We start from the raw sequence: 288,358 nt of genomic DNA, 5'->3' as shown, positions 1-288,358 counted from the left end.
ATCAGCTCAGAGTTCTGATTCGTTTGACACCTCATTTGTCTGATTTGGTAGGACAAGCTAGGACTGTAAGAAAAAAGTATGATTTGCAAAATATGCAAATTAGCAAAAAATCTAAGTAGGCGAAGCTTCATGGTCCCATTGACTTTTTGGTAGGGCATGGCTGTCTGTATCAGCAGAAAAAAGAATTTCGGTTGTAGGACAAACAGGACAGGAGATATCGACGGAAACATGTTGGGGGGCGCTACGGCGCCCCCCATTGGCTGAGTCGGATGGGTCGGACAACCTGAGTAGTGGGTAGGAATTCCAATCATCCTACCAAATTTGGTCGGCCTAGGACTTACGGTTTAGGCTGGGCATTCAGTTTTAGGGAAGAAAAATAATAATAATAATAATAATAATAATAATAATAATAATAATCTTAACAAAAACAATAAGGTTCCATAGCACTACGTGCTTTGGACCCTTAATAATCTTAACAAAAACAATAAGGTTCCATAGCACTACGTGCTTTGGACCCTTAATAACTAGAAACTGCAAGCAGTTACGAAAGGGTCCAAAGCGTAGGATGATCGGACTGGTAGGACAGTAGAGGAATAAGGGCAGAGATCCGGCGGCCATGGTAGTAGAAAGTCAGAAAGAATTAGTCAGCCATAACATGATGGAGATTCAGCGTAGGTCTAATGAGATATGACTATATATGTTCCTGGATTTGGCATGACATTGTGAATTTGACTGACAATAAAATTTAAGTGTAGAACAAGTAGGTCAGGAGATATCGACCAAAACATGTGGGGCGCAACGGCGCCCCCCTCTGACTGACTGGGATGGGTCGGAGAGGCTAAGTAGTGGGTAGCAATAGGAATCTTATTGCCAAATTTGGTCGGCCTAGGACTTACGGTTTAGGCTGGGCATTCAGTTTTAGGGAAGAAAAATAATTATAATCGAACCCTCCGGAGTAGTGCATAAGCCTGTCTTAATGGCTGGGTTAATAACAAAAATAGAAGCTTCATTGACCTTCATGTGGAAAACGCCTTTACATCTCCACAGCTTGCTTTACGGAGAGCATGCTGTGCACATCGGGCTGCCTAGCTCAAGTACCCACCGAAGCTGGGTTCGAACCGGCGACCCTCTGATTACAAGCATACAAGTTTAGCCCACTGAGCCACCCGCTTCTGTGAGTAAAACGGGTGGGATCAGTAGACACCTTCCTACCTGATCTGGAAACTGATTTTACCTCAATGAGCCTAGGTGGGTCTTAGATGTATATAGACAGTGGCGTAGCGCTCCTGATTGACCGATTGACACGAAATTTGGACGGTCTCTCTGCGGTACAGTCCTACATCAGTGAGCCAACTGTTGTAATGATTGGCTGAAGCATCCCTAAGATATAGCTGTCTGATTGAAATGGGCAAGACACCAGTACAGTCAGGGTGTGGCTGGTGGCTGTATCTTACCGAAAGTTTAAGATTTTTCAGTAAATCTTTAAAAGGACTGTCTCCTGATTTGAATGACACCAGATTTATGGATGTTAGTCGAAAATCCTAGGAGGTTAACAAAAAAACCTGTTTTCAAAACATCTGTAAATCATGCAAGAAGGCAAAGATGTAGAACCAAGATCTATATGCATTTTGATTCATCAGGACATAGTGAATTGGACTGGCAATAAATTTCAACTGTAGGCTTGACAGGTCTGGAGATATAGGCAGAAATGCAAATCGGGGTGCTGTAGCGCCCCCATCTGACTGACTGGGACGGGTCAGTGGGACTGAGTAGTGGGTAGGAATAGGAATCTTGTTGCCAAATTTGGTCAGTCTAGGACTTAAGGTTTAGGCTGGGCATTCAGTTTTAGGGAAGAAAAATAATCATTGTTCAACCCTCTGGAGTAGTGCCTGAGCACGTCTAAATTAACAATAATATAAGCTTCATTGATCATCGTGGGGAAAACGCCTTCACATATCCCCAGCTCACTTCACAGAGGGTATGCTGTGCACATCGGGCTGCCTAGCTCGAGGACCCACCTAAGCTGGGTTCGAACCTGCGACCCTCTGATTACAAGCATACAAGTTTAGCCCACTGAGCCACCCGCTGCTGTTGGTAAAACTGGAGAGATCGCTGGACACCTTCCTACCTGATCTGGAAACTCATTGTACCTCAATGAGCCTAGGTGGGTCTTAGATGTATATAGACAGTGGCTTAGCGCTCCTGATTGACCGATTGACACGAAGTTTGGAGGGTCTCTCTGTGGTTCAGTCCTACATCAGTGAGCCAAATTTTGTAATGATTGGCTGAAGCATCCCTGAGATATAGCTGGCTGATTGAAATGGGCGAGGCACCAGTACAGTCAGGGTGTGGCTGGTGGCTGTATCTTACCGAAAGTTTAAGATTTTTCTGTAAATCTTTAAAAGGACTGTCTCCTGATTTGAATGACACCAGATTTATGGATGTTAGTCGAAAATCCTAGGAGGTTAACAAAAAAACCTGTTTTCAAAACATCTGTAAATCATGCAAGAAGGCAAAGATGTAGAACCAAGATCTATATGCAGTTTGATTCGTCAGGACATAGTGAATTGGACTGGCAATAAATTTCAACTGTAGGCTTGACAGGTCTGGAGATATAGGCAGAAATGCAAATCGGGGTGCTGTAGCGCCCCCATCTGACTGACTGGGACGGGTCAGTGGGACTGAGTAGTGGGTAGTAATAGGAATCTTCTTGCCAAATTTGGTCAGTCTAGGACTTACGGTTTAGGCTGGGCATTCAGTTTTAGGGAAGAAAAATAATTATTGTTCAACCCTCTGTAGTAGTGCCTGAGCACGTCTAAATTAACAATAATATAAGCTTCATTTATCATCGTGGGGAAAACGCCTTCACGTCTCCCCTGCTCACTTCACGGAGGGTATGCTGTGCACATCGGGCTGCCTAGCTCGAGTGCCCACCGAAGCTGGGTTCGAACCTGCGACCCTCTGATTACAAGCATACAAGTTTAGCCCACTGAGCCACCCGTTGCTGTGGTTAAAGCAGGTGAGATCAGTTGACACCTTCCTACCTGATCTGGTAACTCATTTGAGCTGAATTGGCCTAGGTTGGTCAGTAATATAAAAACAGTGGCCATAGCCACTGTTTACAGGGTAGGCTGAGGGTCAGAGGACAAATGTACCAGCTAAATTTGATTTAGATTGGTCATCATTAAGCCAGTCAAATTGCTGCTTGATTTTGATTGGCCGATGGCGGCCACTGTTTCAGGACTCATGACTGCCATTGTACGTGACTGACCTCAGGCTGCGTCCTAGTACATACCTTCCAAATTTCAGTTGGATTGGCCGAGGCAGTCAGAAGATATTGGCAGTTTTTAGTTGTAGCGCCCCCTATGGACGAAATGCGGCCCGCCTTGGACCTTGCCCCCAAAATGGTGTAGGGAGGTAGGATTTCAAATTTGGTCAAGGTAGGCCAAGGCACGGCCAAGTTATAGTAGTCAGACCACAATGTGTCAAATTTAGATATTGTTTGGGCTAGGCTAATGGCCGTAGGACATAGAAATGTCTGAAATTTGTGGATGATTCTTGATCAGCTCAGAGTTCTGATTCGTTTGACACCTCATTTGTCTGATTTGGTAGGACAAGCTAGGACTGTAAGAAAAAAGTATGATTTGCAAAATATGCAAATTAGCAAAAAATCTAAGTAGGCGGAGCTTCATGGTCCCATTGACTTTTTGGCAGGGCATGGCTGTCTGTATCAGCAGAAAAAAGAATTTCGGTTGTAGGACAAACAGGACAGGAGATATTGACTGAAACGTGTTGGGGGGCGCTACGGCGCCCCCCTCTGGCTGAGTCGGACGGGTCGGACAACCTGAGTAGTGGGTCAGAATACCAATCATCCTACCAAATTTGGTCGGCCTAGGACTTACGGTTTAGGCTGGGCATTCAGTTTTAGGGAAGAAAAATAATAAAAAAAAAAATAAAAATAAAAATAACTAGAAACTGCAAGCAGTTACGAAAGGGTCCAAAGAGCAGGACAATCGGACTGGTCGGACAGTAGAGGAATAACGGCAGAGAACCGGCAGCCAGGGTAGTAGAAAGTGAGACAGAATTAGACTGCCATAACAGGATAGGAGATGTAGGACAGAGCAGGACGGTCTCAGTAGTAGGCAGACATTATGATGGAGATGCATTTAGTGCAGGTGTAACAGGCCAGTCAACATCAGAGAGTACACTGTGCACATCAGGATACCTAGCTGAAATACCAAAATACTAAGCTGGGTTCGATCCGGCGACCCTCTGATTACAGGAACACAGGATTAGCACACTGAGCCACCCGCTGCTGTGGTTAGAACTGGTCAGATCGGTAGACACCTTCCAACCTGATCTGGTAACTCGTTTTAGCTAAATGAGCCTAGGTTGGTCTTAGATGTATATAGACAGTGGCGTAGCGCTCCCGATTGACCGATCGACACGAAATTAGGAGGTTCTCTCTGAGGTACAGTCCTACATCAGTGAGCCATATTTTGTAATGATTGGCTGAAGCATTCCTGAGATATAGCTGTCTGATTGAAATGGGCAAGACAACAGTACAGTCAGGGTGTGGCTGGTGGCTGTATCTTACCGAAAGTTTAAGTTTTTTCTCTAAATCTTTAAAAGTACTGTCTCCTGGTTTGAATGACATCAGATTTATGGATGTTGGGCGAAAATCGGAGGAGGTTTACAAAATAACCTGTTTTCAAACAACTATAAATCATGCAAAAAGGCAAAGATGTAGAACCAAGGTCTATATGCAGTTGAAATTCGTCATGACATAGTGAATTGGACTGGCAATAAATTTCAACTGTTGGCTTGACAGGTCTGTAGATATAGGCAGAAATGCAAATCGGGGTGCTGTAGCGCCCCCATCTGACTGACTGGGACGGGTCAGTGGGACTGAGTAGTGGGTAGTAATAGGAATCTTGTTGCCAAATTTGGTCAGTCTAGGACTTACGGTTTAGGCTGGGCATTCAGTTTTAGGGAAGAAAAATAATTATTGTTCAACCCCCTGGAGTAGTGCCTGAGCACGTCTGAATTAACAATAATAGAAGTTTCATTGATCCTCGTGGGGAAAATGCCTTTACGTCTCCACAGCTCACTTCACGGAGGGTATGCTGTGCACATCGGGCTGCCTAGCTCGAGTACCCACCGAAGCTGGGTTGGAACCTGCGACCCTCTGATTACAAGCATACAAGTTTAGCCCACTGAGCCACCCATTGCTGTGGTTAAAACGGGTGAAATTGGTAGACACCTTCCAACCTGATCTGGTAACTCGTTTTAGCTCAATGAGCCTAGGTGGGTCTTAGAAGTATATAGACAGTGGCGTAGCGCTCCCAATTGACCGATCGACACGAAATTTGGAGGGTCTCTCTGTGGTACAGTCCTACATCAGTTAGCCAAATTTTGTAATGATTGGCTGAAGCATTCCTGAGATATAGCTGTCTGATTGAAATGGGCAAGACAACAGTACAGTCAGGGTGTGGCTGGTGGCTGTATCTTACCGAAAGTTTAAGTTTTTTCTCTAAATCTTTAAAAAGACTGTCTCCTGGTTTGAATGACACCAGATTTATGTATGTTGGGCGAAAATCCGAGGAGGTTAACAAAATAACCTGTTTTCAAACAACTATAAATCATGAAAAAAGGCAAAGATGTAGAACCAAGTTCTATATGCAGTTGAAATTCGTCATGACATAGTGAATTGGACTGGCAATAAATTTCAACTGTTGGCTTGACAGGTCTGTAGATATAGGCATAAATGCAAATCGGGGTGCTGTAGCGCCCCCATCTGACTGACTGGGACGGGTCAGTGAGACTGAGTAGTGGGTAGGAATTGTAATCATGTTGCCAAATTTGGTCAGTCTAGGACTTACGGTTTAGGCTGGGCATTCAGTTTTAGGGAAGAAAAATAATTATTGTTCAACCCTCTGTAGTAGTGCCTGAGCACGTCTAAATTAACAATAATGGAAGTTTCATTGATCCTTGTGGGGAAAACGCCTTCACGTCTCCCCAGCTCACTTCACGGAGAGTATGCTGTGCACATCGGGCTGCCTAGCTCGAGTACCCACCGAAGCTGGGTTCGAACCTGCGACCCTCTGATTACAAGCATACAAGTTTAGCCCACTGAGCCACCCGCTGCTGTGAGTAAAATGGGTGTGATCAGTAGACACCTTCCTACCTGATCTGGTAACTCATTTTACCTCAATGAGCCTAGGTGGGTCTTAGATGTATATAGACAGTGGCGTAGCGCTCCTGATTGACCGATCGACACGAAATTTGGAGGGTCTCTCTGTGGTACAGTCCTACATCAGTGAGCCAAATTTTGTAATGATTGGCTGAAGAATTCCTGAGATATAGCTGTCTGATTGAAATGGGCAAGACATCAGTACAGTCAGGGTGTGGCTGGTGGCTGTATCTTACCGAAAGTTTAAGTTTTTTCTGTAAATCTTTAAAAGGACTGTCTCCTGATTTGAATGACATCAGATTTATGGATGTTAGGCGAAAATCCTAGGAGGTTAACAAAAAAACCTGTTTTCAAAACATCTGTAAATCATGCAAGAAGGCAAAGATGTAGAACCAAGATCTATATGCAGTTTGATTTGTCAGGACATAGTGAATTGGACTGGCAATAAATTTCAACTGTAGGCTTGACAGGTCTGTAGATATAGGCAGAAATGCAAATCGGGGTGCTGTAGCGCCCCCATCTGACTGACTGGGATGGGTCAGTGGGACTTAGTAGTGGGTAGGAATAGGAATCTTGTTGCCAAATTTGGTCAGTCTAGGACTTACGGTTTAGGCTGGGCATTCAGTTTTAAGGAAGAAAAATAATTATTGTTCAACCCTCTGAAGTAGTGCCTGAGCATGTCTAACTTAAGAATAATATAAGCTTCATTGATCATCGTGGGGAAAACGCCTTCACGTCTCCCCAGCTCACTTCACGGAGGGTATGCTGTGCACATCGGGCTGCCTAGCTCGAGTACCCACCGAAGCTGGGTTCGAACCTGCGACCCTCTGATTACAAGCATACAAGTTTAGCCCACTGAGCCACCCGTTGCTGTGGTTAAAGCCGGTGAGATCGGTAGACACCTTCCTACCTGATCTGGTAACTCATTGTACCTCAATGAGCCTAGGTGGGTCTTAGATGTATATAGACAGTGGCTTAGCGCTCCTGATTGACCGATTGACACGAAGTTTGGAGGGTCTCTCTGTGGTTCAGTCCTACATCAGTGAGCCAAATTTTGTAATGATTGGCTGAAGCATCCCTGAGATATAGCTGGCTGATTGAAATGGGCGAGGCACCAGTACAGTCAGGGTGTGGCTGGTGGCTGTATCTTACCGAAAGTTTAAGATTTTTCTGTAAATCTTTAAAAGGACTGTCTCCTGATTTGAATGACACCAGATTTATGGATGTTAGTCGAAAATCCTAGGAGGTTAACAAAAAAACCTGTTTTCAAAACATCTGTAAATCATGCAAGAAGGCAAAGATGTAGAACCAAGATCTATATGCAGTTTGATTCGTCAGGACATAGTGAATTGGACTGGCAATAAATTTCAACTGTAGGCTTGACAGGTCTGGAGATATAGGCAGAAATGCAAATCGGGGTGCTGTAGCGCCCCCATCTGACTGACTGGGACGGGTCAGTGGGACTGAGTAGTGGGTAGTAATAGGAATCTTCTTGCCAAATTTGGTCAGTCTAGGACTTACGGTTTAGGCTGGGCATTCAGTTTTAGGGAAGAAAAATAATTATTGTTCAACCCTCTGTAGTAGTGCCTGAGCACGTCTAAATTAACAATAATATAAGCTTCATTTATCATCGTGGGGAAAACGCCTTCACGTCTCCCCTGCTCACTTCACGGAGGGTATGCTGTGCACATCGGGCTGCCTAGCTCGAGTGCCCACCGAAGCTGGGTTCGAACCTGCGACCCTCTGATTACAAGCATACAAGTTTAGCCCACTGAGCCACCCGTTGCTGTGGTTAAAGCAGGTGAGATCAGTTGACACCTTCCTACCTGATCTGGTAACTCATTTGAGCTGAATTGGCCTAGGTTGGTCAGTAATATAAAAACAGTGGCCATAGCCACTGTTTACAGGGTAGGCTGAGGGTCAGAGGACAAATGTACCAGCTAAATTTGATTTAGATTGGTCATCATTAAGCCAGTCAAATTGCTGCTTGATTTTGATTGGCCGATGGCGGCCACTGTTTCAGGACTCATGACTGCCATTGTACGTGACTGACCTCAGGCTGCGTCCTAGTACATACCTTCCAAATTTCAGTTGGATTGGCCGAGGCAGTCAGAAGATATTGGCAGTTTTTAGTTGTAGCGCCCCCTATGGACGAAATGCGGCCCGCCTTGGACCTTGCCCCCAAAATGGTGTAGGGAGGTAGGATTTCAAATTTGGTCAAGGTAGGCCAAGGCACGGCCAAGTTATAGTAGTCAGACCACAATGTGTCAAATTTAGATATTGTTTGGGCTAGGCTAATGGCCGTAGGACATAGAAATGTCTGAAATTTGTGGATGATTCTTGATCAGCTCAGAGTTCTGATTCGTTTGACACCTCATTTGTCTGATTTGGTAGGACAAGCTAGGACTGTAAGAAAAAAGTATGATTTGCAAAATATGCAAATTAGCAAAAAATCTAAGTAGGCGGAGCTTCATGGTCCCATTGACTTTTTGGCAGGGCATGGCTGTCTGTATCAGCAGAAAAAAGAATTTCGGTTGTAGGACAAACAGGACAGGAGATATTGACTGAAACGTGTTGGGGGGCGCTACGGCGCCCCCCTCTGGCTGAGTCGGACGGGTCGGACAACCTGAGTAGTGGGTCAGAATACCAATCATCCTACCAAATTTGGTCGGCCTAGGACTTACGGTTTAGGCTGGGCATTCAGTTTTAGGGAAGAAAAATAATAAAAAAAAAAATAAAAATAAAAATAACTAGAAACTGCAAGCAGTTACGAAAGGGTCCAAAGAGCAGGACAATCGGACTGGTCGGACAGTAGAGGAATAACGGCAGAGAACCGGCAGCCAGGGTAGTAGAAAGTGAGACAGAATTAGACTGCCATAACAGGATAGGAGATGTAGGACAGAGCAGGACGGTCTCAGTAGTAGGCAGACATTATGATGGAGATGCATTTAGTGCAGGTGTAACAGGCCAGTCAACATCAGAGAGTACACTGTGCACATCAGGATACCTAGCTGAAATACCAAAATACTAAGCTGGGTTCGATCCGGCGACCCTCTGATTACAGGAACACAGGATTAGCACACTGAGCCACCCGCTGCTGTGGTTAGAACTGGTCAGATCGGTAGACACCTTCCAACCTGATCTGGTAACTCGTTTTAGCTAAATGAGCCTAGGTTGGTCTTAGATGTATATAGACAGTGGCGTAGCGCTCCCGATTGACCGATTGACACGAAATTTGCAAGGTATCTCTGTGGTACAGTCCTACATCAGTGAGCCATATTTTGTAATGATTCGCTGAAGCAGCCCTGACATATATCTGTCTGATTGAAATGGGCGAGGCACCAGTACAGTCAGGGTGTGGCTGGTGGCTGTATCTTACCGAAAGTTTAAGTTTTTTCTCTAAATCTTTAAAAGGACTGTCTCCTGGTTTGAATGACATCAGATTTATGGATGTTGGGCGAAAATCGGAGGAGGTTAACAAAATAACCTGTTTTCAAACAACTATAAATCATGCAAAAAGGCAAAGATGGAGAACCAAGTTCTATATGCAGTTGAAATTCGTCATGACATAGTGAACTGGACTGGCAATAAATTTCAACTGTTGGCTTGACAGGTCTGTAGATATAGGCAGAAATGCAAATCGGGGTGCTGTAGCGCCCCCATCTGACTGACTGGGACGGGTCAGTGAGACTCAGTAGTGGGTAGGAATAGTAATCTTGTTGCCAAATTTGGTCAGTCTAAGACTTACGGTTTAGGCTGGGCATTAAGTTTTAGGGAAGAAAAATAATTATTGTTAAACCCTCTGTAGTAGTGCCTGAGCACGTCTAAATTAACAATAATAGAAGTTTCATTGATCCTTGTGGGGAAAACGCCTTCACGTCTCCCCAGCTCACTTCACGGAGAGTATGCTGCGCACATCGGGCTGCCTAGCTTGAGTACCCACCGAAGCCGGGTTCGAACCTGCGACCCTCTGATTACAAGCATACAAGTTTAGCCCACTGAGCCACCCGCTGCTGTGAGTAAAATGGGTGCGATCAGTAGACACCTTCCTACCTGATCTGGTAACTCATTTTACCTCAATGAGCCTAGGTGGGTCTTAGATGTATATAGACAGTGGCGTAGCGCTCCCGATTGACCGATCGACACGAAATTAGGAGGTTCTCTCTGAGGTACAGTCCTACATCAGTGAGCCATATTTTGTAATGATTGGCTGAAGCATTCCTGAGATATAGCTGTCTGATTGAAATGGGCAAGACAACAGTACAGTCAGGGTGTGGCTGGTGGCTGTATCTTACCGAAAGTTTAAGTTTTTTCTCTAAATCTTTAAAAGTACTGTCTCCTGGTTTGAATGACATCAGATTTATGGATGTTGGGCGAAAATCGGAGGAGGTTTACAAAATAACCTGTTTTCAAACAACTATAAATCATGCAAAAAGGCAAAGATGTAGAACCAAGGTCTATATGCAGTTGAAATTCGTCATGACATAGTGAATTGGACTGGCAATAAATTTCAACTGTTGGCTTGACAGGTCTGTAGATATAGGCAGAAATGCAAATCGGGGTGCTGTAGCGCCCCCATCTGACTGACTGGGACGGGTCAGTGGGACTGAGTAGTGGGTAGTAATAGGAATCTTGTTGCCAAATTTGGTCAGTCTAGGACTTACGGTTTAGGCTGGGCATTCAGTTTTAGGGAAGAAAAATAATTATTGTTCAACCCCCTGGAGTAGTGCCTGAGCACGTCTGAATTAACAATAATAGAAGTTTCATTGATCCTCGTGGGGAAAATGCCTTTACGTCTCCACAGCTCACTTCACGGAGGGTATGCTGTGCACATCGGGCTGCCTAGCTCGAGTACCCACCGAAGCTGGGTTCGAACCTGCGACCCTCTGATTACAAGCATACAAGTTTAGCCCACTGAGCCACCCATTGCTGTGGTTAAAACGGGTGAAATTGGTAGACACCTTCCAACCTGATCTGGTAACTCGTTTTAGCTCAATGAGCCTAGGTGGGTCTTAGAAGTATATAGACAGTGGCGTAGCGCTCCCAATTGACCGATCGACACGAAATTTGGAGGGTCTCTCTGTGGTACAGTCCTACATCAGTTAGCCAAATTTTGTAATGATTGGCTGAAGCATTCCTGAGATATAGCTGTCTGATTGAAATGGGCAAGACAACAGTACAGTCAGGGTGTGGCTGGTGGCTGTATCTTACCGAAAGTTTAAGTTTTTTCTCTAAATCTTTAAAAAGACTGTCTCCTGGTTTGAATGACACCAGATTTATGTATGTTGGGCGAAAATCCGAGGAGGTTAACAAAATAACCTGTTTTCAAACAACTATAAATCATGAAAAAAGGCAAAGATGTAGAACCAAGTTCTATATGCAGTTGAAATTCGTCATGACATAGTGAATTGGACTGGCAATAAATTTCAACTGTTGGCTTGACAGGTCTGTAGATATAGGCATAAATGCAAATCGGGGTGCTGTAGCGCCCCCATCTGACTGACTGGGACGGGTCAGTGAGACTGAGTAGTGGGTAGGAATTGTAATCATGTTGCCAAATTTGGTCAGTCTAGGACTTACGGTTTAGGCTGGGCATTCAGTTTTAGGGAAGAAAAATAATTATTGTTCAACCCTCTGTAGTAGTGCCTGAGCACGTCTAAATTAACAATAATGGAAGTTTCATTGATCCTTGTGGGGAAAACGCCTTCACGTCTCCCCAGCTCACTTCACGGAGAGTATGCTGTGCACATCGGGCTGCCTAGCTCGAGTACCCACCGAAGCTGGGTTCGAACCTGCGACCCTCTGATTACAAGCATACAAGTTTAGCCCACTGAGCCACCCGCTGCTGTGAGTAAAATGGGTGTGATCAGTAGACACCTTCCTACCTGATCTGGTAACTCATTTTACCTCAATGAGCCTAGGTGGGTCTTAGATGTATATAGACAGTGGCGTAGCGCTCCTGATTGACCGATCGACACGAAATTTGGAGGGTCTCTCTGTGGTACAGTCCTACATCAGTGAGCCAAATTTTGTAATGATTGGCTGAAGAATTCCTGAGATATAGCTGTCTGATTGAAATGGGCAAGACATCAGTACAGTCAGGGTGTGGCTGGTGGCTGTATCTTACCGAAAGTTTAAGTTTTTTCTGTAAATCTTTAAAAGGACTGTCTCCTGATTTGAATGACATCAGATTTATGGATGTTAGGCGAAAATCCTAGGAGGTTAACAAAAAAACCTGTTTTCAAAACATCTGTAAATCATGCAAGAAGGCAAAGATGTAGAACCAAGATCTATATGCAGTTTGATTTGTCAGGACATAGTGAATTGGACTGGCAATAAATTTCAACTGTAGGCTTGACAGGTCTGTAGATATAGGCAGAAATGCAAATCGGGGTGCTGTAGCGCCCCCATCTGACTGACTGGGATGGGTCAGTGGGACTTAGTAGTGGGTAGGAATAGGAATCTTGTTGCCAAATTTGGTCAGTCTAGGACTTACGGTTTAGGCTGGGCATTCAGTTTTAAGGAAGAAAAATAATTATTGTTCAACCCTCTGAAGTAGTGCCTGAGCATGTCTAACTTAAGAATAATATAAGCTTCATTGATCATCGTGGGGAAAACGCCTTCACGTCTCCCCAGCTCACTTCACGGAGGGTATGCTGTGCACATCGGGCTGCCTAGCTCGAGTACCCACCGAAGCTGGGTTCGAACCTGCGACCCTCTGATTACAAGCATACAAGTTTAGCCCACTGAGCCACCCGTTGCTGTGGTTAAAGCAGGTGAGATCGGTAGACACCTTCCTACCTGATCTGGTAACTCATTTGAGCTGAATTGGCCTAGGTTGGTCTTAGTAATATAAAAACAGTGGCCATAGCCACTGTTTACAGGGTAGGCTGATGGTCAGAGGACAAATGTACCAGCTAAATTTGATTTAGATTGGTCATCATTAAGCCAGTCAAATTGCTGCTTGATTTTGATTGGCCGATGGCGGCCACTGTTTCAGGACTCATGACTGCCATTGTATGTGACTGACCTCAGGCTGCGTCCTAGTACATACCTTCCAAATTTCAGTTGGATTGGCCGAGGCAGTCAGAAGATATTGGCAGTTTTTAGTTGTAGCGCCCCCTATGGACGAAATGCGGCCCGCCTTGCACCGTGCCCCCAAAATGGTGTACGGAGGTAGGATTTCAAATTTGGTCAAGGTAGGCCAAGGCACGGCCAAGTTATAGTAGTCAGACCACAATGTGTCAAATTTAGATATTGTTTGGGCTAGGCTAATGGCTGTAGGACATAGAAATGTCTGAAATTTGTGGATGATTCTTGATCAGCTCAGAGTTCTGATTCGTTTGACACCTCATTTGTCTGATTTGGTAGGACAAGCTAGGACTGTAAGAAAAAAGTATGATTTGCAAAATATGCAAATTAGCAAAAAATCTAAGTAGGCGAAGCTTCATGGTCCCATTGACTTTTTGGTAGGGCATGGCTGTCTGTATCAGCAGAAAAAAGAATTTCGGTTGTAGGACAAACAGGACAGGAGATATCGACGGAAACATGTTGGGGGGCGCTACGGCGCCCCCCATTGGCTGAGTCGGATGGGTCGGACAACCTAAGTAGTGGGTAGGAATTCCAATCATCCTACCAAATTTGGTCGGCCTAGGACTTACGGTTTAGGCTGGGCATTCAGTTTTAGGGAAGAAAAATAATAATAATAATAATAACTAGAAACTGCAGGCAGTTACTGAAGGGTCCAAAGGGTATGACAAGTAGGACAGGTAGGACAGGTAGGACAACAGATGGTTTGAGTAGAAGGTAGAAATCAGGATGGAGATTGTTGAGTGTCCGTCTAACAGGTCAGGAAATGTAGGACAGAATGTAGGACCCTGTGGTGTAGTGCCTGAACCTGACTGAATGCAATGTTTTGGTGAGATAGTCTGAGTAGTAGGTAGAAATCAGGATATAGACTAGTTAGTATCGGTCTAACAGGTCAGCAAATGCAGGACAGAATGTAGAACCCTGTGGTGGAGTGCCTTAGCCTGACTTAATACATGTTTTGGGTCAGATGGCCTGACTAGTTGGTAGATTTAGGGACCTTCATACCTGGTCTGGTAAGTGTAGATATTACATACAGTAGTTGCTTTTTTATACTGCCTGTGTAAACATAGGCTGTGTTGCATATTCTTAACAAAGTGCTGAGTTGCGGGAGTGTGACATGTAACAGCAGTAATATCATGCTGTATGCTATTCTAGGATGTATATTTAGACAGGAGAAAGGCTAAAAGTATTGAAGGCATTATTGAAATGGAGCGCTGACTCCACCTGCTGGCCAATTTATTATAAAATTGTAATTGCTGTAGTGTACACAGCCTGAAGAAAGATTAAAGTTTGAAAGATTTGTAAAAGTCAAATGGCAGGAGAATATAAGCAGATTAAAAATATGGACTTAGATGAAGGGAAAGGTGATTAATATTTTAATTTTTAAATAAACAATAAGCAGATTTCAGCTGCATTAACCAAGGTTGGTCTTAGACATATTATGACAGTGGCTGTAGTGCCCCCGTTTGACTGATTGCCACCAAACTTGGAAGGTCTTTTGCAGCTTGGCTGAGGCAGTCTAGTAACACAGCCGTGCATCAAATTTTGTGAGGATTGGATGAAGCATGCCAGAGATATAGCTATTTGAATGAAATAGGCATGGAAACAGTGTGGCCAGCAGGTGGAGTCAGCGCTCCATTTTAGAAATTGTATTCAATACTTTCAGGCCTTCTTATGTGTAAATTAAGTCTGATAATGTTCTATGAGGCAAATTGGTGAAAAATGAAAGTGAATAAAAAATATGGACTCAGGTGAAGGGAAAGGTAACAATTCTTTCAAGGTTTTATGAGAAATAAGGACATTTCAGCTGAATTTGCTAAGGTGGGTCTTAGACATATATGGACAGTGGCTGTAGCGCCCCTGTTTGACCGATTGGCACCAATATTGGAGGGTCTGTCTGAGGTCCCTTACTACATTAGGCCGTCAAATTTGATGAGGATTGGCTGAAGCACGGCTGAGATTTAGATGGTTGATTGAAATGAGCATGGATATGGTGCAGGTTTGTTGTAGCTGGTGGCCATAGCATACAGGTCAAGATATTTTTATGAATTATCCATAAGGGCAATGTCCTGATTGATGTACTACCAGAATGACCTACTTGGGCTGGATATTGTAGAAGTTACAGTAATATGTTATTTATTAAGTTATTAAACATCACAAGGGAATGAAAATGACTATCATTGGGCATTGCATATGTCTTGATTTGGCATGACTCACAGAACTGGCAGTACAAAATATTTTAACCAGTAATATGTCACTAGAACAGAAATGAGATAAATGTAAGTTGAACTGATTTTCAAGGTTTATACAGACATGTTATATTGTTGTAGCGCCCCCGTTTGACCGATCGGCACCAAATTTGGAGGGCCCTTCCGGACTACTATTCTACAGGATATATTAAAGTTTGGTGATGATTGGCTGAGGCAGGCCTGAGATATAGCTGTCTGATTGAATTGGGCATGGCACCTGTATGGTTTGTGTGTGGCTGGTGACTATACCTCATGGAAAGTTTATGATTTTTTTATGAATTATTTATTATGACTGTCTCCTGATTTAAATGATACCAGATTTGTGTAGGTTTGGTGAAAATCCTAGGAGGTTAACAAAATGTCTTGTTTTCAGACCAATATGAATTATGCAAAAACGCAAAGATGCAGAAGCAAGTTCTACATGTTGTTTGATTTGGCATGTCGTACTTAATTGACCGGGCAACAATTAGACTGCCATAACAGGATGGAGATTTAGCGTAGCTCTAATGTGACAGGAGATGTAGGGCAAACCGTAGAGGAGGATACTAAAAAGTCAGACAGAACTACAGGTCAGCAGATGTCAGACAGAACAGAACTTGTTTAGGTCAGATGGTTTGAGTAGAAGGTAGAAATCATGATGTAGATTGTTGAGTGTCGGTCTAACAGGTCAGGAAATGTAGGACAGAATGTAGAACCCTGTGGTGTAGTGCCTGAACCTGACTGAATGCATTGTTTTGGTCAGATGGTCTCAGTAGTAGGTAGAAATCAGGATATAGATTAGTTAGTATCGGTCTAACAGGTCAGCAAATGTAGGACAGAATGTAGAACCCTGTGGTGGAGTGCCTTAGCCTGACTGAATGCATGGTTTGGGTCAGATGGCCTGACTAGTTGGTAGATTTAGGGACCTTCATACCTGGTCTGGTAAGTCTAGATATTACAGAGTTTTCTTTTTTATACTGCCTGTGTAAACATAGGCTGTGTTGCATATTCTTAACAAAGTGCTGAGTTGCGTATTGTGACATGTAACAGCAGTAATATCATGCTGTATCATATTCTAGGTTATACATTTAGACAGGAGAAAGGCTAAAAGTATTGAAGGCATTATTGAAATGGAGCGCTGACTCCACCTGCTGGCCAATTTATTATAAAATTGTAATTGCTGCAGTGTACACAGCCTGAAGAAAGATTGAAGTTTGAAAGATTTGTAAAAGTCAAATGGCAGGAAAATATAAGCAGATTAAAAATATGGACTTAGATGAAGGGAAAGGTGATTAATTTTTTAATTTTTAAATAAACGATAAGCAGATTTCAGCTGCATTAACCAAGGTTGGTCTTAGACATATTAGGACAGTGGCTGTAGTGCCCCCGTTTGACCGATTGCCACCAAACTTGGAAGGTCTTTCTGAAGTCTAGTAACACAGATGTGCGTCAAATTTTGTGAGGATTGGATGAAGCATGCCAGAGATATAGCTATTTTAATAAAATGGGCATGGAAACAGTGTGGCCAGCAGGTGGAGTCAGCGCTCCATTTTAGAAATTGTATTCAATACTTTCAGGCCTTCTTATGTGTAAATTAAGTCTGATAATGTTCTATGAGGCAAATCGGTGAAAAATGAAAGTGAATAAGAAATATGGACTCAGGTGAAGGGAAAGGTAACAATTCTTTCAAGGTTTTATGAGAAATAAGGACATTTCAGCTGAATTTGCTAAGGTGGGTCTTAGACATATATGGACAGTGGCTGTAGCGCCCCCGTTTGACCGATTGGCACCAAAATTGGAGGGTCTGTCTGAGGTCCCTTACTACATTAGGCCGTCAAATTTGATGAGGATTGGCTGAAGCACGGCTGAGATTTAGATGGTTGATTGGGTCAGATGGTTTGAGTAGAAGGAAGAAATCATGATGTAGATTGTTGAGTGTCGGTCTAACAGGTCAGGAAATGTAGGACAGAATGTAGAACCCTGTGGTGTAGTGCCTGAACCTGACTGAATGCATTGTTTTGGTCAGATGGTCTGAGTAGTAGGTAGAAATCAGGATATAGATTAGTTAGTATCGGTCTAACAGGTCAGCAAATGTAGGACAGAATGTAGAACCCTGTGGTGGAGTGCCTTAGCCTGACTTAATGCATGGTTTTGGTCAGATGGCCTGACTAGTTGGTAGATTTAGGCACCTTCAAACCTGGTCTGGTAAATCTAGATATTACAGGGTTGCTTTTTTATACTGCCTGTGTAAACATAGGCTGTGTTGCATATTCTTAACCAAGTGCTGAGTTGCGGGAGTGTGACATGTAACAGCAGTAATATCATGCTGTATGCTATTCTAGGTTGTACATTTAGACAGGAGAAAGGCGAAAAGTATTGAAGGCATTATTGAAATGGAGCGCTGACTCCACCTGCTGGCCAATTTATTATAAAATTGTAATTGCTGCAGTGTACACAGCCTGAAGAAAGATTGAAGTTTGAAAGATTTGTAAAAGTCAAATGGCAGGAAAATATAAGCAGATTAAAAATATGGACTTAGATGAAGGGAAAGGTGATTAATATTTTAATTTTTAAATAAACAATAAGCAGATTTCAGCTGCATTAAACAGCAGTAATATCATGCTGTATGCTATTCTAGGTTGTATATTTAGACAGGAGAAAGGCTAAAAGTATTGAAGGCATTATTGAAATGGAGCGCTGACTCCACCTGCTGGCCAATTTATTATAAAATTGTAATTGCTGTAGTGTACACAGCCTGAAGAAAGATTGAAGTTTGAAAGATTTGTAAAAGTCAAATGGCAGGAAAATATAAGCAGATTAAAAATATGGACTTAGATGAAGGGAAAGGTGATTAATATTTTAATTTTTAAATAAACAATAAGCAGATTTCAGCTGCATTAACCAAGGTTGGTCTTAGACATATTATGACAGTGGCTGTAGTGCCCCCGTTTGACCGATTGCCACCAAACTTGGAAGGTCTTTCTGAAGTCTAGTAACACAGATGTGCGCCAAATTTTGTGAGGATTGGATGAAGCATGCCAGAGATATAGCTATTTGAATGAAATGGGCATGGAAACAGAGTGGCCAGCAGGTGGAGTCAGCGCTCCATTTTAGAAATTGTATTCAATACTTTCAGGCCTTCTTATGTGTAAATTAAGTCTGATAATGTTCTATGAGGCAAATCGGTGAAAAATGAAAGTGATTAAAAAATATGGACTCAGGTGAAGGGAAAGGTAACAATTCTTTCAAGGTTTTATGAGAAATAAGGACATTTCAGCTGAATTTGCTAAGGTGGGTCTTAGAAATATATGGACAGTGGCTGTAGCGCCCCCGTTTGACCGATTGGCACCAAAATTGGAGGGTCTGTCTGAGGTCCCTTACTACATTAGGCCGTCAAATTTGATGAGGATTGGCTGAAGCACAGCTGAGCTTTAGATGGTTGATTGAAATGAGCATGGATATGGTGCAGGTTTGTTGTAGCTGGTGGCCATAGCGTACAGGTTAAGATATTTTTATGAATTATCCATAATGGCAATGTCCTGATTGATGTACTACCAGAATGACCTACTTGGGCTGAACATTGTAGAAGTTACAGTAATATGTTATTTATTAAGTTTTTAAACATCACAAGGGAATGAAAATGACTATCATTGGGCATTGCATATGTCTTGATTTGGCATGACTCACAGAACTGGCAGTACAAAATATTTTAACCAGTAACATGTCACTAGAACAGAAATGAGATAAATGTAAGTTGAACTGATTTTCAAGGTTTATACAGACATGTTATGTTGTTGTAGCGCCCCCGTTTGACCGATCGGCACCAAATTTGGAGGGCCCTTCCGGACTACTATTCTACAGGATATATTAAAGTTTGGTGATGATTGGCTGAGGCAGGCCTGAGATATAGCTGTCTGATTGAATTGGGCATGGCACCTGTATGGTTTGTGTGTGGCTGGTGACTATACCTCATGGAAAGTTTATGATTTTTTTATGAATTATTTATTATGACTGTCTCCTGATTTAAATGATACCAGATTTGTGTAGGTTTGGTGAAAATCCTAGGAGGTTAACGAAATGTCTTGTTTTCAGACCAATATGAATTATGCAAAAACGCAAAGATGCAGAAGCAAGTTCTACATGTTGTTTGATTTGGCATGTCGTACTGAATTGACCTGGCAAGAAATGTCGATTGTAGGCTTCACCGTTCTCGAGAAATAGGCAGAAATGCAAAAGTTGTCACTGTTGCGCCCCCATCTGGCCGAGTGAGGTGTCCTTTACAGTTTAGGCAGAGGGTCAGAGCACAAATGTATCACCCAAATTTGATTTAGATTGGTCATTGAGAAGCCTGTGAAATGCCTGCTTGATTTTGATTGGCTGATGGCGGCCACTCTTTAAGGAATAATTACTGCCATTGTAGGTGACTGACCACAGGCTGCTTCCTAGTACATATCTACCAAATTTCAGTTAGATTGGCAAAGGCAGTCAGGAGATATTGCCAGTTTTTAGTTGTAGCGCCCCCTATTGACGAAATGCGGCCCGCCTCGGACCGTGTCCCCAGAATGGTGTAGGGAGGTAGCATTTCAAATTTGGTCAAGGTAGGCCAAGGCACGGCCAAGTTATAGCCGTCAGACCAAAACGGGCCAAATTTGGACATTGTTTGGGCGTGGCTAATGGCCGTAGGATATAAAAATGTCTGAATTTTGTGGATAATTCTTGATCAGCAGAGAATTCTGATTCGTCTGACACCTCATTTGTCTGATTTGGTAGGACAAGCCAGGACTTTAAGGAAAAAGTAGGATTGGCAAATTATGCAAATTAGCAAAAAATCTAAGTAGGCGGAGCTTCATAGTCCAAATGGCAAGTTGGTAGGGCTTTGCTGTCTGTATATGTAGAACAAAGAATTTCGATTGTAGGTCTAACAGGACAGGAGATATCGACCGAAACGTGTTGGGGGGCGCTAAGGCGCCCCCATCTGGCTGGCAGGACTGGGTAGGACAACCTGAGTAGTGGGTAGGAATTGACATCATCTGACCAAGTTTGGTTGGTCTAGCTCTTACAGTTTAGGCTGTACATTCAGTTTTAGGGCAGAAAAATAATAATAATAATAATAATAATAATAACTAGAAACTGCAGGCAGTTACGAAAGGGTCCAAAGCGCAGGACGATCGGACTGGTCGGACAGTAGAGGAATAACGGCAGTGAACCGGCGGCCAGGGTAGTAGAAAGTCAGACAGAATTAGACTGCCATAACAGGATAGGAGATGTAGGACAGAGCTGGACGGTCTCAGTAGTAGGCAGACATTAGGATGGAGATGCTTTTAGTGCAGGTGTAACAGGCCAGTCAACATCAGAGAGTACACTGTGCACATCAGGATACCTAGCTGAAATACAAAAATACTAAGCTGGGTTCGAACCGGCGATCCTCTGATTACAGGCACACAGGATTAGCACACTGAGCCATCCGCTGCTGTGGGTAAGATGACTGAGATCAGTAGACACCTTCTGGTAACTCGTTTTAGCTCAATGAGCCTAGGTGGGTCTTAGATGTATATAGACAGTGGCGTAGCGCTCCCGATTGACCGATCGACACGAAGTTTGGAGGGTCTCTCTGTGGTTCAGTCCTACATCAGTGAGCCAAATTTTGTAATGATTGGCTGAAGCATCCCTGAGATATAGCTGTCTGATTGAAATGGACGTGGCACCAGTAGAGTCAGGGTGTGGCTGGTGGCCATACCTTACCAAAAGTTTCATTTTTTTCTCTAAATCTTTAAAAGGACTATCTTCTGATTTGAAGGACAACAGATGTATGTAGGTTTGTTGAAAATCAAAGGAGGTTAACAAGAAAAGCTGTTTTCAGACAAATATAATTTATGTAAAAACAGAAAGAGGGAGAACCAAGTTATATATGTTGTTAGATTAGTCATGACATAGTTAATTGTAGTCGCAATAAATTTCAACTGTAGGCTTGACAGGTCTGGAGATATAGGCAGAAATGCAAATCGGGGTGCTGTAGCGCCCCCATCTGACTGACTGGGACGGGTCAGTGGGACTGAGTAGTGGGTAGGAATAGGAATCTTGTTGCCAAATTTGGTCAGTCTAGGACTTACGGTTTAGGCTGGGCATTCAGTTTTAGGGAAGAAAAATAATTATTGTTCAACCCTCTGGAGTAGTGCCTGAGCACGTCTAAATTAACAATAATATAAGCTTCATTGATCATCGTGGGGAAAACGCCTTCACGTATCCCCAGCTCACTTCACGGAGGGTATGCTGTGCACATCGGGCTGCCTAGCTCGAGGACCCACCTAAGCTGGGTTCGAACCTGCGACCCTCTGATTACAAGCATACAAGTTTAGCCCACTGAGCCACCCGCTGCTGTTGGTAAAACTGGAGAGATCGCTGGACACCTTTCTACCTGATCTGGAAACTCATTGTACCTCAAGGAGCCTAGGTGGGTCTTAGATGTATATAGACAGTGGCGTAGCGCTCCTGATTGACCGATTGACACGAAGTTTGGAGGGTCTCTCTGTGGTTCAGTCCTACATCAGTGAGCCAAATTTTGTAATGATTGGATGAAGCATCCCTGAGATATAGCTGGCTGATTGAAATGGGCAAGACATCAGTACAGTCAGGGTGTGGCTGGTGGCTGTATCTTACCGAAAGTTTAAGATTTTTCTGTAAATCTTTAAAAGGACTGTCTCCTGATTTGAATGACACCAGATTTATGGATGTTAGTCGAAAATCCTAGGAGGTTAACAAAAAAACCTGTTTTCAAAACATCTGTAAATCATGCAAGAAGGCAAAGATGTAGAACCAAGGTCTATATGCAGTTTGATTCGTCAGGACATAGTGAATTGGACTGGCAATAAATTTCAACTGTAGGCTTGACAGGTCTGGAGATATAGGCAGAAATGCAAATCAGGGTGCTGTAGCGCCCCCATCTGACTGACTGGGACGGGTCAGTGGGACTGAGTAGTGGGTAGGAATAGGAATCTTGTTGCCAAATTTGGTCAGTCTAGGACTTACGGTTTAGGCTGGGCATTCAGTTTTAGGGAAGAAAAATAATTATTGTTCAACCCTCTGGAGTAGTGCCTGAGCACGTCTAAATTAACAATAATATAAGCTTCATTGATCATCATGGGGAAAACGCCTTCACGTATTCCCAGCTCACTTCACGGAGGGTATGCTGTGCACATCGGGCTGCCTAGCTCGAGGACCCACCTAAGCTGGGTTCGAACCTGCGACCCTCTGATTACAAGCATACAAGTTTAGCCCACTGAGCCACCCGCTGCTGTTGGTAAAACTGGAGAGATCGCTGGACACCTTCCTACCTGATCTGGAAACTCATTGTACCTCAATGAGCCTAGGTGGGTCTTAGATGTATATAGACAGTGGCGTAGCACTCCTGATTGACCGATTGACACGAAGTTTGGAGGGTCTCTCTGTGGTTCAGTCCTACATCAGTGAGCCAAATTTTGTAATGATTGGCTGAAGCATCCCTGAGATATAGCTGGCTGATTGAAATGGGCAAGACATCAGTACAGTCAGGGTGTGGCTGGTGGCTGTATCTTACCGAAAGTTTAAGATTTTTCTGTAAATCTTTAAAAGGACTGTCTACTGATTTGAATGACACCAGATTTATGGATGTTAGTCGAAAATCCTAGGAGGTTAACAAAAAAACCTGTTTTCAAAACATCTGTAAATCATGCAAGAAGGCAAAGATGTAGAACCAAGATCTATATGCAGTTTGATTCGTCAGGACATAGTGAATTGGACTGGCAATAAATTTCAACTGTAGGCTTGACAGGTCTGGAGAAATAGGCAGAAATGCAAATCGAGGTGCTGTAGCGCCCCCATCTGACTGACTGGGACGGGTCAGTGGGACTGAGTAGTGGGTAGGAATAGGAATCTTGTTGCCAAATTTGGTCAGTCTAGGACTTACGGTTTAGGCTGGGCATTCAGTTTTAGGGAAGAAAAATAATTATTGTTCAACCCTCTGGAGTAGTGCCTGAGCACGTCTAAATTAACAATAATATAAGCTTCATTGATCATCATGGGGAAAACGCCTTCACGTATTCCCAGCTCACTTCACGGAGGGTATGCTGTGCACATCGGGCTGCCTAGCTCGAGGACCCACCTAAGCTGGGTTCGAACCTGCGACCCTCTGATTACAAGCATACAAGTTTAGCCCACTGAGCCACCCGCTGCTGTTGGTAAAACTGGAGAGATCGCTGGACACCTTCCTACCTGATCTGGAAACTCATTGTACCTCAATGAGCCTAGGTGGGTCTTAGATGTATATAGACAGTGGCGTAGCACTCCTGATTGACCGATTGACACGAAGTTTGGAGGGTCTCTCTGTGGTTCAGTCCTACATCAGTGAGCCAAATTTTGTAATGATTGGCTGAAGCATCCCTGAGATATAGCTGGCTGATTGAAATGGGCAAGACATCAGTACAGTCAGGGTGTGGCTGGTGGCTGTATCTTACCGAAAGTTTAAGATTTTTCTGTAAATCTTTAAAAGGACTGTCTACTGATTTGAATGACACCAGATTTATGGATGTTAGTCGAAAATCCTAGGAGGTTAACAAAAAAACCTGTTTTCAAAACATCTGTAAATCATGCAAGAAGGCAAAGATGTAGAACCAAGATCTATATGCAGTTTGATTCGTCAGGACATAGTGAATTGGACTGGCAATAAATTTCAACTGTAGGCTTGACAGGTCTGGAGAAATAGGCAGAAATGCAAATCGAGGTGCTGTAGCGCCCCCATCTGACTGACTGGGACGGGTCAGTGGGACTGAGTAGTGGGTAGTAATAGGAATCTTGTTGCCAAATTTGGTCAGTCTAGGACTTACGGTTTAGGCTGGGCATTCAGTTTTAGGGAAGAAAAATAATTATTGTTCAACCCTCCGTAGTAGTGCCTGAGCACGTCTAAATTAACAATAATATAAGCTTCATTTATCATCGTGGGGAAAACGCCTTCACGTCTCCCCTGCTCACTTCACGGAGGGTATGCTGTGCACATCGGGCTGCCTAGCTCGAGTGCCCACCGAAGCTGGGTTCGAACCTGCGACCATCTGATTACAAGCATACAAGTTTAGCCCACTGAGCCACCCGTTGCTGTGGTTAAAGCAGGTGAGATCAGTTGACACCTTCCTACCTGATCTGGTAACTCATTTGAGCTGAATTGGCCTAGGTTGGTCAGTAATATAAAAACAGTGGCCATAGCCACTGTTTACAGGGTAGGCTGAGGGTCAGAGGACAAATGTACCAGCTAAATTTGATTTAGATTGGTCATCATTAAGCCAGTCAAATTGCTGCTTGATTTTGATTGGCCGATGGCGGCCACTGTTTCAGGACTCATGACTGCCATTGTACGTGACTGACCTCAGGCTGCGTCCTAGTACATACCTTCCAAATTTCAGTTGGATTGGCCGAGGCAGTCAGAAGATATTGGCAGTTTTTAGTTGTAGCGCCCCCTATGGACGAAATGCGGCCCGCCTTGGACCTTGCCCCCAAAATGGTGTAGGGAGGTAGGATTTCAAATTTGGTCAAGGTAGGCCAAGGCACGGCCAAGTTATAGTAGTCAGACCACAATGTGTCAAATTTAGATATTGTTTGGGCTAGGCTAATGGCCGTAGGACATAGAAATGTCTGAAATTTGTGGATGATTCTTGATCAGCTCAGAGTTCTGATTCGTTTGACACCTCATTTGTCTGATTTGGTAGGACAAGCTAGGACTGTAAGAAAAAAGTATGATTTGCAAAATATGCAAATTAGCAAAAAATCTAAGTAGGCGGAGCTTCATGGTCCCATTGACTTTTTGGCAGGGCATGGCTGTCTGTATCAGCAGAAAAAAGAATTTCGGTTGTAGGACAAACAGGACAGGAGATATTGACTGAAACGTGTTGGGGGGCGCTACGGCGCCCCCCTCTGGCTGAGTCGGACGGGTCGGACAACCTGAGTAGTGGGTCAGAATACCAATCATCCTACCAAATTTGGTCGGCCTAGGACTTACGGTTTAGGCTGGGCATTCAGTTTTAGGGAAGAAAAATAATAAAAAAAAAAATAAAAATAATAATAATCCTAACAAAAACAATAAGGTTCCATAGCACTACGTGCTTTGGACCCTTAATAATAATAATAATAATAATAATCTTAACAAAAACAATAAGGTTCCATAGCACTACGTGCTTTGGACCCTTAATAATAATCCTAACAAAAACAATAAGGTTCCATAGCACTACGTGCTTTGGACCCTTAATAATCTTAACAAAAACAATAAGGTTCCATAGCACTACGTGCTTTGGACCCTTAACTAGAAACTGCAGGCAGTTACGAAAGGGTCCAAAGCGCAGGACGATCGGACTGGTCGGACAGTAGAGGAATAATGGCAGTGAACCGGCGGGCAGGGTAGTTGAAAGTCAGACAGAATTAGACTGCCATAACAGGATAGGAGATGTAGGACAGAGCTGGACGGTCTCAGTAGTAGGCAGACATTAGGATGGAGATGCTTTTAGTGCAGGTGTAACAGGCCAGTCAACATCAGAGAGTACACTGTGCACATCAGGATACCTAGCTGAAATACCAAAATACTAAGCTGGGTTCGAACCGGCGATCCTCTGATTACAGGCACACAGGATTAGCACACTGAGCCACCCGCTGCTGTGGGTAAGATGACTGAGATCAGTAGACACCTTCCCACCTGATCTGGTAACTCGTTTTAGCTCAATGAGCCTAGGTGGGTCTTAGATGTATATAGACAGTGGCGTAGCGCTCCCGATTGACCGATCGACACGAAATTTGGAGGTTATCTCTGCGGTACAGTGCTACATCAGTGAGCCAAATTTTGTAATGATTGGCTGAAGCATTCCTGAGATATAGCTGTCTGATTGAAATGGGCAAAACAACAGTACAGTCAGGGTGTGGCTGGAGGCTGTATCTTACCGAAAGTTTAAGTTTTTTCTCTAAATCTTTAAAAGGACTGTCTCCTGGTTTTAATGACATCAGATTTATGTATGTTGGGCGAAAATCGGAGGAGGTAAACAAAACAACCTGTTTTCCAACAACTATCAATCATGCAAAAAGGCAAAGATGTAGAACCAAGTTCTATATGCAGTTGAAATTCGTCATGACATAGTGAATTGGACTGGCAATAAATTTCAACTGTTGGCTTGACAGGTCTGTAGATATAGGCAGAAATGCAAATCGGGGTGCTGTAGCGCCCCCATCTGACTGACTGGGACGAGTCAGTGGGCCTGAGTAGTGGGTAGGAATAGGAATCTTGTTGCCAAATTTGGTCAGTCTAGGACTTACGGTATAGGCTGGGCATTAAGTTTTAGGGAAGAAAAATAATTATTGTTCAACCCTCTGAAGTAGTGCCTTAGCACGTCTAAATTAACAATAATATAAGCTTCATTGATCCTCGTGGGGGAAAACGCCTTTATGTCTCCCAAGCTCACTTCACGGAGAGTATGCTGTGCACATCGGGCTGCCTAGCTCAAGTACCCACCAAAGCTGGGCTCGAACCTGCGACCCTCTGATTACAAGCATACAAGTTTAGCCCACTGAGCCACCCGTTGCTGTTGTTAAAACAGGTGAGATCGGTAGACAACTTCCTACCTGATCTGGTAACTCATTTTACCTCAATGAGCCTAGGAGGGTCTTAGATGTATATAGACAGTGGCGTAGCGCTCCTAATTGACCAATCGACACGAAATTTGGAGGGTCTCTGTGGTACAGTCCTACATCAGTGAGCCAAATTTTGTAATGATTGACTGAAGCATCCCTGAGATATAGCTGTCTGATTGAAATGGGCAAGACAACAGTACAGTCAGGGTGTGACTGGTGGCTGTATCTTACCGAAAGTTTAAGTTTTTTCTCTAAATCTTTAAAAGGACTGTCTCCTGGTTTAAATGACTACAGATTTATCTATGTTGGGCGAAAATCCTAGGAGGTTAACAAAATAACCTGTTTTCAAAACAACTATAAATCATGCAAAAAGGCAAAGATGGAGAACCAAGTTCTATATGCAGTTGGATTTGTCAGGACATAGTGAATTGGACTGGCAATAAATTTCAACTGTAGGCTTGACAGGTCTGCAGATATAGGCAGAAATGCAAATCGGGGTGCTGTAGCGCCCCCATCTGACTGACTGGGACAGGTCAGTGGGCCTGAGTAGTGGGTAGTAATAGGAATCTTGTTGCCAAATTTGGTCAGTGTAGGACTTACGGTTTAGGCTGGGCATTGAGTTTTAGGGAAGAAAAATAATTATTGTTCAACCCTCTGGAGTAGTGCCTGAGCACATCTGAATGGCTCGTTTAATAATAATAGAAGCTTCATTGATCGTCGTCGGGAAAACGCCTTTATGTCTCCCCAGCTCACTTCACGGAGGGTATGCTGTGCACATCGGGCTGCCTAGCTCGAGTACCCACCTAAGCTGGGTTCGAACCTGCGACCCTCTGATTACAAGCACACAAGTTTAGCCCACTGAGCCACCCGCTGCTGTTGGTAAAACTGGAGAGATCGCTGGACACCTTCCTACCTGATATGGAAACTCATTGTACCTCAATGAGCCTAGGTGGGTCTTAGATGTATATAGACAGTGGCGTAGCGCTCCCGATTGACCGATCGACACAAAATTTGGAGGGTCTCTCTGTGGTACAGTCCTACATCAGTGAGCCAAATTTTGTAATGATTGACTGAAGCATCCCTGAGATATAGCTGTCTGATTGAAATGGGCAAGACAACAGTACAGTCAGGGTGTGGCTGGTGGCTGTATCTTACCGAAAGTTTAAGTTTTTTCTCTAAATCTTTAAAAAGACTGTCTCCTGGTTTGAATGACACCAGATTTATGTATGTTGGGCGAAAATCCGAGGAGGTTAACAAAATAACCTGTTTTCAAACAACTATAAATCATGAAAAAAGGCAAAGATGTAGAACCAAGTTCTATATGCAGTTGAAATTCGTCATGACATAGTGAATTGGACTGGCAATAAATTTCAACTGTTGGCTTGACAGGTCTGTAGATATAGGCATAAATGCAAATCGGGGTGCTGTAGCGCCCCCATCTGACTGACTGGGACGGGTCAGTGAGACTGAGTAGTGGGTAGGAATTGTAATCATGTTGCCAAATTTGGTCAGTCTAGGACTTACGGTTTAGGCTGGGCATTCAGTTTTAGGGAAGAAAAATAATTATTGTTCAACCCTCTGTAGTAGTGCCTGAGCAGGTCTTAATTAACAATAATATAAGCTTCATTGACCCGCATGGGGAAAACGCCTTCACGTCTCCCCAGCTCACTTCACGGAGAGTATGCTGTGCACATCGGGCTGCCTAGCTCGAGTACCCACCGAAGCTGGGTTCGAACCTGCGACCCTCTGATTACAAGCATACAAGTTTAGCCCACTGAGCCACCCGCTGCTGTGAGTAAAATGGGTGGGATCAGTAGACACCTTCCTACCTGATCTGGTAACTCATTTTACCTCAATGAGCCTAGGTGGGTCTTAGATGTATATAGACAGTGAAAGTAGCACACCCATTTGACCGATCGACACGAAATTTGCAGGGTATCTCTGCGGTACAGCCCTTTATTAATGAGAGATATTTGGTAATGATTGGCTGAAGCATCCCTAAGATATAGCTGTCTGATCGAAATGGGAAAGGCAGCAGTACAGTCAGGGTGTGCCTGGTGGCCGTAACTTACTGAAAGTTTATGTTTTTTCCCTAAGTCTTTAAAAGGACTGTCTCTTGATTTAAATGACAACAGATTTATGTAGGTGTGGTGAAAATCCTAGGAGGTGAATGAAGTGACCTGTTTTCAGAGAAATATAAATCATGTAAAAACGCAAAGATGGAGAACCAAGTTCTATATGCAGTTGGATTCTTCGGGACATAGTGAATTGGACTGGCAATAAAATTTAAGTGTAGGCTTGGCAGTTCTGGAGAAATAGGCAGAAATGCAGATGGGGGTGCTGTCACGCCCCCATCTGGCCTAATGAGATGTCCTTTACAGGGTGGGCTAAGGGTCAGAGGACAAATGTACCAGTTAAATTTGATTTGGATTGGTCATCATTAAGCCAGTCAAATTGCTGCTTGATTTTGATTGGTCGATGGCGGCCACTGTTTCAGGACTCATGACTACCATTGTATGTGACTGACCTCAGGCTGCGTCCTAGTACATACCTTCCAAATTTCAGTTCGATTGGCCAAGGCAGTCAGAAGATATTGGTAGTTTTTCATTGTAGCGCCCCCTATGGACGAAATGCAGCCCGCCCTGGAACGTGTCCCCAGAATGGTGTAGGGAGGTAGGATATCAAATTTGGTCAAGGTAGGCCAAGGCACGGCCAAGTTATAGCCATCAGACCAAAATGGGACAAATATGGACATTGTTTGGGCGTGGCTAATGGCCGTAGGACATAGCAAAGTCTGAAATTTGTGGATGATTCTTGATCAGCTCACAGTTCTGATTCGTTTGACACCTCAATTGTCTGACTTGGTAGGACAAGCTAGGACTTTAAGAGATAAGTAGTATTTGCAAAATATGCAAATTAGCAAAAAATCTAAGTAGGCGGAGCTTTATGGTCCCATTGACTTTTTGGTAGAGCATGGCCGTCTGTATCAGCAGAAACAAGAATTTCGACTGTAGGACAAACAGGACAGGAGATATCGACCGAAACGTGTTGGGGGGCGCTACGGCGCCCCCCTCTGGCTGAGTCGGACGGGTCGGACAACCTGAGTAGTGGGTAGGAATTCCAATCATCCGACCAAATTTGGTCAGCCTAGGACTTACGGTTTAGGCTGGGCATTCAGTTTTAGGGAAGAAAAATAATAAAAACTAGAAACTGCAGGCAGTTACGAAAGGGTCCAAAGCGTAGGATGATAGGACAGGTAGGACAAGTAGAGGATAGGAGGTTGGGATAGGACATGTAGGACTGGTTTCGGTGAGATGGTCTAAGTAATAGGCAGAAATTGTGATGGAGATGCTTTTAGTGCAGGTGTGACATGTCAGTCGACGTCGGATAGTACGCTGTCCGCATCGGGCTACCTAGCTCAAATACCCACTGAAGCTGGGTTCGAACCGACAACCCTCTGATTACAGGCACACAGGATTAGCACACTGAGCCACCCATTGCTGTTGGTAAGATGTGTGAGATCGGTAGACACCTTCCTACTTGATCTGGTAACTAATTATAGCTCAATTAGACTAGGTTGGTTTTAAGCATATATGGACAGTGGCAATAGCGCTCCCGTTTGACCTATTGACATGAAATTTGGAGGGTCTCTCTGTGGTACAGCCTTTCATCAGAGATAGATATTTGGAAATGATTGGCTGAAGCGTGCATGAGATTTAGCTGTCTGATTGAAATGGACGTGGCACCAGTAGAGTCAGGGTATGGCTGGTGGCCATACCTTACCAAAAGTTTAATTTTTTTCTCTAAATCTTTAAAAGGACTATATTCTGATTTGAAGGACAACAGATGTATGTAGGTTTGCTGAAAATCAAAGGAGGTTAACAAGAAAAGCTGTTTTCAGACAAATATAATTTATGTAAAAACAGAAAGAGGTAGAACCAAATTATATATGTTGTAAGATTAGTCATGACATAGTGAATTGTAATCGCAATAAATTTCAACTGTAGGCTTGACAGTTCTGTAGATATAGGCATAAATGCAAATCGGGGTGCTGTAGCGCCCCCATCTGACTGACTGGGATGGGTCAGTGGGACTGAGTAGTGGGTAGGAATAGGAATCTTGCTGCCAAATTTGGTCAGTCTAGGACTTACGGTTTAGGCTGGGCATTCAGTTTTAGGGAAGAAAAATAATTATTGTTCAACCCTCTGGAGTAGTGCCTGAGCAGGTCTTAATTAACAATAATATAAGTTTCATTGACCAGCGTGGGGAAAACGCCTTCACGTCTCCCCAGCTCACTTCACAGAGGGTATGCTGTGCACATCGGGCTGCCTAGCTGGAGTACCCACCGAAGCTGGGTTCGAACCTGCGACCCTCTGATTACAAGCATACAAGTTTAGCCCACTGAGCCACCCGCTGCTGTTGGTAAAACGGGAGAGATCGCTGGACACCTTCCCACCTGATCTGGAAACTCATTTTACCTCAATGAGCCTAGGTGGGTCTTAGATGTATATGGACAGTGGCGTAGCGCTCCTGATTGACCGATTGACATGAAATTTGGAGGGTCTCTCTGTGGTACAGTCCTACATCAGTCAGCCAAATTTTGTAATGATTGGCTGAAGCATCCTTGAGATATAGCTGTCTGATTGAAATGGGCAAGACATCAGTACAGTCAGGGTGTGGCTGGTGGCTGTATCTTACCGAAAGTTTAAGTTTTTTCTGTAAATCTTTAAAAGGACTGTCTCCTGATTTGAATGACACCCGATTTATGGATGTTAGGCGAAAATCCTAGGAGGTTAACAAAAAACCTGTTTTCAAAACATCTATAAATCATGCAAGAAGGCAAAGATGTAGAACCAAGATCTATATGCAGTTTGATTCATCAGGACATAGTGAATTGGCCTGGCAATAAATTTCAACTGTAGGCTTGACAGGTCTGGAGATATAGGCAGAAATGCAAATCGGGGTGCTGTAGCGCCCCCATCTGACTGACTGGGACGGGTCAGTGGGACTGAGTAGTGGGTAGGAATAGCAATCTTGTTGCCAAATTTGGTCAGTCTAGGACTTACGGTTTAGGCTGGGCATTCAGTTTTAGGGAAGAAAAATAATTATTGTTTAACCATCTGAAGTAGTGCCTGAGCACGTCTAAATTAACAATAATATAAGCTTCATTCATCATCGTGGGGAAAACACCTTCACGTCTCCCCAGCTCACTTCACGGAGGGTATGCTGTGCACATTGGGCTGCCTAGCTCGAGTACCCACCGAAGCTGGGTTCGAACCTGCGACCCTCTGATTACAAGCATACAAGTTTAGCCCACTGAGCCACCCGTTGCTGTTGGTAAAACAGGTGAGATCGGTAGACACATTCCTACCTGATCTGGTTACTCATTTTAGCTCTATGAGCATAGGTGAGTCTTAGACACATATAGACAGTGAAAGTAGCACACCCATTTGACCGATCAACACAAAATTTGCAGGGTATCTCTGCGGTACAGCCCTTTATTAATGAGAGATATTTGGTAATGATTGGCTGAAGCATCCCTAAGATATAGCTGTCTGATCGAAATGGGAAAGGCAGCAGTACAGTCAGGGTGTGCCTGGTGGCCGTAACTTACTGAAAGTTTATGTTTTTTCCCTAAGTGTTTAAAAGGACTGTCTCTTGATTTAAATGACAACAGACTTATGTAGGTGTGGTGAAAATCCTAGGAGGTAAATGAAATGACCTGTTTTCAGAGAAATATAAATCATGTAAAAATGCAAAGATGCATAACCAAGTTCTATATGTAGTTTGATTCTTTGGGACATAGTGAATTGGACTGGCAATAAAATTTAAGTGTAGGCTTGGCAGTTCTGGAGAAATAGGCAGAAATGCAGATGCGGGTGCTGTCACGCCCCCATCTGGCCTAATGAGATGTCCTATACAGGGTGGGCTAAGGGTCAGAGGACAAATGTACCAGTTAAATTTGATTTGGATTGGTCATCATTAAGCCAGTCAAATTGCTGCTTGATTTTGATTGGCCGATGGCGGCCACTGTTTCAGGACTCATGACTACCATTGTACGTGACTGACCTCAGGCTGCGTCCTAGTACATACCTTCCAAATTTCAGTTGGATTGGCCAAGGCAGTCAGGAGATATTGGCAGTTTTTAGTTGTAGCGCCCCCTATGGATGAAATGCGGCCCACTTTGGACCGTTTCCCCAGAATGCTGTACGGAGCTGGCATTTCAAATTTGGCCAATGTAGACCAAGGCACGGCCAAGTTATAGCCATCAGACCAAAACGGGACAAATTTGGACATTGTTTCGGCGTGGCTAATGGCCGTACAATACAAAAATGTCTCAATTTTTTTAGAAATTCTTGATGAGCTCAGAGTTCTGATTCGTTTGACACCTCATTTGTCTGATTTGGTAGGAGAAGCTATGACTTTAAGAGATAAGTAGTATTTGCAAAATATGCAAATTAGCAAAAAATCGAAGTAGGCGGAGCTTAATGGTCCCATTGACTTTTTGGTAGGGCATGGCCGTCTGTATCAGCAGAAAAAACAATTTCGGTTGTAGGACAAACAGGACAGGAGATATCGACCGAAACGTGTTGGGGGGCGCTACGGCGCCCCCCTCTGGCTGAGTCGGACGGGTCGGACAACCTGAGTAGTGGGTAGGAATTCCAATCATCCTACCAAATTTGGTCGGCCTAGGACTTACGGTTTAGGCTGGGCATTCAGTTTTAGGGAAGAAAAATAATAAAAACTAGAAACTGCAAGCAGTTACGAAAGGGTCCAAAGCGTAGGATGATCGGACTGGTAGGACAGTAGAGGAATAAGGGCAGAGATCCGGCGGCCATGGTAGTAGAAAGTCAGAAAGAATTAGTCAGCCATAACATGATGGAGATTCAGCGTAGGTCTAATGAGATATGACTATATATGTTCCTGGATTTGGCATGACATTGTGAATTTGACTGACAATAAAATTTAAGTGTAGAACAAGTAGGTCAGGAGATATCGACCAAAACATGTTGTGGGGCGCAACGGCGCCCCCCTCTGACTGACTGGGATGGGTCGGAGAGGCTAAGTAGTGGGTAGCAATAGGAATCTTATTGCCAAAGTTGGTCGGCCTAGGACTTACGGTTTAGGCTGGGCATTCAGTTTTAGGGAAGAAAAATAATTATAATCGAACCCTCCGGAGTAGTGCATAAGCCTGTCTTAATGGCTGGGTTAATAACAAAAATAGAAGCTTCATTGACCTTCATGTGGAAAACGCCTTTACATCTCCACAGCTTGCTTTACGGAGAGCATGCTGTGCACATCGGGCTGCCTAGCTCAAGTACCCACCGAAGCTGGGTTCGAACCGGCGACCCTCTGATTACAAGCATACAAGTTTAGCCCACTGAGCCACCCACTGCTGTGAGTAAAACGGGTGGGATCAGTAGACACCTTCCTACCTGATCTGGAAACTGATTTTACCTCAATGAGCCTAGGTGGGTCTTAGATGTATATAGACAGTGGCGTAGCGCTCCTGATTGACCGATTGACACGAAATTTGGACGGTCTCTCTGTGGTACAGTCCTACATCAGTGAGCCAACTGTTGTAATGATTGGCTGAAGCATCCCTAAGATATAGCTGTCTGATTGAAATGGGCAAGACACCAGTACAGTCAGGGTGTGGCTGGTGGCTGTATCTTACCGAAAGTTTAAGATTTTTCAGTAAATCTTTAAAAGGACTGTCTCCTGATTTGAATGACACCAGATTTATGGATGTTAGTCGAAAATCCTAGGAGGTTAACAAAAAAACCTGTTTTCAAAACATCTGTAAATCATGCAAGAAGGCAAAGATGTAGAACCAAGATCTATATGCAGTTTGATTCGTCAGGACATAGTGAATTGGACTGGCAATAAATTTCAACTGTAGGCTTGACAGGTCTGGAGATATAGGCAGAAATGCAAATCGGGGTGCTGTAGCGCCCCCATCTGACTGACTGGGACGGGTCAGTGGGACTGAGTAGTGGGTAGGAATAGGAATCTTGTTGCCAAATTTGGTCAGTCTAGGACTTAAGGTTTAGGCTGGGCATTCAGTTTTAGGGAAGAAAAATAATCATTGTTCAACCCTCTGGAGTAGTGCCTGAGCACGTCTAAATTAACAATAATATAAGCTTCATTGATCATCGTGGGGAAAACGCCTTCACATATCCCCAGCTCACTTCACGGAGGGTATGCTGTGCACATCGGGCTGCCTAGCTCGAGGACCCACCTAAGCTGGGTTCGAACCTGCGACCCTCTGATTACAAGCATACAAGTTTAGCCCACTGAGCCACCCGCTGCTGTTGGTAAAACTGGAGAGATCGCTGGACACCTTCCTACCTGATCTGGAAACTCATTGTACCTCAATGAGCCTAGGTGGGTCTTAGATGTATATAGACAGTGGCTTAGCGCTCCTGATTGACCGATTGACACGAAGTTTGGAGGGTCTCTCTGTGGTTCAGTCCTACATCAGTGAGCCAAATTTTGTAATGATTGGCTGAAGCATCCCTGAGATATAGCTGGCTGATTGAAATGGGCAAGGCACCAGTACAGTCAGGGTGTGGCTGGTGGCTGTATCTTACCGAAAGTTTAAGATTTTTCTGTAAATCTTTAAAAGGACTGTCTCCTGATTTGAATGACACCAGATTTATGGATGTTAGTCGAAAATCCTAGGAGGTTAACAAAAAAACCTGTTTTCAAAACATCTGTAAATCATGCAAGAAGACAAAGATGTAGAACCAAGATCTATATGCAGTTTGATTCGTCAGGACATAGTGAATTGGACTGGCAATAAATTTCAACTGTAGGCTTGACAGGTCTGGAGATATAGGCAGAAATGCAAATCGGGGTGCTGTAGCGCCCCCATCTGACTGACTGGGACGGGTCAGTGGGACTGAGTAGTGGGTAGTAATAGGAATCTTGTTGCCAAATTTGGTCAGTCTAGGACTTACGGTTTAGGCTGGGCATTCAGTTTTAGGGAAGAAAAATAATTATTGTTCAACCCTCTGGAGTAGTGCCTGAGCACGTCTAAATTAACAATAATAGAAGCTTCATTGATCCTCGTTGGGAAAATGCCTTCACGTCTCCCAAGCTCACTTCACGGAGGGTATGCTGTGCACATCGGGCTGCTTAGCTTGAGTACCCACCGAAGCTGGGTTCGAACCTGCGACCCTCTGATTACAAGCATACAAGTTTAGCCCACTGAGCCACCCGTTGTTGTGGTTAAAATGTGTGAGATTGGTAGACACCTTCCTACCAGATCTGGTTACTCATTTTAGCTAAATGAGCATAGGTGAATTTTAGACACATTTAGACAGTGAAAGTAGCACACCTATTTGACCGATCGACACGAAATTTGGAGGGTATCTCTGCGGTACAGCCCTTTATTAAAGAGAGATATTTGGTAATGATTGGCTGAAGCATCCCTAAGATATAGCTGTCTGATCGAAATGGGAAAGGCAGCAGTACAGTCAGGGTGTGCCTGGTGGCCGTACCTTACCGAAAGTTTATGTTTTTTCCCTAAGTCTTTAAAAGGACTGTCTCTTGATTTAAATGACAACAGACTTATGTAGGTGTGGTGAAAATCCCAGGAGGTCAATGAAATGACCTGTATTCAGAGAAATATAAATCCTGTAAAAATGCAAAGATGGAGAACCAAGTTCTATATGCAGTTGGATTCTTCAGGACATAATAAATTGGACTGGCAATAAAATTTAAGTGTAGGCTTGGCAGTTCTGGAGAAATAGGCAGAAATGCAGATGGGGGTGCTGTCACGCCCCCATCTGGCCTAATGAGATGTCCTTTACAGGGTGGGCTAAGGGTCAGAGGACAAATGTACCAGTTAAATTTGATTTGGATTGGTCATCATTAAGCCAGTCAAATTGCTGCTTGATTTTGATTGGTCGATGGCGGCCACTGTTTCAGGACTCATGACTACCATTGTATGTGACTGACCTCAGGCTTCGTCCTAGTACATACCTTCCAAATTTCAGTTCGATTGGCCAAGGCAGTCAGAAGATATTGGTAGTTTTTCATTGTAGCGCCCCCTATGGACGAAATGCAGCCCGCCCTGGAACGTGTCCCCAGAATGGTGTAGGGAGGTAGGATATCAAATTTGGTCAAGGTAGGCCAAGGCACGGCCAAGTTATAGCCATCAGACCAAAATGGGACAAATATGGACATTGTTTGGGCGTGGCTAATGGCCGTAGGACATAGCAAAGTCTGAAATTTGTGGATGATTCTTGATCAGCTCACAGTTCTGATTCGTTTGACACCTCAATTGTCTGACTTGGTAGGACAAGCTAGGACTTTAAGAGATAAGTAGTATTTGCAAAATATGCAAATTAGCAAAAAATCTAAGTAGGCGGAGCTTTATGGTCCCATTGACTTTTTGGTAGAGCATGGCCGTCTGTATCAGCAGAAAAAAGAATTTCGACTGTAGGACAAACAGGACAGGAGATATCGACCGAAACGTGTTGGGGGGCGCTACGGCGCCCCCCTCTGGCTGAGTCGGACGGGTCGGACAACCTGAGTAGTGGGTAGGAATTCCAATCATCCGACCAAATTTGGTCAGCCTAGGACTTACGGTTTAGGCTGGGCATTCAGTTTTAGGGAAGAAAAATAATAAAAACTAGAAACTGCAGGCAGTTACGAAAGGGTCCAAAGCGTAGGACAATCGGACTGGTAGGACAGTAGAGGAATAACGGCAGAGAACCGGCGGCAAAGGTAGTAGAAAGTCAGACAGAATTAGACTGCCATAACAGGATAGGAGATGTAGGACGGTCTCAGTAGTAGGCAGACATTAAGATGGAGATGCTTTTAGTGCAGGTGTAACAGGCCAGTCAACATCAAAGAGTACACTGTGCACATCAGGATACCTAGCTGAAATACCAACCTAAGCTGGGTTCGAACCAGCGACCCTCTGATTACAGGCACACAGGATTAGCACACTGAGCCACCCGTTGCTGTGGATTAAATGGCTGAGATTGGTTGGTACCATTCTACCTGATGTGGTAACTCATTTTAGCTGAATAAGCCTAGTTTGGTCTTAGACGTATATAGACAGTGGCCGTAGCAGTCCCGTTTGACCGATCGACACAAAATTTGTATGGTATCTCTGCGGTACAGTCCTACATCAGTGAGCCAAATTTGGTAATGATTCGCTGAAGCAGCCCTGAGATGTATCTGTCTGATTGAAATGGGTGAGGCACCAGTACAGTCAGGGTGTGGCTGGTGGCTGTACCTTACCGAAAGTTTAAGTTTTTTCTCTAAATCTTTAAAAGGACTGTCTCCTGGTTTGAATGACAACAGATTTATGTATGTTGGGCAAAAAGCCTACGAGTTTAACAAAATAACCTATTTTCAAACAACTATAAATCATGCAAAAAGGCAAAGATGTAGAACCAAGTTCTATATGCAGTTGAAATTCGTCAGGACATATTCAATTGGCCTGGCAATAACTTTCAACTGTAGGCTTGACAGGTCTGGAGATATAGGCAGAAATGCAAATCAGGGAGCTGTAGCGCCCCCATCTGACTGACTGGGACGGGTCAGTGAGACTGAGTAGTGGGTAGGAATAGGAATCTGGTTGCCAAATTTGGTCAGACTAGGACTTACGGTTTAGGCTGGGCATTCAGTTTTAGGGAAGAAAAATAATTATTGTTCAACCCTCTGTAGTAGTGCCTGAGCACGTCTTAATTAACAATAATAGAAGCTTCATTGATCCTCGTGGGGAAAATGCCTTTAAGTCTCACAGCTCACTACACGGAGGGTATGCTGTGCACGTCGGGCTGCCTAGCTCGAGTACCCACCGAAGCTGGGTTCGAACCTGCGACCCTCCGATTACAAGCATACAAGTTTAGCCCACTGAGCCACCCGCTGCTGTGAGTAAAATGGGTGGGATCAGTAGACACCTTCCTACCTGATCTGGTAACTCATTTTACCTCAATGAGCCTAGGTGGGTCTTAGATGTATATAGACAGTGGCGTAGCGCTCCTGATTGACCGATCGACACGAAATTTGGAGGGTCTCTCTGTGGTACAGTCCTACATCAGTGAGCCAAATTTTGTAATGATTGGCTGAAGAATTCCTGAGATATAGCTGTCTGATTGAAATGGGCAAGACATCTGTACAGTCAGGGTGTGGCTGGTGGCTGTATCTTACCGAAAGTTTAAGTTTTTTCTGTAAATCTTTAAAAGGACTGTCTCCTGATTTGAATGACATCAGATTTATGGATGTTAGGCGAAAATCCTAGGAGGTTAACAAAAAAACCTGTTTTCAAAACATCTGTAAATCATGCAAGAAGGCAAAGATGTAGAACCAAGATCTATATGCAGTTTGATTTGTCAGGACATAGTGAATTGGACTGGCAATAAATTTCAACTGTAGGCTTGACAGGTCTGTAGATATAGGCAGAAATGCAAATCGGGGTGCTGTAGCGCCCCCATCTGACTGACTGGGATGGGTCAGTGGGACTGAGTAGTGGGTAGGAATAGGAATCTTGTTGCCAAATTTGGTCAGTCTAGGACTTACGGTTTAGGCTGGGCATTCAGTTTTAGGGAAGAAAAATAATTATTGTTCAACCCTCTGAAGTAGTGCCTGAGCATGTCTAACTTAAGAATAATATAAGCTTCATTGATCATCGTGGGGAAAACGCCTTCACGTCTCCCCAGCTCACTTCACGGAGGGTATGCTGTGCACATCGGGCTGCCTAGCTCGAGTACCCACCAAAGCTGGGTTCGAACCTGCGACCCTCTGATTACAAGCATACAAGTTTAGCCCACTGAGCCACCCGTTGCTGTGGTTAAAGCAGGTGAGATCGGTAGACACCTTCCTACCTGATCTGGTAACTCATTTGAGCTGAATTGGCCTAGGTTGGTCTTAGTAATATAAAAACAGTGGCCATAGCCACTGTTTACAGGGTAGGCTGAGGGTCAGAGGACAAATGTACCAGCTAAATTTGATTTAGATTGGTCATCATTAAGCCAGTCAAATTGCTGCTTGATTTTGATTGGCCGATGGCGGCCACTGTTTCAGGACTCATGACTGCCATTGTATGTGACTGACCTCAGGCTGCGTCCTAGTACATACCTTCCAAATTTCAGTTGGATTGGCCGAGGCAGTCAGAAGATATTGGCAGTTTTTAGTTGTAGCGCCCCCTATGGACGAAATGCGGCCCGCCTTGCACCGTGCCCCCAAAATGGTGTAGGGAGGTAGGATTTCAAATTTGGGCAAGGTAGGCCAAGGCACGGCCAAGTTATAGTAGTCAGACCACAATGTGTCAAATTTAGATATTGTTTGGGCTAGGCTAATGGCCGTAGGACATAGAAATGTCTGAAATTTGTGGATGATTCTTGATCAGCTCAGAGTTCTGATTCGTTTGACACCTCATTTGTCTGATTTGGTAGGACAAGCTAGGACTGTAAGAAAAAAGTATGATTTGCAAAATATGCAAATTAGCAAAAAATCTAAGTAGGCGGAGCTTCATGGTCCCATTGACTTTTTGGTAGGGCATGGCTGTCTGTATCAGCAGAAAAAAGAATTTCGGTTGTAGGACAAACAGGACAGGAGATATCGACGGAAACATGTTGGGGGGCGCTACGGCGCCCCCCATTGGCTGAGTCGGACGGGTCGGACAACCTGAGTAGTGGGTAGGAATTCCAATCATCCTACCAAATTTGGTCGGCCTAGGACTTACGGTTTAGGCTGGGCATTCAGTTTTAGGGAAGAAAAATAATAATAATAATAATAATAATAATAATAATAATAATCTTAACAAAAACAATAAGGTTCCATAGCACTACGTGCTTTGGACCCTTAACTAGAAACTGCAAGCAGTTACGAAAGGGTCCAAAGAGCAGGACAATCGGACTGGTCGGACAGTAGAGGAATAACGGCAGAGAACCGGCAGCCAGGGTAGTAGAAAGTGAGACAGAATTAGACTGCCATAACAGGATAGGAGATGTAGGACAGAGCAGGACGGTCTCAGTAGTAGGCAGACATTATGATGGAGATGCATTTAGTGCAGGTGTAACAGGCCAGTCAACATCAGAGAGTACACTGTGCACATCAGGATACCTAGCTGAAATACCAAAATACTAAGCTGGGTTCGATCCGGCGACCCTCTGATTACAGGAACACAGGATTAGCACACTGAGCCACCCGCTGCTGTGGTTAGAACTGGTCAGATCGGTAGACACCTTCCAACCTGATCTGGTAACTCGTTTTAGCTAAATGAGCCTAGGTTGGTCTTAGATGTATATAGACAGTGGCGTAGCGCTCCCGATTGACCGATTGACACGAAATTTGCAAGGTATCTCTGTGGTACAGTCCTACATCAGTGAGCCATATTTTGTAATGATTCGCTGAAGCAGCCCTGACATATATCTGTCTGATTGAAATGGGCGAGGCACCAGTACAGTCAGGGTGTGGCTGGTGGCTGTATCTTACCGAAAGTTTAAGTTTTTTCTCTAAATCTTTAAAAGGACTGTCTCCTGGTTTGAATGACATCAGATTTATGGATGTTGGGCGAAAATCGGAGGAGGTTAACAAAATAACCTGTTTTCAAACAACTATAAATCATGCAAAAAGGCAAAGATGGAGAACCAAGTTCTATATGCAGTTGAAATTCGTCATGACATAGTGAACTGGACTGGCAATAAATTTCAACTGTTGGCTTGACAGGTCTGTAGATATAGGCAGAAATGCAAATCGGGGTGCTGTAGCGCCCCCATCTGACTGACTGGGACGGGTCAGTGAGACTCAGTAGTGGGTAGGAATAGTAATCTTGTTGCCAAATTTGGTCAGTCTAAGACTTACGGTTTAGGCTGGGCATTAAGTTTTAGGGAAGAAAAATAATTATTGTTAAACCCTCTGTAGTAGTGCCTGAGCACGTCTAAATTAACAATAATAGAAGTTTCATTGATCCTTGTGGGGAAAACGCCTTCACGTCTCCCCAGCTCACTTCACGGAGAGTATGCTGCGCACATCGGGCTGCCTAGCTTGAGTACCCACCGAAGCCGGGTTCGAACCTGCGACCCTCTGATTACAAGCATACAAGTTTAGCCCACTGAGCCACCCGCTGCTGTGAGTAAAATGGGTGCGATCAGTAGACACCTTCCTACCTGATCTGGTAACTCATTTTACCTCAATGAGCCTAGGTGGGTCTTAGATGTATATAGACAGTGGCGTAGCGCTCCCGATTGACCGATCGACACGAAATTAGGAGGTTCTCTCTGAGGTACAGTCCTACATCAGTGAGCCATATTTTGTAATGATTGGCTGAAGCATTCCTGAGATATAGCTGTCTGATTGAAATGGGCAAGACAACAGTACAGTCAGGGTGTGGCTGGTGGCTGTATCTTACCGAAAGTTTAAGTTTTTTCTCTAAATCTTTAAAAGTACTGTCTCCTGGTTTGAATGACATCAGATTTATGGATGTTGGGCGAAAATCGGAGGAGGTTTACAAAATAACCTGTTTTCAAACAACTATAAATCATGCAAAAAGGCAAAGATGTAGAACCAAGGTCTATATGCAGTTGAAATTCGTCATGACATAGTGAATTGGACTGGCAATAAATTTCAACTGTTGGCTTGACAGGTCTGTAGATATAGGCAGAAATGCAAATCGGGGTGCTGTAGCGCCCCCATCTGACTGACTGGGACGGGTCAGTGGGACTGAGTAGTGGGTAGTAATAGGAATCTTGTTGCCAAATTTGGTCAGTCTAGGACTTACGGTTTAGGCTGGGCATTCAGTTTTAGGGAAGAAAAATAATTATTGTTCAACCCCCTGGAGTAGTGCCTGAGCACGTCTGAATTAACAATAATAGAAGTTTCATTGATCCTCGTGGGGAAAATGCCTTTACGTCTCCACAGCTCACTTCACGGAGGGTATGCTGTGCACATCGGGCTGCCTAGCTCGAGTACCCACCGAAGCTGGGTTCGAACCTGCGACCCTCTGATTACAAGCATACAAGTTTAGCCCACTGAGCCACCCATTGCTGTGGTTAAAACGGGTGAAATTGGTAGACACCTTCCAACCTGATCTGGTAACTCGTTTTAGCTCAATGAGCCTAGGTGGGTCTTAGAAGTATATAGACAGTGGCGTAGCGCTCCCAATTGACCGATCGACACGAAATTTGGAGGGTCTCTCTGTGGTACAGTCCTACATCAGTTAGCCAAATTTTGTAATGATTGGCTGAAGCATTCCTGAGATATAGCTGTCTGATTGAAATGGGCAAGACAACAGTACAGTCAGGGTGTGGCTGGTGGCTGTATCTTACCGAAAGTTTAAGTTTTTTCTCTAAATCTTTAAAAAGACTGTCTCCTGGTTTGAATGACACCAGATTTATGTATGTTGGGCGAAAATCCGAGGAGGTTAACAAAATAACCTGTTTTCAAACAACTATAAATCATGAAAAAAGGCAAAGATGTAGAACCAAGTTCTATATGCAGTTGAAATTCGTCATGACATAGTGAATTGGACTGGCAATAAATTTCAACTGTTGGCTTGACAGGTCTGTAGATATAGGCATAAATGCAAATCGGGGTGCTGTAGCGCCCCCATCTGACTGACTGGGACGGGTCAGTGAGACTGAGTAGTGGGTAGGAATTGTAATCATGTTGCCAAATTTGGTCAGTCTAGGACTTACGGTTTAGGCTGGGCATTCAGTTTTAGGGAAGAAAAATAATTATTGTTCAACCCTCTGTAGTAGTGCCTGAGCACGTCTAAATTAACAATAATGGAAGTTTCATTGATCCTTGTGGGGAAAACGCCTTCACGTCTCCCCAGCTCACTTCACGGAGAGTATGCTGTGCACATCGGGCTGCCTAGCTCGAGTACCCACCGAAGCTGGGTTCGAACCTGCGACCCTCTGATTACAAGCATACAAGTTTAGCCCACTGAGCCACCCGCTGCTGTGAGTAAAATGGGTGTGATCAGTAGACACCTTCCTACCTGATCTGGTAACTCATTTTACCTCAATGAGCCTAGGTGGGTCTTAGATGTATATAGACAGTGGCGTAGCGCTCCTGATTGACCGATCGACACAAAATTTGGAGGGTCTCTCTGTGGTACAGTCCTACATCAGTGAGCCAAATTTTGTAATGATTGGCTGAAGAATTCCTGAGATATAGCTGTCTGATTGAAATGGGCAAGACATCAGTACAGTCAGGGTGTGGCTGGTGGCTGTATCTTACCGAAAGTTTAAGTTTTTTCTGTAAATCTTTAAAAGGACTGTCTCCTGATTTGAATGACATCAGATTTATGGATGTTAGGCGAAAATCCTAGGAGGTTAACAAAAAAACCTGTTTTCAAAACATCTGTAAATCATGCAAGAAGGCAAAGATGTAGAACCAAGATCTATATGCAGTTTGATTTGTCAGGACATAGTGAATTGGACTGGCAATAAATTTCAACTGTAGGCTTGACAGGTCTGTAGATATAGGCAGAAATGCAAATCGGGGTGCTGTAGCGCCCCCATCTGACTGACTGGGATGGGTCAGTGGGACTTAGTAGTGGGTAGGAATAGGAATCTTGTTGCCAAATTTGGTCAGTCTAGGACTTACGGTTTAGGCTGGGCATTCAGTTTTAAGGAAGAAAAATAATTATTGTTCAACCCTCTGAAGTAGTGCCTGAGCATGTCTAACTTAAGAATAATATAAGCTTCATTGATCATCGTGGGGAAAACGCCTTCACGTCTCCCCAGCTCACTTCACGGAGGGTATGCTGTGCACATCGGGCTGCCTAGCTCGAGTACCCACCGAAGCTGGGTTCGAACCTGCGACCCTCTGATTACAAGCATACAAGTTTAGCCCACTGAGCCACCCGTTGCTGTGGTTAAAGCAGGTGAGATCGGTAGACACCTTCCTACCTGATCTGGTAACTCATTTGAGCTGAATTGGCCTAGGTTGGTCTTAGTAATATAAAAACAGTGGCCATAGCCACTGTTTACAGGGTAGGCTGATGGTCAGAGGACAAATGTACCAGCTAAATTTGATTTAGATTGGTCATCATTAAGCCAGTCAAATTGCTGCTTGATTTTGATTGGCCGATGGCGGCCACTGTTTCAGGACTCATGACTGCCATTGTATGTGACTGACCTCAGGCTGCGTCCTAGTACATACCTTCCAAATTTCAGTTGGATTGGCCGAGGCAGTCAGAAGATATTGGCAGTTTTTAGTTGTAGCGCCCCCTATGGACGAAATGCGGCCCGCCTTGCACCGTGCCCCCAAAATGGTGTACGGAGGTAGGATTTCAAATTTGGTCAAGGTAGGCCAAGGCACGGCCAAGTTATAGTAGTCAGACCACAATGTGTCAAATTTAGATATTGTTTGGGCTAGGCTAATGGCTGTAGGACATAGAAATGTCTGAAATTTGTGGATGATTCTTGATCAGCTCAGAGTTCTGATTCGTTTGACACCTCATTTGTCTGATTTGGTAGGACAAGCTAGGACTGTAAGAAAAAAGTATGATTTGCAAAATATGCAAATTAGCAAAAAATCTAAGTAGGCGAAGCTTCATGGTCCCATTGACTTTTTGGTAGGGCATGGCTGTCTGTATCAGCAGAAAAAAGAATTTCGGTTGTAGGACAAACAGGACAGGAGATATCGACGGAAACATGTTGGGGGGCGCTACGGCGCCCCCCATTGGCTGAGTCGGATGGGTCGGACAACCTAAGTAGTGGGTAGGAATTCCAATCATCCTACCAAATTTGGTCGGCCTAGGACTTACGGTTTAGGCTGGGCATTCAGTTTTAGGGAAGAAAAATAATAATAAAAATAATTATTGTTCAACCCTCTGAAGTAGTGCCTGAGCATGTCTAACTTAAGAATAATATAAGCTTCATTGATCATCGTGGGGAAAACGCCTTCACGTCTCCCCAGCTCACTTCACGGAGGGTATGCTGTGCACATCGGGCTGCCTAGCTCGAGTACCCACCGAAGCTGGGTTCGAACCTGCGACCCTCTGATTACAAGCATACAAGTTTAGCCCACTGAGCCACCCGTTGCTGTGGTTAAAGCAGGTGAGATCGGTAGACACCTTCCTACCTGATCTGGTAACTCATTTGAGCTGAATTGGCCTAGGTTGGTCTTAGTAATATAAAAACAGTGGCCATAGCCACTGTTTACAGGGTAGGCTGATGGTCAGAGGACAAATGTACCAGCTAAATTTGATTTAGATTGGTCATCATTAAGCCAGTCAAATTGCTGCTTGATTTTGATTGGCCGATGGCGGCCACTGTTTCAGGACTCATGACTGCCATTGTATGTGACTGACCTCAGGCTGCGTCCTAGTACATACCTTCCAAATTTCAGTTGGATTGGCCGAGGCAGTCAGAAGATATTGGCAGTTTTTAGTTGTAGCGCCCCCTATGGACGAAATGCGGCCCGCCTTGCACCGTGCCCCCAAAATGGTGTACGGAGGTAGGATTTCAAATTTGGTCAAGGTAGGCCAAGGCACGGCCAAGTTATAGTAGTCAGACCACAATGTGTCAAATTTAGATATTGTTTGGGCTAGGCTAATGGCTGTAGGACATAGAAATGTCTGAAATTTGTGGATGATTCTTGATCAGCTCAGAGTTCTGATTCGTTTGACACCTCATTTGTCTGATTTGGTAGGACAAGCTAGGACTGTAAGAAAAAAGTATGATTTGCAAAATATGCAAATTAGCAAAAAATCTAAGTAGGCGAAGCTTCATGGTCCCATTGACTTTTTGGTAGGGCATGGCTGTCTGTATCAGCAGAAAAAAGAATTTCGGTTGTAGGACAAACAGGACAGGAGATATCGACGGAAACATGTTGGGGGGCGCTACGGCGCCCCCCATTGGCTGAGTCGGATGGGTCGGACAACCTAAGTAGTGGGTAGGAATTCCAATCATCCTACCAAATTTGGTCGGCCTAGGACTTACGGTTTAGGCTGGGCATTCAGTTTTAGGGAAGAAAAATAATAATAACTAGAAACTGCAGGCAGTTACGAAAGGGTCCAAAGCGCAGGACGATCGGACTGGTAGGACAGTAGAGGAATAACGGCAGAGAACCGGCGGCAAGGGTAGTAGAAAGTGAGACAGAATTAGACTGCCATAACATTATAGGACAGAGCAGGACGGTCTCAGTAGTAGGCAGACATTACGATGTAGATGCTTTTAGTGCAGGTGTAACAGGCCAGTAAACATCAGAGAGTACACTGTGCACATCAGGATACCTAGCTGAAACACCAACCTAAGCTGGGTTCGAACCAGCGACCCTCTGATTACAGGCACACAGGATTAGCACACTGAGCCACCCGCTGCTGTTGGTAAAATGAGTGAGATCAGTAGACACCTTCCTACCTGATCTGGTAACTCATTATACAGTAGCTTAATTAGACTAGGTCGGTTTTAGACATATATGGACAGTGGCTATAGCGCTCCCGTTTGACCTATTGACACAAAATTTCAAGGGTCTCTCTGCGGTACAGTCATACATCAGTGAGCCAAATTTTGTAATGATTGGCTGAAGCATCCCTGAGATATAGCTGTCTGATTGAAATGGGCAAGACAACAGTACAGTCAGGGTGTGGCTGGTGGCTGTATCTTACTGAAAGTTTAAGTTTTTTCTCTAAATCTTTAAAAGGACTGTCTCCTGGTTTTAATGACACCAGATTTATGTATGTTGGGCGAAAATCCTACGAGGTTAACAAAATAACCTATTTTCAAACAACTATAAATCATGCAAAAAGGCAAAGATGTAGAACCAAGTTCTATATGCAGTTGAAATTAGTCATGACATAGTGAATTGGACTGGCAATAAATTTCAACTGTAGGCTTGACAGTTCTGTAGATATAGGCGTAAATGCAAATCGGGGTGCTGTAGCGCCCCCCTCTGACTGACTGCGACGGGTCAGTGGGACTGAGTAGTGGGTAGGAATAGGAATCTTGTTGCCAAATTTGGTCAGTCTAGGACTTACGGTTTAGGCTGGGCATTCAGTTGTAGGGAAGAAAAATAATTATTGTTCAACCCTATGAAGGAGTCCCTGAGCCCGTCTAAATTATAAAAAAAGAAGCTTCATTAATACACATCTCCCCAGCTCACTTTATGGAGGGTATGCTGTGCACATCGGGATGCGTAGCTCGAGTACCCACCGAAGCTGGGTTCGAACCTGCAACCCTCTGATTACAAGCATACAAGTTTAGCCCACTGAGCCACCCACTGCCGTGGGCAAAATGGGTGAGATCGGTAGACACCTTCCTACCTGATCTGGTAACTCATTTTAGCTCAATGAGCCTAGGTGGGTCTTAGACACATACAGACAGTGGCCGTAGCTTTACCGTTTGACCGATCAACACAAAATTTGTATGGTATCTCTGCGGTACAGCCATACATTTGCGAGAGAAATTTTGTAATGATTGGCTGAAGCATCCTTGAGATATAGCTGTCTGATTGAAATAGGCGAGGTACCAGTACAGTCAGGGTGTGGCTGGTGGCTGTACCTTGCCGAAAGTTTAAGTTTTTTTCTGTAAGTCTTTAAAAGGACTGTTTCCTGATTATAAAGACAGCAGATTTATGTAGGTTCGGTGAAAATCCTTGCAGTTTAATGAAATAACCTGTTTTCAAAGAACTATAAATCATGCAAAAACACAAAGATGCAGAACCAAGTTCTATACGTTGTCAGGTTTGACATGACGTTGTGAATTCGATTGGCAATAAATTTCAACTGTAGGCTTGACAGTTCTGTAGATATAGGCAGAAATGCAAATCAGACTGCTGTAGCGCCCCCATCTGACTGACTGGGACGGGTCATAGGGGCTGAGTAGTGGGTAGGAATAGGCATCTTGGTGCCAAATTTGGTCAGCCTAGGTCTTATGGTTTAGGCTGGGCATTCAGTTTTAGGGAAGAAAAATAATTATAATCTAACCGTTTTGAAGAGAGCCTGAGCCATTCTGAATGGCTGGTTTAAATAAAATTTTGTGTATTTTTTTTCCCTCATGTGGAAAACACCTTTACGTCTCCCCACTTGCTTTACGGAGAGCATGCTGCGCACATCGGGCTGTCTAGCTCGAGTACCCACCGAAGCTGGGTTCGAACCGGCGACCCTCTGATTACAAGCATGCAAGTTTAGCCCACTGAGCCACCCGCTGCTGTTGGTAAAATGGGTGAGATCGCTGGACACCTTCCTACCTGATCTGGTAACTCATTTTAGCTGAATTGGCCTAGGTTGGTCTTAGTAACATATGAACAGTGGCCGTAGCGCTCCCATTTGACCAATCGACACAAAATTTGGAGGGTCTCTCCGTGGTAGAGCCCTACAATAGTGAGAGAAATTTGGCAATGATTTGATGAAGAATGCCTTAGATATAGCTGTCTGATTGAAATGGACATGGCATCAGTATGGTCATGGTGTGGCTTTTGGCAGTACCTTACCGAAAGTTTAATTTTTTTTCTCTCAATATTTAAAAGGACTGTCTCCTGATTTTAAAGACAACAGACTTATGCAGGTGAGGTGAAAATCCTAGGAGGATAATGAAAAAGCCTGTTTTCAGAGAAATATAAATCATGCAAAAATGCAAAGATGTAGAACCAAGTGCTATATGCAGTTGGATTCAGCTGGACATAGTGAATTGGACTGGCAATAAAATTAAAGTGTAAGCTTGGCAGTTCTGGAGAAATAGGCAGAAATGCAGATGGGGGCGCTGTCACGCCCCCATCTGGCCTAATGAGATGTCCTTAACAGGGTGGGCTGAGGGTCAGAGCACAAATGTACCAGCTAAATTTGATTTGGATTGGTCATCATTAAGCCAGTCAAATTGCTGCTTGATTTTGATTGGCTGATGACGGCCACTGTTTCAGGACTTATGACTGTCATTGTAGGTGACTGACCTCAGGCTGGGACCTAGTACATATGGGCCAAATTTCACTTGGATTAGCCAAGGCAGTCAGGAGATATTGGCAGTTTTTAGTTGTAGCGCCCCCTATGGACGAAATGCGGACCGCTTTGGACGTTGTCCCCAGAATGCTGTACGGAGCTGGCATTTCAAATTTGGTCAACGTAGGCCAAGGCACGGCCAAGTTATAGCCATCAGACCAAAACAGGACAAATTTGGACATTGTTTCGGCGTGGCTAATGGCCGTACAATACAAAAATGTCTCAATTTTTTTAGAAATTCTTGATTAGCTCACAGTTCTGATTCGTTTGACAACTCATTTGTCTGATTTGGTAGGACAAGCTAGGACTTTAAGAGATAAGTAGTATTTGCAAAATATGCAAATTAGCAAAAAATCTAAGTAGGCGGAGCTTCATGGTCCCATTGACTTTTTGGTAGGGCATGGCTGTCTGTATAAGCAGAAAAAAGAATTTCGGTTGTAGGACAAACAGGACAGGAGATATCGACCGAAACGTGTTGGGGGGCGCTACGGCGCCCCCCTCTGGCTGAGTCGGACGGGTCGGACAACCTGAGTAGTGGGTAGGAATACCAATCATCGTACCAAGTTTGGTCAGCCTAGGACTTACGGTTTAGGCTGGGCATTCAGTTTTAGGGAAGAAAAATAATAAAAATAAAAATAACTAGAAACTGCAAGCAGTTACGAAAGGGTCCAAAGCGGAGGACGATCGGACTGGTAGGACAGTAGAGGAATAACAGCAGAGAACCGGTGGCCAGGGTAGTAGAAAGTCAGACAGAATTAGACTGCCATAACAGGATAGGCGATGTAGGACAGAGCTGGACGGTCTCAGTAGTTTGCAGACATTATGATGTAGATGCTTTTTGTGCAGGTGTAACAGGCCAGTCAACATCAGAGAGTACACTGTGCACATCAGGATACCTAGCTGAAATAGCATCCTAAGCTGGGTTCGAACCGGCGACCCTCTGATTACAGGCACACAGGATTAGCACACTGAGCCATCCGCTCCTGTGGGTAAGATGAGTGAGATCAGTAGACACCTTCCTACCTGATCTGGTAACTCATTATAGCTGAATTAGACTAGGTGAGGTTTAGACATATATGGACAGTGGCTATAGCGCTCCCGTTTGACCTATTGACACGAAAATTGGAGGGTCTCTCTGCGGTACAGCCTTTCATCCGAGATAGATATTTGGAAATGATTGGCTGAAGAGTGCATGATATATAGCTGTCTGATTGAAATGGACGTGGCACCAGTAGAGTCAGGGTGTGGCTGGTGGCCATACCTTACCAAAAGTTTCATTTTTTTCTCTAAATCTTTAAAAGGACTATCTTCTGATTTGAAGGACAACAGATGTATGTAGGTTTGTTGAAAATCAAAGGAGGTTAACAAGAAAAGCTGTTTTCAGACAAATATAATTTATGTAAAAACAGAAAGAGGGAGAACCAAGTTATATATGTTGTTAGATTAGTCATGACATAGTTAATTGTAGTCGCAATAAATTTCAACTGTAGGCTTGACAGGTCTGGAGATATAGGCAGAAATGCAAATCGGGGTGCTGTAGCGCCCCCATCTGACTGACTGGGACGGGTCAGTGGGACTTAGTAGTGGGTAGGAATAGGAATCTTGTTGCCAAATTTGGTCAGTCTAGGACTTACGGTTTAGGCTGGGCATTCAGTTTTAGGGAAGAAAAATAATTATTGTTCAACCCTCTGGAGTAGTGCCTGAGCACGTCTAAATTAACAATAATATAAGCTTCATTGATCATCGTGGGGAAAACGCCTTCACGTATCCCCAGCTCACTTCACGGAGGGTATGCTGTGCACATCGGGCTGCCTAGCTCGAGGACCCACCTAAGCTGGGTTCGAACCTGCGACCCTCTGATTACAAGCATACAAGTTTAGCCCACTGAGCCACCCGCTGCTGTTGGTAAAACTGGAGAGATCGCTGGACACCTTCCTACCTGATCTGGAAACTCATTGTACCTCAAGGAGCCTAGGTGGGTCTTAGATGTATATAGACAGTGGCGTAGCGCTCCTGATTGACCGATTGACACGAAGTTTGGAGGGTCTCTCTGTGGTTCAGTCCTACATCAGTGAGCCAAATTTTGTAATGATTGGATGAAGCATCCCTGAGATATAGCTGGCTGATTGAAATGGGCAAGACATCAGTACAGTCAGGGTGTGGCTGGTGGCTGTATCTTACCGAAAGTTTAAGATTTTTCTGTAAATCTTTAAAAGGACTGTCTCCTGATTTGAATGACACCAGATTTATGGATGTTAGTCGAAAATCCTAGGAGGTTAACAAAAAAACCTGTTTTCAAAACATCTGTAAATCATGCAAGAAGGCAAAGATGTAGAACCAAGGTCTATATGCAGTTTGATTCGTCAGGACATAGTGAATTGGACTGGCAATAAATTTCAACTGTAGGCTTGACAGGTCTGGAGATATAGGCAGAAATGCAAATCGGGGTGCTGTAGCGCCCCCATCTGACTGACTGGGACGGGTCAGTGGGACTGAGTAGTGGGTAGGAATAGGAATCTTGTTGCCAAATTTGGTCAGTCTAGGACTTACGGTTTAGGCTGGGCATTCAGTTTTAGGGAAGAAAAATAATTATTGTTCAACCCTCTGGAGTAGTGCCTGAGCACGTCTAAATTAACAATAATATAAGCTTCATTGATCATCGTGGGGAAAACGCCTTCACTTATTCCCAGCTCACTTCACGGAGGGTATGCTGTGCACATCGGGCTGCCTAGCTCGAGGACCCACCGAAGCTGGGTTCGAACCTGCGACCCTCTGATTACAAGCATACAAGTTTAGCCCACTGAGCCACCCGTTGCTGTGGTTAAAGCAGGTGAGATCAGTTGACACCTTCCTACCTGATCTGGTAACTCATTTGAGCTGAATTGGCCTAGGTTGGTCAGTAATATAAAAACAGTGGCCATAGCCACTGTTTACAGGGTAGGCTGAGGGTCAGAGGACAAATGTACCAGCTAAATTTGATTTAGATTGGTCATCATTAAGCCAGTCAAATTGCTGCTTGATTTTGATTGGCCGATGGCGGCCACTGTTTCAGGACTCATGACTGCCATTGTACGTGACTGACCTCAGGCTGCGTCCTAGTACATACCTTCCAAATTTCAGTTGGATTGGCCGAGGCAGTCAGAAGATATTGGCAGTTTTTAGTTGTAGCGCCCCCTATGGACGAAATGCGGCCCGCCTTGGACCTTGCCCCCAAAATGGTGTAGGGAGGTAGGATTTCAAATTTGGTCAAGGTAGGCCAAGGCACGGCCAAGTTATAGTAGTCAGACCACAATGTGTCAAATTTAGATATTGTTTGGGCTAGGCTAATGGCCGTAGGACATAGAAATGTCTGAAATTTGTGGATGATTCTTGATCAGCTCAGAGTTCTGATTCGTTTGACACCTCATTTGTCTGATTTGGTAGGACAAGCTAGGACTGTAAGAAAAAAGTATGATTTGCAAAATATGCAAATTAGCAAAAAATCTAAGTAGGCGGAGCTTCATGGTCCCATTGACTTTTTGGCAGGGCATGGCTGTCTGTATCAGCAGAAAAAAGAATTTCGGTTGTAGGACAAACAGGACAGGAGATATCGACGGAAACATGTTGGGGGGCGCTACGGCGCCCCCCATTGGCTGAGTCGGATGGGTCAGACAACCTGAGTAGTGGGTAGGAATTCCAATCATCCTACCAAATTTGGTCGGCCTAGGACTTACGGTTTAGGCTGGGCATTCAGTTTTAGGGAAGAAAAATAATAATAATAATAATAATAATAATAATAATAATAATCTTAACAAAAACAATAAGGTTCCATAGCACTACGTGCTTTGGACCCTTAATAATCCTAACAAAAACAATAAGGTTCCATAGCACTACGTGCTTTGGACCCTTAATAATAATAATAATAATAATAATAATAATAATCTTAACAAAAACAATAAGGTTCCATAGCACTACGTGCTTTGGACCCTTAACTAGAAACTGCAAGCAGTTACGAAAGGGTCCAAAGAGCAGGACAATCGGACTGGTCGGACAGTAGAGGAATAACGGCAGAGAACCGGCAGCCAGGGTAGTAGAAAGTGAGACAGAATTAGACTGCCATAACAGGATAGGAGATGTAGGACAGAGCAGGACGGTCTCAGTAGTAGGCAGACATTATGATGGAGATGCATTTAGTGCAGGTGTAACAGGCCAGTCAACATCAGAGAGTACACTGTGCACATCAGGATACCTAGCTGAAATACCAAAATACTAAGCTGGGTTCGATCCGGCGACCCTCTGATTACAGGAACACAGGATTAGCACACTGAGCCACCCGCTGCTGTGGTTAGAACTGGTCAGATCGGTAGACACCTTCCAACCTGATCTGGTAACTCGTTTTAGCTAAATGAGCCTAGGTTGGTCTTAGATGTATATAGACAGTGGCGTAGCGCTCCCGATTGACCGATTGACACGAAATTTGCAAGGTATCTCTGTGGTACAGTCCTACATCAGTGAGCCATATTTTGTAATGATTCGCTGAAGCAGCCCTGACATATATCTGTCTGATTGAAATGGGCGAGGCACCAGTACAGTCAGGGTGTGGCTGGTGGCTGTATCTTACCGAAAGTTTAAGTTTTTTCTCTAAATCTTTAAAAGGACTGTCTCCTGGTTTGAATGACATCAGATTTATGGATGTTGGGCGAAAATCGGAGGAGGTTAACAAAATAACCTGTTTTCAAACAACTATAAATCATGCAAAAAGGCAAAGATGGAGAACCAAGTTCTATATGCAGTTGAAATTCGTCATGACATAGTGAACTGGACTGGCAATAAATTTCAACTGTTGGCTTGACAGGTCTGTAGATATAGGCAGAAATGCAAATCGGGGTGCTGTAGCGCCCCCATCTGACTGACTGGGACGGGTCAGTGAGACTCAGTAGTGGGTAGGAATAGTAATCTTGTTGCCAAATTTGGTCAGTCTAAGACTTACGGTTTAGGCTGGGCATTAAGTTTTAGGGAAGAAAAATAATTATTGTTAAACCCTCTGTAGTAGTGCCTGAGCACGTCTAAATTAACAATAATAGAAGTTTCATTGATCCTTGTGGGGAAAACGCCTTCACGTCTCCCCAGCTCACTTCACGGAGAGTATGCTGCGCACATCGGGCTGCCTAGCTTGAGTACCCACCGAAGCCGGGTTCGAACCTGCGACCCTCTGATTACAAGCATACAAGTTTAGCCCACTGAGCCACCCGCTGCTGTGAGTAAAATGGGTGCGATCAGTAGACACCTTCCTACCTGATCTGGTAACTCATTTTACCTCAATGAGCCTAGGTGGGTCTTAGATGTATATAGACAGTGGCGTAGCGCTCCCGATTGACCGATCGACACGAAATTAGGAGGTTCTCTCTGAGGTACAGTCCTACATCAGTGAGCCATATTTTGTAATGATTGGCTGAAGCATTCCTGAGATATAGCTGTCTGATTGAAATGGGCAAGACAACAGTACAGTCAGGGTGTGGCTGGTGGCTGTATCTTACCGAAAGTTTAAGTTTTTTCTCTAAATCTTTAAAAGTACTGTCTCCTGGTTTGAATGACATCAGATTTATGGATGTTGGGCGAAAATCGGAGGAGGTTTACAAAATAACCTGTTTTCAAACAACTATAAATCATGCAAAAAGGCAAAGATGTAGAACCAAGGTCTATATGCAGTTGAAATTCGTCATGACATAGTGAATTGGACTGGCAATAAATTTCAACTGTTGGCTTGACAGGTCTGTAGATATAGGCAGAAATGCAAATCGGGGTGCTGTAGCGCCCCCATCTGACTGACTGGGACGGGTCAGTGGGACTGAGTAGTGGGTAGTAATAGGAATCTTGTTGCCAAATTTGGTCAGTCTAGGACTTACGGTTTAGGCTGGGCATTCAGTTTTAGGGAAGAAAAATAATTATTGTTCAACCCCCTGGAGTAGTGCCTGAGCACGTCTGAATTAACAATAATAGAAGTTTCATTGATCCTCGTGGGGAAAATGCCTTTACGTCTCCACAGCTCACTTCACGGAGGGTATGCTGTGCACATCGGGCTGCCTAGCTCGAGTACCCACCGAAGCTGGGTTCGAACCTGCGACCCTCTGATTACAAGCATACAAGTTTAGCCCACTGAGCCACCCATTGCTGTGGTTAAAACGGGTGAAATTGGTAGACACCTTCCAACCTGATCTGGTAACTCGTTTTAGCTCAATGAGCCTAGGTGGGTCTTAGAAGTATATAGACAGTGGCGTAGCGCTCCCAATTGACCGATCGACACGAAATTTGGAGGGTCTCTCTGTGGTACAGTCCTACATCAGTTAGCCAAATTTTGTAATGATTGGCTGAAGCATTCCTGAGATATAGCTGTCTGATTGAAATGGGCAAGACAACAGTACAGTCAGGGTGTGGCTGGTGGCTGTATCTTACCGAAAGTTTAAGTTTTTTCTCTAAATCTTTAAAAAGACTGTCTCCTGGTTTGAATGACACCAGATTTATGTATGTTGGGCGAAAATCCGAGGAGGTTAACAAAATAACCTGTTTTCAAACAACTATAAATCATGAAAAAAGGCAAAGATGTAGAACCAAGTTCTATATGCAGTTGAAATTCGTCATGACATAGTGAATTGGACTGGCAATAAATTTCAACTGTTGGCTTGACAGGTCTGTAGATATAGGCATAAATGCAAATCGGGGTGCTGTAGCGCCCCCATCTGACTGACTGGGACGGGTCAGTGAGACTGAGTAGTGGGTAGGAATTGTAATCATGTTGCCAAATTTGGTCAGTCTAGGACTTACGGTTTAGGCTGGGCATTCAGTTTTAGGGAAGAAAAATAATTATTGTTCAACCCTCTGTAGTAGTGCCTGAGCACGTCTAAATTAACAATAATGGAAGTTTCATTGATCCTTGTGGGGAAAACGCCTTCACGTCTCCCCAGCTCACTTCACGGAGAGTATGCTGTGCACATCGGGCTGCCTAGCTCGAGTACCCACCGAAGCTGGGTTCGAACCTGCGACCCTCTGATTACAAGCATACAAGTTTAGCCCACTGAGCCACCCGCTGCTGTGAGTAAAATGGGTGTGATCAGTAGACACCTTCCTACCTGATCTGGTAACTCATTTTACCTCAATGAGCCTAGGTGGGTCTTAGATGTATATAGACAGTGGCGTAGCGCTCCTGATTGACCGATCGACACGAAATTTGGAGGGTCTCTCTGTGGTACAGTCCTACATCAGTGAGCCAAATTTTGTAATGATTGGCTGAAGAATTCCTGAGATATAGCTGTCTGATTGAAATGGGCAAGACATCAGTACAGTCAGGGTGTGGCTGGTGGCTGTATCTTACCGAAAGTTTAAGTTTTTTCTGTAAATCTTTAAAAGGACTGTCTCCTGATTTGAATGACATCAGATTTATGGATGTTAGGCGAAAATCCTAGGAGGTTAACAAAAAAACCTGTTTTCAAAACATCTGTAAATCATGCAAGAAGGCAAAGATGTAGAACCAAGATCTATATGCAGTTTGATTTGTCAGGACATAGTGAATTGGACTGGCAATAAATTTCAACTGTAGGCTTGACAGGTCTGTAGATATAGGCAGAAATGCAAATCGGGGTGCTGTAGCGCCCCCATCTGACTGACTGGGATGGGTCAGTGGGACTTAGTAGTGGGTAGGAATAGGAATCTTGTTGCCAAATTTGGTCAGTCTAGGACTTACGGTTTAGGCTGGGCATTCAGTTTTAAGGAAGAAAAATAATTATTGTTCAACCCTCTGAAGTAGTGCCTGAGCATGTCTAACTTAAGAATAATATAAGCTTCATTGATCATCGTGGGGAAAACGCCTTCACGTCTCCCCAGCTCACTTCACGGAGGGTATGCTGTGCACATCGGGCTGCCTAGCTCGAGTACCCACCGAAGCTGGGTTCGAACCTGCGACCCTCTGATTACAAGCATACAAGTTTAGCCCACTGAGCCACCCGTTGCTGTGGTTAAAGCAGGTGAGATCGGTAGACACCTTCCTACCTGATCTGGTAACTCATTTGAGCTGAATTGGCCTAGGTTGGTCTTAGTAATATAAAAACAGTGGCCATAGCCACTGTTTACAGGGTAGGCTGATGGTCAGAGGACAAATGTACCAGCTAAATTTGATTTAGATTGGTCATCATTAAGCCAGTCAAATTGCTGCTTGATTTTGATTGGCCGATGGCGGCCACTGTTTCAGGACTCATGACTGCCATTGTATGTGACTGACCTCAGGCTGCGTCCTAGTACATACCTTCCAAATTTCAGTTGGATTGGCCGAGGCAGTCAGAAGATATTGGCAGTTTTTAGTTGTAGCGCCCCCTATGGACGAAATGCGGCCCGCCTTGCACCGTGCCCCCAAAATGGTGTACGGAGGTAGGATTTCAAATTTGGTCAAGGTAGGCCAAGGCACGGCCAAGTTATAGTAGTCAGACCACAATGTGTCAAATTTAGATATTGTTTGGGCTAGGCTAATGGCTGTAGGACATAGAAATGTCTGAAATTTGTGGATGATTCTTGATCAGCTCAGAGTTCTGATTCGTTTGACACCTCATTTGTCTGATTTGGTAGGACAAGCTAGGACTGTAAGAAAAAAGTATGATTTGCAAAATATGCAAATTAGCAAAAAATCTAAGTAGGCGAAGCTTCATGGTCCCATTGACTTTTTGGTAGGGCATGGCTGTCTGTATCAGCAGAAAAAAGAATTTCGGTTGTAGGACAAACAGGACAGGAGATATCGACGGAAACATGTTGGGGGGCGCTACGGCGCCCCCCATTGGCTGAGTCGGATGGGTCGGACAACCTAAGTAGTGGGTAGGAATTCCAATCATCCTACCAAATTTGGTCGGCCTAGGACTTACGGTTTAGGCTGGGCATTCAGTTTTAGGGAAGAAAAATAATAATAATAATAATAATAATAATAACTAGAAACTGCAGGCAGTTACTGAAGGGTCCAAAGGGTATGACAAGTAGGACAGGTAGGACAGGTAGGACAACAGATGGTTTGAGTAGAAGGTAGAAATCAGGATGGAGATTGTTGAGTGTCCGTCTAACAGGTCAGGAAATGTAGGACAGAATGTAGGACCCTGTGGTGTAGTGCCTGAACCTGACTGAATGCAATGTTTTGGTGAGATAGTCTGAGTAGTAGGTAGAAATCAGGATATAGACTAGTTAGTATCGGTCTAACAGGTCAGCAAATGCAGGACAGAATGTAGAACCCTGTGGTGGAGTGCCTTAGCCTGACTTAATACATGTTTTGGGTCAGATGGCCTGACTAGTTGGTAGATTTAGGGACCTTCATACCTGGTCTGGTAAGTGTAGATATTACATACAGTAGTTGCTTTTTTATACTGCCTGTGTAAACATAGGCTGTGTTGCATATTCTTAACAAAGTGCTGAGTTGCGGGAGTGTGACATGTAACAGCAGTAATATCATGCTGTATGCTATTCTAGGATGTATATTTAGACAGGAGAAAGGCTAAAAGTATTGAAGGCATTATTGAAATGGAGCGCTGACTCCACCTGCTGGCCAATTTATTATAAAATTGTAATTGCTGTAGTGTACACAGCCTGAAGAAAGATTAAAGTTTGAAAGATTTGTAAAAGTCAAATGGCAGGAGAATATAAGCAGATTAAAAATATGGACTTAGATGAAGGGAAAGGTGATTAATATTTTAATTTTTAAATAAACAATAAGCAGATTTCAGCTGCATTAACCAAGGTTGGTCTTAGACATATTATGACAGTGGCTGTAGTGCCCCCGTTTGACTGATTGCCACCAAACTTGGAAGGTCTTTTGCAGCTTGGCTGAGGCAGTCTAGTAACACAGCCGTGCATCAAATTTTGTGAGGATTGGATGAAGCATGCCAGAGATATAGCTATTTGAATGAAATAGGCATGGAAACAGTGTGGCCAGCAGGTGGAGTCAGCGCTCCATTTTAGAAATTGTATTCAATACTTTCAGGCCTTCTTATGTGTAAATTAAGTCTGATAATGTTCTATGAGGCAAATTGGTGAAAAATGAAAGTGAATAAAAAATATGGACTCAGGTGAAGGGAAAGGTAACAATTCTTTCAAGGTTTTATGAGAAATAAGGACATTTCAGCTGAATTTGCTAAGGTGGGTCTTAGACATATATGGACAGTGGCTGTAGCGCCCCTGTTTGACCGATTGGCACCAATATTGGAGGGTCTGTCTGAGGTCCCTTACTACATTAGGCCGTCAAATTTGATGAGGATTGGCTGAAGCACGGCTGAGATTTAGATGGTTGATTGAAATGAGCATGGATATGGTGCAGGTTTGTTGTAGCTGGTGGCCATAGCATACAGGTCAAGATATTTTTATGAATTATCCATAAGGGCAATGTCCTGATTGATGTACTACCAGAATGACCTACTTGGGCTGGATATTGTAGAAGTTACAGTAATATGTTATTTATTAAGTTATTAAACATCACAAGGGAATGAAAATGACTATCATTGGGCATTGCATATGTCTTGATTTGGCATGACTCACAGAACTGGCAGTACAAAATATTTTAACCAGTAATATGTCACTAGAACAGAAATGAGATAAATGTAAGTTGAACTGATTTTCAAGGTTTATACAGACATGTTATATTGTTGTAGCGCCCCCGTTTGACCGATCGGCACCAAATTTGGAGGGCCCTTCCGGACTACTATTCTACAGGATATATTAAAGTTTGGTGATGATTGGCTGAGGCAGGCCTGAGATATAGCTGTCTGATTGAATTGGGCATGGCACCTGTATGGTTTGTGTGTGGCTGGTGACTATACCTCATGGAAAGTTTATGATTTTTTTATGAATTATTTATTATGACTGTCTCCTGATTTAAATGATACCAGATTTGTGTAGGTTTGGTGAAAATCCTAGGAGGTTAACAAAATGTCTTGTTTTCAGACCAATATGAATTATGCAAAAACGCAAAGATGCAGAAGCAAGTTCTACATGTTGTTTGATTTGGCATGTCGTACTTAATTGACCGGGCAACAATTAGACTGCCATAACAGGATGGAGATTTAGCGTAGCTCTAATGTGACAGGAGATGTAGGGCAAACCGTAGAGGAGGATACTAAAAAGTCAGACAGAACTACAGGTCAGCAGATGTCAGACAGAACAGAACTTGTTTAGGTCAGATGGTTTGAGTAGAAGGTAGAAATCATGATGTAGATTGTTGAGTGTCGGTCTAACAGGTCAGGAAATGTAGGACAGAATGTAGAACCCTGTGGTGTAGTGCCTGAACCTGACTGAATGCATTGTTTTGGTCAGATGGTCTCAGTAGTAGGTAGAAATCAGGATATAGATTAGTTAGTATCGGTCTAACAGGTCAGCAAATGTAGGACAGAATGTAGAACCCTGTGGTGGAGTGCCTTAGCCTGACTGAATGCATGGTTTGGGTCAGATGGCCTGACTAGTTGGTAGATTTAGGGACCTTCATACCTGGTCTGGTAAGTCTAGATATTACAGAGTTTTCTTTTTTATACTGCCTGTGTAAACATAGGCTGTGTTGCATATTCTTAACAAAGTGCTGAGTTGCGTATTGTGACATGTAACAGCAGTAATATCATGCTGTATCATATTCTAGGTTATACATTTAGACAGGAGAAAGGCTAAAAGTATTGAAGGCATTATTGAAATGGAGCGCTGACTCCACCTGCTGGCCAATTTATTATAAAATTGTAATTGCTGCAGTGTACACAGCCTGAAGAAAGATTGAAGTTTGAAAGATTTGTAAAAGTCAAATGGCAGGAAAATATAAGCAGATTAAAAATATGGACTTAGATGAAGGGAAAGGTGATTAATTTTTTAATTTTTAAATAAACGATAAGCAGATTTCAGCTGCATTAACCAAGGTTGGTCTTAGACATATTAGGACAGTGGCTGTAGTGCCCCCGTTTGACCGATTGCCACCAAACTTGGAAGGTCTTTCTGAAGTCTAGTAACACAGATGTGCGTCAAATTTTGTGAGGATTGGATGAAGCATGCCAGAGATATAGCTATTTTAATAAAATGGGCATGGAAACAGTGTGGCCAGCAGGTGGAGTCAGCGCTCCATTTTAGAAATTGTATTCAATACTTTCAGGCCTTCTTATGTGTAAATTAAGTCTGATAATGTTCTATGAGGCAAATCGGTGAAAAATGAAAGTGAATAAGAAATATGGACTCAGGTGAAGGGAAAGGTAACAATTCTTTCAAGGTTTTATGAGAAATAAGGACATTTCAGCTGAATTTGCTAAGGTGGGTCTTAGACATATATGGACAGTGGCTGTAGCGCCCCCGTTTGACCGATTGGCACCAAAATTGGAGGGTCTGTCTGAGGTCCCTTACTACATTAGGCCGTCAAATTTGATGAGGATTGGCTGAAGCACGGCTGAGATTTAGATGGTTGATTGGGTCAGATGGTTTGAGTAGAAGGAAGAAATCATGATGTAGATTGTTGAGTGTCGGTCTAACAGGTCAGGAAATGTAGGACAGAATGTAGAACCCTGTGGTGTAGTGCCTGAACCTGACTGAATGCATTGTTTTGGTCAGATGGTCTGAGTAGTAGGTAGAAATCAGGATATAGATTAGTTAGTATCGGTCTAACAGGTCAGCAAATGTAGGACAGAATGTAGAACCCTGTGGTGGAGTGCCTTAGCCTGACTTAATGCATGGTTTTGGTCAGATGGCCTGACTAGTTGGTAGATTTAGGCACCTTCAAACCTGGTCTGGTAAATCTAGATATTACAGGGTTGCTTTTTTATACTGCCTGTGTAAACATAGGCTGTGTTGCATATTCTTAACCAAGTGCTGAGTTGCGGGAGTGTGACATGTAACAGCAGTAATATCATGCTGTATGCTATTCTAGGTTGTACATTTAGACAGGAGAAAGGCGAAAAGTATTGAAGGCATTATTGAAATGGAGCGCTGACTCCACCTGCTGGCCAATTTATTATAAAATTGTAATTGCTGCAGTGTACACAGCCTGAAGAAAGATTGAAGTTTGAAAGATTTGTAAAAGTCAAATGGCAGGAAAATATAAGCAGATTAAAAATATGGACTTAGATGAAGGGAAAGGTGATTAATATTTTAATTTTTAAATAAACAATAAGCAGATTTCAGCTGCATTAAACAGCAGTAATATCATGCTGTATGCTATTCTAGGTTGTATATTTAGACAGGAGAAAGGCTAAAAGTATTGAAGGCATTATTGAAATGGAGCGCTGACTCCACCTGCTGGCCAATTTATTATAAAATTGTAATTGCTGTAGTGTACACAGCCTGAAGAAAGATTGAAGTTTGAAAGATTTGTAAAAGTCAAATGGCAGGAAAATATAAGCAGATTAAAAATATGGACTTAGATGAAGGGAAAGGTGATTAATATTTTAATTTTTAAATAAACAATAAGCAGATTTCAGCTGCATTAACCAAGGTTGGTCTTAGACATATTATGACAGTGGCTGTAGTGCCCCCGTTTGACCGATTGCCACCAAACTTGGAAGGTCTTTCTGAAGTCTAGTAACACAGATGTGCGCCAAATTTTGTGAGGATTGGATGAAGCATGCCAGAGATATAGCTATTTGAATGAAATGGGCATGGAAACAGAGTGGCCAGCAGGTGGAGTCAGCGCTCCATTTTAGAAATTGTATTCAATACTTTCAGGCCTTCTTATGTGTAAATTAAGTCTGATAATGTTCTATGAGGCAAATCGGTGAAAAATGAAAGTGATTAAAAAATATGGACTCAGGTGAAGGGAAAGGTAACAATTCTTTCAAGGTTTTATGAGAAATAAGGACATTTCAGCTGAATTTGCTAAGGTGGGTCTTAGAAATATATGGACAGTGGCTGTAGCGCCCCCGTTTGACCGATTGGCACCAAAATTGGAGGGTCTGTCTGAGGTCCCTTACTACATTAGGCCGTCAAATTTGATGAGGATTGGCTGAAGCACAGCTGAGCTTTAGATGGTTGATTGAAATGAGCATGGATATGGTGCAGGTTTGTTGTAGCTGGTGGCCATAGCGTACAGGTTAAGATATTTTTATGAATTATCCATAATGGCAATGTCCTGATTGATGTACTACCAGAATGACCTACTTGGGCTGAACATTGTAGAAGTTACAGTAATATGTTATTTATTAAGTTTTTAAACATCACAAGGGAATGAAAATGACTATCATTGGGCATTGCATATGTCTTGATTTGGCATGACTCACAGAACTGGCAGTACAAAATATTTTAACCAGTAACATGTCACTAGAACAGAAATGAGATAAATGTAAGTTGAACTGATTTTCAAGGTTTATACAGACATGTTATGTTGTTGTAGCGCCCCCGTTTGACCGATCGGCACCAAATTTGGAGGGCCCTTCCGGACTACTATTCTACAGGATATATTAAAGTTTGGTGATGATTGGCTGAGGCAGGCCTGAGATATAGCTGTCTGATTGAATTGGGCATGGCACCTGTATGGTTTGTGTGTGGCTGGTGACTATACCTCATGGAAAGTTTATGATTTTTTTATGAATTATTTATTATGACTGTCTCCTGATTTAAATGATACCAGATTTGTGTAGGTTTGGTGAAAATCCTAGGAGGTTAACGAAATGTCTTGTTTTCAGACCAATATGAATTATGCAAAAACGCAAAGATGCAGAAGCAAGTTCTACATGTTGTTTGATTTGGCATGTCGTACTGAATTGACCTGGCAAGAAATGTCGATTGTAGGCTTCACCGTTCTCGAGAAATAGGCAGAAATGCAAAAGTTGTCACTGTTGCGCCCCCATCTGGCCGAGTGAGGTGTCCTTTACAGTTTAGGCAGAGGGTCAGAGCACAAATGTATCACCCAAATTTGATTTAGATTGGTCATTGAGAAGCCTGTGAAATGCCTGCTTGATTTTGATTGGCTGATGGCGGCCACTCTTTAAGGAATAATTACTGCCATTGTAGGTGACTGACCACAGGCTGCTTCCTAGTACATATCTACCAAATTTCAGTTAGATTGGCAAAGGCAGTCAGGAGATATTGCCAGTTTTTAGTTGTAGCGCCCCCTATTGACGAAATGCGGCCCGCCTCGGACCGTGTCCCCAGAATGGTGTAGGGAGGTAGCATTTCAAATTTGGTCAAGGTAGGCCAAGGCACGGCCAAGTTATAGCCGTCAGACCAAAACGGGCCAAATTTGGACATTGTTTGGGCGTGGCTAATGGCCGTAGGATATAAAAATGTCTGAATTTTGTGGATAATTCTTGATCAGCAGAGAATTCTGATTCGTCTGACACCTCATTTGTCTGATTTGGTAGGACAAGCCAGGACTTTAAGGAAAAAGTAGGATTGGCAAATTATGCAAATTAGCAAAAAATCTAAGTAGGCGGAGCTTCATAGTCCAAATGGCAAGTTGGTAGGGCTTTGCTGTCTGTATATGTAGAACAAAGAATTTCGATTGTAGGTCTAACAGGACAGGAGATATCGACCGAAACGTGTTGGGGGGCGCTAAGGCGCCCCCATCTGGCTGGCAGGACTGGGTAGGACAACCTGAGTAGTGGGTAGGAATTGACATCATCTGACCAAGTTTGGTTGGTCTAGCTCTTACAGTTTAGGCTGTACATTCAGTTTTAGGGCAGAAAAATAATAATAATAATAATAATAATAATAACTAGAAACTGCAGGCAGTTACGAAAGGGTCCAAAGCGCAGGACGATCGGACTGGTCGGACAGTAGAGGAATAACGGCAGTGAACCGGCGGCCAGGGTAGTAGAAAGTCAGACAGAATTAGACTGCCATAACAGGATAGGAGATGTAGGACAGAGCTGGACGGTCTCAGTAGTAGGCAGACATTAGGATGGAGATGCTTTTAGTGCAGGTGTAACAGGCCAGTCAACATCAGAGAGTACACTGTGCACATCAGGATACCTAGCTGAAATACAAAAATACTAAGCTGGGTTCGAACCGGCGATCCTCTGATTACAGGCACACAGGATTAGCACACTGAGCCATCCGCTGCTGTGGGTAAGATGACTGAGATCAGTAGACACCTTCTGGTAACTCGTTTTAGCTCAATGAGCCTAGGTGGGTCTTAGATGTATATAGACAGTGGCGTAGCGCTCCCGATTGACCGATCGACACGAAGTTTGGAGGGTCTCTCTGTGGTTCAGTCCTACATCAGTGAGCCAAATTTTGTAATGATTGGCTGAAGCATCCCTGAGATATAGCTGTCTGATTGAAATGGACGTGGCACCAGTAGAGTCAGGGTGTGGCTGGTGGCCATACCTTACCAAAAGTTTCATTTTTTTCTCTAAATCTTTAAAAGGACTATCTTCTGATTTGAAGGACAACAGATGTATGTAGGTTTGTTGAAAATCAAAGGAGGTTAACAAGAAAAGCTGTTTTCAGACAAATATAATTTATGTAAAAACAGAAAGAGGGAGAACCAAGTTATATATGTTGTTAGATTAGTCATGACATAGTTAATTGTAGTCGCAATAAATTTCAACTGTAGGCTTGACAGGTCTGGAGATATAGGCAGAAATGCAAATCGGGGTGCTGTAGCGCCCCCATCTGACTGACTGGGACGGGTCAGTGGGACTGAGTAGTGGGTAGGAATAGGAATCTTGTTGCCAAATTTGGTCAGTCTAGGACTTACGGTTTAGGCTGGGCATTCAGTTTTAGGGAAGAAAAATAATTATTGTTCAACCCTCTGGAGTAGTGCCTGAGCACGTCTAAATTAACAATAATATAAGCTTCATTGATCATCGTGGGGAAAACGCCTTCACGTATCCCCAGCTCACTTCACGGAGGGTATGCTGTGCACATCGGGCTGCCTAGCTCGAGGACCCACCTAAGCTGGGTTCGAACCTGCGACCCTCTGATTACAAGCATACAAGTTTAGCCCACTGAGCCACCCGCTGCTGTTGGTAAAACTGGAGAGATCGCTGGACACCTTTCTACCTGATCTGGAAACTCATTGTACCTCAAGGAGCCTAGGTGGGTCTTAGATGTATATAGACAGTGGCGTAGCGCTCCTGATTGACCGATTGACACGAAGTTTGGAGGGTCTCTCTGTGGTTCAGTCCTACATCAGTGAGCCAAATTTTGTAATGATTGGATGAAGCATCCCTGAGATATAGCTGGCTGATTGAAATGGGCAAGACATCAGTACAGTCAGGGTGTGGCTGGTGGCTGTATCTTACCGAAAGTTTAAGATTTTTCTGTAAATCTTTAAAAGGACTGTCTCCTGATTTGAATGACACCAGATTTATGGATGTTAGTCGAAAATCCTAGGAGGTTAACAAAAAAACCTGTTTTCAAAACATCTGTAAATCATGCAAGAAGGCAAAGATGTAGAACCAAGGTCTATATGCAGTTTGATTCGTCAGGACATAGTGAATTGGACTGGCAATAAATTTCAACTGTAGGCTTGACAGGTCTGGAGATATAGGCAGAAATGCAAATCAGGGTGCTGTAGCGCCCCCATCTGACTGACTGGGACGGGTCAGTGGGACTGAGTAGTGGGTAGGAATAGGAATCTTGTTGCCAAATTTGGTCAGTCTAGGACTTACGGTTTAGGCTGGGCATTCAGTTTTAGGGAAGAAAAATAATTATTGTTCAACCCTCTGGAGTAGTGCCTGAGCACGTCTAAATTAACAATAATATAAGCTTCATTGATCATCATGGGGAAAACGCCTTCACGTATTCCCAGCTCACTTCACGGAGGGTATGCTGTGCACATCGGGCTGCCTAGCTCGAGGACCCACCTAAGCTGGGTTCGAACCTGCGACCCTCTGATTACAAGCATACAAGTTTAGCCCACTGAGCCACCCGCTGCTGTTGGTAAAACTGGAGAGATCGCTGGACACCTTCCTACCTGATCTGGAAACTCATTGTACCTCAATGAGCCTAGGTGGGTCTTAGATGTATATAGACAGTGGCGTAGCACTCCTGATTGACCGATTGACACGAAGTTTGGAGGGTCTCTCTGTGGTTCAGTCCTACATCAGTGAGCCAAATTTTGTAATGATTGGCTGAAGCATCCCTGAGATATAGCTGGCTGATTGAAATGGGCAAGACATCAGTACAGTCAGGGTGTGGCTGGTGGCTGTATCTTACCGAAAGTTTAAGATTTTTCTGTAAATCTTTAAAAGGACTGTCTACTGATTTGAATGACACCAGATTTATGGATGTTAGTCGAAAATCCTAGGAGGTTAACAAAAAAACCTGTTTTCAAAACATCTGTAAATCATGCAAGAAGGCAAAGATGTAGAACCAAGATCTATATGCAGTTTGATTCGTCAGGACATAGTGAATTGGACTGGCAATAAATTTCAACTGTAGGCTTGACAGGTCTGGAGAAATAGGCAGAAATGCAAATCGAGGTGCTGTAGCGCCCCCATCTGACTGACTGGGACGGGTCAGTGGGACTGAGTAGTGGGTAGGAATAGGAATCTTGTTGCCAAATTTGGTCAGTCTAGGACTTACGGTTTAGGCTGGGCATTCAGTTTTAGGGAAGAAAAATAATTATTGTTCAACCCTCTGGAGTAGTGCCTGAGCACGTCTAAATTAACAATAATATAAGCTTCATTGATCATCATGGGGAAAACGCCTTCACGTATTCCCAGCTCACTTCACGGAGGGTATGCTGTGCACATCGGGCTGCCTAGCTCGAGGACCCACCTAAGCTGGGTTCGAACCTGCGACCCTCTGATTACAAGCATACAAGTTTAGCCCACTGAGCCACCCGCTGCTGTTGGTAAAACTGGAGAGATCGCTGGACACCTTCCTACCTGATCTGGAAACTCATTGTACCTCAATGAGCCTAGGTGGGTCTTAGATGTATATAGACAGTGGCGTAGCACTCCTGATTGACCGATTGACACGAAGTTTGGAGGGTCTCTCTGTGGTTCAGTCCTACATCAGTGAGCCAAATTTTGTAATGATTGGCTGAAGCATCCCTGAGATATAGCTGGCTGATTGAAATGGGCAAGACATCAGTACAGTCAGGGTGTGGCTGGTGGCTGTATCTTACCGAAAGTTTAAGATTTTTCTGTAAATCTTTAAAAGGACTGTCTACTGATTTGAATGACACCAGATTTATGGATGTTAGTCGAAAATCCTAGGAGGTTAACAAAAAAACCTGTTTTCAAAACATCTGTAAATCATGCAAGAAGGCAAAGATGTAGAACCAAGATCTATATGCAGTTTGATTCGTCAGGACATAGTGAATTGGACTGGCAATAAATTTCAACTGTAGGCTTGACAGGTCTGGAGAAATAGGCAGAAATGCAAATCGAGGTGCTGTAGCGCCCCCATCTGACTGACTGGGACGGGTCAGTGGGACTGAGTAGTGGGTAGTAATAGGAATCTTGTTGCCAAATTTGGTCAGTCTAGGACTTACGGTTTAGGCTGGGCATTCAGTTTTAGGGAAGAAAAATAATTATTGTTCAACCCTCCGTAGTAGTGCCTGAGCACGTCTAAATTAACAATAATATAAGCTTCATTTATCATCGTGGGGAAAACGCCTTCACGTCTCCCCTGCTCACTTCACGGAGGGTATGCTGTGCACATCGGGCTGCCTAGCTCGAGTGCCCACCGAAGCTGGGTTCGAACCTGCGACCATCTGATTACAAGCATACAAGTTTAGCCCACTGAGCCACCCGTTGCTGTGGTTAAAGCAGGTGAGATCAGTTGACACCTTCCTACCTGATCTGGTAACTCATTTGAGCTGAATTGGCCTAGGTTGGTCAGTAATATAAAAACAGTGGCCATAGCCACTGTTTACAGGGTAGGCTGAGGGTCAGAGGACAAATGTACCAGCTAAATTTGATTTAGATTGGTCATCATTAAGCCAGTCAAATTGCTGCTTGATTTTGATTGGCCGATGGCGGCCACTGTTTCAGGACTCATGACTGCCATTGTACGTGACTGACCTCAGGCTGCGTCCTAGTACATACCTTCCAAATTTCAGTTGGATTGGCCGAGGCAGTCAGAAGATATTGGCAGTTTTTAGTTGTAGCGCCCCCTATGGACGAAATGCGGCCCGCCTTGGACCTTGCCCCCAAAATGGTGTAGGGAGGTAGGATTTCAAATTTGGTCAAGGTAGGCCAAGGCACGGCCAAGTTATAGTAGTCAGACCACAATGTGTCAAATTTAGATATTGTTTGGGCTAGGCTAATGGCCGTAGGACATAGAAATGTCTGAAATTTGTGGATGATTCTTGATCAGCTCAGAGTTCTGATTCGTTTGACACCTCATTTGTCTGATTTGGTAGGACAAGCTAGGACTGTAAGAAAAAAGTATGATTTGCAAAATATGCAAATTAGCAAAAAATCTAAGTAGGCGGAGCTTCATGGTCCCATTGACTTTTTGGCAGGGCATGGCTGTCTGTATCAGCAGAAAAAAGAATTTCGGTTGTAGGACAAACAGGACAGGAGATATTGACTGAAACGTGTTGGGGGGCGCTACGGCGCCCCCCTCTGGCTGAGTCGGACGGGTCGGACAACCTGAGTAGTGGGTCAGAATACCAATCATCCTACCAAATTTGGTCGGCCTAGGACTTACGGTTTAGGCTGGGCATTCAGTTTTAGGGAAGAAAAATAATAAAAAAAAAAATAAAAATAATAATAATCCTAACAAAAACAATAAGGTTCCATAGCACTACGTGCTTTGGACCCTTAATAATAATAACTAGAAACTGCAGGCAGTTACGAAAGGGTCCAAAGCGCAGGACGATCGGACTGGTCGGACAGTAGAGGAATAACGGCAGTGAACCGGCGGCCAGGGTAGTAGAAAGTCAGACAGAATTAGACTGCCATAACAGGATAGGAGATGTAGGACAGAGCTGGACGGTCTCAGTAGTAGGCAGACATTAGGATGGAGATGCTTTTAGTGCAGGTGTAACAGGCCAGTCAACATCAGAGAGTACACTGTGCACATCAGGATACCTAGCTGAAATACAAAAATACTAAGCTGGGTTCGAACCGGCGATCCTCTGATTACAGGCACACAGGATTAGCACACTGAGCCATCCGCTGCTGTGGGTAAGATGACTGAGATCAGTAGACACCTTCTGGTAACTCGTTTTAGCTCAATGAGCCTAGGTGGGTCTTAGATGTATATAGACAGTGGCGTAGCGCTCCCGATTGACCGATCGACACGAAGTTTGGAGGGTCTCTCTGTGGTTCAGTCCTACATCAGTGAGCCAAATTTTGTAATGATTGGCTGAAGCATCCCTGAGATATATAGCTGTCTGATTGAAATGGACGTGGCACCAGTAGAGTCAGGGTGTGGCTGGTGGCCATACCTTACCAAAAGTTTCATTTTTTTCTCTAAATCTTTAAAAGGACTATCTTCTGATTTGAAGGACAACAGATGTATGTAGGTTTGTTGAAAATCAAAGGAGGTTAACAAGAAAAGCTGTTTTCAGACAAATATAATTTATGTAAAAACAGAAAGAGGGAGAACCAAGTTATATATGTTGTTAGATTAGTCATGACATAGTTAATTGTAGTCGCAATAAATTTCAACTGTAGGCTTGACAGGTCTGGAGATATAGGCAGAAATGCAAATCGGGGTGCTGTAGCGCCCCCATCTGACTGACTGGGACGGGTCAGTGGGACTGAGTAGTGGGTAGGAATAGGAATCTTGTTGCCAAATTTGGTCAGTCTAGGACTTACGGTTTAGGCTGGGCATTCAGTTTTAGGGAAGAAAAATAATTATTGTTCAACCCTCTGGAGTAGTGCCTGAGCACGTCTAAATTAACAATAATATAAGCTTCATTGATCATCGTGGGGAAAACGCCTTCACGTATCCCCAGCTCACTTCACGGAGGGTATGCTGTGCACATCGGGCTGCCTAGCTCGAGTACCCACCGAAGCTGGGTTCGAACCTGCGACCCTCTGATTACAAGCATACAAGTTTAGCCCACTGAGCCACCCGCTGCTGTTGGTCAAACTGGAGAGATCGCTGGACACCTTCCTACCTGATCTGGAAACTCATTGTACCTCAATGAGCCTAGGTGGGTCTTAGATGTATATAGACAGTTGCGTAGCACTCCTGATTGACCGATTGACATGAAGTTTGGAGGGTCTCTCTGTGGTTCAGTCCTACATCAGTGAGCCAAATTTTGTAATGATTGGCTGAAGCATCCCTGAGATATAGCTGGCTGATTGAAATGGGCAAGACATCAGTACAGTCAGGGTGTGGCTGGTGGCTGTATCTTACCGAAAGTTTAAGATTTTTTTGTAAATCTTTAAAAGGACTGTCTCCTGATTTGAATGACACCAGATTTATGGATGTTAGTCGAAAATCCTAGGAGGTTAACAAAAAACCTGTTTTCAAAACATCTGTAAATCATGCAAGAAGGCAAAGATGTAGAACCAAGATCTATATGCAGTTTGATTCGTCAGGACATAGTGAATTGGACTGGCAATACATTTCAACTGTAGGCTTGACAGGTCTGTAGATATAGGCAGAAATGCAAATCGGGGTGCTGTAGCGCCCCCATCTGACTGACTGGGACGGGTCAGTGGGACTGAGTAGTGGGTAGGAATAGGAATATTGTTGCCAAATTTGGTCAGTCTAGGACTTACGGTTTAGGCTGGGCATTCAGTTTTAGGGAAGAAAAATAATTATTGTTCAACCCTCTGAAGTAGTGCCTGAGCATGTCTAACTTAACAATAATATAAGCTTCCTTGATCATCGTGGGGAAAACGCCTTCACGTCTCCCCAGTTCACTTCACGGAGGGTATGCTGTGCACATCGGGCTGCCTAGCTCGAGTACCCACCGAAGCTGGGTTCGAACCTGCGACCCTCTGATTACAAGCATACAAGTTTAGCCCACTGAGCCACCCGTTGCTGTGGTTAAAGCAGGTGAGATCAGTAGACACCTTCCTACCTGATCTGGTAACTCATTTGAGCTGAATTGGCCTAGGTTGGTCTTAGTAATATAAAAACAGTGGCCATAGCCACTGTTTACAGGGTAGGCTGAGGGTCAGAGGACAAATGTACCAGCTAAATTTGATTTAGATTGGTCATCATTAAGCCAGTCAAATTGCTGCTTGATTTTGATTGGCCGTTGGCGGCCACTGTTTCAGGACTCATGACTGCCATTGTATGTGACTGACCTCAGGCTGCGTCCTAGTACATACCTTCCAAATTTCAGTTGGATTGGCCGAGGCAGTCAGAAGATATTGGCAGTTTTTAGTTGTAGCGCCCCCTATGGACGAAATGCGGCCCGCCTTGCACCGTGCCCCCAAAATGGTGTAGGGAGGTATGATTTCAAATTTGGTCAAGGTAGGCCAAGGCACGGCCAAGTTATAGTAGTCAGACCACAATGTGTCAAATTTAGATATTGTTTGGGCTAGGCTAATGGCCATAGGACATAGAAATGTCTGAAATTTGTGGATGATTCTTGATCAGCTCAGAGTTCTGATTCGTTTGACACCTCATTTGTCTGATTTGGTAGGACAAGCTAGGACTGTAAGAAAAAAGTATGATTTGCAAAATATGCAAATTAGCAAAAAATCTAAGTAGGCGGAGCTTCATGGTCCCATTGACTTTTTGGTAGGGTATGGCTGTCTGTATCAGCAGAAAAAAGAATTTCGGTTGTAGGACAAACAGGACAGGAGATATCGACGGAAACATGTTGGGGGGCGCTACGGCGCCCCCCATTGGCTGAGTCGGATGGGTCGGACAACCTGAGTAGTGGGTAGGAATTCCAATCATCCTACCAAATTTGGTCGGCCTAGGACTTACGGTTTAGGCTGGGCATTCAGTTTTAGGGAAGAAAAATAATAATAATAATAATAATAATAATAATAATAATAATCTTAACAAAAACAATAAGGTTCCATAGCACTACGTGCTTTGGACCCTTAATAATCTTAACAAAAACAATAAGGTTCCATAGCACTACGTGCTTTGGACCCTTAATAATCCTAACAAAAACAATAAGGTTCCATAGCACTACGTGCTTTGGACCCTTAATAATAATAATCCTAACAAAAACAATAAGGTTCCATAGCACTACGTGCTTTGGACCCTTAATAATAATAATCTTAACAAAAACAATAAGGTTCCATAGCACTACGTGCTTTGGACCCTTAATAATAATAATCCTAACAAAAACAATAAGGTTCCATAGCACTACGTGCTTTGGACCCTTAATAATAATCCTAAGAAAAACAATAATGGTCCATAAGCATTTCATGCTTTGGACCCTTAATAAAACTACAAGTGACCTTTTTCACAACTTCCGCATTTTTGACCGGAAATACGTAATCGTAGGGTCTCTTTACTTCCGCCGGTTTAAAAAAAAATGGCGCAAGCAGCGACCTCTTCTTGCAGTGTACCAGGCTGTTCTTGTAATGCCCAAAAGCAGCCACATCTATCTTTTCATTCCTTCCCTCTTAATGGTGAAGTTCGACGTAAATGGATTCTGGCTATCCGGCGGGATGAAGGACCAAACTTCACAGTTAAAAAGGGGAGCACTTACTGCAGCAGACACTTCACCTCAGACAGAGCAAACACCGTACTTTAAGCACAAATGTAGAGGCATGCCCGAGCGAAACTGTGAAAAAGAGCAAATGTGAAACAAGCGCAAATATTTTAGCCCAAGTTTTTAAAAAAGAATAAAAGCCGTAATCAGTTGAACAGTTTTATACGGAAGAGGATTAGGGCCAAGCAATAATAAAAAATGTAAATCATTTCGAGATTAAACTCATTAAATAACGAGAAAAAACTCGTTAAATAACGAGAAAAAAGTCTAAATAAAATGTTGAGAATAAACTCGTTAAATTACGAGATTAAACTCGTTAAATAACGAGAAAAAGTCGTTAAATAACGAAATTAAAGTCGTTAAATAACGAGAAAAAAAGTCTAAATAAAATGTTGAGAATAAACTCGTTAAATAACGAGAAAAAAGTCGTTAAATAACGAGATTAAAGTCGTTAAATAACGAGAAAAAAGTCGTGAAATAACGAGAAAAAAGTCTAGACTAGACTAATGTAAATCTTGATGTTATAGCCTACATTCATGAACAGCTGCATGTGTTTCATGCGATCCATCGACACCCTTTCTGAAGGATACGGAGAAGTGAGTGACCTTTACATTAATTCATATATGTATTGTTGAAGGAGGACTTGCGCGGCAATAATACAGTTTAACGTTGGCTATCACGTTATTGGAAAAATAGTCCAGTAACGAACTCTTTACAGGCCTGGTTATACTATGCAATTAACATTGGTTTCTTTGTGTACAGTTTTATTAATGATCTTTTCAGTTATGTATGTTTAAAGTTTGCAAAGTCAAGCTTTTTCAACGCAACGTAATTTTGACAGGCCCAGCGGGAGCAGACTGCACAATTATGTCCATCATCACTGTAACAGAATTTCTAAGAGACCGCGGTATTTCAGATGACATACTTTCTCGTCTCGAGGAAGAAAAGGTACATGTACTGGAACAGCTGATTTAAAATTAATGTTAATATGTAATGCTTTATTGAAAAGTTAGTGTAAATTGCTTTAAAAAAACAACTTATTACCTTTGTTTTATGTACAGTTCGCTAATAAAAATGTATAGTAAATCTCAATATAAATGTAATGTTCCAAAAGAAAGATTCCAAACCAAAGTACAACCAAAAATTGCTTAAGCCTACATTTATTGTATATTAGTACATGGGTCTATAAGATGATAAAACCATCAAAAGAATGAGTTTAAAACTGATTTGAATTGCTGTTGCTGTTTTTCAATGCATTAGAATGCTTTCTGTTTAGTTATTTTTTTTCTGACAAAAAAATGTAATTTCTTTTACCAATATTTACAGAAGACACCCACTAATATGTTCAGTGTAACAATCTTGTCAGTCACATAAAAGTCTATTTATTCCACATTAAAAGGCTAGGTCTAATTACTTTTCCCCCAAAATTTAAAGGTCACATATAGTTTTTGCCCACTTCTCAGCAATAAATTTTGTATGCTCACGTAAAAATTTGTGAGTATTACTAATTTAGTATCACTCTTATTTTTTCAAATCCACAGATTGACAGAGATGTTATCTTGCTAATGGACGACTCAGCTCTCGCCAACTATATTCCCTCATATGGAGATAGACTTGCTCTTTTCCATTTTTGCAGAAGTCAAAACCCTGCTTCCAAAAGGAAACAGGGTCTGTTTGAAAGACTGAGAGAAAAGATGAAATTGAGAAAGCAATCTACAACTGAACCCCAGTCTAAAGAGGTACCAGAGTCTTCTAAACCCAAATCAAGAGGCAAAGCAAATAAGAGACAGATTGAAATCGGCTGGATTCATGCAGATAACAAAGTAACAAAGCAAGTCAGAACAAAACAAGGAGGGGGCACTAGAAAGCTTGCCATGGACATTAATGCAGGTTACAATGAGATCCTTAAAGAAGGTAAAGAACTTTTCTTCCCAGGAGGACAATCAAGTAAGGGTGATGAGCGTGACTACTCATTTGAAGTTTGGGACTTTAGACAAAATGTTCTTCCAACTGATGTCTCAATTTGCAAAATATATGAGGCAGTGAAACTGCCAAATTTGCGCTTCTACATAGCTACTAGGCCAGTCGAGTCAGTTGACAGTACTTCAAACACTGAGTCTGAAAACAATGATGATACCAGCATCATCTCACTGCATAGTGATTACAGTGAAGAAGTAGACTATACAATGGCCACAAACAATTCTCTAGACTGGTCAGTTGTCACCGATCTTGCAGTGGTATCAAGCCAGAATATTCCAGTAGATGAAGAAGTTTTCATCATGGCAGATGATGTAGTAAGTGACCCACTTAATACTTCTGACCCTGAAATCACTTTCGGCCCTTATCCTGGCGATGAATCTGACCTGGAGAACACAGTAGTTTATGTGCCTCCAGAAACCACTGAGATTGGAATTCAAAAAAAGAAAATAATTATACGTCATGGCAATTGCCTCCATGACATGATCAGTGAATTTTCTGACCCAGAGACTTTGACCAAGCAACTGGAATTCAAACGTTTATTACCAGACAATTCAGAGGAAGCTGGCTGTGGATCAGGGGTTGTCAGAGATGTATATAGTAACTTCTGGCAGGAATTCTAAGATCGGTGTACGCTTGGAACAACAATGAAAGTTCCATTCATTAGGCATGATTTCCAAGCTGACACTTGGAAAGCTGTTGGCAGAATTTTCCTGCAAGGTTACAAAGACTGCCACTACATTCCAATAAAGCTGGCTCTTCCTTTTATGGAGGAGATGCTTTTTGGTGCAGTATATAGTGACCTGATAGAATGCTTCCTTCAGTTTGTAAGCACCCAAGAACGAGAAGTCCTTCAACACGCATTACAGGATTTCTCTACTGTCGAATTTGATGAACTGTTGGAAGTTCTTGACAGCTATGAATGCCGCAGACAAGTCTCTGCTGATAACCTCCCCGAAATTCTGAAGGAGATTTCCCACAAAGAGGTTGTCCAAAAGCCAATGTTTGTGTTAGATTGCTGGAGGGAAGTCACACAATCGCACATCTCCCTAACTTTTGAGGAGCTACTAGAGATATATGCTAAACTCTTACCAACAGCTAAAAAGGTCTTAGGACTTTTGAAGTTCCCTGCTGATATGACAGCAAAGCAAAGGGAAGTGGCACATCATCTCAAAAGGTACATCAGAGAAATGGATGATGAGAAACTAGGAAGGTTTCTGAGGTTCAGTACAGGATGTCACTTGATTGTGTCAGACTGCATCTCTGTCGAGTTTGCAAAGATGTCAGATTTTACCAGGCGCCCAATTGGTCGTACATGTGGGATGCTCCTTCAGTTGTGTGAGAACTATGATAACTTTCCAGACTTCCGTGCAGAATTTAATGATGTTTTGGAGAGCAACATCTGGATAATGGACATAGTTTAACATGTAATTATCAAAACCCTCATTTTGATTTCTGGTTACTTTGGTTGTTTGATGTTCTAAATAAATGTTGAGGGGGAAAAAGAAGTTTAAATGTTTTAATTATGCTGTGAATTGTTAAAACCTTTGATTTGAATATTCAGGTTAATAAGAGCAACACATTCCTACATGTTTAACTCTGTAGTCCAGCTCATACACTGTGATGGATGTATTTGTATGCTGAGGTTTTATTGTTCATTTCAGCACATTCTTCTTTAAGTATCATGTTGTTATTAAAAGCCAAGAAGTTCTTGCTAATTCTGTGCCAATTTGACAGCTTAAAAAATTACAAGAAGTGTTCTTGTTTCTCAGTGCTGTTTATTGGTCATTTTGTTGTGACTAAAAAAATATTACAAAAAGATGACGTGTAATTGTGCAAATACCAATACAAAATAAGGTCATAAATTAGGCATAATGCTGGTAATTCCGCATCAAATAAGAAAAAACAAAACAAACAAACCATCAATTCTTCTTTTTAACATAGCACACAGCAATATACAGTGTAGCAATATGCAGTACAAATTGTGATGTGTATAGACACTATGTATACATTTTAATTAAGGGTTTAGTAAGCATATTGTACTATTGAGTTGCTGTTGATATTGTAAAGTAACACACCTGCTCTATTTTTTTATTCATTGATATGCAGCATAAAATATACAGAATACAAATAAGAGTAATAACATGGGTGTGTAACTGTTAGGGATTACTAGGGCCATCAAATGTTTTGTTGTATTTCTGCTCTTAATAATACGTAAAGATTAACTGCACTGAATGGATCTGTAGCAGCGTCCCATCCATTTTCCTCCATTAACAGACAGCAGAGTTCAAAAACTGTCTCATCACAAGGGAACTGACCCTTGGGGGTGCACTCTTCTTGACACAAGGCTGCTGCATCCATGTCAACTGGTTTTAGTCTGTCTTCTGCATTGTGCATTCCTGGAAGAGAGTACATTACTATTGGACGTCCTCCATCATTTCCAGACCGTGCGTGGATTTTGTGGGAATTCCATGTATTTACAACCTAATCGAGTTCATCCTATAAAAAAACAAAAAACAACAACTTAATTTACAGATAAATTCAGATTCAGTGCGAATGAGTAAAACACATTTGTCCGTGCTTCACTCATTCACGGAAAGCACTTTTTTCCATTATAGAGCAAAACAATACAAGGCATTCACATTATATAATTAAACTGATTTAGCTATACATAGAGGGGCAGTTTCCCGAACAGGGTTTAAGACTAGTCCTAGATTAAAATAAATGTTAAGAGCTGTCTAAACTGGAGAAGGCTTGCACTGAGATATCTTAAAATACATCATTGCCATTGCTTGGTCTTAAAATGCTCACAGATAATGCATTTGTGTAAGACATGTTTCTAAAAATTCTTAAAATGTCCTAAATTAGCAAAGGTCTAGTCCTGGCTTAATCTAATTCCTATCTGGGAAACCGGCCCAGAAAGTCGACACTAAACTGCATTAAAAGAAAGGAACATTCATGTTTTCAGAACTGCTGGCCAAAATCAAAAACGAAACTAAAACTAAAACATCTTTGAGAGCAATGTGTGTTTCGTCGGCACAGCAGGATGCGTATTTTGCGCAGGCCTGTAGGCTATGTTGCAGAGGGGTGTGTGTATGCTTAACTTAATGGATATTTATGAGGCACAGGCAAGTGCTACTATTGATACTGTACTTCATTGTTTATTTTCACTCTTGGCAGAAGCTGGTAGGCTAAGCCTTGTTAAATGGTGTAGGTTATAAAATTATAGTAGCCTATAATGGCATTTTAAAACAAGACATACCTGAATAAGGTTAAGGAAGCAGAACTGGATCAGACTTTTATCCAAAAAGTCTCCGCTGAAGTGTCCATCACTGATTAACGTCTGGAGAACGTTCATCCAAAACTGTGCACTCTGCTTGCGTAAAATAGCCCACCATCCCTCGATTCGTTGGTTTGCTGTGCTTCTTCCATAAAGAAAACTCCTTTCTCCAGCAAAGCTGTCTCCATGGTCGCTTCTCAAAAACCTTTGCATTGCTGCCACACCACCATTCTCGGTGCCCATGTCCGCGCGGATCCTCTCGGGACACCCTCCTATGCTTGTAACAGTTTTTATGAAATAACTGGCTATTACTTTAGGATCGTTGTTGGTTGTGTATGCCTCCATCCATAGAATAAAACGACTGTAACCATCTATACACCCATTTATGGCAATGCCGTATGGTTTAAGTTTGTCGTAGCTGTCCATATGCCAGAGCGCATTTGGGCCAGGGCAGCTGTACTGGCGTCTTCTCAAGCGTCTCTTTCGTCGACATTCCACACCTTCAGGATCAACAAGTTTAATAATACGTCTAATAGTATCCTGGGAAACCACGAAACCTCGGTGAATGGCGCGTAGGTGAAACCAGCGATAACCTTGCATTTGTCCACTAGTTGTTATTTCATGCTGGACAAATGCGAGTACATCGTTCAAATTGGACTGGTTTCTTCTTCTAAAAAGACCCAGTCGCCTGCAAATTCTCTTTAAAGTACGTATGCTAATTACTATTCTGTTATAATTAGCTAAAGCTGATAGAATTTCTTTGTTACTGAAAGAAAGACTAAAATAAAGCTCCACAAATTCATCCAACTCTGTCATGTCCTCTTTGCTATGACTCTACCTCTTTCATACTACACAGATCAAATTTAACGAGTTGATTCTCGTAATTTAATCTCGTAATTTAACGAGTTTATTCTTGGAATTTCACGATTTTTTTCTCGTTATTTCACGACTTTTTTCTCGTTATTTAACGACTTTTTTCTCGTTATTTAACGAGTTTATTCTCAACGTTTTATTTCGACTTTTTTTCTCGTTATTTAACGACTTTAATTTCGTTATTTAACGACTTTTTCTCGTTATTTAACGAGTTTAATCTCGTCATTTAACGAGTTTATTCTCAACATTTTATTTAGACTTTTTTCTCGTTATTTAACGAGTTTTTTCTCGTTATTTAATGAGTTTAATCTCGAAATGATTTACATTTTTTATTATTGCTTGGCCCTAATCCTCTTCCGTAGTTTTATTTCAATGTAAAATAGAAAAAGTATTTCACCAAACGCGAAGATCCATCGATAGAGGTTCTGGGTTCCGTCGATGTGCTTAGGGTATTTTATTTTAAACACATTGGCCGAAAAGTGCTTCATTACTTAAACCCCTTAATCATAACGTTTTTTATTTGAAATGTGCATGTCCGGGGTTTTGCTCTGTGTGTGTGTGGGCGTGCGCTCGCATGAGTGTAAACAAACATTTATTAAAGTAACTAAGGCGTTATTCTACCAAGGTTTCAAAATGTTTTTGATGTATGTCGCTAAATACCGGGCACTAGTTCCTATAGTTAATACAGCTAAAATGTTTTTTGATGCTTGTTGCCTAAATGATTTACATTACGCTCATACTATTTAAAAATTTCGCTACAACAAAACGATCCTTATACATTTAAAGAAAAACGCAAACTATATATATGTTTAGTGTTTTTTGATTGAGTTTGATTATCAAACTCTAAAGCCCCACTCTTGGTTGTGCGCTTGTGCACATCATGATGTCCGGGCTTTTCTGTGTGCGTGTGTAGGGTGTTCATTTTGCGTCTAAAGTTAAGGTATATGTATTTATACTAATTTAAAATAACACATTTTTGTTTGCCTATTAAATACGTCTAAAGTTTTTCTACCTTTAAACATTAACAAAAGCCGCTAATGTCTTTACTTTAAAATTTACATGTGCCACATGTGAGCAGTTCAGTAACAGTTACCTTGATACTTATGGACAAATTCTTCGTGGAAAAATTTGCAGCCTTTATCAAGTTTGCTCTTTCTCATGAAGGAGTTTTCCTCCACGAGTTTTGCAACATCCGCAAATGTAAATTTGGGCAAATTTGTCAGAGAGGTTGTGTACATTCTCTGCTCAATTTTCTCTGATCCCGGGTTTTCTAATGCATTGACGCTTGACCGGTGTTCCGGGCAATTCGGTTTCCCTATGTTTCCCCTGTCTATCAGGAAATAATGTTTCCCCTAATATTAAAGCAAAGAGGTATGTGAAATGTCTGAAAATCACTCAAGTACATTATTACATGTGAATACTGTATTGTTATTAGTTCCGAGGCCCAGAGTTGCTGTATACCTATTTTAACAGGGGGGAACCAAATATCCTGGATGTCAGGAAATAATGTTTCTCCTAATATTTAGGCAAATATGTATGTGGGATGTCTGAAAATCACTCAGGTACATTATTACATGTGAATACAGTAGATCGTCACGCATAATATAGTCTTATAAGCAATACTATACCGTTTTCATCAAGAAATATCTCTATCCAGCGAATGAAATACTTTAATTTATTATCTGTAAAAACAAAAAACATGTGATGTTTTAAAATATATGGCTTGTTTACCTCAAGAGCTTTGTAAAAAGACATGAAAACAACAGCGAAACCGTGTACAAATCAGCGCGCGACAGGGGAAACATAGGGAAACCGAATTGCCCGGAACACCGGAACTTACGATTACGTCTATCCGGGTCCAAAGTCACAAAGGCGCTCTTGTTTAATATGCCGCAGTGCTGTGTCCCGTGCTGTTTAAACAGATCAGAATTTAAAAAAACATGTCAGTTGTCATTTTACCGCTTTCCCTGTGACGAGAAAGAGAAGTGGAGATGGCTGCAACTGATAAGGTAAGTTACAATTCTTAAATATACGACGCCAGCGGGTGCCAATATTAGCTGCTAACCTAGCTAACGTTACGTTAGCACTCTCCGGTAAACGTATCCCTGATAGGGGGGTAACTGGGTTTTGTAGGGTGTCTCTTGCAGTTATTTTTCAATGGTTCGTTCACGATTCATTTACGTTCTATCGAAAAACCAGTTAAAACCCTTAGCTTGTTTTATACTTTATGCTTTATCTTAACTGGGTAGCACAGAAAATGACAACCGAAACATGATAGGGGATTCATAGCAGGAAGCATTATGGAAAACCCAACATCTATGCCAACCAGCTAGAATTAGCAAATCAGAGGTTAGCTAATGTAAGCTCATAAGAGTATTGTTATTATGCTGTTTTTATTCTGGCACAAATTATGCATCATATACATTACTGCACAACCTATTTAAATTAGTTTAGCTTTACTGTACCCTTCATATTTTTAACCATTGTACTATATATAGTTTTAGTACTGTGACTGTTTCATAGTAAGCACTGTAGAGAACTTAAATACTAATCATGATTTTACTGTTTTTTTTTTTTATTTTTTTAAAGGCGTGAGAACTTCACTCCAAACTGCAACTCTAGAGTGTGCAGTTGGCATTTCCCGGATGGCAAAGGTGCTGGGCCAACGCGATTTGCATGGAATGAACAGATGAATTTCAAAGTCCCTGACCAGTTCAGGCATATGCGTAAAAAGAAACCAATGGTTCCTGCAGGTGGTGAGGATGCAGGAACAGATCAAGGACAGACCCCCGGCACTTCAAAAACTCTTACAGTTCTTGAAATAGAGAATGACATGCTTCGAGAAGAGAATGAGAGACTAAAAAAACTATTGGAAAAACAGAAGCAAACTTTTTCCTTCAGTCAAATTTCCTCTGATTCTGACAAAGTACAGTATTTCACTGGATTGCCCGATGCTGCCACTGTCCTGTTTTTGGAAGCACTTCTTACCAAATTTGAGCTACAGTATCATTCTGATTGGACTGTCCAAAGTATTCTTCTAGTTGATCAATTGCTCCTTGCTTTAATGAAGCTGAAACTTAATTGTGGCCACGTAGACCTTGCAACAAGGTTTAATTGCAGCACTGCAACTGTCACCAACATCTTCACCACCATCGTTTCTGCGCTGTATGACATTTTGTATGTCGGTATGTTTGAGAACAACATCCCCTCCACTGCCAAGAATCAAACATCACTGCCAGGCTGCTTCAAGCCTTTTCCCAACTGTAGGATAGTGCTTGACTGCACTGAGGTTGCAGTCTCAAACACAGAAAGGCTTGGCACACAAAGTCATTTGTACAGTCAGTACAAAGGACGGACAACACTGAAGGCTTTAATTGGTGTTGCTCCAAATGGAGTGATTACCTTTGCCAGTAACCTGTATGGTGGGAGTGCCTCAGACAAGGCAATAACAGCTGACTGTGGAATTCTCCAACATCTACAGCCAGGTGATATGGTTGTGGCAGACAAGGGCTTTACGATTCGTGACATTTTGCCAGAAGGAGTGTCACTGAACATCCCGTCTTTCCTTGTCAATGGACAGTTCACACAAGAGGTAGTGAACAACAACAGACTCATCTCATGTGCGAGGATACATGTGGAACGTTCCATTCAGAGACTCAAGCTGTATTCCATTTTGGACCACATCCCATACCAGTTCAAAAAAAATATTAACAAGATACTTAAAGTGTGTGTATGTCTTACAAAATCATCTCCGTGAAATTGAATGAATTATCTGACTGACAGTACGTGAATAAAACTTTATTAAAAAGTAATGCCAGGTTACTGTTGATTTTTATATCCAGAAACAGTACAACAAGCTATTTCTTTGGAAATCAAACTTTGTTTCAATTAGAATAGTTGATACATGGGGGTATTTACAAGTGCATATATTAAAGTTACATCTCTGACAGAATGCTTAGTAGGAAATAGTCTTTATAAAATATTTCCAGTGTTTCAATGTTAACAGCCCACATTGGGTCTTTGAGCACTGGCAGGATGAGAAGGTCAAGAGGAGTCCACACAAGTAAGTGACAACTGTTGGCTTTTGTCAGGTAGATGTTGCCCTGGATCTGATGCGAGTAGTCATGACTTTGTTTTAGTGTTAGGGAACCAGACACTTCATCCAATGCCAGAAAGAAGTCCCTGCTCTCAGCAGCCTGCAGGATTGTCTTGGTTCTGGCTGACCATGGACACTTGACCTCAATAATACAGTCACCAGATACTGTCCCATCTGGAGATCCCCCAATCAGGCCACTGTCAGACAGGAAAAGTCCGCTCTCCTGGATCACAACACCAGTGTGCTCTGTGTATTGCTGCTTTGCCCTTGGTTCATGAAGGATTCCCCAGTCACATGCCTTGATAATTGGAAGAACCAGTTAATAGTTTACTGAAATGAAATTAGATGGTAATACCTTTATTTGTCTTATTTCTTTGTGTAATTTAAAAATGTCTAAATTATACATTGCATCATAGCTGAGCTTAGTATCCTCTGTCCTCATGTCAGCTATGATATATATATATATATATATATATATAGTATATATATATAGTAATCTATATCATACAAATAAGAAATTATAGAATTACTAATTGTTAGTAAACATGGTTTTCATTCATAATAAATAACTATTAGCTTTCAGTATTTACCAATTACTGACTATGCTTATTATAGAATCAGATTACTTCAGTTTAAATAATCACAGTACACAGTACCCAAAACTTACTTTTGATCCTTCTTTGAGGTTGTACTGGCCAAGCAGGGTTTTGAATAAGGAAGGAGGGTAAGATTTCCGCTTGACTGCTGCCAAGACCAAACCAAAGTTGCTTGCTGTGATCCGTTTCTTGCGATATGCAGACCTGTAATTAGTTTTAAACATTTTGAGTTGCCTGTTGAAACATATGTTGCAAAAAAGGTATACTACTCATTTTTATTAATGTGCTTTCTTACCATAATGCATTCTTTGGCCAACGGTAGCTCTCTCAATCTGCTGCTTCTCCAGATTCATGACAGCAAGCGATGAAAGCACATAAAGAGCCTTTTCTTCAGCTTGAATAAATCCTGGGCTTGTCACCAGTCCATCAATTGTTTTGACAGGGAGAATCTAAATTCAAAGTAAAGCACATATTGTCAGATATTCAGTGATGAGTCCATTTACTTTTTGCTACATAGTGTGCAAAAAATATTTTCAAATTAAAACACAGTTTGATGTCTGATTTACAAAAGATACATATCTGCATACACTCAGTTTGACACCTTGTTGAAATTATGAAAAATGATGAAACTTTTAACATTGCACAACATGTGTGGAGTGTGGAATCACTAGATGAATTGTCTCTAGTTTTAAAGAGTAAAGTACTGTACCTGTGGTGTTTCTGGACTCAAAATCCACCCCATACCAGTAAAACGGCCAAGCTGTGACAAGGATGCCAGTGCCCATTCCTTGTCCTCCTGGGTGACCGGTCGTTTGATTCCCGCTTAAACATAAAACGTGTAATAAAATGAGTAATAATAACTGATAATTTCACTGAGGACATTATATAATTGCATTTTAATTGCCACTATTACTTCACAATAATGTTTCTCAATCATAGAACTGCCCTCCCCCCCGTCCTGTATGTCTTAGAAGTTTCACCTATGCCAACACTTCATTCAAACGAATAAGATCATTATCAAGCTCTGCAGAAGCCTGATAATGACCCATTCATTAAAATCCCGCGACCAGGATTGGAAAACCCAGACTTTCAGTACATCTTAAGCATAAACTGCAACACACTTTGCATGTATGTCAGCACATTTCAATAATCAAGGTTCACATAATAAAGTTAAATCAATTATTTAACTACTAACCCCGTGTTGTGGATGGCGTCATCTCTGACACTGTTTTGGCTGCTACATCCTCCATTTTCGGTGTTTTTGCCCTCTTCCACACGCATTCCACGTCGGTGCGGAACACATTTTTCTCCACCCAAATCAACAAGGCTGCCATATGATGACACTTGTCTCTGCCGATTGGGCACTTGCAGGTGCTGTACCTCACTGACTGACCCTCAACATGCATCTATATTGAAAATAATTTCACCCTCACCCTAACACTTACTGAACACATTGGCGGAGAGGCTTTAATCTTAGCCTAACTATACAGTGATACCTCAGTTCTCGAACTCATTAGAACTCGAATTTCTTAAAAATCGAACCAACCAGTTAGAAAAAATATGACCTAGAATTCGAGCTGAATCTCAGAAGTCGAACAGTGAACGCCGACCTAAGATAACTTGTACACGCGGGGAAATGTTTCTCAGCGGAAACAAAGGGTAAAGCTTCAGTCTCAGCCTCGCATTAGCTGTGATAGCATCGTGCATGTTTACACTAGCTGAATACATATATTTACACTGTAAAAATACATTGACAATGATAGACAGTAACAGTAATTATTATTATATAATAAAATACATTTAAAAAATAAACATTTCTTATTAATTATTTTAATATTAATAATAAACCATTAATACATTTAATTATAATAATATTGTTGTGCCCAGCGGGACGGAACGGAGACAAAGGCGCAGGCGTCAGGGTATCGGGAATACAGGATTTAATTACAGGTAAGGCAGGCAAAACCCAGACGGACGACACAATGACCGGACTGGGGAAACAAACTGAAACGCAGACTAAATACGCAGGACTAATGACAGCAACCAGAAACAGCTGATCACATGGGGATTCCACAGGGGGTTAACGAGGGGGCATGGCACACGAAGGAGCGGACGATCGGGGCAGGACACATTGTTTGGATATATTTATTTTCTTACTTTACAAATTACTGTTTTGTGCTTAGATGTGTTTAGTACAGTATATGCCCTTCTTGTTTTATCCTGTTCATTTTGTGTTTAAATGCTAAAAAAATAAAAATAATAACATATTTAGGTGTAATTTTTTTGGGACCGGGAACCAATTAATTGGTTTTCAATTATTTTTTATGGTGAAAATTCGATCAGAACTTGAACTTTTTAGGATTCGATCCGGAGTTCTGAACGGATTAATTTCGAGTTCTGAGGTACCACAGTACTTCTGTATATAAATAACCCTTACTTCACTAACACTGCAAAACATTGCTGGTAGTTTTTCAATTAGATCCATCTTCATTTACAGCCACTGTTATAGTGGTTTTATATGATTTAGTGTTAATTTATTAGGAAAGATGAACTAGCTAGCTTACTGCTAACGTCTACCTCACCTCAACCTCGTAAATCTTCTTTTTCATGGATGCCTGCACACTACCCTTGATAACGCCACCTGGAAGAACTGCTACACTAACCACCCTGTCAGACTTGAAAGAATTTAGTCCTTTTTTAACGCTAGCTGGTGTATCGCTAAAGAGGTAATAGTAAACAGGTTCACCGGTTCCGCCATTGTTCATTTCCTGTGGGATCGGAGGACCCGGAAATGGGTGCGTGACGTCTCACTTAACAAGCGGATGTGAACGCATCGGTCCCCTGAAATGTCACGCATGCGCACATTGATACGTTTTTACACGGGTAAAAAGCTGGGCCGGTATGCATAAAACTTAAATGCGTCACAGTTCTAAGAGTGACGTGTTTTGCTCCTACTCCCAGACTTAAGAATAAGTGGCATGCATAAACATTCTTAAGTGTTAAGACTTGGTCTCAGCTCCTAAATTATTTAAGAGAGCTGGAGAGGACTCCTAAGCCAGTTAGGAGTTGAATGATGGCAGCTGCACTACGTGCACCCAGACGGAGACCGCGCACTTTCCGTCAAAGAAAGGACGTCCTGCAGACGTACGACAATAATTAATTGATAAAAAGGTACAGGCTCGATCATGAGGGCATTCTTTTTGTTACCAACCTAATTCGGAACCGGATACAATCTCCTACCTAAAAATGGATTTACTTGATTACTCCAACTTGGTACCTGACGATAGCTACATTCTCTTCCTGGATTTCTATAAGGCCTTTGGCACAATTGATCATCAATTTATTTTTCACTCTTTGGAAAACTTTGGCTTTGGGGAATTTTTTTGTAAATCTATCAAAACTTTATACACTAATGGTAATAGTTCTATTAAAATGAGATATGCCTCCACGCCCAGACTTGACCTGAAACGTGGTATTCGCCAAGGGTGTCCCATTTCACCATATCTATTTCTACATTGTACAAAAATTCTTGCAACTCATATTTCCAACAATGCCTTACAAGGAATCACAATAGCTGACAAGGAGGTCATCATCAGCCAGTTAGCTGATGACACCACGTTTTTTTTAAGGAATGCAAATCAAATCCCTCTCATCCATTCCGTGATTAGTGACTTCTCTGAGGCCTCTGGTTTATTCCTAAATTTAAAAAAATGTGAATTGCTAGTGTAACCGGTGGATTTTGTTGGAGCACGGCGTCTCCACCGGGTCCGTGGATGAGAAGAGATTCACAGCTGACACGGGGAGAAGCTGCAAATCACCGGTTTATTGTCTTGACTGATTATAATCAGGGAGCGGCCGTCTGACATACATTCAGCATGTACAGGAGGAGGCTCTGCCATATGTATCAGCTGTATCCCTTTTAAAGCCCTTTGGGCATCCCCCCCCCCCCCCTTCTCGGTACGTTCCGTGTACGTGACAACCACATGTGTGATTCCAGCAACTGTAATTGTCCTTCTGGAAGGCTAAAAGATAAGTAGGGGCCACTGATATTCTCTGTTGCCCTCCCTATCTGTTCCGATTAGGTAGCCTTGCCTTGCCGGCGCGCCAGTCAGTTCTCGTTTTGATTAGTTACAGCATTATAGAATCATTCCCTTTATTTTATTAATTATTCCCTCAATTCCCCCTTTTGATCTCCGCAAGGAGAACACCCTGATTATGCTGATTAGTGATATTTTCCCTTATTTATGAAATTTTGCATTCCCCCTTTTGGTCTCCGCAAGGAGATCACCCTATTGGCGGGGGAGTCGTAGTTCAAAGCTGTCCAAATGACCTTTGCCCCTCTCCGGCCCGACAGGCAGGAGAGGCATCATTCGCGCATGGGTGTCATCCCGCTTCTTCTATCACGGTAGTGATGAGACGAACTGACAGTGCGCGCAGGCAGGGAATACAACAACACCCGCAAGTAACTAAAATCGCAGCAAAAGTAGCAAAGGATAATAAAAGCGAGCCCATTACGCCTTTCCACTGTCCGAACGCTGAGGTCAGCCAAGCATCCCAGATGTTACTGATCCCGGAGTGTGCATGCATTGTTTTGGAGAGGGTCCGGAGACCCTCGAGTGCCCTGTTCACTGAGCCGTCTGGTGCTGTGTTGTTGGGAATGTAAGTACAGCATACTTCCCCAAACATAGCGCACACTCCCCCCTTTAGGTCTCCAAAGAGTTCCACACACAATCCTGTCCATCCAGCCTAGGAAGGAGGGCAAAAACCCTGAGCTTCAGGGAAATTCCACTCCCAGCCCGCCACAGGCGTGGCCCCCCTTCGGAGTCCATGGCTGGCATGGCTCACAAACCAATTCAATTCAATTCAATTTTATTTATATAGCGCATTATCACAACATTACATTGTCTCAATGCGCTTTACATTTCTGCCTCGTAAGGACCCCCCATTGAGTTAGCCAAAGGCAACGGTGGCAAGGAAAAACTCCCTAAGAGGAAGAAACCTTGGGAGGAACCAGACCCAAAGGGGGAGCCCATCCTCCAGGGGCCGGCAGATGAGTCAAACAAACAAGATGAAATGACTAAGCTAATACAGACAAGATGAAATGACTAAGCTAATACAGGGGTTGAAATATATGTCTCAATGCAGCGGCCGACCGGTGCAGGCACGTGGTGCTTGATGCACGATGGCAGGATTAATAGACACACAGCCGCAGGATGGATGGCGAGGCATCGTGTTGAGCCAAGGGCAGGCAGGTTGGAAGGTAGTTGCTGGAGGTGGAGGTAGTTGTCTTGCAGGCCGCAAAGGCATAAACTCTTCAACGACATTGTGCTCCATGGAGCACACCCCAGAAGGGGCGAGGGAGGAAGTAAGAATAATTGTGTATTAGCCAGAGTTGAGGAAACCAGAGGCAGTGCAAGCAAAATGATCGAGTGCAATATTCGTCTAGGCTCCAGCAGATCTGAGTATAGCAGCATGAGAAAGAGGGAGAGACAGGCGGGAACACAGGCATGGGGACTCCCTGAACATCAGCACTCTAGTGTAAAGCTAGAGTGACAGCACTGACGCCTCAGTTTATCCAAAGCCAATGACACCGATCCCCACCCAGCTCATCACCTCATACTGTTAGTCTGACTGGGAGTGAGGGACTAGCTGGAACCAGAACTAGGTTTCCTATACGCTAAGCTATACAAGTGCGTTTTTAATCTAGACTTGAAAAGCGAGAGTGTGCCTGAATCCCGCACATCCACCGGGAGACCATTCCACAGCTGCGGAGCTCTGTAAGAGAATGCTCTGCAGCCTGCCGTAGCCCTGTCTACTTTAGGAACTAATAGATATCCTGCTCCTTGTGAACGAAGCAGGCGAGAAGGGTTGTAAGGGACCAGAAGATCTTTGAGATATTGTGGTGCAAGGCCATTCAGAGTTTTGTAAGTCAATAGTAATAATTTGTAGTCAATCCTAAACTTGACCGTAGCCAGTGCAGGGAAGACAGGATAGGGCTAATGTGATCAAATTTTTTTGTTTTTGTTAGAACTCTGGCAGCTGCATTTTGTACTAACTGAAGTTTATGTAGGGATCCAGATGGACAACCCGAAAGGAGGGCATTGCAGTAGTCCAATCTAGAAGTTATAAAGGCATGTATTAGTTTTTCTGCATCTTGAAAGGACAGCAACTTCCGAAGCTTGGCTATGTTCCGTAGATGATAAAATGCCGTACTGGTAATGCTATTTATGTGAGCACTGAAGCAGAGGTCGGAGTCTACCAGGACACCAAGATTTCTGACCACTGTTTTAAATTGAGTAGGGAGGCCGCTAGGGTTGGGGTTTACAAACTTATTGCGGGCCTCCTTAGGACCGATTAAAAGAACCTCAGTTTTTTCAGTATTTAACATGAGGAAATTCCTTGCCATCCAACAACGGATGTCTAGCAGACAGTCGGCTAAAGAAGAGAGCTGGGATGCGTCACTAGGTTTAACAGATATATACAATTGTGTATCATCAGCATAACAATGAAAATTAACACTGTAATTTCTAATTTTGTTACCAAGCGGTAGCATATATAGATTGAACAGTAGGGGGCCCAGCACTGATCCCTGCGGGACACCATATCTTACTTTAGTGGCTATGGATGACTCATTGTTTACATGGACAAACTGGTAACGATCAGTTAAATACGAACGAAACCACAGTAGTGCTGTCCCTTTACAAACCACTAATCATTAACACTTTAAGCATTTTAAGCATCACACAACACACTTGTTTCCCCCAACATTCCCCTTTTTATCTTGATCTCCATCCTGGTCCTAGTGTTGTCTGGCGGTGGATGAGGTGCTTTTGTTCTTTCTGGTCGTTGGAGCAGGGGTGGACTACCCTGCTCCGGTTGCTCAGGTCAGGGGATTATTCTGCCCCTTCTGTTGAGACCTGAGTTGCATCTAGTTCAGCCGAACTGACGCCCTGGATTCCTTCCCTAAGGGCCTCCTGGATCTCTGCCGTGGTTCTCCCTGGCTCCTCCGCAGCCGCGCACTGGCTCCAGTGAAACCACGTGTCGCCTTTGCCTTTCAGACGAACCGCGTGTGACGTCCTCTCAGTGACCTGGAAGGGGTCCGTCCACCTGGGCTCTGACCACTTCCGTTTGATGACTTTCAGGAGGACCCACTCCGCCGTGTGTGGTTTGGCTGGCTGGTTCTCTGGTCTCGCCTCCTGGATCTGTTTAGAGAAATCTGCAACGAGACCTTGCAAACAATCATAATATGCCCTAGGATTTTGCTCCCCCTCCTCGTCGGGGGTCCAGGTTAACCCTTTCTGGGGTCCTGGGAACTGCCTGCCTGTCTGGAGCTCAAAGGGGGTGAACCCGGTCCCCCTGTTAATGGAACACCTCACTGACATCATTGCCAATGGTAAAGCATCAACCCAATTCATTTTGGTCTGCGCGCAGATTTTTGCCAATTTTTGTTTTATTGTTTGGTTCATTCGCTCCACTTTTCCCTGGGACTGCGGATGATACACAGTTCCAAACGCATGTCTCAATCCCAACGCTTTCTCTACCGTCCGGAGGTCCTCGTTCTTAAAGTGGGACCCATTGTCTGACCGAATCCTGTTGGGAAACCCGTGTCGTGGTATATACTGATTAATCAGAAACTTTATCACGGATACACCATCCTCCTTCTTTGTGGGCCATGCTTCTGGCCATCCTGAGAATGCGTCCACACACATCAACACATATCTGAACCCTCTCACTGGAATCACCATGTCTGTATAATCTATAATGATTTCTTCCCCTGACCTGGTGCACATTGGAAACTGCCCTTTCTCAGGCTTGACTGTGGGTCGCGAGTTATACAAGGTACAGGTAGCGCAACTCCGTACATATCCCCCCACCGTCTCTTTCATAAATGGATGCCACCAGCTCGTCAGATTCTCTAACATTTGTCTCACCCCTGCATGACCCACCCCATGGGCTTCTGCCAAGATAGTCTGGCGAAGGCCTGGGGGAAGGGCTGGCTTCCCTTCCTTACTCTGCCATAGCCCCTCCTTCTTGTGTCCCCCTTTCTCTCTCCACATCGTTTTCTCCTCTGGGGAGGCCTTGTCCTGTTCGTGCTTAACTTTCTCTAGGGTCAGTCGGTAATTCTGGTGAACTACCTCCTCTACCGTGATCATCTGTTTGGACACCACGTACCCTGCGACCCTCTTTGCTTCCTCATCTGCGGCCTGATTTCCTTTCGCTATCATTGTTCCTGACAACAACAACAACAACAACAAATTTATTTTTGTATAGCGCATTATCACAACATTACATTGTCCCAAAGCGCTTTACAGCATCCCCACCCAAAGCCCCCAGTGAGTAAGCCATAGGCGACACCCTTCATGTCCCTTGCACTTGACCACTGCCACTCTTTTGGGAAGCATCAAGGCCTTTGCCAATTCCCTCATTTCTGCTTCGTGTTTTATTGGCTTGTTTCCCGCGGTCAAGAATCCTGCCCTCAGCCATTGGCTGAGTTCCACATGCACTGCGCCTACAGCATATGCTGAGTCTGAATATATGGTAACTTCTTTCCCTTCTGCTAATTTCAGGGCCTCGATAACCGCTATCACCTCGGCTCTCTGGGCTTACTGGGCTCCCCCCAGTCTGTCTGCCTTTAACGTTACATAATCCTGGCCTTGTCTGGCCGCCACTGCATACAGACACCCATTCTAAAACAACACCCATCTGTAAACCAATCGTCTGTCTTCTCTATTTTTTCTGCCCCTAAGTCTGGTCTGACTTTCTCCTCCTTCTGAACTCGGTACTCACACTCGTGTGTTTCTCCCCCGCTCATGTGGTCTGCCATGTTGATCCCTTCGTGAGAAAAATTCAGATTAGGTGCCTCTAGTATTTTACTAAGTCTCTGTTGCCTGAGTGACGTCATGGTAAACGTCTGTGAATTCACATAAGCCATCACACTGTGCGAGGTCAGAATGTGCAGCGGATGTCCCATCACTATGTGTGCTGTTTTCTGAATAATTTTGGCCACTCCCGCCACGTGCCTTGTGCATGCGGGGTGTCTTTTTTCTGTAGTATCGAGTTTTATGCTGACGTACATCAGCACTCTCCTCTCCCCCCCTTTTTTCTGAAACAGGATGCCGTTGACGACCTCTCCTGTTTCCGAAACATCCAAGTGAAACGGGAGAGAGTAATCTGGGAGGGCTAGGTCCGCGGCCTGTGCTAGCCTCTGCTTTAAGGTGATAAACGCCTCCTCAGATGCTTGGTCCCAGTTAAGGGGCATCCTGAGGTTACGTAGGCCGTGTTCTCGGACAAGCGCCCTCAGGGGCTGTGTAAGTCCCGTGTAATCTGGAATGTAGGTGCGACTGTAACCTGTGAGCCCTAGGAAAGATAACATGTCTTTTACTGTGATGGGCTTTGGGTAATGCAAGATAGCCGACCGATGAGCTGGGGAGAGGCCTGTTCCTGCCCCCGACAACACTCGTCCTAGGAAGGTCACTGCTGTCCTAGCAATCTGCAATTTGTCCTTACTGACCTTAAAGCCTTTTTCTGACAGAAGGCGCAGCACTGACTGGGTGGCCTGTAGGGCCGCCTCCGCTGTTGGGGCCGCGATCAAAAGATCGTCCACGTATTGGACAAGGGTGACACCGTCCGGGAGAGGACACCCCTGCAAAGCCTGCTTCAGGACCTGGTTAAAGATACCTGGAGAAAGGGCAAACCCTTGAGGCAGGCGGGTGTACCTCAGCTGGCAGCCCCTATAAGTGAATGAGAATATGTCCCTACACTCCTCTGCTAGGGGCAAACAGAAAAAAGCATTTGCTAGATCAATGCATGTGAACCATTTTTGTTGCGGGGTCAGATTAGTTAGGGCAACATATGGGTTTGGAACTGGAACAGTAGGGGTCAGCAGGAGGTTGTTTATGGCGCGTAAGTCGTGGGCCATCTGATATTTGCCTGTGCCGGGTTTTGCCACTGGGAGGATGGGGGTGTTCCACTGAGACGTGGAGGGCTCTAACACCCCGGCACGCAAAAGGCCCTCTATAGTCTCAGCTATCCCTTCCTCCACCGCCGGCTTGTGCGGGTACTGTTTGAGCCAGAGGGGACCCTCCCCTGATTGAAGTTGGAACTGCACTGGCGTGCAGGATATTAGACCTACATCTGTGGGGCTGGTGGACCACAGCGAATCTGGCAGAGACGCCAGAAGGGCCGCCGCCTTTGGGTGGTCCATCTTTTCACACCCGTGATATCTAGCTATCTGCTCATGTTGCAGGAGGGCTGTGTCCTGTGTTGTGACCTGTATGCGATAGGTACTGCAGGAGGGCGAGAAGGAGACCTGTGGGATCTGGGTCTGTACCCAGTCCTCAGTTTCTCTGGCCCGTTTCACCATCGGGCCCAAATCCTTGGCCTGGTGTTTAGGATGGAGGGCCAGAGAGACATGTGGGACAGCTTCCTGTCCCATCATGTACCAGGGCAGCTGTTCTGGGGTAAGCAGTGTGGCTGAGGCTACCCCTTCGGGACCCACATATAAGTTCTCAGAGGCAACTTGCCACTGCTGGCCTTCTAGTTGCTCAACAAACAGTTCCTCATACCAATCAGTACTATCCCTGTCGTAGGAAAGGGTCACATGAGGAGGGTCAGGTGGGGGTACATAGGGCTCTAGGAGCGAGATCCAGGGCCGCCACGCTGAGTAGGCCGCCAGGATGCCAGCCAGGCTGGGTTCTAGTAGGCCCCAATAGATGTCTGCTAGGGCCTGACTCTGGACCGGCTATACCAGCCACTGTCCCGTGCCCGCGGTGCGGGCGTCGCACCGCAGGCGAGTGCCCTCCGGCAGGGTGACCACCAGTCCGTCTGCACTACACAGGATCGAGGCCCCCAGCTTCACCAGCATGTCCCGTCCCAGGAGGTTCACTGGAACGGAAGAAGACACCACGAACGGGTGGAGAAAGGTCTGTTTTCCCACCGCAACCTTCACCGGTTTAGTCACTGGCAGTCTCTGTTCTTCCCCCGAGAAGCCCACAACGGTCACTGTTGAGGTAGACAGATGATGTTGTTGTGGAGCCACGTTAAGAGTGGAATACGTGGCTCCCGTGTCTACCAGAAATGGCAGTTCTTTGTCCATGACCATAAGGGACAGCATAGGGTCTGCCTCCCCTGCGTCCCGGGCTGCTCGCGGGAACCGTCATGGTGAGGAGGGGTACCAGTCCCACTCCCCTGCCTCCACTGCCGGATATTGTCCTGCTGTGGGAGCCGCTTGGGGGTTGGGGGCCATCACCTGATTTCCAAGAGGGCCTCCCCTGCCGTGGACATTGGCTGGGACCGCTGCTGGGCAAGTCCTGGCCCAGTGTCCTTCCACCCCGCACCTGAAACAGACACCTGACGGTGGTCCTCTTTGCGGCGAGCCCCTTCCCCAGCCCCGGCCCCTGTATCCCCGACGCCAACCGCCTCGGCCCCTTCCCCATTGCTGACCCCACCCTCCCTGTTGGGAGGTGGGTGGCTCGTTCCAAGGGCTGGGCGGGTATATGGGTGGTCCCCCTGGGGACACCCCCCCCACCATCTGTTTTCCCTGCTCTTTCCTTTTAGCTTCATTAGCCTTTTGCCTCGCTTCGCCCAGCTGCAGCTTCAGTAATTGTGTCTGTAATTCCTTAAGGTTACTCTTTTCCTTTTCTGCTTCCTCTCGTGCCCTCTGCAAATGGTGTAGTACATGCCGGTCCCACACATGGGAGTCTGCTCCCGGGAGTTCCGGGCTGCTCAGTATAGCTGACCTAACTGCCTCTGGGACCCCCTCCATTACTGCCCGCCTAAACCACTCCCGCTGCACCCCTTCCTGCCCCGGGTGGCACCCGGTTCGACGGGTCCAATCCTCTTTACATTTATCCAAATATTCTCTAGGGTGAACCTTAGGATCCCACGTAAACTTTGGGACGGCTGCTCCACTAGGGGCGGGGAACATCTCCCGCATGGCGTCACCCAAGCGCATCACCACCATCGTCAGACACATATTGTCTGCATATGTAATAGTTCTATAATAGTCTTCTACGCCCTGTAGGGAATGTTTAGTCAAGCAGCGGGCTGCCACCGCCCGGAAATCTCCCAGTGCAAGCGTCATGCCCTGAGTGAGTTGGTCTAACTTCTCCATCCACTGTCCTCCCCCCTCTGCCGGGGGGGGGGGGGGGGGGGGGGCATTTTATCTGCCAAGGCCTGCACATCTCCTATAGAGAAAGGTTTATACCTTTCCCTTCCACTGCCTGCTCCCCCCAATAGGGGGAGCTGCTTGCCTCTGGAGCGCAGGCCGTATCTATTTCCAGACGGGCCTGGTAGTCCCTCTATGTATTCCTCGCTGAGTCCGTCTATCTGTAGGGCCACTTCTGTCTCCTCCTCCTCAAGTAACCCTAACAACTGGCCCAGCACCTCTACTTTCTTCTGCGTCCGGCCGCTGGGGCCTAGCTCTCTCCCTGGTGTGACGGGTTTAGCACATCCCCCTCCCCCTAGGTTTTCTGCCTGTTCCCTCAATACTCTGTTACTAAATGCTGGCTGCTCTTGTGCCCTTGTATTTTCATGGACATCTGACCTGTCTCTTTTCACTTGACTAGAGCACTCAGATCCTACATCTGAGTCCCTGTCTGACTCCTCTCTGTCTTCCCAGACCGGACACAGTCTGAGACTTCCTGAGTATCCTGTGTTCGAATGTGGAGGGTTCCTCTTGTCACATTGATCATGGGGCACATATGGGCCGGGGGCGCTGTTGAGAGCGCCTCCCAACCCTTATACGCTGAGGGACGATCCCCATGTTTTACTTGTTTTTCTTTTACGGGAGGGAGTGACTTACCCTCCCCTTTTTCCTCACTATGGAGGTGGTCTGTCCCTTGCCAAAATATGGCTAATCTCGCCCACACTCTCCTTTCCTTCTCATGCCTCTCTTCCTCTTTTTTCCACTTCCCTTTCTGCACTATACTGGCTGTCGCCCTCTGCCTTGCTGCTTCGTCCCTTTGGCTAGCATGCTCTCTCTCCTTTTTCCACAGTAATTCTCCCAGTGAGCGCTTATCCTCTACTCGACACCTGGCGCTTCGAACCGCCCCACACATACGCTCCCCGGCATCAGCTACCTCCTTCTCTTTATCTCCTTCACCACTTGCCCCTTCTATAGCTTCCTTCACCACCTGGATCTGCTTTACTAGTGGCTTCCACACTGTATTTTCCGGGGGCGCCCATCCCCCGTCATCTAGCTCCCGATCAAACTCGTGGTCCATTTTTAATCAGTCCTGACTGTTTTGATCCCTTGTCTAACAGCCCTTCTGCCTCCGGATGTGGGTTCAGCCACCCACACTTAGTACACCTCCTTATCCTAGTCGAATGTCCTACCAACAAACACCACCAATACATAAATCAACAACTTCTAAAATAATAAGACTATATTCAGAGCAGCTCACTGTTGTGTCCCCCCTGAACAGGGCATGTCCCACAAGCTCAATCCCAGTCAAACAGGCCCGCTCCCAGCCGAAACCCCCCCGATCCCCAGCAATGTCAACTTGGAAGGGGGTGTTCTGTACGCACAACTGAGACAACCCAGGTGGGAGTCAGCTTATCGACCGCACTACCGGTGTTCTGACTCGACCAAAGCCGGCAAAATAGCCAGCTTTTCTACCGCTCGTCAGCAAATAGTGGGGTTGCCACACCAAAGACAATGCGGGGGTCTCGTACCCTCCGCTCCCTAAGGTCCTATTTCCCTGCCTGCTCCTTAAAATTCTATTTCCCTGCGGGGGTCCCGTGCCCTCCGCTCCTTAAGGTTCTATTTCTCTGCGCACAATACCTGGACACAATGCATACACAATACATAGACATACCCAATATATTATATAAACACAGTGCGTGCAACCTCTCCTCCTCCGTCTTAATTTACCGACGGGCCCCTGGACACTTCAAACTGCTCAATTTGACATATCCAATGTGCAGATTTTGATATAACAGACTCTGCATACCTCTTCTAGTCTGCGCCTCGCAGTTCTCTGTGTACAAGTAGGCCGTGTCACCCCTTAGCCGAATCCTGCGAATCTCCTGGGGATCCCGGACGAGCCCCCAAATTGTTGGAGCACGGCGTCTCCACCGGGTCCGTGGATGAGAAGAGATTCACAGCTGACACGGGGAGAAGTTGCAAATCACCGGTTTATTGTCTTGACTGATTATAATCAGGGAGCGGCCGTCTGACATCCATTTAGTATGTACAGGAGGAGGCTCTGCCATATGTATCAGCTGTATCCCTTTTAAAGCCCTTTGGGCATCCCCCCCCCCTTCTCGGTACCTTCCGTGTACGTGACAACCACATGTGTGATTCCAGCCGGCTTGTACTGTAGTTGTCCTTCTGGAAGGCTAAAAGATAAGTAGGGGCCGCTGATATTCTCTGTCGCCCTCCCTATCTGTTCCGATTAGGTAGCCTTGCCTTGCCGGCGCGCCAGTCAGTTCTCGTTTTGATTAGTTACAGCATTATAGAATCATTCCCTTTATTTTATTAATTATTCCCTCAATTTCTGCCTATACTCTGCGTTGTGTTGTGGGTGTAGACAGGTGTGTGGGGTGCAGAAGAAAGGGATAGAGCAGACGTCGCTGTCGTTCTTGGAGTTTATTGAACTATGTAACATACGCAAATATAAAGTACAGGTATTTTATGGGACCTACTGAAATAAAGGTAGCTGATTATGAGAAAGACCTTGGTGTGTATGTTGATGCTTCCATGTCTCATTCTCACCAGTCCGGGGAAGCAATAAAAAAGGCCAATAGGATGTTGGGGTATATCTCCAGGTGTGTGGAGTTTAAGTCAAGGGAGGTAATGCTAAGATTATACAATTCCTTGGTGAGACCTCACCTAGAATATTGTGTACAGGTTTGGTCACCATATCTTAAAAAGGACATAGCGGCCTTAGAAAAGGTGCAGCGTAGGGCCACAAGAATGATTCCTGGTCTTAGAGGAATGTCATACGAGGAAAGGTTATTTGAGCTAAATCTGTTCAGCCTCAAGCAAAGGAGACTGAGGGGGGACATGATCCAGGTATATAAGATTCTAACAGGTTTGGATGCTATTCAACCAAATAGTTACTTCAGCATTAGTTCAAATACAAGAACTCGTGGCCATAGGTGGAAATTAGCGGGAGAACATTTCAAACTGGATTTAAGGAAGCACTTCTTTACACAGCGTGTAGTCAGAGTATGGAATAGTCTTCCTGATAACGTAGTGCAAGCTGAATCCTTGGGTTCCTTTAAATCAGAGCTAGATAAGATTTTAACAACTCTGAGCTATTAGTTAAGTTCTCCCCAAGCGAGCTCGATGGGCCGAATGGCCTCCTCTCGTTTGTATAGTTCTTATGTTCTTATGTTGGAAACAATTAGAGGGGGGATAAACCTCATGTGCTCATGCCCTCTTGCTCTCTCTCTTCCCGCGTGTGCGGTACAACAAAGGGCAGGCAATGCACACATTATTCGCACTGAGTATAATTATACAAAAAAATATATTAATAAAGTACAGTTATACAAATAAAAACATACATGTTGGAAACAATTAGAGGGGGGATAAACCTCATGTGCTCATGCCCTCTTGCTCTCTCTACACAAAGTAAAATAACGCATATGCATATCATATATGGACATGTTTTTAACCGCTATTTATATTATATAATGAATCAACTGGTTATACCAAATAACTAATTTATTAACCCGAGGGACCCTGCCACTAGATCCTTACCTCTTCCCGCGTGTGCGGTACAACAAAGGGAAGAGGAAACAAAATCGGGACCCTTATAAAGGAGAAAAGACAGTGGGAGGGGCAATGCAGGACAAGAGCATCATGGGAAAATTTAAGGGATATTGTACCCATCAGGTTAAACAGAAAAAAGAAAACAGAATCTTGTATAATTATAAACAAAATTAAAATAACAACCTGTTACACTAGCAATTAAAGCCTGCACTGCAAATGTTATCTGTAATATCCCTGTTAAACAAGAGGTCACAAACTTAGGACTTTTAATCTCCAAAGACCAGAAGTCAAGATGCTCTTCAAACTTTACTCCGATTATACAGAAAACCCAAAAGAAACTCAACCAATGGCTGCAGAAGGACTTATCTCTGAAAGGCAGAGTATTACTTACTAAAGCTGAAGGGATATCCCAATTGACATATGCTAGTCTCTCCTTGCACCTGGATAAGAAGATTAGTAATGATATTGACCGCATGCTTTTTAACTTTATATGGAAAAATCGTACACATTATATTAGGAAAACCGTTCTGATGAATAACTATGACTCAGGTGGGCTTAACTTTTTGGATTTCACTACCTTGAATAACACATACAAAATTAATTGGGCTAAACATTTTCTTAAAAATCCTGCTTCTATCTGGAACCTTATACCACATTATATTTTCTCTCGTTTTGGTGGCTTTAACTTTATCTTAAATTGTAATTACAATTTTGAGAAACTCTCTGTAAAACTTTCATCCTTCCAAAAGCAGGTCCTATTAGCGTTGACCCTCATATTTATAAACACAACTTCTCACCACATAAATACCTCATCTGGAACAATAAAGATCTTTTATATAAAAATACATCACTATTCCTTGAATCATGAGTTCAAAATGGAATCCTATTGGTGGCTCAGCTGGTTAATAGAGAGGGACAACTACTCACGTACAATGAATTCCTTTCATTATACAATTTTCCAGTTAGTCCCCGGGAATTTTCAATGGTGCTTGGGGCCATACCCCCAGGTACGTTAATGCTGTATAAAAACATTGACAGCTCTCTATCTACTTCAGTCACCCTCCCTGACCCAGCTGAGTCAATAGTGGGAAAAATCTGTTTTTCACAGGAGCTTAGTAATAGCAATAAGAGAGTGCACGGTTTGTTCCAAAGGGATATCGTCTCTCTCCCATATGTAACATCTTATTGGAACCGTTATGTTCCAGACATCAACTGGAAAACAGTCTGGATGATCCCCATAAATATTTAATTGTAAATAAGGTGAAGGAAGTGTCGTTTAAAGTTCTCCATAAACCGCTTATAAACCATTATAAACCATTATCCAGCTATAAGCACTATATGGTAAAATGTAAAAGAGAAATAAATATTAACTGCAGTTTTTGTGGGATCATCTGGAAACTGTGACTCATCTCTTCTTGTACTGCTCTTTCATACAGAGGTTTTGGAAGGAATTTAGCAGGTTAGTTGTGAACCATATTTTAAGGGACTTTTCCTTACGGTGGGAGAATGTCTTGTATAATTAACACCCCTGGCTGTTTATATTACTCTAGTCTGTTGTATACTTCATCTGTTTATATGCTGTATACTTGCTTGACCTTTAGCATAGCGGCAGTGCCATAAAATGTTATGTGGGGTACGCATGCGCGGACGTGCGACTTGCAAATCGGGTAGGAGCTACTAATCGAGCAGTGATATTGACACAGCTTTGCAGATAAGTACTCAGCTTTTGGTTGACTTACCGAGCAGGCGTGTGATAAAGGGATATCTTGTTGAACTATTAATCCGTTCGAAAGAAAACATCTGGTTGCACACTCTATGTTCAGAAATAGTTGTCAATTCAGTGAATGAACTGTCTGCATATACGTCCACACATTTGATCTGTGATTCTGGTTTTTCTGCCTGCTCAGATAATTGTATTGAATTAGAAAAAAACAAATTTATTAAAATGTATGTAGCCCGTGGGGCTGTGTAAGTGTTTAGTTTATTATGCTAATGGTGGGTGTGGAGGCGTGCGGGTATAAAAGGGTCAGGAACCAATAGTTTGGGTAGGTTTCGGGGGGGGTCGGAAACAGTGACGGTCGACTGGTTCCTGTTTGTGCGAGAGCACCTCTCAGCCCTGGTAAGCAGCATTTTTATAAGCTAAGAAAGGGATACTTGTAACAGTCCATTTTATTAAAGTGTTTTTTTTTCTGTTTTTTTTTTTTTTTAGCATGAACTGCCATGTGTGCCTGTTGGATGAAATAAAGATTTATTGTAAAAGGTACGTGGTTTAGTTATTGAAATGTTGGTAGTGCAGCCATTTGCGTATGTTAAATGTTGTTTTGTTATGTTATAGTTTGCCGCTGCTCTATGTTTTTAGTTTGTATGGTTTCTTTTGTTAGTCCGCCGCGTGAGTAGTCGAAGGGTGGCGTGGTCCGGGCGGATTAACTTTTTAAAATTTCTTTTGTCTTTTGTTTCGTGTGTTAGCACTGCTAAAAGGGGTTTTTGCAAAGTCTTACTGGCATACGTTTGAAGTGTTCACGGTTTATTGGTACATGTCCAGTGTCAGAGTATGAATTAATGTGCATGTCACTGAGTGGAACACTTGTATTTGTGAGAGACATGTTCAGTGTATTAAATGCTTGTGTGTGACCGAGCGGAAGCTAAACCGATTAATTATGGCCAGTACTAAAAAATGTGGACCAGTGGTAACTGTTTTTTGTTTTGTGCAAATGCCACTCTTTTTTTTTTTTTTTGTAATAAAGAACCAATTTGTATCTGTGGTTTGGATATTGTGAATCCTCCGCTCAGTTTACATGCAATTAAAAATTTAAACTGCAATTAAAAGCGGTCTTAAAGCTACTGTTTTAATATTTCACACATCCCAAGTGCCAATTTTCCGCCTTTAACCGTCGATAAAAGTAACATTTAACATTTTTTTTTAATTTTCGTTAAACGTACAGACTTTTGAAGGCAACAATGATGATCCTGTTGGTCAAGGCTGCACACACACCCCTGGCCCTCCAGATGGCCACACCAAAAGCAAGCGCTAGACCGTTTTGGAGTTGGTTGAATGCCGTTTTCAACAAGTAAGATTTCTAAGAGCTTTGAACGTTTCTGCCACAACAGACGAATGGAAACTGTTTCTTTTTCAGTTGCCTTTAGTAACGGGGGGGAATGCTAGCCCTACATCTTTATATAATATACAAAATGCACACAAGTGTACTACCGACTATTACTGAGGAAGTATTTAAATGTAACTTGGATTTTTAATTTTCCAGAGTGGATTATGATCGAATTAAGAAAGTGGGTCCAGACCGTGCAGCATCAGAATGGCTATTGCGATGTGGAGCTAAAGTGAGGTATCAGGGCTTTGATCGCTGGCAGCAGGACTACAATGGGTTGCCCACTGGCCCTTTGGGCAGATACAAGATTGAGGCCATTGATGCTACAGAGTCTTGTATCATGTACCGGGGATTTGACCATTTGGGTGAGTGTCAGGCATTCTATAGCAGGAATGAAAAGAAAGCAACCACAATCACTTGTATGCAATTTAATTTCAACAACTAACCCAAGTGACTGAAGAACATCCAATCAGAATCAATTACTTGTCCAGGGCATAAGCAGAGTTTGATATGGGGGGACACAACTCCATAATTGAAATGCAGAGGTCTTTTTATTGTGGAGGGTACCCTGCCTCCCTCCATTTTTTTTTAATTTATTTTTTCCCCCTCTCCTCACACTAGTTCGCTATAATTTTATTGTATTCCTTGGACTTCAGGGTATGAATGGGCTTTTAGCACCTGTCTGCTGCTGCCACAGATGCTTTGCTTGTTAGAACAATAATTAAAAAAAGACATATTCAGTAAAAATACAATTCAGTTACAAATAGAGGCACCAGTTTAAAGTAATTTTACCTAATTACATGGGTCATTCCATGTCAAATCACACTTTCGCACCTCATCACGGCTTTTAAAACTTGGCATGCTGATTTGGTCACATGAGTAACCCATGAAACTGAAATTGGGCGTGCCTAGGATCAATATTGAGGGATATTTAAGCGAACTAACTTTTTTATTTATTTATTTTTTTTATTTACCTTAATGTAAGTTGCACAGAAGTGGTCCTTATATTGTTTTAAAGCTATTGTCCAGCTCTATAGATTGAACAAATATGCTATCCCCATATGAATGAATACTATGTAATAACTGATTAAAATATAAAAAATTCAACAAAAAAACCTATATTTCAAAATTTATTAATTTTTTACTAAAGCTAGATCATAATGTCATGAACATGCCAGAAAATTTGGTCCTTGGTTTTTGAGTTGTTGCTGACTTAAAGGTAGAGTTGCATGATTTCATATCACTAATGGGAATTTTTAATGGCAGCCAAACTGACATGAAATAGTATAAGAAGCACAGGTGTAAGTAACATTAATTAAGGTTACAAATCTGCTACAATAAAATGTAATGGAAGCTTCATTAATGTCATTGCAGACACCCACCGGGAACGAGTCTGACTTACTGGTAGCAATGCAAAGCAAACTCTCGCTCCATTTGTTTAGGGATCTGATAGTCCGCAACAATGCCCATACCCGATATTCCTGGTGCACCCCCCCACAGGACCCCCTGAGGGGTTCACTCGTATGCCTTTTCAAGTTCACTATACACATGTAGACTGGTTGCGTAAACTCCCATGAACCCTAATTTGTCCTTGTGAGGGTGATGAGCTGCTCCAGTGTTCTCCAACCAGGACGGCATCCGCATTGTTCCTTCTGCATCTGAGATTTGATCAACACACAGACGCTTCTCTCTAGTACCCTGGCATAGATCTTCCCAAGGAGGCTGAGGATTGTGATCCCCCTGAAGTTAGAACAGATACTCTGTTTCCTTTCTTAAAGATTGGGACCACCACCCCAGTTCTTCAGTCCAAAGTCACTGTCCACAACCTCCATGCAATGTTGCTGGACGATATCAAACACTTTCAGGAACTTCAGCTTAACAGCTCCCTTTACTGCTGGTGTCCACCCCTGGGTTTGGGGTTTTCCACTGTGACAGGCACTAACAACTTTACAACGACAGGTCCACACAGCCACCTCAGCAATAGCAGCCCAGAACCTAGAACATCACCCATTCAGGCTCAATATCTCCAGCCTCCATCGGGAAGGAAGGAAAAGAAAGAAGTTCTGCTGGAAGTGTGGGTTGAAGATCTCTCTGACAGGGTCCTCTGCCAGATGCTCCTGGCACACCATCACTATGCCTTTGGGTCTGCCATGTCTATCTGGCATTTTCCCCTGCCATCTGATCCAACTCACCACCAGGTGGTGATCAGTTGACAGCTCAGCTTCTCAGTTCACTGAAGTGTCCAACACATGCGGTCTCAGATCCGACTATACAGTTGCAAAATCAAACCTTGAACTGCGGGCTAGGGTTCTCTAGTGCCAGGTGCACTGGGGGCCATGAGTAAACCTGCACCTGCCCAGTGTCTCTCGTCATGGACAACTTCAGAGTGGAATAGAGTCTAGCCCTTGTCCAAGAGGTTGGTTCCAGAGCCTGACTATATCAAGTCAATATCACTGTACCACCTGTACCAGCTTAGGCTCCTTTCCCACCAGAGGTGTTACATTCTATGTTCCTAGAGCCAGATTTGGTAGCTGACAATCGGTCTGGCGAGGCCCCTGCCTTCGACAGCCACGTGATCTACATTGCACCAAACTCCCATTGGTGGGCCCACAGAAGGCCAGACCCATGTAATTGCTTCGGGCTATGCGCCCCACTGGGCTCTATGGGTAGAAACCCAGCCAATGAACGCTCAACTTTGAGCCCCCACCCAGGCCTCACTCCAGGATGGGGCCCTGGTCCCCCAAATCTGGGTGCGTTTCCCAAAAGCCATGTAGTTTGCCAATGGGAGCTTTGGAAAGCGCACCCCTGGGCAGGGTCCCATAGCTGTAACTTGTCCTTGCTGTCTGTCTGGCCACTCACCTAGGACCAATTTGCCTTGGGAGACTAGTGGGGGCAATTGCCCGACGGCATAGGTCATAGGATCACAGAGTCACACAAACTCCTCCACCATGATGAGGTGGCAATTCATGGCATTTTAATGAAAAAGAACATTTAATCAGTTTCAGTGTATATCATCTTATAAAGATATCTGCAATGTATATCATCTTATAAAGATACCTGCAATGAAACCATATCATAAGTTTTTTTTCTTTATCAAAAACAAATGATTTTTATTGCAAACTGGTGTTTACCATTTCACAAGATATAATCAGCAACAGATTTAGAAGGTCAAGTATAGATTCATGGATGGTGTAAGAAACCACTTGCAGTCTGTCACCAGTATGATCAAAAAATATAAAATAAGATGCTGGAAATATTCACTGTTGCTTAAAGATGGATATGAGGAATAATTTTTTCCCTTTTTTCCCTTTTAGATGGTCTGAAATACTTAGAGGAGATACGGTTTAACAAGTGTGTTTATATAGAAGATACTTGTTTAGAGAGACTGAGCAAAATTGAAAACCTACAGTGCAGTCTACGTAAAATGGAGCTCATCTCCTGTGGCAATGTGACTGACAGAGGCATCATTGCCCTGCACAAACTCAGGTATGTGAAATCTGTGAAATGTAGTAGTTTCTAGATGGAGTTGTGACCCAAAATTTTTGCATCTGTTCACAAATAATTACTTTCCAATAAACTGTTAAAATTGATTGGTACATTTTTTGTTGGGATTTGTAGTGGGACAAACAAAATAGTAGTAATTTATGATAAATTGCATGAGAAATTCTAAAATGCCCCCAACTGTGTTCTTGGCTCCTTCTAGCAGGCCTTAGATGTCAAGCAGGTGATTCTAATTTACTTAGAAGGTATTCATCTGCAGTTCCAGTAGTATAAATTTCTGATTAGGGAAAAGGACACTTTCCTGTTCAAAGCCATTATATGTACAACAGTGAGCATAGAATAAAGAAAGAAAACCAGAGAACTATCTGAGGTGGAAAGTCAAGATTATGCATGCTTGGCTGCAGTCCAAGGGGTACATCTCCTGAGACCTTGATGCTCTGTAGCCAACCTCCTTAAATGTGGCTCCAAGAGAGAACTTGATTAACAGTTGCAGTGAAGCATTGATTGATTGGTGCACCACTATTGAAAATAATTGTAAATTATTGACTGAGAATCTTCACAGACAATTGTAAATTATATAAAAAATCTCTGCAACCACTACTTAGCTGAAATGAGTAGGACTAGTTGTTTGTGTGGTTTGCTGTAGAAACCTGGAGCACCTGTTTCTCCAGGACCTTCCAGGGGTGAAGGAGAAGATGACCATAAGGACACTGCACACAGCCCTTCCCAAGTTGACTATTATGGAGGAACTGTTGTGATCTTTCAGTGTAATCAGTTTTTAAGCTGAAACACTTTTCTGAAGTATATGAAAGTATAACAAAATGTAGAAACTATGTAATTCACTTAAGGAAGGAGGGAAAGGATTCACTTATGGGAAAGGATGGAACAAGTGACAGCAGTCAAGAAAATCTTTTTGTCAGTATTATATTGCTTTTTCAGATCAGGGTAAAAAGACTTCACTGTCTAGTTTCAAAGCTGTCCATAAAAAAATGTGTTGTAAATGTGAATGATTTGAATTTACTTAAACCAAGACTTAAATGATACATTAATTTGAGAACTTATTTTGTGTATAGCCATGGTGTGAGCAGGTTTCTGAGTTACAATGTGCACCGAGTAAACTTTAAACAGTTTACTAAGAACAAAGGTGCAGTGCTGTGTAATGTTGTAGGCCTGTAGACCATATGTTTCCTAGCCATTGTCACAGACCATTTTTATTTACTCTAATACACATAATCATAGTGTCTTTGTAAAGGAATTCCTCTGATGAAAACCTGAAATTCCAATACAATTCAGTTAAAATGTTTGGTAAAGTTAACAAGGCAATATTCATAATTTTCCCAGTATGCTGCTACTGATAGAGCAGAGAATTGCTGGAAACACAAATCCTAAGAAAACAGGCATATTATTCTGACAGAGAGTATTTTCTGTAAATAAGAACAACTTGATCCATGATTAAACCATGTAAACTTCTAGTAAGAATACGGTATTTGGGTTTATTACAGTTTTTGTAATATTTTGAGCCAATCTGGATGCTTATCCTGTACAGGTTGTGGAGGGTTTGCAAAGGGATGGATGGGTAGATCAACACCACTTTCAAACTAAATTTGTTTAAAAAAAAAAAAAAAATCTGGCATTGCCCAGATTTATTTTTACGAATGGTGCTGGGTATCAACAGCTATTTGGAAAGCCAAGAATGCAGAAACCTACTATATCGCAACAGCCCTTTTAGTAAAATGTCTCCTTTTGCCGCCGTTATGGACAGCATAATCTGTCAATTTCTGCTATCAAATTAAGGTAGACTAATCAGTATTTTACTTTATATTCAAGGAAAACATGAACTCAGACCTTTTTCCTGGGTTGTTTCATTTTAATTCAACAAATGACCTTTGCATCACCATTTTGATGAAAAAAATCCCTTCAAGTTATGCCTTTTATATACAGCAGCTAGCAAAATAATTATAATTCAAAATGTTTTGTTATGAGCTGTAACTCTTACTATTACAACTACATGGCTCAACTTTAGCTCTTTGGAAAGCTCAAAAGAGTACAGAAGTTTGTTTCTTTTTCAAGGCCAAAAGTACATCTCATGATCTGCATTTTTTCATTTAGTTTTTGTGAATTTAAAACATTGTTGAGCTGTAGAATGTATGTATAATTCAGTTTGCCAAATTAAATCAAAATCAAAAATGGTGATGCAAACATTTTTTTTGGAAATTGAAATAAAACTGAATGACCTTCCTGTTAAAAGTTTATATCCCAAGTGATGAGCTTATAACGTGTGTTACTTGAACTGAGGATCAATAAATCAAATGCCTTGGGGGAAAAAATCAATAATGTATGTTCTTAAATTATAATCTTATTATAATATTTTCAAATGTTCTTTAAGATAATGAACCTTGACATGTCGTTCACAATGTTTATACACTGCTCAAAAAAATTAAAGGAACATGTTTTAATCAGAGTATAGCATCAAGTCAGTTAAACTTTTGGGATATTGAACTGGTCAGTTAAGTAGCAGAGGGGGTTGTTAATCAGTTTCAGCTGCTTTGGTGTTAATGAAATTAACAACAGGTGCACTAGAGGGGCAACAATGACACGACCCCCGAAACTGGAATGGTTTAACAGGTAGAGGCCACTCCATTTTTCTCTCCTCATCCTTTTTTTTTTTTGATCAAATATTTTTATTGTGTATATTCAGAGATATGAACAACACAGAATAGCCATGAAATACACAGTAAAGACAATATAAAAATAAAATAACAATAACAATAACAAAAACCCTCCCCCCAACCCCCCCTCGGCGACACCCTAACCATCCCACCCTGGATCTCAGAGTATGATACAAATAGAGAAAATACATGTAAATACAATACAAAAACACAAATCATCTAGTTCCTTATGAATAATTGCACTGCACTCGTTCTTTGATCAGATTATAAGCTGCATCCCATGAAATGATTGTTTTCTGACTGGCTACATGCATCCGGGCTACGGATCTCTCCATCATAACAATGTCTAACAAGGAGTTGGCCCATCGTTGCCATGACAAAACATGAGGTGGCTGCCATCGCAATGCCAACATTTTCTTAGCTGCAGTGAGTCCAGCCAACAGTATGCGTCTTTGTTGGAGAGAGAGTTCTAAACTGGAATCGTCATTGAGCAGGAGTAAGGAAGGAGAAACGGGGACAGTGACCTCAAGCAAATCACTCAAGGTAGCGGAGATTTGTTTCCAGAAAGCAGACACATTGGGACAATCCCAATACATGTGCATAAATGACCCAACAGCATTGAGTGTGCAAAGGTCACAATTAGGAGATGTAATAATCTTCATAGCGTAGAGCTTCCTGGGGGTTAAATACATCCTGTGTATAAATTTATAGTGTATTAATTGGTGGTCAGGGTTTTTGGAGGTGTCATATAGATTGTCCCATATTGTGTCCCATATTGTGTCCCAACAAATTTCTTCCTCTCCAACCAATGTGAGGTCCCTACGCCACACACTCTCTGCTGGCAGCGGTGTACGAGGGTCAGAGATAAATTTGTAGAGTTTGGAAACCAACCCTCGGGTTTGTTTTTGTGGCGCACATAACTGATGCAACGGATGGGTCAGCAGTGGAACACCCCAAGGGACACCATATGCCTTCATGGCAGATCTCAATTGCAAATAAAAGAAAAATGATGCACCAGGTAGGTCATATTCAGCTTGTAGATCACTAAAAGCACGCAAACCGTCTTCATCAAACAGGTCATTGAAAACATTCACACCCTTATTTCTCCATAATGGAAAAGAGATGGGTTTTTTCCCAATAAGTAGAGAGAAACTATTAAATACGGGAGAGTGCTTATGCCATTTTAAATCTACCTTAGTATGGTTCATCACTGTATGGCAAATCCTAAGTAGGTAGGAAATTATAGGGCCTAGACGTGACTTAGCCTCTTTAGATGGTATGTTAGAATACACTAAATCTTGAAGCCTATAGGGCTGAGAGATATTCTCCTCAATTAATTTCCAGGAGACCGAGGATACCGGGTTAAACCATGTAGATATTGGTCGAAGCACAAAAGCCCAGAAGTACATCTTAAAGTTTGGTAAACCCAATCCGCCCTGTGTCTTATCCCGTTGGAGGGTTTTTATTCTAAGACGCGGTCTCTTCCCATTCCATATAAATTTCGATATAAGAGAATGTAATTTATCCCAATAACCCTTAGAGGGAGGGAGGGGAATCATTGAAGAATAAAAATTTACGCGGGGAAGAACGTCCATTTTAACTACTGATATGCGGGCTTGTAAAGAATTTGGAAGCTTTGACCAACGCTCTATATCCTTCTCAATTTGATTATATATGCTCTGAAAGTTATGAGATGCAATGCGAAATATAGAAGGGAAAATATCAACTCCGAGATACCTAAGCTGATTCACCACTGGGATACTAGGGGGCAGAGGCCTAGCAGAATGAACTGAATTCAAGTGCATTAATGAAGACTTAGTCCAATTGATCTTATATCCAGATAATGAGCTGAATTTATCAAAGGTGAATAATAAATGTGGAAGAGAGGAACCCGTGTCACCAACATAAAGAAGAATATCATCTGCATATAATGATATACGGTGTTCAGTATTACTGAAGGAAATAGGGACTATATCTGGGTGTTGTCTAATTTTCTGAGCCAGTGGTTCAAGCGAAAGGGCAAAAAGTAGGGGAGACAGGGGGCAGCCCTGACGGGTGCCCCTTGATATGGGAAACTGAGAGGAGAAAACGTTATTCGAATATACCATAGCAGAGGGGTTTGCATACAGGACCTTAATCATTCGAATAAAATCTGAGCCTAATCCAAAAGTGTCCAAAGTAGCCCAAAGATAATCCCACTCCAAACGATCAAATGCTTTTTCAGCATCAAGCGATAGAACTGAACAAGGGAAATCAATCATATGTGCTGCATGAATAATGTGTAGGAGCCGGCGTATATTGTCAGACGCTAATCTGCTCTTAATAAATCCAGTCTGATCATTATGAACTAATTTTGTCAAAAATCCTTCAAGTCGTGAGGCAAGCACTTTGGCAAACAATTTCACATCCCCATTCAGAAGTGATAGGGGTCTGTAATTACCACATTGTGAAGGATCCTTGTTTGGTTTAAGTAATAATGTAATTATTGCCGTGTTGACTCCTGAATTGAAAGCTCCTTTGTCAATAGCAGTATTGATCATGTCCAACAGCGGTGGGCCAAGTATGTCCCAAAAGACAAGATATAGCTCAGGTGGAATACCATCCCAACCAGGGGATTTTCCCTTCTTCATACTACCAAGAGCATTCCTCAACTCCTCCAATGTAATTGGAGCGCTAAGTTTCCCCAGGTCGTAACTAGGAAGAGTAGGAAGATTGAGGTCATGGAAAAAGTTTTGACAGAGATCGTTGTTTAGGATTATTTCAGAAGAGTAAAGGGTAGAATAGAAATTTTTAAATTCCATATTAATTTCACCAGGTTCGGTTAAAGTGGTTGTAGGTGTTTGAATAGCCATGATATTAGAGTATTTCTCATTCTGTTTCAGTCGTAAAGCTAGCAAGTGGCTCGGTCTAGATCCATTGAAATAATAATTTCTTCTGGTTCTATGTATTAGGAACTCCGCCCTCTGTCTCAATAGAGAATTCAGCTCAGTCTTTGTTACAGATATTTTCCCCAACAGGGCATCGACCTGTGTATTCTGTAGTTCTGACTCAAGTTGGGCAAGAATGTCTTCTAGTTCACTTATTTTCTGAAGTCTCTTTTTCTTAAGATAAGATGAAAAAGAAATAGCTGAGTTCCTGATGGAACCCTTGATGGCATCCCATAAAAACCTGGGGTCATCTACTGAACCTGTATTGATCTCTATGAAAGTCTTCAAGCTAGTTCTTAGAAAGGTGCAAAACTCTTCATTTTGTAAAAGAGACGTATTGAAACGCCACCGTGACGCTCTAGTGGGGGTGTTCATAAGCGTAAAATGAGCTGAATTCATCCTTTTTGACTACGGTCAGTGTCACTACTGGTAGCATGAGGAGATACCTGGACCCTACAGAGATTCCACAGGTATTCCAGCTCCTCCAGGATGGCACATCAATACATGCCATTGCCAGAAGGTTTGCTGTGTCTCCCAGCAGTCTCAAGGGCATGGAGGAGATTCCAGGAGACATGCAGTTACTCTAGGAGAGTTTGACAGGGCCGTAGAAGGTCCTTAAACCATCAGCAGGACCGGTATCTGCTCCTTTGTACAAGGAGGAACAGGATGAGCACTGCCAGAACTATACAAAATGACCTCCAGCAGGCTTCTGGTGTGAATTCTCTGACCAAACAATCAGAAACAGACTGCATGAGGATGGCTTGAGGGCCTGACGTCCTCTACTGGGTCCTGTACTCACTGCCCAGCATCATGGAGCTCGATTGGCATTTGCCATGGAATACCAGAATTGGCAGGTCCACCACTGGCGTCTTGTGCTTTTCACAGATGAGAACAGGTTCACCCTGAGCACATGTGACAGATGTGAAAGGGTCTGGAGAAGCCATGGAAAACGTTATGCTGCCTGTAACATTGTTCAGCATGACCGGTTTGGTGCTGGGCCAGTGATGGTCTGGGGAGGCATATTTATGGAGTGACGTACAGACCACTGCAGGCTAGACAACAGCACCTTGACTCCCATTAGGTATCGAGATGAAATCCTTGGACCCATTGTCAGACCCTATACTGGTGCAGTGGGTCCTGGGTTCCTCCTGGTGCACGACAATGCCCGGCCTCATGTGGCGAGAGTATGCAGGCAGTTCCTGGAACATGAAGGAATTGATACCATTGACAGGCCCCCACGTTTGCATAACCTAAATCCAATAGAACACCTCTGGGACATTATGTTTTGGTCCATCCGAGCCACCAGGTTGCACCTCAGACTGTCCAGGAGCGCAGTGATGCCCTGGTCCAGATCTGGCAGGACACCATCCATTGTCTCATTAGGAGCATGCCCCGACGTTGTCAGGCATGCATACAAGCACGTGGGGGCCATACAAACTACTGAGTACGATTTTCAGTTGCTGCAATGAAATTTAATAGCCTGCCACATAATTTTTTTACTTTGAATTCAGACCTCTGTAGGTTGATATTTTTCATTTCCATCAAACGATGTGACATCCTTTAATTCCTAACACATTATCCAGTCCATATCAGTATAGATACCCAGTAGGATTTTTTTCCCCCCCAATGAGATCTGATATGTTTCCAAAGTGCTCACTTTTTTGAGCAGTATATTTAAGTGCAGCATTAATCTGTAACTTATCCTATATTATGTGTTTGTATATATTCGTAAAACATAACAGGTATTATAAAATTGAATTAATGTAGTATAAAATTAGTAATTGAAGGAAAATGCAGATATGAAGACCAAGCTTTATATCACAAAAATCTACAAAGCTGCTTATATAATGCACACTGAGCAAATGTAACAAGCCAGTACAAGTTTAATTTATACTATATTCAAATACTCAAAGTAAAGACAATCAAGAAGAGTGAAGCAGTTCTATATTACAAAAGCCATACATAATGCAAAGCTCCTCAGGAAACTTTTGATAAGTATTTCAACTTTTGATAAGTATTTCAATCCCAGAGAAGCTGTGCCATCTGTCTCCCAAAACACTGTCAAGTTTAACACTGTTAAAGTAAATACACTTGTAATTCAATAAATAATTTACATTAGCCAGTTGAACCATGTATTATAAAATTAATATTATTTCATTTTTTTTTTGTTTCTAATTCAGATTAACATCGTTGGATGTACTGTTTTTCTAAGACACATTTTTCAAATGCCAATCTCACTTTAATGAGCATAGAATATATGGCACATATGCAAACCTGTTTATATATTTTACTTACCATTTATTCCAGCATGGGCTTATTTTTAAATGTGTATGGCTGTGTGGGAATTGATTAGGTACTGAAATTCACACAATGGCCCACAAACTACCTAAAGCTGCCTCAGAACTGACACATCACACCTGTCACCCTGTAGTCAAAGGCTGCCCTATGTGCACGAATGAAAAGGGGCATATGTATGTGTTTACAGAACATCTATGTAAAACACTAAGTTTTACTCGGCATCTCCTAACAAAATGAAGGCCCCATGTTCTGCTGCCACCACCAACAATCTTCTTAGTGGAAGCAGGAAGTTTTACTAATAACTGTTTTCATGGCCAGCGAGTATATAAAGGTTGCTCAGAGCTGTGGGGTTGTCTGTTGGCCGACTTTCCAGGACCACCACCCTGTAAGAGCAGAAAGAATAGTCACAATAGATATAGAGAATAGATCCTTAATTCGCAATTTGCCCCATTAAAGAATAACGTGGAAAATATCTTTAAATGGCCAGCATCAGGTGACATGCAAAATATGCAATTTAGCATGGAAAAAAATGAACACACATACACAAACACATGATTTAACTGCAGCTAGGGGTGTGCAATTTGGAAGACATTCATGATCTACTTTTCATGTGAATCGCAGAGATTGTGATGTTTTATGTCCTCTTTCTAATACTTCGGAACTTCACATAAAACTTCGATGGCCAGTAATAATGTGTCACTACCCGATTCATACCACACTTCCTCAGTTCCTCACATTGAACTCTTTTTCAAATATATCACATGAGATGCCCTGTGATAGAGACACATGATATAAATTGGCCAATCATCTAGTAGAATGAGGCATGATCCATATCACCAGCCTGATTTGTACCTCCAATTCTGCACTGCATTATATTTCCTGGTACTGTCAGATCTGTTTATCAAGCCATTTTACGGAAAACTATTTTCTATATTTACATTAAACTACAGGGGTGGCTTTATTGTTTAGCAAGAACTGGTGTTAATAATTTTGCTGACTGGGAAAAAAATAAATGTTTTCTTTGCTTTTCATTTTAAATGTTCACAACAGTCATCCATTTCTATCTACTTGTTGCAACTAAGTATCCCATATATGAAATATTAGTTTATATTTCCATCAGTTGAAATTTCTGCTGCTCAGCGACATAGTATTTTGGTATACTTATAGCTTTGGTTCACTCTGAAACGAAAGGACATATACAATCACCCACCATGACCAGGGTACCTAACAAGACCCATACACTCAAGCAAGTACAGGTGCTATGCAGAACTTTCATTGAACAGACGGAGAACACAAAGAACCCAAAATCGGGATATGTGACTTAATATGTCATTCTGGGCTGGTGAAGATTGCTCATACGCAGACTGTAAACTGAACCTAATGTAGTGAAAAGAAATGATGGGACCAGGGGTGTTTCTCAATATGCATACATCACTGTATTTGTGTTCTCTTGTACCCTTTTTATGTCATCTTCCATTGCCGAAGGGCAGTTCCAATTTCAAGAACAGAAGTACAGAGGATGGTAAAAATCCCTGGATGTCGTTCTTGCCCCACCCAAAATATCAGGGATACTTTGGTTGGATCCTCGCCAAACGAGACCATGATTTGTTGTGGCCCAAGTTTGTTTGATTAGTCTTGACCACGAGACCACGAATATGGACTTTTTGTTCTTGGTATTGAGAAACACCTTGCATTGGGTCATGAAAATATGAAATGAAGTTGCAAAAATTGGTTACCGTCATAAAATATGTTGTAAAGTGTAATGCTGCACATGCAGACACATGAGGTGTGAATCCATCGTGCACGGTCAGATATTACAAAAAGCAAAGTTATCTGTAAAATTGGTTGGGCTACGATCGACACTTGCAGAGGTAATACAACAAATATATTCAGCCACCTTAAAAGAAAGCATCTGACATGGCTTTATATAGTATTTAAAATAAGATTTAATTTAATTACCACTTTGAAAACAGTGTCTTTAATGCAAAATTATGTTTTAAGTGATGCTAATAGGTAAGTCCTTGGGCTTGTTTGATCAGGGTATTCTTAACGGTACATTTCAAAACTGAGAAGAAATATCGCAATTCAGATCATGGATCGTAATTGCGTGTTATAAAGATTGCGATATGATTTTTTGGGAAGATTGTCCACCTCTAACTGCATCACACACACCATATCTTTTTCCATTGTGTAATGTATGAATTACATGAAATTTCAGAGCCACTTCATCTGGGATGTACTGTCCGACCAAAGAAAAAAAACTGCAAGATGTTTGTGTATTCATAAAGCATGTGCAAGGTTCTGTGGCCTGTGAAAACTCATATGCCATTAAAGTTAGTTTATAACATTTTATGTAATTTTGTGTTTTGTGTCAGAGGGCATCATGACATCTATTCATGTAATGTTTGCTAAAAATGTAAATATTCCAGGATGTCTTGTACCTGTCAGATCCCAGCAATCGGAACACCCTACTTTGATCAGAAATCTCCTGGGTTACCTATGAATGAACAAGACGACAATTTAATGAATATTCAGTTTCTGAAAGTCCTAGCTATTTAAAAAAATATCACTAATGGTTGCAAAGACAAATATTCCAAACACAGTTTTTCATTAAGAAAACCATACCTCTTCATTTTATATTAACGAAGCAAAACTGCAGTTGTTACACATTACACAGAAACACAGGAAAGCAAAAATAGAAGAAAAATAAAATACACAGTAAGTTATTACTATAAATTGTGTCAGTTTTGTATGTTCTGCCATTGCCCAGAATTTTCCGAATGTACAAAAAACACAAGATCAGGTGAACTAAACTGCCCTTAGTTTTGGATTTTGTGTGTGACTGTGATAGACTGGTGTCTTGTCCAGGTAATATCCTGCTTTGTGTAATATCCTGCTTTTTACCTCCGCTGTTTTTGCATGAGTGTTGCATGCATTCCCCAAAACAGTCGTAATCATTTTCATAACTACTAGATGGGCTTATGATCTTTTTGTTGTGTATCTTCCTCCGACCAGATCACAATGAAATTTTAAAAAAATTCATTTATGATTGTTTTCTGAGTTTCTGAGCAACTGTTTTCAGGGCAACGTTTGTATTGTCTGTCACTGGCAGGCTATTTGCATAACGAAATGCTTTCTTTGTCAGTTGAAGTCCTACCCCAAAGTACCAAAATACTAAAGAAGTACTCCAGCTGGTTTGGCTCTTTTGACATTGGAGCTTTTGGTTCTGGTACTCGACCAGAAGTCAATGGAAAAGTGAAAGTACCAAAAGTACCGTATTTGGTGTAGTGAAAAAGTGCCCCAAATAGACAAAAGTATTGGGACACCGGACTATTACACCTACAGGAACTTTTATGACATCCCATTACAGAAAAGCATAAGTTTAAAAATGAGAGGAGGCCATTTGGCCCATCATGCTCGCTTTTGGGTAGAATTAAACTAATTACAGTGGTACCTCAGAACTCGGGTTTGAATCCTTAAAAGTTCGAGTTCTGATCAAACTTTCCCCATAAGAAATAATGGAAAACCTATTAATTAGTTCCCAGCCCCAACCTAAATATGTTTTCTGAACAGGATAAAACAAGAGCATATACTGTACTAAACACATCTAAGCACATTTATCAAAACAGTATTAATTTGTAAAGTGAGAAAATAAATGTATCCAAACAATGTGTAAAGTTAAAAAAAAAAACAATGTGTCCTGCCCCGATCAGCTGTTTCTGGTTGTTGTCATTAGTCCTATGTATTTAGTTCGCATTTCAGTTTGTTTCCCCAGTCTGGTCATTGTATTGTCCATTTGTGTTTTGCCTGCCTTACCTGTAATTAAACCCCGTATTCCCCCGACACCCTGACGTCTGCGCCTTTGTCTCCAATCTGTCCCCGCTCGGCACGACAATATTATTATAATTAAATGTATTAATGGTTTATTATTAATGATATTAAAATAAGAAATCTTTATTTTTAAATGTATTTTATTATATAATTACTGTTACTGTCATTGTCTAAATGTATTTTTACTGTCTAAATATATGTATTCAGCTAGTGTAAACATGCACGATGCTATCACAGCGAATGTGAGGCTGAGACTGAAGCGTTAACCTTTGTTTCCGCTGACACACGTGCCACGTGACTCATTCCCCCACGCGTACAAGTTTTCTTAGGTCGCCATTCGCGGTTCAACTTCTGAGATTCAGATCGAGTTCTAGGTCATTTTTTCTTTTGAACTGGTTGGTTCGACTTTTAAGAAATTTGAGTTCTAATGAGTTCGAGAACTGAGGTACCACTATATTTAAAGTTGTTAAAATCTTATCTAGCTCTGATTTAAAGGAACCCGAGGTTTTAACTTGAACTACACTAACACAAAGACTATTCCATACTCTAACTACACTCCATCCATCCATTTTCTTCCGCTTATCCGAGGTCGGGTCGTGGGGGCAGCAGTCTCAGCAGGGAAAGCCAGACTTCCTTCTCCCCGGCCACTTCTTCCAGCTTCTCTGGGGGAATCCCAAGGCATTCCCAGGCCAGCCGAGAGACATAGTCCCTCCAGCATGTCCCCGGGGCCTCTTCCCAGTGGGACATGCCCGGAACACCTCACCAGGGAGGCGTCCAGGAGGCATCCTAAGCAGATGCCGGAGCCACCTCATCTGGCTCCTCTCAATGCGGAGGAGCATTGTCTGAGTCTCTCCCAAATGACCGAGCTCCTCACCCTATCTCTAAGGGAGAGCCTAGCCACCATGCGGCGAAAACTCATTTCGGCCACTTGTACTCACAATCTAGTTCTTTTAGTCACTACCCATAGCTCATGACCATAGGTGAGGGTAGGAATGTAGATCGACTGGTAAATCGAGAGCTTTGCCTTTTGGCTCAGCTCTTTATTCACCATGACAGACCAATGCAGTGCCTGCATCACTGCTGGCGCCGCATCGATCCACCTGTTGATCTCCCGTTCCATCCTTCCCTCACTCGTCAACAAGATACTTAAACTCCCCCGAGATACTTAAACTCCTCCACTTGGGGAAGGACCCGGAGAGAGCATTCCACCCTTTTCCGGCTGAGGACCATGGTCTCAGATTTGAGGTGCTGAGCTGGTCCACTGTTCCACAGCCAGGGCGAAAACCACACTGCTCCTCCTGAATCCGAGGCTCGACAATCCGACGGACAATCCGACCCTCCTCTCCAGAACCCCCGAATAGACCTTACCAGGCAGGCTGAGGAGTGTGATCCCCCTATAGTTGGACCACACCCTCTGGTCCCCCCGGTCTGCCAGTCCAGAGGCACTGCCCCCGATGTCCACACGATGCTGCAGATGCATGTCAACCAGGACAGCCCCACAGCATCAGAGCCTTAAGGAACTCCGGGCGTATCTCATCCACCCCCGGGGCCCGGACAACCAAGGAGCTTTTTAATCACCTCAGCGACTTCCGCCCCAGAGATCAGTAACCTCCATCCAAAGAAGTGCTTTCTCAAATTCATTTTATAATGTTCTCCCACTAATTTCCACCTATGGCCTTGATTCTTGTAGATACTGAAGTAACTATTTTGTTGAACAGCATCCAGACCTGTTAGAATCTTATATACCTGGATCATGTCTCCCCTTAGCCTCCTTTGCTTGAGGCTGAACATATTTAGCTCAGTTAACCTCTCCTCATAAGACATTCCTCTCAGACCAGGAATCATTCTTGTAGCTCTACGTTGAACCCTTTCTAAGGCAGCAACGTAGTAACCTACACACAACCTACAAGCTTACCAAACCTACACACAATAACACATCTAGAGATGTAACCTGACATCCTATTGGCCTTTTTAATTGCTTCCCCATTCTGGTGAGAGTGGAACATGGAGGCATCAAAATACACACCAAGGTCTTTCTCATAATCAGCTTCCTTTCAGTGGAACCCATAAAATATCTGTACTTTATATTTCTGCTCCCTGTATGGATTACCTTACATTCGTCTACATTAAATTTCATCTGCTAGGTATCAGCCTAGTCACCAATTAAATCAAGATCCCGATGTAGCCTCTGTGCCGCTAATTCGGTGTCTGCTACACCACCCACCTTGGTGTTTGCGAATTTAACCAATTTACTGTATATATTATTGTGTATCATTTATGTAAATTAGGAATAATAGTGGTCCTAAAACCAAACCCTAGGGTACCCCACTATGAGCGACCTACTGCTTCCTGCCTGTTTACCAGTTTTCAATCAAAGCTGCTACAGTTCCTAAAATCCCTGCTGTTTGAGCTTAAGCAAGAGCCATTTGTGGGGGACAACGTCAAAGGCCTTCTGGAAATCTAAGTAGATTACATCGTAGGTATTTTTATAATCAATTTCACCTGTAGCTTCCCCAAATAACTGAAGCATATTTGTTAAACAGCATCAAATTCATGTTAGCTATCCCTCAGAATGTTGAATTCAGGTAATCTACCATTTTCACTTGGATTTTAGTTTCCATTGGCCTATAGTTTCAATCCCCTTTTTTGAATATGGACATTTTATTAGTATGCTTCCAATCAGATGGTACCACACTAGCAGATAAAGATTTCTGAAATAGCAAAGTTAAAGGACGGCAAATAATACCCCTCATCTCTTTTAAAACTGTAGGCAAGATGCCATCGGGGCGCTGCGATTTATTTATTTTGAGCTCAGCTACGCTTTGTAGCATATCAGCTAGAGTTATACATATATTGGTCAAAGACAAAGCTGGATTAGGAATAAGAGTCGATATGTTACTCATGTCCTCTACACTGAAAACCCATACAAAACAATCATTAAACTCATTAACTATATCAATTTCATTTTCAATTATAAGAACCATACTATTCTGCAGATTAGTGACTTCGGAGTTAAAATATGGGAAGAAACTTTTAATGTCATCCTTAGCCTCCATTGCAATCTTCCTTTTGACATTCCTCTTAGCCAGTTTAATATTATTTTTTTAACACAACCTGTAGACTTGCTGCTTTATTTCGACATCATTTGTTATTTTCTATTTGTGGAAGAGAGCCCTTTTCCTCCTCATTTTATTCTTAATATCATTAGTAAACCCCCTTTGTTGCAGCTTCCTAGATTCAGTGCAGATGTTTAAATACAGATGTTTAAAAATATAGAGTGATTTCTTATTTTTTTTTCTATCGCTGTATACTGCAACACTGCCTCTTTTCTTGCCTATCTGGTCCTAAATTACATCCAGTTCTAAATTCATAGGCATCAATAAGGAGTTGGTCCCCCTTTGCAGCTATAACAGCTGCCACTCTTCTGAGAAAGCTTTCCCACAAAATTTTAGAGTGTCTGTGGAAATTTTAACCCATTCATTCAGAAGAGGATTTGTGAGGTCAGGCACTGATGTTGGACATGAAGGCCTGGCTCACAATCTCCATCCCAATGGTGTTCAATGGGGTTGAGATCAGAGCTTTGCGGGCCAGTCAAGTTCTTCCACATCAAACTCAATCAGTTTTTATGGACCTTGCTTTGTGCACTGGGGCATAGTAATGCTGGAGCAGAAAATGGCTTTCCCCAAACTGTTCCCACAAAGTTTGAAACTGAATCGTCAGAAATATCTTTGCATGCTGAAGCATTAAGGGTTCTCTTCACTGGAGCTAACTTTCACAAATGTTTGTAAACCTGACTGCATGGCTAGGTACTTGATATGATACATCTGTGGTCTGAATGAAACATCCAAATTCAATGATTAAGAGGTGTGTCCCAAAACTTTTGCCCATATTAGCGTAGCTGGAGTTCAGATATACCACAAGAGCTAATGTGCTCTCTGAGTTTTATACAATAATGATTTGTGTTGTCAGCATTATACATCAAGGGCACTTCTATAGCATTTCAACCCTTTTGCTGATTTTAATTACTGTGATATTTCAAAGTGGGATTAGCAACCACAGGGCAAAATGCACATCACTTCTTTGATTGGTAACCAGAGACAGGTAAGTTTTCATATGGACGACAGGAACCATGAGCTTAAATAAAAAAATAGAAATAATATATTATTTGAACAGATGCAATCAGCTATTAAAGGAGACATAGAGAGAATAAATGCTCAATAAATTAGGATACACTCCTTCCTGCAGTGGTAAAATGTAGCACTAATATGAAATTTTCATAACCACTGACATTTTGTTATCCAACACAAATATAGATCCAGATTCATGTGACAGTATAGCACATTAAGGCAAGCCTATTTCAAACATAATTCAAACTTCAGTTCTTTAAATTTTTGGTAACACTTCACTTGAAGCAGTCTACATAAGGGTGACATGTAACCGTCATAAGAATGACATGACACATGTCATGCACATTAATGACACATTATTGATGTTTATGATTGTTGTCATAAACATCACTGTTGTCATAATGTGTCATTCAGTTTTTGGAACTGAAACACATTATGATTAATTGGAATACATCCCAAAATTGAGGCCTCAGCAGTACAGTATTGGAATTTGAACCTAATATTGTATTGGCCTAAATATAAGACGACTGACTGTAAGATCACCCCCCACTTTTTGGCAACTTTTAGAGAAAAAGTTTTTGGAATACCTAATCTTACTTTTCTAAAGAGAAATAATTTTATTTGACAAGAACATATAAAAAGTTAACCAAGAACCACATCTTAAAAAGCAATGACAGGCAATTGGATTACAATAAGTGTAATAAACAGCAAACATTGCAAAAATCAAATGTATTATTTGGGAGGGGTCGCCCCGGGTCGGTAACAAATATTGCAAACTCCACAACCCTTGCGGACACAATGTTTTCTAAGCAGCAGATCCACATGAAGAGGATAAAAAAATGTATTGCGGAGAAAGATTGAGCCAAATTAACAAATTTGACAGTGAATGAATGTTACTATCTTTATTAACAGACACTATTGGTTAAATAATAGCAGCGGCCCAGCCAGGGTCAGTCAAAACACTCCTTAAAAATATATTTGGCAGCATCTATTCTATTTTTTGTCTAGACGACACCACTTTTTCAGATGTATTTTGAAGAAAAGAAAAACAACCTAAATTCAGGTCATCACAGTACTTATGGTCAAAAGTCTATTGGCTTTAATGATGCAATATACTCTTCAGAATCACTGTGCTTCATTTTCATTTTAGAAGTCAAATGAAGGCTGAGGAAAATCAACATAAACTGGAAAGGATCATGTACTTGCCTCATTAGATTTGAAGCTCTTTCCCTGCATGCCATGTTTCCAGAAAGCCAACACACTATCCTGAAGGCATACTGACAAGAAAGAAAGGTAAAAGTCTTAAAATTAAACAAGCCAAACAATGCTATGAAATTTAACATTTAAAAAACATGTAAATATTTTGTATAAAAGTACACTCTTACCAACAGAACCAATGCAGAAATCAAAGCTCAGTTCAGAGGCAAGCTTTTTGTTTGATTTCAGCTTCCCCTGCAGATTAACTATTTTCAAATTGTCTGCAAAGAAATGCAATAACACTGATAGGTGAAAGAAGGTAGTAGTGTAGTGTGGAATTTGAATACTGTTTACATTGATTATCAGTGTATACAGTGAGGGAAATAATTATTTGACCCCCCCACTGAATTCCTAAGTTCAACCATTTATAAAGAAATGAGAAGTCTACAATTTCAATGGTATGTTTATTTCAACATCAGAAGATACATTTTCAACAAAATAAACAAGAAAAAATCATCATGTAGCAGGTACAAATCAATTTGTAATTTATCTAGGGAAGTAAGTATTTGATCCCCTACAAGTCAGCAAGAAATTAACACATTAACACAACACAAGTAGTACTTACTTAAATATTAACAGATTCCAAGCCAGCATTCACATTTAATGGCATTACTTTGTTTAAAGAGTATTCTTTGTCACTAACCTTTCTAGCTCTTTGATCTTATCAGCATCAGAGATACCAGAGAGATGTCTAAGGATGTCAGAGACAAGACTGTTGACCTTGACAACGGTGGAATGGGCTACATGACCATCAGCAAGCAGCTTGGCGAGAAAATGACAACTGTTGTTGGAATTATTTGCAAATGGAAGAACGACAGATTAACTGTCAATCACCTTGGATGTCGGGGCCCCAAGGAAAATTTCATCTTGTGCGGCATCAATGATGAGATCAAAGAACAGTGACGGCTAACCCCAGAACTACACAGGAGGAGCTCGTTAATGATCTCAAAGCAGCAGGGACCTCGGTTGCCAAGAAAACCATTGGTAACACAGTATGCAGCTATAGTTTGAAATCCTGCAGTGCTCAAAAAGTACCCCTGTTCATGAGGGCTCATGTTCAGACCCATCTCAAGTATGCCAGTGAACACCAGAATAATTCCAATGAGGCTTTGAAGAATGTGATGTGGTCAGATGAGACCAAAATCGAACTGTTTGGCATCAACTCTAATCACTGTTTTTAGAGGGAAAAGAATGCAGACTGTAACCCCAGGAACACCATCCCTACTGTCAAACACAGAGGTGGAAGCATTATGCTTTGGGGGTGTTTTTCTGCCAAGGGTACAGGACGGCTGCACTGCATCGAAGGAAAGATGGATGGGGCCATGTAGCATAAAATCTTGGAAGAGAACCTCCTTCCTTCAGCCAGGGCTCTGAAAATGCATTGTGGGTGGGTCTTCCAGCAAGACAACAACCCTAAGCTGCTTCAAGAAGAAGCAGATTAAGGTCATGGAGTGCCCTAGCCAGTCACCGGACCTTAATCCCATAGAAAACCTATGGAGGGAACTCAAGCTTTGTGTCTCCAAGTGACAGCCTAAAAAACTTAAAGATTTGGAGGAAATCTGCAAAGAGGAGTGGATGAAAATTCCTGATGAGCTGTGTGCAAACCTGGTGACCAACTACAAGAAATATCTGACAGTTGTGCTTGCCAACAATGGTTATTCCACCAAGTACTAAAGCATGTGTTCCAAGGGATCAAATTTCCCTAGATAAATGACAAATTATTTTGTAACTGTTACATAATGATTTTTCTGGCTTGTTTTGTTGATCTATCTATCTTTTGCTGTTAAAATAAACCTACCAGTGAAGTTATAGACTTCTCATTTCTTTATTAATGGGTCAATTTAAGAATTCAGCAGGGGGTCAAATAATTATTTTCCTCACTGTACCTGTTTCTGCTCAAGCACCAAAGACAATTGGTTTACATCAGTTGGGTTGATATCCCTATTAGCGGATGGATGTCTGAATGTCCCCCAATGTACAGGCAGTCATGCCCAAGATTTACCCTATATTGCGTGTGCTGCTTCCTATTATAAACTATAAATTAGTGGTTCTGGTTAATGGGTGGACAGTTGGAAAATAATAAGTGATATACAAGGCTAAATGTGATTATCCATTATCAGGGCTCACTGTTATCTGCAAATAGAATTTTAATAAAAAATAGTTTTTCCAAAACTCTTTTATCTTAGAATCTTAAAGTAATTATTTCCCACAATATGGTACTGACAAACTTAATATTAAAGCTAAAAATGTCATGAAAAAGTAATCTAAATGTAGGCTACTTCTATTGATATACTTACTGTCCAAACAAACCAGAACAGTGTCTCTCTCAAGTTGAGTTACGTGGATTGCATCCACTTGATGTCCACCTACAATATAATTAAAAATAAGTTGAAAAGTCCTCTGCTGAACATTTACTAATGCATGTGAATTTGTGAAAAAGATTTACAAGTAGTACCTGATCCCATCTCTGTAAACCAGGATGAAGAGGAGTTAAGGTTGATGGTTTCAAAGCGAACCACCTGACCAGGCTCACTGCCTTGGCTAATAGCGACGCATACCAGTGGGTAGTCTTGCTCTGGAACCACTAGCATCTCAAATACTTTAAGAGGGCTGGGCAGTGGAAAATCAAAATGCTGCAAAATATAAAAGGCAATAAATATGAAGTATACACAATAAGACCTCAAAAGTAAAGTCATCAGACTAACAATATTGTGGGATGGGAGGTGGAATTTCTCTCTGTGCTGAAGAAGATCATCAGTTCCATTTAACCCCGACTGCTTTGTCAGTGTTCTGTTTGTTTCATCCCCAGTAATCTGGATTTAATAATTTTTCAAATGCTGCAAGTCAGGCAAGATACATACACTGAGTGCTATATATATACAGCTGCGGAAAAAATTAAGAGACCAGAGCACAATATTTGTTTCACTCATTTCTTAATTTATGGGTGTGCATCTCTGAATAATATATATTTTCCTGCAAACTGTAGCATGGTTCTTCCCTGCTTCTCATTAATGAAGGGCTTCTTCCTTGCTTTATGGGACCTCAGTCCTGCTTCTAGGAGCCTGATACAAACTGTCCTAGCAGTGCACTTCGCACCTGCACTTAATGTTTCCCATTCCTTTTGAAGTTCACTTGATATCATCCTTCGATTCATAAGAAACTGTCGGATAAGTTAACGGTCATCTCTGGCATTAGAATGTCGCTTCTGCCCTGTACCTGGCTGGTTTTTGGTCGTTCCCGGTGTCTCCTGCTTCACCTTATGTTTGTGTACCGCTGTCTCAGAAAATTTTTACCTGAAAGCATTTTGCTGCTCAGCGTAGCCAGCAGAATCACAATTAAACCACGATTTAAAAATGCAGATTTGTTTAAAAACAGTGGTCTCAATTTTTTCCACAGCTGTATGTGTATATATATATATATAAATTTATATATATACATGCTGCCCCATGATTGTATTTAAGCAGATGTACAGGTATTCCCAATAAAATGGCTGGTGAGTACATGTGTTTCTAGTGTTTTTTTTTTTTCTTTTTGCAATTGGACTTTATTTTAGGTAGATTCCCCAACCCTCTCACACTAAAAATGTGTGTTACTAGTATTATCTGTCCCTGAACAGGAGAGTCAAAATTCAATCTTATCAATCCTACCAATCTTCCTCTGCTCCTCAAGGAACCAAATATCACACATACTTGATGATCCACTCACTGAAGTTAATGTTTTCAATTTTAACTTCATAATTATATCACTTTTTCAGTATGCAAAGCACTATCTTCAGTTCATAAGAAAATCTGACAAATTCATAATAAAATACTGGGAATAACATTTTAGACTAACCTTTATAAGCATGAACCTCTGCATGGGCTCGTACCACTGGAGCAGGACTATCCCAGATTGCAGGGCCCCACACAGGTACTTGTGTCCTGTGTAGGGATTTCTCACTGATGGTAGGGATTGGGACCTCATTAAGCACAGACCTTAAGCACAGACCCTGCACTGTCCTATTTTATATGCAGTAAAACAGCAGATAACAAATAACACATTTACACTGCATATTTATACAGAACATAACCAGGGTGACAACCTCGAAAATGAAAGGGTAAGAAAAAGAAATGACTTCAGTACTTACCAATACAGCACTTATGACAGCCCTTTGTATCAGGAATTTTGGTTGTCAAGGCAAACCTCCTGGATTTAAACGTCAGTGTTAAAAAGACAAGAGTGCAGAATGGGATGTCAAATCAGTGGTCTCTCCACAATTTCTGCTGAAGAATTATCCAAGAAATTGAATGTTGTACTGTATGTTATACACTCACCTAAAGGATTATTAGGAACACCATACTAATACGGTGTTTGACCCCCTTTCGCCTTCAGAACTGCCTTAATTCTACGTGGCATTGATTCAACAAGGTGCTAAAAGCATTCTTTATAAATGTTGGCCCATATTGATAGGATAGCATCTTGCAGTTGATGGAGATTTGTGGGATGCACATCCAGGGCACGAAGCTCCTGTTCCACCACATCCCAAAGATGCTCTATTGGGTTGAGATCTGGTGACTGTGGGGGCCATTGTAGTACAGTGAACTCATTGTCATGTTCAAGAAACCAATTTGAAATGATTCGAGCTTTGTGACATGGTGCATTATCCTGCTGGAAGTAGCCATCAGAGGATGGGTACATGGTGGTCATAAAGGGATGGACATGGTCAGAAACAATGCTCAGGTAGGCCGTGGCATTTAAACGATGCCCAATTGGCACTAAGGGGCCTAAAGTGTGCCAAGAAAACATCCCCCGCACCATTACACCACCACCACCAGCCTGCACAGTGGTAACAAGGCATGATGGATCCATGTTCTCATTCTGTTTACGCCAAATTCTGACTCTACCATTTGAATGTTTCAACAGAAATCGAGACTCATCGGACCATGCAACATTTTTCCAGTCTTCAACTGTCCAATTTTGGTGAGCTCGTGCAAATTGTAGCCTCTTTTTCCTATTTGTAGTGGAGATGAGTGGTACCCGGTGGGGTCTTCTGCTGTTGTAGCCCATCCGCCTCAAGGTTGTGCGTGTTGTGGCTTCACAAATGCTTTGCTGTATACCTCGGTTGTAACGAGTGGTTATTTCAGTCAAAGTTGCTCTTCTATCAGCTTGAATCAGTCGGCCCATTCTCCTCTGACCTCTAGCATCAACAAGGCATTTTCGCCTACAGGACTGCCGCATACTGGATGTTTTTCCCTTTGCACACCATTCTTTGTAAACCCTAGAAATGGTTGTGCGTGAAAATCCCAGTAACTGAGCAGATTGTGAAATACTCAGACCGGTCCGTCTGGCACCAACAACCATGCCACGCTCAAAATTGCTTAAATCACCTTTCTTTCCCAATCTGACATTCAGTTTGGAGTTCAGTAGATTGTCTTGACCAGGACCACACCCCTAAATGCATTGAAGCAACTGCCATGTGATTGGTTGATTAGATAATTGCATTAATGAGAAATTGAACAGGTGTTCCTAATAATCCTTTAGGTGAGTGTATATGTATATGTTCATTGCTTACCTGGGCAAGATCTTGTCTGGAAGGCGATGAGTTTGAAATTGTGCCGCTAAGCCTGGCTTTCTCAGTTGTTCAAAGAGTCCAACAAGGTTATGGGAATATAGCTGAAAGGTCTTTCCTGGAATAGTCATAAAGGAGGAAAAATATAAGCATTTCCACCTAAAAAAAACATTAGTATGTGGAGTCCTCTAAAAGCAAAAAAACACGTGGATAAACTGTGGTGTGTCGATAAAATCACAGTACTTTTGAAATGAAGTTACTTCAGTAAATATATAGTTGTAATAGAAAACAGACAGGATTTTGTAAACTGAATGAATTTATCCATACTGATCATCATTTAGTCTTTCAGTAAGATTTATGCACTATGCATGTTATCAGAAGCCGAAATATTTCCAGTTCCCTTTACAAATTTAGCCTTTCTTCATAGTAGAGGATGCTTGTACCTTAATTAAAAAAATGACTGTGACATTCAAGCATTGGGGTGGCATTTAAATGAGTACAATTACCTTCTGTTGAAGCCGAAGACATATAAGCAGATGAATCAGTCAAGTCAGGCAAGGTTGACACAAATTGTACACAAAATAAAGAAGCATCATTTATTTCAGGTAAGTTAAAAAAAATTAACTTAGAGACTAATAGCAACACAGAACAGTATCACTAACAGTACAGTCCCTACAGGATTTTTTTGTGGTTGTTTCATTACATTTTTATTTCCTATATGAATTCAAGAATCACGGCCTCAGTCATATTCTGTATATATGGCTTAACAACTAAAGACTATTTTCTTTTATATATATATATATATATATCTGCATATTATATCCTCCTGAGACCCAAGGAAAAAAGTGTTCTTCAATTTTAGGTTATTTGTCTTTGGAGGAAATAAGACATCTTACATATATTTAGATTTTTTCATATTTATTTTTATTTTTAATTTCACAGCATGTCCTCTTTAGTGTACAACAGGAATAAATATGTTTCCTAACATCAGTGAAAAGATAGATGCAAAAATAAAATGTCCACTACAATGGACATAAATGAATGGGTGGGGTCTCAGGAGGATATAACATGTATGTGTTATATGCCATTACTTGTCAACCTGTGCAATTAAAACAAAAGAAAATCCTTACTTATAATACAATGCTTGCAAGTTACAAGTTGTATTTATCCTTGTTGGAAATGAATAATTAGTACATTACAAGTCAAACCATTAAACAAATAAAATCTGGGTCATTCTCACAAACTTGAGAATTTTTGGAAAAAAATAACAGTTATTTGTTTTTTGTGTAGAGTAACTGACAATTCTGACATTAGAATTGACGATTTTTAGGTATATTAAAATTATGTCATTCGTTGCACTGATTTGGTAGACAATATTTTCAGGATCTAATGCAAAGAGTAAATCCCAAAGCGGAACTAACAGTTATAGGGGTGTTTATTGTCCTAACTCTAATTATTTAGAGGCGTGTTTTGGGCATAAAAAGCAATAAACCAATCAGAATGGCACGTCACTTCACCTTTAAAAGGCAGCAGCGCATGATCTACTGTGGATTGCCATCACAACGGAGCATTTGCCCAGCAAGCCAGATTGATTTTCGGCCAAGGAAATGGAAATGCTCATGTGTGAGGTAAAAAGGCGGGACTGCATCATCTACGGGACCAACACCTAAGCCTTTCGAGCCTGTCCTCGTTTTCTGGCATCACCAGATCATCTGCGCATGCCGAAAGGGGTATAATGATGTCAGAACATGGGGAAAGCAGAAGCTCGCTGCTCAACAAGAACTTAATTATGCTTGTATGTTCATTTTGGGTCTGCAGTTCGCAAAATAAAAGTGCAATGTTTGTTCAAACAAAACACAACCTACAGCTTTTAAGATGTCTTAAAATGTTCAAATAAAATGCAGTAGGGCTGTTATTTTTCTACTCTCACAATTTAGATTCCTTACCAGGTTATAGACGATTCAGCTTTTCTGCCAGCTGATCCCTCCTTGCCCATGCTGCTGCCAGCATACATTCCTTTGTTGGCAGCCTGCAGTGTCACGCCTTCTAAAGTCCTCTAATGTGTCCCCGTTTATGTCCAAAAGACATCCATTACGCATGGCAATGTTATGCAACATGCCACAAAGAATGCCGCGACCTTCTGAGGGCTGCAATGAAATGTTCCACCTGACATCTAAATATGTCATTTCAGATATATTTTCCGTAATCCAAATGTCCTTTCAATTACAGTATGTGCTTAATTATGATAATGAATTTTCATTTTTTAATTTCTTTAATTATAAGATTTGTTCTATACTTAATATATATTGATTTTCTTTTGCTGTTTCATTAAACAGTATGATTAAGTCCCAATTTACAGAGTTGCCCCACTCCCCAACATTTTTTTTTGTTTAATTATTGTTTTGGTCTGTGCATAATCCATGTCATATTTTATAGTTTAGATGTCTTTAGAATTAATACAAATAAACCTTTTTACCGGGGGGTGTCTTAACGCTTGACTGGTACTGTATGTTTTTGCTCAGTTTTTGGTTAGTTTTGTCATTGTTTTTCCATAACACTTGCCCCATATTTGATGAAATACTTCTGTTTATTACAGAATTAACACCCTCAGAGGCAAAATCGACAACTTAAATAATGGGAGTGCACAATGTAAGTCTGTCTTCAAACTAATTTTAAAAAACAGAGAAAGTGAATATGCTATGCAACGAGAGAATTAGAACAAGAGAATGAGAATGACTCATATACTTTCAAATGTCTTAATTCTATACTCATTTAGGGATTCAGGTCAATTCTCCCATCAACCACTTAAGTCAAAAAGTGCTTAAAAAGTAAAAGTATATTTTCCACTTATCAGCTTGGACACCTACAGTATGTGCATTTAAGTCAGTGTCAGAATGTGCTTAAGGGTCAACTACATGCAACACACCCACATTTTGGTGTTTCTTCACTCAAAGTGCATCTTTAGTGCACTTAAACCCTACACTTAACTCAATATGCTTATGTCAAAGCACTTTTTTGACTTACATACATGGGAGATGTGACCCTTCAGTATGTAAATATATATGATTGTAAATTTGAATGTTAGACACAATTAATCGTGGTTAATCACAGAAAACTGTGTGACTTATTTTTTAAATTGATTCACAGCCCTAAAATATATGTATATATCGTTGCTGTCCAAAAATCGTGTATGTCCACTTTTTGATGATTGTGACTTATTATCCTCTGTCTACTGATAGCATTATGATATGTAATTGACCAATGAAAATATGTGTTATGAAGTCATCTATTTAAATAGTATTTATGTTTGTACTAGTTAACATTTGCATTCATAGTGGTTGTTCTTGTGATTACTTTATATCACTTATTTTAACAGTTTAGCATGTATTGCTAGATATCTAGCTGACTAACTTCATTGTTATTTGTAAGTGTATAAAGCAAGATTAGTTTGTGCCTTATTGACACTGAAATATTTGCTGGCAACAATCCATGCAAGTCCATTTAAAACATTAAAGTGTTCACTGATGGCTGTGTATGTTTTTATATTTGTGCTGCTAAGGTTGTCTCAGTACACTGTTTTAGGTTTATCCTGTAAAGCAGTTTCAGAGAAAATGTGTATTTTCATGCTCCTGAAATAAATTTTTGAAGATACATGTTTTTCACTGGACAGCAGCTTATTGATTTTATATATTAGATTGTTTATGGTACAGATTCACATGTTACATTGTGCACATCTGGTCTTCTGCTGGCTCTCGCCTGGTCACTGTATTTTTCATTGAGCCATGGCTCTGTGTCTTTATTATTAAAGGCTGGTTAACATCCACGGAAGTGACTGTGAGTTATTCTAGCAAGAACTGTGAGTTATTCCAGAAAAATGTTTAGTTTCATTTTCGATTGTTTGTTTTACTGTTTCATGTTCCCATTGTTTGTTTTATGTAGACTTTGTTGATCTGTGCACTAAATATGCACTTTGAGTGAAGAAACACCAAAATGTGGGTGTGTTTCATGTAGTTGACCCTTAAGCACATTCTGACACTGACTTAAATGCACATAGGTGTCCAAATGCCTCAACCTAACAACTTACATCTCATTTACCGTACCCAAAAGTTGATGCATTGTGTTTGCTGTGCTTCACATCCCTGCAAAGGAGCATAGCAAAAACACACACAAAAATGCGCACTAAGATTGCATCACTGAACATGTCCAAATGCAAGAGGTCTTTAGATTTAGCAATTTCTTACATAAAAGCTGTTTTAAATTTGAAAAACTGCAAGCTCTTGCAGATATTACAGTTTGCCGGATTTTGCATTAATTTCTGCAATCGCAGAATCACACAAAAAATTCTGGAGGGACTGCTACAGAGAAACCAGTGAAACTATAATAATTTTTACCAAAGATAAAAGTCTGTATGAGAACATATTTGTGTGCAATCTTTTTTTTATCTGCTGCTATACCTCCAAATTTCTACATATAATTGTCTATAATTTGACAAAATTACGCAATGAAAATATTGTAAGTAATAAAGCCTTTTATCATTTAGGTCTCATTAATATGTCCAGTGAGAGGCACTGTTAGCACCCTTCTTACCTGATAAAGACATCAGGTTATTGTTGATAATATAAAGCCAGGTGCATCTCCTTGGAAACAGCTAAAAGACCAAAAAATAGCAACACTGAGGATCTGTTTTACATGCAAATACAATTAGATATACATTTCTTGTCTGAGACAATAAAACTAAAAAACCCACAAAATGAGTTCAAAAAATGCCAAAAGTAAACAAGAAAATATTCCAAAACTGATATCTCACCTGCTCCATTGTGGCTTCATGCAACTCATTTAAGTTCAGTGTGTAAATTCCATCTTCAGTCCCAAAAATAAGGTATTGGTCTGATAAGAAATAAAATGCTTTATTGCAGTTGAAATAAACTCTGCAGAGAATTTCAAATAGTCTCATCTTGGAAAACATTTCGGTTTGTTTTTCTACCCTTTAAGGAACAAGACTCCAAAATGACAACTGACTGTGTAAGGGATCTTCAAGCACATCCCCACAAAGCAATCCATCTTTTTAAAGGTACTTTTACTTTTTGCTTTTATGGCACAAAATGCTGTTTTAGGACTCATTTGAGAATGCTTACCTTTTGTATCAGGGTGAATCCATGATGTGGCACAGTTAATTTTCAATGGACAGCCATCAAAGACTTTGGAAAAGCAAGCACCCATCTACAGGACAGGCAGACAGTTAGCATAGGGCAACTGGGGGCAGTGGTGCATTTTTTTCTTGTGAAAGTGAATTTTTTGAAGGCAGATCAAAGATATAGGGTGTAATTCCATAGTGCCATTTTCATCTCCAATGTGATCAACCTCAAATGATTCTCCTGGCTTTCTCTATATGTATACTTTAGCAACACTGTCACAGTGTTTAACATCTGTCCATATATGTACAATGTGAAGGAGGTCAGCCTCAGTGCTTACTGTAAATTTTGTACCTATCACTCATTCGAGTAAGTTTTTCAATATTTGTCCTTTTAAGGAGCATGCAATAAGAGCCTGAAGCCTCCTGTAATTATATATTATATATATAAGTGCAAAATTGAAGTGTACTGGTGCTAATGTGCGTTCAGTAGCCTAGATAATGGTTATGTTAATCAAAACATATAGTGTCATAAATCCTGGTTAAAAATTCAGTCCTACTCCGGCCTTGACTGCTTTGCTGATTTTAACTTAATTTGTTCCAAGTCAGACATATAATTCAGCATATAATTCATATAGTTGAGACACATCATTCAGCATTCCATGTCGTGAGGTATTTTTTTTACGGTTTATACCAATAGCGTTCCACACTTAGGCCCTCAAAAGCTTGCGAGTGGGACAGCGCATTTACAGATTTTTCTATGTATTCACAGATCTATGCATGCATTTACAGATTTATCTATACACGTACAAATGTCAGTACGCTTGCAAATCTCATTACACATTTAGAGATTCTTTTACAGGTTTACAAATCTGATTACGCACACGGATTCAGAATACACATTTATAGATTCCTGTACACATTCAAAAATCTGATTACACACACATGGATTGAGATATAGCCACACTCTCGTTACACATTTGCAAATAATTTTGCTACAATAATAGCCCCACAGGTATGGAATTCCCAATCACCCACCAATAGCCTATTGGACAATAGAATAAACAACAGATCGCCCTCTCTACAATGTGTTGAAAGTTTAAATTTACTGAGCCTCAGTATGCTGTAATGTTACATATTATGTGAGGACACATTCGTAGATTTATTGCTTTATTCTAACAGATATAATAGCATGATAAGTGAAACTTAGATGAAGCCATTACCTAAATTAGCCTATCAGAGATATGGAGAAAATTATGTTGACAATTGCACGCAACCTAAGCTTGATATAGATTAAGCCTATATAAAATTTACCTCTACTTACATTACTTGCTGTTTGAAAGAATGCTGTGACAGGTCTTTGTTTTACTAGATTTCTTTTTTTGTATTGCATACCGCTTTGATCTGTGTGACCATAACTGCATCCACAGTCATCCCACCTCTCCTGGAAGTAATGAGAGCCTCCCACAAATTGACAGCAGCTCCCTGACACCTGCAAATGATGCGCAATGTCCTGGGAATCTGTTCTGCTATTCAGCAATGGTGAAATTAGCCTGCAAGTAGTTTTACTGTTGCAGCCTCACCCCAAATTTTACCACCACTCTCTACCCAGCAAGTTTTGCACCCCCCCCGCCCGACCTGTACCCATCCCATTATATATGGTATTACAGTAATACCTGCCAAGCATTGGCCAGCACCCCCGCCCTCCTGGATGCCCCTCATCTGCCTCCCTGGAATCAATATCCCTAAGGTGGAATGTCTGCATCCACCTGCATGCAAGTGACATTTGTGTTTCAGTTATTTATGCATCATTAACATGGTTGGGTCATCATGGAAGTTGTAGTATTTTATTATATTATATTATTTCTTACTGGTTATATTATCACTCTCTTGACACAGAAATCCCAGCTTTTGTGGCCGCTTGTAATCAATCCAATGATAGTAATGGTAATCAGGAAAGCGCCTGGCCCTGAGACCAAAAGGCAAGCTGCTATCCTATGCAAATCACCTAACAAAGACAGAAAAGTCCAGCTGCCACAAGGTAGGAGGATCAAGGGACCAAGTCGTTCATCACCATTGTCTGGTTCCTGACCTTTTTGCTTATGACTCCTGCCTGGCTGTGATCAAACATGGTTTATTGTCCTAAACCCTATAAAAAGGGTGGTATCACACATAAGTATGGAGAAGAAGGTTGGGAAGGCTGGGGGTAACAACATCTACTGCACCAGAGAACATCTGGAAAAGCGGGGGTTGGGGGGGCAGATCAGGGTCTCTATATGACTGGGGGGAACATGTTCCCTATCAAAAGGCATACTCAAAGTCCCTTAGAGAGGCACGGTCTCAGTTTTATTCAAATGTCATTAAAAACAGCCATGGAAACTCTAAGCAGCTATTCTCCACTGTAAATCAACTTCTCCAACCACAAACTCCTATACCTGTTGAAAATACAGAAGAGCGCTGTAATGATTTTATGACCTTCTTCAAAGCAAAAATTAACTCAATTCGCTCGGCTTTCCAAGATCCACCAGATCTATCTGTTCTGACCATCAATCCATGGCCTGTGATTGCTCAGCCTCTCGACTGCTTCCTAGAAGTTTCTCATCAAGAGGTTGAAGAAATTATTAGGAAGATGAAGCCCTCCACCTGTGCTCTGGATCCCTTTCCTACAGCCTTGGTGAAAGCAAACATCTCTACCATCACTCCTTTGATCACCACAATCATTAACCAATCCCTCCAGGCTGGCTACATTCCATCTGCTTTAAAAACCGCTATAATCCGACCACTTCACAAAAAACCCACTATTGATCCAGAAGTTTTTGCCAACTATAGGCCTATTTCCAACCTTCCATTCCTCACTAAAGTCCTGGAGAAAGTAGTTGCCATCTATATTCAGGATCACCTCAAATACAACAACCTCTTTGAAAAATTTCAGTCTGGTTTTCGCTCTGCCCATAGCACAGAAACAGCTTTGATTAGAGTCACAAATGACTTGCTGATGACGGCTGATGCTGGCTCACCTTCTCTACTCGTTCTTCTTGATTTATCTGCTGCATTCGACACCATTGACCATGATATACTCCTCAATTGGTTACATCACACCATTGAACTAACTGACACTGCCTGGTCTTGGTTTCAATCTTATCTTACAGACAGGACAGAGTATATTTCCCTTGGAAAAGCAAGGTCCCGGACGCACACTGTGACCTGTGGAGTCTCGCAGGGGTCAGTTCTCAGCCCCATCCTTTTTACTTTATACATGCTCCCTCTTGGCCAAATCATTAGCCGCTATGGAATTTCATTTCACTGTTATGCTGATGACACACAGCTTTACATGAAAACTGAGAAATACTCCTCTGCAGCATCATCTTCATCGAAACTCAGCATCTGTCTTGAGGAGATCAGTGTGTGGATGAAACAAAACTTTCTCCAGTTAAACTGCTCTAAAACTGAAGCAATCGTGGTTGGTACCCCACATCAGCTTCAGTCAGCCTCCATACCGAGTATTACGGTCTCCGGTCATGACATTTCCCTTGCCTCGTCAGTCATCAACCTTGGTGTTAGACTTGATCCTCAACTCACTTTTGAAACTCATATTAAACATCTCTGCAAGACTTCATTCCACCACCTCACAACAGGTGCAAAACTTTGTCCTACTCTCACCTTGCCAGATGCTGAAAAACTGGTTCATGCCTTTATCTCCTCCAGAATCGACTACTGCAATGCACTTCTCATTGGAATGCCCAATAAACATCTTCAAAGACTCTAATACATACAGAACAGTGCAGCAAGGATTCTGATGAGAGTTAAAAAATATGAACACATTACACCCATTCTTCAATCACTGCACTGGCTTCCCGTTTCTGCAAGGATTGAATACAAGGTTTCCCTTATCACTCACCAATGCATCCATGGAAATGCCCCCCTTTACTTAAAAGAACTACTTACCCCCCTAACCTTAACACGGTCTCGACGATCTACAAATGCAAATCGTCTCCTACTTCCCAGGACCAAACTTAGCACCATGGGTGATCGGGCCTTCGGTTCTGCCGCCCCATGTCTATGGAACACCCTCCCAGACCATTTGAGGGCCCCACAGACTATTGAAAATTTTAAAAAAGGACTTAAGACATTTCTTTTTAATAGAACTTATGGATTTGAATTAATTTTGTAGGTTTCTTTATTGATTGACTTGCTTGTTTTAATTGTTGTTTTAATGTGTGTTTTTTTTCACTTTTTTAGGATGACTCATTTTGTGGCACTTTGAGATTTATTTTAAATGTAAAGTGCGTTATAAATTAAATCTATTATTATTATTATTATTATTATTATTATTATCCCCCTGACCATCTTTCTTTGCATATTTTGGAAGCCTGATTATTGTATGCCTTGTTCTTAAGAACATGCTGTAAGCATTGCTTGTTATATTATGACATTTTGTTGATCCTATTGGGGAAATTCTCTTTTTGCCTACCCCATCTTGCTGTCCATGACACACAGACACATACAGGTATGTTAGTGTAAGTAAGCTTGGCAGTGAAGGGCAGCCACCTGCAGTGGTACCCATGGAACTGGGGGGATAAGGGGCTTCAGACATGTGACTATTCTGCCAAAGCCAGGCTCAAACTGCCAACCTTACAATCACAGATGCAGAGGCTCACCCCTGATTTACACTGGATGCGTATCCGCTGCGATGCGTTTCCGACACGGCAGCCGCAGGCAATCGGCGCCAATAAAGTCAATGCATCAGTTTATACCAGATCCGCTGCGTTGCGTCTCTGCTACGTCTCTGTTCCATCACGCGTCCGGCAGTCCGTCGAGATGCGCATCAAGTTTATTTTTGACGGATACGGATCAAGAACGCAACACAGAGCGCATGCGCCAATTCTCCGTCACATCATGGACAAGGAAAAATTAATTTTGGAGGTGGAGAAACACGGAATTGTGTACTACCCCAGACATCCTTTTTACAAGGATAATAGTAGAAAGGAGAAGGCTGGGAGTGAAACTTCAGAAGTTTTGGAATTTGACGATAAGTTGAATCTTCCAACTAACTATGTATATACTTGATTTTTAATGAAAGTAACCTGTACTGTGAAGTACTTGTAAACTCCTAATAAAGTGTTCAGTAACCTATATGGGAGTGACACATTATTTTATCCATAGAAACATAGATACATGTTATGTTAAATGTTATTCTCCCGTGGTCATGTGATCTCGCGCCGGATCAGATACGGATCACAAACGCATCCAGTGTGAATTGGCGGACGGCCTCGGACGGAATGGGAACGCAGCGCATTCACACCGCAGCGGATACGCATCCAGTGTAAATCAGGGGTCAGCCTGCTGAGCCACGTGTTGCCCCCAAAGATTAACAACATGCACACTTTCACAAATTTTAATGGAAATCTCAATATAAATGTTTAAGCATAAGAATACTTATAATATTAAAGCACCTCATCTACACTCACCTAAAGGATTATTAGGAACACCTGTTCAATTTCTCATTAATGCAATTATCTAATCAACCAATCACATGGCAGTTGCTTCAATGCATTTAGGGATGTGGTCCTGGTCAAGACAATCTCCTGAACTCCAAACTGAATGTCAGAATGGGAAAGAAAGGTGATTTAAGCAATTTTGAGTGTGGCATGGTTGTTGGTGCCAGACGGGCCGGTCTGAGTATTTCACAATCTGCTCAGTTACTGGGATTTTCACGCATAACCATTTCTAGGATTTACAAAGAATGGTGTGCAAAGGGAAAAACATCCAGCATGCGGCAGTCCTGTGGGCGAAAATGCCTTGTTGATGCTAGAGGCCAGAGGAGAATGGGCCGACTGATTCAAGCTGATAGAAGAGCAACTTTGACTGAAATAACCACTCGTTACAACCGAGGTATGCAGCAAAGCATTTGTGAAGCCACAACACGCACAACCTTGAGGCGGATGGGCTACAACAGCAGAAGACCCCACCGGGTACCACTCATCTCCACTACAAATGGGAAAAAGAGGCTACAATTTGCACGAGCTCACCAAAATTGGACAGTTGAAGTCTGGAAAAATGTTGCCTGGTCTGATGAGTCTCGATTTCTGTTGAGACATTCAAATGGTAGAGTCAGAATTTGGGGTAAACAGAATGAGAACATGGATCCATCATGCCTTGTTACCACTGTGCAGGCTGGTGGTGGTGGTGTAATGGTGTGGGGGATGTTTTCTTGGCACACTTTAGGCCCCTTAGTGCCAATTGGGCATCGTTTAAATGCCACGGCCTACCTGAGCATTGTTTCTGACCATGTCCATCCCTTTATGACCACCATGTACCCATCCAATGATGGCTACTTCCAGCAGGATAATGCACCATGTCACAAAGCTCGAATCATTTCAAATTGGTTTCTTGAACATGACAATGAGTTCACTGTACTAAAATGGCCCCCACAGTCACCAGATCTCAACCCAATAGAGCATCTTTGGGATGTGGTGGAACGGGAGCTTCGTGCCCTGGATGTGCATCCCACAAATCTCCATCAACTGCAAGATGCTATCCTATCAATATGGGCCAACATTTCTAAAGAATGCTTTCAGCACCTTGTGAATACGGGAATACGGGATTTAATGAAACAAGGGCGCAGGGACATGGAATAGTCACAGACAGGCAACACTACAATACTAGACTTCACCAGACTTCAAGGTGACAGACCTAATGAAACGTACTCGAACTGAAATACACTGGACTAATCAGAAATAAAACGAACAGCTAATAACAATTGGGGTTTCACAAGAGGTAAATGAGGGGGTGTGGCACACAGGTGGATCGGTCGAGCAGGGCATCACACGTAGGCTGCTAAACCCAAAATATTTAGGAGTCAAATGCTTTTTTCAGGAGCCATAATTTCCATCACATGCGAAATGTGATATAAATAAAAAATACTTACATGACATTTTGTGAGCTATCTGATCTGCCTACTATTACCTTCTGCATTCTTATACAAAATAACAGAAGAATAAATGACACAGAAATATGCAAATGTAAATAGCAATACGTAAGCAAGGCATCCCACCTTTGTGAGAGCCCATTTTTTCCCCAACCATCAATTTTTTTTTCCCTTCCAGGGCTCCATACGCTCTGCAGCAGGTTGCTAGATAGAGCCACACTTCAATCACGTGATAATGCCGTAGGGATAGCAGACATGGGTTGAGAGTGCACATAATTAAAAGCTGCCACTTTTCATACCTTTTTAGTTTTAATTTTTTTTAGTAGTAGTCCTGTTTTATGAATGCATTATTAGTTATGAAAGTGCTTATAAATTACTAAAACATGGCTTTAAGTAAATATTAACAGATATTCCACTCCATCATCTCTAAGCAGTCTCTCAAAGCCTCTTCTGCTTCCTTTATCCACTCTCACCTTTATAACTGCAGTCAGCTCCTGGATGATGGGCTAGTACTCAGGATTTAGATTTAGATTTAATGGCTAATTTAAGAGAATAGCTCACAATAATTTTGAAGTTTTTGTTGTCCCAGACAGATAAAATGCTTTTAAAACTATCAAGAGTAAGAACATTTAATTTACTAACTGAATACACTATGTCTTGTGTAATGCATAGAGTAATTAAGTATATGCATAGAAATGGTTGGTTCGACTTAAACAGCAGTTATGCTAAACACAATCATCCATATTGTTTTTCACTGCATTGCCAAAGGAAACACCTAAACTCTAAGTACAGGTTACGACGTCTCGACATACGACATTTGGAGTTTACGACGCTCACTCCCATAAAAACTTAAAAACTGAGACGTGAGTGTTACAGCTTACGCCATTAGCACCGTACTTATGGACTACGTGAGCGAACTAGGTTGGTTACACGCAGCGGAAGAATACGCAGCAACGCAGTATATGAGTGAGGGAGCTGGCATCTCCCAGTACGCTTACCTATGCCATTTTGCACTGTTAAAAGCGCAAGTGTTCCGTTTGTGAAGAGGAAAGCCATCACGATGGAAGTGAAATTAGACATTGTAAAGATATCAGAAAAAGGGTGTGTTTCGACTTACACCAAAATTGCCAAGTGGCCACTTAAAGAAGTAACATCAGCTCTATAGTTACTATTAGGAATCGGCCGATTATCGGTCTGGCCGATAATCATGGCCGATATTAGGATTTTGCCAATTACTGATATCTGCGTTTTATTTTACCGATAACCAATATTATTACAAAATGGGGCTCCGCTACCATCTCTTCCTCTGTGCCTGAGGAACTGCACCGCTTAATTTAAAGTCCTGCCCATAACAATCTCTGATTGGCTAGATGACATACGATTAATAGCCAATCACCACTGAAGCCTCGCTGTCACTTATACACGTCACTCAAGCATAGCGTGAAGCACCAAGGAGAAGAGGAGAGTAGCTGAGCGTGAGACCTTACTGAGGACTGAAGGTAAAGCAGCTCATGTTTCCCAAGTGAAAACAATACAATCCTCCACACTGAAAACACCATGTAGCTCTTGTGAGCGGTTTCCATAATGAAAAGCCTTCCTGGTTTCCCGGTTATATGAAATGTTGGAATAACGAACCTTGTTGCAGTGATAATGTGAGCATGCAGTGGGATGGGCATGCATTGTTAGTACCTGTAATAACCAAGTGTTAACAATAGGATTACCAGTGCTTATGAAAATTTTCAAAATACTTGTCTACCCCTACTTTCATCAACACACAAAAAATTGCCCTTATTAATCAGCTACATACACACTAAACACCTTGAAACAGTCACGCTCAAAGATGAAGCAGTTCATGGCTGAATATAAAAAAACCTTACGAAAAATGTCTAAAACTTACCAGAACTTTCGGTGTTGGAGGAAGGCCATTAATAACAGGCTTCTGTCAGAAGAGGAACATACACGATACATTATTCCCCACTTCACATGCAAAACAGTATTCAGATCTCAGCATAAGAAGAATCACCAAATGTGATTCCAGCCTCTATTTTACCATCCTTAACAATGTATTCATTTACCAACTGTGCCAGGAAGGTGTACTGTGAGGAATACAGTGGTACCTCAGTTCTCAAACTCATTAGAACTCGAATTTCTTAAAAGTCGAACCAACCAGTTCGAAATTTTTTTTACCTAGAACTCGATCTGAATCTCAGAAGTCAAACTGTAAACGCCGACCTAAGATAACTTGTACGCGCGGGGAAATGAGTCACGCAGCACGTCTCTCATCGGAAACAAAGGGTAAGGCTTCAGTCTCAGCCTCGCATTCGGTGTGATAGCATCGTGTATGTTTAGACTAGCTGAATACATGTATTTAGACAGTAAAAATACATTTAGACAATGATAGACAGTAACAGTAATTATTATTATATAATAAAATACATTTAAAAATAAAGATTTCTTATTCATTATTTTAATATTAATAATAAACCATTAATACGTTTAATTATAATAATATTGTTGTGCTGAGTGGGGACTGAACGGAGACAAAGGCGCAGACGTCAGGGTATCGAGGAATATGGGGTTTAATTACAGGTAAGGCAGGCAAAACGCAGACGGACAATACAATAACTGGACTGGGGAAATAAACTGAAATACAGAGGACTAATGACAACAACCAGAAACAGCTGATCACACGGGGATTCCACACTAGGTTAACGAGGGGGTGTGGCACACAGAAGGAGCGGACGATCGGGGTAGGACACATTGTTTGGATACATTTTTCTTACTTTACAAATTACTGTTTTGATAAATGTGCTTAGATGTGTTTAGTACAGTATATGCTCTTGTTTTTTCCGGTTCATTTTGTGTTTAAATGCTTAAAAAAAACATATTTAGATGTAATTTTTTGGGGCCAGGAACCAATTAATTGGTTTTCTATTATTTCTTATGGGGAAAACTCGATCACAACTCGAACTTTTTAGGATTCGATCTGGAGTTCTGAACGGATTAAATTCGAGTTCTGAGGTACCACTGTATACTTAATTGGTACTGTATTGATTATACAAAACAAATAATTTGTTTTCTGAAACTTGGAATATAAAGATTAAATTATCCTGACTTTTATTTAAAATTCAGAGACACTCACGGGGAACTCTTTCTTCTCCTTCCTCTGTGGTGGCGCAGGAGGCTGTTTACAATCATCTCCTCTCATAGAAGTATCCAAATATTCATGATCTGAAGATAAATGGGAGGAAATACAAAATGAGTACTTGGGTGAAAGCTGCATAGACATCAACAAATATTCCCTAATGTCTATCGGGATACTTCAGATATTTTAAATAAACATTTACAGTAAACTGGATCAAACTTCAGGAGTCTTCACTAATAGGCTCGGATATACAGTGGAAAACATAGGGCCAGCTTAGCACTACTCTTGAACATATGCTTGAAAAACAAGCTTGTTTGCTTGTCTAGTGAACAACTGTAAACCAAAATGCATCACATTGTCTGTTATTACAAAACAAAGTCCACAGAACAAAGGAAATCAACTTATTGTCTTTATTGCCTAAAGCAGCATTTCTCAAACTATGGGCCGCGGACCGGTGCCGGTCCGTGAGAGGGTTCCTGCCGATCCGTGGAGCCTTGCATTCCGCACCAAACAAAATTCAGTCAGATCAGGTCTGATCTCAGCGCTGCTGTTACTGCGTGCCCCTCCCCGCCCCCTCGACTTCACGGCCCGCCCCTTGTTTTAGCATTCTAGAGCGTTCAGCGTTCCCACCCTTTGTCTCATTCCCTCCAAACTTTTCACGGACACACATGCGTTATGAGAGTTGTCAATAAATCATGGCATGTTCAAAGCAAGGGAGTCCGGAATCTTTCTTTCGGAAGCGTCCATCAAATGATGAGCAAGAGGCAAAAAAGCATCGCCCATTTACTCGGAATTACGACATTTCATACATTAAATTCGGTTTTATTTCTAGCGATAGTTCATCTGCAAAGCTATGCTAAGTAACGAGGTTATGAAACCATCGAAATTACGCCGCCATTTGGAAACAAAACATGCACATCTAAAAGATAAATCAGATGACTTCTTCAAAAGAAAACGCATTATTAATAATAATAATAATAATAATGATAATAATAATAATAACAACAGCTTAATTACTATATATCTGTATATTTACTTGGCAATAATATATTTATTTGGCAATAATCTCAAATTTAGCCAAAGCACTCCTGTTAGGTCATGTTTAATATTGTTCTTACATAGGCATAAGCCCTAATAATACTAATAGTAATAATAACAGTGGTGGTGTAGTAATAATAATAATAATAATAACAATAATAATAATAGTAATACTATCTATCTATCTTTGTGGATATGCATCTGCGGGTGGGGGGGTTGGGGGCGGTCGTTTATGCAGGGCCCTGCAGCCCCAAAGCCTGACATGACTGGTCCCCAGGACAAATAAGTTTGAGAAACGCTGGCCTAAAGCACCTACCCAGTTCTCTTTAACATATGTACTCCTTGTATAAGTAAAAAAAAAAAAAAAAGAATGAAAACTTGAACACCACAATTAAAAATACACATATACATTTAGAGTTTTGCAAACGTAAGGCATTTCTAAAATTCCACCCTGAATAACACATTTACCATAACAGAAAAAAATAATAATCTATGCAAAGGCTAACAATAAAAAAAACTGTCACAAATTTTTAATCGTATTAAGGTCAGGACTCCAACTGGAGTTCTACACTTAAGGATGTACATTCTTAATTTAAAGCTAATCCAGTGCTGCGTTTGCAGTGAGCTACAGATCTTTGCTCTGTTTAAAGAACCTTCTCCCCGCATTGAGCTTCCTGGCAGCAGCTAGCATGTTTATTTTATGCAGAGGTGGAAAGTTCAGGTCCAGAAAGTACAAATCCAGACCAAGATTTTGTTTCAACCAACCAGTTGAGTATAAACAGTCACAGTCTACTCAGCTGGTTGGTTGAAACAAAACCTTGCTCTGATTTTATGTAGGAGTTCTCTGTAATGTGCACCTTTTATCTCCCCTTCAATGCTTTCCATTTCAGCATTTATATTCATTTATTAGCATACTAAATAATTTTATCATTTTAAAGAACCAACAATGAAGGCAGAAAACTTAATCCGATTTATTTCATACAAATACATATGATAAAGAAATCATGCTTACATTTCTACAATTCTACAGTGTATAAGGTTACTTTTGAAAAAAATGTAAATACTTCAAATAAATACTTCAGTTTGTAGCGGGAACTGAGAAGGACGGCTGTGAGGGCTCTGAGGGCAGAGAAGGAGTCGTTTGTTAGACGAATTTGTGAGCAGATGACACACCATCTCTGATCTAGTGACCCACGTCCTGCTTACAGAGGAATCGAAGCATTATGCACTGAATCTGCATCTGAATCTGTTCCTCTGAGACTTGCAGTCAGGGCGGCTGATGGGACGGACCTTACGGATGACACTGCTGTTGTGACCCGAAGAGCTGGCTACTGGCTTACATTTTGGACATCTCTGGGTCTACCATTCTCGAAGTTGATCCTAAAATCAGCTGTGAACTACCCAATCTCACTGGGATCGCACGGGTGGTAAATCAGCTGGGGGTAGGGAAGGCCACAGGTATTTGTGGTATCTGGGGTAAACTTCTCCAGGCTGGTGGTAAAGCATTGCAAGGCAGACATCATCCCAACTGACTGGAAAACGGGACTTGTAGTCCCTATCTGGAAAGGGAAGGGTGATTGCCTGGATTGCGGCAACTACAGAGAGGTAACACTGCTTTCAGTGCTGGGTAAGGTCCTTGCTAGGGTAATTTTTAACAGGATCCATGATCACTTGCTTGTCTGTCAGCAACCAGGGCAGTCTGGTTTTACGCCTAAAAAGTATCCTTCAACGTATCCTTGCACTAAGGGTTCTCATCAAGCACAAGTGCAAATATCGACAGAAGTTCTTTGCAGCCTTTGTTGATTTTTGTAAAGCATTCAACTCAGTTGATCGAGGTGACCTGTGAGACATTCTGAGACTTCGCGGGATACCCCCAAAGCTACTGGACTTCATGGCCGGCCTGTACACTGGTACTGTGAGTGCTGTGCAGAGTGGAGGGAGAACCTCTGCGTTCTTCCCAGTTGATTCTGGGATTCGTCAGGGGTGTGTTCTGGCTCCCACTCTGTTCAATGCTTGTATGGACTGGGTGTTGGGCAGGGTCGTGGGGTCCAGCGGCTGTGGGGCGTCCATTGGTGAAGAAAGATTTACTGATCTTGACTTTGCAGATGATGCCGTGATCTTAGTGGAGTCAATGGGGGCTTTGATTGGGGATCTCGAGAAACTGAGCGAGGAGTCTGAATCTCTGGGATTGTGGGTGTCCTGGAGAAAAACCAAGATCCAGGCATTTAAAGCCTTCTTAGGCACAGCCATCAGCAGTGTTTCTGTCTGCGGGGGGAATGTCAACCTCGTTGAGAGATTTACCTCCCTCGGCAGTGACATCCATGTCTCTGGTGACTCTTCCTATGCAGTCAACAGACGGATTGGAAGAGCATGGGAGGTCATGAGGTCACTGGAAAGGGGTGTGTGGCACTCCCACTATCTTTGCAAGAGGACAAAGGTCCAAGTCTTTAGGGTCCTAGTGCTCCCTGTCTTGCTGTATGGCTGTGAGACATGGACGCTATCCAGTGAGCTGAGACAAAGACTGGACTCCTTTGGTACTGTGTCTCGTCGGAGAATCCTTGGGTACTGCTGGCTTGACTTTGTGTCAGATGAGCGGCCCACGTATCACCTGGCTGTGGCAGATGGATGGCCATTTCCGGAGGGTGGGACTGGACTGTGTGTCTGCCTGGGGGATCGCTGACTGGGATCCCTAGGAGTTTTGCTGTGTGGTGGGTGCGGCAACACGATGCATCAGCAGATGCATAACCTAACAGTGTATAATGCAAGCTTAATGTATTTCATAATGAAGCACACTCATAATAGGACTGAGCGAAGAATATATCAACTTAACATTACATAAAATTTTTATGATATGAAAATGAGAAACTATGACAAACTCTCAATAAGGAATATTGCTTGATAGTACACATCACCCTATCACATCACAGAAACAAACACAATTCCAACTAGTGATATGGTAAACAGTGAAGAAAGCGACAGCTCAGCAGCCGCAATAACTTTTTAAAATGGAGATTATGTATATAAAGGTAAAAAGACATTGGTAGTGTGGCAGTACTTTTGCAATTTAATGTCCAACATACAACAGACTGGACCTGTGTACTGTAAACTCTGTCTAAAATGTGTGCCACATGGTGACTTATTTCCCTACTCCAAACATGACCATCCAGGAGAGTGCTTAGAGTCTTAGACCAGCAATTCGTGTTTCCACATTCAATCTTGAGAAATGCCAGACAAATCATATCCCATAGTGGTTTGAAACAGAACAGAGCAATTCATATTGACATATGGGATGGGTGGCAACTCCACTAGCTATGTCAAACCCAATCCCTGGAATAAGCAGTGAAGCAGTCAGAGAAAAAACCCAGCAACAAACCATACTGTTACGGTTTCTAGTATTACACCCTACAACAAAAAAGTTTTTTTTGTAACATGTTCTATGAATGCCAAATTTGTAAGAATCTATGAACACAGTCATAAAGCAATGTTGAATAAACATGGCTATAAATATTTATAAAAAGCTATAATGCATTACAGCCATGTTTATTATGCATTATGAAGCTGTCATCTATAATGCTGTATAGATACTTATTATTATTTTTTTGTAAGTAAAGTATCATGGTATTTACTAGGCATTTCATTATAGCAGTAAGAATGTTATTAGTTATAATTTACTGGACTACAAAGAGAGAGCAAGCAGAAAAGTTACCAAGGTCAGATGAGTGGGCCACCAGGCCTGGACTACTAACACTTGCAGAGAAGCAGTCAAGAGGGCATTGGTCTGCCCTGCCACCCGATTCTGATGTGCTTGGTCTGCGTAAGCCTGAGATGGGGCTGGACTCACAGCTAGGCACCCGGCGCACAGTCAGGCACCTTTCTTCTTTAAGGTTCATGTCGTCAGAGCAGATGTTCAACCTTGGCTGTCAAAGACAGGACCATTATGTTAATTAAGGTAACTAAAATCCATATCTAATAGGTATAAAATAGATTGTTTTACCTTGGGAGGAAGAGGAGGTGGAACTCCTTGTTTCAGGGTAGAGCTAAAAAAGAAAGCTATATTTAAGTGTATTGAGGAATAATTTTATGTTTTTTTGCAGGTGGATTATCCTGTACTTACAGCTCCACCTCATCAGAGGCATCCTCAAGATAGGCAGTGTGTCCCCTGAAGGAAACATAAAAGGCATATAGAAAAGATAGATGTGGATGTGTAAGGCAGTAAGAATAGGTTCACCATATGCTGATCAGGGCTCACAACCCCAAGAAAGTGGGGGTAGGAGTAGTTCTAAATATGCTCTTATAAGGCAGCAATGATACATGATTCTCATCACAAAGAAAATTATTGAAAATTTCCTTCAGTACAGTCTGTTCATTCATCCATCCATCTTCCAACTGTTTATCCAATACTGGATTCCTCTTTTTTGATAAAAACGTAATTTTCTATAGACATTTTTAAAACACAATATAAAATAAAACCTTTGCTTATGTAAACCTAACACAACAAAGTATATAGAATTGTATAGAATGGCCTACTGAAAACACACTGTTATACATACAGTTCTGATAATTACATGGGGAAAATTGTGAATATGGGAACTTCTGATCTAAGGAAAATTAACCAATATAAACCAACCAAAATTTAGATTATCTTTTGCCCAGCCTCAAACTCATGACTAGAGAAGATAACAGACTGAGCCACATGCTCAACCCACTGAGCTATGCAGCAGTGCAGGTAATAGCAAAAACACACTAGGGACCAGACACACGGGGATTGAAGGGCAAGAGACAGGGAGGACAGGATGGCATGCTACACCTCCTCTCTAAACAGGAAGAAGACACAAAAGGCAGGGTCAGACGGTACAGACCCTGACAGGTATAGTCAGGATCGGGCCCATCAGGTCCTGTCCTATGTGTCTTGTTCCTGTTTGGCCAGCAGGTGTTGCCTCTGTCTTTTTTACTAGACCCTTGTGTGTTTCCCCTGATCCCAGGACTACTACATAGCTCAATGGGCTGAGTGTACAGCATAGAGGCTGCAACCTGTTTTGTTTTTTTTTATTGGTTTTCTGTTTTTCCTTGTGTTTATTAGTCCTTTGCACCCCTGTTTTGGTTTGATATTGTTTATCCCTGTGTATATCTTGTTTATAGTTCTCTGCCCCTGCCTTGATTGTTTTGTTTTACTTGTTTCTTGATTTTTCTAGTGTAGTATTTCCCTGTGTTTCTTTAGTTTCCGGTCTTCTAAGTTCCTTAGTTCTATGTTCATTAGTGCTTAGTAGTTTCTTCACCTGTGTCTTGTTGCCCTGTGCCCTCGTTGTTTGGTTGTTTGATTCACATCTGTCTCTTGTTAGTCTTTGTTATCATTGATTTAAGTGCCTGCCTTTGTTAATTTCCTCAGTCGGACATTGTTAGATGTTACTCTGTGTTTGAGAAGCCTGTTTTATTATCCTGCTACTTGTGTTGTGCCGCTTCCTTGTTTGGTTACTTTATGAATCTTATAGTTAGTTCTTGTTTTCCCTGTTGGCTTTTTGACCCCTCGTGGTCTTTTTATTTTGTGCCTGCCCCAGTGTATTCTGTTTTATGTAAATAAACTCCTTTTGTCACAGAGCTGCCAGTGGATCGTTACCCTTTTTTCCCATCTGCACCATGCTGTGCTGTAACAGGTACATGCTTATGAATGTTCATTATGAAGGTGCAGTTAATGTAAAGCATTACCAAATATTACACATCTTTTACTTTGCACAAGTGTTGAAAATAAATCTGTGCTGCATTTCTACTGTCATTCAGTGCCTTCTGTGAATGAGGATCCAGTCACAATATTGACATCCAGTCCAGGATCCAGTCACACAGCATACAGAGGTATAGGTATAGACACACAACTTTCTATTAAAAGAAGCAATTAGGGGTGAATACCATTGCAAAACACCCATTTATACCACTGGAACAACTTTTCCTCAACACTTTCAAGAAGGCTGCTTTCACCCAACTAGGAAGATAACAGGCAAAGACAAAAAATAAAGGAAAGAATTGCACAAACTGTTCATGCAGTCATTTAAACTGAGGAATCATATAGCTGCTTTCCTTGTTCTACTGTCAGCCTATGAAATGCAAGCAATAAGAATACAATTAGAATCAAAGGGTTTTCATAACATTGGTCATTTTGACTCACTTCATGTTTATTCCACCTTCAGCAAAGGGATTCCACTGGGAAGGGAAGTCATTTTCTTTGGTAATGTCCTGAAGAGCAGACCCAGAATGTAGTCAATGTTTCTCCTTTTGTTCATAAAGAATAAAATCTTAACATTTTCCTGCCTTCACTGAAAACAGAAATCCCATTTAAACAGAAATACAATACTCAATTTTCTATTATAAAAACAAAAATAAATTTTTTCCTTAATGAAAGCATGTAGGCAGTTTCAAATAAAAAATAATCTATTTTGGATAAAAGATAGTGGCCTCAAAATACAGATCCACAACGTAGCAGTTTTGACTCCATAATATGTTATATGGATAGAATTGGAACCATACTTTAAAGGACAAGATTCTTTACATGCCTAATTTATCTTTCAAAAGGCAACCATCTAGCTCAGGGGTGGCCAATCTTATCCGCAAAGGGCCGGTGTGTATGCAGGTTTTTGGAATAACCTGTAGGTCAGCTGTTCAAACCCAGGTGTGAGGACTCTTCAGCCAATCAGTCCTCTGATTAGTAATCTAATTAGGGAGTTGCAGCGAAAACCCGCATACACACCGGCCCTTTGCGGATAAGATTGGCCACCCCTGATCTAGCTAATGCAACTTCTGTTTAACAAGTTTACATATATTCAGTTATACAACTAAATATATGACTTCTGTGTGATAATGGAATACTTTAACCAAGGCAAATTAATGTTTTGGCCCAAATATAAGATGTTTTTTTATATAAATATTTTTTATAATAAAGCAAGTAAGTTTCATTTTTAAAAAGCTGCCATCTGCTTCATTAAAATGACTTGACCACCCACTACAAGTTTTTGCCCTTTTTATGTAGGTCTGCTACATCAAAAACATTCTGTGCTCTCTGGGGTTGTGGAGTTTTTTTAATATTGGTCATCCATCACTAACTTCTTACATGTTCTTCTCAAGGTTTTTTTCTATTTTTTGTTATCCCAAAAACTTCCAAAAATGCTTATGTATAAAAAAATTATTACTGGTATAATAAAATGACCCGACTTAAGCACATCTGCATTATATATTATATATAAATAATTAAAAAATGTTATATTAAATTTGCTTCAGAATTCAGGGAGGAAATGACTATCACATAGTAGGTTGGCATATATTTTGACAACTTAAGTAATTCAACAAAATAAGACTATTACCATTTCAGCATGAGCCTCAGTTTCTTTTTGGAGTGGGGGTTCAAACTTCATTTTGTCAACTGTGAGAGAATTATTCAGATTTATAAATGCAAATGGACACATCATGATGTAACACTTAATACAAATACATATACATACAAAGCGATTTAATATAAAATGTAATCTCTCCAGAAAGTGATAATCTTCAAGTTCTCTACACACTGTTCTTGAGCTAATCTAAAGGCCACACAACGTTTGGAAGTCTGTACAGTAGCTATTGACTATGCAGACAGTTTGCGACTTCTGCACACTATGTGCCTCAGCATGCATTGTCCCAGCACTGTGATTTTATGTGGCCTACCAGTTCGTGGCTGAGTTGCTGTTTTTCCCAATTGCTTCCACATTGTTATAATACCTCTAATAGTTGAGCGTGGAATATTTAGTAGCGAGGAAATTTCACAAGTGCACAGGTGGCATCCTATCACGGTACCACGCTTGAATTCACTAAGCTCCTGAGAGCAACCCATTCTTTCGCAAATATTTGTAGAAGCAATCTGTATGCCTAGGTGCTTGATTTTATACACCTGTGGCTATGGAAGTAATTGGGACACCTGAATTCAATGATTTGGAGGGGTGTCCCAATACTTTTGGCAATATACTATAAGTACAGTAAGATACCGCCATGCTTTTATTTTCAAAATAAAAGAGTTTCTGCGGATTTCAAATAGGTCCACAATGGAAATTAAATACTTCATGTTCCACATTTTGCTTGTTGCCAGATTCATTGAGGGCATAACCCCCTTTTCTTGCTTGATGAATTAATTATACTTCCTGAACAGACATGCCTTCTTTTTTCGGGTGAAGTGTGGTGCGCATGTCTGCAAGAAATCCTGCTTTCTGAAACAGGCTCCAGTTCTCGACTAATGGTTTGCCATTGTTAGCAATATCAGTTGATAACACATTAAGCTTCCAACCGCAACAGCATATGCGCAAGTCAACATTATGCTGTATCCAAAGTCAAAAAAATTTAGCTACTCCTGGACATTTAGGAAAAGGGGAGGTTTGTATGTTTAAAACGGTTTATCTTAAACGTTATCATATTTTGTTTGTATTTGTGTTTACTACGTGCATTAAACAAATCTATTGAATTTTGAATTTACCATTAAACTTGACAGTATACGTGTGTTTGTTTTGCTTGCTGAGACTATAAACTGTATTGTTTGTTTTAGTTAAAGTAGAAAAATGTAATTTAAATTGAAGCATAATTCTTGTTAGTTGTTGTTTTACCTGGACCTAAATTTTGATGGAAAAGTATTACATGTTTTGAGAGTGAGGTCTGCATGTCCATGTTTTATGAATCAAGAAAAGCAGAGCTGTGTTTACTGAGGAAAGAAAGTTATTATTCCACAATTATATTGCCTAGGAAATGCAGAGGACTACTGTGTGGTTTGCTCTATGTTGGAAGGGAATGCTCATCTCTTTAAAGAAACATTCCCAAACCTTATAGCATTGACTGAATTTACACATTAACAACTTCTAAACATATACCTTATCTTTATAATGAAAATATTTAAATGGAGCAAAAGGTTTACACCCTTTATTATGACAAAATTATGATAAAATGTTTGTTCCAACCTCACTTGTTATTTTTATTTGGATAAAAATGAATTATTTCTCAAAGGATGTCATAAACATTTGTTTCATTATTTCAGATGATGAATTACTTTTACTGTCCTTTAGGTGCAGTGGGACCTCTGCGGAAGGTGGTCACATTTCAAATGTGCCAAATATAATAAACAGTTGTCCACATATGTTTGTGACAAATGACAATGAACTTTGGTCAGTTTTTATTTAAATCTGCTTCCTTGTTTTTTATTTAACACATTCACAAATCTTTACAAAATTCAGGAAGTAAGATGTTTTATCATGTTGCAAGGACATTTCGTGCCCAAATGTGCTCAAAACCAGCCCAGCCCCCACACACACACACACACACACACAAAGACAACAGACAGACACACACATATAAGGCATACAGTGAATCTTGATGTTTCATTTTCACCTGTTCACTTATTTTCAATTGTTCTTTACAGAAAATGATTGAAGGCAATGAGGTATTTGTACAGTTTATCTTTTTCTAGTTCTTGAAAATTGGTTGCACACACTCAATACAAGGGGTAAAATGATCTGATTTGATATTTCTTGTGTGTCTGTTACCCTTGCGTTTAAAGCCATTCAGCTATATATTTAGGGGACTGATATAATTTTATTTTCAATATTATTTTCCAAACATGCAAAATACATTTAACCTCACAATATATAATTTGGTAAGTTCTTTGGTAAGTGTCTTTTCTTGAAAATATCAATACAGATGGTCCCCGAGTTACGATGGTCCAACAATTTTTTGATCTTACAATTACGATTCCGAAACGCTAATTGTAAAATATTTTAAGATTTGCGGGCAGGCATTGCTGGCAGACAAGCATAGCAGCGTATGACGTATAATACGCTGGGACGCTGCCGGGATGCCCACCTTGTGAAGATGCCTCACTCTCGCCAACGACTCACAGAGATAAGTGGTATCTGTGTTAGAGTGCATATATCTTTCTGTGTTTAAAGTGTGTTGTACTGTATTAAAATGCATTTTCGCTATTTTCACCTTACGATAAGCTTGTCAGAACATAACCCCATCGTAACACAGGCAGAGGCTGTATTGTGAATCCAATGCAAGATGGCGGTGCATGCAGACACAGAAGCTCGCAGCTGTAAGTCACACAGCAACATTTTTGTTTTATGTGCGTTAGGTGTATTCATTCAAGCACTCGGTAAATGTCTATGTTATGTACAGTATGAGCAGAACTGCTCAAAATTGGATATCAATGTCAGGATTACACCTTCGAAAGCCGATACTCCATCCCATTGGAGATCCTGCATCCTGAAAAGCCCAGTGGAATAACCATCATCCCATTTGCGAGGTGTCAGAGGTAGCAGGAGGAAGAAAGCAGAAGCTTGGCAAGAGAGCTGGCACACAAGCTAGGGTACAGACTAACCCCCTCAGACCATCCAAAGTCTCTTTCTCATCAACTCCCAGTCACTCACCAAGATGGACAAAATACAAGTGAAGATAACTTCTCACTGCACGGATAGCTGTAGGATGGTAATCACCGACATGGCTCTCAAGCTAGTGGACTGCTCTGATTATTGAGCAGACAGGACTGGCGACTCAGCTAATCTGCAGAACATGATCGGCTGTTAAAACTGTCTGCAGTGAAGAATTCACTCTGCTGTAGGACTATTTTGAAAACACAAACATTTTGGTGTACATAGCCTTCTGCACTTACACTATGTTATATACCAGTGGTTCTCAAACTTTCAAGCCAGCGACCCCTAATCGAAGATCGACAAGATCTCGCGACCCCCACTATCAAAAACAAGCAATAAACATAACAAGCTGTTCACAGTATTTTGACTACATTTACCAAACATCAAAATAATTTTGGCTTACCTTTCAATGGGAAGGGTATACTTGTTTTTGGCAGCACAAAAGCTTCATTCGTGGCCTGATGGTGGATACAGCTACCCGCAGATCATCTTCGACATCAAGACGTGATCGGTATTTATTTTTTATATATGTAACAGCGGAAAAAGACTGCTCACACAAATATGTAGATCCAAATTGAAGCAGTACATCCATTGCTGCATGGGACAACTCTGTGTATTCGTCTGCTACCGCAATCCAAAATTCAGGCATTGTGGAATTGGAAAATAATGTTTTTAATGTTCGATCACTGGACAGCTCCTGCAAAGCATCTTCCAGATTTGTGGGGAGATGAGTAATAGATTCAGAAAATGGTTGCCGTATCCAGTCATACAGTTCTGGTTGCGTCTCTTTTGGGAAATACTTTTTGAATTGTTCCAAAAGGCTGTGGAGATGACCAGTGATGAGTTCCTTCAGGCTTCTGAGGCTCAGTCCATTTTCCTCCAGATGGTCCTCAAGCTCAGGAAACATCTCCACATTTCCTTGTTCAATCCGCTCAGCCCATCTTTCCAGCTTTTTCATAAAAGCATTGACTTTGTCATTCATTGTCAGAATGTTTGTGTTTGGTCCTTGTAATGACAGATTCGAATATACATGCCAAATAAGCAAGTTTTGACAACCAAGCTGGATCTTTCAGGCAAGTGGCGAATTCAAATTGTGAGTCATTCAAGAATGAGTACACTTCTTCGCGCAGTTCATAAAGACGTCCGAGTGCCTTCCCCCGTGATAACTACCGGACTTCGGTGTGAAACAGCAATGCTTTGTGCTGTGAGGCCATCTCGTTGCAAAGTGTGGCTAGTAGTCTGCTGTTTACTGGGCGAGATTTTATGTGATTTACGATTTTGATTGCACATTTCAAAACACTGTTAAGTTCAGAATCGAGTGCTTTGCTAGCAAGAGACTCGTGGTGTATGATGCAGTGTGTGAACTTCACGTGAGGAGCCACTTCTAAAACCTTTGCCTTGAGTCCCTTGTTTTTACCGACCATTGCACCAGCACCATCAGTACATACACCAACACAATTATCCCATGAAAGTCCCATCTCTTTTATTTTGGTGTCGAGTTTGGTGAAAATGTCACTGCCCATACAAGTCCCCTCGAGTGCTGAGCAGAAGAGCATATCCTCATGCAGTTTTCCGTCAAATGTGTATTTGATGAACGCCAGCAACTGAGCAGTATTAGACACATCCGTAGATTCGTTAACTTGCAGTGCATATTTTTTTCTATTTATCCTCTCAATCAATTGACTCTTAATGTCATTTGCAATATCATGTACACGCCGAGCTGTCGTTCGACAAAGGAACAGTCATAAGTTAATTTGCTATTTTCTCACCATGCATGGCCCGACACACAGCCACAACAGAGGGCTTTATCAGGGTTTCCCTGATTGTGTGTGGTTTTTTGTTCTGCGCAATCAAGTATGCCACCTAAGATGCCTCCAGAGCATTAGAAGAAATTTTTGCTTGTTGAGCAATCATGTGTTTTTGGCCCTGTAATTCCTTCTCTTTTCGGCGGAAAAAGTCTGTAGACTTTTCAATAAACAAAGGATGTTTCGTCTCCAAATGCCTTTGCATTTTGCCGGGCTTCATACTTTCATGAAATAGCACTTCTGAACAGATTACACATTGAGGGAAATCTACGTTGTCGACAGTACAGCAAGTGAATCCATACTTTATGAATTCTTCCTGATATTTCCAACGTTTCCTACTTTGGTCTGACGGGGTCGATGTACATGGTTTCGATGACTCAGGCAAACTGTCCACAATTTCCTCAACATTTTTAGATTTGTGAATAACAAATTTATCCATCTCAGCAGTTGCGGTTTTCACATGCAGTTGTGTGCTGTGAGCCAGTCAATGCACAGTGATGTCATATCTTTGAGTCGCGAATTTTTTTTTTTTTAAACACTCAGTTTAAACACTCACACTCAATCAGTAATATCTTTACAAACCAGAAAATATTTATTTATAGCATTTACTTGTAATACTGAAAAGTGTGTATTATAATCACAAAAAAAGACATAATTTTTAATCCCTCTCGCGACCCCTTGAAATTATTCCGCGACCCCCTGTTTGTGAACCACTGTTATATACCAAGACTATCAAGGTGTACCCAAATCAAGGTGTACTCAAACATGGTGGTGCACATGGACGCAGCAGCTTCTGAATTGTATTACGTTTTGCCTGATTTTTTTACCTTATCTGTCAAGCTGTGCATTTTCTCTAATAATATGTGGTGCACTAATGTAACCATTATAGACAGGCACTGCTCACCAGATTTAGAGTGAATGACAGCAAGATTCTGACCTTTTCTTTTTCCATGGAAGTTCACCGTTGTCATTGTTGTTGTGTTTAAATTCCACTAAGTGCTAACACCAAGACAGCACTAGACACCCTGCTAACAGCAATCAGTAAACTATAGATTGCTCACCCTGACGGGATTTTTATCATAGCTGGGGACTTCATCCAAGCAAATTTGAAAACAGCTCTCCCTAAATTCTACGAACATGTGACTTGTCCTCGTCCTGCAATGTTTACAGCAACATTACAGAAGGAATCAGAGTCTTCACACTTCCCCGCTTAGGCCAGTCCGACCACCTACCCCTTTTTCTCACACCTGCATACAGATCTCTCATTAGCAAAACAAAGCCACTATGAAAACCATCTAGACTTGGCCTGAAGGGGCTTCAGTTCAACTCACCTGTGGCATCCTGGTATGGTGTGTTAGCTGCTCCATGGGCAACAAGAAGGCTCTTCAGAGAGTCATCAAATCAGCACAAAAAATTACCAACACCCGGCTATCTTCCCTAGAGGACATATACAGTACTCAATGTCTATGACGGGCCATGAAAATCATCAGGAAACCCACCACCTCTTCACTCTGCTGCCTTCTGGAATGCGTTATAGATTATATCAAGACACACACTTCTAGACTACTGAAAAGCTTCTATAATCAAAGAACTGAAGTCTGTTCACTGCAAGGTTCTGATCTCATGCCTGTCATTGTCACCCATGGCATCAGTGGGGAAAAAGTGCAATATCCTTGGGACTCATTGCAATTACCGTAAAATGGAACTTCTCCACTATACCGATATAGTATATAAGTATGCATACAGAGGCACTCAATATTTTATTAGTTTATATTAATGCTTGTGGTTTTACTTTGTATGTGTAGCTTAATATGCAGAAGCTGGGCATATGTATGTGCCCACTGAGCCACATGCTGCCCCCCACTTACACTGTATGTTATACTGTATGTTCTATTCAGGGGACACATTGAATTTTCTTGTGCATCTTTGCAATGACAAAAGGCATTGTATTCTATCAAAAGCCATGGCTCGACAGAAGGGTATGGTCTCTGCTCAGGGAATGGGATGCTGCTTACAGGTCAGGGGACAGGCTGGCTTATAGTAATGCCCAGAGTGAACTGAAGAAGGGTATTAAAGAAGCCAAGTGCAGATATCAGCAGTGCATCGATGGCCACTTTGAAAACAACAACACACAGAGTATGTCTCACGCCCAGCTCCGTCCGATCCTCGTGTGTGCCACGCCCACCTCGTTACCTCGTGTTAATCCCTGATTACATAAGAACATAAGAAATTTACAAACGAGAGGAGGCCATTCGGCCCATCAAGCTCGTTTGGGGAGAACTTAGCTAATAGCTCAGAGTTGTTAAAATCTTATCTAGCTCTGATTTAAAGGAACCCATGGTTTTAGCTTCCACTACAATAGCAGGAAGACTATTCCATACTCTGACTACACACTGTGTAAAGAAGTGCTTCCTCAAATTTGTTTTAAAATGTTCTCCCGCTAATTTCCACTTATGGCCACGAGTTCTAGTATTTAGACTAATATTGAAATAGTCATTTGGCTGAACAGCATCCAGACCCGTTAGAATCTTATTGTACTCACCTGTTGCCTGTTCCTTTTGCCTAGTCTTGTGTATTTAGTCCGTGTGTCAATTGTTATCCCCCAGATTTGTCATTGTATTGTCGTAAAGTTCGTGGATGTCTGTTGACAATAAACCCGTTTACCTGTCGGTCCGGCTCAACTCGCCTGCTTCCCCGCTTGCCTGCCTGCACGGACATGACATAATGACAAATCTCCTGAACAACGCACCGCAGCAGGAGGAAGACTCCTGGCTCCTCTTGCTGCAGGAGGTCGCGTATTGGCGAGAGCTGCCGGAGATCCGTGGGGATTCCGGCTTGTTCGCCCTAGCAGAGAAGAGCGGGACCATACTACAGGGGGTTACCCCATGCAACGAAGCGCACTCAATGGCGGAAGTGCGCGCTCTCCTACAGCAGCTCCTCGACAAAGTGAAGGAGAAGCAGCTCCAGCCCCTCGCCTGCACGGAGGCAACCCCACCTCCATCTACCGGTCGGCGAAAGAAAAAGAAACGACAGGGAAGAAGGGAAGAGGCCGACCCGACGATCGTCGTGGGGCGGTGTCTTTTCTCACCGGCTTCACTCCTAGCGGGTGAGCGGGGGGAATCCCCACTCTCGGACGACGTCCCAGCTGCGACGCTCCCGCGAGCACACAAAGCCCCCGGCGCCATCACCGAGGTATACTTACCGGCCGGCACGCCTGGCTAACAGGGGAGCCAGGGCGGCTTGGGACGCAATCCCTCGGGTCCCGCGGACCCTTAAAGGGACCAAGCCGCGTAGAGAAGCTCCGGACCTGGATGCACTAGCGGAAGCGCCCGACCTTCCGCCAGCTGCTGCGGTTTCGCTTGAGGCGCCTGCTCTGGACCCGCCTCCGCCCGCTGCTGCAGCTCCGCCTGAGGCTGCTCTGCCCGCGGCTCTGCCTGCGGCACCGCCGACTCCCGCTGGCCGCACGCCCATGGACACTGCCAAGTCCGTGGCGCCCCCTGCTAGCCACACGTCCGCGGTGCCCCCTGCTGGCCACACGCCTGAGGTGCCCGCTGAGGCGTCCCCTGTTGGCCGCTCGCCTGATACGCCCGCTGAGGCGCCCCCTTCTAACTGCTCTTCAGTCCTGCCCGTCCAGCCCGGCTTGTCTGTCCTGCCCGTGGCTCCGGCTGCCCCGCCTGCGGCCACGCCCGCTACCTCTCTGGAGGCCGTGACTCCAGTCCCCCCAGCCCAGGACCCAGTCCTCGAGGTGGTCCCTGGACGATCGGGACCTAGCTCCTTTCCTCAGTGAGGAGGAGGAGCTGGAATGGGACCCCTCGGGGACCTCCCTATGAACTCCCGCTCCCTTGCCCTCCCGGAAACAAAGCCTTGTAAGACCCCGCCTGTCAGTGTCCCATAAGGGACGGGGCCACAGGCGTCGGGTCTGGTTCCCGCCCGCCCTGCCCCCTAGCTCGCCCTCGCACACCTTGGCTGGGGTTCCGGGGTCGCCTGCTGCGCCTCCGGCTCGGGGTCGGCGGTTGCCTCCGGGTCCCCCCCCGGTGCCTTGCTCCCGGTCCTCGGCGTCGCCTCCAGTGCCATGTTGGTCGCCTCCGGACCCACCTGCACCGGCGAGGCGTCGGACGGCGCCGTCGCCTGTCGCGGCTTCCCCTGCCTGCCTACCTGCGCCGCTGTTCCCTCCTGCTCCCTCCGTGTCCCCTCCGTCTCTCCCTCGTCCCGTTCCCTTGGCCCATGTGTGGTTCCCTCCTGCTCCCTTCTCCCTCTTGCCTGCGGCCCCTCCGGCCGCCGCCCGCCTGGGCTCCCTCGGGCTCCCTTTTGTCCCCCGCCCATTCCTGTCTGGTCTCCCTTGTCTGCTCCTCATCCCTTCGTCCCGCCTGTGTCTGCTCCTCGTCCCTCTGTTCCTCCTCCGTTCACTCCTGGCCCCTTCGTGTTGCCTGTGGGTGTTTCCTCTGTCTCCCTTCTCCGTCTGCCTGTCTGCGTTTCCTGTCTTGTGTCGGGTTTTATCGTGGCTTTTGCCCCTGTGCCTGTTTTGTGTCTCTGTCATGTTCCCGGTCCCCCGTTGATGTTCTGCTTTTGTTTTTCAGCTCCTGCCCCTCATCTCGTGTGCGCGCCTTTGGGGGGGGGTTCTGTCACGCCCAGCTCCGTCCGATCCTCGTGTTAATCCCTGATTGTACTCACCTGTTGCCTGTTCCTTTTGCCTAGTCTTGTGTATTTAGTCCGTGTCTCAATCGTTATCCCCCAGATTTGTCATTGTATTGTCGTAAAGTTCGTGGATGTCTGCCCTTGTGTTGACAATAAACCCGTTTACCTGTCGGTCCGGCTCAACTTGCCTGCTTCCCCGCTCACCTGCCTGCACGGACGTGACAGTATGTGGAGAGGTATTAAAGCCAAAACGGATTACAAAAGCAAGACATTCTACTCATGGATTTTGAACTTACTCACAAACAGACCACAAACTGTCTGGTGGGAGAACCACAGGGCTGTGTTCTTAGCCCAGCCCTTTTCACTCTATTCACATATGACTGCACACCTATCCACTCCTCTAACATAGCAAACAGCACTATAGTGGGATTGATATCAGGAAGTAGAGCTGGGCGATAAGGCAAAAAAGATTATCATGATATTTTTTCCTGTATTGACCGATATCCATAATTATCAATATCATAGTTTCACAATGCTGTTCCATGTAATAATCAAAATAATAATAAAAATAACCATATTCTGGAATGAATAATGAATACATGGAAATAAACAATATTAGTAAACAAATACTTATTTTCCAACAAATTTTACTCTTTACAAAATTCCCTTAAAATTATAAAAGGTTATTGATTTTCAAGTATTCAAAGAAACATAGCTCAAATGAACAAAACCATATAATAATGTAACAATGTGCAAAACTGTATAATATTGAAAACATAAAATAAAGCAGGACAGAACTGACTGCAACAAGTATCTTCCTCTATTCTTGGTCTCTTAAAAACTTTTAAAAATTCTGAAGCAGAAAAGTATCTAAACCAAACAAAAAACACTTATTCAAAAAATGCCAAATCATGGTTAGATTCTTTTGTCTGGAGCTGCAAAACGTCACCACGCATCACCATGTCACGTGGTACAACATTCTCACGAGAGCAAGACGACTTGCGACAGACCGTGCAGCACAAACTTGAACCGCCTCCGTGACGACACAACTTTGCCCTTATTGGCTGAAGATTTTAGACACACGCATGACGTTTGTATCCCAGGAAGTTCCAATGCGTTATCTGCTATTTCTCCCGAAAAGCACGTAAAGCAGTGAGAATTGGTTTTCAGTTCATTTACCTGGTAAAATATAGTTTAAATAAATTACATAAATGCTATAACAGTACACCTAAGTTAGTGGTTTATTTATTGTTAGTTACTATAATGTTGCGCTGCTTTATTTGTTTAATCGTCTAGTCTGTGAAGGCATTCAAGTAAGAATTGCATTGTACTCTGTACATGACAATAAAGACTTTGAATCCTTGAAATATATGTATTTGATCTTTTTCCTGGCAGCTACCTTTTTACACAGAGCCACTATACACAATAGTTTTATTCACTGCTAACAGTTTGTATCAGGAGTTGGTTATGGTAAACGAAGTAATTTGCATGCAGGTGATATTTGTATAGATTTATCTACACCCTTCTGCCAGTGCTGCCATTGCAGTCAGGTCTTGCAGACTTTGAGGAGTAGAAGTTGTCCGACTTCGCCGCAGTCAGCTTATACAGTACTCCACCCCTGCAGCCGCAGCCAGATCGCGCTCCACGTCGCGTCAGCTGCAGACAGACCAAGCCCAAGTCGAACGCACCCATTTCTTCTTTAAGGGAGGATGGGCAAATTTACAACGTCGTCGGTGATTGGCTGTTGTGCTGGCGTTCAGTAAACCTTTGCTCGATAGGCCATTGAGTTGTCTGTCTTAGCGCATTCTCTAAAACGGAGCAAACTTGGTTGATCGAGTTTTATAGTCTGTCTATCATCGTGATCGTCCTCATTTTTTATCGATAAAAAATCGAGATCGTTTTATCGCCCAGCGCTATCAGGAAGTTTTAAAGAAAGAAGGTTCACACCTGGTCCGGTAGTGCTTAGACAGTAACCTGGCCCTGATCACTACTAAACCAGAGATCATTGTGGATCAGGAAAACAACCCACATAAATGGTGTGGAGGTGGAGAGGGTCAACAGCATCAAGTTCCTGGAACTCCACGTCATAAAGTCATAAAGAACCTGACGTGGACCATTAACACCTCCCACCTGGTGAAAAAAGCCCAGCCCCTCTTCTTGAGAGAACTTAAAAGAGCCAAACTCCCCTCTCAGCCCTTAGTGAATTTCTACAGGAGCACAATAGACAGCATTTCTTGCAACTGCATCACAGTGTGGTACACCAGCTGCACTGCAGAGGACTGGGGTGACTTGGCTTGGATAGTAAGGACTGCTCAGAGGATTGTGGGAACCAGGCTTCAAAATCTAGATGAAGTTTATGCTAGACACCTAAGCAAGAGGGCCAGCAACATTATCAATAACTCAACCCACCAAGTTCACAAACTGTCTGTCCCCTTCCCATCGAGTAAAAAATACAAGACCATCAGGACACATGCAAACAGACTGAAGAACAGTTTCTTTCCCAGAGTAGCTTCTATCACCCAATCCCTAAAAAAGAATTTCACCAAATTCTTCGACATAACTTAAATGCCCAAGTCTTTATCAGTGGACCCCTTCCATTCAGAGGAAGCAACCTGTTCTCCTGTCTGCTCAGTCTGGACACATGGCTTTGTACCATGGAGATTAATTTTATTGATAATTTCAATGCAGGGGATGCAATGCATTTTTCAGTTTAAATGGACAGAAACCAAACCAAGTGGGAGAATGCTCAGTGAAAACTTTCAGCATTGTATGCAAATTCTGTACTGAGTAAGAATCTCATTCTCATGGGACCAGCTGCATCTGTCAGGCTGAGGGACATGTTGAAGTATTGCAGTCACAAAATTCACAGTGCAAAGCCACAATTCATTATCAGCCTTCTGAGGAGAAGCCCCAGAATGACAACATTAAAGCTATGCTGCCGCCGGGCCCACGTCAGGTACAGGGGGATTCAGCTCAGATCCATGCCCATGTTGAGAGCAATGAGTTCAATCTTGTCCTCTCTCCCTCCCCCACATCCTCACATCTGGAATTCCCAAAGATGAAGAAACTCACGTCTGTCGGACTGAGACTTTCATTCTCTGCCAGTCCCCAGATTTCCCCCAAAAAGCAGCGTGCCCCACCTCTTCCAAAACCCAATCTTCCTCCTCAACCGCCCCCCCACTATGTGCCAGGGCCCTGTGGACTCTCCCTCAATATTCAGGTTCAGGTTCAATTACCTGTACTGATATGCACAAGTAACCAATCATTACAGAAAGCTACAAATATGATGTGGGTTTCATCTTCAATTGTGCTACTTATGAATTGTACTCAGATCAGGCTGGGATCTATACCATTCCTGTCCTACTGCATAACAGAAGGAACAGCACATGCTCAGCCAGCATAGTGAACAGATCCAATCTGAGACACATTTCTTCTCAGCTGTTTCAGTCAGCTACAGAGCCTCTTACCAGAACCAGAAAGTTAATTCCAATTAATGTCTGGGCACTTCGTAACAAAACGTTTTTAATGAATGATTTTATCAGCAGTTTCAAGTATTTTATATTTTTAACAAAAGCATGGTTAGATCAAAACTTCAGCACAACAACGCTCATCGAATTAGCACCACCAAATTATAGATTTCAGATTGTATCCAGAGTAAAACGGAGAGGTGATGGTGTAGTTGGCATATTTATGGACATTGTCGTCTGTAAGCGAGTGTCACTTACAGATTTAAATTCTTTTGAATATCCCTGTACTATGATGTACAGTACAGTGCTTGTTTGGGCTTATCACTTAGGACAGACTTGGTGATGTTCAACTGACTTTCAGCCTGCTGGATCTGGATTACCTCCTACATTGGGGTTCTACACCTACACCACAACAGAGTGAACAGTGCAGCCAGGGGAACAAGCAACCAAAGTGGAGACAGGGCAAGAGAGGTGGGCTACATGCTAGGCTAAAAGCTAAAACAAGCTGACCACCTCTACCTCGTCTGTTGCTACAGTGTATGTGCTCCCTCAAAAATAAGATGGACGAACTCAGAACCAGGATTACATCCAAGTGGGATATCAGAGACTGTTGTGTTCTTATTCTCACAGAAACCAGGTTATTGGTTAATACGCCAATCTCAGCAGTCAATCTACAAATGCACTCCATCTACCAGGCGGACCATACTGCAACATCCGGAAAGAAAAAAGCCGCAGTGTTTGCATTTACATCAACAACACATGGTTTTCAGATGTTGAGATCATCAGCAAGCACTGCAGAACTGACTCAGAATGTCTACTGGTGAAATGCAGACCTTTTTATCTATACTGTGGAAATTCACTGCTGTACTGTAAAAAATTATTTTTTGTGATTGTAAATAAAGATAGTATAATTTAAGTACATTTTACAAACAAATTCTATTTTGTCTTTTTATTTGAAAATGTTACGTTTAATTCAATAAACTATTTGAGGTTTTGATGTAATTTATTGCACTTGAATACATAGTATTCAAATAGAGTAAACTCAAATGGAAATTCCCAAGCATTATTTACTTTGTATTTTGTCATTTAATGAACTAATGCAAAAATGGCAAACTCAAGTAAAGCTTACTCCACGAAGCCAGGCAATCTATGTGCATGCTCCCTTGGGTCAGAAGTGGCGCGCAGAAGCAAAGAAAACCAACGGATCTTTTCTCGAAGAAGGTTTATACACGGTAAGTTATGAAATATTTGTTTATTGGTCAATTTAGTTACAGTTGCAGTAAAGTATAGAGCTATTAAGCTGTCCTGGTGGTTAAAGATTTAACCATAGACTGTAAGTTAATGCATTGATAGAGTTGAGTTTGCTAAACAACCGATTTGCACAAACATAAGTTATTAGCAAATAGCATCTGTGTCGAAAACAATTGTCTTGTATTTTACAAAAATTTGCAAAGTAAAAACCACAACATAACTTAAGAATTAAAGTTTCTAAAAGTTAAGTTTACTTGGAAATTTCCAGTAAATTTTACTTTTAGAAACTTTAATTAATTCTTTTTTCAGTGTGTTTTTATTGGCTGCTTACATCCCACCATGTGCAAACACCAAAGCAGCTCTGGGGCTCCTGCACGACATTATCAACAAAGAAGAACCCCTGGATGCTGTGTTTATTACAACCCCTGGCATAAATTATGGAATCACCAGTCTTGGAGGATGTTCATTCAGTTGTTTTATTTTTTAGACAAAAAGCAGATCACAGACAAGACACAAAACTAAGTTAAATGGCAACTTTCCAGCTTTACGAAACATTAAAAGAAATCAAGAAAGAAACATATTTAGTCAGTAAGAGTTGCCTTTTTTAGACCAAGCAAAGGGAAAAAAATATGGAATCACTTAATTCCAAGGAAAAAATTATGGAATCATTGAAAATAAACAAACCAAAAAAGACCGCAACACACCCCTAGTACTTTGTTGCACCACCTCTGGCTTTTATAACGGCTCGCAGTCTCTGAGGCATGGACTTAATGAGTGACAAACAGTACTCATCATCAATCTGGCTCCAACTGTCTCTAATTGCAGTTGCCAGATCAGTTTTGCAGGTTGGAGCTTTGGCATGAACCATTTTCTTCAACTTCCACCACAGATTTTCAATTGGATTGAGATCCGGGCTATTTGCAGGCCATGACATTGACCTTATGTGTCTTTCTTCAAGGAATTTCTTTACAGTTTTTGCTCTATGACAAGATGCATTATCATCTTGAAAAATGATGTCATCATCCCCAAACATCCTTTCAATTGATGGAATAAGAAAAGTGTCCAAAATGTCAATATAAACTTGTGCATTTATTGAAGATGTAATGATTGCCATCTCCCCAATGCCTTTACCTGACATGCAGCCCCATATCATCAATGACTGAGGAAATTTGCATGTTTTCTTCAGGCAGTTGTCTTCATAAATCTCATTGGAACAGCACCAAATGAAAGTTCCAGCATCATCACCTTGCCCAATGCAGATACGCGATTCATCACTGAATATGAATTTCATCCAGTCATCCACAGTCCAAGATTGCTTTTCCTTAGCCCACTGTAACCTTGTTCTTTTATGTTTAGGTGTTAATTGTGGTTTACGTTTAGCTTTTCTGTATGTAAATCCCATTTCCTTTAGGCGATTTCTCACAGTTCGGTCACAGACGTTCACTCCAGTTTCTTTCCATTTGTTCCCCATTTGTTTTGTTGTGCATTTTCTGTTGTCAAGACATATTGCCTTAAGTTTTCTGTCTTGACGCTTTGATGTCTTCCTTGGTCTACCAGTATACTTGCCTTTAACAACCTTCCCATGCTGTTTGTACTTGGTCCAGATTTTAGACACCGCTGACTGGGAACAACCTACATCTTTTGCAACATCACGTGATGATTTGTCCTCTTTAAGGAGTTTGATTATCCTCTCCTTTGTTTCAATTGACATCTCTCGTGTTGGAGCCATGATACATGTCAGTCCACTTGGTGCAACAGCTCTCAAGGGGTGATCACTCCTTTTTAACTACAGATTAACAAGATGATCTGGTGCAGGTGGGGAAGGAAATTGACAGGGTGATTCCATATTATTTTCCTTGGAATTGAATGATTCCATAATTATTTCCCTCTGCTTGGTCTAAAAAAGGAGACGTTTACTGAATAACTAGTTGTTTTCTTGATTTCCTTTAATGTTTTCTAAAGCTAGAAAGTTGCCATTTGAAATTCACTTAGTTTTGTGTCTTGTCTGTGATCTGCTTTTTTTCTAGAAAATCAAACAACTGAATGAACATCCTCCAAGACTGGTGATTCCATAATTTATGCCAGGGGTTGTAGTGTGGGCGACTTTAACAACTGCAAATTACGAACTTTACTACCAAAGTACCACCAACATGTTTCCCTACCAGACAGAAAAATGTCCTGGACCATGTGTACAGCAAAGTAAAAGGAGCCTACAAGAATATACCCTGCCCACACTTCGGACAGTCAGACCACATCTTAATGTTCCTGTATGCAGAATACAGACAGATTCTCCAGCACCCCCCAGTAAGTAAAACAGTGAAAGTATGGACTGAGGAATCTGACCAACTGCTTCAGGACTGTTTTGAGTGTGCTGATTGGGAGGTATTTAAAACCACTGCTTTGCAACATGACAATACTGTTCATCTGAAGGAATATGTTACAGTGGTATCCAGCTACATCAGTACTTGCACTGAAAATATTGTGCCCAACAAGATCATCCATATTTACCCAAATCAAAATCCATGAATAAACTGTGAGGTTCAGACCAAGCTGTAAGCCGGCTCCACTGCATTTGTCTCAGACAATAAGAAAGCCAGATACAACCCCTGTAGGGAAGTGGCTCTCAACCTTTTTTGCCCATTTATACAGGTTAATTCTCAGGGTAAAATGCTTACATTTCCAACTCTGCTTCGCAGTCCTTTCAGAACTGGCCACAGCTCAAATCAATCAAAGAGTTCAAAAGACAATACCGACAGAAGCTGCAGGGTCTCTACACGAACGCTGACACCCAACGCATGTGGCAGGGCCTGCATCAGTTTACAGATTATCAGAAAAAGAACAGTGAGGAAATTAGCACCACACTACCTGACAAACTGAATTACTTTTATGCATGCTTCAACACTGAGTCACAGAAGAATGGACTAAAAGTTGGGGATATGCAAGACCCTTCTTTCACCATCTCATCAAGATGTGCGGGCAGGACTCTGAGAAAATTAAACTCAAGGAAAGGGACTGGTCCAGATAACATCCCAGGCCATTAGCTCAGAGCGTGCTATTAAGTACTAGCTGACAGTGGTGGCTGCTAAAACCATATGTATTCCGTGAAGTCCAGGGCAAGTCAAAGTGAAGACAAAGATAGTTCGGCTACAGCAAGGACACATAATTAATAACTGTCAATGGCTAACCACACTTTGTTGAGTGAGTCTGTGGATTACTTCTTGAGCTGTTTGAGCATTGGAATTATGATATTGTAATATTAAAGTTCTGCATTGATAGATGCACGTTCACTTTTAATGTGAACTGCTCCCACACAACTGAAGTTTTCAATCTCTTTTTATGTGCACTCTTATCAGCTACACTTTGTCTTCCTTCCACAATACTGCCAAGTAATTGAGAAGGCAAATTTTAAGTGATGCTTTTTCTAAATTCAAATAATCATAACAGCTCTAAGGTACTGTTTTACTTTTTCAAGCTGACATCTGAAACCTCATCTATAACATTTCCAGTAAATTCCAAATAAAAGCAATATATAAATTTCAGCAACCACTTTAACTGTTATAATTAGAGTTTCTGATAGCTTGTAAGTGACTCAGGACAAAACAACTGTAACCAAAACTTTTCTGGAAAAAGTACAAAACATACTTACAGTCGATTTCAGAGCGTGTTCTTTCTGCTCTACAGATTTTGCTGGTGGACCGGATTGTTAGCCTCACTCTAGAGGGAGGCTGAAAGCAAAAGGTGTCTGTGTCACAATATACAATAACACTGCTTTATATGCATTCTATACACCTTTTGTTAGACTAGATGGTGTCAAAGCATTCCCCAGAAAACGGCCCCCAACCTTTACTATCTCTGTGACTAATGGGAAATTTTAAATCATACCTCTAGATCATCATCATCCACCTCACTGAAATGTGGATGACTTTCTGGGTCATTCATTTTATCCAAAAGCTCCATAGCTAGTCTCCTAGTCAGCCCCATTTGGGCGACAAAGACATGCTGCAATAAAAACAGAACAAGGAGGTCAGTCGGTTCCACAAAACGAATAAACCAGTATTCCTCATTCTGTGCTACACTTTGAACCCAGTACAATATTAATATTATCCATAAATGCAGGCCAGAAATGCACACGGCAACCTGGTAACAAAAATATTTTTGTATATCTCTGGAAGAAGAATCTGTCTAGAATCCTGGAATAGCCTTGAAATGTACAGAAAGGTGAAGCATACATAAGTGTATATGCACACATGCACACACACACGCACGCACGCACTAACTCACGCACTCACAATACCAGTCAAAAGTTTAGACACACCTACCCATAGAAAGGGCACCACAACTATAAAACTTTAAAATAACGTCTATGAAATTAGGCACCAACCAATGGTTTGGGCTCTGTGGGTTGGGACTGAAAAATACCATGGTTGGCAAAGTGAAACCACGATTAAGCAAGGCTCTTAACCCCAACTACTCCAGGGACTGGCTGACCCTACATTCTCCTCTACACCAGTTTCATGAGGTGGCCTCCTGGGTGCTTTTCCAGCTGTCCTGGAATATGCTTAGCACTCATTGGTCACTTTCCCTTCACTCTCTGGTCAAACTTGTCCAAAAACATTTCTACTGTATATAGCTCAGGTGGCCAGGTCATGTGAAGCAATACTATCACACTCCTTTGTAGGTGGTTTGGTGTGTCCACATTTTTGATTGGGATTGTATATATGACATACACACAAATGCAAAATGACAAAAGGTTAATGTTGCAAAGAAACATTGTGATCAAAAAATGAGTACACCACCAAGAAAACTGCAAAATAAAATTATACAATTTGTCTTCTAAGGGTGAACAATAATTAATTGGTAGATGTTGAACCATAAAACCCATTTAATCATTTCCAGACTTAATTTTGACAATGGCACCACACAGGAAAGAATTATCCGGGGACTCTTCTTGCACAAAAGAGGTTAAGGATACAAGAAAATTAGCAAATCACTAGTGTTATGCCAAATCACCTTAACATAAAACATTGTTCAAAAATATAAATTATGAACATGTAAGAAACACTCAAAAACTGGTCCAGCTGGGGCTCAACACCTCACTGTGTAACTGGTTGTTGGATTTCCTTACAGGAAGACCACAAGCAGTACGGGTCGGCAGTAACACATCCAGCACCATCATTCTTAACACGGGGACCCCTCAGGGATGTGTGTTGAGCCCCCTCCTCTTTACCCTGCTGACCCACGACTGCACACTGTCACACAGCTCAAACCTCTTCATTAAGTTTGCGGACGACACGACTGTGGTGGGTCTCATTAGCAATAGGGATGAGACTGATTACAGAAGCGAGGTGAGCCGCCTGGTGCGGAGACAACAATCTCTCTCTGAATGTGGAGAAGACGAAGGAGATTGTTGTTGACTTCAGGAGAGCGCACACTCAGCACGCCCCTCTGACTATCAATGGTGCGTCTGTGGAGAGAGTGCGCAGTACCAAGTTCCTGGGATCTCTCCTGGACAAACAACACCACTGCACTGGCCAAAAAATCACAACAGCGTCTCTACTTCCTTCGCAAACTAAGAAGAGCAAGAGCACCAGCCCCCATCATGTTCACCTTCTACAGAGGCACCATTGAGAGCATCCTGAAGAGCTGCATCACTGTGTGGTTTGGAGCCTGCAAGGCATCCTGCCATAAAACCCTCCAACGCATAGTGAGAGCAGCTGAGAGGATCATTGGTGTCCCTCTCCCCTCCCTCCAGGACATCTACAGTACCCGTCTCACCAAGAAAGCTCTCTGCATAGCAGCCGATCCCACCCACCCAATGCAAAGCTTCTTCAGCCTGCTGCCATCAGGGAGGAGACTGCGATGTCTCCAGGCCAGGACCAGCAGACTGAAGGACAACTTCATCCATCAGGCTGTCAGGAAGCTCAACTCTCTCCCGGCTCTGCCCCCACTCCCCTCACTCCCCCCTTCTGCCCCACGGACTTTCTGCAACTTTCTGAATCTCTGTTATACACACACTAACACCCACACACACACACTCACTCACCTGCACCAGTCACTTTGTGTAGCATTAGTCTGCTACTCAGCCTACCTCATAAATGACTGTCTGTCCAAGGCTGCTCGTTATTACTTATCACCTCTTACGAGCTCTATTGCACTTTATGTCTGATCTGCACTCTCTGCCACGTGCCCTTGTATATTGTATTTATTTATTCATATTTTTCTTACTTGTATTCTTTTTTGTATTAATGTTACTGTTAACTAGGGTTTGTGAGAAAACGTTATTTCAATTCTCTGTATGTTCTGTACATGTGGCAGAATTGACAATAAAGCTGACTTTGACTTTGAAATGTTCAGGCTGCCATTGTAAGCTGACACCATTTCATGAGTGTTTTCTGCTCAGGAAGATCAGAAAGGAAGTGCCTCAACATCGCTAAAAGCTGTGGAAAGACAAACTAGAGGGACTGTTTCATGTCATGCAATAAGACGCATCCTTTAGAGAAGTTGTTTGTATGGTTGCTGACTACACAGCTGAAGCCAAACAAAGATTTAACCTTTGCCTAGAATCGATTCGATTTGACTTAATTCGATTTGATGCAGTTCAATTCGATTCAATTTTATTTGTGTAACACATTTTCGCAACATTACATGAAATCTGCTCTCTCGTCGTATGAGACCAAAATCATTTTTTCCCGATCTGATGGCATTCAAAGGGCATGGTGTCCATCAGGGGAGTTGTACAGTGATAAGTGTAAGTTCCCAAAGTAAAGCATGGCAGAGATATGAGCTGCACTTCATGAATGGCATAATGGATTCAGAGAGATACTGCAAGATCCCATAAGAAAGTTTGCTACCTTCTCTTCAAACCCTTGGTTCACAGGGAACTTTTTCAATATGATAATCACCCCATTTTTTTAAAAAAAATATTTTGGGCCACTGCTGCATTCTTAAGCAAGTAAAAAATTCTCATGTGGTCAAGTATGTCACCTGACCTCAACCACATTGGGCACCTGTAGGGAATTTTGAAGAAAAAAGATGCACACCATTAGCCATCAAACATCAAGGCACTCAAGGTCTCCTGCAAGAGTGGTAAAGGATGCCGTGGATTGGAATACTCAGTGACAAGAAGGATCTAATGTAAAGGACATACTAAGTAGAACGATATTACATATTTGCAGAATTTAATCAAGGGAGTACTCTTTTTTTTTCAGCACTACATTTAAGCAAGGAAAAAAAAGAAATGTTAAATCTTTCTATGTTATTTTTGTTAAATAAATTTCAGTTCTGTTCCCTTTTCATAAATTATAATGATTATTATTTAGGAACAGAAATATATATTTCTGGTTAGAAGGGGTGTGCATACAATATTTAAAAACACAGTGAAGAATGATAAAAAAAATGCTCCATGAAATACTTCCAATTTGTGAATTGGCAAACAGCTAGCCTATATACTGAGAATGATTAATTATTACAATTTACAATTTTTTTAACTATTCTGAAAGCCATTGCATCAAACCATTAAGAACTGAAAAGGGGAAATCTGCTTTATATATCTATCTAGGGTTTCAGACAATTCTGAAGTACCAAATGGTAAAACCTGAAATAAAGTTTCCTTACAAGGGTTAAAAATTCTGAAAAACCTTATTATGTATATCATGACAATTATTTTCAGCTTTCTCGTTTGTTTATAAAAGATATGATGACATCTTGCAACTTAACTCATCACTTGAATCAACATTCATAATTAAATAATTTTAAAAATCCACATATAGGTCAGTTTACCGTCAGGAGCTTTTCTGCAGTTGGCCTTTTTTTCGGGTTCTTGATCAGACAGTACTTCACAAAATTATGGAAAGACGCTGACCTGTAAGAAATGAATGGTCACTGATCTATCACTAACCGCCATATGTGCCACTGCCCTTGCATTAAAATAGCCTAAAGCTGTACTGGAACAGAATCAAACAAACAGGAACATATTTGACTGAGCTGGTTCCTACACTGCACAATGTTGTTTTCGGCTCAGTCAAACACTTGTCATCCATACCCATTAATTTGTCAGGATCAGCACCATTTGACCCCGCCCTGTCCCTGTTCGGCTTTCTGGCATTGCTGGTCATTCTGATGGTTGATGCTCATCTCATCAACTTGGAGCAGTATGAATCATCAGTCACTGGCTACATCAAAAAGTGCATAGATGATGAGACTGTCTGCAAGACCATCACCACACATGCCAGCCAGAAACCATGGATGACATGTGAGGCGTGTACGCTGTTAAAAGCCCATGATGCTGCATTTAGATTGGGCAACAAAGCAGCCCTCCGGATGGCAAGGGCAATCCTATCCAGGGGCCATTAGGGCAGCTAAGTATGCATACAACAAGAAAATCAATGGCCAGTTTCAGGACACCAGAGACTCATGGCGCATGTACCAGGGAATCTAGGCCATTGTGGACTAAAAGACCACACCACCCATCTGCGGCAGTAATGCTTCCCTTTAAGATGCACTGAATGGCTTCTGCGAATGGTTAGACGCCATGAACAGCATGTCTGCAAGGAAAACCATTCTCCCTCCTGAAGGACAGGTACTGTGTTTATCCACAGCTGATGTGAAAAGAACTCAGCTGATAGTAAATCCATGAAAAACAGTTAGACCAGACAAAATACCCGACTGTGTTGTCAAGGAATGTGTGAACCAGCTAGCAAATGTCTTCACAGACATTTTTAACATTCCTCTAGGCCATTCTCCCCATATGTTTCTAGGCCACCACCATCATATTCAAGCTGAAGAAGTCTTCTATCTCCTGCCTCAGCAACCACTGCCCTGTAGCACTAACACCTATCATCATAAAGTGCTTCAAAAGGCTACTCATGGGGCACCTGCTTAGCGCCTAAACCGGTCCACTGAAGATGCCATTCTAAACATCATTCTAATTTTCTCTGCCCTCCATCTGGCCCTTTCCCATCTCAAAAGGAAGAACACAAATGTAAGAATGTTGTTCATTGATTTCAGCTCAGCATTCAACACCATCATCTCGCAGCAGCTCATAGGGAAGTTGAGCCTGCTAGGTTTCAGCATGTACATGTGCAACGGGATCCTGATAAAGACACCCCAGGCAGTCCGCATCAGAGACGAAGACATCCAGAAAATCCACCACACTAAGCAGTGGTGCGCGCCAGACCTGTGTGCTCAGCGCACTCCTGTTCACCCACCTGACGCAGACGGAGATTCAACAACTAATGGACTGGTGTAAGTTCAACAATATATCTCTTAACGTGAACCAAATGAAACAGATGGTTGTTGAGTTCAGACAGTCCCATACTGTCCACCCCCCCCAGTGCACAATAAGCGATCTGCAGGAGAGTCAGTGAGGACCACCAGATGACTTGTAGTGCACCTGACAGCTGGCAATCATCTGGTCCCTCAATACCTCCTCCTTAGTCAAGTAAGCACACTAGCATCTTCAATTCCTATGGCTGCTAAAGAGGACGTTATTCCTCAATTCATTCTACAGGGGCACAGTCGAGAGTGTTCTGCCCAGCTACATCACTGTACGGTTTGGGAACTACGACATCTCCAACCGCAAACCCTACCATGGATAGTGCATGCAGCTAAGAAGATCATTTGAACCTCACTGCCCTCCATTGTTGACATCTTTATGACATCTGTAAGGCCTCCAGCATCATAGAAGATGCCTCCCACCCTTCCCACAGTCTCAACTCCCCTTTCTTCTGGCAGAAGGTATCGGAGCATCTAACCCAGTTCTGTCAGATTTGGCAACAGCTTCTTCCCCATGGCAATCCGGACACTGAACTCTTTGCTGCCCCCCTCCCCACAGACCTAACTCTGATGACCACCAGCAGTTTGTCACTTTATTGCCATTTGCACTGTATTTATCTTTAATTTTTTATTATGTACTCCTACAAACCACTCTGTTGCTCCACCATTGTCCATTTGAGACATGAGTGTTTACTTGCCTTGCCCCCGCCACGGTCATGACTATCTACGTACTTTATGTATATATGTAGCACCATGGTCCGGGGGAACATTATTTCGTGTCACCATAAGCAGTGTATCGAATATGGCTGAAGTGACAATAAAGCACCACATGACTTGGCTTGACGTGACTACTTATATACAATTTGCATTTGAAAACTTACCATTTATTTTTGTCTTTTAGCTTGGGAGGCTGGAAGCTACTCTTTGACATTAAAAACAAAGCCCTGTAATAAAATGTCACACAAAAAATGGTACAGATTAGTTATAATTTCAATGGAAATAAAACACACTTAATAACATACAGATTCATTAACACAAGTATGAAGCATTAGTTCTTCAATTAGCTTGAAGAGATGAGTATACCTCATGGGGTGCAGATCAAACATGGGGGGCTGCAGCTCAGCCATTTCAATGGAGGTAATGCCCACTGCCCAGATGTCACAGAGCTGATTATAGCCTCCATTTTTCTCTACAGCTGCCACTTCAGGGGCCATCCTGCATTGTGGGCAAACAAACAAATGATTCTACCCATTCTTACCCATTCATATCATCGTAAAGTAGAGAATTTAAATATTGTATGTTAGATACCGTTTATTGAAACTGAACAAAAGAAGTTAAACTAACCAGTAAGGAGTTCCTATGAATGATTTCCTCTTGGCAATTGTAGCAGTAATTTTTGCTGCCACTCCAAAATCAGCTGGAATAAAAGTTGGCATTTTTTCAAAATCACAACTCTCACAGACATCATGGAAAACAGTAGTAAAGCAGGAAAAAAAATCTTACCCAACTTCACATCCCCACTGTCTGTTAGCAAGATATTGGCACCCTGTGTAGAATAAAAAGTGGAACATTATCCATGAGGAAAAAATATCATTCATAGATAGATTAGATAGATAGATAGATAGATAGAGCGAGAGAGGGGAACTGCTGAATTTGTGATACAAATCGGTCAATAGGTTCCATAGATATATAATACATATATAGCTCTTAAAAAAATGTTACACAGGATCCGCAAGAATTTTTTTTTCAGTAGTTTCCGAAAGAAAAGATCTGCCATCATTGTCACTTGCGTTGAAAAAACTTCTGCATTCACACTGCTCCGTATAAAAGGCAAAAGATATAGCTTACAACTACACAAATAATTAGCTTTAGCATTTGTGTAATTGAATATATTGTATATAAGAGTGGTTGTTAATGTATATATTTCTGACATTTTCATTTGTACATTTAAGCAAAGCTTTTTATAATATATTTTTAGAAGAGTCGCACTTCATATTTTGTTTGTTGTAGCTCGAGCACAATGTGTCACTTGCACATTTTTAATCCAACCAAAACATTTTTTATGATTCTACAAGTGGCAACGTATATATTTTGAATATTTTGAACACTTTGATTAGTAATAAAATTCAGTTTTTATAAACGCTTGACTGTTGATTAATCCCACACACAACCATACGTTTAAAGGAAATGAACACATTTTATTTTGCAGAAACGAAATATCACAGTACTGTAGCGACGCAAATGCAAAACTGTATATAAAAGGAACCATCACAGCAACAACACAGGGATCCTACACGTCTCACTCTCTTCCCCTCAGTTTCAGTGCACTCTAATGTTTGACGGCTGGACGTATTTATCATAAGCTAGAGCTGCACTTAAACTTGGCTCAAGTAGAGTTTCATTTTGAGCTTCACAATAGTTGTAGACAGCATACAATGTACACAAAACACAATTTAGCTGCACACAAGTTAGCAAAACAACATATGCCACGTAGCGAAGGTCCTGTACATCCTCCATGTTCACATGTGGCTTACTTCCGTGAAAAGAAGGAAAAGTATTCTTAATTCTGGTGAAGAATAACCAATTAAGAAAAGAGACATCGAAACAAGGACAACTAATCAGAAAAGATCCACACTAGTGCATTTACAGAACGATTAGTTGTCGGACAGCACTGAAATTTTTCTCCGCTTCTGGGAAAAAAAAAGATCCGCAGTAGTGCAGATGGACGGCTAAATCAGAAGAAAATTTTTGCGTTACTAAACGAATAAGTATTAGTGTGGACGTACCCTTAGAGAATGTCAATGTGACAACTGTCATACGCAAAGAAGTCATTTATGAGATGTAACGCATTACACATAATTAAAATTCAGATTACATGCACCACACTCAAAACTGCATCATACTTTATATGTGTGACTTTTGTCATGGTATGTACTGGCAAGAAATACCAGTACCTTTACAAGGATTCTTTTCAAATTTTATCACTCTTTTAAAAAATTTAAGATAAGTAAATTTTGAGCACTTGCAACAATTTTTCTTTTGATTTAGTTTCTTCTTATTTTTTATTGATTGATTGTATTTTTATACATTGATTTAGCAGAAGCTTCTGTCCAAAGTGCTAATTCGTACTTCATTTGCAGTATGAATGCACATAAAAGGCGTACGCATTCATGCTGTTAAAACAATCGATTGCCGCACATATTGCTTTTAAAGGTGAATCGTGTACTTGCGTACCAGTCATATCAATCCCTGGTTATACAACTGGAAGCAGGATGAGTCCAAAGTTTTTGAAAGGAATATAAAATAACCAAATCATCTCACATACAAGCAGCAGATGCAAAAGTGATGGTGAATGAAGGGTGAGTAACTATAACAATATTTAGCCCTGTAAAATAGCTTTGTTCCCTGTGCTGTCTGGAATAGGCTTAAGCCCCACCATGACCCTGACCTGGACAGAGGGTTGGAGAGTGCATTCTACATGTTCTGAAACCAGATAAATGAAGCCCTGAGATTAGTGAGTTTATATAATTAGCTATGTTTAGAATCAACCAATGCTAAACATCAGTACTTGTCTTCAAATATATGTTCTAATTTTAGGGGCACAAATGATTTAATCTTTCAAAAACCTCAACATTTAAATTTAAAATGCATTGTAGCAGACAATCATAATACCTTTATGTCACGATGCATTTTACCCTTCGTGTGCAAATATCCCAGGCCCTAAAGAAGCAAATAGGACAATACATAGTTATAAAGAAATTCTAAAAAATAATCCACTTCTCCAACTTCTAATTAATTATTATTTTATCTATCAATGACAGGTGTAATTACCTGCAATGTTTCCCTGCACACATAAGCTATCTGGAGCTCTGTCAGGGGACCAGTCACTAATAAAGGAAAGGGGGGTGGAGAGAGGAAATTGTAAAAGCAAAGTCTACTGCACCTAAAGAATATATTGTATACATTATATTTGGCATTAAGAGGCACTTTTCATTGTCTAACAGGAAAGGTATGGGAGGTATAGAAGGTATTTCCTTCGAAAGAAAAAATAAAAAAGATAATGATAAAATAAAAAGACATTCTATTTTTATCTTATCATTTTTGTTTTCTTTTTGGCAGGAAATACCTCCCATAATTCTGACCGAACTCAATTTACAAATAAAAGTAAGAAAAAAACAGCAATTTTTTATGCTCATGGATTCGTGACTAACACAGAGGATTTGAAATACCATGATAGATGTCTTGAAGGGAGCCACCGCCACAATATTCCATGCAGATCCATAATTTCTCCCTGCTGTAGAAAGGAAAAGAATAAACTACACTCCAAAAATTATACATATACAAAAGAACAAGTACTATTTACCATCTGTTCCATCAAGACACCAGGACCCAGTAGAGAGACAGCAATGTCAAGGAAATGGTTTGGTACTTGATACATATTGTTTTTCTTTTGATGTTTCATTAAACAGTATTACAGATTACATGAAAGGACTAGATGTACTCTATGAAGAACGTATATAAATAAAATAAAATAACAAAAAACCATTACTTTGATCGTGTATCTGTGTCAATAATGAGCGTCGTGCACCCACAAATTTCTAAAACACGCTGCTAATTACCATTTAATAATGCGCCACTGACTTCTGAAGTGGTTTTTGTTGGTTAACAGCACAATGCTGCCTTAAAATAGCAACATGCCAACAATGTGCCCCAGCCATGATTCATTTAAAAACACCACTCGTACTAGCGGAAAGCAGGTGCAAAATCATTTACTATGGTCGTGAAAATGACCAATGTGCTGGTATGAAACTAACAAAACCACTTTGTGTTGCGCTTTGTATAGGTGGAAAATAGAGCCCATCATGTGAGATGCTGGGGTTAACACACTTGGCGGCCTCCGAATCAGCACCAAATGTATATTTTATGCAGGTTTGAGTTCCTAAACTCTTTGTGTTGTCTGCTGCTGTCACGCCCAGCTCCGTACGATCCTCGTGTGTGCCACGCCCCCTCATTACCTCGTGTCAATTCCTGATTGTGTGCACCTGTTTTCTGTGAATCCTGGCTTTTCTTGTGTATTTAGTCCGCGTCTGTGTCAGTATCCCTAGATCCGTCATTAATGTTAGTAACTGTGTTGTCCTGCCTGTCTGGAATAAACCCGTCTTCGTGGATCTTCGCTTGCCTGCTTGATCATTTCCCTGCGTCCTGCCTGCTTGTCGGCAGGTGCGGAGGCAGGGGGTGGCCGGGGGGGGCCGTGGCCACCCCCCGCCGAACCCCGGCCACCCTATTGGCCCCCCCTGGTCTGACCACAGCCATCCATGCACAGGCGCGGAGGCAGGGGGTGGCCGGGGGGGGCCGTGGCCACCCCCAAAATGATCACATAATCATCCTGGCCACCCCACAGAAAATTTCCTGGCTCCGCCACTGCTTGTCGGGCAGCGATCGTAACAGCTGCTTTCGCAAAACTCACAAAAACTCAAAGGTAATTGCCATTTAATTTCATATACCAACCCCACAATATATCGAAACCACAACGGGAAGTGTCGTGACGCAGAAGGGTCGACTGTATATTGTTACGGTGCCCTCCACAATTATTGGCACCCCTTGTAAAGATTTGTAAAAAGGGTTAGAAAAAAATCCACCTTTTGGCGAAGCATCTTCATCTCACACTGAAAAAATGAGAAAAATCCAACCTTTCATTGAAATAAATGTATTTAAAGAAAAACAAATCCATCAGCAAGAAATAATTATTTTCAACAAAAACACATGTGCCACGATTATTGGCACCCCTGCTTTTAATACTTTGTACAACCTCCCTTTGCCAGTATAACAGCACTGAGTATTCTCCTATAACATTTTATAAGGTTGGAGAATACAGAGCAGGGCAACTGAGACCATTCCTCTTTACAGAATCTCTCCAGATCGTCCAGGGTCCTAGGCCCTCTCTTGTGCACTCTCCTCTTCAGCTCAGCCCACAGGTTTTCAGTGGGGTTCAGGTCAGGTGACTGAGATGGCCATGGCAGAAGCTTGATTCTGTGGTCAGCCATTTTTATGTTGATTTGGACATGTGCATAGGATCACTGTCCTGCTGGAAGATCCAATGAAGGCCCAGTTTTACTTTCCTGGCAGAGGCAGCCAAATGTTGATATAAAATGTCCTGGTATCTCATTGAGTCCACAGTGCCATGTACCCTAATGAGGTTTCCAGGGTTTTTGGAGGAAAAACAGCTCCACAACATCACAGAACCTCCACCATATTTTACAGTTGGAATAAGGTTAATTTCATTATAGCCATCCTTCTTTTTACACCAAACCCACCTTGAATGTTTATTGCCAAAAAGTTCATTTTTTGTTTCATCAGACCATTGAATTTGATTCCAATCAAAGTTGTAGTAATGTTTTGCAAACTCCTGGCACTTACATTTTAAGTAACTGACAGAAAAGGCTTCTTTCTGTCATACCTTTCAAAAAATCTGTTAGTATTAAGGGGGTGTCTGATGATTTTTTTGGAGATGTGGTAACCCCAAGATTTTACTTTGTCTTGTAATTGACCAACATAAGAACATAAGAAATTTACAAATGAGAGGAGGCCATTCGGCCCATCAAGCTCGTTTGGGGAGAACTTAACTAATAGCTCAGAGTTGTTAAAATCTTATCTAGCTCTGATTTAAAGGAACCCATGGTTTTAGCTTCCACTACACTAGCAGGAAGACTATTCCATACTCTAACTACACGCTGTGTAAAGAAGTGCTTCCTCAAATTTGTTTTAAAATGTTCTCCCGCTAATTTCCACTTATGGCCACGAGTTCTAGTATTTAGACTAATATTGAAATAGTAATTTGACTGAACAGCATCCAGACCCGTTAGAATCTTATAGACCTGAATCATATCCCCCCTTAGTCTCCTTTGCTCAAGGCTAAACAGATTCAGTTCCGCTAACCTCTCCTCATAAGACATTCCTCTAAGACCAGGAATCATTCTCGTAGCTCTTCGTTGCACCTTTTCTAAGGCAGCAATGTCCTTCTTGAGGTGTGGTGACCAAACCTGCACACAGTATTCTAGGTGGGGTCTTACCAAGGAATTATATAAGTGTAACATCACCTCCCTTGACTTAAACTCCACACACCTAGAGATATAACCCAACATTCTATTGGCCTTTTTTATTGCTTCCCCACACTGGCGAGAGTGGGACATGGAAGCATCAACATACATACCGAGATCTTTCTCGTAATCAGCTACCTTTATTTCAGTGGAACCCATAAAATATCTGTACTTTATATTTCTGCTCCCTGCATGGATTACCTTACATTTATCTGTGTTAAATTTCATCTGCCAAGTATCAGCCCATTCGCTAATTAAATCCAGATCCCTTTGAAGCCTCTCTGCTGCTAGATCAGTATCTGCTACACCGCCCACCTTGGTGTCATCTGCAAATTTAACCAGTTTACTGTATGTATTTGTGTCAATATCATTAATGTAAATTAGGAACAATAGTGGTCCTAAAATTGAACCCTGCGGTACCCCACTATGAACGGAGGCCCACTGTGACATTGTGCCTCTAATAACTACTCGCTGCTTCCTGTCAGTTAGCCAGTTTTTGATCCAAACTGCCACAGTTCCTAAAATCCCTGCAGCTTTAAGCTTTAGCAAGAGCCATTTGTGGGGGACAACATCAAAGGCCTTCTGGAAATCTAAGTAAATCACATCATAGGCCTTTTTGTGATCAATTTCACTTGTAGCTTCCTCAAAGAACTCAAGTAGATTCGTTAAGCAGGATCTACCTCTCCTAAATCCATGTTGGCTATCCTTTATAATGTTATTTGCATCTAGGTAATCTACCATTTTCACTTGAATTATACCTTCCATTATTTTTCCAGTAATGCTAGTTAAACTGATTGGCCTATAGTTTGCTGGATTACTTCTATCCCCTTTTTTGAATATGGGTGTTATATTAGCGTGCTTCCAATCTGATGGTACCACACCTGCAGATAACGATTTCTGGAATATTAAAGTTAAAGGTTGGCTAATAATATCCCTCATCTCTTTTAAAACTATAGGTAAGATGCCATCAGGCCCCTGCGATTTATTTATTTTGAGTTTAGCTAGGCTTAGTATCACATCAACCTCAGTTATACATATATTGGTCATAGACGATGCTGTATTCGTATTAATTGGTGGTAAGTTACTTGTGTTCTCCATTGTGAACACCCTTGAAAAATAATCATTAAATTAATTTACTATATCAATTTCATTATCAATTATAAGTCCCTTACTATCCTGCAAATGAGTGATTTCAGCTTTTAGTGCTCTCTTGGAGTTAAAACATTGCAAGAAACCTTTACTGTCATGCTTAGCCTCCAATGCAATTTTTCTTTCTACATCCCTCTTGGATAGCCTAATGTCATTTTTTAACTCTGCCTGTAGACTTAGATACTCCTGCTTAATTTTGAAATAATTAGTTATTTTCCAATTGTGGAACTTTATTCTTAATTTCCTTAGTAAACCACCTTGGTTGTCGTTTCCTAGATTTAGTTTTGCTGGAAACAGGTATGAAGTCCCCTTGCACTTGCAACAATGTGCTTTTGAAAAATTCCCATGCCTCTTCAACTGTTTTGCTATTTAACTCTGTCCAGCTTACAGTTTCTAATTTCCGTCTCATACCATTAAAGTTATCCTTCCTAACATTGGATACTTTTAATTTCGACTTTGCTCTTCGGACACTAAAATTAACCTCGAATTTAACCATGTTATGATCACTACAGTACAATGGGTCTAAAACCTCTAATTTTCCAATCCTATCCTGGTTATTACAGAAAACAAGATCAAGAAGGGCTTCTCCCCTGGTAGGAGTATTAACAAACTGAGTAAAAAAACAATCCTGTACTAATTCCACCATTTCAAGTTCATTTACAGAAGAGCCAGAGACTGTGTCCCACTGTATCCCAGGTAAATTAAAATCACCCATAACCACCACATCATTTTTATTACTCATAATCCTGATATCATCATATAACATGCTGCTTTCCTCAACAGCTACATTAGGTGCTCTATAACAAACCCCGACAATTAGGCCATTTGAATCTTTAGCATCAAGTTTTATCCATACAGCTTCTGAATTTTTATTTTTATCAGTGAGATCCCTTGCCTGCAAGTTTTCTTTTACGTATACTGCAACACCACCTCCCTTCTTGCCTATCTGGTCTCTACGGAACAACGCATAACCATCCATAAATCCTTATCTGAAGGTGTGGTACCTTCTGATTGGAAGCATGCCAACATAACGCCCATTTTCAAAAAAGGGGATAGAAGTAATTTGTCAAACTATAGGCCAATCAGTCTAACTTGTATAACTGGTAAAGTTATGGAGGCTATAATCAAAGAGAAAATGGTAGATTACCTGGACTCAAATAACATTTTGAGGGATAGCCAGCATGGATTTAGGAGAGGTAGATCCTGTTTAACAAATCTGTTGGAGTTTTTTGAGGAAGCTACTCAGGAAGTTGATGATAAGAAGGCCTATGATGTCATCTACTTAGATTTCCAAAAGGCTTTTGATGTTGTTCCCCACATGAGGCTCTCACTTAAACTCAAAGCGACAGGTATTTTAGGAACTGTAGCGACCTGGATTGATAACTGGTTAACGGACAGGAAGCAGCGAGTAGTTATAAGAGGCTCAATGTCACAGTGGGCCTGCGTTCATAGTGGGGTACCGCAGGGTTCAATTTTAGGACCACTTTTGTTCCTAATTTACATAAATGATATAGACACCAATATATACAGTAAACTGGTGAAATTTGCAGATGACACCAAGGTGGGTGGTGTAGCAGATACTGAACTAGCGGCTCAGCAGCTACAGCGGGATCTTAATTTAATTAGTGACTGGGCTGACACCTGGCAGATGAAATTTAACATAGACAAATGTAAGGTACTCCATGTAGGGAGCAGAAATATAAAGTACAGGTATTTTATGGGACCTACTGAAATAAAGGTAGCTGATTATGAGAAAGACCTTGGTGTGTATGTTGATGCTTCCATGTCTCATTCTCACCAGTGCGGGGAAGCAATAAAAAAGGCCAATAGGATGTTGGGGTATATCTCCAGGTGTGTGGAGTTTAAGTCAAGGGAGGTAATGCTAAGATTATACAATTCCTTGGTGAGACCTCACCTAGAATATTGTGTACAGGTTTGGTCACCATATCTTAAAAAGGACATAGCGGCCTTAGAAAAGGTGCAGCGTAGGGCCACAAGAATGATTCCTGGTCTTAGAGGAATGTCATACGAGGAAAGGTTATTTGAGCTAAATCTGTTCAGCCTCAAGCAAAGGAGACTGAGGGGGGACATGATCCAGGTCTATAAGATTCTAACAGGTTTGGATGCTATTCAACCAAATAGTTACTTCAGCATTAGTTCAAATACAAGAACTCGTGGCCATAGGTGGAAATTAGCGGGAGAACATTTCAAACTGGATTTAAGGAAGCACTTCTTTACACAGCGTGTAGTCAGAGTATGGAATAGTCTTCCTGATAACGTAGTGCAAGCTGAATCCTTGGGTTCCTTTAAATCAGAGCTAGATAAGATTTTAACAACTCTGAGCTATTAGTTAAGTTCTCCCCAAGCGAGCTCGATGGGCCGAATGGCCTCCTCTCGTTTGTATAGTTCTTATGTTCTTATATTATATTCATCACCATCATTGTCACTCGTCCATGTTTCAGTTATTCCTATAATGTCGTAATTGTCTGAAGAAATGAAAGCCTCTAAGTCATTAATTTTGTTTCTAATACTCCTAGCATTCAAATACAGACCACTAATGGTAGGCCTTTTACAGTGTCTACTTTTAATATTTATTTGGGCTTTCCGTCTCTCCCCACATAAATTCTTAACTGACCTCCCTGCCCCCCCAGTCCCTAGTTTAAACATTCCTCAACTATTCTGCACATACGCCTCCCCAATACACTGGTTCCCCTATGGTTCAGATGCAACCCGTCCGGCTTGAACAGGTCCCACCTGTTCCAGAAGGTCTTCCAGTGCCCCATAAACCTGAACCCCTCTTTCCTACACCACCATTTTAGCCACGCATTTAATTCCAGAGAATACCACCGTGGATGTTCTGCTTCTAAGCTTATCCGCGACTTCTATAAATTTATCTTGCAGAACAGCCCTCCTGCCCTTTCCTATGTCATTGGTGCCAACATGCACCACGACCACTGGATCCACCCCGGCTGGGGCCAAAAGCCTGTCCACTTGATCTGGGAGGTCCCCTACCTGGGCACCAGGCAGGCAAGACACCGTACGGGACCCTCTATCACGGGTGCACACATAACTATCTACACCTCTTATAATTGAATCCCCTACTACCACAACCTCCCTTCTACTGGGGTTAGGTGGCTCCTTGGTGCCCAAGGGCCCACCTGCCTCCCCAGTCTCTTCCGGCTCTAAAGCTGGAAGCACCTGAAAGCGGTTAGACACTGTTACTTCAGGTAATGCCGCCTCTGTGAATTGTGATCCTTGGGGATATTTTTGCCTCTCTTATGATCCTCCTCACTGTATGTGGGGGCAAAATAAACTTGGGTCCTCTTTCAGGCAGATTTCTATCAGTTCCAGTTGATGTCCACTTTTTAATTATTGCCCTAACAGTAGAAATGGGCATTTTAAGACGAGTAGCTATTTTTAAATACCCATTCCCTGACTTATGAAGGTCAGCACACTTCTCCCTCATTTGGTCTGTATGTTCTCTTATCTTTCCCATGTTGATGGATGACTTAGGGAATTTGGCCTCTGTGTCTCCTCATGTTTGTATCCCAGTTAATCAGGAAATCATGGATTACAGCTTGAAGGTTCCTATTCACTCCAATCAACTCAAACATGTACAATTTACAGGGGAAACATGCTTCAGTTGTGTTCACTATAATTTGCAGGGGTGCCAATAATTGTGGCACATGTGTTTTTGTTAAAAATAATTATTCTTAATGAAGGATTTGTTCTTTCTTTGAATAAATTTATTTCAATGAAAGGTTGGATTTTTCTCTTTTTTTAATGTGAGATGAAGCTGGTTCGCTAAAAGGTGGATTTTTTTCTAACCCATTTTACAAATCTTTACAAGGGGTACACTGTATCAGCCAAAATTTCCACATTGGTGCAACACTATTAAATATAATAAATACTATTATACATTAGGCATGTAATGATGAATCATGAATCGGTTAAAAATCGACTGTAAATGTATGACGATTTAAACCGGCTGATGTCGGTACTTCACTTAACAGAAAAACTGGTATTACATTTAATTTCACGACGTCAGTTCTATGTCAGATGTCACTGCGTATGCACGTTGACGTTGTACGTTAGTTTTTGGTTTTGACCGAACGCGAGATGGCGAGCGAATTTGAAATTGAGGACACACCCCCGATCTTAAATCGGCGGCGTGGCAGCATTTTAGCTTTTCGGTAATCACAAACGAAAACGGCCAGAAAAGCACAGACAAGATAAAAACTGTGTACAAACATTGTAAAAGACTGATAACATACACAAATAACACAACGAACATGCTTCAGCATGTCCACCCGCACCACAGTGAACTCAATTCACCACTGCCAGAGTGAAGATTATTAAAAGGGCAAACCAGGCTAAATAGCTGCACATGCAAGCCTTAGTTTATTTGGTAACGAATTATATTAAGTGTCCCTTTATAATGAATTCATTATGCATTTATAGAACATTCAGTGCACCTTCATAATGCATTCATAGAACATCCATAAGCAGCATGCAAGTACACTTTAACATCCCTTAACAGCTTTAATATACATTAATAACAAACATTACATGATTATACAATTATAATGTTTGTTACTATTATATAATGTTTGTTATTAATGTACTGTACATTACAGCTGTTAAAGGATGTTAGGATGTAAAGGTATACATGCATGATGTTTATGAATGATTTCTGAATACTTGAATACATTATGAAGGTGTACTGAACGTTTTATGAATGCAATATAAAAAAAAAAAAAAAAGGAAAAAAAGAAAGAAAAAGAAAAGGAAAAAAAAAAGGAAAAAAAAAAAAAATGAATGCAATATAAAAGCATTATGAAGGTGCAGTTAATGTAAGGTGTTACTGTTTATTTGAAGATTTTATTTATCTTGATTTGGGATTTTTTTTTAAAAACAGTATTTTATTCAATTTCAGTTGCACTGTTAAGAAGTGGACATGTTTTGCACAGTTTAGAAAGATAAAGGAATATTTTTGAATAAATTTGTCTGCAGCTCATTCTGTAAAAAAAATTGTGAGAAAATCGTATCGTGAACTCGTAAATTGTATCGAATTGTGAGTTGACTGTATCATTACATCCCTATTATACATAAATGTGCAAGCAATTGAAATAATAGTGGAGGGCACATTAATTATACAAGCACATCAGTCCAATTACTATGGTGTCATCAACAAAGGTGGCGTGGTAAAGCTCAAAGGCTCAAACTCACAATAAAACACATACTAAGAGGGATTAAGAAAGCCTAACCAATCCTCAGGAGTAACTGAAAAAGACACACAGAGTTGGGATAGGCATTGGAAAATCTCCGGTCTGCAAGCAACCGTGTCTTTTACTACAATTAGAATTTTTTCTTTGCTAATATACAACCATTTTAACATTTTAATATGAAAATACACAAACAGATTATGGATCGCTTTAGCAGTGTGAGAGTTCAGAATTACCATAGGTAGCTCCCAAAGTAGGCCACAATGTTCTGGTGGGTGCATTCCTTCACCATGAATATTTCTTGTTGGATAATGGAAAAATCATCACCTGCAAATAATGAGATTATAATTTAGATTTTCACATAGCTATTCCAGATCATATTTCTCTAAATATATCAACAGTAAAATCATTTTAACTCTTCAAGTGGATTTATTCCAGGTATATTAGTTTTCTTCCACATTCCGAACACATAAAGTTTTGGTGAATTGCTTATCATACTGATTGTACAACTGCAAAAAATATGATGCATGTGTGATATTACTAGGCTATAGCTTGCCTTTTATATTTCCAAGATCAAAACAACCCTGAATGAAAGAATTTTGACCTTGGGTGATTTTAATATTCATGTCTGTTGTCTACCATAATATTCATATCTGTTGTGCATTATCAAGACAGGAGCATGCAAAGCGTCTGTACAATTGCAGTGCACAAGCATGTAAAAGATTGGAAAAAAAAGATTACAAAGTGAAAGATGATTAAATTGTACATAAAAATATTTTAAGAAATTTATGTCACAGTGGAGTTGCCAGTCGACTTACATGACATTTACAGTTCATGTACTGTATGGCTTTGTTACAGGTTTTTAATGTAAAAGAAATATTTAGTAAAAAAGAAATTGTTCCACTGCCATCCAGATTTTTTTTTTTTGCCATCCAAGTCTTGCCCTGTTTCCACTTGCAAAGGAAAAATACATTTCATTTGACTAGGCTTATTTTCAAGTATAAAGACAAACCTGTAGTCTCAACAGATAGGCTACATTCAACATTTAACAGTCAAAACAGGATACATTCTTCACGTAATAGTAGGCTAGTCATACATATAGGCATATTTTACCTGCAACAATGTTTGCAATAACAGGTCATAGATCTGCACAAACAAAATCTAAACGTTAGTGTTTTCAGTTTTTAATGCATTTGTCACTTTTGATTTGTTTGCACTTGCAGTGAATGTTTTTCTATACTACCTGGCAAATCAGCCGTTATAATAGCAATCTTCCAAGGTGCAGGTGCACCTGGATCTTAAAAGGAAGATGAGATGACGCTCTGATTGGTGTAGCATGTTATGCCCCGCACACATCCATGACAAATTACGAGACTTACTATAACCGTTTGGGACCATGCGCCTCGCGCAGTGACTATGTTGCCACCATTAAACTAGCAAAAGTGGGTTGGCCACACCATAAAAGAACTTGCACCATGTGCTTCAGACCATGCATTTTAGATTATTAAAATACACTTTATACACTCCCTTGATTGGTCTGACAAAATGAAAACCACACAGATGAACATGGAGGAATTTATCACCAAATTCGACTCCACGTGTTAATCAATCCTCAATTCTATTGTGCCTTTGAAGAATAAGAGGGCCAAACCAAAATCTCAGGCTTGGTTGCAGGACTGTGTCCAGGAGGTCAGGCGATCATGTAGGAAGCATAGATGGAAGAAGCATAAATTGAGTTTGTCTTATGATATTTTTAAAGATTGCTAAGCCACTTTTCAGAAGGCAGAGTAGCTAAAGTTACATTTTTTCAGATATTATCTCAAAAAATTACCATACATTCTGTTCAGTACAATTAACTCAGTTCTTGACCAACACCTAATTTTTATTTTGAAGCATCCTCTGAATTGTGATGAGTTTTTTTTTATAAGAGCTAGAATATTAGACTTCTTCATCTGTCCTGATCCATCTCCTCCTGTACAAACAAATTTCATTGGCATCCTTAAATGATATGGTGTCCGAATATGAAACTCATTCTCCTCTTCCATCTGTTTTGTTTAAAGTAACAGTTGAAACAATTGGTCATAATGTGTTGACTATCAATAACACTTCTTTAGCCTGTGGCACCATGCCTGCTTCCTTGAAACTAGTTGTGATTCAGGGAAACATGATCCTAAGGTTTTTAGTAATTAGAAACTGATTTCAAAATTGCCATTCCTATCTAAAGCATTAGAGAAAGTAGTGTCAATACAATTATTAAATTTAGCCAGATTCCTCAGTATTTATAAATCATAACCTGCTCAAGAATAGTTCCATCTCTGGCGACAATGTCCAAGGTGGAGGGACCAAGCCGCATAACTTTAGTCATTACAGTGTTTAATGATAAATTGAGATCAGTAAAAGCCTGCTCTACTTTCAGGAAACAGTCCTGAATTGATTTAATCACTACGTCAGCAGATGAACCAGTGGCATACTGGATTGTATCATTAGAATATAATATGGGAGTTATTAACAGCTTTCAGAACAACATTAATAACTATAGAGGAAATGTTGAGAAGTACTGAGCCCAGGAAGGATACCACAATGCACATGAAGTGGCTGAGATTGATGGATATCTAATTTTATATGCTGCCCCCTATTAGAGAGGTGCAGTGTGTAAGCCAAGCCAATGAATGACCAGAGACTCCAATACAATCAAATCTGTTTAATAAGTTGAAATGATCCACAAAATCAAAAGCTTTTGTTAGGTCAATAATTATTGCTGCACAATGCTGTCTAGCATCCAGTGCATTTGTTATATGATTTAGAACTTTCAAATGGCAGAGACACATCCATACCCTGAACAAAAAACCGACTCAACAACGGACAGAACAGTGAATTAGCTCCTTGTTAACAAGTTTCTCCAAAAGCTTAAATAGAAAAGGTAAAATAGATATAGGCCTATAACAGTTTAAGTTAGCCTGATCACCATCCTTAAAAAGAGGGTTCACAACAGCTGCCTTCCAATCACTCAATAATTCAGCAGTGAGAATGTAGGTACTAAAAATATCTGTTAATGGTGCCATAACAATTGGAGCTGCTATCTAAAAAAGTAAATAAATAAATAAAAATAGAATAATCCCATCTGATCCAGCTGGCTTTTTGGGGTCCAACGAAACAATTCCTCTAAAACCTCTCTTTCAAAAATGGGTTGGAAAGAGAATCTGTGAGAAACTGCATTCAAACAAGATGCAGGTATTAAACAAGAAGCTAGGGCGGTTGAGTTGAATTAGTGCACAAGCAGCTCTTCCTTAGGCAACTTAAATAAGAGAAAATACTCAATTGAGGAAGATAGCTAAAATTGGCTTGAGCCAGTGCAAACCTTCTTTTGTTGTTAAAATAGTACTGTAGAGATTTACCTCTCTTGGAGCCGACACCTTATCGTGGTGGAGGGGTTTGCGTGTTCCAATGATCCCAGGAGCTAAGTTGCTGGGGGCTTTATGCCCCTGGTAGGGTCATCCAAGGCAAACAGGTTCTGGGTGAGGAACCAGACGAAGTGCGGCTCACAAGACCCCAATGAAGAAAAAAATAATGGAACCACGGTTTCCCTTGCCCGGACGCGGGTCACCGGGGCCCCCCCCCGGAACCAGGCCTGGGGGTGGGGCTCGATGGCAAGCGCCTGGTGGCCAGGCCTGTACTCATGGGGCCTGGTCGGGCACAGCCCAAACAAGGCACGTGGGTCCCCCCTCCAATGGGCTCACCACCTATAGGAGGGGCCATAGGGGTCGGGTGCGATGTGAGTTGGGCTGTGGCCAAATGCGGGGACCTCGGCGGTCCGATCCTCGGCTGCAGAAGCTAGCTCTTGGGATATGGAATGTCACCTCTCTGATGGGGAAGGAACCTGAGCTGGTGTGCGAGGTTGTGAAGTTCCGGCTAGATATAGTCGGGCTCACCTCAACGCATGGCTTGGGCTCTGGAACCAGTCTCCTTGTGGGGGGTTGGACCCTTTTCCACTCTGGAGTTGCCCACGGGGAAAGGCGCCGAGCGGGGGTAGGCATACTTATTGCCCCCTGGCTCGGTGCCTGTACATTGGGGTTTACCGCAGTGGACGAGAGGGTAGCCTCCTTTAGCCTTCGGGTAGGGGGATGGGTCCTGACTCTTGTTTGCGCTTTTGCGCCAAGCGGCAGTTCAGAATACCCACCCTTTTTGTAGTCCTTGCAAGGGGGGTTTGAGAGCACTCCTCCTGGGGACTCTCTTGTTCTGCTGGGGGACTTCAATGCTGACGTGGGCAATGACAGTGAGACCTGGAGTGGCGTGATTGGGAGGAACGGCCCCCCCGAGTGGTGCTTTGTTGTTGGACTTCGGTGTTCGTCACGGATTGTCCATAATGAACACCATGTTCAGGCATAAGGGTGTTCATATGTGCACTTGGCACCAAGACAGCCTAGGCCGCAGTTCGATGATCGACTTTGTAGTCGGGGGACATTGAGTCCAAATGGGCCATGTTCCATGCCTCCATTGTGGAGGCGGCTGACCGGAGCTGTGGCGGTAAGGTGGTCGGTGCTTGTTGCGGCGGCAATCCCCGAACCCGCTGGTGGACACCGGTGGTGAGGGATGCCGTCAAGCTGAAGAAGGAGTCCTATCGGGCCTTTTTAGCCTGTGGGAATCCAGAGGCAGCTGACAGCTACCAGCAGGCCAAGCGGGATGCAGCTTCGGCGGTCGCTGAGGCAAAAACTTGGGTGTGGGAGGAGTTTGGCGAGGCCATGGAAAACGACTTTCGGACGGCTTCGAGGCGATTCTGGTCCACCATCCGGCGGCTCCGGGTGGGAAAGCGGTACAGCATCAACACTGTTTATGGTAGGGATGGGGTGCTGCTGACCTCGACTCGGGACGTTTTCTGTCAGTGGGGGGAGTACTTCGAAAACCACCTCAATCCCACCGACACCCCTTCCAATGTGGAAGCAGAGTATGGGGACTTGCATGTGGACTCCCCTATCTCTGGGGCGGAGGTCGCTGAGGTGGTTAAAAAGCTCGTCAGTGGCCAGGCCCCAGGGGTGGATGAGATCCGCCTGGAGTTCCTTAAGCCTCTGGATGCTGTGGGGCTGTCATAGTTGACACGCATCTGCAGCATCGCGTGGACATCGGGGGCAGTGCCTCTGGACTGGCAGACCAGAGTGGTGGTCCCCCTCTTTATGAAGGGGGACCAGAGGGTGTGCTCCAACTATAGGGGGATCACACTCCTCAGCCTCCCTGGTAAGGTCTATTCAGGGGTTCTGGAGAGGAGGATCCGCTGGAATGTCGAACCTCGGATTCGGGAGGTGCAGTGTGGTTTTCGCCCTGGCCGTGGAACAGTGGACCAGCTCTATACTATCCGCAGGGTTTTGGAGGGTTCATGGGAGTTTGTCCAACCAGTCTACATGAGTTTTGTGGACTTGGAGAAGGCATTCGACCGTGTCCCTTGGGGAGTGCTCTGGGAGTATGGGGTGCCGGGCTTCCTTTTAAGGCTGTTCGGTCCCTGTATGACCGGTGCCAGAGCCTGGTCCGTATGGGCGGCAATAAGTCAGACTGGTTTCCAGTGAGGGTTGGACTCCGTCAGGGATGCCCTTTGTCACCAATTCTGTTCATAGCTTTTATGGACAGAATTTCTAGGCGTAGTCAGGGCGTTGAGGGTGTCTGGTTTGGTGACCTCAGGATTAGGTCTCTGCTTTTTGCAGATAATGTGATTCTGTTGGCCTCATCAGACCGTGTATTTAAGTCAATCATGCAACATGATTTACTAAGGTTTGCTAATTTACTGCAGATAGTGCCACTATTTAAGGCTAAAAAATGCATGTCTTACTTTGCACTTTACATGGCTACAATAGATGCTGCTAGGAGGAGGCACCTCCAAGTGTATATGAATGTGAACCTAAGCTTAGTGCTGGGTGGTATGACCAAATATATGTATCATGGTATTTTTTTCCAAGATTCTAATGGTTTCATGTTATTTCATGGTATATTTTTTCGAAGTTACCGCAACAGCAAGCATTTACATTAATAAAATACATTTGCAATTCTTTAAAAAGGTCTGTTTTTATTTATTGCTATAAAAAAGGAGAGATGTTTCAAAAGCTCTAGATGGATCCAGAGCATGTGAGTGGGGTGGAGCGAGCGGTATTTGGTCAGAGCGCGGAGCGGTTTTTTAAATTAAGGCTGGAGCGGTCGCTCTGTCCTGCTCCAATTTCGCTACGCTTTCGCTCCGAATCCGCTCACACTACGACTCTGAGGCGTGCCCAAATCTACCCAGAATTCATCTGTACAATTATCAAGACTGTTACACAAATTGGCCGAGATGGAATACGCGAAGTATTTCACAAAGGAGACTGATAGGTCATACAAATGTAATATTCTTGTCAAACATACAAATGACAATAACGTAGAGAAAGAAGAACAATGTGATGAAACTGTTTTAGTAAGTAAAGATTCACTTTGGAATCTAAAAAGACACCTTTCTCACAAACATGACAGTGTGCTACACGAACATGCGGAGGCCAGAGGAAAACGTGAGAATGTTTTACATGGTTGTAGCATATCAAGTCTATAAAGTAAATAAAAGTATAAAAGCCTATAAAGTAAATATTGGTAATCAAATAAATCAGTTTTGTCATTCGAAGTAGGTTGCTATAGCTTGCTATAATACTGTGCGGGACACACTCATGCCTCATGCTCAAGAAGAGATGGAAGCCAAGCTGCGAGACCTGTTGCAAAAAGGGGATGGGTTTGTTCTGTCGGCGGATATTTGGACCAGTAGAAGAGGGCACAGCTTCCTTGGCATTGTGGCCAGTTTTATTGATGGGATGTTCCAGGGACACACAGTTTTGTTGGGCTGTGAGCACATACAGGGGCATCACACCGCAGATCGCATTTACCAAAAGTATGAAAGTGTTCTGAAATACTGGAATGTGGATCGGCGTGTGCTAAGGGTCATCACTGACAGTGCCAGCAACATGGACCGCTTCCCTGTCACTGAAGAGGAGGCTGAGCTCAGTGAGGAGACCGCAGGTGCAAGCAGCAGCAGCGCTGAACATGAAGAGGAGGAGGAGCCATCTGCACTCTTGCAGATCGAGGTGGAAGAGGTAGCGGCCAAAGTTGAAACAATGATCAGCCAGTACTTTACTGTGTCCAATATACATCTGAAGTGTCCCATTCACATGCTTCAGCTGGCGATCAAAGACGCCGTTAATGAGAACGACAGCATTAATAGGCTGTTTGTGAGAATCGGACACCTGGTGAGAAGTGTGCACAAGAGCACCTTGAACACTGAGGAAACGGACCGATTAGGTGTCTGCCCCACAAAGACTTGCATCACTAGATGAAGCTGCCAGTTACGCATGATTGATTCGGTCCTCCGACTGTTCCGAAAAGACCCATTATGGCAAAGCAAACTTAAGACTAATGCTGCTCAATTCACTCTTAATGAAGTAAGGCAGCTGACGCATCTTGTCCGCGTGCTTACACGATTGGCACACCTCACAGAAAAATTACAAAGGGAGTTAGGAAACCTGGGAATGATTCTCCCTGCTGTCACCGAAATCAAAACCCTGCTGACTAATGAGGCTGCACTGCCTATGACAATTGCTGCCTTTGCTGAAACATTGGCCAACAACATGTCAACTCGCTACGAAAGATATTACACTGATAAGCATCTAATTTTAGCATCAGTAGTAGATCCCCGTTTCAAGACTGAATGGATAATCCGAGATGAGTCTGTGTGAAACAAGCTTGGGAAGATCCGCGACCTCCTTATAGAGGAAACTACGGGAATAAACCCTCCAGGTGGGACACCTTAAACCAACACCCCATTCAACACTGATTCTGAACCAAAAAGAGCTCGACTGTTTGGATCATACTTCAGCAAGCTGCTGCGCACACCTGGAGACGCCAAAGGTGAAGTTGAGAAATACCTTTCATCCCCAAGGCAGAACCCGGATGCAGATGTCATTCAGTTTTGGAAAGAAAACTCCACGTCTTTTCCTCGCCTGGCTAAAGTAGCTCGCACCGTGTTCAGCATCCCTAGTGGCTCTACAAGTGCCGAGAGGGTGTTTTCCGCTGCTGGCCTGGTGTCCAGAAGTCACCGCACTAGTCTGAAGCCTCAGACCTTAGCCAGACTTGTTTTCTTGAAGGTGAATTCAAAAGAACTGTAGGCTAGATAAGAAAAGTATGCCCAATTCATATTTTTGTTAAATGTTAAGGACGTTTAATTTTACAGGCTTGTTTAATTTTTAATGTGCATGAAAGGCACGTAAATTTCTTATACCGCTATGATGATTGTTAATTGTTAGATAATTTATGTTCAAAACGTGGATGCTTGGCCCACTGATTTCTTTATTTATTTATTGATTTCCTTTATTTATATAATCCTATTTTTGTGTGGAATGCAATTGTCAAACCTGTCCATTGTTGCCTATATGTTGTTTTAAAATTAATATTTTCTGTTCTGAGTGACAATGTTGCCATTGCTCATATTTCTTTATGATATAAGGCATCTCTTTTAAATTGGAGCGAGCGTGGAGCGATTTGACTGGAGCGGGAGGAAATTTTAGTGGAGCGAGGAGCGGTGTTGAGCGAAGCGGCTTATAGTGCGAATTACAGCGGAGGAGCGGGCGGAGCCAACAGCCTCGTGAGTGAGGAGCGGAAATTCTCACCGCTCCACTCCGCTCACATGCTCTGGATGGATCACAAATTAATTGCAGAGTCACTGGAACCAATCTGTGAAAACCACTAAAGAAAAGGCCAAATTCTTGTATACAAGAATCATTTTATTTGACGAACATAAGGGTATCGTTCCTTAAAAACAAAGCAAACCTGTCTATTTCAAAGCACAAAAAAAGATTAAAAATAGTTGAAAATAGTAATGGGCAAGTCTAAAACTCACATGCCATGTTTCAGAAGGACTTTAACTTAAAAAGCCAAAACATAAATTAGTTTGTAATTTTTTTGCTCAAAGAGAAGCACCACATGCATGCTCTGGCAGAAGGGTTCGAAGTAACATACTCAAGTGATGTCTTGTTAAATGTTTATGTAGGTTTGTCATGTTAAGTATATAACTTAACAGTTTAACCCTTGGGTATATGGCACTTTCAAGAAACAGTATTGCATATCTCATATTTCAAGCCACAAATAGCTGTAACTGCAAAGTTTTACTGAATACCTTTTTCCTGAACACTAAGAACATTTTCTAATAATTTTTATATTGTTTTAAAATAATTTTAACATAAAAAAATATGAAACTTTATATTAATTTAAAATAATTTTCCGATTGAAATAAAGTACAAATAATATTGTTTTTACTATATGCTTGTAATTGCCAATTGTCTATTGTTGCGCATGTGTTTGCCTGTGTCTTATGTGAACTCTGTCCAATCCTTGCGTGTCTTTAGTGTTGTATAAATTACCCACTGTGTGTGTACCTTATTGTCAGGTGTCTGACCTCCCTGTGTTTCCCTGTTATGTTTGGTTTGGTGCTTCTTGGGTGCCTAGGTTAGTCCTGTTAAGTACTATAATTCAAGAAGCCTTGTTCACCCCGTCAAACAAGCCTCCTCATCAACTGCCGCCACCGCAATGCCTCAGTCTGCCAGGTGCCACACTGGTGTTAGAAGTAGGGCGCCAGAAGTGGCCCTGCTGAACCAGGTGCTCCTTAATATCTAGCAAGCCTGCTCCAGCCTGGCAGACCTGAAGGCGGCTGATGAGCAGAAAACCAGAAGAGGCAGAGATTCTCCTTTGAGGAGATACAAGAGGATGATCTGCTGGTGTTGCAGAAGAAAAGGGCACCAGGCATGCCACTGCCTGGAAGCCTGCACCAGAGCTGCTGACAGATGAGCAGGAGATTAGAGAGTAAGGAAACTGTCGCCCCATCCTGCTGGGAAGCCCTGAAGTCCCAGAGCCTATGTACATAGCCCTGTTCATAGGTGTAATTGTTAATACTTGATGTATCTCCCATTGTTGCTTGTGTGTTTGCCTTGTCCTATGTGAACCCTGTCTGATTATCATGTGTCTTTAGCGCTGTATAAATTACCCATCCTGTGTGTGTCCGGTGTATGACCTACAGGGAGCTATAAATACTACATTGCTGAACAGTTATATATGGAGGTAAATACCGGAACAGTAGAAGAGGCGTGAGAACTTTTTAAAAGCACATTACTTCAAGCTCAAGGGGAGTTCATACTGGTTTCTCACAACAACAAACCTAGCCAAGGTGGTTTTCAACTGATATTAATAAGAAAGCCAAGAGGAAAAAGGCTCTGTACATCAATATCAATGGACAGAAACAACGGATGTTGGGATAAAGCAGGAGTATTTAAACCTACAGGGCAAGTTGAAAAATAATATCAAATGTGCCAAGAGAAATGTAGGAAAGTAACTTTGCAGTCTAAGGTCAATATTAAGTTTTTTTGCAATATTTCAATGTGAAAAGGGCTCTAAAATCTGCAGACTAGTGTGGCAATGATAATTGATCATTGTCAATGAGTTAAATTATTACTTCGCGCAGGTATTTACTCAAGAAGATATAAGCAATAGATCTAATATTACTTTGACTCCACCTTTGAAAAATATATGCATGAAGCTGATGTGTTAGAAGGTCTGGCTAAACTCAAAATTAATAAATCTGATGGCCATGATGACATCTTACCTACAATTTTAAAGGAGATGAGGGATATTATCTGCAGACCTTTAACTTTCAAAAATCTCTAGCTGCAAGAGTGGTACACTCCGACTGGATGCATGCAAATGCACTCACCTAAAGGATTAATTTAATTTAGTGATCAGTGGTCATTGTCAACACACCACAGCACACAGTGCGCAACAACGAAATGTGTCCTCTGCATTTGACCCATATGTGACTTTCGTGACATAGCAGGGGGCAGCTAATTCAGCGCCTGGGGAGCAGTGCTTGGGGACGGTACCTTGCTCAGGGAACACCTGTTAGGAACACCTGTTCAATTTCTCATTAATGCAATTATCTAATCAACCAATCACATGGCAGTTGCTTCCATGCATTTAGGGGTGTGGTCCTGGTCAAGACAATCTCCTGAACTCCAAACTGAATGTCAGAATGGGAAAGAAAGGTGATTTAAGCAATTCTGAGCGTGGCATGGTTGTTGGTGCCAGACGGGCCGGTCTGAGTATTTCACAATCTGCTCAGTTACTGGGATTTTCACGCACAACCATTTCTAGGGTTTACAAAGAATGGTGTGCAAAGGGAAAAACATCCAGTATGCGGCAGTCCTGTGGGCGAAAATGCCTTGTTGATGCTAGAGGTCAGAGGAGAATGGGCCGACTGATTCAAGCTGATAGAAGAGCAACTTTGACTGAAATAACCACTCGTTACAACCGAGGTATGCAGCAAAGCATTTGTGAAGCCACAACACGCACAACCTTGAGGCGGATGGGCTACAACAGCAGAAGACCCCACCAGGTACCACTCATCTCCACTACAAATAGGAAAAAGAGGCTACAATTTGCACGAGCTCACCAAAATTGGACAGTTGAAGACTGGAAAAATGTTGCCTGGTCTGATGAGTCTCGATTTCTTTTGAGACATTCAAATGGTAGAGTCAGAATTTGGCGTAAACAGAATGAGAACATGGATCCATCATGCCTTGTTACCACTGTGCAGGCTGGTGGTGGTGGTGTAATGGTGTGGGGGATGTTTTCTTGGCACACTTTAGGCCCCTTAGTGCCAATTGGGCATCGTTTAAATGCCACGGCCTACCTGAGCATTGTTTCTGACCATGTCCATCCCTTTATGACCACCATGTACCCATCCTCTGATGGATACTTCCAGCAGGATAATGCACCATATCACAAAGCTCAAATCATTTCAAATTGGTTTCTTGAACATGACAATGAGTTCACTGTACTAAAATGGCCCCCACAGTCACCAGATCTCAACCCAATAGACTGAATAGAGCATCTTTGGGATGTGGTGGAACGGGAGCTTCGTGCCCTGGATGTGCATCTCACAAATCTCCATCAACTGCAAGATGCTATCCTATCAATATGGGGCAACATTTCTAAAGAATGCTTTCAGCACCTTGTTGAATCAATGCCATGTAGAATTAAGGCAGTTCTGAAGGCGAAAGGGGGTCAAACACCGTATTAGTATGGTGTTCCTAATAATCCTTTAGGTGAGTGTATAGCTTTTGCTTAGGCAACATTGAATGGCCAGACAGATTTGCAGTCAGACTTTTTAGACCCTCCTGGAAGGCATGCTTCTCTGCACAAGAGAGGATAAACTACGAATAATATTAATGGACACAACTGATAACTTTCACATGGTGTTAACTCACAGTATTCATTTATTGTGTTACATGCAGGGGCGCAAAAGCATTCCGTTGTAACCCAGTGGCAGTTTATCGATTTGTATGTCATCTTTTGCAAGTCACATTTGTTAATATTGAATTTATCATTCAGTTTGATTTTTAGTACACTAGTTTGGTAGTTATCTTGCTGTCTAAGCTGTATGTGTATACAAGCTGAGCTAGAGGCATTGAAGCATGGCATTCACAGCAGCTAATGTTCTTGACTTCTTTCTGAAGTTCTTTGATAAAGGAGAGCAGATTTTACATATAAGTAGAAGATCTACAAAAAAAAAGGAAAAAAAAAAAGATCTTTTTAGGTAATACTGTCAATTTTTGCACACTATGGTTCTCACATTTTAAAAATCACCATCCACCACTGCTATCAGGGATGGTCATTTCAGGCAGAATCACTAGTCGAATTTCAGTCATTATTCTAAAAATATTCGATTAACCAGGCTCCAAAAACCTGAACTACAGCAAAACTACCACCTCAACCCCACTCAACTTAAAGTCTCTGGATGTACTGGCAGGACATACCATTACCATGATAAGCAAATCTCTGTCTTCAGGGAGTACCTGACCAATTCCATTTTTGTCTTCCTTCATGAACAACTCATGATCTGTCAACAAATAATGTACTGTCATACACTCTGTGTCTTTGGGCAACTGTGCTGTGAAAGGTGCTATATAAAAGTGAAGTGAACTGAAATAAAGAGGCTATGCATTCACACTGCCTTATACTAGGGGATGACTTTAACGGCTGACTCAGTCTTTAGACCAATCATCTATGAATGTGAATTGTCAAATAAAATGCAAAACCAGGATCAAAACTTTTTCAAAGAATTTTTCTTTAATGGATGTCTAGCAGATTCTAAACTTTAGACTTTTAGAGCACACTCATTTTTAATCAGGCACCAAACTATCATTGGCAAGGCTTCTCACTTCTGTACACTCATATCTGACCGTGGGCCATGACACTCGACCTGAGCTTGGCAAGTGGCACTGCATCACACCCCCTGGCATTTTCACCACCAACTATTACATAGACTTGTTTTATTTAAATATAGGTATACTTCATATTAATAAGTAAACAAATCAAAGTTAGCTCACCAGTTGTGCCAAAGATCCTCCACATACCACTAAACTAAAGTTACTAAATGACCAGTTTAAAGAGCATGGCAAATTTAAAGGTGGTCATATACTTAAAACAAATTTACAGAATCAGTGTTGTTTAGCAACATGACGTCATATGAGCCGTAATCACTGTGATGATCACCGTTTTGGCCACCACACTTGCAGGGTCCCTCAGGTGAATGTTTTTGACTTGTTCCGATCCCACCCACTGTCATCTCCTTCATTAAAATCAGTCATGCATTTGCCATAGTACATTTATTTGTGCTCTGTATGTGGGTCTGCTGCATCAAAAACATTCTGTGCTCTTTATGGTGGTGATGTGACAGAAGTGGCGCTGTCATTTTCAGTATGTGAGAGATTGATTGTGCTGGTGTGCTTGATTTTGTTTTGTCCAGACGCCATTTAGGCCACCTTTACTGTTTACTGTCAATCTCCGAGCCATGAACAAATCTTTCTGATTTTTTAGATCTTCCTACTGTAAATGCAGCTGTGGAAATGGAGCCTACCAAAGTGAAGGAAACAAACAGCCCTGGGGCATGATGGATACCCTGTTGAATTCTTCAAACATTTTTTAGATAAACTAACACCACTTTTTAAAAATCGCTTTTTAAACTTTACAAAACATTTAAAGAACAGCATATACCGGTATATACAGCCAGAGGTATTACATAATCAGAAACCAACAGCAGATGCACAAAGATAACAGCAATAGTATTTAGAAAGGAGCATTTTTTTTCAAAATTTAGCTAAAATGAAAATTACAAAACCAACTTGCCATTTTCCTATTTGTAAATAAAAATCCCAAAAGACATCTTTACTAGAAAACTGAAAAATTAGGCCTACTGTATATACTACACTGTAAAAAGGAATCTGGGATTTTAGTAAGATAGACTAGTGTAATCATCCTAAGTGAACTCATTGCTTATTACGACTAAGTAAGATGAGTTACAAAAACTTCAGCTTGAACAAATACTTGAAAACTCATAATAATACGTTCAATTAACTGCAGAAAAATATGGCATCATCTGCATCCCTAATATGACCTCATGGTCACATGATGCGCATTATTACAGGTCACATCTGAAATCCAGCAAAACCGCCATTTTCTTCAGAGCTGGAACCACATGCCATTATCAAATAAGCACATCTAGCTAGTTTTTTGTTACTAATACTATTATTAGACAAACATTGTTCTTTTGATTTGCAGTATCTGATAATTAAATGCAGACCTTTTTACCTTCTGCATGAGTTTACAGCCATTGTAGTCACAGCTGTTTACATTCCAGCAGACACTAATGCTAGCACAGCTTATACTACATACTCAGCGCTATAAACTCACAAGAGAACATCGATCCAGAAGCAGCCCTTAGTGACTTTAATCATACAGATTTAAAAGCAGTTCTCATTAAATTTCATCAACATATAACTTGTGTTACCAGGGGGAGAAATACGCTTGATATGTTTACTCAGTCCCTTGTAATAAGCTAAACTGTGATGATATACAATGCTTCAACTTATTAACACTATTTCCATTATTAAATACAGTACTGACCAATTTACAAATGAGCTAAAAACATGTTTTTCCAGTGATTTTAAAATTACATTATGCACAACAGAGGCAAAAGCTTTGTGAAAATCAAGAAAGATAATTAAAGTTATTAGTGCTATGAAGAAGATTATTGTTGTCTTGTAAATCTACTACTAATCGAATATTGTTCGCTCATCTTCTACTTTTGCAGAACTCTTGATGTTCTAGCATCCTTCCAGATTTTATTTTGATTGGAGCGTTCAGATTCCATCTCCTGTTATAAGCATTAAGCTCATCACATCAAGACCGCAGTGTGATGTTCTCTTTCTTGGTTGCAGCCACTCATTCTTTTAAGGAGTCAGTATTCTCTTACCTTTTTTCCATCAACATGATGCTGGTGCCAGACTTTCTCGCCATCCAGCAGTGATTTCACACATTTCCACTGCAAAAATCTGGCCCTGGGCCAGAAAACCTGATGCATGGCACCAGAAAAAGCTAGTCTCAGAATTTGGAACTGTAATGTCTTTTGAAGTGAGAGTGTCCAAATTTTCCGCATAGCCGTATTTTCCGCCATACAAACAGATTACCAACGCAAAGGTGTGTGACAGCAGCGAAAAAAATTGAGCCACTGGTCAGTGGATGAAACTATAAGGCTTTGGCTATATGGTCATCAAAAAACTAGAATTCAATAAAACTAGAAAGCACACACAGAAAAGGTGTATGAGAAATAAGGGCAGAATTTGAGAAAGCGGGCTATTGTACAAGCATACATAACAAATAAGGTAAAAAATTACAGGGATCAAAAAAAGAACTTTGTAAAAGTTTAAAAGCAGAATAAATATGGACCTACTGGACAATGTACTTGGCAACATACCAGCTATCCAAACAACTGGCATTTTTTTTTTTTATAAATTAGTTACTACTCTGTGCATGGTACTGAAAAGTTTTAAAGTTACTGCAAGAAACCCAAGATTCACAAAGAGTGAGGCTAGTCACTGAGACAAAGATGTGCGGTGTACCCAAGCCAAGACTTTTAATATTAAAGATATAGAATGCCTTTATACCAACAAATAATATGTAATACTAATATTTATTAGGGGTGGCACGGTTCACAAAACCCACGGTTCGGTTTGTATCACGGTTTTAGGGTCACGGTTTTCGGTTCTGTACAGTTCTTGTTATTTTTTCTTTTAATCTTTAACACTCCAGAAATGTACTTCAGCATATGATATATAGCTTAATTATCCACAATTTAGGATACAGTATTAAAAAAGTTATATCATGTAATCATGCATAAACTGAATTTGACTTGACTTAAAGCACATTATTAAAATTATTAAACATTATTAATCCCAGAACAGTAATAAAATAAAAGTCTTGCCTTAACATAAATGCTAAGAGAATAGATCGCTTTAATCGCTATTACAGTTGGGTATGGGCACGCGGCCTTATTTAGAAAACATACAAAAAGAGACGCATATAATGTTTAATCATTCGTTTTGTATTTGTCCGGTCCACGGGGTTAATTTAATTGGGGATCGTTAAAATGATAGATCACCTATCTTGATTAAGCCTGATTCGGTTCGTTATATATATATAAAAAAATGGTATTAATTATATTGAATGTTCTTGAGTAATCGATAAAATCAGTTTCTGTATATGTACAAGACATCAATCTGTAATAGTGCAAAATATGTCCAGTTGATATGTCTAGTATGATCATCTGGCAATAGCCTGTAGGTCTGTGTGGTCAGACACTGTGCAATAAACAGAATTTTTAGGTACATGGCAAATGTTCACATTGCAGCATGGAAGCAGGCTCACTGTTACAACGCTGACCGGGGAAGCAGAGGCGAGGAGACCTAGGATCGGGGGAATGCGGGGTTTAATGAGCAAAAGGAACACAGACGAGCGGTAAAGCAGAATTACAATATAATCACCGGACTGGAGAAAGAAACGGAAACGCGCACTAAATACAATGGAGTAATGACAAATTTGACAACAATCAGGAACAGCTGGTAAACACGGGGAATCCACACAGGGTTAACGAGGGGGCGTGGCACACGGAAAGAGCGGACGATCGAGGCATGACACTCACTGGAGTGCTTTGTCACAGATAACTTAATTTTCTTTAACAAAGTGCCTAACCGCACATTAAATAAAGTCACACAACAAAGGCGCACAACAGTGTTCAGATGTTGTGCTATCGGTCGGCTGAAATTGAAACGTTTTCTTCAGAGACTGGGTGGTAACGCCGAAAACACGAGCTAAACGCAGCAAACGAAAGGCTACCGGAAATTACTTAGCTGGCTGAACTTTTACCGGAACTACGTCATACCGCTCTGTGCATATAGCCTATTCTTTCGCGCGAAAGGGAAACACACTGACGTCACATACGGGGCACGAGGCTACATTGCGCATGTCATGAACCGTCGAACCGTGCAACGCATGCATGCTCCGAACTGAGACAAGCGAACCGAACGGTTCGGTTTTTTTTCATGAACCGTGCCATTCCTAATATTTATATATGATTTTATGATATTTGAATCATTTTCAGTATTGTTTTTGGCTTACATGTCATGCTCGAGACAAGTTCAATTTTAGCCAGGGCATAAGGGTACCATTCTTACTCTTTGCCCAGGGATCTTTTATTACTTTTAGAGAGTCAGGACCTCAATTCTATGTCTCATCTGAAAGAAGGCACCATGGGCTTCCCCTGTTGGCCACACCCAACAACCCAGCTTTCCTAGTTGGTCTCCCACCCAAGTACTGGCAAGCCCAAGCCTGCATAGCTTCAGATGGATTAGTCTGAATTGCAGGTGGTATGGCTGTTGACATTATGTATTTTATTTATCAGATGTTTTTATCCAAAGTGATGTACATTGAGATAGTCGGACAGGGACAGGATGGATGGATGGATGAATGGATGAATGAATGGATGACAAGCACAGAGAGCTCCAGTCACCCAATATTGGACAAGCATTTGGAAAATGGATGGACAGATGGATGGATGATGTAGTTCATTATTTAGAGTCAAAAACTGATAAAGTGAAAATGTCAAGTGAAAAACTGGAATATTTCTAAGCTTAATCTTAATGATGTTGTAATGTATCACAGCACACCCATAAAAAGCGCCTTGGGGCAACTCTGTTGTGAAAGGCACTATATAAAAATTAATTAATTTAAACTGAATTGAATGAATTGGAAAATTCTTGACAAGGTGCCCTCATATTCAAACACATACCCCAGTTTAAGTGGTCTCTGTGATATATCATTTTTAAATTTATGGTATCCCCCAAAAATACTTCAATTACAAAGAAAGTATTAAGTCAACCTTTCAAAAATCACTTAGAATAAAATGTATTTTATAAATAGGTATAAAAAGCAAACTCACCAGGTTCAAGTTTGATGATTTTCACAGCAGCCAACTCTCCAGTCTGTATGTTTCGAGCCTGGAAAATGAAATATACACAATATACATACTAAATACATTATACATAATTTGTGTATATTTCACATAACCAGTGAAGAGTCGGTAAACTGTCGGTATCTCAGAAAAAATATTACATAAAAACTGTCATGAAAAAAATGTAAAATCCAGAAACTTAAAGTCCATGTTGCTCTCACTGGGTCTGCAATATGTGCGTTGTTAACAGTGACATTACATATTATACACAAGCAACTGTCACATTGGAAGAACTATGATCGTCAAATAGATTAAGGCAGAATGTTATACTAAAACATTTTTACTCAAAGGAAGCAAAACATGGCGCGCTCTGAAAGATTATCTAGTGTATGTTAACAAAAAATCAGTAAGGTTCAGTGCCTCTGCTATTGCATGAACTCTGCATGTGCTCACCGAGCCAACCATAATCATTTTCTTCTTTGCTTTCAGACTCTCAAAATGCAATAGACACTGTGGTGCGTTTATGATAAATTTAACATAAATGAGTGAGGAGGAGAAAAGCGCAATGGTGTGTGTGTGTGTGCCCTGTGATGGGTTGGCACCCCATCCTGGGTTGTTCCTTGCCTTGAGCCCATAGTCTCCGGGATAGATTCTGGACCCCCACCCCCCATGACCCTGAGTAGAACAAGCAGTTACAGCAAACTGATGGATGGACAAACGTTAACCCCTTAACTTTGCTAACCTTAAGAAAATGCCAGAGATTCACTCTCTGCCCATCAATCTTCTAACCACTTATCAGAGTCACTGGGTGGCCTGGACCCCTTCACCAGCAACATACACCTTGGACAGGATGCCAGTCCAGAATAAGATGCATAGCTCTTAAAAGCATCTTTGTTCCTACTTCTGTATCAGAATGTGCTGCTCTGCCTAGCTTGGCAGACTGTTGAGTTCACATCCACTATGCAAAACATCCTGATACAGATATGTCCCTGACTTATGTCTGGGTTCTGTTCTGACAGACAGGTCGTATGTCGAAATGTACATGTCAGAATAGGATAAGTGGACTGACTTCTAGGTGTGAGAATGAGATCAGAAGATGTGCGTGAGGCTGGGATGGTCATGCTGCCATACAGTAAAGTACTTTCCTATGGCAATGTTTGTATGGCATGCAGGACCCACTAGATAGCATAGCTCTGCTGGGTGTATGACCACCCAAATTTGTTAACACTTAACTTCAGTTGTATGTTTGAGTTGTAAGTCGGGGACAGTCTCTACACCAATTTTTTTTTTAACCTTTATTTTTCCAGGCAAGTCACTAAGAGCAATTTCTTATTTACATACAGACCGCCATGAGACAGGTTAGTTTTACCCTACTGATCATGTGTTGTTGCAATAGTAATCCTGCTTAGTACGAGATGAACCACAGGTTCAGACATTTGGTGCATGTGCTTGGCAGATGACCCAATGGAGCAATGCTACTATCTGTATGACTTAATGCTTGTAAGTTAGAATCCTCCCTAAACAGGATGATACATTAGTGCCACGGGTCTTCAGTTGGGCCATGGTGGGGAGGCCAGTGTGGAGAGCTGCTGGTGTCAGGACTGGAGCACAGCAGGACGAAGAACGTCTCTCTCCTGGCCATGAAACGCACATTCGTAGGAGCCAAGTGCTAAATAATGACCATAGTCATCTATGGCTAATGTATTATTTGGTGAGTCCGTGGATCAATTTGGATTAATGAATTTGAGTTATTTTTAGATCTTGTATGATACTAACTCTATGAAATGAAAAGCAACTGAAGTTTTCAGATTCTAGCTCGTCATCCTAAGTTCTCACTTAATTACTTTTTAGACAAGTTAAATATTATATTGCACTTAAATACTGGGGACCACATTCAGTAATAAATTACAGCAAACCTTTCTCCATTTTTATAAATGGCTTTGAATAACTTACTGTTCCTTTATCAGTTACATACTGTTGATGTAAAATGTTCATGCAGAGCCTAAACAAATATAGAACGATGCTAGACTTTTTTAGGTGTTGCAATGGTCTCTAAAATTCTGTTTTGGAATGTGGTATTTGCCTTGTTTGTACGCGTTGTTTTGAAAGCATCTGTAAGATCCATAGAGGAGGGGTGGTGTTGGGATTATCATGCTTCAATTGAGTTCTCACAGAATTATGCATAAAAACTACTAATGACAGAATATTCATTTACTGCATTATATGCATTGTACATGTATATAGGACTTATATGTCTGACAGTACGTTAATCATGAACAAAGGACATACGTGACTAATGACACATTCAGTTAATATGGATTGCACATGAATGTAGGACTTATGTTTGACTGTACATTAATTTCATACGTATTTTACATGAAGAAAGGATATGTGTCAAATGACACATTGTTAATATGCTTTAATATATTATTTATGCTATAAATAATAAATAATTTCCAATTAATTAATATCTATTTGTACATAATGTTCTCTATTGATGCTAATGTTCACTGCTGATTTTGTTAACTGTTTTTGTTGAGTATACTGCCAGCAGTACTAGATAAATGAGGGGAGTAGTAGTGGATAGTAATGGTGAGCTTGTTTAATTTATTCTGTCATTGTTAAAAACGTTTTAAATGAATTTAAAACAGCCTAATGTGGTAACTTTTGCACAGCAATAACTACAAATTTCTAGATTATCCCAGTACAGCACACTGTAGTAGTAATGATAAAGAAATTATCAGGACAAAGGTGCATGTGTTTCAATGCTGAATGTTACAAATTAATTATACCAATGATGTTATATAAGTAATGATATTTAAGGTTAATCGATGTCATTAAACAAACTAAACATGTAATTTAAAATGTTGATATGCTTAACTTGACAGGATTCATAACTACAAAAATAGTTGATGTCTATTGTTTCTAAAGCAACTCATTAAAATGAAGACTTGCGGGAGAACATTTCAAACTGGATTTAAGGAAGCACTTCTTTACACAGCGTGTAGTCAGAGTATGGAATAGTCTTCCTGATAACGTAGTGCAAGCTGAATCCTTGGGTTCCTTTAAACCAGAGCTAGATAAGATTTTAACAACTCTGAGCTATTAGTTAAGTTCTCCCCAAGCGAGCTCGATGGGCCGAATGGCCTCCTCTCGTTTGTATATTTCTTATGTTCTTATGTTCTTATGAAAAATGCTGATGTAATATTTGTCTTGACTAATTTAACTGCTGTTAAAGGGTAGTTTTTATTGCTAATCACATAATTGTTTCATAGTGCCTGGCAATGTTATTTTAATAAAGTAATAAACATTTGTGGGGGTCTTGTGCTTTAAATTGAGCCTTTACATAAGAAAATATGTTTATTATTAATATATGGCCAAAATATATATATAGCTTGGAATGTACGTCTAATAATTACCGCTACAAGATGGCGGCGCTGCAGGCGCATAGTGGCAATAAACGGAATGAGACTAGGCATCAAGGTTTTCAAATCTATTGTTCTTTATCAGTTTCACTAGACTTTAAAGTGTAGTTTATCTGTTTAACGTGTTTATTTACACATATCCTACGCATTTATTTGTGCATGATCTATGTTTTATGTTCACGTTTAATATGTTCGTTTTCATTTTTTCCTGTTTAAAGTTTTATTATTTATGCATAAAAATGCACACACCAAAAAAGCTAATTGCATTTTTATGGATATCAGCAGTTGTATACGATAACTTTCAGAGTCGTGCCTACATATTTACAGTATGTTTTAAAATCTAAAAATTCTGGATATTAATTTAGTTATTCTCGATGGTATAATGATTTAAAGCAGATCCTGTAGGTTTTTGGGATAACCTGTAGGTCAGCTGTTGAAACCCAGGTGTGAGGACTCTTCAGCCCATCAGTCCTCTAATTAGTGACCTAATTAGGAAGTTGCAGCGAAAACACGCATACACACTGGCCACAAAATGTGCAATAACAGTACACACAGTGCAGACTAAGTACATGAGAAGTCCCAGTTAAGAGCATTTACTGTAAATAATTTTACATTAAGAAAAGAAAATCTTATGTGTATTGTAAAACCAACCATTTGTTTTCAGGAGCTGTGATATTCTAGATGTTTGAATTTATCATTTGAGGTAAGTGTTCATAAATACTGTAAAAGTACTGATTTTAGGTCATATTGCAGAGCTGGACAGATACTACTGATAATAGGACAATTCATGTAAAATGGGCTTCAAAAATATAGTAATGATTCAAGCTATATTGCATTAGGTGGCATTAAACAGGCCATCAGTCAGTGGTTGGAGCAGGATTCACAGTCAACCTATTGTTTGAGAGGTAAACTTGAAATGTTCTAGTTTCCATACTTTAAATTAAGCATCAATACAATTTCATATGAGTATGGTTAATAAGTCTATTTACATTTTAATCCACCCTCATTACTTATATGACTCACAAGTACAGTACAGGCAAAAATGTTAATGTTAGACTCTTGACTTTGTTAACCTTGGGTAAATGCCATAGCCTGAATCATTCCATTGTTTTGATAATTATGATTCACCGATTTTATTTTTTAAAAATAAGGCACTTTAGCAAAACAATGACTGAGTAATGTTGTGTTCACAGGTTATTCCTGAGCTACATTAAGATAGTGAGCTACTGCCCAGCATTGCTATTTCTGTTAGTTTGACTCAAAAGTGAATCTGCAACTGCAATACATAGAGGAATGCTGCTAGACATTAGAAAGGCTTGCTGCCTAATATGATACCTAATTTTTCAATTTCACATAGCTTTATGAATATTCTAGTCAGCAGTTCTGCAGGTCTGTTCAGAAGAGACAGATGAAAGTGCACTGCACATTTGTTAGACTTGGGGAACAGGGTCCACATATACTTCTGTCCACCATTCATGGTAAATCTACTTTTTATGCAACAAATTGGACAAGTTGGTATTTCTCTGTACAACAAAAAGTATATTTGACCCATTTTTCTTTCCTGTGCTTCACAGAAATCAGGTTTTACAAAGTTATTCCTGAAAGCACATTACTGATTCCCAGATTTCACCTGCTGAAAGTAGATTATGACATGGTGCAATGAGAAAAACAAAAACTAGGGAATCCTGTGGGAGTGCTACTTTGTGCCACTGTATACAGTAACTGTATATGGAGGGTATAATAACAAAGCCCACTTGACTTTCCGCCACAAACCTCAAGCATGCAAGAGTGATGCACTAAGGTGTTTGGCTGAGCAGATAACCAATAATGTACTATAACACTCAGACACCACATTGTCATGGTTTTTTGGGGGGGGCGGGGGGGGTTAGCAAAGCAAATCCAAGTAAAGTTGTCTAAATACAAACAACATATTACATACTCCACCTGAGGCAAGAACACTCCCAACCACTGCAATAGTGTGTGAAACAACACTTTTCATACAGTTCAATGATTATGGTCAACGTCATCCCAAACTACGGAAGAAATTAAAAACTGCTAAACCTGAGGTTAGTACAGTGAAGAAATCAACGAGAAAGGCCAAGGAAAAGCTGCAAGCCTCTTTTGACTACACTAAAATTTACAGCATCTTTGACCTGGAAACCTTAAACCTGCAGAAGTACACGGACAGTGATGTCTTATATCAGCTTTTGTGCAGTTATTTGCATTCCTACCAGAACCAAAATTAAATAGAGCAGAATAGTAGAATAGAATAGTGATTCTATATTGATCCCTGTGGGGAAGTTTTTGTTTCATCAATCCCACTGTGTTCTCCATATCCAGGTGACAGCAAGCTTGGTGGTCACAGTGCAGGGTTAGCCAATGTGCAGTGCCCCTGGAGTTGGGGCTTAAGGGCCTTGCTCAGGCGCCCAATGGCAGTATCAGTGTGCCAGCCAGCCTGGGGATTTGAACTGTTGACCATCCGATTATGGGTATAAGCCCTAAACTGAGTGAAACATCACCCAAAAAAAACAATGTCAAAATCTGGTTTACTACTACCCAGCTTCATTGGTCAAAAGCAGCCTGCAGTAGTGAGGAAGTACCCTCAATAGCCAATTAAGAAAAATGATGCATGTCTACAATGTGAAAAGCTTAACTTTATCGTGAAATAGTTTGACATCTGCATTATGTGAAATTATTTATAATAACTGTATAATAAAAATCACAATGTTGATAATTTTTTTTTTTATTGATCCCCGTGGGGAAATTGTCTTTTACACGCCTCCCTGAGTAAGCTGTCCGCGAAGGGCAGATATTACAAAATACAATTTAAAGATTATACGTAGAAGACAATCTTTTTGAAAAATAATACCTTTTATGGAATTAGTTAAAAATAAAAGGACATTAATTATTGAAATATTTTTTCATTTATTTACTTATAAATTTATATATTTAATTTTGAGTACAAATGTCGTAGGCGGTTTGGTTAGCCTGGAATGCAGCAACAGCTTTTGATTTCTTTTAATGTTCGACAGATTCTGGACATGGAAGAGATTTAAGTGCTGATTTAAATAAAGTGTGGGAAAGCGAGATCTGATTACAAGTGGTCAGTCACTTCCCAGGTGTGAACAGATGTATTTAGCGCTGTCCACTTGTGATCACCAAGGAAGCATGTTAACACCAGGTGTGAACGGGGCCCAAGTAGCAGATCAATTCACACAATAGTGGACCATCATCTGGCTAAGTCCAGTCCTCCAGTCTTTTCTGACACCTCATCACCCTCCACATGCCCACCAACTGACCTGCATTCAGCATTTGAGTGCAAGACATACATCTACTCTTTCCTAGGCAAATGACCAGGAAATCAGCAGCTCATGACAGCTTCTCACCTTCCAGTCAGAAAATGTGCCTATGATTAACTGGCTCGTCTTCAGTATGAGGTAACCTCCTGCTTCAAAACTGATTCCTGTTCCAAAAAAATACACATCATGGCACTAAATGACAACAAACCCCTTGCTCAAACCTCTTTATGTGCAAGATTTTTAGATTTTCTTATAAAAAATTGCCTAATTTGTTAATTTAATGTCTGAAACTTTGTGCAAGACCTTGACCTAAGGGAAGGTTATTTTACTAATCATATACCTGATAGAAACAACAAAGAAATCTTGAAATTCTTGTAAAAACCGGTGTTAGCCCACCTGAAGGATTTCACAGATGCTCTATTAGACCCCCTGCAGTTTGCCTTTTGATATGAAGATGATGCAGTCAAATCAAGGCTGCGTGATGTCCAAAAAGATGTGATTATTTATTTTAAAATACCGGGATAAATCAGGGCTGTAATGGTACACCAGTGGCAGTGCCAGGAAGGTACTAGTCTCATATTTCTTCAGGTTCAAAGTGGAAAAACTAATTTTGGGTGTTTGTGACCATAAGCTCTTGCATTGTGTGTTCTACTGAGTGGCAATGCATCAAGTGGTGAAACAGTACTAGGCAAAGCACAAGTACTAGGCAAAGTTTACAGTACATAGCACCAGTTTGCTGCAAAACACCTACAAAGAAGTACCACCAGTCCACCAACATCATTTACCTTGTTTGCTATCAAGCACTGTTGTTTATCAACAGTTTATCAAAGGTTCTCATTCTCTTATCATGTAACACTCAGCCCTAGCCTTTTCATACTATGCGAACATTTTCATATGCAACTGACGTAAATCCAGTTCTCTGCAGTCAAACACCTGCAGTACCAAGATTTTGTGTCCTATCAGCCACCGACTGCACTGGTCCTATCCCACTGCACATTTTGGAATGTGCATTTTGGAATATTGTCTTTCATCAATCCAAATATACAATTACCCACCCAATTAAAGAAATGATACTATTGCATGCAGATCACCTGAGTAGGGCGGCACGATTCTGGGAATCACATTTTTTTTTCACTCAGAGTTGACCCAATTGATTGAAAAAGTATTTTATAGCAGTTGGCATTGGCTGATTAATCAGATTGGATGGCTGATCAGTGTTTCCCCTAGATGGGCATGATAGGATTCATGGTGTTCATGTGTTTCTTTTAATGACAGCGTAACGGAACCAAACATTAGAACATTTCTTTTATTATATATATAATATATTATTATTCGTCATTTCGGGAATGTCAAATATAATGGTAGGGGAAACACTGCTGATATAGTGAAGGTTACACGCAGCTGCAGAGCACTCAGTCCGTCAGTATTGTAGTGTGGTTTATCAGCACTTATAGTACAGTAGTTAACCTGCACCACAACCAAAGAGTTCTAAATTCCTCCCGCTTACACCAGTTTCACTTGATGAATAACAAAGCCAAAAAAACTTGATTGTAAAACACTGTTTTGTTACTTTTGTCATAAATCATGACACCAGTCTCAATTTTTTTTGTATTACTTTTAAAACGCTGCATGCCCTTGTTTGAAGTGTGATTACTAGTTTTTGTATGTTATTAATGTTAGTTAAGCAGCTGTCACTCATAAAAAAAAAAAGCCATATCAGCCTTCGCCCCTCCCCCCAAAAATTGGCATCAGCCACCGAAAGGTCCACCTCAGTCGACCTCTAATTATATACACTCACCTAAAGGATTATTAGGAACACCATACTAATACGGTGTTTGACCCCCTTTCACCTTCAGAACTGCCTTAATTCTACGTGGCATTGATTCAACAAGGTGCTGAAAGCATTCTTTAGAAATGTTGGCCCATATTGATAGGATAGCATCTTGCAGTTGATGGAGATTTGTGGGATGCACATCCAGGGCACGAAGCTCCCGTTCCACCACATCCCAAAGATGCTCTATTGGGTTGAGATCTGGTGACTGTGGGGGCCATTGTAGTACAGTGAACTCATTGTCATGTTCAAGAAACCAATTTGAAATGATTCAAGCTTTGTGACATGGTGCACTATCCTGCTGGAAGTAGCCATCAGAGGATGGGTACATGGTGGTCATAAAGGGATGGACATGGTCAGAAACAATGCTCAGGTAGGCCGTGGCATTTAAATGATGCCCAATTGGCACTAAGGGGCCTAAAGTGTGCCAAGAAAACATCCCCCACACCATTACACCACCACCACCAGCCTGCACAGTGGTAACAAGGCGTGATGGATCCATGTTCTCATTCTGTTTACGCCAAATTCTGACTCTACCATTTGAATGTCTCAACAGAAATCGAGACTCATCAGACCAGGCAACATTTTTCCAGTCTTCAACTGTCCAATTTTGGTGAGCTCGTGCAAACTGTAGCCTCTTTTTCCTATTTGTAGTGGAGATGAGTGGTACCCGGTGGGGTCTTCTGCTGTTGTAGCCCATCCGCCTCAAGGTTGTGCGTGTTGTGGCTTCACAAATGCTTTGCTGCATACCTCGGTTGTAACGAGTGGTTATTTCAGTCAAAGTTGCTCTTCTATCAGCTTGAATCAGTCGGCCCATTCTCCTCTGACCTCTAGCATCAACAAGGCATTTTCGCCCACAGGACTGCCGCATACTGGATGTTTTTCCCTTTGCACACCATTCTTTGTAAACCCTAGAAATGGTTGTGCGTGAAAATCCCAGTAACTGAGCAGATTGTGAAATACTCAGACCGGCCCGTCTGGCACCAACAACCATGCCACGCTCAAAATTGCTTAAATCTCCTTTCTTTCCCATTCTGACATTCAGTTTGGAGTTCAGGAGATTGTCTTGACCAGGACCACACCCCTAAATGCATTGAAGCAACTGCCATGTGATTGGTTGATTAGATAATTGCATTAATGAGAAATTGAACAAGTGTTCCTAATAATCCTTTAGGTGAGTGTATTTTTCAATTGTTAGATTATTTTATATAGTCTTTATGAAGATGGAACCAATATATAGCAATGCATGACATCTCAGTAAGTGTCAGTAAGCCTACCAAAATTTAAACATTGGATGGCAGTTTTATCAACATTCAAAGTTATATGCAATGGAGCTACACTGAAATAATGGTGATGATTGCATTGGACAATCTCATGTGAAGGCCTGGCTTGCAATGGTCGATGGGGTTGAGGTCAGGGCTCTGTGAGGGCAGTGAAGTTGTTCTACATCAAACTCACCTAATCATGTATTTATGGACCTTGTTTTGTGCACTGGGGCACAGTCATACTGGAACAGAAGGCCCTGTTCACACCTAACATGCGTCCTATGTGATCCATTCCCAAGTCGACAGTGCTATCAAAGTCCGTTCACACCTGGATTAACGTGTCGCTGCATGCGTCTTGACCGACTGTTTGTAATAGGATCTCACTTTCCCGCACTTAATTTAACCCTTAGGAGTCGGCGGACCCGCCGGCGGGGACACTTGCATTTTTTTCTGAAACTTAAAATGCGTCGTCATGTTTGATCATACACGTAAGTGTAGTACATAATTTTAATCTGTAAATGGTCTACTTTTATTCATGTATACTCACAATATCCACGAAACATTGTGCTTTTGTAAAATAATGAAAATAAACAGGGTGCGCTTTCAGCCGTCTCAGTCTCCGTGAAAATCTTTTTGAAACACGTCACTAAAATTAACTGAAACTCCGCGAATACTGCACAGACAAACATGAGAAATATATCTATAGAAAGCTTAAAGTGTCCACTTTTAAATAAAGCAATTTAAATGAAAAATAAATATTTTCAGTTTATGTAATCCATGTGAAACCAAGGAGAGGCACAGAATTTCTGTCGCACTTCATTATCTTCTAATGACCCGAGGCAGGGCACGCCCACAGCCATTCACACGGAAAACAGTCCGGGCAGCATGCGTACAAGGCCACGCCCCTGGCTTAAAAACACATACAGTCTAATGGTGCGTTCGTTTTTCTCTCGGATCTCGGAAATTCTGAGTTGAGTGACATTATGGTGCGTTCGACTATTTCTCTCCAAGTCGGAACTCGGATGAAAACGTCACGAAACGTCAAGAAAAACGTCGCTTCCCGTCGGAAACACGCCTCTTTCATGACGTTGCCCCAAGAGCCTGTCACTTACCAGCCAATCAAAAAAAAAGAAAGGGCCTACACAATAGCCAATCAGAAAATAGTACTATTGTATCTGGGTAAAATACAACACAACAACCAATGAAAAGGCATCCTGTGGAATGTCACTCTTGTCTTCAAAACTTGACAGCCCTGGGGTAAGTTATTAAGTCTTATATAACTCTTATTCTGATAATATTAAACTAATATTAGTAAATATTTTCCTCACTTCAGCTAGCTTTTGTCAGCTTTTGTGAAACATTGGCTTTCAATGCCATTTAGGTTAGTGTAGCATGTAGATAACTCTGCTAACATGTTGTTTCCTGGTGGCTAAGATAATGCCTTATGGAGTTTACAGATGTTTGTAAATGTTCTAATGTATTTCACCTCGTTTTGGATAGCTTTAGATTATGGTTGCTAATATATATTTGGCTCCGTTTTGGTTAGCCTATAATACTGCTATCGGTAATGTTATTTAGCATAAACATTTCGGGTGTAAATGTTTGAGATGCTAACATTTTTTTATTTATTTGTTTTTAGGAATGTGTCTGCATCACCCTTGCCTTCACCAGCACCTCACATCGGGACATGCATGCTAAATAAACCACAAACCAAGAAATATGTTTCTGTCCTCAAATTATTTTCTTGTAGCACTTTCCTCTGTCCTATACCTGACTGAAAGGGGTAATTATACAGCTCATTATGCAGGTCTTTGTCTTCTCTTATTCATGAGCATTCCCACCTCCTCGCATATGGCCTTTCTAAACAAAAAGTGTCTTAGAAAATTTAAATGAATGTATTGTTTTCTGTAAATGAGTGAGTGAGATGATTGTCACATCATTTTGAAGTAAAACCTCTACACTACAAGATCCAGGTCACAAAAGTCTTGTACACAAATGTCATGAATGTGTTTTGTGGTCTAATTTCAGTGACTTGTTTTTTTGTTGTTTTCAATAATCACGCATAACTGGTTTTTTCTCCAATATAACGACTTGTACATACATGCTGCTCATATATTATTGTAGCCCAGTTTCTGCTGAATACAATGTTATCAGACTTTAGACATTTATATGTTTATAAGTAACTGAAAAATACACAAATGTCAGGACATGTCAGAATCTCTTCAGGGCTCCAAAACACCTTCAGACTCCTAAGGGTTAAATAAGAACGTAAATCACACCCGTATGCACAATCTGCCAAACATTAAAAGAGGGAGAAAAGAAATCAAAAGCCATTTGCGCACTTCAGGGTAACCCTAAAATGTTTGTATGGAACGCCAAAATACGCAAAATGAAAAATATAAAATTAACTAAATAAATGAATAAAATATTCCAATAATTCATGTGTCCTTTTATTTTTAAATACAGTGGTACCTCGGTTCTCGAACTTAATCCGTTCCAGACTCTGGATCGAATCCTAAAAAGTTCGACTTCTGAGCTAATTTTTCCCATAAGAAATAAAGGAAAACCAATTAATTGGTTCCCAGCCCCCCAAAATTACATCTAAATATGTTTTTTTTTCTTTTTTTTTAGCATTCAAATAAAAAATGAACAGGATAAAACAAGAAGAGCAGTTTTTTCTTAATGGCTTCCATCTTTATCGTTCCAAAAAACGATAAAGATCTTTTCCCAACATTACCCCTGTCCTGCCCCGATCGTCCGCTCCTTCCGTGTGCCCAGCCCCCTCGTTAACCTCGTGTGGGATCCCCATATTATCAGCTGTTTCTGGTTGTTGTTATTAGTCCTCTGTATTAAGTCCGCGTTTCAGTTTGTTTCCCCAGTCCGGTCATTGGATGCGTTCGACTTGCTTACAGCGCTGGCTTAAAGCAACGCATTCTGATCCTGACGCAATGCATTACGGTTAGATGCATTGCGACCTCTCACCCAGCTGCACAAACTGGAACCACCTCCGTGGCGACACACCTTTGCCCTTATTGGCTGAAGAGTTTAGTTACACGCATGATGTTTGTATCCCAGGCAGTACTGATGCATAATCTATTTCTCCCAAATATCACGTAAAGCAGTGGGAACTGGTTTTCAGTTAATTTAACTGGTAAAATAAAGTTTAAATAAATGACATAAATGTTCTAATAGTACACGTAAGTTAGTGGTTTATTTATTGTTAGTTACTGTAATGTTGCGCTGCTTTATTTGGTTAATCGTCCAGTCTGTGAAGAAGGCATTCAAGTAAGAATTGCATTGTAGTATGACTCATTTCCTGCCGTGTACAATTTATATTAGGTCAGCGTTCACGGTTCGACTTCTGATATTCAGATCAAGTTCTAGGTCAAACTGGTTTGTTAGACTTTCAAGAAATTCGAGTTCTAGTGGGTTCGAGATCCGAGGTACCACTGTACATCCATTTAAATACATATAAACATAGCATAATTGTTTATATAGTTTTGTATTGGATTGTCCGGGGGCTTGAACTCCTGGTCAGAAACTCAGTCCCACTCCAGTGAAACAATTAAACTGTTCCTTGAAATCTTGACAAATTTTGAGATTCATTGGTTATGTTTAAAAGAAGAATTACTTTCATATGGCAACCAACATAATGCATTTGCACGTACATTTGTTCTCTTGACGAGGTATAAAACACGTCTACAACTTTATTGTGAAGTAGTGTGATTTTTTATTTTTTATTTTTTTTAAGTACAGTAAAACCTTGGATTGCGAGTAACTTGGTTTGCGAGTGTTTGGCAAGATGAGCAAAAATTAATACATTTAGTTCACAATGCAGTTTACTGCACTGCACAGTGGCCAATTCTGCACTGACAGACGTTCTGGCATAAATGTTAAATACCACTTGCGTGACTGAGTACATTCTGCTAACACCCACATGAGGACGGCAGTTGAGCAGGCGGTCCATCAATGCAGCCTGGGATACATTCACATTCAGACTGCTATAAGAATGTGGTCACATGCATCCCAGGCCACTTCTGAATGTGGTCTGAGAGACCCGAACTCAATGAGTTCTCAATGCATTTTGGGTGCGTGTAAATAGTGCTGTCCACTTGTGATCGAATCACCCCAGACACATGTTAATACCAGATGTGAACAGGGCCTAAAAGGCCTAGCCCAACCCCTGAAAACCAACCTCATACCATTATCCCTTTTGTGTGGGCACATTGTATGGGCTTGACCACAGTAATATGATCAATTCCATCTCCGCCATATGTAGGGATCCACGAACACTAGGGATGACACGGTTCATGAAAAAAAACCGAACCGAACCGTTCGGTTCGGAGCATGCATGCGTCGCACGGTTCGACGGTTCATGACATGCGCAATGTAGCCTTGTGCCCCCTATGTGACGTCAGTGTGTTTCCCTTTCGCGCGAAAGAATAGGCTATATGCACAGAGCGGTGTGACGTAGTTCCGGTAAAAGTTCAGCCAGCTAAGTAATTTCCGGTAGCCTTTCGTTTGCTGCGTTTAGCTCGTGTTTTCGGCGTTACCACCCAGTCTCTGAAGAAAACGTTTAAATTTCAGCCGACCGATAGCACAACATCTGAACACTGTTGTGCGCCTTTGTTGTGTGACTTTACTTAATGTGCGGTTAGGCACTTTGTTAAAGAAAATTAAGTTAAGTTATCTGTGACAAAGCACTCCAGTGAGTGTCATGCTTCGATCGTTCGCTCTTTCCGTTTCCACGCCCCCTCGTTAACCCTGTGTGGATTCCCCGTGTTTACCAGCTGTTCCTGATTGTTGTCAAATTTGTCATTACTCCATTGTATTTAGTGCGCGTTTCCGTTTCTTTCTCCAGTCCGGTCATTATATTGTAATTCTGCTTTACCGCTTGTCTGTGTTCCTTTTGCTCATTAAACCCCGCATTCCCCCGATCCTAGGTCTCCTCGCCTCTGCTTCCCCGGTCAGCGTTGTAACAGTGAGCCTGCTTCCATGCTGCAATGTGAACATTTGCCATGTACCTAAAAATTCTGTTTATTGCACAGTGTCTGACCACACAGACCTACAGGCTATTGCCAGATGATCATACTAGACATATCAACTGGACATATTTTGCACTATTACAGATTGATGTCTTGTACAGTACATACACAGAAACTGATTTTATCGATTACTCAAGAACATTCAATATAATTAATATCAATTTTTTTTCACGTATTTCTTTCTATATATATAAAACGAACCGAATCAGGCTTAATCAAGATAGGTGATCTATCATTTTAACGATCCCCAATTAAATTAACCCCGTGGACCGGACAAATACAAAACGAATGATTAAACATTATATGCGTCTCTTTTTGTATGTTTTCTAAATAAGACCGCGTGCCCATACCCAACTGTAATAGCGATTAAAGCGATCTATTCTTTTAGCATTTATGTTAAGGCAAGACTTTTATTTTATTACTGTTCTGGGATTAATAATGTTTAATAATTTTAATAATGTGCTTTAAGTCAAGTCAAATTCAGTTTATGCATGATTACATGATATAACTTTTTTAATACTGTATCCTAAATTGTGGATAATTAAGCTATATATCATATGCTGAAGTACATTTCTGGAGTGTTAAAGATTAAAAAAAAAAATAACAAGAACCGTACAGAACCGAAAACCGTGACCCTAAAACCGTGATACAAACCGAACCGTGGGTTTTGTGAACCGTGCCACCCCTAACGAACACACAACTCACGTGTGGAGTCAGTCACTATCAAACATCTTGACTGCTCAGGGAACTACATCAGGATATTATTGGTGTTTAATACCATCAGCTCAGACCAGATACACGCCAAACCACTCATTAAACACGTTGTCCCCGCCTACACTAATTTACAGGTGCATCTAAAAAAATAAGAATACTGTGAATAAGTGCAATATATTCCAGTCATTTAAGAAAGTGAACATTTAATATAGTGTAGATTCAGTACATGAAACATTTTAGTTATTTTCATTTTGATAATAATGGCGTACAGCTTAAACAGTGTACATACAAACATCTCAAAATATTAGAATCTCTCATTTCAAGTTTGACTAAACATCCTAACAGAATAAATACTTTGTACTGAACTAGACAGAGAGATATATACAACCACAAGCACAAGGAACACTGCTGACTTGATAGTTGTCCAGAAGATGGTCATCAATACCCTCCACAAGGAAAGTAAGCCACAGAAGGTCATTGCTGAAAAGTTGGCCGTTTAAAGAGTGCTGTATCAAAGCATACTAGTGAAAAGTTGACTGGAAAGGAAAAAAGTGTGGTAGGAGAAGGTGCACAATAGTGAAAAAGTGGAAAAAAGTGAAAAAACACCTTATTCACTGTGAACGTGTGTATATGTGTGTGTGTACATATTTTATTCTTTGGATTTTATTGTAATTTTTTTTTTTACTGTGTACCTGCTGGCGCACCCCAAACAAAATCTCATTGTACTTATACAATGACAATAAAGCATCTTTATCTTTACAAGCAACAGGGATGGCTGCAGGATTGTCAGGAAAAGTTGAATCTTGAACTTGGGAAAGCTTCACAAGGGATGGACTGAGGCTGCTGTCAGTGCATCAAGAGCCACTATGCACAGATGTCTTCGTGAAAGGGGCTATAACTGTCGTATTCTAAAGTAACTTCTGAACCAGAAATGATGTCAAAAGCATTGTGCCTTAGCTAAGAAGAAAGAACTGGACTGTTGCTCAGTGGTCCAAAGTCCTCTTTTGGCATTTCTTTTAGACATCAAGGTCCTAGAGTCTGGAGGAAGAGTGGAGAAGCACAGAATCCATGGCAGTTACCGCAGTCTGCGATAATTTGGGGCACCATGTCATCTGCTGGAGTTGGTCCACTGTGCTTTGTGAAGTCCAAAGTCAATGCAACCTACAGGTGTCATTTCAAATGGTATGCGACTCGTTATCAGAAAACAGTGAAGGATGCCAAGAGCAATTATTTGGATCATGAAATTCTACTATCTCGTTTGGAGCAGTGGGTGGGCATTAGGGGCATAGCATTGGAGTGGTTCCGATCCTACCTGGCGCACCGAACCGTCTGTGTGTCCCTTGATGATTATGTGTCCTCCTTTGCTCCTCTACTACATGGGGTGCCACAAGGTTCTGTTTTAGGCCCCTTACTCTTTTCTATATATCTGCTACCACTTGGCTCCATTCTTAGGAAGCATGGGATTTCATTCCACTGTTACGCGGATGATAGTCAGATATATGTTCCTCTTAAAAAGAAAGATGCCTACTCGGTAAGACCTTTACTTAGGTGTTTTGAAGAAATAAAATCCTGGTTGACCCTCAATTTATTACAACTCAATGAAAAAAAGACAGAGGTGATGGTCTTTGGAGGATCCTCTGAGAACCCTTTTGTGGATCTGGGTTCTTTGTCCCAGTATGTAAAACCAGTCATCTGAAATTTAGGTGTCAAAGTGGATGTGGATCTTAGATTTGATAGTCAGATTAGGGATGTTGTTAAATCAAGCTACTTTCACTTGAGAAATCTGGCTAAACTAAAATCTGTTCTCCCTAGGCAGCAGTTTGAGACAGTAATTCATGCCTTTGTCACTACTAGAATTGATTATTGCAATGCGCTCTATGTGGGGGTTAATGGTTCCTCAATTGCTCAACTTCAGCGGGTACAAATTGCTGCCGCACGTCTGTTAACTGGCACTCGGAAGTATGAGCACATTTCCCCGGTTTTAGCCTCACTTCACTGGCTCCCTGTATATTTGAGGATTCATTTTAAAATTCTCCTGTTTGCTTATAAAGCATTAAATGGTCTGGCCCCGACCTACCTGTCTGAGCTACTTCACCCTTATTCGCCCTCCCGCTCTCTCAGGTCAGCTGATCAGCTGCTCCTGTGTGTGCCGAAAACTAAGCGTAAGCTTAGAGGGGATCGGGCTTTCGCTTTTGCAGCTCCAACAATGTGGAATAAACTGCCTTTGCACATTAGACAGGCTTCTTCCCTTGCTGTTTTTAAATCTCTTCTTAAAACCCATTTTTTTTTCCATAGCCTTTGATGACTTGCAAGATGCTGGCAGTTGACTCATTTGTCTTATTTCATTTATTTTATTTACTCTATTTTTGCGTTATTTGTTCGTATTCTACAGTTGTTGCTCCTATCTTGTTTGATGTTTTTTGTTTATTTCTGTTATATGTGCTATTAAGCTTTTCAGTTTTTTGTTTTTATTTGATTCTGTACAGCACTTTGGTCCAGTGTGGGTTTGTAAAGTGCTTTATAAATAAAGTTGGTATGGTATGGTATGGTACCAAGAGATTTTAGAGCTAGACTTCATGGAGATGCCAATTCCTAGAGATGCACTGATTGAAATTTTCTTAGCCGATTTCTGGCAAGTGTAACAGGCCAATACTGATTTTTTCCGATTCCAATTTTCTTTCTAAGAACTATAATTGACAGCATATACAAACAAAAATCAGCTTTTCTACAATGCAAAATTTAAGCTTCATAATAAAAGAAATTTACAATTTCCCCAAACTGCACCAAGTTACAGGATCTTCTCTCACTTAAGAATAAAGTGCTTTGACTGGAAAGAGGTACAAATAATAATTCACTGAAAATGAGCTGTTGTATACCCAACTTTGTCTGACATATTTTACGTTACCAAACAAGAGCAGGTGCAACAGATTTAAATAACAAATGTCAGTTACTTATACCATTTTCCACTATGTTTAAATTCACCAGATTGACCAAAAAAGTCCTTAGGTTACAAACCTCCAAATAAAACTGAAGAGTAGTGTAGTATACTCTTCCAAATAATAATAGGTGCATGGTAATATTAATTAGAGATGAACCGATCCGAATATCGGATTGGTATTGGTGCCAATCCAGACCTATTTGATGGATCGGGTATCGGCCATGCGTGACCGATCCATGTCCTATACTTACTTATTTAGTTTTTGGCAATCTCTAAAAAGATAGATTTAACATGAAATATGAGCTATTTGCACAATCAGTCGCATGATGGCTCTTTCCCATTTTACATGTGTTTTTGCAGCATTCAAATCGAACGCTAAAGCTGCCCCTCAGTCTTTTTTGCCACTCAGTGGGTGTGAGTACAGTGACTTCCGCCTGCTGTGACATCATGTGCATACCCTTTGCAGTACGAGGAGCATAAGATAAGATGTGATTAGGGGTGGCACGGTTCGGTTTGTAGGGTTTAGGGTCACGGTTTTCGGTTCTGTACGGTTCTTGTTATTTTTTCTTTTAATCTTTAACACTCCAGAAATGTACTTCAGCATATGATATATAGCTTAATTATCCACAATTTAGGATACAGTATTAAAAAAGTTATATCATGTAATCATGAATAAACTGAATTTGACTTGACTTAAAGCACATTATTAAAATTATTAAACATTATTAATCCCAGAACAGTAATAAAATAAAAGTCTTGCCTTAACATAAATGCTAAAAGAATAGATCGCTTTAATCGCTATTACAGTTGGGTATGGGCACGCGGTCTTATTTAGAAAACATACAAAAAGAGACGCATATAATGTTTAATCATTCGTTTTGTATTTGTCCGGTCCACGGGGTTAATTTAATTGGGGATCGTTAAAATGATAGATCACCTATCTTGATTAAGCCTGATTCGGTTCGTTTTATTTATATTTATATTTATTTATTTATATATGTGTATGTATATATATATATATATATATATATATATATATATATATATATATATATATATATATATATATGTATGTGTGTGTATGTGTGTGTGTGTGTATATATATATATATATATATATATATATATATAGAAAGAAAGAAATACGTGAAAAAAAATTGGTATTAATTATATTGAATGTTCTTGAGTAATCGATAAAATCAGTTTCTGTGTATGTACAAGACATCAATCTGTAATAGTCCAGTTGATATGTCTAGTATGATCATCTGGCAATAGTCTGTAGGTCTGTGTGGTCAGACACTGTGCAATAAACAGAATTTTTAGGTACATGGCAAATGTTCACATTGCAGCATGGAAGCAGGCTCACTGTTACAACGCTGACCGGGGAAGCAGAGGCGAGGAGACCTAGGATCGGGGGAATGCGGGGTTTAATGAGCAAAAGGAACACAGACGAGCGGTAAAGCAGAATTACAATATAATGACCGGACTGGAGAAAGAAACGGAAACGCGCACTAAATACAATGGAGTAATGACAAATTTGACAACAATCAGGAACAGCTGGTAAACACGGGGAATCCACACAGGGTTAACGAGGGGGCGTGGAAACGGAAAGAGCGAACGATCGAAGCATGACACTCACTGGAGTGCTTTGTCACAGATAACTTAATTTTCTTTAACAAAGTGCCTAACCGCACATTAAGTAAAGTCACACAACAAAGGCGCACAACAGTGTTCAGATGTTGTGCTATCGGTCGGCTGAAATTTAAACGTTTTCTTCAGAGACTGGGTGGTAACGCCGAAAACACGAGCTAAACGCAGCAAACGAAAGGCTACCGGAAATTACTTAGCTGGCTGAACTTTTACCGGAACTACGTCACACCGCTCTGTGCATATAGCCTATTCTTTCGCGCGAAAGGGAAACACACTGACGTCACATAGGGGGCACAAGGCTACATTGCGCATGTCATGAACCGTCGAACCGTGCGACGCATGCATGCTCCGAACCGAGACAGGTGAACCGAACGGTTCGGTTTTTTTTCATGAACCGTGCCATCCCTAGATGTGATGCTCTGGGAGTATTTTACACTTTTAACAGAAACCATTAGCACAGCGATTTACAATCTTTGTAAAATAAAGTTTTGAGAGGTGGGAATAGCGTTTAATGGACAATTCCACTTAAAGCGCACGCAACTGTGCGAGACAAAAAAAAAGCAATGATTTGGGCGTTGCTAACTTGGACTGTTTTGCAAACTCTCTGCAGCTTGTAATACAAGAGGGGCTGCCATTGCAACAAAGTGTAACTGAGCTGACACCAATGCAAGCATTCGCCACTTGTGGGTGAAAAATGTCACCCACAAATTTTAAGCATTCGCCACTTTATACTTACTTTGAAGATATTCATATTGAACTGGCAATGCCTCAAAAATGCTTAAAACAAGACGTACAAACGAGGTGGAACAGTACATTATGTATGTTTGTAGTAGCCTAATTATTTTTTGTCATACATTTATTCCATCTGTATTTACTAACTTAAGAAAAATTAATATATAAAAGTATAACAAAGTAAAAAGAGCTCTTGTATTGGAATCTGTATCAGAACTAAAAAAAAAAGTGGATTGGCCCATAGCTAGCTTTGTAATTTTAATGATTATTCCTTTTCAAGATTATTTAATATATGTTTAACAATCAGTTTATGTTGGCTTTACACGTAATGCAAATTGCAAGCTCTGTGTCATCTTCACTCACAGTGAAGAACTTCCACACTAACAACGTGTGGCTGTGAGTGTGCACCTAGTTGCGAAGCTATTGCCTGCCCCACTGTGCGTATGATGGCGCATGCGTAAAATGGACCTGTTCGGTATCGGAAATACACAAGACTGATCAGCTGTTCTCTTGTCCAGGCCAAGCAAGCTGAAAATCACTCAATTCTGGTCCCTGGCCAATTGATCAGTGCATTTCTACCAATTTCCTTTTCCAGCAGGACTTGGCACCTTCCCACAGTACCAAAACGTCTACTACATGGTTTGCTGACCATGATATTACTGTGCTTGATTGGCCAGCCAACTTGCCTGACCTGATCCCCACACAGAATCAATGGGGTATTGTCAGGAAGATGAGACACACCCGACACAAAAATACAGACGAGCTGAAGGCCACTATCAATAACACCTCAGCAGTGCCACAAGCTGATTGCCTCCATGCCACGCCATACTGGTAAAGTAATTCATGGCAAAAAAGCCCCAACCAAGAATTGACTGCATAAATGAACACACTTTTCAGAAGTTGTAAATCCCTTTTTTGATTGAATGTAGGTAATATTCTAATCATTTGATAAGCTGGATTTCTTTAATCAACATAAAAAAGGTTTTGAAATATTCCACTTTTACATGCAATGAATATTTTTTTTATTTTTTTATTTGTGATTATTTGTCATTGTTGACACACCACAGCACACAGTGCACAACAACGAAATGTGTCCTCTGCATTTAACCCATATGTGACTTTCGTGACATAGCAGGGGGCAGCTAATTCAGCGCCCGGGGAGCAGTGCTTGGGGGCGGTACCTTGCTCAGGGTACCTCAGTGGTGTCTTGCTGGTCGGGGATTTGAACCTGCAATCTTCCGATTACGAGTGCGCTTCCCTAACCATTAAGCCACCACTGCCACATATATAGCATTTATGAAGGTTTTACCTTTTTGAATTAAACTACAAAAAAAAAAAAAAAAAAACTTAAAGCAACATACAATTAAGAAAACAGGGTCAGCCAGTCCCTGGAGCAATTGGAGCCTTGCTCAGTGGCCAAACAGCAAAATTACTCTGTACCTGTTATCAGAAAGGTATCAGTTCAAATCCTCTGGTTGGCAGAGTTGTAACCCACAGAAACACACATTGCCTTTCGGTGGATTAACAAATTCCTGTCAGGTAACAGGTAAGGTTAGGGAAGTTATAATACTATTCCATGCTCTATTTTTTTGTCCTATACTGACGTTGAGAGAGCAATATAGGCCTATTTTACTACATACTTTACATAAAGGAAATTTGCACAAATCATCAAAGCAGCTTCTTTCCTTGGATTACTTTTAAAGATGGTGATAGGCTATATTTAAGTGTCTGTAAGCCTGGTGATGAAGGTTCTTAAAATGACAAGGGAAATAAAATACAATTTCTCAAAATATTATGCAGATTTTTTCCATCCAGCAAAATAAATGACAAAATACTAAAAATAAATACATATTTTAAATACATTTAATTGAAATACTGCCATTATATCACGTGGTTTTAGTTACTTTATGGTTGGCTTTGTTTGAATAGTCTGGATGGAACAAAACGCCTGTAAGGAAATGCTCAGAACACAAAACATGCCACATTCTGACAGTACTGTGATTCAAGTTCTTTCAATTTATCTAAGATTTCCATTGCCTTTCCGGTAGTTTTTCAGTTACTTTGCCTTGATTTTTACTAAACAAAAAGGTAGAGCTGGGCGATATATCCTAAAAATAAAATCACCGTTTTTTTTCCACAATAAATCCAATTTTCGATTTTAATCTATTTCCCCTCCCCTACTCAAAATCAAACTACAGATGACAAATAAATGGTTCAAAACAAGTTAACTTTATTTTTATTTATTTTACTTTAGAGTTAAAGTGCAACCTGGCAAGCCAAAAAAGATGCTTGTAAGCGAGATGGCAGACCACGCCATTGTAAACACTTTTAGAAATGTTAATGAATCCCAGCTTTTACACAGTATGTATGGGCACCATGTCTTTTGCAAAACTGAACCATTGCCATGTTGTTTCTGAATCCACTAGAGTGTTTGGGTGTGCCGCGTTAATTTACCTGTGAAGAACGGTGCGTCACATTAGTTCCGCTTTAGGCGCTCGCGTGTAAAATAAGTAACGAAATCGATTTTCATAAAAACACATCATCCTGAACTGTAAATTCGAATTAATCGATAAAATCGATTTATCACCCACCTCTACCAAAAGGTATACAAAAGAAACTTAGATTTTTTTTTCCATTTTGCTGCTATTACTACTTGTTCCCCAGTAAAATGGCCACCGTCTCGTTTTCATTTATGAGTACTTTGGACAATGATGTCAGCTTAATACAACCCATTGAGGATTTTATGAATCACCAGCAATTTGTAACACTAAAGAGGGTTATTATCTATCTTGAGCTAATGAAAATATTCTAGCTTTTACTGCAGGTGTGACCACTGGATTATGACTGAACCAAAATAGTCACGTGACACACAGTTGGAAGGCACCCTTACTTTAAATACAATAATTATTTTGTGATTAAAACATGTCATAATGTTAAATGTAAAATGAATAATGAATTTTGTAATATTAGTAATGTAAGAAGAGCTGAACAGGATGCACCTGCAGTGGTGGCAGTGGGTCGGCATAAGGGCTGAGGTGTCGCGGTTTCGACATACAGAATCGCGGCAAGAGATCATGAATGTCTGTATCGTGGTTTCAGAACAGTTACACCATTACAAATTACTACATTATGTTTGTACATCCATGACATATGACAGAGGTTGGGCTGAACCAACAACATACTGATGACACCACACTTAAAGCAGAAGATGAAGATTTAAAGAATCTTGAGAAAGGTTAGAGTGAAGCAAGAAAAAACATGTTAATCCATCCATAACCACCTCAACAACAGCTAACTATAGCGTTGAAGGCACATTATATTCATATTTTCCATAGAATAATTACCTACCAGCTGTCAATTCCACAGACTGACAGTTGGTAGAGTTACAATAATGGACCTAAGGGGAAAAAAAGGTCACCCATGCTAGAGAGCACATAGCACAACATTCTCACATAAAAAGTTCATACAAGCTGAAAAGATCTTTTAAAAAGAACAGATACAGACCTGACAGCTAGTTCTTCTGACAGTTCTAGTATTTAATTTTCCAGAGATCTTTTCCATTATAATTTTCATACAAAAGAAACTTGCATACCAGGAATGCTATATTGACGAAATTTTAAGTAATTATTTAATAAAGTTATTCTGTGAGTCTGCAACTGTATATTTAACCAGAGACCTTCATTCAGACAACTGGCAAGGCAACTAGTAGCTGCAACTGCTCTTTTGTCCAGCCAGAAATCACTAGCTTGTTTCTCTCAGCTTTAACAACGTTAACTGGTAAATCGAAATATTTATGGCTATCTATCTTGGTAGTAAGTACATATTTCCTCAGAAAAAGACAATTTAACACTGTAACATATGCAATCTAACATTAACACAATAAAAAACAAAGAAGGATTTCCTCTGTCTATCTAGCTGTTTGTTGGCCAGCTAGATAAACTCCGCTTTGGTTCCCAAACCTCTCCGTAGGGGCACCCCAGCTATTTTATGTATTTGTTAAATTCCTCCACTAGCTCAATTAATTAACTTGACTTGTTAAATAAATGCAATGGGGTATTGACTGAAAAAAATACATGGGTGAATTAGACAGGTGCTGGAAATACGTTGGCGATTTTAGGAGAGGTTTTGAAATGGCTAAGCTGACACGTCAAAAGACGAACTATCATAGTTTTACATCAACATGAAGATCATTTTCTTATCATGAGATTATGAAGATCAGTTTCTGTGACTGCCTAAGACTATTGCACAGTACTGTACAGAACAATCCAATATTTTAATGCAGTATAAATATTTTTGTAATACCATACTAGGTAAAGATCTAGAAGAGCTGGCCTAGGAAAACTGTTCTGGGATAGATCTTTTCACAAAGGTTTTGACTTTTTAAAGAATCGGCTCCCATTTTCGAAACCAAAACTATATCTCACTTATGCAACATGTTTAGAAGTACACATATATATATATATATATATATATATATATATATATATATATATATATATATATATATTATATAGCAATATATTTTAAATCAAAGAAAAAGACTAACTCTTCCATGTCATGAAAACTGCATACATTCAAAACTGTAAAACAGGAGATGCGTCACAAATCCCATTGAAACAATTACATCTAAGGGTTATTATTGTAGCTGTTTAAACGGTTTTTAGAGCAATTCAAATCTTTTTCTCTACTCTTTTGTGGTGGTGAGACAATTTAAATGGTTTCAGGCTCATCAGAAAAGCTTGGTTTGCTACAGATAAATCAGTTATTATGGTATTTCTAATAAAACGTCTAAAAGAACTTTTAGAAACTACTCTCATGCATTTATATGTATGAATATGTAAACTTTATATTAAAATGTCTGATATGTATTAACACGTACAAAATGATGTAGCTTTCTACAACATCAAGGTCAACCATTACTTTCTCAAGTGCTGGCAAACCAAAAGAAAATATTTGGACTAGTGCAGTTTAAGCATTCAAGTAAATATACATTACACATAACCATCAAACATAACAGTCACAAAGCAGTTTATTTTGCTAGTTAGTCATCCACACACGTGTCAGCGGAAAACACGTACTGTATATTTACCATAATGAAATTAAGTGTAAGACATTCCACTGAAATAAACAATCAGCAAACTCCACGTGAGATTAATTTAATGTGAACAATAGGATTGTTTGACACGCTATTTTAATCAAACGCTTTATTGAAATACTTAGCCAGCTACAGACAGTCAATCAGAGTTTTACAGAGAAAGTGTGTGGGTGAAAATTTGCGCCTAAATGATGATCCACGGGCAGTTACCAGTACACAATCATTCTCTGTAAATAAACTATTGACAACAAAAGCAATATTGAGAAACATCATAATAAATACCTTATATACGTCCCCATACGTGCCGCTCCCAACTCGTTGTATAAGCTCAAAATCATGCTGTGGATTTCTTCTTTGAATTTCCCCGCTAGGTCGGGTGATCACATCCATGCCGTTCAATCTTTCACATTAAAACATCACAGAAAATAAATCTTCTGTCTATACCATCTAGGTAACTAGTTCCTTTCCTTTTTATAGAAGCAAAATTTTTACTTCCAAAAATGGCTTCTGGCCCATTTCCTGCTGTTAAGAAAGAGGAAAAAACGATTGTCAATAAACACAAAGTAGTAATTATGGTAAATAATCAACTCGTAAGAATATTTTTTGTTCGTATATACAAAAATAAATATTAAGTACGTCGTTTTGAATACGTCTAATAGACAAACCACATATCAAAAAAGTAAAATGTCTGTATTCGCGTTCTTCACAATATATATATATATATATATATATATATATATATATAATATTCTCTCACTATTTGCAATTTTATATATACAACGATTATACAACACAACAGTATTCCTGAAATAAAGGGGGAAATGAGAAATCGATTGTTTCTAGCTAGCTAACTTTGATAGTTAATGCCCGTCCACAGAGCAAGCACTTTTGGCAACACTCAACAAGCCAGTTACGCATTTGGCACAAATGAATTAAAATACGAAATATTAAACTGCCCTGTTTATATTTTTGCGAGTTTTATCGTCTTACCTGACTAAAAGGTTGCTTCCTTCTAGGACAGCTTGGCGATTAATGATTTGAAGTTGTAGCTGGTCAACTATTTCTCCAGACGGCTAACTAGTAACAGGCTAGCTATGCTAGCTATAGAGAGTGTAACTATGAATACTTACGCAACATTTGCATATCTAAGTCAAATATTTTTGAGAAATAGAAAACATATTGATGGGTCAGAATTAGCTACTAATATTTAGAAAATATATATTTAGTAGTCGACGTTTAACTGTATATAAGCCCGTACGATCTACGTAATATTTTAAACGAGCGCCTGAAATACCCAGAAGTCACCAAGCGTCTAGATGTCTGTGCGAAACGTTTTGCACAAAAGGAATTCATCCACTACACACACCTCGGTTACTCGAGGCCAGCCGCACACACGCTATTTTACAGAACCAATTTAAAAAAAGTATACTTCACCTCAAGATTCGTAGACCGTTATATCATTTCCTGTCTATACATATCTATATCTATGGAATTATTTGAAAAGTAAATAATAATGCAAACTCTATGGTGTTATATAGGGAAAAGGGATCACAGATTGTCCCAATTCCATATTATTAGAAAGAAAAGTTTCTGATTTCTGCATTCTATGACGAATATTATTATATCGAAAATTTAGATGTTTGCTATAATAATGTGTTATTGAAGGCGCTGTTTTGAAAATCAATTGAAAGGAAGTAATATCATATGACTCTTTAGACTGTTCACGGCATTCCCTTTTAGTGAAGGGTATGATAATTAAACGTAAAGTAAATGTCGTTACAAGCGGATGAACATTGAAACGGCCATGTTTCATATTTTTTCATATAAAATTCGTCAATTTAAGTAGGATTAAAGTGGTTAGCTAAGTTACAAACGGGAAAATTAATAGGTTTATCAGATAAATACATTGTAAAAGCATATTCATTTTAAATCTGCTTTTCCTAGTGAATTCACGAGAGATGTAATTTGATGCAGCCGCCGGCTATCGACAGGGCAACTTTCAAATTCAATAGATTGGTTTGCTTATACCTACTTGTAGGTGTTGTTTTCGAAGATTACGCGAATCACTCCCCCTGGTGGCATTTACACGTCGTGGCTGTGTCTGAGATGAGAATGAGGCTTCATCCATCCATGCTCTTTTTTCCTGAGAAAGCATTCTCAGCGTTGAATGACAGAGATTTCCTTCGTCTGCGTGTTCGCTTACTAGAATATTATTCAATCGAAGCAGCACACGCAATAATTGTCTGACATACCTGGCAGCTCCATGGCTAGGAACCGCAAAGACAAGGATAGCTGGGGTGAGCGTTTTATAATGAGCAAATATAGCGTCATTGTTCTTAGCGAAAGGTAATTGTGATATGTACCTCTTGGATATTGTCTCTGTTTGTCTCACATGTTCAGTGACAGCCACAAATATATCTGACCCAACTATAAATCATTGGGAGCGATTTCTCGGAACGTTTTACTTAGAGTGACACTATTCCGTTTATTTTAAATATGAACTTCCTCCGTTGGTTTGGAGAGCGACTGTAAAAAAAAAAAAACATAACATGAATGCGCAGAGTAGGCCATACACTGTTTTCATTTGATAATTTTTGGGTACCTAATTATAATGTGCAGTATTGTCATGCAGAAAAACATTTGCTAGTTCTGAGCGAGACATTCGTAAAATAGCGACGCGATAATTTTATTAAGTAATAATATTAGAACATATCTGTAATCACGGAATCGGGGCGGAGGGAGGTGAATATCGTCGCACATAAATTCATATAGTTCCTTCCGTATGTGTATAAACCATGTTTACTAGTAGTATGTATGGCAATGTTGTTATTGTGTGTACGTATTTCAACAAACCCATTACATTAAGCATATTAAAATTATATGTCATTGTTGCACAAAACCTAGCTATATTTTAGTGCGTGTTATCTGGACATGTGAAAACAGTGATATTAACTGGCCATGATGGTGAATGTGCAAGAAAGCGTTCATTTATGGCTTCAAATTATAAATATCTTATTTTCCTTTAAAGTCAATAGGCCTATCTGCTTAATTGTGCTAAAGCTGTACCAGTATTTTTTAAATAAAATATTCTGGTAACAATCCACATTTTTGTGACATTTATATTTATAAAACATATTCAAATTATTAACTTCCATTAATTCCGTTTCCAATGTACACATTTGACAGCAGTGTTTTTTTTAATATGTCAGTCTCTTTCTTTGAATAGGTATTATTTTAAAACTACTAGGGGAAAATAATGAAATAAGCTGTCAGTAGTTGTAGGACAAATACGTTGTTTAATGGGGTTGTGGAAATAATTAAAAGTTCAATATTAGAATTGGGGCGGTACGATGGTGCAGTGGTTGGCATTGTTGGCTCACACCTCTGGGACCTGAGTCTTCGCCAGGGTTCCATGTGTGTTGAGTTTGCATATTCTCCCCATGTTATCATGGGTTTTCCTCCGGGTACCAAAAAACATCCAATAGTCCAAAAAACATACTGGGGTTCATTGTAATTACCAAATTGCTCGTGGTATGCATATGTGAGTGAATGGTGTGTGGATGTGACCTGTGATGGGTTGGCACCCCATTCTGGGTTGTTCCCTGCCTTGTGCCCTTAGCCTCCTGGATAGGCTCCAGACCCCTCGTGAACCTGAATAGGACAAGCAGTTACAAAAAATGGATGGATATTAGAATATGTAATTAAATTGTTAACAATTTTTAATTGTTAATAATATTTTTTTTAATGAAATGGTAGCAGTTTTGAGTGAATGATCCTGTACATTGCTTTGAACAAAATCATGGCCAGATGAATAGAACAACTCATTTTTGTACATAGTGTAAGAAGGAGGGGTGGGGGAAGCATGAATGTCCTGAGGTCAAGTGACAAGCCCATTCATTCATTTGTACTTATTAATAAAGAACACAAAATGGATTTGGGCTTTGCCTCCCAGCATCAGCACACACACCCAAACCATAAAGCCTAATCCTACAACCAGTTGAACCAATGCCCATTTTGTCTTCCTGGTTGTTTACTAGGACTTGATTATTTTGTTAATCCACACTATTTTGGTATACCTGTCTTCCACTCCTCCACTCAGGATGTCAGTTGTGATCCTCTGAGTGTGATTAATTACAGGGGGTGTTGCATAGTTTGGATCTGAGGTTATGTTACACATTAGTTATGTATTAATAGGAAATTTTGGGATCCTTCTGTGGAATGGAACTGTAATTTTTTTTTTGATGTTTTAACATGTTTAGGTAATTTAATTTCCTTCAATCGTTGAATCATCATTAACATCGATCCATGATGCCAAATATGTGTGTTACGGTTTGATAGGTGAAACAAGATATTAGACTTTCTGTTCACTTTGGCAGCTGATTTTTATTTTAGTATGTTTGTTATTGTAAATATGCATACACAGTGGTACCTCGGTTCTCGAACTCACTAGAACTTCAATTTCTTGAAAGTCGAACAAACCAGTTTGACCTAGAACTCAATCTGAATATCAGAAGTCGAACCGTGAACACTGACCTAATATAAATTGTACGCGGCAGGAAATGAGTCATACTACAATGCAATTCTTACTTGACTGCCTTCTTCACGGACTGGACGATTAACCAAATAAAGCGGCGCAACATTACAGTAACTAACAATAAATAATCCACTAACTTACGTGTACTATTAGAGCATTTATGTCATTTATTTAAACTTTATTTTACAGGTAAATTAACTGAAAACCAGTTCTCACTGCTTTACGTGATATTCGGGAGATATAGCAGATTACGCATCGGAACTGCCTGGGATACAAACATCATGCGTGTAACTAAACTCTTCAGCCAATAAGGGCAAAGGTGTGTCGTCACGGAGGCGGTTCCAGTTTGTGCAGCTGGGTGAAAGGTCGCAATGCATCTAACCGTAATGCATTGCGTCAGGATCAGAATGCGTTGCTTTAAGCCAGCGCTGTAAGCAAGTTGAACACACTCAATGACCAGACTGGGGAAACAAACTGAAACGCGGACTTAATGCAGAGGACTAATGACAACAACCAGAAACAGCTGATCACATGGGGATCCCACACAAGGTTAACGAGGGGGCGTGGCACACGGAAGGAGCAGACGATCGGGGCAGGACGGGTAATGTTGGGAAAAGATCTTTATCGTTTTGGAAACCATTAAGAAAAAAATGCTCTTTTTTTATCCTGTTCATTTTGTGTTTAAATGCTAAAAAAGAAAAAAATATATGTATATTTAGGTGTAATTTTTGGGGGCCGGGAACCAATTAATTGGTTTTCCATTATTTCTTATAGGGAAAATTCAATTAATTGGTTCCTGGCCCATCTAAATATGTGTTTTTTTAGTATTTACACAGAAAATGAACCGGACAAAACAAGAAAAGCATATACTGTACTAAAGACATCTAAGCACAATTATAGAAACAGTAACTTGTAAAGTAAGAAAATAAATGTATCCAAACAATGTGTAAAAAGTAAAAAAAAAACAATGTGTCCTAACCCCGATTGTCCGCTTCTTCCATGTGCCACGCCCCCTCGTTAAACCCCGTGTGGAATCCCCATGTGATCAGCTGTTTCTGGTTGTCGTCATTAGTCCTCTGTATTTAGTCCGCGTTTCAGTTTGTTTTCCCAGTCCGGTCATTGTATTGTCCGTCTGCGTTTTGCCTGCCTTACCTGTAATTAAACCCGTATTCCCCGATACCCTGACATCTGCGCCTTTGTCTCCGTTCCATTATATTAATGTTTTATTATCAATATTAAAATAATTAATAAGAAATCTTTATTTTTAAATGTATTTTATTATATAATAATAATTACTGTTACTGTCTATCATTGTCTAAATGTATTTTTACTGTCTAAATATATGTATTCAGTTAGTGTAAACATGCACGGTGCTATCACAGCTAATGCGAGGCTGAAACTGAAGCATTACCCTTTGTTTCCGCTGAGAGACGTGCAGCATGACTCATTTCCCGGCGCGTACACGCTATCTTAGGTCGGCATTCACGGTTTGACTTCTGAGATTCAGATCGAGTTCTAGGTAAAAAAAATTTAACTCGTTGGTTTGATTTTTAAGAAATTCGAGTTCTAATGAGTTTGAGAACTGAGGTACCACTTCATTGATTTATGTTCCAGTCAGCACCGTATTAAAAGACATTATACCTATGTGTGTGTGTGGGGGGGGGGGGGGGAACCTGGGGTTTGTGCACACACTGAGATTTTCTACATTTGCATGTTACTCACTTAACATATATAATATATAAAATATACCGTTTTGTTTGCTAATAAGTAAATTTACAGTATGTTTACCATTTAAGTACAGTGGTACCTCGGTTCTCGAACTTAATCCGTTCCGGACTCCAGATCGAATCCTAAAAAGTTCGAGTTCTGATCTAATTTTTCCCATAAGAAATAATGGAAAACCAATTAATTGGTTCTCGGCCCCCCAAAATTGCACCTAAATATGTTTTCTTTTTTTTTTCTTTTTTTAGCATTTAAACACAAATTGAACAGGACAAAACAAGAAGAGCATTTTTTTCTTAATGGCTTCCAAAACGATAAAGATCTTATCCCACCATTACCCCTGTCCTGCCCCGATCGTCCGCTCCTTCCGTGTGCCACGTCCCCTCGTTAACCTCGTGTGGGATCCCCATGTGATCAGCTGTTTCTGGTTGTTGTCATTAGTCCTCTGTATTAAGTCCGCGTTTCAGTTTGTTTCCCCAATCCGGTCATTGGGTGCGTTCGACTTGCTTACAGCGCTGGCTTAAAGCAACGCATTTTGATCCTGACGCAATGCATTACGGTTAGATGCATTGCGACCTCTCACCCGGCTTGCGACGACACACCTTTGTCCTTATTGGCTGAAGAGTTTAGTTACACGCATGATGTTTGTATCCCAGGCAGTTCCGATACGTAATCTGCTATTTCTCCCGAATATCATGTAAAGCAGTGAGAACTGGTTTTCAGTTAATTTACCTGGTAAAATAAAGTTTAAATAAATGACATAAATACTGTAATAGTACACGTAAGTTGCTTTATTTGGTTAAACGTCCAGTCTGTGAAGAAGGCATTCAAGTAAGAATTGCATTGTAGTATGACATTTCCTGGTGCGTACAATTTACATTAGGTCAGCGTTCACGGTTCGACTTCTGATATTCAGATCAAGTTCTATGACTGGTTTGTTCGACTTTCAAGAAATTCGAGTTCTAGTAAGTTTTAGAACTGAGGTACCACTGTACCTTTTATTAGCAAGAAAATGTCATATCTTTGATTCATCAAAACTAACCTCATCTAGCACTTATACAGCAGAGAAAATTGAAGGCATTCTTTCTACAAGGGACATGAAATACTGCTCTGTTTCATGGGATGAAACAGTTAATGATTGCATTTAAAGTTAAAGAACAGCCTAGAATTTAACTATGGCATCACCACACAACCAGTTAATAGGATGTCAGACATGCACTGTTACATACTCTTTCCATGTTATAATGGAAACTTGTTTTATTTTACATGTATTGTTATTTATAGTTCTTCACACAGAATAAAAAAATTGTAGTTTTGAAATAAATGGTAAAGTGGTAAAAACCTGTGATGTGCAAAAAGTTTTGACTGTGTGTGTGTTCATACCTCCCCTCCAGGGGCGGATTAACGCACAGGCTAGATATGGCTTAAGCCTAGGGACCCCACGTGTGCCAGCCTGCAAGGGGGCCCCCATTGGCGCGGAGGGGGGCGGGGTTGGGGGGCCCACAGACTACTGTAGCCTAGGGGCCTCTGTGCACCTTAATCCGCCCCTGCTCCCCTCACTATATACTATTTAAGAAAAGACATATAAAAACTGAGCCAAAAAAACGAAAGCAGCAACTGAACACATTAAAATTTCATTACGAGCAAAAACAGAAATAGATAATGCTTTATTTTATTTAATTGGGCAAGCAGTTGATTGCACCAATATACCGTCGTAATTTGATACCCTTTGTAAATGTGTCTCTCACTGTAAAAAAAGGCATGCCTGATCTAGCTTTTAGTTAAGTTACATCTTCTTCTCTGTAACTTACATTGGGCACGTTCTGTAGTAACGAATGTTAACTAGCTACCATGATTTTCTTTCCACTATGTTTCTACTGTCGACTAGCAGAATCTCTTATTTCTTACTATGGCAGTGAACTCTTGCGCCATAAAAATGGCCGAGGCTGCCCATTGGTGGGAACATTGGATAGGGCTGCCCATGGGTGGGTTTGGCCTTCTTGCAATATGCAATGAGTGCTCCCCTGTGGACTCTTAAATTCTGTGTGATGTCAGGACCAAACTTCTCGCATTGTTTACAAGCAGGAAGGAATATGATTGGTCTCTATTAAAAATCTTTAATAGAGCCATAATTTTAATGCACAATACATGTATATGGATACCAAGAATATTGTGTCATCCTAAATTTTTCCTGTAATTTTGAAAATATATTGATATTCCATAAAAATTTGATATAATGCCCAGCCCTAGGCAAGGGTAGGATGAACTTTTTTTATTAAAAAATAATAAAAAAAAATAAAAAATCCTTAATGGGCAGCATTGGGGGCACAACAGCTCATTTAGGAAAGCATGGCCCATGAATGCTCCCCCATGACACCAACCTTGCACCACAACAATGTGGAATTCCTGAATCTGAAGGATATTGATTAATTAATGTATAACCGCACATGTAGTGCTAGCCAGATAAATCACAATAGTAAATCAATGCTCCATGATAATCTTTAATTCTAGGTAATGTTACTTAACAGAAACTATAAATGCAAAGTAATTGCTATAGGTCACTGAGACAACAGTACTGTTTCAGACTGAGGACCAGAGCCTGTGGTAAGTAATTAAAAACCAAAATGATTTTGCTTGTAGTTCAATCATGCTTTACAGTCCTGTTTAACCTGCCTAAATGAGATGGTATGAAAGTCCCATTTTAATAATCGGTAAACACTAAATAAGTCGGGATTAACCCATAATATAGCTGAATGTCAGGAGGGGCATAAAACTTAAATAAAAACTTAAATAATAATGGCTTGCCTCTCCCTGCCAGCCCCTGGAGGATGGGCTCCCCCTTTGAGTCTGGTCCCTCCCAAGGTTTGTTCCTTCTAGGGAGTTTTTCCTTGCCACTGTCACCTATGGCTTACTCACTGGGGGCTTTGGGTGGGGATGCTGTAAAGCGCTTTGAGACGATGTAATGTTGTGATAATGCGCTATACAAAAATACCTTTGTTTGTTGTTTGTTTGTTTGTTATACATATACACTCACCTAAAGGATTATTAGGAACACCATACTAATACAGTGTTTGACCCCCTTTCGCCTTCAGAACTGCCTTAATTCTACGTGGCATTGATTCAACAAGGTGCTGAAAGCATTCTTTATAAATGTTGGCCCATATTGATAGGATAGCATCTTGCAGTTGATGGAGATTTGTGGGATGCACATCCAGGGCACGAAGCTCCCGTTCCACCACATCCCAAAGATGCTCTATTGGGTTGAGATCTGGTGACTGCGGGGGCCATTTTAGTTCAGTGAACTCATTGTCATGTTCAAGATTTGAAATGAATTGATTTGAAATGAATTGAATTTGAAATGATTCGAGCTTTGTGACATGGTGCATTATCCTGCTGAAAGTAGCCATCAGAGGATGGTTACATGGTGGTCATAAAGGGATGGACATGGTCAGAAACAATGCTCAGGTAGGCCGTGGCATTTAAACGATGCCCAATTGGCACTAAGGGGCCTAAAGTGTGCCAAGAAATCATCCCCCACACCATTACACCACCACCATTAGCCTGCACAGTGGTAACAAGGCATGATGGATCCATGTTCTCATTCTGTTTACGCCAAATTCTGACTCTACCATTTGAATGTCTCAACAGAAATCGAGACTCATCAGACCAGGCAACATTTTTCCAGTCTTCAACTGTCCAATTTTGGTGAGCTTGTGCAAATTGTAGCCTCTTTTTCCTATTTGTAGTGGAGATGAGTGGTACCCGGTGGGGTCTTCTGCTGTTGTAGCCCATCCGCCTCAAGGTTGTGCGTGTTGTGGCTTCACAAATGCTTTGCTGCATACCTCGGTTGTAACGAGTGGTTATTTCAGTCAAAGTTGCTCTTCTATCAGCTTGAATCAGTCAGCCCGTTCTCCTCTGACCTCTAGCATCAACAAGGCATTTTCGCCCACAGGACTGCCGCGTACTGGATGTTTTTCCCTTTGCACACCATTCTTTGTAAACCCTAGAAATGGTTGTGCGTGAAAATCCCAGCTGAGCAGATTGTGAAATACTCAGACCGGCCCGTCTGGCACCAACAACCATGCCACGCTCAAAATTGCTTAAATCACCTTTCTTTCCCATTCTGACATTCAGTTTGGAGTTCAGGAGATTGTCTTGACCAGGACCACACCCCTAAATGCATTGAAGCATCTGCCATGTGATTGGTTGATTAGATAATTGCATTAATGAGAAATTGAACAGGTGTTCCTAATAATCCTTTAGGTGAGTGTATATTTTTATTGAAATTTTCATTGATTCTTCTATTTATTAGAATAATGTCTTGAGAATGTACATTGATAACAGTATACTTCAGGGGCCTGTATCATGAAGCTTGCTTAGCTGGATAACTTGCCAGATTTAAGGCAGTCTGACCTGAACATAAGTGAACGAAGAAAAAGTCCGCAGGTACTTTGCCATTGTAGGATTTTTTTTTCTCAAAGTTCCTTCTGAACAAAAGAAGCCCAAAATAAGCATACGCAATTTCTTACACAAAATCCTGTGGCCTCATTTATCAAACTTGCGTACAAATGAAAATAACCCTGAAATGTGTGCATGAAACTTTTTCTGGAAAATCTCAGATTTATCACACAAAACATTTGGGCAAGTTGGAAAAAGGCAACACCCATTGTAAAGCATGGAACTGCAGGTAACTTAGCAAAATGACCACCTGCATGCCAACAATTCGCACTATCAATCCACACCTTCACATGAAAAAAAATAGCAAATCTAAAAATGGGAACTGGGATGTATTTTAATTATTATTATTATTATTTCATTTTTATTTATTTATTGTAATAATTATTTCATTCTGCTGAGATTCTGTACATTTGTGTTTATTTGATAATTTAATTTGATTTTTCAAATAGTACATCTTGTAACCTACGCCCAGGAATTTGAAACGATCTGTAGCTGTCACTAGTTGCATAAAATGTGAATGAGGCATCAGCCATTCACATACGGACAGCATGGTGGCACAGTGGTTAACAGTGTTGCATTATACGTCTGGGACCTGGGTTCATGGCGTATGGAGTTTGGCCCCTTGTCATCGTGGGTTTTTTTCTAGGTCTTCTTGGCTCCCCCATTCTGCTATTTCCTGCCTTGTGTCTTAGGCTCCAGTTATATATATGTGGGCAAAAACTGGGCAGGATCTGAGGCTCATGCACACACTCACATTTACAAGACAGTTCTGACATTTTCGAGGGGAAATTTGTGTGTGTGTGTGTGTGTGTGTGTGTGTGCTATGGGTGTAAATTGCTAGCCAAAGGCAATTTAATTTGATTACAGTTATTGAGGGAACGATTAGATGCATTGGAAATTTTGAACTTCTATCACAATTTGATTCAATTAATTGATTACTTTGATGGCCTAATTAAAATAACTAATGTATATTACCATGGGAACTTAATTACACACTATTAATGGAATAAAGAAAGATTAATCTCATATCATTAGTTTTCATTGTTATTTTTAAACAGGGAGAACAAACCAGTGTAAAACTGATAAAAGACCAACTGCTGAACTGTAGAGTGGTTGGTGGCGCTGGAACTTGTCCCTGCAGATTATGATGTTATGTTGTTTTTTATTCTATGGGGAAAAAAACAATCGATCTGTGGGCCATTATGAATGAACATGTTGCAGGCTGGTACTTTGAGTCCTCTTCTAAGTGATGAATGACCCAATGAAATACCTCATCCTCCAATCAGGAAAATAGCAGATTGTCCAATCTCCATTATTTCAGTAGATGTGTCTTTAGCTCTGTTGCTGCTAACTTTGATAAAGTGTTATTATCGACCGAGATAGACACGTCAGACCAATGCTGATATCTTAATCTATACAGAATATTGGCTGATTCTGATATGTTAACCAGTAAGTTGTGCATCCCTAAGGCTAAAATGACATTTTACTTGACCATTGCATCTTGACCATTGCTACTGTGTCTATCAAAAATAATAACTTTTTCTCCGGGTTACAATTTCTCCTGCATAGTGACCTTGACTATGATCCTGCTTGCCAATTTCTAGGTATGCCTGTTCTCAATAATAAAACCCCAGTGCTCCACATTCTGTGGTCCTGAGACAACAGAATACCTCGCCAAACAGCATGGACCCAAATCGCACAGCTCACCACCTGGTCAGACAGCTCCAGCAGGGGATTGTCGCTGCTGCTGCTCACAGGCAGTGCCCATGAGTGGGCAATGACGCTGTGGGCCGAGAAGACCACGCTGCTGAACCAACCAGCCACAGACTTGACCTTGGAGTTCCGGGCCCTGGCTGCAGGGGTGGGATCACCCTCAGATTGCCACAGATCCTCTATCGTCGAGCACTCAACCTGGAACAGCCCAGACATTTGAGGACATCCAACTCTCCATCACCCTAAAAAACACCATCTGATATCATTTGCACTCCCTTGCCTGGACCAAGCCCCTGCACCCTCCAGCACCCCTTTACTCGACAGAACCTGAGCCTATGCAGATAGGCACGGTCCAGCTACAACCCAAGCACCAGTGGAGACTCCATTATCAGCTCTGCCTCTACTGTGGGGAGCCAGGACATGCCAGCTGCACCTGTGCAGACCGGCCAACCCAGGAGGTCCCAGGCTCCACTCAGGTAGGTGTACTCACCCCGGTGACCGTAACTCAGTGACAGGTGGTGGTTCCAGTTGCTCTATTTTGGGAAAGGGCTCAAGTGGAGGAGCAAGCCCTGTTGGATTCCAGAGCTGTGGGCAGCTTTATTGACCAGAAGCTTGCACATCGGCACAGATCAATTTCAAACTGGTGTCGCCCCCTCTCATCGTCTGTGGCGTTGACGGATCCCTGCTGGCCTCTTGCTGGATTACTCACAAAGCTGCCCCTCTGGTAATGCAGGAGGACGTGTCACACCAGGAACAGATCGGGCTCCTGGTTTTCCCTTCAGTCCATGACAGGGTGGTCCCGTGGTTACGACAGCACATCCCCCACACCGACTGGTTGACAGGGAAGAACAGGTCCTGGTCTAAGGGATGCAATACTGATTGTTTAATGCTACCTTGCAGAGTGTGCTTAGTAGGAAGCCCACAGCCCAAGGGGGGATCAGCTTTCTTCTTTGTGAGGAAGAAAGATGAAGGACTCCATTCCTGTATCAATTACAGTGTTCTGAACACCATCACCAAGCTCAATCTCTGGAGCAACTATAAACTGATCTAGATTCATGCCAGGAACAAGTAGTAGATGGCTTTCATTACATCTACCGGATTCATTACATCATCCACATCTGCTCCACTTCCCTGGCCTAACACATGAAACACATTTGGTAAGTCCTGCAATGGCTTTTTGAGTACTGACTTGCTGAATGTTAAACAAGTCACCTTCCTTTGGAATTCAGAAGCCAAAGCTGCCCTTCAACAACTGAAGAACCTCTTCTGCTCAGTGCCAATTCTCCAGTGGCTGAACCTCTCAAAAGCCTTTGTGGGTGTTGGGGCCGTCCTCTCGCAGCGTCAAGAAGGCACCAGGAAGTTGCTCCTTTGCACCCTTTTCTTGAGGAAACTCACCCCAGCAGAATGCATTTATGACATCAGTATCCGAGAGCTGCTAGCAATCAAACTGGCCTTCGAGGAGTGGCAGCACTGGTTAGAGGGAGCAGCATACCCTTTCCAGGTTTGGACCGATCATTGAAACTTGAGTACCTGAGGTCAGCTAAACAGTTGAACACCCGTTAGGCTAGCTGAGTGCTTTTCTTCACCTGTTTTGATTTTCAGGTTAGCTATATCCCACACAAGTTTGCTTTTCCCACTCCTGACATCCATTCAACCCTTGACTATCACCAACCTCCCGACCTCATATGGGAATACTGTACCACTGTGGTTGACCGCTTTTCTGGAATGTTCCGGGTCATACTACTCCCCAAGCTGCAATGCCACCACCAGGCTGTTAACATTCTATTTACCTGGGTGTTCAGGATTTACGGGGTCCTCCAGGACATTGTGTCTGACAGGTTTGCTGCAATGGTCTTTCATACCTTCTGTATTCTCTCAGACTCACTTCTGATTATCACCCACAATCCAATGGCCTCACGGAATGGACCGATGAGAAGATCATGAATACCCCCCGTTTGCTTCCAAGCCGACTGAGTGGGCTCACTATCTGTCCTGGCTTGAGTATGCTTGGACCTCCCTCACCCAACAATTCACTAATCTCTCTCCTATTCAGTGCATCCTTGGGTACCAACCACTTCTGTTCCCGTGAGACTCCCAGCCCGGATCAGTCCCATTGGTGGAGGAATAGTACTGCCACATTCGACAGGTTTAGAAGTTGGCCCATTGACAGCTCCAGGCCAGATCAGCCCAGTAGAAGACCCAAGCTGATCGCCCTCACCACCCTTGCCCAACCTTCCAACCTGGCCAATGGGTCTGGTTCTCTAACTGTAATCTTTGCTGTAAGTTGTCCCCCAAGTACATCGGTCCTTTCTGCATTCTCCAACATACTGGCCCATTGACTTACCACCTGCAGCTGCCCACATGTACTGCATCTTGCCTTTGCTCCATGTATCCTTGCTCAAGTCCATCTGCTACAGCTTAGCCCATCCTCCCTTGAACACCACATTTCCACCACCACCCATTCCACTGGAAGATGGTGAGGCATTTGCTGTCTGGACCCTTTTGGATTCTGGGTGTGTGTGGGATCAACTGCAGTACCAGGTGGACTAAGAATGCCACAGCCTGGAAGAGATGTCCTATGTGCCTGCAACCAACATTCTCAACCCTGCTTTGGTGGCCTAATTCCATTGGGACCATGCATCCAAGCTGGTGCTGCACCCTTGGGGTTAACCCTGGCGTGAGGCTTAGCTTCCATAAGTCGACGATCAGGGGGAGGATCTGTCACACCCCCCTTGTGAGAATGCTGCAGCATCAGCCATAGAATGAAATTGCCTGCTTTGCTCACTTTATAACTCCAGTTTAATTCACACGCAGTGTGAGGTATTGTCAGGGCAAGACTGAAGTTTGCCAGTAACCACATAGACAAAGACCAGCAATCTTGGAACAATATGCTTTGGACACATGAATCTAAAATTGTATTATTTGGACACAGTAACAGAGGACATCCATCCATCCATTTACTTCCGCTTATCCGAGGTCGGGTCGCGGGGGCAGCAGTCTCAGCAGGGAAACCCAGACTTCCCTCTCCCCGGCCACTTCCTCCAGCTCCTCTGGGGGGATCCCGAGGCGTTCCCAGGCCAGCCGAGAGACATAGTCCCTCCAGCATGTCCTGGGTCTTCCCTGGGGCCTCCTCCCTGTGGGATATGCCCAAAACACCTCACCAGGGAGGCGTCCAGGAGGCATCCTAAGCAGATGCCCGAGCCACCTCATCTGGCTCCTCTCAATGCGGAGGAGCAGCGGCTCTACTCTGAATCTCTCCCAAATGACCGAGCTCCTCACCCTATCTCTAAGGGAGAGCCCAGCCACCCTGCAGAGAAAACTCATTTTGGCCGCTAGCACTCACGATCTCGTTCTTTCGGTCACTACCCACAGCTCATGACCATAGGTGAGGGTAGGAATGTAGATCGACTGGTAAATCGAGAGCTTTGCGTTTTGGCTCAGCTCCTTCTTCACCACGACAGACCGATGCAGCGCCCGCATCACTGCTGACGCCACACCGATCCACCTGTTGATCTCCCGCTCCATCCTTCCCTCACTCGTGAACAAGACCCCGAGATACTTAAACTCCTCCACTTGTGGAAGGACCTCCTCCCCGACCTGGAGAGAGCACTCTACCCTTTTCCGGCTGAGGACCATGGTCTCGGATTTGGAGGTGCTGATTTTCATTCCAGCCGCTTCACACTCGGCTGCGAACTGTTCCAGTGAGAGCCGAAGGTCACGGTCTGATGAGGCCAACAGAACCACATCATCTGCAAAAAGTAGAGACCTAATCCTGAGGTCACCAAACCAAACACCCTCAACGCCCTGGCTGCGCCTAGAAATTCTGTCCATAAAGGTTATGAACAGAATCGGTGATAAAGGGCAGCCCTGGCGGAGTCCAACCCTCACCGGGAACGAGTCCGACTTACTGCCGGCAATGCGGACCAAGCTCTGACACCGGTCGTACAGGGACTGAACAGCCCTTATAAGGCAGTACGGCACCCCGTACTCCCGGAGGACTCCCCACATGACTCCCCGAGGGACGCGGTCGAATGCCTTCTCCAAGTCCACAAAGCACATGTAGACTGGTTGGGCAAACTCCCACGCACCCTCCAGGACCCTGCCGAGAGTATAGAGCTGGTCCACTGTTCCACGGCCAGGGCGAAAACCACACTGCTCCTCCTGAATCCGAGGTTCGACTATCCAACGGACCCTCCTCTCCAGCACCCCCGAATAGACCTTACCAGGGAGGCTGAGGAGTGTGATCCCCCTATACTGTAGTTGGAACACACCCTCCGGTCTCCCTTCTTAAAGATGGGGACCACCACCCTGGTCTGCCAATCCAGAGGCACCGCCCCCGATGTCCACGCGATGCCACAGATGCGTGTCAACCAAGACATCCAGAGCCTTGAGGAACTCCGGGCGGATCTCATCCACCCCCGGGGCCCAGCCACCAAGGAGCTTTTTAACCACCTCAGCAACCTCTGCCCCAGAGATAGGTAAGTCCACCCCCAAGTCCCCAGACTCTGCTTCCTCATTGGAAGGCGTGTTGGTGGGATTGAAGAGGTCTTCGAAGTATTCCTTCCGCCGACCCACAACGTCGGTCAGCAGCGCACCATCCCCAGCATAAACAGTGTTGATGCTGCACCGCTTTCCCGCCCTGAGATGCCAGATGGTGGACCAGAATCTCCTTCTTCAGCTTGACGGCATCCCTCACCACCGGTGTCCACCAGCGGGTTCGGGGATTGCCGCCACGACAAGCACCGACCACCTTATGGCCACAGCTCCGGTCAGCCGCCTCCACAATGGAGGCGCGGAACATGGCCCATTCGGACTCGATGTCCCCCGCCTCCCCCGGAACATGGGAGAAGTTCTGCCGGAGGTAGGAGTTGAAACTCCCTCTGACAGGGGATTCCGCCAGACGTTCCCAACAGACCCTCACTATACGCTTGGGCCTGCCAGGCCTGGCCGGCTTCCTCCCGCACCAGCGGAGCCAACCCACCACCAGGTAGTGATCAGTTGACAGCTCCGCCTCTCTTTTCACCCGAGTGTCCAAGACATGCAGCCGCAAGTCCGATGACACGACTACAAAGACGATCATCGAACTGCGGCCTAGGGTGTCCTGGTGCCAAGTGCACATATGAACACCCTTATGCCTGAACATGGTGTTCATTATGGACAATCCGTGACGAGCACAGAAGTCCAACAACAGAACACCACTCAGGTTCAGATCGGGGGGGGCGTTCCTCCCAGTCACGCCATTCCAGGTCTCACTGTCATTGCCCACGTGGGCATTGAAGTCCCCCAGCAGAACAAGAGAGTCCCCGGGGGGAGCGCTCTCCAACACCCCTTCCAAGGACTCCAAAAAGGGTGGGTATTCTGAACTGCCGCTTGGCGCATAAGCGCAAACAACAGTCATGACCCGTCCCCCCACTCGAAGGCGAAGGGAGGCTACCCTCTCGTCTACTGCGGTAAACCCCAATGTACAGGCGCCCAGCCAGGGAGCAATAAGTATGCCCACCCCAGCTCGGCGCCTCTCCCCGTGAGCAACTCCAGAGTGGAAGAGGGTCCAACCCCCTTCGAGGAGACTGGTTCCAGAGCCCAAGCCGTGCGTCGAGGCGAGCCCGACTATATCTAGTCGGAACCTCACAGCCTCGCGCAACAGCTCAGGCTCCTTCCCCATCAGAGAGGTGACATTCCATGTCCCTAGAGCTAGCTTCTGCAGCCGAGGTTCGGACCGCCAAGGTCCCCGCCTTCGGGCACTGCCCAACTCACACTGCACCCAACCCCTAGGGCCCCTCCTACAGGTGGTGAGCCCATTGGAGGGAACAGAGGACATGTTTGGCGTAAATCAAAGACAGCTTTTGAAAAACCGAACCTCATACCAACTGTGAAGTATGGGAGCGGAAATTTCATGGTTTGGGGCTGCTTTGCTGCAGCAAGACCTCGCCAGTTTACAATCCACTATGAATTCCTCATTGTATCAGAGGGTGCTTGATGACAATGTAAGACCATCTGTCCAGAAGTTGAAGCTGAAGCGGGGGTCAACCATGCAATATGACAATGACCCAAAACTTTCCAGTAAATCTAGAAGTGGTAAGGAATGGCTTAGAAGAATGAAATGGAGAGTTCTGGAATGGCCAAATCAAGGCCTGGATCTGAATCCTACTGAGATGCTGTGGGGTAATTTGTTGTTACACTCTTAGCAGTTATTACAACCCCAATTCCAATGAAGTTGGGACATAAGGTAAATTGTAAATAACAACAGAATGCAATGACATAGAAATCTCATAAAGTGATATTTTATTCACAACAGAACATATAAAACATGTAAAATGTTTAAAGTGAGACATTTTGGTATTTAGTGAAAAATATTGGCTCATTTTGAAATTCATGACAACAACACATCTCAAAAAAGTTGGGACGGGGGCAATAGGAGGCTGGAAAAGTTAGTGGTACAAAAACCCAACAGTTGGAGGAACAATTTGCAAATAATTAGGTCAATTGGCAACAGGTCAGTAACATGACTGGGTATAAAAAGAGCGTCTTAGAGTTGCAGTGTCTTTCAGAAGTAAACATGGACAGAGGATCACCAATCCCCCTAATATTGCATGGACAAATAGTGGAGCAATTTCAGGAAAAAAGTTCCTCGGTGTAAAATTGCAAAGAGGTTGAAAATATCATCATCTACAGTACATAATATAATCAAAAGATTCAGAGAATCTGGAGAAATCTCTGTGTGTAAGAGACAAGTATTCTGGATGCCCATGATCTTCGGGCCCACAAATAGGCATGATTCTGCAATGTAAATCACTAAATGGGCTCAGGAATATTTCCAGAAAACATTATCAGTGAACACAATTCACCGTGCCATACAAAGATGCCAGTTAAAACTGTATCATTCAAAGAAGAAGCTGTATTTGAACATTTAAAATGGACTGTGGCTAAGTGGAAAACTGTTCTGTGGTCAGACGAATCTAAATTTGAAATTCTTTTTGGAAACTAGGGATACCGTATCATCCAGACTAAAGAGGAGAAGGACCACCCAGCGTGTTATTGGCGCTCAGTTCAAAAGCCAGCATCTCTGATGTATGTGGTGCATTAGTACATATGGCATGGGCAGCTTGCATATCTGGAAAGGCACCATCAGTGCTGAAAGGTATATCCAGGTTCTAGAGAAACATATGCTGCCATCCAGATGACATCTCTTTCAGGGAAGACCTTCCATTTTCCAACATGACAATGCCAAACCACACACTGCATTAATTACAACATAATGGATTCGTAGAAGGGTCCGGGTACTGAACTAGCCTGCCAGTGGTCCAGGTCTTTCACTCATTGAGAATCATTTCTTTTGGTTATTGCTAGGACTGGACGATATGGCAAAAATTTATATCACGATATATTTCTTACTTTTGGTCGATACGATATAATTCCGATATCGATATGGACAATATTAAAAAGACTCAGGAAAAAACTGCCGAGGACACACACAATGGGTGTCTGCAAACTGAATTTGCAAAGTCTATAATACCTCCAGGCTCCTCCTATTAAAATTATATAATTTTTTTTTTAAATAAAAACAGTACAAAAAAAAATAAGGTTCACTTTTTATTTGTATTTAGCCTTTACAAACAAGAAATGTGAAATAAACTATCAAATAAATAAAACTCTCAGACTCAGCTTATTAACAATAATATATTTCCATTTAAACTAAAACAGGCTGATTATTCATATACTGTATATTATATGATACAGTATATATGTATATCGAAATATCGGAAATGTGTTTAAAAATCGTATCACCGTTATTGAAAAAAATTATATCGCGATATATATTGATATCGAATTATTGTCCAGCCCTAGTTATTGCTTAATGATGCTCCTTTGTCAAAAAAAGTAACTTGATTATTTGACAATTACGTCTCATCCACCCTGTAAGGCAATAGCCTGGAAAACGTTCAAATTAGGCTGTCAGTCCCTTAAGTGCCTTGGCCTTGAATAAAGTGCAAATCTTAAAATAATAAGTCCCAAACCAACAATAGTAAGCAACATGTTTTGGCGTAGTCAAGGTAACGTGATATGTTGCAACTTGCTGTCCTATTCCTGTTTATACCATTTTGAGGCCTTTTGCACTCAATCACAGTTACTAGGTGACATCAGTTAAGTCTGTGAGGGTTCATGGCTCAAGCCTTAAGGGGACTTGGGTTTGGGCCTTTACTTGGACCCCACACTGTCTTCCTGCCACCATTTTGCCAAGTAATCAAGAACGAAACATTTTTAATCAATACTTTTTAATAATTTAGTATTCAAGTTTAATCAAGTAATCATGACAGCTCTATAACCATGGTATAAGTGGACTAACACACTCCAAGCTGTAGGTTTATGTGTTACTGACAGATCCAGCAAAACCCTGAGCATTCTGCAGCCTGATGGAATGTTTGGCTGTGGACCGATATGGGAGGTTGGGAACCCCTAGTTTATTGGGCACCAGACTATTTAAGAATTAAGTGTATTTGAGAAAGATTAAAGAAAGATTTATGCAATTATTATATCATTTGTTTAATGCATTTTGTATGACTTCCTTCTATAACTATTTAATTCAAATTCAAAGGTATTACATTGTAGATCTTCCCTATGACTGTTATTCTTTATGGTTGGGGAAAATGATTTTTGTAGGTTTCTTTTAAAACATTTTGCTAGCAAAGATAAGCCTTGTTCAATATGTCAGTCTAGTAGCTGTTTTTATGTGCATTTTAGAAGTTTTATAATCATGATTGTATACAGTACATATCCCCAACTTTAGGCTTGTAACCTTTAAAATAAACCTTCATTCCTGCAGCTGGGGCCTTTGACAAGAGTGTGTATGATTGGAGTTCAGAGGAAGAAGAATGTGATGGCAGGGCCCAGCCAGTCCAGGTGCTGATTGTTAAAGATGACCACTCCTTTGAGCTGGATGAAGCAGCATTAAGCCGTATCCTACTATCTGAGGAAACAAGGGAACGAGAGGTGGTGGCTATTTCTGTGGCTGGAGCCTTCAGGAAGGGAAAGTCCTTCCTTTTGGACTTCATGCTACGCTATATGTACAATCAGGTAAGCTCCTGCTGAACTGGGGTACAAAATACATTTCATTTCTAGTGTAACTGAATGAGGGAAATTGTCTTTGCTTAGGGCTTCTCATTCTTAGACAAATTAGAACAAACTACATTTGCGTACTGCACAAGTAGTCTCAGTCAGTGGTGGGAAAAATAGTCAATTTTCATACTTAAGTAAAAGTACAGATACCACCCCAAAATGTCATTTGAGTAAAAGTCATCCAGTAAAATAAATTAAGGTAAAAAATGCCTGGTTCTAAAAGCACTTAAGTATCAAAAGTAAAAAGTACTATACATTCCAATCTATTTATCATGCAAGCTATCCTTTAACATTCACTCAATACAGATTTGAATACAGTGTTTCAAGTTACAATGCATCACAATAAGGAAAACTGAGTTGCAAGAGGAAAAGTAGATATTTTCTTTCTATTCAGAAAAGGCAGTGAAACTTGCCAATCCTCTCAGTGCAGATTAGCGAGACAAAAAAAGTTATTTTGCGACAAACAAAAGATTGATCTACGGGCCAAATTTAATAATGAATTATAAACATTTAATGAGCTGGAACTTTGAAACCTCTTATGTGAATGAGCCAACGAAAACACTCTTCCTCCACTATGGAAAATGCCTGATTGTCCAATGCAATCATCACCATTTTTTCAGTAGTACCTCTAGTGCTGCTAACTTTGAATATTGATACAATTTAAATAGTGGTTTGTTTTTGGTATGTTAAATAATATATCGTGCACCTCTACATTTTGTTTGTTCCATCTTCATAAAGACAGTATGCAATTAAAAAAATAAAATAAAATAATAATAATAATAGAACCTTCAAAGAAGCTGCGTGGGGAAAAAAAAGATTCATATTTTACCCAGGACCAGGACTGTGGAACCCTACTCTGATGCACTGCATGCAATGGTATAATTTTTTTTTTTTACTGGGTAACAATGGTCATGCAGAATGTCGGAGTCGGAGCAGAATGTATTTGGCTCAGAAATGTGACGAAGTGAAAATAGAAGTTTCAGTAACTTAATAATACTCAAAGTCCAGAAAAATCTAAAGTACAGTAGTGGGGCAGTGTGTGGCTCAGCAGGCTAAGGCTCTGTACCTGTGATGGGAAGGTTACCAGTTCAAGCTTTGCCTTGGCAGAATAGTCACATGTCTGTGGGCCCTTCAGCAAGGCCCTTGACCTCCTGCTCCATTAGGTGCCGGTGCAGGTGGCTGCCCTTCAGTGCCAAGCTTGCTGTCAGCTACATCTGTGTGTCTTGGAGAGCAAGATGGGGTAGGAAAAAATCCCTAAGGGGATTCCCCAGTTCGATTAATGAAGCGATAAATATTAGCAAAAATTATTTGTACTTTTCATTTTTTAAATGAGCTATTTTTCAAATATTGCACGGGCTGTCATTACTTAAATGTGTAGCTATAACCAACAATTAGATTGGGAAATACTCCTTGGGTTGAATTAAATGACTGTGATTGTCCATGGCCCAGATTTTGACTAGTACTGTACATTTAGAATTAGTAGGCAAGTCTGTATTTTTGCTGCTATCTTCTCTTCTGACCAATATTCTCAGTACAGATTAATCTTCAATTCAGAATGGACTGAGTAAAAATAGAGCATGCTTAGTATTTGGTCTGAGTACATTCTGATTGGAGTAAAACAAACACAAAGAATTAGAATTATTGTGTAGAATTATTGAGAAAATTATTATTATTAAAATTGGCCAAAAAGGATCTTACACAGAGAAGGAAAAAAAAAACAAAATAGAAAAGTGCCAGTCAGAGGTATGTAAAACAATTGAAATATCACCGTACAATCAAATGCTTTGTAGTCAGCAGCCAAAGAAGATGGAAGAAGCTTGTAGATAGAAAACGACACAAATTAACTGCCAAAGACTGGTGTCAAATTAAAAGGGGAGAATTCCAGAAAATCTTTAGCATCAAATGCCACCATTTTTCAAAATGCAATCTGAACAAAGTCTCTGGAAATACTATGTGCAGTGTGCAACATGATATTGCTAAGGTCACAAAGGCTGAAACATGACCTCCACTCAATAAGGCACACAAGGTAAAACACCAAGAATAGGCATGGATACGTCTCAAGACTGATATTACAAGAGTGACTCTTGATGAACCCAGCAGATGGTCCCGTTGATGGACACCTTCTTCAAGTGTCATCAAGGTAGTGGAGGAATAAGGATGCAGGCTGCAATTATCAATGATGAAGCTGTCAATCAGTCTCATTATTGATAGGCATATCAGCCTCAGCTAATATAGGACGTGATCTAATCAAAAACTTGACCGGTTCAATGGACGACAAGCTTTTAATGGTCTTTGAGAAGACAACATGGTAAACTGGACTGTGTAGAATACGATAGTTTGTTATTCCATATTCCAGATGGCGCTTGGCTCACCAATGCCACAGTATAAGTTCTACTGTAAAATTACAGGAGCACTGTTTAATGTATAACAGTATACCATCCATTTTCCAAACCGTTTATCCTTCTGGGTCACAGGGGGTCTGGTGCCTATGGGCACAACCCAGGACAGGGGGCCAGCCCATCACAGGGCACACTCACACACCATCCACTCTCACATGCACCCCTATGGGCAATTTAGTAACTCCAATTAGCCTCAGCATGTCTTGGATTTAGGGGGGAAACCGGAGGAAACCCCACAACGACATGGGGAGAACATGCAAACTCCACACACATGGAACCCAGGCAAAGACTCGAACCCAGGTATCAGAGGTGTGAGGCAACAGTGCTAACCACTGCACCACCCCCATAACAAACAACAAACAAACAAATTTATTTTTGTATAGCGCATTATCACAACATTACATTGTCCCAAAGCGCTTTACAGCATCCCCACCCAAAGCCCCCAGTGAGTAAGCCATAGGCGACAGTGGCAAGGAAAAACTCCCTAGAAGGAAGAAACCTTGGGAGGGACCAGACTCAAAGGGGGAGCCCATCCTCCAGGGGCCGGCAGGGAGAGTCAAATACAGTTAAATCTGAAACACAAATGGGGAGCAGGGGGGAGATGACAAGCCGGTGCCACCGCTCCCTCCAATCGCCAGGCAACCAGAAGGCAGGGAGCGAGTCACACAAGGAAGATGACACAGGCAGAACGGCGAGCTGGATGCACGGACGTCATTGCTAGAGGCGACGTCACATGTAGCAAGGTGTGCTGGACATCTTGATAGATTGAGGTCTCCAGGCAGCTCCCCTCAGGAGAAGTAGGGGAAATAAATGCAATTAGTCAAAGTAAGGGAGACTATAGGCAGTGCTAAAAGGTAGTTGAGTGCAATATGAAGTGCAATGCTCCGGTAGATATGGCTATGGCAGCATAAGTAGGAGGGAGAGGCAGGTGGGAATGCAGGCATGGGGAGTCCCTGAAATGTCAGCACTCTAATCCCACAAGCAATTGTGAAGCTAGAGTGACAGCCCTGTCAATTCAGTTTATCCAAAGCCAATGGCACCGATCCCCACCCAGCTCTACACCTCACACTATAGCTTTAACTGGGAGTGAGAAGCTACAGTAGCTAGAGCTAGAACTAGTGTCCCTATAAGCTAAACTAAATAGGTGTGTTTTTAGTCTAGATGTAACATAACAGTGTACCTTGTTTCCATAAACTGTAGAACTACATATTCTCATGTCATTATCATGTTAGATTACACCAGTAACTGAAATTATTTCATGTTACAACTAAAAATCGTATTAAATAAAGATAGATTTTATGTATTTTAAAAAGTATTTTACCTGATTGATATTTACAGTATTTTCCTGTTATTTAAGGTATTTTACAGTATTTTTTACTGCATTTTTTAAAATTGTACAATCAAACAATGTATTAAATACAGAAATATCTTGTATTTACATTTACAGTTCTTTCTATCTTTCACATGGTATTTTACCTGATTGTTTTTACTCTATTTTTCAGTTGCCATTTAAGGTATTTTTACAGGCATTTTTTTTTACAGTGTTTTTAAAGGTGTGTTATACTGTGCATGTACAGACATCTTTGACCAGACTTTTCTGCTCGTATAGGACTTTGATGACTGGCTGGGAGATCCTGAGGAGCCTTTGACTGGTTTTTCCTGGAGAGGTGGTTCTGAGAGGGAAACTACGGGTATCCAAATCTGGAGTGAAGTCTTTCTGGTGGATAAGGCAGATGGTCAAAAGGTGGTGATTAGATCATGCTGAGATTTAGCAGTTTAATGAGTTAGTACGTCCTGATTGATGTCCTGCTATTTCTCTTCCCTTAGGTGGCAGTGCTACTGATGGATACTCAGGGTACATTTGACAGCCAGTCAACTCTTAGGGATTCAGCCACCGTATTTGCCCTCAGCACCATGATCAGCTCCATGCAGGTACCACCACTTTAGCCTGTCAAAACACCATATTCGCACACATATATACTTCATGCACATAATGTGGTATAATGGAAATATTTGTAAAGCTGTGTGGTATATGCCAGCTGGTTTCCTACTATTTACCTTAACTTGTATGATTAGGAAGTATAATATAGATAGACAAGTAAATGATATTGGCTTGGCAAATACAGTGGTACCTCAGTTCTCGAACTCATTAGAACTCGAATTTCTTAAAAGTCGAAAAAATAAATAATTCGATAAAAAATTACCTAGAGTTCGATCTGAATCTCAGAAGTCAAACCGTGAACGCCGACCAAAGATAACTTGTACGCGCAGGGAAATGAGTCACGCGGCACATCTCTCAGCGGAAACAAAGGGTAACGCTTCAGTCTCAGCCTGGCATTCGCTGTGATAACATCATGCATGTTTACTAGGGATGGCACGGTTCATGAAAAAAAACCGAACCTTTCGGTTCGCTTGTCTCGGTTCGGAGCATGCACGGTTCGACGGTTCATGACATGCGCAATGTAGCCTCGTGCCCCGTATGTGACGTCAGTGTGTTTCCCTTTCGCGCGAAAGAATAGGCTATATGCACAGAGCGGTGTGACGTAGTTCCGGTAAAAGTTCAGCCAGCTAAGTAATTTCCGGTAGCCTTTTGTTTGCTGCGTTTAGCTCGTGTTTTCGGCGTTACCACCCAGTCTCTGAAGAAAACGTTTAAATTTCAGCCGACCGATAGCACAACATCTGAACACTGTTGTGCGCCTTTGTTGTGTGACTTTATTTAATGTGCGGTTAGGCACTTTGTTAAAGAAAATTAAGTTATCTGTGACAAAGCACTCCAGAGATTGTCATGCCTCGATCGTCCGCTCTTTCCGTGTGGCACGCCCCCTCGTTAACCCTGTGTGGATTCCCCGTGTTTACCAGCTATTCCTGATTGTTGTCAAATTTGTCATTACTCCATTGTATTTAGTGCGCGTTTCCGTTTCTTTCTCCAGTCCGGTCATTATATTGTAATTCTGCTTTACCGCTCGTCTGTGTTCCTTTTGCTCATTAAACCCCGCATTCCCCCGATCCTAGGTCTCCTCGCCTCTGCTTCCCCGGTCAGCGTTGTAACAGTGAGCCTGCTTCCATGCTGCAATGTGAACATTTGCCATGTACCTAAAAATTCTGTTTATTGCACAGTGTCTGACCACACAGACCTACAGACTATTGCCAGATGATCATACTAGACATATCAACTGGACTATTACAGATTGATGTCTTGTACATACACAGAAACTGATTTTATCGATTACTCAAGAACATTCAATATAATTAATACCAATTTTTTTTCACGTATTTTTTTCAATATATATATATATAACGAACCGAATCAGGCTTAATCAAGATAGGTGATCTATCATTTTAACGATCCCCAATTAAATTAACCCCGTGGACCTGACAAATACAAAACGAATGATTAAACATTATATGCGTCTCTTTTTGTATGTTTTCTAAATAAGACCGCGTGCCCATACCCAACTGTAATAGCGATTAAAGCGATCTATTCTTTTAGCATTTATGTTAAGGCAAGACTTTTATTTTATTACTGTTCTGGGATTAATAATGTTTAATAATTTTAATAATGTGCTTTAAGTCAAGTCAAATTCAGTTTATGCATGATTACATGATCAAATTTTTTAGTGTTTGTGAGAACTCTGGCTGCTGCATTCTGTACCAGCTGAAGTTTATGTAAGGATCCAGACGGGCAACCAGAAAGGAGGGCATGACAGTAGTCCAGTCTGGAAGTTACAAAGGCATGTATTAATTTTTCTGCATCACGAAGTGAGAGCATCTTACGAAGCTTGGCTATGTTCCGTAGATGACAAAACGCAGTTCTAGTAATACTTCTTATGTTAGCATCAAAACATAGATCTGAATCAACTAGAAGACCAAGATTTCTAACCACCGTGTTAGGTTGTGTAGGAAGACCCCTAATGCTGAGGTGGTGCAATGTATTTCTTGCAGCCTTGGGACCGATCACCAGTACTTCTGTTTTTTCTGTGTTTAACATTAGGAAATTTTTTGCCATCCAGCACCGGATATCTAACAGACAATCTTCTAACCGAGATAGGAGTGATGTATCATCAGGGTTAACAGATATATATAACTGTGTATCATCTGCATAACAATGAAACCCAGCACCATGATTTCTAATAGTGTTACCAAGAGGTAGCATGTATAGGGAAAACAGTAGTGGGCCCAGTACTGATCCCTGTGGGACACCGTATGTGACTTTGGTGGCCTTGGATGATTCGTTGTGCACATGGGCATACTGATAGCGATCAGTTACATATGAGCGGAACCAAGAGAGTGCTGTCCCCGTAATGCCAACTACCCCTTCTAACCGGTCCAAGAGGATATTATGGTTAAATCTAGTAATACCACCAGCGATATACAGCCACGATCTGAAGCCATAAATAAATCATTCATTACTTTGACTAGAGCAGTTTCTGTGCTATAGTTTGGTCTAAAGCCAGACTGATATAATTCATTAGTATTATTTTTTTGTAGGAAAGAAGACAACTGACGAACTCCATGATCTTTGAAACGAAAGGAAGATTTGAGATAGGTCTATAGTTTCCAAAAACACTAGGTTCAAGATTTGGTTTCTTTAGGACGGGTCTAATAACAGCCATTTTAAAAGGTTTTGGAACATATCCAAGCTTAAGAGATGAGTTTAACACATTTAACAGGGTATTGCAAATCTGCGGTGCAATTTCCTTGAATTTTGTAGGAATTGGGTCTGTAGTGGATTAACAGGAGGAAATTAAGCTCAAGAGTTCTGAGTGTTTTATAGGAATAAAAGATTCAAAAGTCTCATTATAAGACTAGCAGGAGTCTGGCAGTCATCGGTAGCTAAGGACGTGCACTGGATGGTCTGTCTAATCTTAGTTATTTTACCATTAAAAAATTCTCTTAAGAGCTTGCTGGACTTGCAAGTTTAATGGAGAATTCTGTGTTAACCTAGCCATGGATTCAAATAGGAATTTTGGATTGGTTTTGTTCCCATCTATTAATCTGGAGAGATACACAGACCTAGCAGTCACTAGTGCTTGTCTGTATTTAAACAGACTCTCTTTCCATGCAGATTTGAAAACTTCTAGTTTAGTTGAGCGTCATTTGCGCTCTAGCTTGCGTGATGCCTGTTTGAGTTCACATGTACTGTATGATCAGAGTACCAGGGGGCAGGTTTCTTATCTCTGTGCTTTATCGCTTTAAGTGGGGCTACAAGATCTAGTTGTCACGCTCGCGGGTTGGGTGAGTAGGAAGCAGGCGAGCGTAGCCAGGTAGTAAGGGTAACGGGGTTTAATAGCAGGCAGACGTACAGGCACGGACACCAACGGACACTACACAATGACTGATCTGGGGATAACTGACTCTGACAAGGACTAAATACACTAGACAAGCCACGGACAACAAGCCACAGGTTAGAACAATCAGGGCAAAACAGGAGGTAATGAGGTGGGCGTGGCACACATCGGGAGCGGACGGAGCGGGGCGTGACATAACCCCCCCCCAAAGGCGCGCCCACCGGGCGCGCCCGAGAGGAGGCGACGGACGGGACAAGGGAACAGGACCTGAAAGACAAAAAGCAAAAACCATCAACGAGACCAGGGAAACAGGACCGAAACACAAAACAGAAACAAGGACGAGAAGAAGGACAGGACGCGACAGAGGACGGGGAACGCAGACAGGCAGAGAGAAAAAGGAGACACAAAGGGGACACCCACAGGCGACACGAAGGGGCCAGGAGTGCACAGAGGAGGAACAGAGGGACCAGGAACAAAGACAGGCGGAACAAAAGGGCCAGGAGGGAACGGAGGAGGAACAAAGGGCGCCCGAAGGAACCCAGGCGGGCGACGGGCAGCGGCCGGAGGGGCCGCAGGGGAGAGGGAGAAGGGAGCAGGAGGGGACCACCCAGGGGCCAAGGGAACGGGACGAGGGAGTGACGGAGGGGACACGGAGGGAGCAGGAGGGAACACCAGGGAAGGCAGGCAGGAGGGGGAAGCCGCGGCAGGCGGAGGCGCAGCCGGAGCCGGCGAAGGCGCCGTCCGACGCCAAGCCGGAGCAGGGGGGCCCGGAGGCGGCCGACAAGGAGCCGGAGGCGGGACCGAGGACCGGCACCGAGGATCCAGGGGGGGACCCGGCGGCGACCGCCGACCCCGAGGCGCAGGACCCGCAGGCAGCCACCGAGCCACAGCCAGGGGCCGAACGGGCGAGCCAGGGGGCAGGGCGGGCGGGACCCGGGCCCGACGCCTGTGTCCCCGTCCCTTACGGGACACTGACAGGCGGGGTCCTGGGGGGCGTCGGCCTTGCTGGGGTAAGGGCGAGGGAGTCAGGGCCTCTAATGAGGCAACAGGCGTGGCAGTCAGAGCCGCGGGCGTGGCCGCAGGCAGGACCGGAACGGCGGCCTCAGGCGTGGCCGCAGGCAGGACCGGAACGGCGGCCTCAGGCAGGGCCGCGGGCATGAGTCCAGCAGGGGGCGCCTTGGTGGGCTTGGGTGCAGGCGGAGGCGGCACAGGGACCTCAGCTGCTGGCACCACCCGCACGCGACCAGGAGGGGGCGCCACAGCAGGCGCCGCCAGCACGCGACCAGGAGGGGGCGCCACAGCAGGCGCCGCCAGCACGCGACCAGGAGGGGGCGCCACAGCGGGCGCCGCCATCACACGGCCAGCAGGGGGCGTAACCGTGGCCACCTCAGGCCGTTCAGGCGCCGGCAGGACGGGCAAGACAGGCAGTTCAGGTGCCGGCAGGACGGGCAAAGCGGGCAGTTCAGGTGCCAGCAGGACGGGCAAAGCGGGCAGTTCAGGTGCCGGCAGGACGGGCAAAGCGGGCAGTTCAGGTGCCGGCAGGACGGGCAAAGCGGGCAGTTCAGGTGCCGGCAGGACAGGCAACACAGGCGGTTCAGGTGCCGGCAGAACGGGCAAGACGAGCGCCGCCGTCTCGTGGTCAGCAGGGGGCGCCTTGGCAGGCACTGCCACCACGCGGCCAGCGGGGAGCGCCTCGGCGGGCGCAGCCTCCACGCGGCCAGCAGGGGGCGCCTCGGCGGGCGCAGCCTCCACGCGGCCAGCAGGGGGCGCCTCGGCGGGCGCAGCCTCCACGCAGCCAGCAGGGGGCGCCTCGGCGGGCGCTGCCTCCACGCAGCCAGCAGGGGGCGCCTCGGCGGGCGCTGCCTCCACGCAGCCAGCAGGGGGCGCCTCGGCGGGCGCTGCCTCCACGCAGCCAGCAGGGGGCGCCTCAGCGGGCGCAGCCTCCCCGCGGCCAGCCACCGGGACTGCAGGCAAGCCAGGCGGGTCAGATGGGACAGACGGGTCAGGCAGGACAGGCGGTGCCGCTGACAAAGCGGCGGAAGCTACAGCAGGCGGTGCCGTAGGCAGAGCGGCGGCAGCTGCAGCAGGGAAGACAGGCAGGACGGGCAGGTCGAGCGGTGCTGCTGGCATCGCGGCGGCTGCAGCAGGCGGTGCTGCAGGCAGATCGGCGGCGGCAGCAGGCAGCGCAGCCGCGGGCAGATCGGCGGCGGCAGCAGGCAGCGCAGCCGCGGGCAGATCGGCGGCGGCAGCAGGCAGCGCAGCCGCGGGCAGATCGGCGACAGCAACCGCAGCAGCAGGCGGTGCCGCGGGCAGAGCGGCGGCTTCAGCAGCAAGCGGTGCCGCGGGCAGAGCGGCGGCTTCAGCAGCAAGCGGTGCCGCGGGCAGAGCGGCGGCATCAGCAGCAAGCGGTGCCGCGGGCAGAGCGGCGGAAGCTACAGCAGGCGGTGCCGCAGGCATCGCGGCGGCTGCAGCAGGATCCGGAACATGCAGGTCCGGAGGCGGCAGGAGGGGTGCCGAGCGCGTAGGCGCCTTCCCTTTAAGGGCTCTCGGGACCCGGGGAATAGCGTCTCTTACGGCGCGGATACCTCCGACGCCAAGACGCTCCAGCCGGTAGTAATACGCCTCCAACGGCGGTGGCTTTTCCGGGTGGAGGCTGGTCAGGCGGATAGCGGCGGTGTCATCCCAGGCGGGGAGGAGAGAGCAGGCTCCCAGGTAGAGCGAGGGAGTCGCCTCCTGCTTGTCCTCTCCCGGCTCGGTGAGCCGGCGCTGTAGCCGACGGAGGCATTTCCGGGCTTTCGTCAGCGGGTAATGCTGTCCGGGCGGGCGCTCCTCTTGGAGCAGGTCCCGGCCCCGGCTAGCCAGCTCCAAGGCTACCGGGTCCTCCAGGACCTCTGGCTGGGATTGCCAATACACGAAGGTTTGCAGCAGTCCGAGCCGGTGGTGCTCGGACTGCTGCTTCGTGCTTTCGGGGAGATCAGTCATTCTGTCACGCTCGCGGGTTGGGTGAGTAGGAAGCAGGCGAGCGTAGCCAGGTAGTAAGGGTAACGGGGTTTAATAGCAGGCAGACGTACAGGCACGGACACCAACGGACACTACACAATGACTGATCTGGGGATAACTGACTCTGACAAGGACTAAATACACTAGACAAGCCACGGACAACAAGCCACAGGTTAGAACAATCAGGGCAAAACAGGAGGTAATGAGGTGGGCGTGGCACACATCGGGAGCGGACGGAGCGGGGCGTGACACTAGTGTGCTACGAAGCGATTTTTCCATGTTTGCAGTTGCCTGTTCAAGTTCATTTATACACGATGCCTCAGATGTAAGGCTAAAGGACTGTGGAAGTTGTTTCATAAATGTTGTTGTAGTTAGTGAGGCAATGGAACGTCTGATTCTGTACTTTGGAACTGTGGTCAATGGGAGGCTATACTGGATTTCAAACGTTAACAAGTAATGATCTGAGAGCAGAGGACTCTGAGGCATAATACATGCATGTTCCACCAGGATGCTATGACTAATAATCAAATCAAGGGTATGGTTACAGGCATGAGTAGGCCCGACTACATTCTGACATACACCAACAGAGTCAAGAATAGCTGCAAATGCTATTTTTTAAAGGATCACTATCTTTCTCCATATGAATGTTAAAATCACCCACAATAACAGCTTTGTCAGTACTGACCACCAGGTTAGTTAAAAAATCAGCAAACTCCTTAAGAAAATTACTGTACGGCCCAGGTGGTCTATACACAATAACAATGGTGATTTGGGCTGAAGAGCTATGAAGAGATGAGCCAGCAAGACTAAGAACAAGAGTTTCAAATGTGCTGAAACTCAAACCACATTTCTCAGACACTCCTAGGCTGGACAGAAAAATTGCAGCAACACCACCACCTTTGCGATTTGGTCGAGGGTTATGCTTATAACTCATTCGATTTAAGCCAGGTCTCTGTGAGGCATATGGCACCAAGACTTAAATCAGTAATTATTTCATTTATTAATAGTGCCTTAGGAGCCAGTGATCTTACATTCAGAAGTTTAAGTTTAAGCCCTGCATCACAGCTGTTTTCTAATAACGGATTCATTGTAATTTTTATTAAGTTATTATGGCACACACTACGGTGGAATAGGCTTCCATTTTTAAAAACGTGGGGAACAGACACAGTCTCAATAAAATGAACCCTAGGTGACGACTCTAAGCGACTAGCAGGCGGTCGGGCCGGTTTGCCTGCCGCCTGGACTTGGCTCAAGTTAGTCAGCAATTTGCCTGGAGACTAAGAGCTATCTTTTTAGACAAGAGGTCGGCACGAGCCCGCGAGGGGTGAATACCATCCCTCTTCAAAAGGCCAGGCCTACCCCAAAACATCCGCCAGTTGTCTATATAACCCACATCATTTATCGGGCACCATTCCAACAGCCAGCGATGTAGCGACGATAATCTGCTGTACATTTAATCGCCACGTCTAGCAGGAATGGGGCCAGAGCACGTTACTGACACATCTTATTCGCAAGGTTGCACACCTCTATGAAATTTGACTTCGTGATCTCCGATTGCCTCAATCGGACATCATTAGTGCCAACGTGGATAATAATCTTAGAGTATTTACATTTACTTTTAGCCAGCATTTTTTAATTTGCCGAGAAGTCGGTCGCTCTGGCACCAGGGAGACAATTACCTATGGTCGCTGGAGTCGCTACTCTCACGTTTCTTAGAATAGAGTCACCTATTACTAGAGCACTTTCAACAGCGGGAGTTTCACTGATTTGGGAGAACCTGTTGGAAACGCGAATGGTGCCGGTGTGAATTATGGTTGGATTTACGACTATGCCGCCGGGTCGTCACCCACTCGCCTTGCTGCGAAGGCTCTGCTGCCGGAGCGGGGGGGAGACTGAATACTAGGGGTGGCACGGTTCACAAAACCCACGGTTCGGTTTGTGTCACGGTTTTAGGGTCACGGTTTTCGGTTCTGTACGGTTCTTGTTATTTTTTCTTTTAATCTTTAACACTTCAGAAATGTACTTCAGCATATGATATATAGCTTAATTATCCACAATTTAGGATACAGTATTAAAAAAGTTATATCATGTAATCATGCATAAACTGAATTTGACTTGACTTAAAGCACATTATTAAAATTATTAAACATTATTAATCCCAGAACAGTAATAAAATAAAAGTCTTGCCTTAACATAAATGCTAAAAGAATAGATCGCTTTAATCGCTATTACAGTTGGGTATGGGCACGCAGTCTTATTTAGAAAACATACAAAAAGAGACGCATATAATGTTTAATCATTCGTTTTGTATTTGTCCAGCCCACGGGGTTAATTTAATTGGGGATCGTTAAAATGATAGATCACCTATCTTGATTAAGCCTGATTCGGTTCGTTATATATATATATTGAAAAAAATACGTGAAAAAAAATTGGTATTAATTATATTGAATGTTCTTGAGTAATCGATAAAATCAGTTTCTGTGTATGTACAAGACATCAATCTGTAATAGTCCAGTTGATATGTCTAGTATGATCATCTGGCAATAGTCTGTAGGTCTGTGTGGTCAGACACTGTGATCGCTTGTGTCGCATTTGCTCCTTTTGACAGTGTTTCGCTCAGGCATGCCTCTAGTTGTTTAAAAGTTTGGGCCTTGTGTCATTTGTGCTTAAAATACGGTGTTTGCTTCTGTCTGAGGTGAAGTGTCTGCTGCAGACGTAAGTGCTCCCCTTTTTAACTGTGAAGTTTGGTCCTTCATCCCGCCGGATAGCCTGAATCCATTTATGTCGAACTTCACCATTAACAGGGAAGGAATGAAAAGATAGATGTGACTGCTTTTGGGCATTACAAAAACAGCCCGGTACACTGCAAGAAGAAGAGGTCGCTGCATGCGTTATTTTTTTTACACCGGCGGAAGTAAAGATACCCTACGATTACGTATTTCCGTTCAAAAATGCGGAAGTTGTGAAAAAGGTCTATTCTTTCGCGCGAAAGGGAAACACACTGACGTCACATACGGGGCACGAGGCTACATTGCGCATGTCATGAACCGTCGAACCGTGCATGCTCCGAACCGAGACAAGCGAACCGAACGGTTTGGTTTTTTTTCAAGAACCGTGCCATCCCTACTGAATACCTATGGCGGACATATCCGGAGCCGCTAACACTGAATCAATAAAACTCTCAGTCTCCTGAATATCCCATAACGTCGGGATACGTCCCTCTAAAACTAAAATCTTCTCCGTCATCCTAGCGACTAATTGACACTTCTCACAGATAAACGTAACGCTAATAACTGGAGAAGAATAACTAAACATATTGCACTCAGAACACGGAGCAGGAGACATGGCGTTGTACTTTCGTGAAACGGGAAGACTGAAGTTCTAAAGCTGGAAGCACCTTTTTGTTTGAATGGAGATCGTGGGTCGGTGCTTGCGAAGGTGATTAATCCGTAGGGGTTTGGAAAATTATCAGAAGACTACTAAACTTGTGAAGATTTTTTCCGATGACTTAATTCTAATCTGAATCACACACTAGCTGAATACATATATTTACACAGTAAAAATACATTTAGACAATGTTAGACAGTAACAGTAATTATTATATAATAAAATACATTTAAAAATAAAGATTTCTTATTAATTATTTTAATAGTAATAATAAACCATTAATAAATTTAATTATAATAATACTGTCGAGCCCAGCCGGGACCTAACGGAGACAAAGACGCAGACGTCAGGGTATCGGGGAATACGGGGTTTAATTACAGGTAAGGCAGGCAAAACGCAGATAGACAATACAATGACCAGACTAGGGAAATAAACTGAAACGCGGACTAAATACAGAGGACTAATGACAACAACCAGAAACAGCTGATCACACAGCAATTCCACACGGGCTTAACGAGGGGGCGTGGCACACGGAAGGAGCGGACGATCGGGGCAGGACACATTGTCTAGGTATGTCACTATCACCAGTTCTGCGCCATAGGGGCTTTGGCAGGCAGCCTCGTTTTCAATTTGGTCGCCATTCCCCAGAGCACCAGGGTATCCCAATAGTTTTTGCCTTTTTGTTGTGTTATTTTTGTGTCTATTAGGGTAACCCGTTCTGATAACGTAAAACACACCTTCATCTGGGGATTTCCATTCAAAACACGGTAATCTGACTTTCTGATAACTTCGAAATTTCCTCCCGATCTTACCGAAAAATTCACTCGTTAAAACCTTCGTTGGGACAATAAAGGAAAGCAGAATTATTCTTCAAACTATGATAATTATATTTCTTAGTTAGTTTATTGTATTTAGGCGTATTTTGAGCAAAATTTATCTATCAGCAGTTCACTTTTTTGGATCTGCCGCGAGAGCCGGCCATGTTTTGTGGTGAACAGTGCAGCAAGAGCCGAAAATAGCATGATTTTCAGCATGGAATTTACAGCTTTAAAATGATGTGAAGGCTTTTAAATGAGGTTATATGTGTTTATGAATATATATTCTTGTAATAAAATGGAGTAGATACCCATCGCTTGCTTTTGTAACACAGATGATTGATAATTTTGAATGGGTTGGAAAGGCTAGAAATAGTTGCATATTGTCTTTTCAGTTACCTTTAACATGAAGAGAAAACGTAATCATCCACAACCAGCACGGGCTGGCATAGCAAGGCAGCATCTCAAAGACTTCTTTTCTTCAACTCCCGGAGATCAGACAGTTCTTTACGGGCACATACTGCATATTTACCTGTACCTTTTGATACTATGGACTATTATTACTATGGACAATGCTTTTCAAATGTATTATTATTGAATGTATTATAATGATAACACAAAGTACTTTTTAATTTGATGCTGTGGACTCTTTGAAAAGACATTCTTTGTATTATTCACTACATACATTCTCCGGTGAGTATTAATTGACAGACAAATAAATTAAATAATTATTTGTTTTATTTTCAGTGTATCTGAGACTGTTAGGCAAGGAATAAGCTTTCTAATGATACCTAGTTTATTAAAATCTGATAAACAATAACAGAGTTATGCTCATTTTTCTGAACACCATAAACAGGTCACAAAGTCAAGTATGGTTCTCCATTGTTTTATCTGTTACTAACTGTTACTAAGTGGACGTTAATAAGCCTTAATTGGCGTTACAAAATATCCTATAACTTTCTTGCCATTCATCACAGAAAGAAGTTCTTGGTATCATTGGAAAGGTCTTATCAAGCCCTTTCTTCTGGTGCTGTAAACAACTTTGAATTTTTTTGCGACATACCTACATTGTTTTTTTTTAACTTTACACATTTTTTGGATACATTTATTTTCTTACTTTACAAATTACTGTTTTGATAAATGTACTTTTAGTACAATATATGCTCTTCTTGTTTTATCTGGTTCATTTTGTGTTTAAATGCTAAAAAAACATATTTAGATGGGCCCGGAACCAATTAATTGGTTTTCCATTATTTCTTATGGGGAAAATTCGATCATAACTCGAACTTTTTAGCATTCAATCCGGAGTTCTGAACGGATTAAATTCGAGTTCTGAGGTACCACTGTATTATAATATTAGAAAATTACATTTATAGAACAAGAAGGGGATTAATCTTTCTGCAGCAAAATGATGTTGCAGATTGTGGGGCTGAGGTCTTCCATACCTGCCAATGTGATGTTATGAAAAATATGGAGATCAAAACAAATTGGGTTCAGGCCTCTTTTTTAAACCAGCAAAATATAGACCTAAAGGTCTTATAAAAGAAACATGGTGAATGCAGAGAATCAAAGCAAATTTAAAGCATCATCTTCTATTTTGACCTGGTGTACTTCAGTAAACCCTGTTTGATGCAACTTGTCCGCTGAGGGGCAGCTCAGTTTAATTAATGAATAAGCAAGCATGAGGCATGAGATCACCCAGCCCTATGCGTTCTCCTTCTAGCACACCCACACGTAAATGCACAAAATGACAACACAGATATATCATCTTCAAATAACATATAATGCATGTGGACATTATTCATCCTCAGCAATGGATTTTGCCTGCAAAATGTGTATGTCTTACATGGTCTCCAGGTTTACAACATCTCTCAGAATGTACAGGAAGATGATCTCCAGCATTTACAGGTACTATTTGTATGTGTGTTTTTTGTTAGGGTCCTAATTTAGAAGACACCTAAGCTCTATACATCGTACTGCAAACTTTACTGCAAAAATTACATCTGACAAAACTTTTCTTTTAGCTCTTCACTGAATATGGCAGGCTAGCCATGGAAGAGACTTTCCTAAAACCTTTTCAGGTATCTCAATAACCTGGTTTTAATTTGGATATCCTTTCAATTTGATTTGATAAGTTTATACTTTTTTATTTGATGTTTTCTTCTGGTTTAAAGAGGCTCCTCTATCTTCTATTTTTTATGGCTTATTTTTTAACGAAATGACCTATCAATCTGTCTTTTAGTCTCTGATCTTCCTGGTTCGAGATTGGAGCTTTCCTTATGAATTTCCTTATGGACATGAAGGAGGTATGAAGTTTCTGGAAAAGAGACTGAAGGTGAGGTAATCATTCCAGGGAATCTAAAAGATGAACTACACTCATCTAATTTAAATAGGAATTATGATGGTGTGTGATGATAAAATAACAAAAAATCCACTGATGATATCCTTATATATAGATTTCAGAGAACCAGCATGAGGAATTACAAAATGTCCGTAAACACATCCACTCCTGCTTTACCAACATCTCCTGCTTCCTCATGCCCCACCCTGGCCTCAAGGTAGCCACAAACCCACATTTTGATGGAAGACTCAAAGGTGAGAATATTGAAACAGTGGTCCCATTGAAACCCAAAATAAAAGGGATTTTACTAATTGAAACAATAAAGTATGATTTTGTTTTTTAAATATTACTTTAGATATTACTATAAACAAAGATTGTATTATATTGGATTATATTGGGCAGTGGTGGCTTGATGGTTAGAGAAGCGCACTGGTAATTGAAAGATTGCAGGTTCGAATCCCTGACCAGCAAGGCACCACTGAGGTACCCTGAGCAAGGTACCGCCCCCAAGCACTGCTCCCCGGGCGCTGAATTAGCTGCCCCCTGCTATGTCACGAAAGTCACATATGGGTCAAATGCAGAGGACACATTTCGTTGTTGCACACTGTGTGCTGTGGTGTGTTGACACTGATCACTAAAGTCTAATTCTAATTATTAATGAAAAGTAAGGCCATTTCGAACTACTCCATGGTCTGCCAAATTATACTGTCTTTTCCTGATTTGTGGCCTAGAGATTGACAAGGAGTTCATCAACAACCTGAAGATTCTGGTCCCATGGCTTCTTAGTCCACAGAACTTGGATGTGAAAGAGATCAATGGAAACAACATAACATGTCGTGGGCTTTTAGAATACTTCAAGGTGAGGCTATATGTCACATCAGTGAGAAAATTTTCAAATATTACACAGGCAAAGAACATTTTAGTAAAAAAAAATCATATACCTTGTTTATTTGATATGGTGTTGTTCATACAACATGTTTATATTCTGTGCTTCCCTTCATGGATTATGGCCATGCCATAGTGGTAGGGCTTGTGTTCCTGTATGAACTTCAATACTGTGTTTGAGAGCTCTTTGCTTTGGTTAAAGGAGTGCACCATTCCCAGATTTAGGTTACCAAAATGCATGAATGGAGCCTGACCTGGGGGATGATGTCTGCTAGTAACCAGCTTGGTTCAGCCCAGAATCACATCTAGCGGGCTTATAACCTGGAATGTTAAGTGTAGCTCAGTGGGCTAAGCCTCTATGCCTGTGATTAGAAGGTTGTCAGTTCAAGCCCAACCTCAGCACATCTATGGGTCTATGAACATGGCCCTTAACCCCCAGCCTCTGGGTCCTGCAACAGGTAATTGCCCTTTGTGGCCAGCTTGCTCTCATGTAGAGAGAGCATGTGGTGTAAAGAAGGTTTCCCTATGTTGATCAATGAAGTGTCAATTATTGTTAGCTAGATGCAATACCTATCAAGGACGAAGCATGAGTGGGAGAGTTCCACTGTAGGAATATTACTTCTGTGGCATGGAGAGGGCCTGGTTTGCTGAAGAGATGGAAAGGTAATGGGTAGATAGCCTTACCTCCACAAATACAATGAGGCCTGGACAAGGGCGTAACTTTGGCTGGAACATTGGGGGGGTTGAGGTCTCCACCCATTACGGGGGAAACATGATTATTGGGGGGGTTGTATTAGCTGGTTTTGATTTATTGGGGGGGCTACAGGCCCCCCACCCCCGTAATTTACTCCCATGGGCCTGGGACCAAACTACTTGATCAAGAGTAGTCAGTCTCCTGCTGCAGATTCCCTAAGTGAAAAGCCGCAGAGGCAGGTTTACAAATACTTAAGTGCCCGGCTGAAGATCACACAGCTGGATTTTTTTTTCTGGTGGACTTGTAATAGGCTTTATGGTGCTATGTATTATGAAGAGGAAAACTCTGACCGATGCTTGTCCATATTGGGGAAAGTGGGTAATGTGAATGAGTACTGTACAGGATGTACAATAAGTATTCTGTAGTCAAACTGGGGAATTCAGTGTTCACATGAGGAATTATGAAAATATTCTGAGGAATGTGACTGAGAAGAATAGCTTCCTGTATGTGAACCCAAGTACCTAGTTGTTATTGAACTTCTGTTCTAGCTATGAATTCTATAACAAACACTGTAATTGAACACAAGATTATTTTAGAGTAGACCCTGAATAGTAATTTGTGGGCAGGTGAATTTAAGAACATCTTATAGTGGTTTCCCATCTTTCTTGTGCAACAATTCCTACAATCAAGAGAACACCTCAGATGTGCTGAGTAAAACTTAGATATGTCTGAATTAACCAGTTTCTCAACATCAGATGAGAGCTGTGACCACAAGGCAGTCAATACTAGCCCTGGCAGAAACCCTAGGAGCCATTGGTGGACAATCAATGGTGAAGGATCACCAAAGTCAAAGTGAAGATGATGTCAGTGTTAATGGGTGGATCTCATATATCAATAGAGTGGAGGATATCCGGTACAAATATCATGATTTTTTATAGATTCAGACATGGTGAATTCATGGGTTTTTCATGGGTAGTTTCCATTGTCAAGCATGGATTTGCTGGCATTATGGTCTGGGGATACGAAACTCTGGGAAATCTTAGTTATAGAATATTTCACAGGGTTGCTATTCTGTGGCTGATTGGGCAGTCCTTCGTTCTTCAGAAACGTAACACCAACCAAAGTTACACTTCAAGATTGTTCAGGAACTATCTACTAGGGATGGCACGGTTCATGAAAAAAAACCAAACCGTTCGGTTCGCTTGTCTCGGTTCAGAGCATGCATGCGTCGCACGGTTCGACGGTTCATGACATGCGCAATGTAGCCTCGTGCCCCGTATGTGACGTCAGTGTGTTTCCCTTTCGCGCGAAAGAATAGGCTATATGCACAGAGCGGTGTGATGTAGTTCCGGTAAAAGTTCAGCCAGCTAAGTAATTTCCGGTCGCCTTTCGTTTGCTGCGTTTAGCTCGTGTTTTCGGCATTACCACCCAGTCTCTGAAGAAAACGTTTAAATTTCAGCCGACCGATAGCACAACATCTGAACGCTGTTGTGCGCCTTTGTTGTGTGACTTTATTTAATGTGCGGTTAGGCACTTTGTTAATGAAAATTAAGTTATCTGTGACAAAGCACTCCAGTGAGTGTCATGCCTCGATCGTCCGCTCTTTCCGTGTGTCACGCCCCCTCGTTAACCCTGGGTGGATTCCCTGTGTTTACCAGCTGTTCCTGATTGTTGTCAAATTTGTCATTACTCCATTGTATTTAGTGCGCGTTTCCGTTTCTTTCTCCAGTCCGGTCATTATATTGTAATTCTGCTTTACCGCTCGTCTGTGTTCCTTTTGCTCATTAAACCCCGCATTCCCCCGATCATAGGTCTCCTCGCCTCTGCTTCCCCGGTCAGCGTTGTAACAGTGAGCCTGCTTCCATGCTGCAATGTGAACATTTGCCATGTTCCTAAAAATTCTGTTTATTGCACAGTGTCTGACCACACAGACCTACAGGCTATTGCCAGATGATCATACTAGACATATCAACTGGACATATTTTGCACTATTACAGATTGATGTCTTGTACATACAGAGAAACTGATTTTATCGATTACTCAAGAACATTCACTATAATTAATACCAATTTTTTCACGTTATATTGAGTGTGTATATATATATATATATATATATATATATATATATATATATATATATATATATATACACTCACCTAAAGGATTATTAGGAACACCTGTTCAATTTCTCATTAATGAAATTATCTAATCAACCAATCACATGGCAGTTGCTTCAATGCATTTAGGGGTGTGGTCCTGGTCAAGACAATCTCCTGAACTCCAAACTGAATGTCAGAATGAGAAAGAAAGGTGATTTAAGCAATTTTGAGCGTGGCATGGTTGTTGGTGCCAGACGGGCCGGTCTGAGTATTTCACAATCTGCTCAGTTACTGGGATTTTCACGCACAACCATTTCTAGGGTTTACAAAGAATGGTGTGAAAAGGGAAAAACATCCAGTATGCGGCAGTCCTGTGGGCGAAAATGCCTTGTTGATGCTAGAGGTCAGAGGAGAATGGGCCGACTGATTCAAGCTGATAGAAGAGCAACTTTGACTGAAATGACCACTCGTTACAACCGAGGTATGCAGCAAAGCATTTGTGAAGCCACAACACGCACAACCTTGAGGCGGATGGGCTACAACAGCAGAAGACCCCACCGGGTACCACTCATCTCCACTACAAATAGGAAAAAGAGGCTACAATTTGCACGAGCTCACCAAAATTGGACAGTTGAAGACTGGAAAAATGTTGCCTGGTCTACCTGATCATTGTTTCTGACCATGTCCATCCCTTTATGACCACCATGTACCCATCCTCTGATGGCTACTTCCAGCAGGATAATGCACCATGTCACAAAGCTCGAATCATTTCAAATTGGTTTCTTGAACATGACAATGAGTTCACTGTACTACAAATGGCCCCCACAGTCACCAGATCTCAACCCAATAGAACATCTTTGGGATGTGGTGGAACGGGAGCTTCGTGCCCTGGATGTGCATCCCACAAATCTCCATCAACTGCAAGATGCTATCCTATCAATATGGGCCAACATTTCTAAAGAATGCTTTCAGCACCTTGTTCAATCAATGCCACGTAGAATTAAGGCAGTTCTGAAGGCGAAAGGGGGTCAAACACCGTATTAGTATGGTGTTCCTAATAATCCTTTAGGTGAGTGTATATATATATATATATATATAACGAACCGAATCAGGCTTAATCAAGATAGGCTTAATCTATCATTTTAACGATCCCCAATTAAATTAACCCCGACCGGACAAATACAAAACGAATGATTAAACATTATATGCGTCTCTTTTTGTATGTTTTCTAAATAAGACCGCGTGCCCATACTCAACTGTAATAGCGATTAAAGCGATCTATTCTTTTAGCATTTATGTTAAGGCAAGACTTTTATTTTATTACTGTTCTGGGATTAATAATGTTTAATAATTTTAATAATGTGCTTTAAGTCAAGTCAAATTCAGTTTATGCATGATTACATGATATAACTTTTTTAATACTGTATCCTAAATTGTGGATAATTAAGCTATATATCATATGCTGAAGTATATTTCTGGAGTGTTAAAGATTAAAAGAAAAAATAACAAGAACCGTAACCGAAACCGTGACCCTAAAACCATGATACAAACCGAACCGTGGGTTTTGTGAACCGTGCCACCCCTACTATCTACTGAAGAAGGAAAGTAAAGGACAAATAAAACTAATTACTTGGCTTGCTTAATCTCCAGACTATAATCTCAAAGACTGAATGAGACTAACTGGACAAGTGAGTAAAAGAAATGCTACCCACCATCCTATCTCATGGTAACTGAAAAGATGTTGTTGAGTGATGTTCAGTGATACAGTGGTACCTCAGTTCTCGAACTCATTAGAACTCGAATTTCTTAAAAGTCGAACCAACCAGGTCGAAAAAAGATTACCTAGAGCTCGATCTGAATCTCAGAAGTCAAACCGTGAACGGCGACCTAAGATAACTTGTAAGCACGGGGAAATTAGTCGCGGCACGTCTCTCAGCGGAAACAAAGGGTAAAGCTTCAGTCTCATCCTCGCATTAGCTGTGATAGCATCGTGCATGTTTACACTAGCTGAATACATGTATTTAGACAGTAAAAATACATTTAGACAATGATAGACAGTAACAGTAATTATTATTATATAATAAAATACATTTAAAAATAAAGATTTCTTATTCATAATTTTAATATTAATAATAAACCATTAATACGTTTAATTATAATAATATTGTTGTGCCAAGCGGGGTTCTGAACTGAGACAAAGGCGCAGACGTCAGGGTATCGGGCAATATGGGGTTTAATTACAGGTAAGGCAAGCAAAACGCAGACGGACAATACAATGACCAGACTGGGGAAACAAACTGAAACGCGGACAAAATACGGAGGACTAATGACAACAACCAGAAACAGCTGATCATACGGGATTCCACTCGGGGTTAACGAGGGGGCGTGGCACACGGAAGGCGCGGACGATCGGGGTAGGACACATTGTTTGGATACATTTATTTTCTTACTTTACAAATCACTGTTTTGATAAATGTGTTTAGATGTGTTTAGTACAGTATATGCTCTTCTTGTTTTATCCAGTTCATTTTGTGTTTAAATGCTAAAAAAAAATATATTTAGGTGTAATTTTTTGGGGCTGGGAACCAATTAATTGGTTTTCCATTATTTCTTATGGGGAAAATTCGATCAGAACTCTAACTTTTTAGGATTCGATCCGGAGTCCTGAACGGATTAAATTCGAGTTCTGAGGTACCACTGTATTTAGTGAGTACCCCTTGAAGCAATTTCCAAGCTGCTTGAACACTGCTATTAACTGTTTTTCTTTTCAATAATGCATTTTGTTATTTTGTTTTTTAAGTATTTACAGCAAAATATGAGTAAAATATAAGCCTAGCTTCCAGCATGTAGACTTGTGACTGTAACTAATATTAAAAATTACATAATATTTAATTAAATTAAGATTGAAATTTGAACATATATTTATGTTGGAAGAAAAACAAACATGACAGTCACCTGAGTAAATAATACCCCCCATGCACATACACTCCATCAAATTGTGTAATTAGGGGTTCAAGCAACATTAGTTGCTTGAAATAATTTTTTGTAAGCTCAATTATTCTAATATGAGACAAGAGTGAGTCAGTTATACATATCATCATGCAATTTACAGTATGCATGTTAGCTTCATAGTACAGACAAGTTGAAGACAAATGCCAGAATATCACGTGATTCAATCTGAAACTGCTGCTGTATGTGGAACGTATAGCTCTGTATTAATATTTTAATATGATTTAACAATTGTATTAGCAATAACTGTATGATATATATTCTGTAAATAGTAGGGTGACACCATTACGCTTCTTTTTTGTAGGCATATATAAAGATTTATCAAGGAGAAGAACTACCTCATCCAAAATCAATGCTACAGGTGTGTAATAATTATGACACATAACATTTATGTTCATAGACACAAGATGGTTTATTTTGTCCAATAGTTTTTTTTCATATTTTCATGTACGACTGGTAAAGCATTGTCAGAAAATCATGAAAATGATTGATGTTACCTCAAAACTGTTTACCCAGTTGAAAATACCAGTCAACAGTTTTTCATCTATAAAATTATTTTACTATCTTGATTTTCTTTGTCGTTCAGGCTACAGCAGAAGCTAATAACCTGGCAGCAGTTGCAGCAGCTAAGGACTTGTACAATAGAAAGATGGAAGGGGTAAGAGGAGTCAGATGGTATTAAAATTGTGATTCTAAAGCAAGTTTATAAATTAATGACTGATTTATACTTTAACACACACACATCATGTGACGTAAATTATTACTTTGGTACAACAATTTAGATGTTATAAGTACTGCACAGGATGGAGGTGTAAGAGACGAGGATGACATTGTCTTTCATACAGATATGTGGAGGCGACCGACCCTTCCTAGCCCCTAATGAACTACAGGCTCGCCATGGAGAGATCCGGGAAGAGGCACTACAGCTCTTTAAAGGAGTGAAGAAGATGGGTGGGGAGGAGTTCAGTCGCCGTTACTTGCAGCAGCTGGAGGCAGAGGTGGACGAGGTCTTCATTCAGTATATCAAGCACAATGACTCCAAGAACATCTTTCACGCTGCTCGAACCCCTGCCACTCTCTTTGTTGTCATCTTTGTCATGTATGTGATAGCCGGGGTGACTGGCTTTGTTGGTGTGGATATCATTGCCAGTGTTTGTAACATGATTCTAGGCTTGGCACTGATCACACTCTGCACCTGGGCCTACATCCGGTACTCTGGGGAATACCGTGAGCTTGGTGCTGTTATTGACCAGGTAGCAGGAGCCCTCTGGGACCAGGTAACAACACACTACTAATCCATAACTGCCTTACTAATCTCTCATGGCAGAATTCCCAGTACAGTCAAATACCTTTAGTTTAACATGTGCTGTACCTCCTAAATGGCACAGTGAATGTCATCCATAATTTTCCTGATGTGAAAAAGTTTTTTTTTCCACAGTATATATGATGACCCAAGGATTTCACTACATTTATTCCATGCATTGTATATTTTTTGTAGTACAGTATGTACGAAGTTCGTTTATCTGAGCAGTCAGAAAAATCAATTTCATCAAAAATCTAGTTTGTTCATAAAATCCTATGGGATTCTAGACCATTAGAATTAGATTCAGGGTGGTCTATATCTTTCGCTTATTGTGTTAACAGATAGAGATATACAGCTGTGGCCAAAACTTTGAGAATGACACAAATATTAATTTCTGCTGCTTCCGTTTTTATGATGCCAATTTTTGTTTATACCATAAAGAGTGATCAGATGAATTGCAATTAATCGCAAAGCCCTTCTTTGTCATGAAAATTGTTAATCCCAAAAAAACATTTCTTCCTCTGTTAACCATGGTTTTCTGCAAGGAAACATGTGCATTCATCATTTCTCAACTATTTATCGGATCATCAAGAACTTCAAGGAGAGAGGTTCAGTTCTTGTGAAGAAGGCTTCAGGGCGCCAAAGAAAGAATCTTGAACATCGTCTCCTAAAGTTGATTTAGCTGCGGGATCGGGGGACCACCAATGCAGAGCTTGCTCAGGAATTGCAGCAGACAGGTGTAAGTACATCTGCACGCACAATGAGATGAAGACTTCTGGAGGATGGCCTGATGTCAAGAAGGGCAGCAAAGAGGCCACTTCTCTCCAAGAAAAACATCAGGGACAGACTGATATTCTGCAAAAGGTACAGCGATTGGACCTCTGAGGACTGGGGTAAAGTCATTTTCTCTGATGAATTCCCTTTCCGATTGTTTGGAGGATCCGGAAAAAAGATTGACTGCATAGGAAAAGGTGAGCACTACCATCAGTCCTGTGTCATGCCAACATTAAAGCACCCTGGGACCATTTCATGTGTGGGGTGCTTCTCAGCCAAGGGAGTGGGCTCACTCACAATTTTGCGTAAGAACACAGCCATGAATAAAGAATGGTACCAAAACATCCTCCGAGAGAAAATTCTCCCAACCAGCCAAGAACCATTTGGTGACAAACAATGCCTTTTCCAGCATGATGGAGCACCATGCTTAAGGCAAAAGTGATACCTACTGTAAGTGGCTCAGGGAACAAAACATCGACATTTTGGGTCCATGGCCAAGAAACTCCCCAGACCTTAATCCCATTGAAGTTTTGGGGTGAATCCTGAAGAGGCAGGTGGATAAACAAAGACCCACTAATTCTGACAAACTCCAAGCATTGGTTATGCAAGAATGGGCTGCCATCAGTCAGGATTTGGCCAAGAAGTTGACTGACAGCATGCCAGGGCGAATTGCAGAGGTCTTGAAATAAATATTGACTCTTTGCATAAACTTAATGTAACTGTCAATAAAAACCTTTGACACTTATGAAATGCTAATTATATTTCAGTATACCACAGAAACAAAAAAATCTACAAACACTGAAGCAGCAAACTTTGCGAAAACCAGTACTTGTGTCACTCAAAACTTTTGGCCACGGCAGTATCTCCTGGTTGTTCTGTGACATACTAAGGACAGTATGCTATACTGATTTTAACATACTGTTCTCTTTTCTTCTGTTGTCCCAAAGGGAAGCACAAATGAGGTAAGAAGGGATGGGGTGGCTTTTATATGTACAATAATCTGTTCATCTGATGAGGACCAGTTCTGTAGGCCTTTCCTTTCCCACAGGCTCTTTTCAAGCTTTACAGTGCTGCTGCTAATCACAGACATCTGTACCACCATGCCTTCCCCAGACCCCAGGCTGACACTACCGAAGAACAAAAAAGGAAGCGGAACTGAGTGATTGCTTGGAGTGAAATATTTGCATTTGGATCACAAAGCAGCATTCTGGAAAGAGCAGGGGTGGAACATTTACATCTACAATGCAAGATTATTCTTTGATGGGAAAACATACACATTATGATGGGACGTGATAAATTTGCACACATTACAAAACAGCTGAGACAATTAAGAAATCAGAAATCCTGACACTAGCAAAATCCCATCCATCAGAGTGTGATCTTCAAATAATAATTAAAAAATTATCATGATTTAGTGTAAAATTTATGCATTTCATTTTAGATTTTCTTTCACCATTCAGAAAGCAAAGGCTGAATCTAGGAAATGCATTGTACTTGATTTTAGGCAAGATTCTGTGTTGGTATGTAGTGATTACTGTTACACAATAAAAGGGTCTATTCTCTCATCAGGAGCGTAAGTCAAAAAAAGTGCTTAAAAAGTTATGTGCTTTAGTTTTATGCATATTCTCCCTTCATCGGCGTGGTTGTGCCAACTTCACATAAGCCAAAACAGAAGGTGTGACCATGCAAGTCAAGAAAAGGGGGGTTCCACCCGCAATGATTCTGGCATCAAGCAAAACATGGGCTCTTTAAATTACATTGCAAATGTAATTGAAATCCGCATAAACTTTTTTATTCTGAAAATGTAAGCATCGTGGTAGCAATACTATGCCTGTATTTCGTCACTCTCACAAACATGAGAATCTTTCTCCAAAAAATTAAATGCTACAGTGACAAATCATGTCTCAAACTGGATTAAACTGAGCGTTTCCTGATCCACCCACAAACATGCAACACATTGAATGATGATTAGTTGAAGTACATCGAAATGACTGGAATTTTCTTGGTTGTCTGTCTTTGCACCCTTCTCCAACCGTCCCAGCCTTGCAGGAGCTTAATTACATTCAGTGTGACCTAGGATTGAGGTCTTCAACTACTTCCGTGGAACCTGTTTTTTTGCTCATTTTAATCAAACAATAATTATTAATCCAGAAGTCTTTCAGCCTATTTGATTCGCCTACTAGACGTGTAGCCAAGACAGATGTCACTTAAATCTAGCCTAATAGTAATATATTTGTTCTTTATACCATTGTGTTATACACTCACCTAAAGGATTATTAGGAACACCATACTAATACGGTGTTTGACCCCCTTTCGCCTTCAGAACTGCCTTAATTCTACGTGGCATTGATTCAACAAGGTGCTGAAAGCATTCTTTAGAAATGTTGGCCCATATTGATAGGATAGCATCTTGCAGTTGATGGAGATTTGTGGGATGCACATCCAGGGCACGAAGCTCCCGTTCCACCACATCCCAAAGATGCTCTATTGGGTTGAGATCTGTTGACTATGGGGGCCATTGTAGTACAGTGAACTCATTGTCATGTTCAAGAAACCAATTTGAAATGATTCGAGCTTTGTGACATGGTGCATTATCCTGCTGGAAGTAGCCATCAGAGGATGGGTACATGGTGGTCATAAAGGGATGGACATGGTCAGAAACAATGCTCAGGTAGGCCGTGGCATTTAAACGATGCCCAATTGGCACTAAGGGGCCTAAAGTGTGCCAAGAAAACATCCCCCACACCATTACACCACCACCACCAGCCTGCACAGTGGTAACAAGGCATGATGGATCCATGTTCTCATTCTGTTTACGCCAAATTCTGACTCTACCATTTGAATGTCTCAACAGAAATCGAGACTCATCAGACCAGGCAACATTTTTCCAGTCTTCAACGGTCCAATTTTGGTGAGCTCGTGCAAATTGTAGCCTCTTTTTCCTATTTGTAGTGGAGATGAGTGGTACCCGGTGGGGTCTTCTGCTGTTGTAGCCCATCCGCCTCAAGGTTGTGCGTGTTGTGGCTTCACAAATGCTTTGCTGCATACCTCGGTTGTAACGAGTGGTTATTTCAGTCAAAGTTGCTCTTCTATCAGCTTGAATCAGTCGGCCCATTCTCCTCTGACCTCTAGCATCAACAAGGCATTTTCGCCCACAGGACTGCCGCATACTGGATGTTTTTCCCTTTTCACACCATTCTTTGTAAACCCTAGAAATGGTTGTGCGTGAAAATCCCAGTAACTGAGCAGATTGTGAAATACTCAGACCGGCCCGTCTGGCACCAACAATCATGCCACGCTCAAAATTGCTTAAATCACCTTTCTTTCCAATTATGACATTCAGTTTGGAGTTCAGGAGATTGTCTTGACCAGGACCACACCCCTAAATGCATTGAAGCAACTGCCATGTGATTGGTTGATTAGATAATTGCATTAATGAGAAATTGAACAGGTGTTCCTAATAATCCTTTAGGTGAGTGTATAATTCTTAGTTATATGAATTATATACATGCGTTATGGATTGTAACATTTATTTCTAAATGTATGTCAAAATGTTTAGCTTTCTGAACACTGCAATATTGCATTTGGCCAAGTAGAGGCACATGATTAAAAGTACAGTAGACCTCTAGAATGAATAGTGAAAAAAGCACTTAGTCAGTGGCAGAATGTGCCTAAGGGTTATTTATATGTGACACCCATATTTTGGTGTTTCTCTGCCCAAAATGCATATCTAGCCTAAGTGCACTTAAAACTCACACTTAAGCGGATGGGAGAATACGCTTAAGTGAAAAAAGAGTGGAGCTACACACTTTTTTGACTTATGTGCATGGGAGAATCAAACCCTAAGTAAATAATTTAAGATGTCATTCTGAAGATGTGTAAATGTGAGTCTATAACAATAGCTTTTGCTTATGCTGAATGTAATGTTTAATGCAATTAAAAGAAAAAATTGTGAGAATTTATATAAAATTGCTTAATATTGCATCCAATATGAAATATATTGAATACACACATATTGGACATGTACTTGTCCTGACATTTTCTATGAACCCTGAAAACTTGATCTGAGTGAAAAAACCCAACAATTTTAAAGTGCAATTTCACTTTAACATGACAAATGGACACAAAATACATCTTCAGTGAATGTATTTTCAAGTGAACTAACCCTGTTATCTATCAATGTGAGCAACAGTATTTCATTTAAACTGAAAAAAACAGGATTTTAAGCCATTTGCTAATTTCTTACAGTCACCTACACTAACATAAAGTTAAAAAGTTTCATTCTTTAATAAAAGCTAGAGGAGAATGCATGTTTTGGGAGATTCCTTTACTAGGAAGGTCCAGTACAATCACTTTTACATACCAGGTGTTAATGTGAAGGCACTTTCTCCCTCAACCACTGCATGCTAAACACTGTGTTCTTAAGTAGCTTCCAGTTGTAACCTGATAGCTTATGCTTTAAGAATGCTTGTATGTTATAAAAATGTGAAGTTTGTGAATGGTTTCATTTGTTTAACTTTGTTTTGGTAATCTATATAATAGCATAAATATGTACAAATTTTGAGAACTGGACCTAATAATCAAATATGCAAAAAAAGATACATTTGAACTGGGAAAACATCTGAAAGTTGTGATTTTTTTTTGTTACAGGAAAGTCTTCCAATTTGATTGCAATGTGTGGTAAATGAGATGAATTAACAGCTGAATAACACAGTAACGACAGATGCAAAGTTAGCTTTCTGAAAACATTGGCAGAATGCTCCAAAAAGCTTTCATTATTACCTATGTTGTACCCATAAAGCACAGTGAAATTCTGACTTTCTCTTTGGGTGATAATACTGCAGTTAGGAAGGATTGTTGCAGTTTATACAATGGCTAAAGGTTAATTTCCTCTACATTTATTCTACATATAGTTTCAGTTATACAATATAGTAAGCATGTTTGTTAATTGAAGAGTTGGAATTCAACAGAATTGATTAATTCTCACAAGGCACAGAAATAAAATAAGGTCATGGTGTAAACAAATATTTGAATTTATAATAATGGTATCATTGGCAAATAAGTGTGTATAAGCAGCTATAATGAAATTAGAGAATTGGCTCATTTATGACCACCAGTGTACTACTTCAAAAGCTTTGGCTGGAACATTGGGGGGGGGGGGGTCTCCACCCATTACGGGGGAAACATGATTATTGGGGGGGTTGTATTAGCTGGTTTTGATTTTTCGGGGGGGCTACAACCCCACCATCCCCCCTGTAATTTACACCCATAAATACAAAAATAAAATACAAAACCTTAATACTTTTCACTACACACAGAAATACCATTTGTGTATGACTAATGGTTAAACCAAATCAGCTTTAATCAGCAAAAAACACTCAATGCACTGCACTGTATAAATTCAGCTTTAGCTAAAATAAGCTATACAGTGCATCCGGAAAGTACTCACAGCGCATCACTTTTTCCACATTTTGTTATGTTACAGCCTTAATTAAAAATGGATTAAATTAA

At 41.7% G+C, this 288,358-nt stretch overlaps 5 protein-coding genes and 2 long non-coding RNA genes across 14 annotated transcripts; 3 read left to right on the top strand and 4 right to left on the bottom strand.

Annotated features, from left to right (window-relative positions):
* Nucleotides 1–78,460: 78,460 nt before the first annotated feature.
* LOC140578342 (uncharacterized) lies at nucleotides 78,461–82,011 on the bottom strand. Its single transcript, XR_011982447.1, has 2 exons — nucleotides 79,801–82,011; nucleotides 78,461–79,037 (listed from the first exon to the last, which is right to left on the bottom strand). It is a non-coding gene; the product is annotated as an uncharacterized lncRNA (long non-coding RNA).
* A 517-nt stretch (nucleotides 82,012–82,528) lies between these two features.
* On the top strand, nucleotides 82,529–84,503 carry LOC140578340 (uncharacterized). Its single transcript, XM_072698894.1, has 2 exons — nucleotides 82,529–82,700; nucleotides 83,281–84,503. Exons 1-2 carry the CDS (start codon nucleotides 82,579–82,581, stop codon nucleotides 84,446–84,448), a joined length of 1,290 nt encoding a protein of 429 aa, XP_072554995.1. The 5' UTR covers nucleotides 82,529–82,578; the 3' UTR covers nucleotides 84,449–84,503.
* LOC140578341 (uncharacterized) lies at nucleotides 84,469–88,278 on the bottom strand. Its single transcript, XM_072698895.1, has 5 exons — nucleotides 86,579–88,278; nucleotides 86,093–86,205; nucleotides 85,679–85,832; nucleotides 85,455–85,587; nucleotides 84,469–85,085 (listed from the first exon to the last, which is right to left on the bottom strand). Exons 1-5 carry the CDS (start codon nucleotides 86,787–86,789, stop codon nucleotides 85,016–85,018), a joined length of 681 nt encoding a protein of 226 aa, XP_072554996.1. The 5' UTR covers nucleotides 86,790–88,278; the 3' UTR covers nucleotides 84,469–85,015.
* Nucleotides 88,279–102,753: 14,475 nt separating this feature from the next.
* dmac2l (distal membrane arm assembly component 2 like) lies at nucleotides 102,754–126,624 on the top strand. 5 transcript variants are annotated; one of them, XR_011982444.1, is made up of 7 exons: nucleotides 102,754–103,220; nucleotides 103,311–103,361; nucleotides 104,044–104,169; nucleotides 104,362–104,570; nucleotides 107,520–107,691; nucleotides 124,709–124,851; nucleotides 125,484–126,624. XR_011982444.1 is itself a non-coding variant. In XM_023790918.2 (6 exons), exons 2-6 carry the CDS (start codon nucleotides 103,312–103,314, stop codon nucleotides 108,391–108,393), a joined length of 573 nt encoding a protein of 190 aa, XP_023646686.1. In that variant the 5' UTR covers nucleotides 102,755–103,220; nucleotide 103,311; the 3' UTR covers nucleotides 108,394–110,167. The 5 variants fall into 5 exon arrangements, 3 of the variants coding, with proteins under 3 accessions (XP_023646686.1, XP_023646685.1, XP_023646684.1); XR_011982445.1 differs by having other exon boundaries at nucleotides 125,467–126,624; XM_023790918.2 differs by lacking the exons at nucleotides 124,709–124,851; nucleotides 125,484–126,624 and adding an exon at nucleotides 108,378–110,167 and having other exon boundaries at nucleotides 102,755–103,220.
* map4k5 (mitogen-activated protein kinase kinase kinase kinase 5) lies at nucleotides 115,168–236,676 on the bottom strand. 3 transcript variants are annotated; one of them, XM_072698889.1, is made up of 34 exons: nucleotides 236,303–236,676; nucleotides 235,595–235,834; nucleotides 209,308–209,365; nucleotides 191,171–191,261; nucleotides 181,693–181,757; nucleotides 181,295–181,350; nucleotides 181,136–181,183; nucleotides 178,967–179,009; nucleotides 178,808–178,880; nucleotides 178,547–178,678; nucleotides 178,345–178,407; nucleotides 175,970–176,051; nucleotides 172,073–172,189; nucleotides 171,837–171,915; nucleotides 153,952–154,010; nucleotides 152,763–152,830; nucleotides 150,720–150,764; nucleotides 150,600–150,642; nucleotides 150,312–150,522; nucleotides 145,565–145,653; nucleotides 144,320–144,361; nucleotides 141,524–141,580; nucleotides 135,499–135,583; nucleotides 135,171–135,250; nucleotides 134,951–135,011; nucleotides 130,367–130,481; nucleotides 128,942–129,000; nucleotides 128,650–128,753; nucleotides 127,271–127,448; nucleotides 127,113–127,181; nucleotides 124,944–125,036; nucleotides 124,765–124,835; nucleotides 118,042–118,097; nucleotides 115,168–115,983 (listed from the first exon to the last, which is right to left on the bottom strand). In XM_072698889.1, the coding sequence occupies exons 2-34, from the start codon at nucleotides 235,700–235,702 to the stop codon at nucleotides 115,896–115,898; spliced, it is 2,688 nt and encodes an 895-aa protein (XP_072554990.1). In that variant the 5' UTR covers nucleotides 235,703–235,834; nucleotides 236,303–236,676; the 3' UTR covers nucleotides 115,168–115,895. The 3 variants fall into 3 exon arrangements, with proteins under 3 accessions (XP_072554990.1, XP_072554991.1, XP_072554992.1); XM_072698890.1 differs by lacking the exon at nucleotides 141,524–141,580 and having other exon boundaries at nucleotides 236,303–236,672; XM_072698891.1 differs by lacking the exons at nucleotides 150,312–150,522; nucleotides 150,600–150,642; nucleotides 150,720–150,764; nucleotides 152,763–152,830; nucleotides 153,952–154,010.
* A 641-nt stretch (nucleotides 236,677–237,317) lies between these two features.
* atl1 (atlastin GTPase 1) lies at nucleotides 237,318–287,467 on the top strand. 2 transcript variants are annotated; one of them, XM_072698893.1, is made up of 14 exons: nucleotides 237,318–237,609; nucleotides 256,561–256,811; nucleotides 260,862–260,996; nucleotides 261,080–261,184; nucleotides 273,600–273,650; nucleotides 273,767–273,823; nucleotides 273,985–274,077; nucleotides 274,199–274,337; nucleotides 274,815–274,942; nucleotides 281,075–281,131; nucleotides 281,357–281,428; nucleotides 281,616–282,047; nucleotides 283,795–283,809; nucleotides 283,961–287,467. In XM_072698893.1, the coding sequence occupies exons 1-14, from the start codon at nucleotides 237,576–237,578 to the stop codon at nucleotides 283,970–283,972; spliced, it is 1,581 nt and encodes a 526-aa protein (XP_072554994.1). In that variant the 5' UTR covers nucleotides 237,318–237,575; the 3' UTR covers nucleotides 283,973–287,467. The 2 variants fall into 2 exon arrangements, with proteins under 2 accessions (XP_072554994.1, XP_072554993.1); XM_072698892.1 differs by having other exon boundaries at nucleotides 283,896–287,467.
* LOC140578339 (uncharacterized) lies at nucleotides 237,345–237,814 on the bottom strand. The gene is made up of 3 exons (XR_011982446.1): nucleotides 237,676–237,814; nucleotides 237,565–237,579; nucleotides 237,345–237,455 (listed from the first exon to the last, which is right to left on the bottom strand). It is a non-coding gene; the product is annotated as an uncharacterized lncRNA (long non-coding RNA).
* Nucleotides 287,468–288,358: the final 891 nt, after the last annotated feature.

Source organism: Paramormyrops kingsleyae, chromosome 14, assembly GCF_048594095.1.
Source record: "Paramormyrops kingsleyae isolate MSU_618 chromosome 14, PKINGS_0.4, whole genome shotgun sequence".
Classification (NCBI taxonomy): domain Eukaryota; kingdom Metazoa; phylum Chordata; class Actinopteri; order Osteoglossiformes; family Mormyridae; genus Paramormyrops; species Paramormyrops kingsleyae.
The sequence above is the reverse complement of the archived record's forward strand: the minus strand, read 5'-3'. Positions and strand labels throughout refer to the sequence as shown.

Excerpts from the sequence above, each read along its gene's own strand:
- LOC140578340 (XM_072698894.1), top strand. The coding sequence starts at position 82,579 with ATGCCGCAGTGCTGTGTCCCGTGCTGTTTAAACAGATCAGAATTTAAA. Across the intron at positions 82,701-83,280 it reads AGATGGCTGCAACTGATAAG|GCGTGAGAACTTCACTCCAA; the intron begins GTAAGTTACAAT and ends ATTTTTTTAAAG.
- LOC140578341 (XM_072698895.1), bottom strand. The coding sequence starts at position 86,789 with ATGCATGTTGAGGGTCAGTCAGTGAGGTACAGCACCTGCAAGTGCCCA. Across the intron at positions 86,206-86,578 it reads GACGCCATCCACAACACGGG|CGGGAATCAAACGACCGGTC; the intron begins GTTAGTAGTTAA and ends TTTATGTTTAAG. Across the intron at positions 85,086-85,454 it reads ACCTCAAAGAAGGATCAAAA|GCATGTGACTGGGGAATCCT; the intron begins GTAAGTTTTGGG and ends CCAATTATCAAG.
- dmac2l (XM_023790916.2), top strand. The coding sequence starts at position 103,312 with ATGAACTGCCATGTGTGCCTGTTGGATGAAATAAAGATTTATTGTAAA. Across the intron at positions 103,362-104,043 it reads ATAAAGATTTATTGTAAAAG|ACTTTTGAAGGCAACAATGA; the intron begins GTACGTGGTTTA and ends TTAAACGTACAG. Across the intron at positions 107,692-108,352 it reads ATTGCCCTGCACAAACTCAG|AAACCTGGAGCACCTGTTTC; the intron begins GTATGTGAAATC and ends GGTTTGCTGTAG.
- map4k5 (XM_072698889.1), bottom strand. The coding sequence starts at position 235,702 with ATGGATGTGATCACCCGACCTAGCGGGGAAATTCAAAGAAGAAATCCA. Across the intron at positions 179,010-181,135 it reads AAATGCATCGTGACATAAAG|GGTGCCAATATCTTGCTAAC; the intron begins GTATTATGATTG and ends TATTCTACACAG. Across the intron at positions 172,190-175,969 it reads CTGCAGAAAAGCTCCTGACG|CATGTCTTTGTCGCCCAAAT; the intron begins GTAAACTGACCT and ends TTTTTATTGCAG.
- atl1 (XM_072698892.1), top strand. The coding sequence starts at position 237,576 with ATGGCTAGGAACCGCAAAGACAAGGATAGCTGGG. Across the intron at positions 237,610-256,560 it reads CAAAGACAAGGATAGCTGGG|CTGGGGCCTTTGACAAGAGT; the intron begins GTGAGCGTTTTA and ends TCATTCCTGCAG. Across the intron at positions 281,429-281,615 it reads ACAATAGAAAGATGGAAGGG|ATATGTGGAGGCGACCGACC; the intron begins GTAAGAGGAGTC and ends TCTTTCATACAG.